This window comes from Tubulanus polymorphus, chromosome 5 (assembly GCF_964204645.1).
Source record: "Tubulanus polymorphus chromosome 5, tnTubPoly1.2, whole genome shotgun sequence".
Lineage (NCBI taxonomy): Eukaryota > Metazoa > Nemertea > Palaeonemertea > Tubulaniformes > Tubulanidae > Tubulanus > Tubulanus polymorphus.
In genome coordinates this window covers 19,798,585-20,069,168 of record NC_134029.1, presented here as the reverse complement: position 1 = coordinate 20,069,168, position 270,584 = coordinate 19,798,585, and the positions used below count along the sequence as shown (strand labels likewise).

General features: G+C 39.1%; 19 protein-coding genes, 1 long non-coding RNA gene and 1 other non-coding gene across 37 annotated transcripts; 10 read left to right on the top strand and 11 right to left on the bottom strand.

Moving 5' to 3' along the window:
- Positions 1-4,027: 4,027 nt before the first annotated feature.
- LOC141905172 (polypeptide N-acetylgalactosaminyltransferase 10-like) lies at positions 4,028-46,858 on the bottom strand. Of its 2 annotated transcripts, XM_074793952.1 has the most exons (14): positions 46,721-46,858; positions 46,031-46,312; positions 45,436-45,541; positions 40,401-40,545; positions 36,024-36,190; positions 25,689-25,877; positions 15,371-15,548; positions 14,724-14,841; positions 13,357-13,467; positions 10,674-10,895; positions 10,439-10,549; positions 9,920-10,063; positions 9,431-9,592; positions 7,388-7,445 (listed from the first exon to the last, which is right to left on the bottom strand). In XM_074793952.1, the coding sequence occupies exons 2-13, from the start codon at positions 46,265-46,267 to the stop codon at positions 9,431-9,433; spliced, it is 1,890 nt and encodes a 629-aa protein (XP_074650053.1). In that variant the 5' UTR covers positions 46,268-46,312; positions 46,721-46,858; the 3' UTR covers positions 7,388-7,445. The 2 variants fall into 2 exon arrangements, with proteins under 2 accessions (XP_074650052.1, XP_074650053.1); XM_074793951.1 differs by lacking the exon at positions 9,431-9,592 and having other exon boundaries at positions 4,028-7,445.
- A 581-nt stretch (positions 46,859-47,439) lies between these two features.
- Positions 47,440-52,810, bottom strand: LOC141904959 (dolichyl-diphosphooligosaccharide--protein glycosyltransferase subunit TUSC3-like). The gene is made up of 11 exons (XM_074793605.1): positions 52,713-52,810; positions 51,466-51,635; positions 51,002-51,119; positions 50,839-50,921; positions 50,206-50,263; positions 49,732-49,872; positions 49,200-49,289; positions 49,036-49,099; positions 48,703-48,777; positions 48,510-48,600; positions 47,440-48,432 (listed from the first exon to the last, which is right to left on the bottom strand). Exons 1-11 carry the CDS (start codon positions 52,797-52,799, stop codon positions 48,420-48,422), a joined length of 990 nt encoding a protein of 329 aa, XP_074649706.1. The 5' UTR covers positions 52,800-52,810; the 3' UTR covers positions 47,440-48,419.
- A 6,314-nt stretch (positions 52,811-59,124) lies between these two features.
- On the top strand, positions 59,125-63,187 carry LOC141905577 (DNA-directed RNA polymerases I and III subunit RPAC2-like). Its single transcript, XM_074794496.1, has 5 exons — positions 59,125-59,277; positions 61,027-61,127; positions 61,257-61,333; positions 61,436-61,515; positions 61,987-63,187. The coding sequence occupies exons 1-5, from the start codon at positions 59,242-59,244 to the stop codon at positions 62,044-62,046; spliced, it is 354 nt and encodes a 117-aa protein (XP_074650597.1). The 5' UTR covers positions 59,125-59,241; the 3' UTR covers positions 62,047-63,187.
- Positions 63,188-69,342: 6,155 nt separating this feature from the next.
- Positions 69,343-89,031, bottom strand: LOC141905199 (apoptosis regulator BAX-like). Its single transcript, XM_074794001.1, has 4 exons — positions 88,365-89,031; positions 82,188-82,308; positions 76,139-76,366; positions 69,343-74,413 (listed from the first exon to the last, which is right to left on the bottom strand). Exons 1-4 carry the CDS (start codon positions 88,646-88,648, stop codon positions 74,303-74,305), a joined length of 744 nt encoding a protein of 247 aa, XP_074650102.1. The 5' UTR covers positions 88,649-89,031; the 3' UTR covers positions 69,343-74,302.
- Positions 89,032-90,054: 1,023 nt separating this feature from the next.
- LOC141904909 (ribonucleoside-diphosphate reductase large subunit-like) lies at positions 90,055-100,629 on the bottom strand. The gene is made up of 16 exons (XM_074793523.1): positions 100,519-100,629; positions 99,757-99,845; positions 99,292-99,469; positions 98,452-98,552; positions 97,869-97,928; positions 97,609-97,648; positions 97,440-97,516; positions 96,767-96,994; positions 96,593-96,676; positions 95,856-96,097; positions 95,057-95,258; positions 94,164-94,538; positions 93,486-93,562; positions 92,987-93,122; positions 92,197-92,481; positions 90,055-91,638 (listed from the first exon to the last, which is right to left on the bottom strand). The coding sequence occupies exons 1-16, from the start codon at positions 100,535-100,537 to the stop codon at positions 91,456-91,458; spliced, it is 2,376 nt and encodes a 791-aa protein (XP_074649624.1). The 5' UTR covers positions 100,538-100,629; the 3' UTR covers positions 90,055-91,455.
- Positions 100,630-102,439: 1,810 nt separating this feature from the next.
- LOC141904910 (phosphatidylserine lipase ABHD16A-like) lies at positions 102,440-105,219 on the bottom strand. The gene has a single exon (XM_074793524.1). It carries the CDS (start codon positions 105,148-105,150, stop codon positions 103,564-103,566), a length of 1,587 nt encoding a protein of 528 aa, XP_074649625.1. The 5' UTR covers positions 105,151-105,219; the 3' UTR covers positions 102,440-103,563.
- A 449-nt stretch (positions 105,220-105,668) lies between these two features.
- On the bottom strand, positions 105,669-130,965 carry LOC141906491 (uncharacterized). Of its 5 annotated transcripts, none has more exons than XM_074795810.1 (36): positions 130,884-130,965; positions 129,365-129,616; positions 128,468-128,568; positions 127,981-128,046; positions 127,563-127,650; positions 126,942-127,064; positions 126,286-126,363; positions 125,912-126,067; positions 124,903-125,044; positions 124,295-124,393; positions 123,722-123,871; positions 123,131-123,278; positions 122,242-122,350; positions 121,643-121,755; positions 121,210-121,365; positions 120,719-120,869; positions 120,458-120,579; positions 120,004-120,021; positions 118,849-118,906; positions 118,651-118,729; positions 115,803-115,848; positions 115,137-115,323; positions 113,628-114,393; positions 113,026-113,205; positions 112,744-112,785; positions 111,653-111,713; positions 111,499-111,571; positions 111,340-111,401; positions 111,158-111,259; positions 110,711-110,857; positions 110,414-110,482; positions 110,201-110,321; positions 109,565-109,709; positions 108,858-108,992; positions 108,261-108,416; positions 105,669-106,893 (listed from the first exon to the last, which is right to left on the bottom strand). In XM_074795810.1, the coding sequence occupies exons 2-36, from the start codon at positions 129,437-129,439 to the stop codon at positions 106,766-106,768; spliced, it is 4,452 nt and encodes a 1,483-aa protein (XP_074651911.1). In that variant the 5' UTR covers positions 129,440-129,616; positions 130,884-130,965; the 3' UTR covers positions 105,669-106,765. The 5 variants fall into 5 exon arrangements, with proteins under 5 accessions (XP_074651911.1, XP_074651909.1, XP_074651910.1 ...); XM_074795808.1 differs by lacking the exon at positions 130,884-130,965 and adding an exon at positions 130,426-130,499; XM_074795809.1 differs by lacking the exon at positions 130,884-130,965 and adding an exon at positions 129,719-130,048.
- On the top strand, positions 130,748-144,615 carry LOC141906492 (uncharacterized). 2 transcript variants are annotated; one of them, XM_074795814.1, is made up of 13 exons: positions 130,748-130,834; positions 136,314-136,392; positions 136,975-137,123; positions 137,819-138,071; positions 138,218-138,328; positions 139,048-139,224; positions 139,525-139,590; positions 139,918-139,950; positions 140,070-140,294; positions 140,405-140,749; positions 141,025-141,090; positions 141,200-141,292; positions 141,443-144,615. In XM_074795814.1, exons 2-13 carry the CDS (start codon positions 136,335-136,337, stop codon positions 141,538-141,540), a joined length of 1,674 nt encoding a protein of 557 aa, XP_074651915.1. In that variant the 5' UTR covers positions 130,748-130,834; positions 136,314-136,334; the 3' UTR covers positions 141,541-144,615. The 2 variants fall into 2 exon arrangements, with proteins under 2 accessions (XP_074651915.1, XP_074651914.1); XM_074795813.1 differs by lacking the exon at positions 130,748-130,834 and adding an exon at positions 135,197-135,585.
- Trnae-cuc (transfer RNA glutamic acid (anticodon CUC)) lies at positions 144,404-144,475 on the top strand. Its single transcript has one exon. It is a non-coding gene; the product is annotated as a tRNA-Glu (tRNA).
- Positions 144,616-149,136: 4,521 nt separating the features above from the next.
- Positions 149,137-166,708, top strand: LOC141905928 (centriole and centriolar satellite protein OFD1-like). 4 transcript variants are annotated; one of them, XM_074795032.1, is made up of 31 exons: positions 149,144-149,194; positions 149,406-149,528; positions 149,964-150,110; positions 151,518-151,715; positions 152,513-152,581; positions 152,661-152,691; positions 153,073-153,180; positions 153,572-153,714; positions 154,196-154,285; positions 154,881-154,964; positions 155,054-155,160; positions 155,476-155,595; positions 156,424-156,497; positions 156,932-157,023; positions 157,641-157,718; positions 158,045-158,112; positions 158,573-158,616; positions 159,109-159,272; positions 159,790-159,901; positions 160,180-160,204; positions 161,884-162,094; positions 162,636-162,837; positions 163,313-163,396; positions 163,605-163,716; positions 163,822-163,937; positions 164,018-164,146; positions 164,477-164,689; positions 165,098-165,228; positions 165,442-165,570; positions 166,002-166,087; positions 166,178-166,708. In XM_074795032.1, the coding sequence occupies exons 3-31, from the start codon at positions 150,021-150,023 to the stop codon at positions 166,209-166,211; spliced, it is 3,144 nt and encodes a 1,047-aa protein (XP_074651133.1). In that variant the 5' UTR covers positions 149,144-149,194; positions 149,406-149,528; positions 149,964-150,020; the 3' UTR covers positions 166,212-166,708. The 4 variants fall into 4 exon arrangements, with proteins under 4 accessions (XP_074651134.1, XP_074651133.1, XP_074651136.1 ...); XM_074795034.1 differs by having other exon boundaries at positions 149,151-149,194; positions 149,480-149,528; XM_074795033.1 differs by lacking the exon at positions 149,406-149,528 and having other exon boundaries at positions 149,137-149,194.
- Positions 166,709-166,982: 274 nt separating this feature from the next.
- On the bottom strand, positions 166,983-169,303 carry LOC141906066 (uncharacterized). Its single transcript, XM_074795240.1, has 5 exons — positions 169,259-169,303; positions 168,904-169,014; positions 168,470-168,526; positions 168,199-168,267; positions 166,983-168,098 (listed from the first exon to the last, which is right to left on the bottom strand). The coding sequence occupies exons 1-5, from the start codon at positions 169,259-169,261 to the stop codon at positions 167,514-167,516; spliced, it is 825 nt and encodes a 274-aa protein (XP_074651341.1). The 5' UTR covers positions 169,262-169,303; the 3' UTR covers positions 166,983-167,513.
- Positions 169,304-179,805: 10,502 nt separating this feature from the next.
- On the top strand, positions 179,806-181,327 carry LOC141905816 (uncharacterized). The gene is made up of 3 exons (XR_012619276.1): positions 179,806-179,981; positions 180,065-180,153; positions 180,495-181,327. It is a non-coding gene; the product is annotated as an uncharacterized LOC141905816 (long non-coding RNA).
- A 149-nt stretch (positions 181,328-181,476) lies between these two features.
- On the top strand, positions 181,477-185,393 carry LOC141906490 (uncharacterized). 2 transcript variants are annotated; one of them, XM_074795807.1, is made up of 4 exons: positions 181,911-181,928; positions 182,095-182,168; positions 182,469-183,466; positions 183,941-185,393. In XM_074795807.1, exons 3-4 carry the CDS (start codon positions 183,061-183,063, stop codon positions 184,078-184,080), a joined length of 546 nt encoding a protein of 181 aa, XP_074651908.1. In that variant the 5' UTR covers positions 181,911-181,928; positions 182,095-182,168; positions 182,469-183,060; the 3' UTR covers positions 184,081-185,393. The 2 variants fall into 2 exon arrangements, with proteins under 2 accessions (XP_074651906.1, XP_074651908.1); XM_074795805.1 differs by having other exon boundaries at positions 181,477-182,168.
- LOC141906489 (threonine--tRNA ligase 1, cytoplasmic-like) lies at positions 185,242-194,195 on the bottom strand. Its single transcript, XM_074795804.1, has 19 exons — positions 194,058-194,195; positions 192,899-192,967; positions 192,241-192,422; positions 191,962-192,077; positions 191,558-191,687; positions 191,328-191,445; positions 191,148-191,212; positions 190,836-190,914; positions 190,609-190,755; positions 190,027-190,125; positions 189,831-189,926; positions 189,669-189,739; positions 188,484-188,646; positions 187,886-188,023; positions 187,703-187,780; positions 187,094-187,194; positions 186,828-187,008; positions 186,305-186,419; positions 185,242-185,390 (listed from the first exon to the last, which is right to left on the bottom strand). Exons 1-19 carry the CDS (start codon positions 194,136-194,138, stop codon positions 185,242-185,244), a joined length of 2,178 nt encoding a protein of 725 aa, XP_074651905.1. The 5' UTR covers positions 194,139-194,195.
- A 922-nt stretch (positions 194,196-195,117) lies between these two features.
- Positions 195,118-199,351, top strand: LOC141905138 (uncharacterized). The gene is made up of 11 exons (XM_074793915.1): positions 195,118-195,235; positions 195,345-195,583; positions 196,388-196,647; positions 196,774-196,971; positions 197,252-197,497; positions 197,633-197,782; positions 197,890-198,051; positions 198,226-198,360; positions 198,472-198,706; positions 198,792-198,901; positions 199,090-199,351. The coding sequence occupies exons 2-11, from the start codon at positions 195,367-195,369 to the stop codon at positions 199,174-199,176; spliced, it is 1,800 nt and encodes a 599-aa protein (XP_074650016.1). The 5' UTR covers positions 195,118-195,235; positions 195,345-195,366; the 3' UTR covers positions 199,177-199,351.
- Positions 199,352-199,493: 142 nt separating this feature from the next.
- Positions 199,494-212,671, bottom strand: LOC141906297 (neuronal acetylcholine receptor subunit alpha-5-like). The gene is made up of 6 exons (XM_074795544.1): positions 212,601-212,671; positions 204,044-204,183; positions 203,048-203,092; positions 201,747-201,856; positions 200,979-201,523; positions 199,494-200,377 (listed from the first exon to the last, which is right to left on the bottom strand). Exons 1-6 carry the CDS (start codon positions 212,638-212,640, stop codon positions 199,494-199,496), a joined length of 1,764 nt encoding a protein of 587 aa, XP_074651645.1. The 5' UTR covers positions 212,641-212,671.
- Positions 212,672-236,094: 23,423 nt separating this feature from the next.
- On the top strand, positions 236,095-240,472 carry LOC141904991 (uncharacterized protein C3orf38 homolog). Of its 4 annotated transcripts, none has more exons than XM_074793674.1 (3): positions 236,095-236,197; positions 236,830-236,936; positions 237,499-239,290. In XM_074793674.1, exons 2-3 carry the CDS (start codon positions 236,867-236,869, stop codon positions 238,299-238,301), a joined length of 873 nt encoding a protein of 290 aa, XP_074649775.1. In that variant the 5' UTR covers positions 236,095-236,197; positions 236,830-236,866; the 3' UTR covers positions 238,302-239,290. The 4 variants fall into 4 exon arrangements, with proteins under 4 accessions (XP_074649775.1, XP_074649773.1, XP_074649772.1 ...); XM_074793673.1 differs by lacking the exon at positions 236,095-236,197 and adding an exon at positions 236,325-236,437; XM_074793672.1 differs by lacking the exons at positions 236,830-236,936; positions 237,499-239,290 and adding an exon at positions 239,312-240,472 and having other exon boundaries at positions 236,111-236,437.
- A 192-nt stretch (positions 240,473-240,664) lies between these two features.
- On the bottom strand, positions 240,665-244,557 carry LOC141904990 (arylsulfatase B-like). 4 transcript variants are annotated; one of them, XM_074793667.1, is made up of 4 exons: positions 244,343-244,557; positions 243,551-244,083; positions 241,592-243,140; positions 240,699-240,808 (listed from the first exon to the last, which is right to left on the bottom strand). In XM_074793667.1, exon 3 carries the CDS (start codon positions 243,131-243,133, stop codon positions 241,637-241,639), a length of 1,497 nt encoding a protein of 498 aa, XP_074649768.1. In that variant the 5' UTR covers positions 243,134-243,140; positions 243,551-244,083; positions 244,343-244,557; the 3' UTR covers positions 240,699-240,808; positions 241,592-241,636. The 4 variants fall into 4 exon arrangements, with proteins under 4 accessions (XP_074649770.1, XP_074649768.1, XP_074649767.1 ...); XM_074793669.1 differs by having other exon boundaries at positions 240,665-240,808; positions 241,613-243,140; positions 243,551-244,557; XM_074793666.1 differs by having other exon boundaries at positions 243,551-244,557.
- A 4,607-nt stretch (positions 244,558-249,164) lies between these two features.
- LOC141905062 (protein fem-1 homolog C-like) lies at positions 249,165-253,334 on the top strand. Its single transcript, XM_074793793.1, has 2 exons — positions 249,165-249,799; positions 250,408-253,334. Exons 1-2 carry the CDS (start codon positions 249,232-249,234, stop codon positions 251,757-251,759), a joined length of 1,920 nt encoding a protein of 639 aa, XP_074649894.1. The 5' UTR covers positions 249,165-249,231; the 3' UTR covers positions 251,760-253,334.
- Positions 253,335-253,686: 352 nt separating this feature from the next.
- Positions 253,687-255,916, bottom strand: LOC141905825 (putative ribosome biogenesis protein RLP24). Its single transcript, XM_074794875.1, has 4 exons — positions 255,805-255,916; positions 254,822-255,072; positions 254,271-254,353; positions 253,687-253,894 (listed from the first exon to the last, which is right to left on the bottom strand). The coding sequence occupies exons 1-4, from the start codon at positions 255,883-255,885 to the stop codon at positions 253,824-253,826; spliced, it is 486 nt and encodes a 161-aa protein (XP_074650976.1). The 5' UTR covers positions 255,886-255,916; the 3' UTR covers positions 253,687-253,823.
- A 4,881-nt stretch (positions 255,917-260,797) lies between these two features.
- Positions 260,798-266,178, top strand: LOC141905782 (uncharacterized). The gene is made up of 4 exons (XM_074794809.1): positions 260,798-260,821; positions 261,430-262,800; positions 264,106-264,289; positions 265,533-266,178. Exons 2-4 carry the CDS (start codon positions 261,450-261,452, stop codon positions 266,116-266,118), a joined length of 2,121 nt encoding a protein of 706 aa, XP_074650910.1. The 5' UTR covers positions 260,798-260,821; positions 261,430-261,449; the 3' UTR covers positions 266,119-266,178.
- The last annotated feature ends 4,406 nt before the right edge of the window (positions 266,179-270,584 follow it).

The following is a 270,584-nucleotide window of genomic DNA, read 5'->3' as shown; positions in this document are numbered from 1 at the left end:
TGAGAGCTCGTCGATTCATTCGTACTCAATCGTGGTTGCTCAAATGAAAGTGTGAAAAACCTACTTACATGACCGAAATTTGTAACGAAAAAAAAAAAGAATAAAAAGCAAAACCTAATTTTTACTAATCGGCATTTATACTTAATAATAGCAATTATATCATTTAGTGCATTAATTTATTAGTAATTTATAATGTTGTAATGGAACATTTTACTAGGAACATACGGTGCTGTAATCTTTTTATTTATTTCGCGGAATCTCCATACATATGTATACACATCCATATTCTCAATTTCATTCTTATTTTCATATCAAAATCAAGAATATATACGAACAGCTTTAATCATTTTCTGACGTTGGCCAATTTGTGGTGGGGACATCTATTGTCAATCAATCATACCAGTTGTACTTAAACCGGACAACTTTTTATACGAACGAAATGTATATTTTTTAAATGACGATTCTTGACAATTGAATTAATCTTATACGGTCACATTGTTACATATCGTTTATCGTGCAACGATTAATCTTAAATGATGATACATGTATATTCAGGGTTCTTGCGGGTTTTGCGAAGTCTTGGAAAGTTTTGGAAAATGGGAATTTTTTTTCCAGGTCCTGGAAAACCATGGAAATGTTTTTTTTCTCTATGAAAATCTCGTTCATAGAGAATCTCAAAATGGTCTCAAAAGAAAGTTTTCCTTCTATTTTGAATGTCTCACTACATATTAGATAACAAGCTTTATGAAAACACTTTTTCAATGGAATTGATAATTGGCTCTTATTTACTTTTAATTGGGCCTACACATTGCCTGTCCTACGTTGGCAATGTGTAACTTTGGGGTATGGAAAATTTTTAATCTGGGTATGGAAAAGTTATGGAAAATGAAATTGCAAAACCCGTAAGAACCCTGATTTTGAATTTTCGCATATTATTTCAGTTGACTCTGCTCGTAAACATTCAACTTGTATATTTATCGGCTTGGATAGATATTTTTCTGACCTTATACACATACTAGGTCTCAAGTGGTCACAGACTTGTGCAGCAGAGTCTACTGTATTTGGAATTGCGTAACTATGTTCGTTGTTCATAGGTTCACACTCAAATAACGCACAGTTATATTTATCTGAATGTATTTATACGGAGGCCAGAAAAACTGTTTGATGCAATATAATGTAATTTAAGGAGGCATTTTAACACTGAAAATTTGTTAGAACTTTTAATATCCATTTTTTGTCGTCTGCTCTGGGCTGTTGATACTTGTATAATTAAATTACATTAGTGGTTTGGTAATCTTGAGGGTTTCAAGTGTATTCTGTGTCTGAAATTATGATGAGCATATTTGCCATTTGCATTTCTAGCTGAACGCCATTTACAAGGCATTTTAATTCTCACGAGGAGTTCTCAAGATTCCAAAGAAAAGGCTGATTTTTTAGTTGTTTTGGGTGTTCGAGGCGCCGAGATTATCAGTGATTGGATACTGTGAAATGCCTGATTAAGTGATTCGAAATGTTTTTGAAAATGCAACACTCAACTGCATATTATTTAACCATCGGTATGTTTAATTTCATTGTAAAACTGTATTTAAATACGTCAATATCGTTTGTGTACATATCTTCTCATCATATCACCGGATATTTTAGGTACACGTGTTATATTTAGAACAAACTATAAACTAACTATGCTCCCTCAAATATATTTTGTATAGATACATTGTAGTAATAGTTTCTGATAAGTATTTAGTACGATGATTAATTAGTAAAATGAAAGCATATCTAGAGCGTGAGGATTATTGGGTGAAGCTGCAGAACTATTATAGATTTCACGAACTGACGCTTGGTACGAGTTTCAATATTGATTTTGCTTCGCGAAGCTTGAATCCGTAATCAAAACGTTCATTAGCTTAGAGTGACCGTAGAATCTGTCTTATAAAAAAAAACACCAGGGCTAATTGAAAAGATTGTGTCATTGGATTTTAAAGCAAAATCTCATTGTACATGTAATAATATGTAGTGTTAGGTTGAACCTGGAATGAATGTTTGATAGTATTATGTCATGCTAATGGACTGTGTATGCCTTTTGAGAGAGAAATTTAATGATGCAGGATTATACGTATATAGGATTGAATGATTCAGATCTGTTATCGCATTGGGGAAAAGTTTGTATGAATAGGTTACACATTAAGTTTCATTTCAATGTTCTCGAAATCAAGAACACGAACTACTCTTGACTGTAGATTACTTCATTCAATTTTTCATGTACAGAAGTACACGCTAAATTCATATAGAAGAACCACTTCTCTAGAAATTCAGCGTTTCACGAGTAAATAATCCAGTTACTAAATGTCGCTGCACTTTAGTCGCGATCAATATTTTACTGGTATGAAGCTGCAATTGTAAACTGTAAATACAATGCATAATTTATTACGCGTATGCGTATCATGGTTCATATGTTTTAAATTGCTTGACATCGAGTGCACTGCGCTAGAAACCTGAGTAAAACTTAAAGCATAATAACGAAATGCTTCATATTAATTAGTTCAGTAGACTCTACTTACCAGTACCTTGGATTTGATAGGCCAGGTTATCGCTTAGCTCAGAATTGAAATCTAGTATTTGATATTCATGTAATTAAGAAATTACCTCACTTATATCGGAATACCACTGAGCCTGGGGGCTGAATTCAGTCGCCCTCAACGATTCAAGGTGCAGTTAACAGTCTCCTGTTGTATTAAATCATGGTTCATCAATGCATCTCATACTGTATGTTGTTCGGTTGATGTATGCGACAATCAAATCTCCTTCCACGCTGGAATTTTTGAAGATTAACAACTTGCTGTTAACGTTTTTCTTAAAACGGTATATCTCGACGTTAGACTCTATGTCTACTAACTGTAATACGTTGTTTAAAGTACCGAGGTCTATAAGATTTGCTGCATTGTTTATTTTTAAAAGCATTTGATCCCTTGTCTCCAGTCTTGTACAACTTATTATTTTCTGTTTTCGGATGATATGTATCCGAACATACTACCGTCGATCTCTCTTTCTTATTCATAGTCTCAATTTTGAAGCGTGTATGTTATTTTTACTTACCTCCGATGTATAGGCGCGCACTTGTTAAATGTTCGACACAGTTTTAAGCCTCAGTAGCAGATCGTACTTACGTATGTGGCGATACGAAAGCTCACTAGAAAGTGGAAATGCCGAGATTTCATAATTTAGCCGATTCTTACGAAGCATTTTTTCATTCGTTCATAAACAAAACAATGATTACTAATTCAGTACTCATTTCCTCAGTTGTTATCTGAATTTCACTCTTCGGTGAGTTCTCGACACTGAAAAATGATAGCGAATCAAATCTATCAACCGTGGATCGAGAGGTCGGTTCTTGATGAATTAGAAAATGCTGGACATGTTGATAAAAGGCTGTGGATCTACGTTTCTTGTATTGATCCATGGCTTCTCACTGATTATGTAAGACACCTCACAAAATTAGATCGCGCAGTTTTTTGTCAGTGTTTTTTGAATCGATTGTTGTTGTACGTGTATCAGGTATGATGTGATCTCTCAGGTGAGTCTTTGTGTTTAGCTCTCGACGTTTAGCATTTTGTTTTTCAGTGCATACAAGGTCATTATAGACATTATTTTGTTAATAAAATATTCTGCTATTTTGAATTTCTTGTTTTTATGTCATTCGCTGGTTTATTTATCACTTCTACAACTTTTACCCAGCCTGGGGAAGTGCTGTAGCTTCCTAAGTATTTGTCGTTTTATTTTGGTACCTATGCGTATTAGCTCATGACCTTTCTTTTGTGGGGAAAGTTCAAGGTCGTTGGTTTATACATGTTCATTAGGGGGCGTTGGGTATTGAAATTGTGTGATCGAGCATTTCGAACCACCTCCCAAGCAGGCATGGTGTCCCCTCTGGAGTACAGCCCACCACATGAATAATGGATCACAGACGGACCTCCATTTATCCTCGGTCAACATTCTAAACGAGGCTAGGAATTAAAAAGATACTTGTTTCTTTATTCATTGTACAGATTTTATAAATACTATCATTATTTATAGAACATGATATGCTTGAAAGTATGAAATATAGAACATCTATAAAAGATTCAGCACGATCCATCATCGTATTTTACATTCTTACCGTAAAAAAATACTGAACAAAAGTGGTAACGATAAGACTACACCAGTGGAATGTAACATCTCTATTTACAGAACACAAACGTTATCATATCTAATGACACTTTGTAGTAAGTAGGTTTAATCAATGAGCATCGAAAATACAAATAGACCGTTCAACAGTACCGGTAAATTCTATCTCGAGAGAATCACCAATGGGAAACAGAATCCTAATATAATTAATGTACATGTACGCCAATGAAAAAGTTTCACGTTTTCTCATTGAACAATTGGTTAACCTAAAAGGTGGTCATCATAGAGAACATAGACAGCTGCCATATAGTTTTATGCCATTACGTTCCACAAGATCCACGCCACTAAACACGATCACAAACAGATAGGGTTCATCCCAATGCACCCGTTGTATCTAAATATACATGATTATTAAACTTTGCCATAAAATGTAATAACAGTTTTTCTCATAACAGTACATCAAATATTAGTGCGTAAGAATATTCACTTTACGGATAGCACTGGATAACTCAAACACTGACCCAACATACCGAAACAATCAACGATATTTACGTTAAACTTCAACAACACAGTTACCTATAAACCATTAGATATCGTATTTTACCAGCCCTTTTTGTACCTTCTTGGATATTCAAGATTTGAACCGGTTTCCCTACACACAACTCGACACGTACATTGATTGTGACGCAAAATGTATAATTGTTCATTCGGCTTTCGAGTAGAACATGGCAACTGTATCTATAACTCGATGAACTGCTGTCGTGTAACAGCAGAAATCTTATCATTACATAATGATGTACTAGTATTGGTTCTAATAATCAATCGCCGCCGATGGACAAGAAACGAGTAAACCCTGCTCGTAAAGAGAATCAATCCTTCAAGTTTTAAAACTGGTAGACAGACAGTCGATTTCCATCTCCAATTCAGGATTCAGTTCCACTCGAGAAATAAACTCAGATCCGTGGAACCGGCTCCAGATCGGAGATATATAGAGACAGTTTAACCATCGTTTCCAAGTCTGTTCAGTATTTTTTTGAAAGTTACAATGACTAATAGTAAGAGACATTAACAATGAAATCTACAACTAACCTTTTTCGTATGTATTCAACAATATTACATAGAATGAAAAATCAAATGAAAATATTTTCAGCAGTATCTTTTATCGTGCATGGATTGGGTCATATTCCCGTATCGTTGATGGATGATTATTTGATCGAAAGGAAAAAAGCTTAAGTACTAAACTACCCTTACTATATCGTAACTAAAATGAGACAGATAGTACTTTATATGTATAGTAGCTTCATCAGGTGAACATTCACTTTATAAAGCTACTATATACACTAGTAGCGAAAGCTCGTACTTCAAAGTAACAAGTTAACCTATTAAGTACTATCCATCTCGTGTTATCTATTCTACACCAGGGACGGATAGTACTTCATAGGTTAACTTGTTTCTTTGAAGTACGAGCTTTCGATACTATCCTATAGTAGCTTCATCGGGTGACGAGCTTTCGCTACTAATGTAAAGGAGGATATTCACCTGATGAAGCTACTATACATTAGTAGCGAAAGCTCGTACTCCGAATACCTATCAATAAACTATTAAGTACTATCCGTCCGGTTTTATTTATTCTACACCAGGTTAACATGGCTCCTCTACGAATTATAACGTATCTACCGGTAATTTATGCTAAACATGTACATTCTTTTTCGTAAGGGTCTCATGGAGTGAATAAAAATTCGGTCGCAATCTTCAATCCTGCTTCCACTGTTTAGAAAAGGAGTCGGCTCTTTCCCAGTTAGCTGGGGTCGATTTTGAACCCCGTGAAACGGCTCCCAATATTTTTCAGAATAGTAAAAAGTGCTACCGACACCTCGATGCGACGTGATCCGACTGGAGCCATCCCACACCACAATTATAATCAACTGAAATATCATATACGCGTATATGCAAAATAGTGACTACTACTACAACTTCTAGACTATAAAATGAGACTTGATTTAAAATGAATTCAGATGAAAAATATATACACTTGGTGTATGTAAAATCAATAAATACGGGAATGGAAGTATCTTCCTGTACTATGAATTGCTTCTAATGCCATCCCAAAATAATGGTCTATTTGTCGTAACCCGACCGACCCGACTTCAAAGGTATCGAGTGAAAACCAGTTTTCTTGGAATTCATTGATTTAAATTTTATTTTTGATATTTTTTCCATATAAAAAAGGTGATAAATTTGCACTTCTACCTACCTACCGACTCATCCTGAAAACTTGAGTCGGTGTTACGGCAAACAGACAATTAATTACTTTGGGATGGCCTAATGCGTGGACACGTATTTTTTCAGTACATGCTCGAATTTCATTAGAATGTCTACCGATGATTTCTGAATAACAAACTGCAAGGAAATGATACAGGATAGATTCCCAAAGCCCCATTTATTCAGAACTTTAAACAAGCTCAATAAAACGCATATAATGACAGCTTAAGTAATTAATTGGCAGTTAACTTATTTTTCAAAGTGGCGTTGGTTTAAGCCCAACGCACTCAGCAAAACATTTGTTTCATCTAAACAGGAAACTCGTTTGTGATGTTCAAAGCACGGCATCAAAAAATGAGGAGAAAACAGTTGTTGCACCGTGGAATCAATGGTGCAAAAATAAACTCAGTTATTCATATGAATTTTTGTGTATATCATGTGATGCAGTGATGCTCCCTGATCACTGCACATGGGACGAAAAATGTTTTTGATGAAAGAAAACATTTTTCGCGAATAAAGCAGTGCTGGTCTTGCAAAAAAACGTTTCTCTGTTCGGCATTTTCTGTTTTGACTTCAGTGCATAACAAAACATATCGAAAATGCCTTTCCTTGCCGTGTGCGTTGGGCTTATACCAGAGTTACATACCACGAAAATCCAAAATAATAATCAAAAACAAGGAATATTATTTTAGAATTTCGGACAAGTAAATTCGGACCGCCTTGAGAAAACATTTGGAACTTAGTCCCTTAATCGTTTGTGTCTAAATCGACGATGAAATTCGTTTTAAATAAACATTATAAAGATAAATATTGAAGCAAATCTAAAAAAAAAATTGTTTCGTTTGTCTAGATTTCTATCACGATAGATCCCATAATCTTCTGCATTCAGTTTCGTTGATGTTGGAAATTTTCCACATCTGAGTTCTAGTGGACGAACTGCACGCGGTCATGAATATTTCTTTAGTCCCGGCGTCAGAGTCTAAACAATTATTCGATATAGGATGATATAATTGTTTGGTATCCTGAAAAACAGAAGAAATAAACAGTAAAGCATTTTTCGTACTTCAGACAAATTCTAGCAGCTGTCCGGCTATGGATAGTCATTAATAGTATAAGCGTCGACTACAGTCATGCACACCATTCGAAGAGGATCTACAGTTCGTACAGCCTAGGAATAATATTCTGGGGCCAGTGGCTCAAAAGTTGGTTGGAGTTAACCAGAGGAGATAATTGATACAAGCCATGGTCACACAAGCGTTTTTGGCATGTGCCAAATTTTGCCCAGGACAACTGTTCACACGGGTGCCAAATGGGCCCCTGTTTGGCCCCAGCCAAATTTTAGCACTAATGATTGCGTTTGAATTGCAACTGGTACCGGAAATGACCCACTTCACTTTGTTTGAGCATTGTTTAGTATCAAGTGAATGGTTAACGTGTGAAGACGCTCTCTAATTAGGCACGGGCCAAATTTGGCTCGAGCCTGATCCGTGCCAATTTGGTCCGGGCCAAATCGTCTCCGTGTGATCGCGGCTATAGTGACAATTACAAGTTCCTTCTTACTATGGTACTTATCCGCTTGTTAACTTTAAACAACTTTTGAGCATCTGGCCTGAGACTGATATATACCCCGGAGGAATCTATAGATAATGAGAAGTCACTAATCGGAAGAATAAGAAGCACCAATTAATCGACCATAATCATAATCGAACAAACATAATCAGCGCAAAACCTTCTTGTTACTAACAAAGTATGAAATATCTGCGGGACAATTCCCACGGCACAGAGTAGCGGTATATTCAGAAGATTTAACCATCATGTAAAAGATCAAGTCCCTAACATTTGTCAACATACAGATTAGATCTCTTTATTGCTATGGTACAACAATTTTTCATTCGTCAAAGCTAGACTAGTACTTTATGTAACACGTATATGGAAAAAATCAATGATGAACATGTGTGTACGCGTGTAGTTAGATTGAGAAGCTTGATAAATTTTTCATCGCCTATTTGTGAAATGTATTGTATACGTAAATGGTATCGTGTGCGTCTCAATTTACTTGTATCTCATATTATGAAATGCTGATGTAGCAGTAGCACTGTTTTTTGTCACGAGTTGTTTAATGTGAAAGTACATGATCTGAAAAATCATTAAGTGAACTACAAAAAAAGCTATTCATTACTTCGAGGTTAAAAGAGGTTAGAAACTATACCACGCTCATTGTTTACATTACAAGCCTTGAATATACCCTAAACATATTCCATAATAGCATAAACCACGATCACGCGAGCGCTTTTGGCCCGGGCCAAGTTTTGCCCAGGGCTCAGTTTCACAAAAAAGTTTTACTCAAATTTTTGGCGTAATTGCCTTTGGTTACTTCATGTTTTCAATGAGGATTACAATTCAAACTTAAACATTTTAGGCTTAAACTTTTTCGCAAAACTGGGCCCAGGTTCATTTGGCACCCGTGTGAATGGTTGGTTCGATCAAAAAGTTCGCATCAGGGCGAGCCAAATTTTAGCATGCGCCAAATTACTGCATGTGAATTGCAACTGGTTCCGGAAGTGACTTTGCTTTGTCGCGGCACTATCAAGTATCAGGCCAAATTTGACTAAAGCCTGATCCGTGCCAAATCATCTATGTGTGATTGCGGCTATAATCCACAAACCTCGTGTTTGTAATCAGGATTTACATCAACCTCAATTCTTGCTATTCGTAAACTGGAGAGCATTCGATGAAAACCTGCTTAAGCAAGAGAGTTTGTTCTAGGGCAAGATTTCTAATAACTTTTATTTTCAATACATCTTCACGTTGCACTTGAGACCCTGGAGAAATGAAGACTGATTGATAAGCAAAAGAACAGGTAAGTTGAAATAACTAACTGCATCTAAACCGCGCTATTCTATTTTTTAGATTTTAGATTTTTTTGTATAGTTTATATTGTTTACACCGATATATATAAAGGCCATAACCACCAGTGAACAGGGAAGATAGATTTCATAAAAATAACCTAGGAGCTCCACAATCTTCGTAACTCCGTTTCGTTCACAGTTTTGAACGACCACCGCTGCGTTTTACTGTTCGCGTCGCAATTCGCTATATATATTTCTTTCGTATCGCCATTAGAATCTAGGCACCTGCTAGAGGATACGTGATAAACTTGCTTAGTGTCCTACAATGTGTAAATAGATGAAAATATACGCGGCGTCGAGACGGATAGGTGGATCCGATCTGCTCGCGCGGGGCGAACGAAAGATATAACGAACAAATGACACAACGGAAACCAAAGGCGAAGGTAGGGTAATAGACAAGTGGATGCGTCTGCCGCTTTCGCCGGCATCTCAGCTAGAATGAAATTCATCGGTTAAAGGGAGATATCCGAATCCAGTAGGCAAAACAGTTTTGTATCCGTGCAAGTTTCTGAAAAGATTTTCGAGTACGACGAACTGGAAAACTTCTGGAAGCCTCGAATGATCATAATACGTAGATATATACTTACAACATTATATTTCCAGAATTGGTTCCCTTTCATACCGTGGCACGCAAATAAAATCACAGGAGCTTTGTGAATACTCTGAGAAACATCGAAACAAACGTTTCGCTTGTTTGGCCGGATATCTTTATGCCAGGTCAGTTCAAATTGCTGAAAACAAAATAGAACGAATGGTTTTTATTGCACAATATCGCATATTTCAGCGTGGCCAATTTTATGTGACTTGCTTTTTCCCTGACTATTCCCTGATATGCATGTTGTATTCCCCGATTTGGATCTGCTAAGAATTCGATCAATGAACTCAGTCAAATATGTAAAACATAGATGGAAACTGTTTGATTTTAAGCGCGATCTTGCAATCTCAACAAATTTACCCGACTTTTCCCTGATCTTAAGGTTTTTACAAAAATTCCCCGACTGTTCCTGACTTTTTTAAAGAAAAGAAAATTACCAGTCTTTTCCTCTGATACATTTTGAAGATACACTGAATACAATGATATAAAAAGACACCGATAGATGGCGTACCTGTTCTCCAGATCTTCCATGCCCGTCTGCAACGCACTCTTCTAGACCAAATCTCTCATTCGCGGATTTGAAGCGAGTGTCGACGCACATATTGTTGCCGAGATTACGCAACTGCAAAAAATCGAAAGATTTCATTACCGAGATGGAGAATCTTCTTACGCTTATCCGTTTGACTATTTCAATATTGAAGGATTCTTTTCTCTCGAAGGAAAGAGAGAAAAGAATATTTTCTTACCTCGCCGGATGCATAGCTAGGTGGTTCGACGGGTGGATAATGCTTCGGTAAATCGAACGCGATTTCCGTCATGAACCATTTGAACGATTTACATTTCAAACGGTTTCGAATGGCTATTTGCGCCGTCAAATCGCCGGCGTTCAGTTGTCGATAGTGAGGCCGGCGTCGGTATAAATGTTCTTTGTATTCGTCCATCCAAACTTCAGCGACCCGTTTATAGTTCTAAACAACAAGAAAATAAAATTCATAGTAAGAGAAACTCCAGTTTTGTTGATGTTTTTAAACGAAACCTCAAACATATCTTTTTAGGAAAGCTGTTACTTGTTTTTATGTTCTTGTATTCCAATGGTATTTCAATGATTTCATGTATTACTATTGTAAAGCGCTACGATCATCTTATAATATAGCACTATATAAACAAATTAATTATTATTATTATTATTATTATTATTATTATTATTATTATTATCATTATTATTATTATTGTTATTATCATAATTATTATCATTATTCAAAGTGAATGAAGCCACAGAGAAGAATCATCGTACCAAGAAACTCCATTGCGATCAGGGTTCAAACATATGAACCATGGATTGACGAGACCAATATGTAAAATACTGAGGGTTTAAACAGCTCTCAAATAAAACTTAAGTTTTCAATTTTTCATAACAATTTTCTCGAGTCATCTATTCAATAGCAGCAGACTAAACAGTGGTATTGAAATACCGGAATACCGGGGAAAATTTCATAGCCACTACTATTCAGGATATAACCGTAATTTCAGCCGATCCGACGATTAATAATTGCGTCCGTTATCGAATAGAATGTGGCTAATGGTGTTTCACATCTCTATTCGAAAACTGAATTCGATTACCGCAGGGATTTCGCAGACTTACAGCAATTATATGCAGCCAAAGTACCAAATATATGGTGTACGCCGCAGTACATAGTCGATGCGTGCAGAAAACAATACCGGCACGTACCAGTACTCGCAAATACATTAAACACCAGTACTTGCGAGTACATTAAACACCAGTACTTGCAAGTACATTAAACATGGATTTATCCGGTAATTTGCAATATGGTTTAATTGGCAATCAGACTGGAGTGCCAGCCACTTGAAGGACTACTTCTTCGATTTCCTCATAATGGTGATATTGAAGTATATAGATAATGACTGATATATCTTCGCATATTTCTCAACGAGCAATCGCGGTGAATATCTCATCAACGGAATATCCAAATAATTAAAAGCCTAATCACGGGGAGCTTTAACCCCCCCCCCCCCCCCAGTTCCTGTCTGTCAATTCAAATTATCAATTTCCTTGAGAAAATACTACTGACGTTTTGAATCTTCATAACCAGACCAATTCTATTTGTTAACACATCGAGTTCCCCTCCCGATCATGGCACCCTCATGATATTGTATAAATTAGAAGCAGTTGTACTAATTTGGATGATCAGAGCACAAGAATTTGAAAGCTGTAATTCTGTGAGAATGGCCACGATGTTCTTAGACTAGAAATTGGTGCCGATACCAGATGCCAATCTAGTTAAAAGTTAATGAGCAAAAGCCGCGGTTGATAATTTGAGAATTTATTCCGACAATTCTAAAGTCTTGACTTAAACTTCAACATCAGTGTTGGTTTTGCTCATAAACTGTGAAATACTGAGATGAATATAAATCTACCAGTCTAGTTTCAAATATTCACTGAAACATCTATTTTGGGGTTGAAAAAAAAAAAAAAGTTCGTAGATTCTCCAGTACTTCTAAATCTACTAACGCTCCACCTATATTCGAAAAAAAGTCATCAGGTCCTACCCTGCCGAGCGACGAGCCTCCTCCGTTCGGGTTGAAACGACGATACACGTGAGCGATACGCGAACATGCGGTATCGACCATCTGACCGCCGCACTGCCAAATCTTCATACAACGGCGAAAACAAAATCGTTATTACGCGTTCGCAGCGCGTTGATTCCCGGTGATAAATACCGGCGATCACGTGTTGAAATTTACAATCAACTGACGAAGTCTCAAATGAGTCTTAAACCATTAGAATACTTCAATCGTTTGCAGTTTAAAGATGGCAACCGATAAAGATTCTTTATTGATTTAGTTTCGGCAGAATCAGCCGCAAAGTTGTGGATTTATATTTCAAGTTTATGCCCGAATCAAACGTAATCTGTTCACCCTTTCAGTGCTGACTAATTAATACCCAAAAGCGCTCGAAACAATTTGAAAATTTCCACTCTAGTATGTCGAATAAGGGGCATATAGATCTAGTGTATCTACACCGCGGTGCGGAGTATCTTAAGTTACCAATATTTCACTATGTTGGACAGACACTGACACCTTTCAATAGAGGTAAAAATTATTACATTAACACATCACAGTGCGGTGTACTAGCAAAGTCCATCACCAATTTATACACCGCACTGCGGTGTAGACTTGAAAGGGTTAAACATGAAATCCATTAATTATTCATTATCAACTGTTAATTGCAGTAACTGTGGTTTGACTTTTTCAATGAGTAAAAATCCACAACTGTACGAACTAGATGCATATTTCAATAGCCATCTTACAGTTGGCGTAAAAATATTTTCAACACACAACACCGGATCAATAACCGGGCATCTTACGCAAGCGCCGCGCGTCGAACACCTTTTACCGTGAAAATATTACCTTTCCAACAAAATCACCGAGTCCCGGATTAGGAAAAGGAGCGAACTTTCTATAGACATGAGCGATTCTAGAGCAAGCAGTATCAACCATCGTACCACCGCATTGCCAGATCTATAAAATATACAAGATAGCTAAAGGTATTCGTAAAGAACGTTTCTAAGTACCCACAGTCTCTATCAGAGAGTAGCTAACAGTGAGAAATCCTAATATCACTATAGCCACTATCACACGGAGATCATCTGGCCCGGATTGAACCCGGAGTCAATGCCCAATTAGAGAACGCTTTCACACCACTCAGTAAGCATTCACATGCAATGATTTTACCCATGCTAAAATTTGGCTCGGGCCTTGTCCGATGTTCTTGGCTTTTGGCCTGGGCCAAAATCGCTCGTGTGATAGCGGCTTGTCTACTGGTAAAGGCTTCTGTCTCTTTCACATTAAAGAAAATGTGAATTAATGCACAGATCACAATTACTACAGAAATATCATCTACATTCTAAGTTTCGAATCCCACAGTGTATAGTGGAAACTAAGTTTTGAATCCTACAGTGTATAGTGGAAACTAAGTTTTGAATCCTACACTGTATAGTGGAAACTAAGTTTTGAATCCTACAGTGTATAGTGGAAACTAAGATTTGAATCCTACAGTGTATAGTGGACACTAAGTTTTGAATTGTACAGTGTATAGTGGACACTAAGTTTCCAATCTTACAGTGTATAGTGGAAACTAAGATTTGAATCCTACAGTGTATAGTGGATACTATGTTTTGAATCCTACAATATATAGTGGACATTAAGTTTCCAATCCTACAGTGTATAGTGGAAACTAAGATTTGAATCCTACAGTGTATAGTGGATACTATGTTTTGAATCCTACAGTGTATAGTGGACACTAAGTTTCCAATCCTACAGTGTAAAGTGGAAACTAAGATTTGAATCCTACAGTGTATAGTGGACACTAAGTTTTGAATCCTACAGTGTATAGTGGACACTAAGTTTCCAATCCTACAGTGTATAATGGAAACTAAGTTTCGAAATCCCACAGTGTTTAAACTAAAGAATACTTTCAATTTGATGAAAAGCAAGACAAGCAGATTACTATTTAGCTTATGAAACCATTTTGGCAAAGATATTGTAAAATATATCGTAGGCATTCAGTAACAGTGCATGCGGAAAAAATATTAAGCATAATGTACAAATCAAAAATGCATTATCATTTAAATTTATTTCCGTTTTTACTTGAATTATCACGATTTGAATAAGTTCGTTTTTGCTTTTAAGAAGCTTATCTGAATTAATCGCAATGTATTAATTAACATGGATAAGAATTCGGCTTTTTAATGTACCGTTAAAATAAACCGACTTACCTTAAACGACAGTTCGTATTGTTCCCCACCCCATATTTCCAAACCGGGATCGTAACCGCCGAGATCCCAGAACCACGATTTATCCATAGCGAATAAACCCCCAGCCATTACAGGACTCCTATAAATCAAATTGTGAATAAGATTATCGATTTTTAACAAAAAACCAAGGAACCACTTCCACAGGTCTGAGTTTAGATTCCACAGGTCTGAGTCAAAGAGTTAACTAATTTAAATTAACTAATTCTACCTAATCAGTAAAACATAAAAACAGATAGTACTTTGAGGGTTGACTAGATTTATTTAGGTAACAAGCTTTCGCTATTAGTGCATATTAGCTTTATCAGGTAAATGAGCATAGTCAATGCAGAAACAACAGTATTTATAGGGGGAATAAAAGTTGTTTCTGCATTGACTATGGTCATTTTCCCGATGAAGCTACTATGCACTAGTAGCGAAAGCTCGTAATTCAAATAAATCTAGTTAGCTTTCAAAGTGCAATCCATTTGTTATGGTTTACTGATTCGACACCCGGGATAGAACCTACAACTAATTTCAACTAATTACATCATTAATCTAATGCATCCTGTAGAAAAAACCAGAGTTTTTAGAAAGTTCAAGCTGTGTGGATCGTCTACTTTCCGACTTACTTGAAAGGTTTTGCCGGATTAGCCCTATCCTCCGGTAACAAGGGTAGTCGTTTATAGAAGAACTCCCAATCGAACGCGCCGCGAGCTCCCTCATCCTGAGCGCGATACATGAAAGTCTCGTAATCGAGCACGTCGATGAACGGACAGACGACCGTTTTACGATCCTCGGCGATCGGATCTGAAAAATATCAACGAAATTCGATTTATCGCTCAAAATCGATCAGGATCACCGCTTTCCACCGATTCACTAATCTTTCCCTGCTTTTTCCATGTTATAACACAAAATTCCCTGAGAAAATCCGAAGAATTTCTTGGGTTCGAAATGTTCCAATATATTCCTTTTTCATGAATTGTGTTTTGATAAAGAAATGCGTGGTTAGTAGCCTGCCCAAATTTTCCTGATTTTTTTGCAAAATTTTGCAAATTTCCTGAGTTTTCCCTGATTTTTTTCTAGACTTTTCCGATTCCCTGAGTTTTCCAGGTTTTCCAACTTGACTGATATTCCAATTCTTATATCACTACATAGTGGCAGTATTACTTAAATCCAAAGTTTAATTGATATCAAAGAAATGGTGGGGGATGCAATTGTCCAAAGGGCCTTTATCTTGATACTGTTGATTCCCATGTCCAATATGGCTGCTATGGCAGCTAATGTAGAAGAAAGACGAAAATATGCTAAGCCTACTACAAACTATTTAACGGCTAACGATGTGGGGGATGCAATTGTCCAAAGGGCCTTTATCTTGATACTGTTGATTCCCATGTCCAATATGGCTGCTATGGCAGCTAATGTAGAAGAAAGACGAAAATATGCTAAGCCTACTACAAACTATTTAACGGCTAACGATGTAAAGAGGATTCGAAATGCCGTTGTTCCGATGACAGGTATAACGAATTGATTCAGTTCTATTATACGGGCGCTACGGCAGCTAGCAATAAGCCAGTTATCTAAAATGGATCGGACAATATCGGCGCCGAAAAAAAACTGCATATTCCCGGCATTTGGATAAATAGAAAATGGATTAATAACTACAATATCCCATTACGCCTGCTGCAGCAGCTAATGTCCACAAATTGGAAGCTCATTTTATGGTTTGCTAGCGAGCTGATGACATTCTACATCGCTCAAAGCAATGGGTATTTTTTTCCCCACGAAATCATCAGTCATTTCCATTCGATTTTATAGCGTACGACCGGACTACCCTGGTATACAGGGCATACATTTCACGTTTCGTTTTGATAACTGATATGTGTGAAATTCTTCGAAACATCTACCGGCGGGGTGCAAATATATGTAATTACTGAGTCTGAGTCGCGCGGATCTGTAAAAACACATGTACACGCCATCTGCTGGCAACTTCAGGAATCTACTTGGAGTTGGATCGAGGTGTAATAGACTCGGAAGTCAAATATTATCTTTTATCTCCTATTCATCAGTGTACGCGTATAAGTTTCACGAGTACGCGACGAATAAATTTCTCATAAACTTGAAAAATGACAGTTTCCCTTTTTATAATTTTCATAGTTATAGATTTCGAGCTCGTCGTCGTCGGTGTTTCAGCGCGGCGTAGTGTTGTTGAATAAAGCTGGGACATGTGAGAGAACTGCGAGAACACGCCGTCAATAACAGTGAATGAAACTCTATGACAACTGATACGACGACATTGTTACTACTCGTGTTGAGGGAAAATATCAACTATAGTTGATTAATACCATTGATGGTTTCCCCTGATGTGTTGCGTTGCCACAAAAATATTTCCAACATTTTCCGACAATCGATATGCGCTAAATCAAATTTACGATACAATCTATACAGGGGGGGGGGGGGGGTATTCTCCAGTTCGACTTCAGTTGAACAATAAGGAAAAATAGCGTCTGTCACCATAATTTGTGGGTCAAATTGGCCCTGGCCTCAAAAAGAGAGGGCATCACATGTAAACCACTCGCTACTTAACGATGCTTAAATTTGGCCTGGGCCTGGTCCGATGTTTTTCGTCAGGCCCAAATATTGCATGGGTCAAACAGAAACGGCCCACTGGCCAAATTTGACACGGGCCAAAAGCACTAGCGATCACGGCTGTATAATCTTGCCGATATGAATCTCTTCCAATTCTCAATCTCAGCTCATGAGCTACGGGTAAATTCATAGTTTCTCGTATTAGAGAATTTGTTGAAATACTCGAATAATACAAATTTGAATATGAGAAACGCGCGTTATTCCATACGCGATCTAATTGCACCGTTTGAAGGTTCATTAATAATATAAATTGCTGTTATGCGCCGCACAATCTAATTTCACCGTTTCAGACGTAGATGAAAAATTCAGCCGACACTTTTCATAGAATACAAATTCTACGCGAACGGAAGCTGCAGGAATAGAAAACAGGGTAAAACAAGCCACAAGCGACAAACGGTTCTCGGGCCTCAGACTCGAGCTACAACTCCGAAATCCCCGTGCGCTAATTCTCCTTGCATTTTGGATATGTTATATCTAGGGCCAATAATTAACTTTAATCACATTTTTTTAAATTTTCCACACCGTTCCTCAGTTATGAGGTCATCTTCAAGTTTGTGTCACCGAAAAAGTTTTTAGTGCTTATTTCTGCCACTAGGTGGCGCACTGGGCCTATTCTTTGCACTGCGCAACTAGAACCCCATACTAACATTCATACCAAGTTTCATCGAGATTGAACCACTATTAACGAAGCTAAGTAGCTGAAAGACAGACAGACATGCATGCAGACGGTACGAGAATAAGGGTCACGCCAAAGCCCGAGAACCAATGAGTAGGGTGAAGAAGAAAATAAGAGCTCCGCGGGGAGAGGCAGAAAGTCGGGGAGAAGAGAATGCGTTATCTCAGTCAAATAGAGCGGCCACGTCAATTTCCGAACGACGCTGGCTATCAGTAAATAAGCTGTATAACAGACTATCTTTGTGCGGCGTCAGGGAATTCTAATAAAGCCGAGCTTACTCCGCATCATGTAAGACTAAGACTTATTTGAATTGTACCGCTCATAATAAATAACGCCGCAGAACGATTAAACGGGCGGCATGGCAGACGCCAAAAATCGCATTTACATATTTTCATAATCGACACGGGTTTCAAGGTTTGGATAATGGATTTCTTGTGTCGCGGCCCTTCACACGTTCGGTACACATGACGAGGTCTCTCGCATTTTCTGGCATTTCATATCAAAGCGATGAATTGAACAAATTGTCGTGTTTACACGATTATACTCTCAACCGTCCAAAAACATCAAACGCTTCTTACACGAAAACTAACTTCAACGTTCATCGACACCTTGAAAAATAACATAGGATCAATGGAGTTAATTTGAATATATTCAATTCAATTCATTTCCGGTCTAGCCCAAATATTGATGACATAGTGCACGTCCTCTCAAAACAATAATCTAATTTGTTAATTGCACGTGTATGAAAATTCATTAAATAGAAAATAAAGTAACGAAAATCAATATTTAACTAAATAAAACGGTAATTTGCGCAATAATAATAGTTATTTTGATACGCCAATATCACATCGACCCACACAGTACCCCCTTAAAATAACGCATACTAGGTATCAATGTATTTAAATATCATTGTAACAGATTATTTTATACGGTGTCATAAAACTGAATCTTACAATGTTTTGCATAATTCACAGATAGAAAGGATAAGATACGTCCTTAGAGAAATGTCTCTCAAGGAGATCTGGAATGACTGAATTACGTTCGCTAAATTCATCAAACTCTGATGAATACGGATGGTTGAAATTACGTTGAAATGTATGCAGCTGAACAGAACGATCTTTCCGCAAACCATTTCCGTCATCAAAAGTCTGACCGGATTAAGTTGCCGAAGCTCTATTCTGGCGTGTCAGTCAAAACTCAACTGGCGCCAAATTTACGCACATCTTCGATATCCCTAAATACCCCGAGACATATGAGACAAAAATAAGATAAACTAGATATCTGCTTTCGATATTGTAAGGATGACTTCAGAATCGTGCCAATTATCTGCTCCAGACAGTACATAAACAATTGAACAAGTCAACACTGTTTGGTATGGTATGGTCGGTATGGTATGGTATGTAAGTATGGTATGGTATGGCATGGCATAGTAATACGGTTTGGTATGACGTGGTGGCATGACGTGATATGGTATGGCACGGTGTGGTGTGATATGGTATGGTGTGGCATGGTGAGATATGCTATGATATGATGTGGTATTGCGTGATATGTTATGGTATGACAAGACATGATATGGTATGGTGTGTCGTGATATGGTTTGGCGTGAAATGATATGATGCGGCATGGTTAGATATGCTGTGATATGGCATGGCATGGGAATGGCGTGATATGATATGGCGTGGTAGCAAGGCGTGATATGGTGTGGCGTGGTGAGATATGCTGTGATATGATGTGGTATGGCATGATATGGTATGATATGGCAAGACATGATATGATATGGTATGGCGCGGTGTGATATGGTATGGTATGGCATGGTGAGATATGCTGTGATATGATGTAGTATGGCGTGATATTATATGGTATGGTGTGATATGGTATGGTAAGGTGCAGTATGGTATGGCATTGCATGGTGTGATGTATGATATGGTATAGTTTGGTATGGTTTGGTATGGTTTGGTATGGCTTGGTATGGCTTGATATGGTATGGTAGTAATAGTTGTATCCTGTACAATGATATTCAATACTATTTTCCTCTGAATAATGAAATGTGATCTATTGAGTAGGTAGGTTCCCTTCAGGCAGGAAACTATTATTACCGAACCCTACAAATCCTTAGTAATTCCATAATGAAATATAGTTAGATTTGATACAGTAATACCATAGAATCGAGGTGTCCGATATCAGAACATTAGATATTTGAACGCCATGTTCTTACTGAATTTCATGAAAGTTCCCCGGATAGAACCGAGATCCGATAAGAGCGGAGAGCGAGCTATCGGATTCGACAGTTTGATCTGATCATCTGAACCACACATTTCGAGAGTAGACTCTATACATACATAGCGTGTATCAATACTGTGAAGTATGCACAAATAAAAAATATATATTTGTTCAGTAAGTTAGGTTTTTTACAAGCATCGATAAGACGTACAAGCGATCTATACGAGCCATCGTGGCCCTGTAAAGAATTTCGAGGCAATTCCATTTCTTCATTAATTCAGCTTTATGTGTCGTATGAAACTCTTGCGGTCGTAACAGATTTCTGTGTTTAGAAACCAGGGTCCAGACCCACAGTTCCGAGTTACAATTTAACTCTCGAGTTAATCATTGAAAATGAACTAACTTTAACTCTTACTCACACTGTGGAACTGGGCCCAGGGCGCTGTGAGAAGTGCGCTGATTGCTACGACCATGGAAAGAACAGCGCTGGACCGTCTGGCTTCGACTGGCACAATTCTCACGGTTTTAGTTCCACAGTCATGAGTTAAGATTTGACTCTAAAACATTAAAAATTAACTAATTTCAACTCACGAGTTAACTTAAATTCACAACTTCGGAACTGGATCCAGATAATTTACGATATGATTGCTGCTCGGTTACGGGCAAATTGATTTGCCAATCTCAATGTATGAAATTAGGCAAGCCAAAAAATTGCCCCCAACCAGTCACTTCAGACTGGTTGAATGATTGTTTACTTACTTCGATTAAAACAAAAAATTCTGTAAACTTGACTGCCGATCACTATATCTGTATTTCACACATTACTACATCTGTACTTCGATTTCCAATTTCAAAATCAAACCCCGTTTCGCTCCCAGCAGGTGTGGTGCGGGTTTGAAAGGGACTCCAAATCCGAAATCGAACTTTATCAATGGATTAAAGAGGTGCAACGATCCATATTTCGAGAAAAAGAAACTAACTGATTTAAGAGCTCGATATCATCCCATTCTGAAGTTGTTATTAGGTAGGCTACACCGCCGCGCTCGAATTTTCAATTACGTCTACCAAATCAAAATCGATCAAGATCTTTCGCCGCGAAACGGGGCCTCGTCGCGCGAGCCCCGTTTCCGTAAAATATCGAGAGAAAAATGGATCGGAGTTCCATTTCAATTTGTAATTCAATACAACGCGATCCAACACGGAGGCAAACGGAACATAAATCCTCAAGACGACGACGCTGCGAGCTTCGATCAAAAGCTTTTAAGAATATTATTTTCGGGGGGAATCCGCGTTGAATTACGCACCGAAGTAAATAACAAACGCTAATAAACGCATTCCCCGATAGAATTCGATTGTGTAATATTTCAATATCGACTATCTATGAGCGGACTGAGCAGGCGTCGTCGTCGCCGTCCCTACTCCCCGGAGAAAAACAGACGAAACGTACAACAACGAATATTAGCCGTTTTTTCATCATTACACAGTCGACCGAGCGACGACGAGAAATGATAATTTACGCGCATCGACGAATCGACATGTTCAATTTAGATATCATAGCTACCGTAAATACGAACCTCTTAAAAAGTGTTATCGGTAACGAATTGAATTTTCTTTCAGTAACATTTCATTGAAATATGAAAGAAAATGTTCAAATTCATCAGTAATCCACAGTAAAACCTTCAGCAACATCTTTCATATTTCTGTTTAAATCAATCAGTAATCAACAGTAAGACCTCAGTAACATCTTTCGTATCTCTGTTCAAATTAATCAGTAATCAACAGTAAGACCCTCAGTAAAAACTTTCATATTTCTGTTTAAATCAATCAGTAATCAACAGTAAAACCTTCAGCAACATCTTTCATATTTCTGTTTAAATCAATCAGTTATCGACAGTAAGACCTCAGTAACATCTTTCATATCTCTGTTCAAATTAATCAGTTATCAACAGTAATCATCAGTAATCAACAGTAAAACCTTCAGTAACATCTTTCATATTACTTGGTACTGTACGCATCAAATGAATCATATCAGTACTTCTCGCTAGGAATAGTCCGCGATTCTACGCCCCGGTGATCACGAAGAAAAAACAAATGGCCAGTTGCACAGTCATGGCTTAGACTTAAGACCAGTCTAAGACCAACTTAGTTCTACAGCCAATCTGACAACTTAAGACCAGTCTTAAGATTTAAGACTACTTTAGGACTTAAGTCACGACCCTGGGTTATATTACTGGTAGCCGCGGGTTCAGCATGCTGACAGATGTGTAACCTTGTCGAACCAGGTGTCAAACGACGCCATAGCCACTTGAAAATCGGACATAACAGTTTTCAGCCTTTGCTATCGAAACTCGGCCCCATCATAGAACACGAGCTATGTCACGAACATACATGGATAATCTACTTCACTCCGATATTCAACGCCCCCTGGCGGACGCAAAAACAAACTAATGATCTCGAAACTCGTCGCAATCGCGGAACATTTTTAACACCATCGAGCGAAAACCCACGGTTAAAAACGTGAACATAATCTTCGCATATTCAACTCTGAAGATGAGTAGGCGTATTCCACCTGAAACATAACGAACAGAACAATAACAGTCGTCTAGGTTGATATCGTGGGTTTTTGTACGATCGTAGAAAATGTCACGGGCTAAAAACTGCGTAATCGATTACGGTTATGCACGAAAGGACGACGAACCTAAGGCGAACACAATTAAGGCGGCCGGGGCTACGAGCCGGCTGAAAATATGCCACGACGCTTATAGCCCATAAAAATCTAAACAAATTTCACGTTTACGCGTGTTACGGCAAATGGATGAACGCCGGACCCAGGTGGTAAGGAACGAGTCAGACAATCTATTTGTCGAGGAGGTTCAGCGGCGTCTCACGCATTAGTCGAGGCACCAATCCGTGTTTAACACGCGCTTTCCTCTGCTTACCGGCCGCGCTTGCCAATAGTAATCACTAATCACTAAGCAACAATCAGTAATTACTAATATATATATATATATATATATATATATATATATATATATATATATATATATATATATATGATTATATAGACAGGACCCCCCCCCGTAGGCGATACCGCTCATAATTATTATTAACGCGAGGTTGAATATGTCGAGAATTTTTTTCATATCGCGCGACCGTTGCGTAGGTTTTTGTTTTTGTTTTCGCCGGCGGTGCCATGGAGACGACGTGGATACCGCTCGAGCATGTTTTAAGAGCTCGGATAAATGTGATTATTTGATGACGACACGACAACGGCGCACACGCACGCGAAGGCAACACGACACTAGCGCGCCAGATACTATATACGACGACAAATGACTCAACGTCCGTCCTCCTAGCAGGCGACGATCAGCCGAATACGATTTCGGCTGGACATTTTTTCATAAGGCGGAACGTCGAGATAAAACCTATTTGAACAGCCGGATATTGAGCATCTCGGGCAGCATCGGCTTTCCAGCAATTCGATATGATTTTCTTACTTTACGAGCTACATTATACAAACATATCGGCGTCGTCGGCGCATTAGCGAGCGAGAAATTACTCCACTTACAGAAGGCTTCGGATGACGTCGTGAGACGCGGACATTACTTAGATCAGTCAGCACTTCACGGTCGGCGATACATGCTGGAAGCAGCTCCAGTAAAAATGTCTGATGACCTTATAGGCGAACTCACTTTTGACAGGGTGGCCACTTTCTCCCAAATTACGAATTCCTTGTTTTCCACTAAAACAAAAAATTCCCCGAGTAAACTCAAAGAATTTCTTGGTTTCAAATGTTACTACTTATTCTTTCTCTATGAATCATGTTTTGATTGAGATGCATGGTCAATTACATTATCTACATTCCCCGAGTTTTCAAGGTTTTTTTTAAATAGTTGTCAAATTCCCTGAATTTTTCCCGATTCCCCGAGATTTCCAGGTCAGTGGCTACCCTGATTGGTGATAGCGCTCCTTATTTCCATTCTTTGAACTCAACCCGACCAAAACCATCAGGCCGGGTCCGTGCCTAATTTTTGCATGGCGGTGTTCATCGACGAATAACACTCAGACCAATTGGCAACAACAAGCCAAATTCCAGGAAACCGCGTTGATGCTAAAACGTTCAGGCTGATGTCGTTTTTTCAAAGCTTATTTCACGCTGGTTCGCGTGTCGCTTAGTTACTCTGCGTTTTTTCCCCCTTGGGAGAAAGTCGACCTAATCTACGAACAAAAGAACAACGAACCACCTATGAATACACACCCAGAGCTAGTCGCGCGCCGCTTCTGAACTAATTTTTCCATCATCCTTCGAACAAAACACGTCCTTCGCTCGTGTGTGTTTTACTTAATCCTCCGCGTATGCGACGGGATTTTCGTCCTTTTCAAACTGGCTTAACGCGCCGGAAACTTCTCCGACCAGGGATCACATGGCTCTCGACGCGAGATATTTGCGTCGCAAAGAAAAGGCGCTAAGACGGCGAAAGTGCAGAACGGGTACAGGCCGGATTCTATACAAATGAAGCCCGGATCGACAGCACTTGCTTTTAAAACTGCTAACAACTGGTAGGAACCACAGGGAAGAACTACAGGGGACCGGTTTCATTGACAGAGCTTAGACTTAAGACCGGTCTAAGACAAAATTAGTTCTATAGCCAATCTAACAACTTAAGACCAGTCTTAAGGTTTAAAGACCACTTTTGGTCTTAAGCCTGACTATGGAACCAGCCCCCTGGGGCCGGTTGGCTCAAGTCCAAAAGTTCTCTTAAATCTTAAGACAGGTCTTAGGATTTAAAGTCGGCTATAGAACTAAGTTGGTCTGAGACTGGTCTCGAGTTAAAGCCGTGACTATGTAACCCGCCCCTGGGCCCAATCGGCAGTCGTGATTTAGTCCAAAAATGGTCTTAAATCTTAAGACTGGTATCAAGTTGTTCGATTGGCTATACAACTTAGACTGGTCTTACGTATAAACCATGAATATGCAACCGGCCCCTGATATCTTCTTCTTTTCCAAAATCACTCGATACCATAGTTCGCCATTTGTTACACAAAGAAGATTACTGTCAAACTTCGAAAAAAAATCTTTCTAGGGAATAAAGTGGAGATTACTGGTACCAGTGATAACGAAAGGTAGTGAAAGCACTGTCTGCACGCTTAGGGCGAGTGAGGGAATATCAGCGGTCGCTGGAGACGCGAGTTATTTGCATATCACGTTCATTTTCGCCAAAAAAACGTCGTCGAACGTTCGACGGTTGTTAACTCCTCGCTTTGGTTTCTGATCCATAAATAATGGGTATTTTACGACGGCGCTGAAACGCTCGAAATTCATCGCCAGACTTCGACGACGTCGCAAAAGATATATCCGCATTCCCGCGCCCTGGAGAGGATAGAATAATTTCTAGCGTTCTTACCGAGTAACGGCGGCAACCAGTTGACGTTGCATTCGCAGTGCGAGTCGAGGAAGATGAGGACCTGCCCCGTGGCGGCCTTCGCGCCGAGCAGACGCGTCCGGATTAGACCTTCTCGTTTCTGCGCGCGCACGACTTTCACGTTGTCGAAGTTGTTCGCCACGTAGTCGTCGAGCGGTTTCTTACAATGTTCTGGAAAATATATGAATAAGAAAAATAATGAATACAAGATGAATTTACAGAAAATAATAATAATAATATATATATATATATATATATATATATATATATATATATATATATATATATATATATATATATATGTATATATGTAGTAAAACACCCGTGGCCGTTATAAAGTAGACTGACACAGGCAGTGATAAGCAATTAGTGAGCTATATACACTGGCATGGCATATACGTCATTTTTATCGGTCAATAAGCTGAATAATCAGTCGAAAAACCTTTTTGCGGTTTTTTTGTTTCTGTTGCATCTTCATACTCATTTCGATGTAAACAACCACATAAAACAGTCGCCCCCCCTTTCTAGGTCTTCATATATAGATATAAAATCCATGAATTGAATAACCGACAATGGCAGGTGGTAATTGAAAGCAAAATAAATCAATAGGAAAATCATGAACAACTGTCACGAACTGGGTGTGCTCAAAAACAATGCTAGAATGTAAATAGTCACGTCATCACTGTAAATATTCCCTAATAGTCAAGTAGTATAATGAAATTTTGTTCTACCGGAATAACATCTAACATCGAACATGGACAACAGTATGTCTTGTTCAGGGACGTTCATCCAAATGAAAATTTGAATATTGCAAAAAAAAGAAGTTTTTTGTTATCGTTTCAAAACTGTGCTGTATACAGTGCCTCCCCTTTTTAGCTTCCCCTAGACTCGTATATCAGCTTATAGACATGGTCAAATATTTTATTGACAACAAGCATGGACATCCATACAACTAGTCAGTCCATCATCTACTGGTACATGCATCTCACTATCAAGGTATGACACGATTAAAGGAACAATAGAAATGTCCACAATATAAATGATAAGACTATAGTGGATATGACGATTCATCAGATATAACTAATAATGTTATTTCGTCCAAAGTGAGAAAATTTCATTAATTTCATATTGGTTATAATCTTCTGGTCCCACAAGTTTCCACTGTATTATGTAAGGTATATTTCCTGAGTACCAGAATAAATCAACTGCAGTTTGATCATTCATACGTTAGGTGTGTCTATCATTGCTTTAACCGCATCAAGCAGAATATCCCTAGTTCCCTAAGGGAGCAATTAGTAGAGCCAGGCGCTTGCAAACCGATCCCCACAAAAAAAACGAATACGTGAAAATAGGTGGAAAAACTTGATTGCGAAACAACGCGATCCATTAATAAGAGCTCGCAGCGCGAAAAATAAAGCAGCGCGGAAATATCGCGGATGCGTTTATCCTTCAATTAATGGGCGTTGTCGCCAACAACCGTATACGGATACGGCGTGGCGCGCGCATACGAGGTCGAATATCGCTAGAGAGCGCGAAACGACCGTATAAACCGATACGCTTAACGACGAGAGCATCTTTGAAGAGCCGAACGCGTTATGTACCGACGAGCGAAAAACCGTCGCCGAACGGCGTTTGAAGTCGTGTCATCGATGGTTGTCGTTATTAAAAACGTTCGCGACGGGTCGATCAGAAACTGCGACGACGACGATCTGTCCGAGAGCAGAAGATATTACTCGTGTCGCGTCCAGATTTTATCGAGGAACGTCGCTACGCTTCTCGGCGAAATATCATTCCCGTCAGGTTCTATTGGATAAAATATAACGCATCAGACAACACGGTTTTCATCCCCAAGATCTGAACCGTATCTGAATATGGTGATATGAAAAAAAAAAAAACGAAAGCGTGTTTTCGAGAAACGTAGTCACGCTACTACCGGTAATAGAACTGATGACAGTAGAGATCTGCAGCTAGTTAGAGTGGGGAAGATTTAGTCGATGAAGGCCTTAACCCTTTCAGTGCTGACTAATTAATACCCTATAGTGCTGGAGAAAATTTGAAAATTCTAAAAAAATTCCACCCTAGTGTGTTGAACAATGGGAATACCACTATAGTGCGTCTACACCGCAGTGCGGTGTATCGTTAGTTACTAGTATTTCACTATGTTTGACACTTGCTGCCATTTTTCAATAGAGATAATTACTAATTACTAATTACATCAATACGCCGCAGTGCGGTGTACTAGCAAAATCCATCACTGATTTATACACTTCACTGCGGTGTAGACGCACTGAAAGGGTTAATCAGAAGTTAATTTGAAGTTCTTTGTGAGAAAAGCAATCGATGAAACAGGCGACAGCGGTTCTCGGGCTCATACTCAAACTCCGAGATTACCATACGTTAGTTCCCGTTGCATTTTGGATATGTTGCATATCTCATTTTGAATTTCGACCCTGTTCCTCAGTTATGAAGTCATCTTCGAGGTTATGTCGCTAAAAAACAGGGGTTTTAGCGCCTAGTTCCAACACTAGGTGGCGCACTGGGCCCATTCTTAGCACTACACGACTAGACCCCCATACTAACATTGTTCTCAAGTTTCATCAAGATTGACCTGTTTTTAGATATTAACGAAGCTAAGTAGCTGAAAGACAGAAAGGCAGAAAAATTGAATTCAATGCCTTGATAGCAGTAAGGCTGAAACAGAAAATCACTTTTATGATATCATAAATAAGCAGTTTTAAAGCACTTTTGCATAAGGCAAAATTGGCGCTTTTCTTATCATTCAAGACGCCAGCCCCTCAACCTACCACATGACTCAATCATTGAAGTCCATGAAGTAAATGATGGTAATAAAAAGAAAAGCCAGTGTAAACTTCTAAGTCTTTTTGTCGGTCTTCAAGTTCAAGTCATTGTTTGACCATCAAAGTAAGCGTCGAAAGCTTACCAGGGAGATAGCTAGTCTACAAAAAAAAAGACTTTAATGCCTTCAATTCCAACGCGAATGCATCTAAGCCCGCTTGGTAAGCTGCTAAGTAAAGTCACCGTTGGCCATCTTGTTTGCCATCTAATTTGGTCATACGATACACCATTCCATTTCACATTGTCATTAGAGAAATGAAAGCTCTACATGGAAGATTATATCAGTTGATAGCCACTAAGACCAAGGGCTGCAGCATAAACCCAAATGGCTTTCGGTGGAGTGGGCTAAACATCAACATCTACCCGAGAAAAAACTACAATAAACTATCTACACGTAGAAAACGACCAAAATAATGTAAAAATGGACAAAATGATCATCAACCTTGTAATATAGTTACTTCCAAAATTTCGATGTATTAAATTAGGCAGCCAAGAAAAATTTGATCCCAATCAGTCGCTTGCCGGTTCAAACTGGTTGGAAGATTGTTTGAATGAACCGGAACCGAATTTCCAAATTATGTACTTCGATTTAAACTAAAAAAATTCTGTAAATTCGACTGCCGATCACACAACTATATCTGTACTTTGATTTCCGATTTCAAAATCAAACCCCATGTTTCGCTCCCAACAGGTGTTGTGGGTCTGTAAGGGGACACTCAATCAAAAAAGTCAAACGAAAATTACCAACCAAATAAATAACAGGATCAATCCCTATTTTAAGATTAAAAAAACTAGTCGACGAAAGAGCTATAGGCAATTGCCAAAAGCGCTAGATCAAGATAAAACGAGACGAATTAAAAGTAAAAAGGATTACGAGCTGATTGCAGACGACAATTAGATCGAGATAAACCCGGCTACAGTATTTCGCGTGCGCGTTTGCTGGAATCCGGCAAAGCACGGATAGAATAATGAATAGTTAATGAGACCGAGATTGCAGAACTCACCGGGTCGGACGCGCTTAATTGATTTCCCGCTTAAGATTAACGGCGACGAGCAATACGAGTACAGTCTGCCGTGGATCATCAACGACGACGACGGGTCATCGATTAATAAATTATACGTCCGCGAATTTACCGTCATCTACGATTCGCAATTCAATCATTCACTCTGAAACGTGACGAGGCCGATTTCGGACAAGCCAATATCGCTTAACGAAAGCTTAGCAGTCCATATACATTATATATATATTTATATATATATATATATATATATATATATATATATATATATATATATATGCATATATATATATATGCCTATATACACGATCAACATTTCGCGTAAGCTTTTCAATCTTGGCAAAGTAACCCGCAATAATTGCATTAAGGGCGTCAAGTACGGATACTGGGCAGCGCATTGCCTTCGGGTAAATGTAGCAGCTCTCGAAGGGTAACTCGCGCAAAAAAAGTGCTATACGTAATTAACACTTAAGGCACGTCGCTCATGGCACAACAAGACTTTATTAGAAAGGATAGAAGCGATTTCTTTTTTCGAAATATACCACGTAGCATACATGGCTGCAGTAGTTAGGATGACAGCTACGGATTTCTCTTATGGTCCTACACTGAAAGGACCAAATTCTAGAAAAATCAAAATTAAGGCTTAAAGATTGATACCTTGTTTCTCTTAATCGACCAGGTCATTTTTTAAATCTCCATAAAATTTGTACTCAGCTCATTTCTGTAGATGCTGGGTCTGTTATGATAAAATCGATCATGATTTTTAAAAAAATGAATGTACAGGATACATAGGTTACCGGCCGGGTCAACTTTTAAGCTCAGGAGTAATGAGAAACAAGGTATCAATTCCTTTTTTAGCCCAAGCATCCAATTTTATATCAGAGCCCCAGTTTCAAAGTTTACGTTACGTCGAATTCGTCGAATTCGCTTTAAGTTTGCCCAGGATTAAATCTGACCGAAAAAAATACTCGTACTCGCGCAGTAACCAGTAAACGAAGAAGAGAGTTTCAACGGGTCTTAATTAGTGGCATGAAGGTTTTCTTCAGAGAGAAACGCTCTGTTATTTATAGCTATTATAACGAAGCCGTATTCTGTGAAGCGAAACGATTTGCTCGCGAGGCCTTAGATTTACATCTTAAGAGACGAGCCATTAAAGAGATACCGTACGACGTAAGACGCATTGATCCCCGCTGCATCTGAATAATAGTCATCTAATAATCATAGCGTTCGTCTGCCCCATGTAATTCTACTGTCAATAATCGAGGCGTAATTCTCATTGACAGTCATATAGATTAGATTACATCGCGTCCTGCCTTAATCCGTTCGCAGGTGGAGCCACGGGTATACATGATTAACCACGCCGATAAACTCTCTTCAAATGAAGGGTCGGCAATCGACTGTTGTTATCAATGAGTTCACCAGGTGGCGATAGAGACATTGCTGCAAGTTCGTCCAAAATAGCAGTGGCGTTGGAAGCGTAGCGACTGCAGCGGCAATAATTTACTGAATGACCTTTATTTTTCTTTCTATACTATATTTTTGATGAAATTGAAGTAAATTCGCCACTGCAATATTAGAACCTATGGAAAAATCGGTAATTGGCCGCGGCAATCAAAAATTGCTTCCAACGCGCCTGAATAGTAAACTGTAGAGTGGGAGCTAGGTCTATGCCTATTGAACGCACAAATATGCCTAGGGCGGCCATCTTGGATGGCGCACGTAAGTCAAAAACTATATTATTCACCCCCTTCCATCCCTGAGGGAAATATGCGAAGATTCACAAAAATATCAGTTAAAAATGTAGATTGTAGAATGAAACCGAGCTCCAAAATGCCAGAATTTCACATACAAATACTGGTGTGGTGGCCAACATGAGTCAAAAACAAAAGACTATCCAAAAGACCAATATCCTACCATCCATAATCCACACACTAAGTTATGAGAAATCGTGTCCAAAACTGTAGATTAATAAGGGGCAGGAACAAGGTGGCACCAACCCTCCAGTCTGGGTGTCAATAAGGCAATATCAATAGTCCTCAGGGCCTACTGACTGTGAGGAAAGAATAAAACGTGAATTTGAAACTGCTCATATCGAACTTCCATTTTTACAACCTCTTAAGAAATCTAAAAAAATTCTCATAAAAAAACAAGTTCCTTAGGATTTTCCGATCTTTCAGAAGAGCCCTATCTGTGCTCCATATGCCCGTAAAGTGCTAAATCTATCAGCGTTCAATATCAGCCATATATGCAGATACCCTTCATTTCGCCCTGAATATATTTCTAAAGGAAATGCCCATACAGCTGCTTTTTTTCATAAATGATGTTCTGAATACGGTTCTGAATAGCGCAGCCACAGCTATCAGTATCTCAAGAAGTGATAACAGCATTCAGCGGATATTATCCATCAAAACATCACCTGACCACGGATATCCATCAAAATGATTTCCGTAACCACGAGTCTCGCGGCGGCGTTATCATCAGCGCAAGGTCAAATCGAGGTACAATCAAACCGCACAAAATCTTCTGTTTTATCTGAAAACAACCACGGAACTGAGCGCGAAGGATTTTTTTCATATAATGTTATGCATCGATGTCAGAGGAATAAGAATCGCGCGGCTTCTGAAGTCTGATGATGTACTTTCGGCTTTTTTAGATCGGGATACACGATCTACGCGATATCGTTAGAATCTTGATAAAGTAACGCCTTATGCTGTTTTTGGATCAGGAGGTGTTAACCACTAACCACGATCACACGGAGACAATTTCGCCAGAATCAGACCCAGAGTCAAATTTGGCCCGACAAAGCTCGACTGAAGCCACTTCCGGAACCAGTTAGCATTCACAAGTAATAATTAGACCCGTGCTACAACTTGACACGGGCCTAGTCCGATGGGCACGGGCCCATTTGGCACCCGCGTGACCGGTAACTCAGGGCCTTATTAGGCACGGGCCAAAGGCGGCCGTGCGATCGCGACAATTTACGCCAAAGCTTCTGCTAAATTATCTACAAATTTACTTCATCGCGATTAAAGGGCGATTGAAATTGCTTTAAAACAGTCTCCTTGGTTCACGCCCGATCCGCTGACGCCGTTTCACCGGAAATCGACGATCGCTTTTCACGACATACCTCGCGAAATGTGGCCGTTCATAATGGTCGCCGCAGGGCGTCTCGAGCACTTCTCTTAATTCATCGCGTCCTTAATGAGGCGCAGACGACGGTATTTCAATGGTTTATTCACAAGAAAAACCGTGACTGTATCTTGTGTTTTTTTTTCGGCGATTAACGCGTGACAATTATCGGCGGCTATAAATCCGCCTGAGTGGCGTCGTCGACGGAATTAATCCGTTGTAAATAGAGTGTTCATCGATCGCTTCGAATTCCCCGTGACGTTTGGGACGAACTAATCGCGGAAATGTCATCGCTTTCGAAAAAAAAAATGTCGCCGAAAGGAAACGAAAAACCCGAGGGGGAGAGAACTAGAAGATAATATCAGATTGTTTTCCGCTGAATTTGTTGGCAGAACGCTGAATTTCATTTGGATGGAAAAATATCGAATATTGAAGTTGCGTACCCGCTTTAGTTTTTCGGGTTTGAACCATAGGTTTTTTTTGTGTAAATGGTTGAGACTCTTTCCAGATACAGTGTAACCTCGTTACAGCGTGACCAGGATATTGTTCGTTTTAACCGATAGTTTGTGGTATCCAGTAAGAAATTGATCTGGTTTTCTTACTCGGTACGATATTCTATATTTGTTATATCTGATGAATCGTTGTAACAAGTTCCGATGTAAACCTTTTTCAAAAGATCGGTGGAATAAGTATTCCACCCGGAACATAACGTATAATACACCAGCAGTTGTTTAGATATTATCAGTATTCGCTGATTGGTTTTTCGTTTACATTGTTCACATGTATCCACAAAATTGACGACTAATTGCGCGGCAGTTTTCAGCGCGTGAGACGAACTTCCTGCGTACAATTAGTTGCTAGAATCCGACAATGCGCGCGACCTTGTCACTGATGAGAAACGACCCATAACCAGTTCAGACCAGTTGCTTATGTTCTACTTCTTAGCCACCGATCGATCCTGTGATATCTGCGTGCCGCAAAAACACAACACGCAACTGACAGTCTAGTGACAAAGCTAAAATACAAATATACTTAGATAACACATTCCAATTGCGCCTGATGGACGTGCTGTGGATGTCGCTTGCATCATTGGCAATCGGACTGATGGCCAAACATGGCACTATTTTGTCTAGAGTTGTAAAAAGTTGCCACAACCGACCAGTTTTCATCAGATTTTTGATGTGAGCAGGGTACTAGCCTCACTAGCAACTTTTCTGATCAGTTGGCCGGTCCGTTGAATGCTATAGGCTTAACATTGCTGGTGAAGGTGTCTCGGTCGGTGGTCGTTCCATCTATGGCAAAGGCTTAGAAGAAGCCTAGCCCCATAGGCGTCCCTAAGGGGGTGCGGGGGTAGCGGACCCCCTTTTCGAGATAGCTAACTTCTCAAGTCACTATGTAATCAGTGTTCAAGATTTTTCTGTCGAATTTGATTAGTCTTTCACCTCTTAATGATTCATTTAGAGCCCGGAAAACGTCTCTAAAGCCTCCAATTTTCAAAAAGTTTTTTGGGGGAGGCCCACCTAACCCCCGACATTGTGCATAGATACTGGATTGATGCTAATTCGAACTCCCTATGAAAATTCCAGGGCACGCCTATGAGCCCGCATAACTCGAGACATAAAACCAGTGTTTCACGTTTCGAAGCAAGACACACAGTCGCAAAACAAGCCAGAAAAGCATTTCTGTTTCATGTTTGGAGTTTATATCTTGCAGCGCGCGCTAGGCTTTAAAGATGTCCAGGATCCAATTAGACAGTACTCAACGTTAGTTAAAACATGGGAAATTAGCTCATCCTTACTATTTGAAGTCGAACTGAGGGTTAAAACGATACGCGTGCGTGTTGAGCCGAGTTGAGAGTAAGGCGCAGCCACTAACTACAAGAGCTGAACAACATTTTTTCTGAGTCTGATTCACTTTTACACGCAATAAAGAAATCAATTCGCACCAAAAAAAGAAAGCATCTGTCGATCGCGATCAGAGAACTATAACGGGAACCCGATATACAGAAAGCTCTCTCTCTCCCTCCCTTCCCTCCCTCCTTCCCCTCCCCTCCTCTCCCTCTCTCTCTCTCTTTATTGATCTGAGGCGTAAAAAGAATATAGGGTGAAACTTGACCGATGCGTGACCAATGTCGAATATCTTCGCCGACAAATTATCCTTAATTTCCGCCGAGACGTTCGTCGCTGCGAAAAAGCGCCGTCGCAATTTGATACCGATTACGGTCGCGTGACCAGCCGCGGTGCCGAGCGAGAGACCGGCAGAGAGCGAGAGAGATGGAAATCGAGAAAGTGGCCATGAATATCCGAACAGGTGCTACATTCACTAGTCGTTAGTCGCTAGGCGTGATAGAGCATTAAACGCCATCAGCTAGGTGTCAACTATCATAAAACTACCGTGGTTATAAAAACCTCTCCGATCATCCGATTATCTAGGGATCTTCGCGAGCGACGACTACGATATTCGTTTCGTCGCGCGCGGAGAAAATGGATGACTTCGGGGACGTAGGGAGGGAGGGAGGGATGATTGTTGCACACGTAATAACGAAACTGTAATGCGAGCGTAGATTTCTTTCTCTTCGCTCCATACCAAGGACATTTGAAGGGTTATTTGAATCAGCAACAGAAACTAACTTCTTTCGCTATATACTATAGCCACGATCGCACAAACATTTATGGCCCAGGGGTTTTTTGGCCTATTTACACGGGTGCCAAATGGGCCAATGCCTGTTTAACCCGGGCCAAATATGACCGGACTATAAAACGTCGGACCAGGCCCGAGCTAAATTTTAGCACTGGTCAAATCATTGCCTGTGAATGCTTACCCATTCTGAAAGTGACTCCACTCATTTTGGTGACAAATTATTTAGTATCAAGTGAATGGGTGAGTGGTATGAACACGTATTCTATAGTAAGACACGGACCGAATTTTCTAACTCCAATCGAGCAAAAAACCTATGATAGAGCAAGCATCAGCAAAAAAAGGAATCGGATAAAAGTTGTTTGCGCGTAAAATATTCTAAATTTACACTGGCGAAACAGGAAGCTATATCCATTTACTCGACGAAGTCCTCAGTGCAAACGGGAAATGAAAAACATCAGACGCAACAAAGCGTTCGGATTAAATATTTACGCAGCTGTCTCGTAGAAATTCGCGATAAACCAATAACTCCAGCCCCCCGCCGGAGCAAAACGTGGCAATACTTCATTCGGTTTCCGCGAGTTTTAACCGGTACTCGCGCATCAAAGGATAATTCATATCGTCGTTGATATCGACAGGTCTTCGATACACGACATCTGTTACTAGTAAACGTTACCTTTAGTGCTGAAATCGTCGACGAGAATGATCTCGTGCAGAAGGTGACGTGGAGCCCTCGTGCGACAACTGACGACCGTTCTCAACAGCGTTGACCAGTGCTCGTTGTGAAACGGTATGACGATACTCGCGTTCGGCAGTTTCGACCAGTATTTCTGCGTTCGACATCTGAAACACAAATCATCGCGATTAAATTAAACCACCTTCGGGATTGGCACAGAAATCATTGAGGGTTTCATTCCTAATAAAATTAGGAGGTTAATTCAATTAATAATGGCTGCCATCCCATGAGCGTTTTTAGCCCGTGCCATATTAGGGCCAGAAAAAACGTTCATCACACGGGTGCCAATTATGAGCTGGTGCTTGCTTCATAAGTCAAGAAATGTCGGACTAGATTTTGGCACTGTCGACTTATTATCATGTGTGAATTGCTACAGGTCTCCGAAGTGACCCAACTCATTTTGTTACGGCATCATCAAATTTGACCCGGGTCCGATCCGGGCCAAATCGTCTCCCGTGTGATCGCAGCTTATATCTCAAGTCAAATACTCCCCTACCAAACCCCTTGCTACCTCAGGGCCCAGTTCCACATTTGTGAGTTAGAGTTAAAGACAAAGTTAGTTCATTTTCAATGAGTTAACTCAGAATTAAATCTTAACTCGGAACTTCGGAACTGGACCCAGGACTGGTGCCCCAATACATACAGGTGGAAAACTTAGAAATGCACATATGAAAATGAAAATCAGGCAGTTATTCATACGCATATACGAAAGATTTGATCTCGTCGATTTTTTTCTAATAGATTTCTGTCAGTAGAGCTTTAAAAACAGTAGATTTTCCCTTACAGATTTCTTATCTAATCTAAGGCAAACATAGAATGTAGATAACTCGGAATCTACGAGGAGATTTTCGAATAGATTTTCATTCACGCACAACGAACCGCCAATAGGCCTATAATCGGCGGTGTGTCGCCACATGCGTGGTTTTGACATGTCACCATGATTTGTATATTGATTGACTTGTGTGTATATCATCTGTTACATTTCCCACACTGATGTCGAATCGAACGAGAACGAGATATCCGATATCCGTCGTCGTCGAACATTATTATTCTATTTCGTTTCATACATCTATCAATCCTGCGGGCGGTTGCCCGATTGAGCCGGAATTCACAACTTCGTCCATATGAAGATGTATACTTGTTGTTGTTATCTAATCTCCAGTTTTTATGTTGCCACTATGAATTACGCTATATTTTCATAATAGGTTTGTGTATATCATTTCTGGAGACGAGACAAATGGATAACTACTCTGTATAGGGTTCTTACACATCAGTCATTCTTGGATATAAGGAGTTTTCAAGCCCTTACGAAGGAGAAAATTTCAAATATATGAGGAAGCGTCTGCATCACTTTCATATCCCAAATTACAATAGTAGACCCCTCCTGAATCGGTAGTGTTTATCTCGGTAAATCATTAATTTAGTGGTTTTATTCAAGATCATTTTTATCTTTTATACTACCTTAACCTAGTTTCTTAACTGGCTTAAGGAGTAAGAAGAAAACGATTTCTAATTGATTATTTCTCAAAATTGAAGGATTGTTAACATTAAACCCTTTCAGTGCGTCTACACCACAGTGCGGTGTATGAATCGGTGATCTAGTACACTGCACTGCGGTCAACCGTAGTGAATCAGTAACTAACGATACACCACAGTGACGCACTATAGTGGTATTCCTGTTATTCAACACACTATAGGGTGGAATTATTCAAACATTTTCAAATTATCTCCAGCACTATAGGGTATTAATAAGTCAGCACTGAAAGGGTTAAAGAAGGTTTTGGGCACTTAGCTCAAATTAAAGATATTTCAGCATCTTTAGAAGCAGTTTCCGTTTTGAAGGAGTTTTGATATTTACCGAGTCTCGAAGTACTCTCAACTATTTACAATTAGTACACGCGTCTGACGAAAAGGCGGATCCAAAACGGTAAACTGACAGCTAAAATCCAGTTTCAACCGCTCTTCATTAACTACACGGCTTCGCGAATTGAAATCGCGATCTACTCTATCCGAGTATAGAGAAACATCTTCGTCGACGACGACGACGATTTACTGGTTGCGTGACGGCGGTATACCGGTGCCGGCGAAATTAATTAGATAAACCGGTCGTAAATCAGCGCTTCTCGTCGTAATCGATGATGAAGAGATGACACAACCGGTGACGGTAATAAGAACAAATCAACCATTACTTAACCGCGGACGCACGCATCGCGATATATATAAACAGTCTGACAGCAATGAATCTATTGCTTTCATTAATTCATTTCAGTGCGTCTACACTACAGTGCGGTGTATAAATCGGTGTTAAAAGTCATGTCACTGAAAAACAACAAGTTTTGGCGCCTAGTTCTGTCGCAATGCGGTGTATAAATCGTTGATGGACTTTGCCAATACATCGCAGCATGAAATATTGAGGTTGTTGGTTTTTTTCTATATCGAAAGATGGCAGCATTTGTCAAACGTAGTAAATTAAGTAACTAACTATACACTGCACTGCAATGTACGCACACTATAGAGGCATACCCGTATGCAGTTGGGTTGAATTTTTCAAAATTTTCAAATAATCCCCAGCAGCACTGACATCACCCAAAAAACAAGAAATGTATAGCCTACTCGAGGAGAATTAATGTGAGCTTCTTGAAAATCTTCGGCCAATGGTAAATAGAACTCGATGTCAAACAGCAATGAACTGCGTTAGACAAGTTAAAAATTTGTTGGCTGATACTGTGAACTGTTTGTAGAACGTACAACCTGTCTACTCGAGTAGAAGGTCTACCTCGAAATCAATCGGTAGCCACACAAACAGTAACCACTGTGTCTATTTGCTATGTTGTTATTTGCACGCAGTAAAGCAATCGGGGGTTGCAAGCAGTCGGAGGACGAGGTTCTATTGAGTGAAATCGAATTAATCCTATTGACCGAACGATGACGACTGACGGAGAGAATGAGAGAAACATGATATAAAACAATCGGTTAGGATAAAGTGAATTCGATCGATCTTGCGTTAACCCTTCGTCACCAGCTACCTAACAATAACAGACACCCCAGACATGCGACGAACACCTGCCCGAGCTGCTAAGCGTTATCGCCACAGAAAAATTCGCAGAAAATGTTTCTGATATTTTCGATAGAAATTTCTAATTTCTAATACGCACCAGCATCACTTTCATATACCAATCACTGTAGACTCCTCCTAAATTGGTACTGTTTATCTCGGTAAACCTTTAATTTGGTAGAATCTGTGTGTATAATAACAAGGCCTAAAACCTAGGATTCAAGGAGTTTTCAAGGATATTCAATGACTTTGAAAAACATTTTTGGTTTAGGAGTCTAGGGCTCAAGGAATCGTAGGGACCCTGCTAGATATAATCAAATTTTTCTCACAAGATATTTATTTCTATTCAATCAATCCTACATTTCTTACACCGCTAAGTTACTAACTGATCCGTTGAGCGTTTAATTGCGTGAAGTCAATGAAGCTAGCAGGTGATGAAAACATGATTTTAAACTGTCATTGATCAGGAAACTGCCTGTTTACGTCAACTATTATCTAGAATTCGCGTTTTGAAATTAATAGCTGCTGGTGAACATCACAGTTCCGCGAGCAACACGCAGTTTCATTTTACCGGCAACTGCTAGAAAAAACTGCCGAGCTAAATTACGGTTATCGTTTGAATCGGCGCCGAAAAACCATTCGGGAAATACTAAAACAAAGTCTCGATAGATCAGACATTCATGGAATCATAAGCGCCTGGGGTTTCATAGATGTGGAAGAAAAATAGTCCCTGGGAATATTTTGAAAATTGTGGTTTCTCTTTGTTACTATGGTAGTTGTCACCCAGATTGAGGATTTACCCCTAGGGATAACTTTGATAGTCAGTCTCTGACACCGACAGAGAGGAAAAAAGCTCATATTTCAAGGACGTATCAACATCACATTTATCCCAATCACTGTAGACTCCTCCTAAATCGGTACTGTTTATCTGAGTAAATCAATAATTCTGTGGTTTTGTTAAAGCAAAATTTCTATCCTTGACGCTACAACACTCGGTTTCTAATTCGGTAACCGCTTATTTAGGTAAAAAAAAGATCCTGGTTCCAATTTGTACTGATTTAGTCTAATGTACAATTCTCATCTAATTTCCTATTTTTCAAAATTGAAGGAGTTTCTGACATTTTGCTCGAATCGAAGCAGTTTGAAGCATCTTCGAACACATTTTCCATTTAGAAGGAATTTTTAAAGAATCAAGGATTCGTATTTGGGGCCCTGCTATAAATCGACTGAGCGAAAAATCAAGAAACGATTCATATACTTACGCCGGATTTCGGATATCTCTTAACGCTCGGTTTAATGAGATTTTATCGCTGGCGAGTGCGTTGAATCCGTTCACTTTGTAAAGCTCGTTCTTCTTGTCGTTATCCGACGCGTCCAAATGCACGCCCATACCCTGTTCACCGGGACCTGCAAAGATGATTAAACACTTTTGAAGTGTCGAGTCGATGGGAATGTATCACGGTGTCTTCTGCATGCACTAATGCACTAATTTAAGCAGAGTAATACGTGTGTAAATAGTTAACCCATTAGCACTCAAGTTGCCCGTATCCACCCTGCCTATAACTCCTCACGCCGCCCTTACTGCCCTACCTATCGAATCCGCCCCGACACTTTTTTCGTATGCTGCACAAAAACGGTTATAGCGGTATTCGAACCCAATAGCTTATGATAAACTAGACACCCAAATCTTCTGAATACCGTACAGAAATCAACATCTTCCTATTTGAAATTTTCGGCTATTTGGAGTAAGAACACGACACAACTGAGCGCTCACTTCAAACGGGCCAAAACGACACAATTTTGGTGGCCCACCTCATCAAATCTCATATCATACGAAAGCCTTGACTATTTACTACGAGATAACACGAATTTGTAGTATATGAAAATCAACTAGGAATGAGCTATTCTGTATCATGATAAATTTGAAATTTCCCTTGAATTTTCTGAGGAGTAATCGACACTACATAGTGAAATTCCTGGACCCAGTTCCACAGTCATGAGTTAGAGTTAACTCTGAGTTAAAGTTAGTTTTAACCCAGGGCCAAATCTTAACTCAGAACTGTGGAACTGGACCCTGAGTGCTAAACGGGTTAAGCTCAATACGCACAGCGCTCGGAAACACAGAAAGGAACATGTTTGGAAACATTGCTACTGAAACCACGATTCTCGTTTCTCTTAAATGCATTTCGGTCGAAATCTAAGTAGGTAATAAAAGGAAATTTCGGTTCTGTTTCGTGTAGACAGTCTTTCATCCATCTTAAATCAGCTTTTCTACAGAAACGAATTCACAGCAGCCATTACAGTACAGAACAAGAAATTGCGGAAATGATGTTTTGAAATTTCCCCGCGGGATACTGTAGTACTGAGCTCTGGTGAATAACTTGATAATCAGAAATTGTCGATTAATATCGTATATTACTGGATTAATTGTCGCAGTAATTGATGGCAATTTCACGTTCAATATCACCAGGTTTACGTTATATCCGATATTTCGAGCTGGTGAAATGAAGAGTGTTCCGACAAATATATTCCACATACGCCTGACATGACTTTGTAAGCCGTGGTCACACGAGCATTTTCGGCCCGGGCTAAATTAATTAGGCCCAAAGCAACTATTCACAAGGGTGCAAAACGGGTCAGTGTCCTATTGGCCTAACCATAAAGGTCGGACCAGGCCTGTGTCAAATTTTAGCATGGGTCAAATTATTGCGTTTGAATTGCAACAGGTTCCGGAAGTGACTCACTTTGTTTAGTATCGAGAGCGAGTGGTTTACGTGTGAACGCTCTCTGATAAGACATGGGCCAAATTTGACTCAGGCCTGATACCGGCCAATTTACCGCGGGCCAAACTGTCTCTGTGTGATCGCGGCTATAGTTCAAATTGGTTCATTCGAATCGAGCTCAAAAACGTGGGACGAAGTTTCAAAAATGTCAAAATCAGTTCAAATCTGGATCCACAACTGCTGTGCATTGAACTCGGTCCAGGGAACATTTTTGTTCGATAGCCCTAGTCATCTAGTCATCTCTAGTCTCATTTCCGCCGGTATCGGTTTCACGGTATTTGCGGAATACATCGAAAGATTCGACGCGATAAACAGGATTGAACAGGAGCTGACAGAGTTGAAGAATTTTAAGGAATGTTCCACCTCAACCTGCGACAAATTCTTATATAACAAGCCTCAGTTGACAACGGTTGTCGGGCTTAGGTTCGAACTCCGAAATTACCATGCGTTAGTTCCCACTGCATTTTGGATATGTCCTATCTAGGACCCATAGTTTAATTTTGTTAACCGGCAACTTTGTGAATTTTCGACCCCGTTCCTCAGTAATGAGGTCATCTTCAAGGTCATGTCGATGAAAAACAGGCATTTTAGTGCCTAGTCACGCCACTAGGTGGCGCACTGGCCGATTCCATGCACTGCACAACTAGACTCCCGTGCTAACATTGTTCCCAAGTTTCACCAAGATCGACCCACTATTAACAAAGCTAAGTAGCCGATAACAGACATACAGAGACAGACAAACGGTACTAGAATAAGGGTCTCACAGAAGAAGCCCAAGAACCAATTACGTTTCTAAATTCTTATTCGACGGTAAAATTGAGTGGACACAAAAAAAGAATGAATTTTTTCGCAGGACACAGAATTTTGAACGCTAATATTCCTATACTGCGGTCATCAAACGCGTTCTTTCGAGCATACGCGTCATGAAAACGGCTGTACCGCGATTTTTCGTTACGAGACACAAGCCCCGGGTCGAATCCGCGGACGTACACGCCGATACATCAAAATAAACTATCCATCAATTTGTCGTCGGATAAATTGCTCGATAAGCCCGGCTATCCTTAACGCTGGCTTCGCGTACAGCAGTTGTCTCCGGATTGGCTCGTTATCTACGAAAACGACACGAGTGGTCGACGAGGCGTAAAAACTTATTTCTATCATTTCTGCGGTTTTCCCTCGAGTTCTACATTATCGAAACTGTGGAGCGGTGTGGCCGAGCGGTTAGAGCGTTCGACTCTGGGAAGCCAGTTCGTGGGTTCGAACCCCGTACATCGCCGTAGTGTCCTCCGGCAAGGCACTTATCCTCATTGCCTCTCTCCACCCAGGAGTAAATGGGTACCTGGCCCGATAGATGACTCGAGCGTTTGTTAGCAGCTCGGTGTTACTTCTCCCCAGGGAGAGATGATTGATACATGTTAGAGTATAAAATTGGCCTGGGTAATAATATCGAAAAATGTAAAGCGCTCTGAGCAGCTTGGCTGGATTTAGCGCTATATAGGCACATATTATTATTACTATAACTTTCCATTCCGGCCGATCGACTACACCCGAGTAATTATACTCACTGATCTTTAATTCAGCACTAATGCCTCGTATGTACATTTATTAGCGATGACTATCAGTCGCTAATGGCTGATTAGTCGCCGAGTCCGGTAACGCCGGGGTAGACAGACATTAAATCGGCATTGATTAATCATTTACCCATCAGGGGAGTGTATTATTTCTTTTACTGTAATTTCATCAATCATTAGTTACCGCAGTTTTTTTCTCATTAGCAATAGGCCGCTAATGAACGTTTCCATGTGACGGGGTACAGGCTGGGGCCTATAGAGCTTTGAACGCGCCAACTATTTATTTTGCAATAATGATAAATACTATTTTCAATCATGTTTGAACGAATAAAGTTGCTGCCACTTGATCGCCTAATAGTGGATTTTTCACACGTACACTATGATACATTGCCACCTGATGAGGTAGAGCTTGAAATTCGCACTGTGTCGTGAATGAATAATAAATCCAAGTCCAACAAGCAGAAAGCCGAAGAAAAGTTGAAAATGTGTTTAGTGGGAAAACTGAAAATTCGGATTTCATGATGATTTTTAACATTTTGATAAATTTTAACATTTTCATATTCTATCTTTTCAGCTTTCCAATCTCGGTACTTGGATTTACATTGCCACCTGACCAAGGCCAGTTTCTATTTTTTCTAAGATATTACTAACGTAATGTAGTCTACGTGGCTTTTCTGGCGCGGTCAAACCGTTATAAAAAAAAAAAACAATTACTATCATAAATATCGATAGCAGCCTATATTCATATAATAAAGGACTATTAATTGGCAGTGTAAGCAATTCTGCAGAGACTAAACCCATCAATTATTGATACAGATTGTAGAAGTGTAAACTCTATACCTAATCGATACTCATTGTTGGAAGATGACAATACTTCACTGCTGCGTTACAAGCTATCTCAGTACTTCACTGCACAAACAAAGAAGTCATCTAATTTCAATTATTCATCACAGTTGAAAAACTAGTTAAACTCAATTACGTACAAATGGTACGCAATGAACACACGTGTATATAATCATAGGCTGATTTCAACGATGGTCCATTGCTCTTTATCCTGTTTACAGCAGTGTTCACACTAGATGGTCGCTTACGAAGTACCATACATCGCTGGTGCCGAATTCACCAAAATACAGCGCTTATACAGCCATTTAAGTTCACACGTAGAGTTGGCAATTCGGCACTTAGTAAGCCCAGTGTAGTAGTCACCCAGTTACCAATAAAGGAGAGTGTAATTAGCGTTTAGTGAATTGTACTAAGAGGATGTAAATATGCGGCTAGCTAAGCGCCGAATCTGCGTTCACACTACGGAAAATACGCGGCCAGCTCAGTTCCGTACTGAAATCGGGTTTTCGGCGCGAAATCGCATTCCGCGCTTAATAAGCCGCGTATTTCAGTACGGAACTGAATAAGCCGCGAATAGGCCTCGAATGATTTCCTAGTGTGAACGCTTAGTACCGTACTGAAATCCTAGTGTGAACGCAGATACCTTGACCACAACTGGTGCTGTGACCATAACGTGTGATATAGGTATAACGTCAAGAATAGATGTTTTCACCAGTATTTATAACAGATCAATACTTCCATAACACTTTATGGGCCTTGTTTCGGCAGTTGGATGTGAGTTAATTATTCAAATAACTATTGATCAAATTGATCAGATTGAATAGATTGGCTCAAGCTCATTGACAATGAGCTTGAGCCAATTTATTCAGTTTCGACATTAAGGGCCTATATACCAATGGTCATCCTAATGGTTACCTTTAAACAGTAATACTAGTGTTATAACTAAATAAAGAGATTTATAGGCCGTACAATCTTCAATGCACTCCAATATTCATCACAGGATTGTATACCGATTCGAATTGTAAATTCAACACTTGGGTGAATATTTCAATGTCCTGGCCTCTGATTTATAAAAAGCAAATTTAAGTCTACGATCCTACCTTTTCTTTTTAATTCGTTACTGATAGCCCCGTAATCGTGCCAATCTATTTTCTTCAGCGGCAGGTTCGAATCACTTCCGATGATGGCTCCAGGGGGTGCAGTTACCTGAAAAAAAAATACCCATCGAATATATAGCCTATCTCTCAAAGTTACGTAGTTCGGATTTAAAAATATATATTTTACGGAAAATTAAGCTTAACGAGCCAATTTCATTAAAAAAAAGTTCGACTGGAATGATTTGGTTTATTCGATGCTATTGGTTAGGCTCAATTCATTTCATCATTTAGGCTGTCAATTAAAAGTTCATCCCTTTGTTGAGTACTGTATAGCCTGTCACCTTGACACATTTATCTGTATTGACTAACAGGCCCTATTTTCCTCTGTAGAAAATTTCCGAATTTTCCACCTCATGAAGAAAACATTTTCTAAAAATCCACAATTACCCCTCAAGTGCTGACAGCAGAAGGCTGGATCTGCGTACTTAGTATTTTTTGTCTCTAAATGAATTTCAGTTTATACGAGAAAAAGAATTTCAAACTAAACTGTTTTGAGCTTAGACTTTTTCACAAGACTTGTGGATCGAGGTCTACTTACTTGTATGCGATTGCTCTCTTCGGCATCGGGCGGTTTTTTTGCGGTTTCGCGCGAGTTCTCTAAATTCATAACTAATCCAGCGTTATTGCGTAATCCGTGCTCGAATCGTTGCGCTTTTTCCGAATCTGCCGATTCATCGCCGCTCATCGAGTAGTACTTCAACACCGCAGGCGCCACGAGCAGAAATAATCCTACGACGCAAACGTATTTCAACAACCGAACGCTGTTCCGTCTCATGATGATTCCTGGGAATTTTTCTTTAAAAATCTAGCCTAAATCGTCCTGAAAAGATTCGAAATAAATCATAATCACCCAATATCTTAATCATATGCAAGCCTATACTATCATAATAGCACTTTCGAGGTCATAATTCAAGTGACGCTTTTTTTGGAAAAAAAAATGAAAAGTTTAGAAACCTCTCAACTCATCACCCTACTTATAAAAATTCAACCCTTCCAGAAAAAAATTAAAATATAAACCACATTTTATAGGTACTTAATTATTAAAATACGGAAAAGTGTTTTCTAGACATTCGAGTGGCGTTTGAACGAGTAAAAATCTTAAGTTTACAAAACTTTTTTTTTGAAAAAAATTTTCCTTGCAGTGTGCGTGACTGTGAAGTGATTGTGATGATACATTCTTCAAATTAAAGACAATGTCATGAGTAAGAGTTGATTCATCCAGGCCTACCAGACTACTTTTAAGTCGACGACGAAACTTTCAAATCCTGCAGCAGACAGAAATCATTGTTGTTTGAATACGGTATAATCCACTGAGATAGTATCCCAAGCAGCGTCAAACACTTCACTTTCACTGTCCACGTTCAATCGACCCGGAAGTAAAATGCGCTGTCAAATGTTCCGATGATCGGAACAACGATATTCCGATGAAGCGGTGGCAGCACTGTACGGACATACTCGTCCTCGCTTGCCACAACTGACAAAAGAGGACTGATTCTACGGACACAGGGACTTGACTTCCTGCACAGGGACTTGTGATAATTGATAGCAGTCAAAGGGCTAGTCAGTAACCTGACTGTGGTTTAGTTTCACGAGCGGATATTTTCACAAACCACATATAAGCCCATCCGATTATAAAAAACTTACCACCAACGATTAGGTAACTATCTATCAAAGGGCATGACACAGTTTTTTGACCCCAGCACCCATTCCTAGGTACAATATAGAAAACGGGTTTTTGTATGGTACCTAGGATACTGGAGTCAAAAACTTTTTTGTGTCAGGCCCGTGATAGCAGAGAGTGAGGTGGATAAAACCAGTATCAATGACAACCACAGTATCCATTTAACAGGGATACTCGGGTCGATCATTGATATTGGTTTTATCCGCAAGTCCCTGTGGATTACGCTACATACAAATAAACAAAATCTTCAAAACCTTCACTCTCTTAAATTATTAGCTTTATTCCCTTTATATATGAATCCATACCAACATGTACACATCAGTTTACAAATACAAAGTAGAACAACGTAAAAAAAACAACAATCTTTTCTTCTCTACCTTCTTCCAACTATCAGATACAAGTATTGACTTTTTCATTTTACCAAATAAATATACGTCCTATCTCATAAAACATAGGTAGATAATAATTTTGATTTTTGATTCATCCAACCTATTTTTTGGGTTAGTCGGGACCAATAAATGATCAAAAGAGGGGTATTCACGAAATATTCATCATTTGGAATGAGAAATTAGATGAGCTATTAATGGCCATGGCCAATATCGAAATCTAAGAAGCGGCACTGCACCTTCCCTGCTAATTTTTCAGCCAACTGTACAATTAAAGACACGAGTTAAAACTTAGGACTATAAGAAGTTTTTCAACGTTTTTGAATGCACCTTCAATGTCATAATAACACAACCTATAAAATACCAATCACTTTTGTTTGAATTTGGTGTACTTCAGTTCAGAATAATTAAAGTCCGAATAATAATGAAATGAGCTAAGTGAACGACAAACATACAAATAGTTTTTTCTAACGTACACAAATTTCTGGTCCCCTATATTATATTCAAAGACCGACTCACACGACGAACGTGAAGGAAATATCAGGCCTTACCATAAAAACATTCAAATAGTTAAACAGAAATACATAAAGTAGAAGGACTGAACAACCAAAATAATGTAACCAATATGTTACTTAATCCCAATGGTTAATCAGCTAGAAATATTCCATAATCTTTGGTTAATAATTTTGTTCCAGCGATTACTAGATGTTAGTCCACGTATACATTGTAAGAGAACTTTATCTGGCAGGTTTCAATCTATTATGAATATTGTATATTCAGAAACAATAAAATCAATTTTCAACATTTTTCATATAATTTCCGTAGAAAACGCCGTTCTTCAAAACACCCAGTCAATCTTCTTAAATTAGGAAACTAAAAACAAAATTAATCGAAGAGTGAGGAAGATAAAGTTGCGACTTAAAAAATTGCTTTTAATCGATATAACTCACCTATACGGATAACCTTGATATTTCGATCGAAACACCGATAGTAAAACGCTGAAGAAAAATGCATACGTGCCGAGACCGATGAGAACCATAACTGAAATCGAAAACAAATTGATTACAACATCACAATTACATATATAAGTCAATCAAGATAACATTGACATTAAATCATAACCAGTCCCTTAAGCGAACTTACTTCGTTTTTTGCTAGCATCACCTTTTACATTGTTACCTTCATTTAGTAGCAGCATACCGACAGTAATGGCCGCATCTTTTTGGTTTTAGCGTTAAGGTTCCTAACAGAGCGATGGACGAGTTAAAAATTTCCGATTATTTGTGCATCACCCCTTAATCTAATCAGTGAAACTAGTTATCAGTTAGTATTAGTTTAGACTCAACCAGTGAAATAATGAGTGCTGTGAATGTTGTGTCACCAAGAATGAAAAATTTCAAAAGCTCTTCTGACTTGACTGGGGTCTACTTAATGTCTGACAAGATGACTTTCTCTCTTTGCATATTCAAAGGATACTTAATAAAATAACGATGTACGTTTCTATGATAAATTGACCCTGACTACTTCCGTGGATATAATGCTGAAATGAAGTGAGACAAAGAAAAGAACGTTAACGTTATTTTGATTGAATGTCCCAACAAATAATTTTTCGAGGTGTGCCGTTAAATTCGTGTACTTACAACTTGACCAGTTTGAGGATTTCTATGCATGAACGGAGGACCGCGGATATGATTCCACATTTGCCCCGATGTCATGGCTAAGATAATCGTCTGAAAAATGAGATAAACAATTGCTTTAGTCTTACTCGATTCAATAAGGACCACGTCGACTAATTTACGTTATACATCGAGTAAGAGCGTGGTAACATTAGACAATACCGTGTATTAATCCTTTCAGTAAGTTTACACCCTAGTGCGGTGTATAAATCTGCAATGAACTTTGTTAGTACACCACAGTGCGGTGTATCAGTGTATGTATTGATAAGTTATAATTTCAATTGAAAGGTAGCAGCACCTGTCGAAAACAATGCGAAATATTAGTAGCTAACGATACACCGCACTGCTGTAAACCGATGTTATACAACGCACTGGGGTGGAATTTTCCAAAATTTCGTAATTATTTCCAGGGTATTCCGGGGTAAGCACTGAAAGGATTACTCAAGTAAGTACCCGGTAGGTCAAACGACTTTATCAGAGAGAGCTATCGACTTACCACCGCTCCAATTCCCCACGACGTCTTGTTGTACAGGAATTCCAGATTGTTTCGTTTGATATACAATAATGCGCCGATCAGAGATAGTAACAAAGCCAGCGTCAGCGTACCGGAATAGCTCGGAGGACGGAACACACGGATCTGAAGAACAAGGAGGTAGATACTATTTGGCTCTCAACTTAAGTCTGGATGTAGACAGTTGAAAAAATCTTCAATCATGGACAAATTTATCCAGTAAACTACGCCTAACTTGGGTCAAACTGGGACCAGCAAAATTGGTGCGAATGAGCAAAAGTCTGAGATTACAATCGGAAAATACATTAGGAAGTCAAAATTTGATTTCGGTTTTGTACGAGTTAATCGAAAATCCGAGTTGACCGTATCAGAGTTACGCGAGGTTTACTGTATAACCTTCTATTCCGCGTGAACACATGTATCTAGAACCAAGAACAATACCGTATTCAATCAACTAACCTGAATATCAGTTCTTTCCGCGACCCAACGAGATATTTGTTCAGCCGCGAAACCGATTCTACAAAACGAGCGCATCGGTTAAACATAATCTATCATCAGACTATTGACACAAACATGTACTAATATCTCCGGTTTGATTAATCATAACAGTGAACTGACAACGCTACTGCGGCAAGCGATGATTCCACGATGATCTGCAAGGTGTCGCTAGTGGTTACCGAGTAATTATTTAATTTAAATCATATTTTCTAATATTAAGATAGCGAATCGAATAGTAAAACAGCAGATCAATTTTCAATGAAATCAATACCATACACCGAGGGGGAAAGTTAATCTTAAATATCTAATCGTTTGGAAGCCTAAAATATCAAAAAGATTCTGTTTGAATTTCATTGAAAATTACTTATTTTTTACAACGAATAACGAAATGAATTTGACTGGAAGACCGATATATTCTCTGTTTTTCGAAGTTGATGAGTGAAACCCAGTTGATGTTAAATTCATTTTCAGAAAATATTCATTTTCATTTCTTTGATGACAAGGTTAGTTAAAATTAAATACTAAAAACTGTTAGAATAATCCTTTATATCATCAAGCCCATTAGTTGGCTTTAGCATTTAAAACAAGTTATACCTATGGATATCTAGAGTGTCTCCTCTTTTAGGTTTTCCTTTAGCCGGGAAATGCATGAATACTGGAGCCGTGTTCAGATTGAGCTGAAATATACATAAATACTCAAGAATTCACAACACCCCCTGAGAAATTGGGATATTTCTGCTATATGAGCATCACTTACCGATTGGAAAACGTCGGGTCCTTCGTCGTAATCGACCATGACGAAGAACAGTTTGTCCGAGAATAATTGAGATAATCGCCACGAGTTGGCTAAAATTTGATACTCTTCAAAGGCTTGCCTAAAAAAGAATTTAGTAGTTCAAATTTGAAATGATTGCCATCAGACATACGAAATAATCCGACAAAGAACTGGCAAAAAACAGAGAAGACATGATCTTTTTTTACCAAAATAATAGAATAATATAATACATTATGATCATGAGCAACAATAATGCAAGTGACTGTGTTTGAAAAATATGTATTAGTATTGCGATAGAGTTAATATAAGATCATTCATTTCTCAAGGTTATTACGCTAGGTTCTTCAACTATCTAATGCCCCTGGTGAATGTAAACAGACTCAAATCACAACAATGGAATGAACCGAGTCCTACAGATTTTTGAATGAAATGAAATCAATTCTTACACACAAACTGTACAGCGTCTGTTGGCTTTAAGGGCCGTTAACATGACGATCGTCGAGTGCGTTTTCGGCGTCGATTTGACGTAATGTCGGAACTTCTCGCCGTTCATTTTTACGATCACTTTCTTCATTTGCCAGTCCATCATTTGCTGCGCTTTTTCCGAAGCGAGAGACTGTGAAAAAAAAAGAAATCAAAGTAAAAACTTTCGAGATAGTTTAGTTGATTGATAATACAGAGCTTTAATGAGCCATGCTGGAGCCTCAGAGCTGTTGCTGTTCCAACCTTACATTTCACTTACATTACAGAGGAAACACTTATTTATCTTAATAAGAAAATCTACTTCCTCAGATTAATGACAGAAAAATCAATCAAAGGCCACACACTGAATTTTTCAAAGGCCAGTTCAAGTAAGAAGTTGAGGAAAAACTGGGACAGTCGTATCAAAGATGTAGCATCTGCAGTTTCACATCACGCCTCTTCAAACCTTGGAATGGGTGATGAAACATTAAAATGAGCTAGGCCTATGAGTTACTGGGCTCAGTCAATCCTGTGCATCAACTATTTATTATCACGGACGACATGTTATCATTATCATTCAATTTTAACTGGACAAACTCTAGCAAAGGTGAGACGCCCAGGCAATCGGTCATTCTTCGATCGAACTGCAGCAGGTTTAGGTGACATGTCCATTTTGTGGCGCTACTGTAATTAAAGATTAGTGTTATGGTTAGGTTAGGTACATAACCATAGGGCTAGGGATACCTAAACTGCAGTCGCTACTCATCTTCACCCGTTAAGGACAAGGTTTTTCGAACTCACAAATCCGTTTCCCAAACCCCTGGACCTCGTGAGTCGTTACTAGCTGACCAGAATCCGGTCATACTTATCACAGCGCTTGTAACAAACGACATTAGGCTTCTGTTGGATTTCCGGTTAAATGGACCAATCAATCAGCGAACGTTTTATCGAACAAGGAAGTCGACATGACGTCACACGCGAAAGTGCCAGTAATGAAATCATGCATCCTGAGGCCAGGGGGCTGGTGGAAGCGAGTTCTGGGACCAACACCGGACACCTGGTAAGCGAGGATAGTCGCTGCAGGCTTCATGCTAAATTATAAACACGGGAACCAGTCTAATAAGACAAGAAGTCTGACGCGCAAAAACGTCTCCAGAGACGTTTTGCAAACCTCCCCGCAAGAAAGGGCAAATCTATCATCGCGAGGAACAACTGGGCTAAAGTTCTGTACCTCTTTCGACTTCTTTTGAGCAAAGCATGACGCGCAAACTGCTAAAATGCAACAAATTACAGCGATTTTCCAGCCGGTCGTCGCCATCTTGGATAATAACACGGCGAGCGCTGATTGGCCGAATCCCGGTTTTTATCAATAGATTCGACTTCCGGTGTCGCGATGTTCGCTCGCGTTTCAAAAATTCTACGTTAAAATTGGTCGAAAATCCGAGTCTCAACTTTATTCCGTTAGCGGATTTGTATCTCACCTACTTGTTGGTACTTTCTCGTTGTGCGCAGTGCGTATTTCGTCTGCCTTGTTGGCCGGTTTATGATATATTATTACTTTCTTGGATCCTTGCTGCTCGAGCAATAACGAGTCAACGAAACAAAACAAAATGGCGCCGAAACTCTACTTCTTCGCCGTCGCCGTCGGCCGTCGTGTTGGCATCTTTACGGACTGGTACATTTGTGAAGAGAGCGTCTCAGGTTACTCAGGTAGTACCCACAAAAAGTTTAATTGTATTAACCTTGCGTGTTCCTTCCTGAACGACGCCGGTCTCTGCACCAAGGATATTTTAGTGCATGAGGCTGACACGATCGGCGCCGTCAAGTCGGTAAGTGTTTCGGACTTCTGTTACTCCCGTAATATGCAGCCACCTATGACTCACATCACTCCTGCCGAGGCTGTACCGTTACCGAGCTCCTGTGACGATGATCTAGACAGTGCCTGTGAAAATGGTCCGGTCAGTATCTGTGAACCGGTCTCTCTGCAACTGGAAAACCCACTCGCCTGTTTTTGCGGGAAGCCTGATACTGAGCTGATGATCGGTTGCCACTACTGTAAATGTTGGATCCATTTCTCCTGTTCAAAACTTCCAGTGTACCAGCTGTTTTTACTTTGTAACACTACGCGTAAGTTCCAGTGCGAGCTGTGTACACAGGTTGACCCTGACTTCCAAACTGGCGATCTGAGTTCTGCCGGTGTGCCTCGATGTGACGTTGCTGTCCAGTCCGTACCTGTCTCCGTTTCCCAGGGTACATCACCTGAGGTTGTACTGGGCTCCCCCGTGAACCAGGAGTCCTCACACCCGTTGCAAGATATGATTCGTGACTTGGAGTCGCGCTTTGTGGATAAACTGTTAAACGCGTCTAGTGAGAACGAATCTCTAAAGCGAAAATTCCTTGACTCCGAGCTGTCCGCTGCCAACAAGCGTATTAAAGAACTATCAACCGCCTTGCGCTCCTCGAATGATAAATGCGAGGCTCTCGAGAGCCGCCTCATTGGTCTCTGTGACAAACTTTTGTCTATGCCGTTCGATCGTTCAACTTGCGACCAGTGTGCTCTGCTGAATTCCCGCTGCGCTGACCTGGAACACAGTCTGAATAAAGCTAACTCCTTGAGTGACAGTGCCATTGCTGAATCGGCCATGTTAAAGCTTTCTCTTGGCTCGAGCCAAGAGGAGCTCACAACTGCGAGGTCCGACCTCCTGCGTAGGAATGAACGTATTGAGTCCCTAGAAAAGGACCTGCGGGATGCTACTGCTAAAATCGGTTCGCTTAAGGATGAGGTTCTCTCGCTCAAGACCTCCCTACATGCTAATTCGGATCCGCGCCCGTTTGTATCAGCAAACCCAGTGAACGGTGTTCCGCGTAGAGGTGTTGATGTCCTGGTTGTGGGAAACTCTCACACCAAACCGCTTAACTCGTCTCGTCTCTTCCCGCAGATGAGGACTCAAATCAAATCGCTTGCCGACAAGACCATCAGTGGTGCGTTCGATTTCGTGAAAAACTATCCGCAGGATGACAACATCCAGTCGATTATTTTACATGTATGTGATAACACCCTTGCGTCCCATACCGTCGAGGAGACTTCTACACAACTAAAAGACCTCGTCGTCTTATGTGCTTCTACCTTTCCGCATGCGAAGATTTACGCGGTGCATGTGTTGCCTCGCTGCCTCGCTTCCAGCCAGCAAACCGAAGCCTACATGAAGAAGGTTGATCTATTCAACGCGAATATTTCTAACCTAGGCTGTTCCGCCATCACTCTGCCGCCCGAACTTAGCGCGATTTCTGATGAATTCTTCTGTAGTGACCGCATCCACCTGAACCGCAAAGGTGTCTGGTCCCTAGTTAACCGCTACCGTGTTTCGATTATGGGTTCAACGTTGAACTCTCGTCCAACTGATCATTCTACTGATGCCGCTCATACGTTCCAGCCCAGAAACCGACCTATTTCAACATCCTCTCGTAATCCTGATCGACGCGCTCCAAATCCGGTTTTTAACAAGCCCTCATTCAATTATCGCTCGAACCCGGTCCGTAACGGTACTGGTAACTTCAATAACAACTACAGTTCGTTCTCTGGTGAAATCGTTCACCAGCTCGGAAATTTGCTGCAATCTGTTTTCAGAGACCGTCGCTAGGCTCTTTTCGTGGTGCTCCCTACGTGTAGTATTCAACTTATTTTCAGTTACTTAAATCCTGTTACTCATTACTAGTTTGTATATCCTTTCGCGTTATTTTATCTGTTCTATTGATATTGTGTGCTTTTATCCTATTCTAGCTTTTGTGTATAATTGGTGTGTTCTCGGATTTTCCTCCTCTTATTTGGTCTCATTTATTCATGTCACCCTCGAAATTTCTTAGCAGAATTAGTTGTGGTTTTTGGAATGTTGATGGCCTCCACAGCAGAATTGCTGGCCATCGCACATGTAAACTATCAAATGTTGATATTCAAAGTATTATCTGTAAATACGATATTTTTGGGCTTGTGGAGACACACTGTTCAAAAGATGATATTCTAGACTTTGAGGGCTACAAAATTTTCCAAAACATCCGTCCGCGAAGTAAAAACGCCTCCCGCAATTATGGTGGTACTGCTATTCTTATCAAAGACGAGATTAAGGAAGGGGTCAAGGTCCTCCCCGTCACTTCGAGTGAACTGTTATGGGTTCGGCTCTGTAAATCCTTTTTCAATCTAGAATATGATATCTTTTTAGCTGTGGTCTACATAAGCCCCCTTTCTTCCACGGCTTCTAAACTGGGTGACGATATTTTTGATCTCTTAGAAAGTGATCTAGCATTTTATTCGGCCAAGGGTCATTGTCTCCTCTTAGGCGATTTTAATGCCAAAACGGCTACCTACCCTGACTACTGTAGTGATATCCCTAACAACACTGATATCTCTGACTACATTGACCCGCTAGCTGATCAGGTTTTGCGTAGATACAATTCGGACAACCACCCTATTGATGCCCATGGTAAAAATCTGCTTAATCTGTGTAAAAACTCTAGCCTCCGTATATTAAATGGCCGTTGCCTGGGTGATACCTTAGGCTCCTTCACCTGTTACAGCCACTCTGGTTCTCCCAGTGTCATCGATTACTCTATCTGCTCGGTTGATATGTTGCCAATCATTGACCTGTTTCACGTGGACTCCCCCAACCTATACTCCATCCATTGTGTACTATCCACTGTTATCTCTGCGCGTTTTAGTGTCGAGCGTTCGGTTCCCTCCTCTACTGACTCGCATCAAAATTCGTCTGTGAAGGTTATTTGGAACCGTGGTGACGATACGAAATTCATGGCTGCGCTCGCTTCCCATGACGTTTCGAAGGACATCTCATCTCTAACCAACAGTCAAGCTGACGTCAATAATAATGTCACCGATCTCTGTTCTATTTTTGATAAAGCCTGTCTGAAAGCTGGCATTAAGCGTAAACGTCCTAACCAAGCTAAAGCGAGACCTCCACACCTCACTAGTCGTTCTAACAAATGGTTTGACTCTGAATGCTCCGCTCTCAAGAAAGAGATCCTGTCCCTTGCTCCTTGTCTTCGTAAACACCCTTATGACCACCGTTTGCTCTGTAGATTCCGTTTGTTGAAGAAGAAGTATAAAACCCTCCTAAATCGCAAAAAGTCGTCTTATAAAAACCTCATTCTCTCTCAGATGGAGCTACTCCGTTCCAAAGACCCCAGAGAATACTGGAATTTATTTGATAACCTAAGAAACATTGACAAACCCTCGTTTAAGTCTAATATAAGTTTAGCCCAGTGGTCAAGTCACTTCACTAGTCTCCTTAATACCTCTCTTGGCAACATTCATCCTCTCTCCGAAAATAGAATTGAATCCATACTAGCCTGCCATAATCATTCTACGTCGCCCCTGAACCACGAGATTTCCTTCAATGAAATCTCCTCTGCTATCTCAAAACTCAGGTGTGGCAAAGCCCATGGCACTGATAATATATGTAACGAAATGATTAAGGCTGGCCATAGCCTATTGCTCCCTGTACTCCATAAAATCTTTAACCAAATTCTGTCGACCAGTGTTTTTCCTGACCCCTGGCGCTGTAATATCCTTCACCCTGTTTTCAAAAAGGGGGACAGAAATCTTTGTTCTAATTATCGGGGTATTGCTGTCAGTAGCAATCTATGTAAACTTTTTTGTAGTGTTCTCCATCAACGCCTTTATGACTTTTCACTTACCAACCATCTCATCCCTCAGTGCCAAATTGGTTTCCAGAAAGGTATGCGCACTGCCGACCACATATTAACCCTTAAAACAATCATTGACAAATATATCAAAAAACTCTCTAAACAAAAACTCTACTGCTGCTTTGTCGACTTCCGGTCTGCTTTTGACTCCATCCAACGTACTGCCCTTCTATCTAAATTGTCTCAACTGGGCATAGGTGGTAAATTTCTATCTGTTATTGAAAATATTTATTCTGATGTGAAATATGTAGTAAAAAGCAACGGTGATTTTAGCTCTGTCATCGGTTCCAATGTTGGTGTCAAACAAGGTTGTGTACTAAGTCCTATCCTGTTTAATTTATTTATAAGTGATCTTCCCCTTATCTTTGACGAATGTGACCCGGTTTCCTTACATGATGTAGATATAAACTGCTTACTTTATGCCGACGACCTTGTCATTATTAGCAAATCCCACTCTGGTTTACAGTGTGCCCTTAATAAACTGGCCCTTTATTGTAATATGTGGGGTCTATCTGTTAACCTTGCCAAAACTAAAATAATTATATTCAATAAGGGGGGTCGGATCATCAGCAAACTTTCTTTCTTCTATTCAGGCTCTCCAATTGAAATTGTCAACAGCTATTGCTATCTAGGTATCACGTTCACTCCTTCTGGTAAATTTAATAATGCATGTGACCTCCTGCTTGAACGTGCTTCTAAGGCCCTATTTAAATTAAAAACTATTAATATCAGGGATTGTGTCTCTACTGCATATTTTCTCTTTAACAGCCTTATCCGTCCCATTATCGGTTATTGTACTGAGGTCTGGTGTTCCTTCTTTGTTTCCAAGCTGGAACCTTCTAATTTTTATAACACCTGTAACTCTCTGCCCTGCGAAAAGCTTTATCTGAACTTTGGCAAATACTTACTTGGTGTCAACAAAAGGTCCGTTAATGCGGCTGTTCGCGGCGACTTAGGCCAGTACCCCTTGCTTATATCATTTATTCCCCTGATGGTTAAATTTTGGTTTCGTCTTTGTAAATTGAATCCCGCCTCATTAGTGTATAAATCCTATCTGGACTGTGTGCAAAGTATGGACACACTCCCAAATTGGTGTTCTGGAATTTTTTCAATACTAAAATCATTTGATCTTCATGGTGTTTGGTCTAATCATGGCTCCAACCACCCCAATAAAATTATCAAGCTGCTCCAGTCTAAAATGTATCTCTTTTATTCTTCTTCGTGGCTATTTCAAATAAACGACAGTAATTCCAACCCCAAATTAAGGACTTATAAACTTTTTAAAAAACGCTTTGAACTAGAAAAATATATTATTTCGAACTCTTTCCTTAAAAGACGCGAATTTTCCAAACTGCGTCTCGGTTCCCATCGGCTTAGAATCGAGACGGGGCGTCACTGTCGTCCATTTTTACCAGCCAATGAGAGATTTTGCCTCTACTGTACTGTAAATAAAGTCGTTGAGGACGAATCCCACTTTTTACTCGAGTGTCCCTCGCTTCATCCTGCCAGAGTCTCCATTTTATCCTCACTTGTATGTTTCACAGAGTTTGAGTCTTTTTGTGTTTTCGATAAATTCCTATTTTTGATGTCCTATAACAACGGAGACTATGAAATTGCCAGCCTTATGTGTAACCTAGTTAACTCTTTATTTGCCCTCCGTTCAACACTTTGATTCTTTTATATTATATTCACTTGATTGTATCGCCACCTAGTTTCCTTGCTGTAATATTATATTTTGTTTTACGTTTAACATATTTTATTTGTAAATATTCTCTATTCCTATGTTATCCATTATAAAAGCGATTTTAAATGTATGTCCACTCTTGTACTGTTTTCCCTGTGTCTTGATGTTAATATTTTATTGCTTGTCATTTCCTATGTAACTTGTGTATTATATGGAGCAATAAAATTAAAGTTCAAGTTCAAGTTCAAGTTCAAGGTGAGAGACTGGTTCCGATTCAAACCCGGAAGTATTGATTCAAGTATTGAGATTGGATAAATCCAATACTAAAATCTCTCAACGAAATCCCAACAAAATCCTCGAAATGACGCAAGAAAAGAAAAAGACCCTGTTAGAAGTGGTAAATAAATGAATTTCAATCATCCTGTCTGTAAAGTTTGCATTGACATTGTTTGTATCGGTACACATTTCGTAAGTCAAGAAACGATGGAAGCGTTCGAGTAAAGTCGAATCCAAATGAACTATATTGATATTACTACCAGGCCCAAGATCCAGTTCCGATATCTGTATTATGAGTTAGATTATTTGATTTGGGATTTGTTCATTATTGTGCTTATTTCCATATTGAATACAAAATTATAGCTTTGTTCTCACCACAGGGACTTGTCACGACTGATAATGGATGAGACCAATGATGGGGGTACCAGTATCCCTGCAACTGTATAATAAAATAACAAGGGTGGCAACAAATTTTCAATCTGACAATGACTTATCCACTTCAATCGACTGTAATTCCAAAAATTCTCAACCGATTCACATGAAATAAGCTTTAATACAACCTAGAAGACTTTCTGCTTCGAACGAGCCTACAACCACCACTCTCCGACAATTATCTCACAACGAAATCACCTTTTTTTGACGAGAGATAGCTCAAAATGGAGGTGTACCGATTCTATGGTGGACAGCAAAATGGTCGTTTTTTTCAATTCAAAAGATGATTTCTATGTGAAATCTTAGAGAAAACCCCAACAAACCATACATTTTTTAAAACTACGCGGTCATACCTGTACGCTTATCTCATTTATTTGTATAATCCACGCGATGGGTGAGCTCACAAGCTCAAAATCGAAAATGAGGACGAACACGGCGTTCAACTTGTCATCAACTGGGCGGCCATTAATCACGTGATATCGTAGTAACGGGCTAAATATTTCACGCGCATTGATTGGCTTAGAGATTTCGAAAAACATTACAAAATTTATCAAAAGTTCTGTTAATTAATAAAATATCCGTATTATGAAAATATAGTGCAACATTCGTCTGAGGGGTGGTATTATTAGCAAACATTTCCTTTTTTCAAGTCTACAGACGTAGACTTGTCGCGGTTTTATTAACATAGCCCGAACCTGCACGTCACGTGATTAATGGCCGCCAGCGCGATAGTGCGAGGTGACTTTTTCGTATATTTGTTCGATTTTGAGCTTGCGAGCTCACCCATCGCGTGGATTATACAAATAAATGAGATAAGCGTACAGGTATGACCGCGTAAATTTAAAAAATGTATGGTTTGTTGGGGTTATCTCTAAGATTTCACATAGAAATCATCGTTTGAAGTGAAAAATACGACCATTTTGCTGTCCACCATAGAATCGGTACACCTCCAATTTGAGCTATCTCTCGTCAAAAAACGGTGATTTCGTTGTGAGATAATTGTCCTAGAGTGGTGGTTAAAGGCTCGTTGGAAGCAGAAAGTCTTCTAGGTTGTATTAAAGCTTATTTCATGTGAATCGGTTGAGAATTTTTGGAATTACAGTCGATTGAAGTGGAGAAGTCATTGTCAGATTGAAAATTTGTTGCCACCCTTGTTTTTTATATTATACAGGGATAGTGGACCTGGTCATTGATATTGGTTTTATTCATTCACTATCAATTGTGACAAGTCCCTGTGGTTCTCACTGAGTCGCAAAAACTACTACGATAGTGATACGATAGGCCTTTGGTGCAGACTCGCCGGGGGCAGAGGAGGGCCGATCCACTCCATAGGCCAGGTAGACTTGTACTAGTCCATCATCCCTGTGGTTTATCCTAACTATTCTCACGCCTGAACTCTGGACATCGTAAGAATAATGCGTTAATTGATCTATTACAGGTTGAAAGCGAGATCCCGGAAGATGAAACTTGCCGTACGTTCATTTTGCATAATGAAGATCACACATTAGGAAATTCGTTACGTTATATAACTATGAAAAAGTGAGTATAAATTCATTTCAGTTTTCAAGATTAAACGCTTTAAACTGGTTCAACCGTAAACCGGTACATGATTCCACAGCGTTCTAACGACGATCCATTTTGTAATTATTGTCATTTGATTCTTTTCAGTCCCGAGGTTGAGTTTTGTGGATATAGCGTACCTCATCCCTCCGAGAGTAAAATAAACTTCAGAATTCAAACAAAAGGTAGGCCCCTCCGCCCTGTATTGATTGACGGGTGTAGCTTTGCGTTTCCTCTGGCTACATCTACTATTTGAGAGTAGTTTTGTATTTCATTGTATGTTATAGAAGTTCCAGCTGTTGAAGCTCTCAAACAAGGATTAACCGATCTCGGGGCTGTATGCGAACATGTACTAACAGTATTTGAGGTGAGATACTTCTCAATACCCGGGGGTACCTCTATGTTAATGATGAATCAGCCCTGAAATGTCCTTGCCCCGTTTTGAATGGGGGGAAAATAATCAGGATCTTTATCTTGAAGTAGGGATGATTTCCCTCTGAGTTAGCGATTAAATCGAGTTGATTTATACTTATGTGATGTCCCTTACCAACCCAGCACTCCGTCCGGGAACGAAACAGGGGAACGATTTATTTTACCTACTGAATGCAAATTCCTTACTGGACAAATTGATAGAAAGAATTCACAGATCAATCGAGTATTAACGAAATTAAGGCCCGAAAGTCGCACGGAGAGTAGGTGTGACAGACAGGATATTTTGATATTAGGAATACCGGTAGATGAAATTTCTCCCCAGGTCCATTGCTTTTTATTGTGATTTTCTCGCTTAGTGGAAAAAGCAATATCGCTGAAAAAGTGTTCTGTTTTTGTCCGATTTCAGAGGAGTGTGGCCCTTTACAAACGCCAACAGCACGTAAGCAAAATGGACGTAGATACGTAGCATAGAATTGGATATTAAGTTTTTTTTTAATGAATATTGCATTTATGTGAAAATTATTATTCGAAATATAATAAAATTCATGATTAGATAAAACTCAGCTAGTTTGACCTTGCCCTGATATGTGTTGCCATCTGTAGGTATGATTAAAAACTGTTTACCGATATATAATGTACTTAGTTAAAACTAAGTCAACTAAGTTCAGGTTAATGGATAAAGTTTAAACTGGCCTCGAATTGTAATGAGTTCAGCTTAAATGGGTTATTGTTGAAACGAAAATTCTCTGCATACATATTCATTTTTACAACATAAAAGGATAATGTAATTAATTACAAAATTTACTGTAGACAACGCTCGAAACTTTGGCATTAAAATTGCATTGTATCAAATTTTTCACTGGGCAATAATATGCTGTTTAGTGTACCATACGATTGTGGAGTCATTACGGTGGTAAGTTTTACGATTAGATGCTCGGTCTCTTCTAATCAAAGTATTTCATGCGTCTAATTGAGGATTCTCCGTGTAATCAAACTAAAAACCATTGACTACTAGATGACATCTGGTAGACCTACGCGCTTAGAACCCCGGTTTTAGTAATATAAACCGATAATTACTCGGTCCTTCGATTTACGAATTCCTTAAGCGCGCGCGGCGATGAAACATGTTGCGTTATGGCTTCGGCGTTGCATTGTTCATGTCACTTATTGGCGCGCACTTTCATTTCGTTCTGAGGTTAATCAGTGCAGTAGTGTCTGGCTTCGGTAAGCTCATTGCGCTAGTGCTGTAGCGCAGCTACGTAATCGCCACTGGCCATAAAGATAAACCTTGACAACCTATTGATTCTGTATTTTCTAATCACAAAACTGGTTTGTGATGTTGTTTAGATGTTTTTAATCGCATTTTTTCGCGCGATTACCGATCTCGCACGCGAGATATCCAATTTCCAACGGATGCCCCGAACGTACCTGGACCTTTCGCTTTATCGAAGCATCGTCTGAAGTCCTTTGTGAAGCGTAATTCTGTAATAAAAAGCTATTTTCCGGCGTATCTCCGAACTAATTAATCGCTTGGATACATAGTTATTGGATTCTGTTATTATTAGTTTCTTGATGAGATCATGTTTTCCTGCGTCATGACATTTTAGTACCATAAATATATCGCATACATGCTAACTTATTGACTTGTCGTAAATATATTAAGACGGCTTATCGGTCATTTGTTGACATTAAATCATTTCGGATTCGTTTAAGAACTTCCTGATCCAGGGGTTTTTAACTAGTTGCCGGTGAACCCTTCTAAAGTCCTACAGAAAAAATGTGGATCTTCCTTTCTTGGGTGAGAGGGTGAAAAAATGTGCTTATTGTACAAGCCAAGGGTCCCATGGTAGAAACTTCAGCTAATTATAGCCACATCAACCTTACAATGCATCTCAGAAAGCAAAATTCTAAACATTTTCAGACATTTGAATATACATGAACCCTCAACAAAATTCCTGGATCGGTCCCTGAGTAACAACCTGTTAGATTCATTTTCTTATATGAAGATATTTTTCATTTGCCGGTAGGGTACACTCGAATACCTTTGGCCCGTTACTTCTATCCCGGCGGGAGATCTGAAATGTCTCCGAATGAACTCAAAACAGTTTAATGAAAGCGATTAAAAACGACGCTTTATTGCCGAATGATGGAAGTTTCACCGCGCGTTAAAAACATTCGCTTTCGAATACAACGCACCGCGCGAAGTGAGTACAATAAACAATACCGGCTCGGCTACCTGAAACTCATTATTACCAGATAAGAAAGCGGTTTTATGAAGTGCGGAGTTTCGCTGATATAACGTTCGTCGTCCATTACCGCCGAATAAATCTTCATTAATTCGCGCAATAAGTAAACAGATTTCATCGCGCGCCGCCGCAGCCCGATATGTTTTATTCTCGCCGACGACGAACCGTCGTAAAACGATCTCTTGGCTTCTCTTCGAGCGCTTTCGAATTATTAAGAAATCATAAACGATTTGTTTCGCGGGGGAAAATTAGAACTCGGGACATGCAGATCCATGCGATGCGCTGATGAATATTTTCATGTTGATGCGCCTTGCATGATAACCACGAACAGTCAGTCAGTCACAATGCACGGAATGACCTCTAGTTTCAGCGACGTACAAAAATTGAATTAAACAATTTGATACATATGCTCGCGCGTTATTTTTACGAATTCTGCTCCGAGTTTATTCTCCAATTACAAAACGTTCGGATTTTATGTCATCAGAAATATAATTATGCACATGTTTTGTTTGATATTTTTAATTAAATAGTAAAATCTGTTTATTGACGCAGATGGTTGCAAATTTCCTCAACGTTTTTTGAGGCGCGTTTTGTAAAAAAAAGGCGGATTACTATTTATTCCATCACAGCGGTAGTCCGATGACATATTGTTCGTTAATATTCAATCCCGAAATATTGAAATGAATTTGATTTTTAGTTGAATCAAAAAATACGCGAACTATTTCAAATGTTCGTCACAGATGTTTCTCATCTTAAAGCCGGTGAATTTTTTAATGAAAATCGGGCAGGATATTTTCACGAAAAATCGGGCATGTTAAGCTATATAGAATCATAAGACATCTATAAATGCCAACATCTTTCCTACAGGACATGGTTTGCTATTGGTGATAATAATGATAATCTATTCGAAAAAAAGAAAAAATCTCTGCGCTTTACATCACAAGAGAAAATAAAAGCCATTTAGAACTGAACCCACAAGCAGCAAAAATAGTTTTAAAATAAGCTAAGATAAGATAAGGAAGCAAGTGATGATCTATTAAAACGAGGTTGATTGCTGCAACTTATAGACATTTTGGTTGAGATTTGAAAAATAATATTTCAATATTACTGACAGTTTTAACTCAGCTCAGTAGAGTTTTCCCTCTCGATTTTCTACTATCTAAAAATAGGACGAGATCTCATTTATTTATCTATACATCTCGCTGCTCTGAGGGGGGGGGTAATTCCGATATTTGTTACTCATACTTACACGGACAATAGGACATCAAACGAACCTCGTGTGCGGTCGGCTGAATACCATCTCCGACGATAAGAACACTCGTAGCGAAAAATTCTTTCACGGGCGCTGATTATATCTGCTGATATTCTTTGTACACGAGTTTCCTCGACGCGTAGAGACCTTCCGGGGACTTAGAAAGTCATAACGGGCACACGTATCTACATAATTTCATCGTCGTCAGGGTCGAGAGATCGCTGATTGCGATAAGGTATAAATACGCCCGTAGCGGCTGTACGACGATAAATCGCCGGGTCATTTAAGTGCTTTTGTTTATCAGACAAGGATGACCAGTGATGAATATGACCTTCAGAGGACGTAAACTCGTTGACACACTGACACAACTGTTAAACTTCTTATGAGATGGTCAATTAATGTAATCTTCAAGAATTCTTCCGTTGTATAAATCGTAAAGCTTAACTCGCAGTAACTTGGGATTGACAAAATTGGTCCAGGGTAAGCGAAAGTCCATGTCAAGGATAGGAAATTACATAAGCAAGTCACAAAAATGATTTTTGTCTGAGTTAGTCGGAAGTCCTAGTTGGCCGTGTCTGAGTTGGGCGAGGTTTACTGTTACTAACATAATTTCTGGTTTTTTATTCATTTTGGTTTCTCCATGTCATGATCATTCAAAATCTATAAGTGATTAATCAATCACATTAATTAAGCAGATTTTTAATCATAAAACATTTTTAGAGACAGAAATCTACGAGATGTAAATTGTAATTTATGACATGTAAAACCTGAACTTCAACAGCGATGTACTTTACAATACGATGTATTGTCAGCTTCGACAGTGAGGGCTGCCGTACTTTTATCCGCAGAGAGAAAGAGATTTGTTTACATTCGTTTTCCTAGAAATTAATAACCGATCCGTGATTCAACTACATTAGGATTTCCAGGAAAGATCTCAAAATAATGTCATTGTGAGTTGTTGGAGTGAGTGAGCAGTGAGCAGTACATGGATTGTCATGTCATGGTTAACGTGTGCCTTGTCAAACTGGGATAAGTCGTGACATTACTTAAGTTGTCTCTATTTTTTAGTCTCACAAATGGTATTTTTAACTGAATATAAGTCGTCTGCACAAGTGGTCAACATATCAGTGGTCCATGTACATGTACAGTTGAACTGCTTAATTCGGATTTTTCATTTAATTTGGATGAAATGTTTGCTCCATTTAACCTAGAGTAGAACCATGTAAAATGTTATTGATCTGGGCATTGTTCTATTGTATATAAACATTTCTTGTTGCAATTCTGGCCTGGATTACGCCCATTCAAATACAACATTCAAAACAACATTTAAGATGCTCGAGACATCATGTACATAACATGAACTTGTCAAACATGTGTTAGAGTTAACTAGATTTAATTTCTCGCTTAATCAGTAAAGGGAAATGCAGTCCTTACATTTCTTACAAAAAAATAAAAAAATAATGGCATCTATAGCCTGATATTATCATTTTTAAGTCTTGTCTATAAAACCGTGCGCAGAATACTACGTTATACCCGAGTATTTCTTTGAACTAGATCGAGAATTTACAACTCAAAAGAAATCAGATTAGTCTTTATCGTCTGAAATTCCCATCAGATTAACCCTTTCACTTATCAACGGAAAAAATTCTCGGAAATCATGAGACATCTTCAGACGATCTGACATCAGTAAATGTACGGAAACGGGAACAAAACTGCTCACTACAACACTGAATATCAATGTAGAACTATTCATTGTAAAACGTTCCTAGTAGAACCTTTTTATCATAATGTTATGGTCCTACTTATACTTTTCCTAGAAATTTCTAATGCATTCATCATGAAAATTAATGAAAATATTAGCTTTATTTCGATTGTGGGTGAAAAGCAGGTGGACTATAATTCATATTTCCGCATTTATCGCATTAGATACTGAATTAATACCAGTATTTCGAATTCATTACCTTATATCTTACGAAAAATGTTTTCAAATGTTGAAGTAATTCGAAATCAAGAGAAAGTTAGAGTTCACAAAAAACAAGTCATTAATGCACCTTTATTCCTGGAAGTGGTAAAAAGTGCATGAACTCATGGCTGCCGGTGTTGAACTAGTTTTCCTTCCAGTGAAAGTGAGATCAATACGCACCAGAAAACACAATAGAAATGCAGAGGATTCGTTTCAGGGTTTTATGTACCTAACTCGAGTCCGATTCATGAATGAATACGATTCTCAAATGAAACACTAGATGGCAGTACAGAGGTTTGTTGTTGTTTTATTGCTATACTATACGACCATTGTCAATGAGTTCGAGTATTTTAGCTTATAGTGATTCATGCCAATTTCAATCTTCATTTTTCGATATTCTATATCATATAATTCCTTTTTTATGAAACGCATAAAGCTCGAATACAATATATGTTAATAAGGAGTAAATTTGTTTGCGATTTCATTACAAATTGTCCATCATCTTCTCGAATTCGATAAAAATCGTCACCAGTCATAACATGACACATACAAACTCAATGATTCATATTACGCGGGAAACTTTTTAAAAAGTTGATTTTGCTTTTGTTCGCTATAACCGTGCCACCGTGCCACCGAGGCTAAAGAACCAGTCGAGACGTAATTGGTTGTTCATTGCATAACTATCCTCTAACCGGTGTGAATGAAAGGCGTGGCTGAAAAAAAGCGCTTTGTATTATTGATTTCAAACTTTGGTTGACTTTTCGGACTAGGGCTGTGTCTAACCGGATGGTTGGACGATGAGGCATATTCACAGAGATTCCTTCGTTCAGCTGTATATACAAATCCTTGAATTTCCTATATATGTCATCACGCGTGATCCCCACGCCATGCTGTGCCGTACGTACTATGCTCTCCCGTTTAATGATGTCAAGTCTCTCGATAATGAAATAGAACTCCGATGAAATTTTTCAGAAAATAATTAACCAATGAAAAAGATCGATTTAAACTGGATTTAATGAACTGCGGAAGAGGTTGGGCCTTTTTTGATAACTTTGACGAAAGATCTGATTTTTGAATAAATATAGAAAATATGAATTTTATTTTCAATCATCAAAGTTATCAAAAAAGCTTTTTCCCCCCGACTGTTCCCCGATTTACTTTTTGTTTTCCCTGACTGATTTGCTAAGAATTCAATCAATTAACACAGAGAAACTGTTTGATTTTACCAGGGAGGCTCCAAACTCCCTGATTTTACGCGTTATCTAGCAATCTCAACAAATTTCCCCGGCGGCTTTTCCCTGATATTTAGCTTTTTTTTACAAATTCCCCGACTATTCCTTGACTTCTTTTTAGAGAAAATTCCCTGATTTCCGGGCAAGTGGCCACCCCGTATAAGACTCTTTGAAAATATCCTTCGGATATTGAGGGAAGCACCCAGAAACTTTGATCAGCAGCACCCGCTAAGGCAAACTAGCAGCGACAGTTCGTGGTAACTGGAGCCATTGTATTTTCTATCGATGACGCAGAGAAACTTGACTTCACCGACGATTCACGTAAAATGCACATCGAATAACAAACGTTCGGAAGAGAGGAGATCACAATACCCTGTAGCAGATCATTTACAAAATCATTTTTCACGAAGAATTCATTTTATTTCCAGATGAAATGTCACACGTAACACGCACCAAAAAGAGCTTTTTTCCCCGTAGATCACTTTATCAAAGCAAAAAACCAATTGTAAAAATGCGGCATGAAAATTCTTATAGTTAGTTGAGTATAGCCGACAGCTAGTTCTGGGAACATGTCTTCCGCAGCAATGTAAACAACATTCGGTATAAATTTCATTCATATTTTTATCATTCCCAGGCAAGTACGGGTAAACCGAGTACCGTTATGTGATCTATCATCGCTTATTATATAGCAAATATGTGATCTACGGATGATACAAAGGTTTTTTTAACTGTCAATGTCATCTGCTCGAAGTTTGTGGTGACACCGAACGCGAAGCCGATGCGGCCAACCAGTTCAACAGTTGTGGTTAACCATCGATTACAGGTAATTGAAAATAAAGTCTGACTTCGTCGTCAAATGATGTAACCACAACCGTCGCTGACTGCTTCCATGGTTAATTTTAAACAAGTTAGATTTTTTTTTACAAACAGATTTGAACCGTAGGATGACCATGACAATAGACATCCCCCCCTGTATATAAACCAGAACATTCTGAGCATCAGTTCCCCCCCCCCCCCCGTATATAAACCAGAACATTCTGAGCATCAGCTTATGATTAAAGCAGAATTCGTCAAAAATGCCCTGTCAAATCAAACGAAATAAATAAATCAAGTCAAAATTTGTCACGCACCATTGAGTAACTTATCTAAACTTTAGAAGTTAAAATGACACAATTCATCGAAATATCAATAATAGTAATACTACAAAAAATTTTTTAGTAAATATACACACACGCTATACAAACATATCATTACGAATAATAGAAAATGCACGAATGACTTGAAGATTAAATCATACAATTACATACTATATACAGCATAAATATATAAAATATATATTAGAGAAATGTACAAATTTACATTTGACAATTTATCAACTGCATATTCATTAGTAACATTCGATGATAAGCTGAAAAGATTATTTCCAGCGTACTGACTTGCCTCGATCAAGAAATAAATTGCCCACGGGCAGAGTGGTTAACCTTGAAAACAGTCTTAATGGGCATTGATCCGCTTAAGAGTTTGTATTGTTCAAAGTGCTATTGAGGAAATTCTATATTGCATTTCATCTTTTTCACAAATTATTTCCTAGTCAAAAAAGTCAAGAAGCGTCTACTATTCAAAAATTGAATTCAAAACTAACCTAGCTAAACTAAAGCACTGGTAAGTAATTCGGATCTTTGATCAACGAGGTAAATGAGCTTTTTTTCTAACTCATTCGCATTTCATATGCTGGGCAAATAAATTTTGTGCGCCCAATCAAACCACCTATGTTATTTGTGCATGGTAGGTCCCGCAATTTCGGGCAAAACATTTCGAAGGTTCATCGACAAAGAACAGGCCATCGCGATATCATATCAAAATAACAATTGTGCGATAATATTTGGAAGCAGCTTATAGCAAGTTTTGTGCTACAGTATCGAAATTGAAACTTAGACAAACTGTAATTAAAACCCGATTTGTAAAAGGATCTCATTCATTATAATAAAGCCGCAATCACACAGACGTTGTGGCCCTGGTCAAACTGGCCTGAGTCATATTTGGCCATTGCCTACCAAGAGAACGCATTCACCTGGTCCCCCTTATGGTACGTTTTTGGTTGGACCGAATTTGGCCCATCAAACAGGCACAGAACAATTGGCACCAACTGAACAGTTGCCCCAGGTCGACGACACCCTTGTGATTGCAGCTACGGTTAGTCTAACATTTCAGGTTAAAATCTAATGCCTGTCTATAAAACAGTGTTTCATCAGTTAAATTTCTCATTATTTACGGCCGAGTTACCAATGGTACATTCTGGTATGTGCTATATTGACATTGTGCGTCATCTAAAAAAGCAAGGACTGATCTTCTCTCCGATTTCAGGTCGGGAGGTACAGCGCCCGTATTATTTTCCTTGGAAGAAACTAAAAGTCTGCATAATCATGAAACGAATTCTCAAACTTGTCCCGTTAATTTTGTTATCTATACATATTGTGCGTAAATGCCACCGGAAACTGAATTGTGTTAAATCCACAATTTATGTCTCGATCTTGATTAAAAAATTCTGAAACAATCATTAGTCACGCTTAAATAGTTATTTACATTTTACATACAAAGTAATATCCGAATTTCAAATTACACCGCATTATTTTGATGACCAGGAATTAGCACGCGCGCGTGTGTTGTGTGCGCAATGTACGATAATGATTGTTAACAAACATATAATACTACAATCTCATTAATAGAATAAGCAAGATATTCCGTCAATTGGTATTAAAGGCCAGGGTCCCGTTACGATGTCGCCAGATTCCAAAAAAGGTCGTTGCTCGACGCATAGTTTAGATAATTTCAACTGATTGCATTTCGTCGGGCGGAAATCATCATCAAGAATTAGCCGAAATTTGTAGTAGGGCATAACTCGCTTAATTCGGATTTTTCAATCCCGATTTTGATTATTCTATAATAAAGATGAAATATTTAGTCCATTTGACCTTGAACCATGTAAACTATTATTATTAATTCGTAATTTTACTAAATTCGAATAAATCTGGGCGCAGTCCCTAGTCATCCGAATTAAGCGAGACGTTTGTTAGTAACAATGTCGGAATAATCGACGATATATCTCCGGTATATGTACCGAGAAACGTCGCGGATCTCGCCGCCGGTGTCAACGCGTGCACCAAGTCAAGGTATTCGATCGATAATCTAGTACTTAACTCCGTTTTCATCGTCGCTGAAGGGCTTTTGGAGACTTTTCAACGGTCGTTTGCCAAATTTACCGAAACCTCTCGCGAAGCGCACACCGTATACGTACGTTTCCACGCTACGTTGCTTTTGTAGAAAATAAACTTTTAAATTCACCTTGATTTCGTCTAATTTGAAAGCAAAAATAACCGTTTAGTGCACCGGATTGCCTGCCGCGAGTGAAAAAAAAAGTAAGCGATATTAATCGTATTTTTTACAATGCTACGTGGAATACCTGAGGCTTCGATTTCATTTTTTGACATTATGTAAACATACTTTGAAAAGAGCATTCGCCGCAGGACGACACACTCGCGAGTTAGTCGCCGAAATCGATAGACGCGCACGCAAACTGTGCACGTTTGTGACTCGCTTCTAGCACTATCCGAAATCGGAATCAATTTTTCTTTTCCCTTTCGGCAATCCAGTTTGTCATCGTAATCGTTTAAAGAAAACTTGACTTAGGCTGAAAGAAAATGAGAACTCGTTTCTACGGCTGAGCCAAAATATAATAAAATTTGTAATCAGTTCATTTTTATAACTGCTTGGTCTGTTATGGGTGAGCTTGATCATGATTAAAAAATAAATTGCCCATGGGCAAAGTGTGGTGTACCTTGAAAGCTAGAGGTTGTTTTGAGTAAGGGTATTGCTTGAAAAATCTATTTAATTCTTGACTTCAAAGTTCTAGAAGTTTATATTGTATTTTATCTTTCTTGAAGAATTATTTTGTAGTCAAATAAGACCAAAATCCATGTTCAGGGTAGATAGGCAGCGAGAAACAAGTAACAAGAAACAAGGCATCTTTTTAGCCTTATTGTCCCAACACCAAAAATATCCAACATTTACAATAATTGGGGAAAGATTACAAGATTCTTTTCAAGTACTCGTAAAATTTCAACAATCAAAATCAGTAGCCTTGATGAAAAAACCGACATCAGGTTATGATAAAAAAATGTAATACGCACCAAACTAATATCGATTGATTGAAATGCTTAATCAAATATCGCCTCGAATATCGCATCGTTCATAAATTCGATTCCAGTAACAGACAGATACATCGCGACAGGTGCGAACCGATGAAAATTGATACGCATCTGCTGGTCGCCGACCGACATGAAACATAAGCTGTAGGTGTCGTTTAAACATGTCAATTAGGTAATTCAACTTTATTACTTACTGAATTTTTTCGCTGACGTTCGGTTGCGATAAAAAACAGGTGTAACTAGGTGCAAATCATTGGACACGCGGCGATTAAAATTCAATTCGAATTATGTTCATGTATGAATATTTTACTCCTTTGTGAACAGGTTAGCTATGTTTTTTTTAATGAATTACATATAACTCGATAAACATTTGCCAGGACGCCATGACGCGTTACGCCTTTATACGGAATGAACGGTCCTTTAGAAAAAAAACAGGTTCAAATCATAATAAAGCATCGTGCGTAAAATATTCAACGCGCCCCGGTTATCAATGCAACTGTATATGAAAAACGTAGATTTCAAAATTTATATCACCATCTCGTGATTCAACGAGAGTATAAACAATGTATATATACGGTTAACTTAGTGGTTGAAACATCATAGTAACAGTTGGTCCCGATGTAAGTATAGTTCAACTCTTGCATAATTAAGACATTTATATAGACGTATACATATACATGTACAACCTTATCGGACAGCTGGTAGTCATCCATTTATTTATACCATCGAAGGCATGGATTCCCTCTCATTCTTTTCATCTGCACACATGTTTTCAAAGAAACGTAGAAATTAAGAACACCAACACACCCCCCCTATCGTTTAAATGGACAATTCCATACCCTAACATCTAAATATTGAAATCTTCATCAAATCATCAGAAGAATCGAATTCTATTTTCTCGTACTGTTGTGCGCGCTTTAAGGAGGACATACGCAAAAAAGTGTCCACGCATGAAATAACACGATCTAACATTTGGACTGATTGAAAAATATGAGGAAACCTCCAGATTTTGTGACACTAACCGATCTTATGCAATCAAATAGAAACTGCTCTTCCCGGTGATATAATGATATAAAAAGATATAGCATGTCGTAAAACAGTTCGGTTATATACTAGTTACGAAGTTATAAAACAGTCAATCATTGATATAATACACAATTCATTTTCAATGTTTTTACTCTCTACGTTAACGACATGTCAAAAAATGTCAAAATCAATCAATCAAAATAAACTCCTTTCTTTCTGTCAAGTATTTACACTGAATTACACTGTGTAAGCGGTTCTACTCCTGTTTGGGACTATTAACTGTCTTTATAATGGAAAATGTTTGGATTAGAAAACAAAATGGTACAAAAATGACATGGATTTTATGTAGTTGCGTAATAGCGACCATTAAAGCAATTATTCAAATAGTTTGAGGTAGTCGTTTCAGACCCTGGCTTGTTGCTCTTCATCGATACAAAAAAAAACATTTTCCACAATATTTTCACTTACGCACAAAAAATCAAATGACATCGAAATCAAAACGAATCGAAATTGACGAACGTCGGTAAATCTTTACAAAACGTGCGTTATAGTGACGGAAATCACGTCTGCCTTGCCGCGTCTGCTAAATGTTGGCCATCTTTCATTCATGTACGCAAATTCCGCTTTTTCATGGATGACGCTTTTGGCAAGAATGTCTTCTCTCAGCAGGACTTTTGAGACATATTGTCAATTCTTTTACAAGTCTACGAGACATGGTTGATATTGACGACTTCTAGGCAGGCGATTTCAAAAATGTCATTAGAAAGGTCGGTTCCCCAACGTCTTGACCTATGAAATTTACGATATTCGCCTACTCATCCACTGGAACATCGCGATCGAACAAACGCCGAGCACTACCATTATGCCGATCTTCGTGGCGACCTGCATGCCGCTGGAAAGCACCGCTCCCTGAAAAGAATAAAAAAACGTTTCGAATCAAACATCTAAGAAATCTCGCATCTGTTCGTCTTGAAAAAATATGCTTTGCTCTGGATTCTAAGAATCGTCCATAACATTTTAGTTTCAACGAATTCTCTTTTCGAATATGATAATATAACACGTCATCAATTATAGCCGCGATCACACGGGCATTTTTGGCCCAGAACAACTGTTCACACGGGTGCCAAATGGGCCTGAGCCTATTTGGCCCCACCAAAAACGTCGGACCAAATTTTAGCACCAGACAAATGATTGCGTTTGAATTCCAGCTGGTTCCGGAAATGATCCATTTCGCTTTGTTTAGTATCAAATGAATGGTTTGCGTGTGAACGCATTCTCTAATTAGGCATGGGCCAAATTTGGCCCGAGCCTGATCCGTCCAAATTGGGCCGGGGCCAAATTGTGTCAGTGTGATCGCGGCTTATATATGTACATACATTGTACAATATACAATAAAACATTTTTGTGACCCGACATCCTTTCCAATATTTCGACAGGTGTACAGCTGCAGTTGTCCTGTCATCTCAACGATCGTTTTCTATCTGGTTTCAGGTCAAAACAGGTGTATCTGAAGAGCACCGACAGTCATCGGAACTGGATGATAATCGAGATGAACGACGCCCATTAAACAGCTGGTTGAGCATCTTTTCACTCGCTCGTAAACGTTGTTAAACGCTATTAAGCAATCGAATCAACACACGTGTATCGCAAACAATCGCAGATTCTTCCAGCGGAAGGTTGTACGGCTATCGATATTAAAAACGGTAATAAAAAATATGTCATGTTCTCTCAAGGGCCGTTCATAAATAACTACATCTAGCCGCTTCAAGTTTCGAGATTTTTCCACGAAAAATCGTTCAATATATATTCTCCGGAGAGCGAGCCGTTCAAGAGTTCTAGATCTGAGATAGCGACGTAACAACCAAAAGGCACACAATATTTCTAAAACTTGGAAAATCTAACTATTGCCGCGTTTCCAATCCTAAATTCATAGATCACCAACAGTGAGTATTGAGTCCACTTGTTAACTACTAATGAAACATTGTATAGTGGCAATATACCGAAAATCTCATACTAATGATGAAAAAATAAAGTCCAAAGTGTTTCCTTGTTAATAGTATCGTTCAACATTTCTACTAGATCCCAACAGTCATCTTCAGTTTTAATTGCTGAATAAACTATTGATTAAATTATTGAAAGTTGAATAAGCTATTAAGCGAAGAAAATATTTTAGACTTTTCCGTTAATGATACGGAGTTTGTCTTTATATATTCCATATAGTGCACTTGTCTAATCATACCCTCCTGCAATGCAGGCTTAAAGATTGGAAAAAATTTCGAACAGACGTTTTCTACATATTCATAAAATTTGAAATTATATAGCCACGATCACACAATCGTTTTTTGGCCGGGGCCAAATTAGGCCCGACCGAAAACGTCGGACCAGACCCGCGCCAAAATTTAGCACGAGACAAATAATTGCGTTTGAATCGCAACTATTACCGGAAATGATTCACTTCATTGTTTACTATCGAGTGAATGGTTCACGGCGTGAACGCGCTCTCTAATCAGGCACGGGCTAAATTTGGCTTGAACCTGATCCGTGCCAATCGGGCCCGGGTCTAATCGTCCCCGTATGATCGTGGATATCGAAACTGGACAAAATGGCGAATGAAAATCAATTAACAAAACTCACCCATCCGCCGTGCTCCCTGACCCACTGACACACGCACTCGGTGATGTAACGCAGCGACCAGTCGATGAACTTCTTGAAATAGTCGATCGCCTTCTCGCGAAGCATACGTATCGCCAGGTCCGAGCAGAAGAAAAACAACACCATTATTCGCTCCTTCGTGACGCCGCCGTTGAAGAACAGCTCCGTCAACATGTCTTGGAATTGCTTGAACGAGATGTTACTGCCGACCTGAAAATATAGTTCGAAAACTATTCTTAACGAAATATGTTTTGGATTCGCTAAAAAGAACGTTTATTCTCGTGTAATCTTTCGACAAAAATTATATTTTCACAAAAGACAGGTCTAAACATCCAAAGTCGTTATCGAATAAGGCACCAAATACGGTAAATTAATCAAATAGATAAATAAAGACAATTTTGATTCACTAATGAGAATATTTTATCTCTAATCTGTTTTTTTCGAAAATTGTTTCCTTAAAAAACAGGTGTCCATCTGAATTATGCTTGGATAGCAGACGAAAGCGACTTAGTTTATTAATCTAGTCAAAACAATTATTTCGTTCTTTCAGTTTTATGGTAAATAATGGATTTGAGTCGCTCATAAAGCCCGACCCGTACAACGCAATCGAACACGGAATCATATCTGATCTCGGAAATGGTTTCCAGAAACCATGTTTCTTGTATCTCGTAAACACAACTACAGGGAAACGCTCAGAAACAAGGTTTCTGCGTTTCCCTGCCACGTGTGCCTCGGGCTTTTTTAATGGTCCCTGATTTTCCGATTTTGAGCAATTTCGACCCCACCCTGGGGTGTAGCCAGCAGGATGATGAGTTGGGTGCGTAGTCATACCTAGTATTACAAACTCGGCAAACGCAAGTCATTCGTTTAAACAACTAGGGATTTCGGAAGACTTCTCCAGTTAGATTTGAATGAGTAGAAATTAATTTTCTCAATAAAACCCACAGACCACACCACACCTATAGTTAAACAGTTGAACCTTATCAAACCTAATGATCCTAGATTCACATTCATGTTCAATCTATATAAATTCTATTTGATAAATGGTTTATTTATTTCGAGATTAAACAATTTACATAACATGACAATTGCCCGGGACCGATAGTATTCCGATGATTGGATCAGCTGTTCTCCCCGTCGAAAACAAACATGAATGGAAACAAATTTAGTTGAGTCATTTTGACTTGTACAGTGTATTGTAATTAGTCATATCTAGAGGATAATAACTACTATACAATAAATTACTGTAGATTACAAACAGGGTGGATTTTTAACAACACTAAATATCACTGATAATTGTTATACATATTTCATCTATATTTCGTATTTCTTTATTGTTTTATGTCTCCATCTTATTACTCATTGTCTTCTGAGACTGTTTGTCTGTGTCAGAATGTGTTAATTGTTGTTTGTCTCACTGTCGTGTCACTACTCGTCACCTTCGTTGTTTTTGTATCATTTTCCGTATTCCACCTGTCTCGTATCTCAATGTATATAAATAGTTTGTGTGTAAAAATAAATCAGTCCAGTTTTGGTATTCCAAACTGATAGTTCGCTCGTTACTCTTTTGCTCTGTTCCGGATTTCCGACGTCGACCATTCTTCGAGAATAGGACAGAAAATAGCTTTGCTAAAGATCTATACGTAAACATAAAAAGCAGAGACACAGAGAACTAGTATTTTACTTCAGTGAAGGTTTTTTGTTTCAATGTATACACGCTCTATGAAAGCCTTGAATAGAAGACATGATGACGAAATAACCACTTCACTATCGGCGACTACATTCACTTACAGGGCAGTCCCCATAACGCAATCATGTGGTACTTCAACAGCCAGTTTTATTACAGCTGCCGGTTTGAAGTTTTAATCGATTACAAGGTTTAAATACCGAATTAAGATCGAATGGAAAAATACCTAGTGTTGAAATTCCACGCGCGAATCAGTGGCGGATCCGACCGCGGTTCAGGGGGGTTCAACCCCACTTTCCGACCAAGTGCCCTATTGAAAATTCCACTAGCTTCTTATCCCCTGTACCGAAAGTTCATAGACTTTATGAATTTTGGCCTGTACAGATCTCGATCTAATACGCACTTAAATTGCATAGATATGTACCTAAATTTTCAAGGTTTTTTTCTGGGGGAGGAAACCAAACCCCCCTACAAGTCAGTGGCGTTGGAGTAGCAGCTAGCTACTGCTAAAGTTAACTGAATGTTTTGACGAAATTGAAATATATTCGCCATGGCAATATTAGAACCTGTCAATAATCGGCAATTGACTGCGCCAATCAAAAATTGTTTCCAACCCGCTAGCAAGCCAAGACTAAAAATGTAAATTTTTCATACGAAATGAATCTCCCATTTCTCCCAACCTGGATTGGTTTTTTAAGTACATTTTTTAGATTATGATAATGAGGCAGTCCCCCATAGTGCAAATGAAACTTTCATTTTTCACACGTTTAATCCGATGTCTGAAAAGCTTCTTTTTTTTTAAAGAAAAAAAAAAAAATAACAACCTCACCGACGTAAAAGTGCAGACAATAATCCTATTGTAAATGAATAATTTATGATCGTGTAGGTAACGTTTGTTACTGACTCAGTAATTTGTTTCTAATAGTATCTATCTATCAGTCTCATGAATTATTCATTATTTGGTACATGTATAATCTGTACAACAGTCAATGAATTGGTTGGATTAGATTGACCTTTCATTCGCATGTGTCACATTTTTGTCATAATGTAACACGTTGTATTCTAGCCCTCCCCTACGACCCCCCCTCACGAATAAACTAATAAATGAACTAGTCACTTTTTTCAGTTTTAGAACAGCCACTTTTGAACTTTCAGATTAACTGTTTCAATGCTGACTTATCAATAACCTATAGTGCTGGAGATAATTTGAAATATTTGAAAAATTCCACCCTCGTGTATGAATAACGGGTATACCATTATATTGTGTCTATACCGCGGCGCAGTGAATCGTTAGTTACTAATATTTCACTATGTTTGACAGGTGCTGCCATCTTTCGATAGGGATAAAAACTAATTACTATTGACATCAATATACCGCAGTGCGGTGTACTACCAAAATCCATCACCGATTCATACACTGCACTGCGGTGCAGACGCATTGAAAGGGTTAACGGTTGAAATTAAGTCGTCTTTCCCAATATTCGATAGAACGACCAGTAGCAGGAAGTACCGCGTGTTTTGTTCCTTAGATGACGTGGAGCGATTTAACAACAACAACGTCGATTCATAGTCGTCAGCAATCGGGAAACGTAAATTGCAATTTGAAAAACCAGGAGTTGATAAGGGGTCATCCATCATTGTAGCTAATATTACGAGCAGTTTAAAAATCATTCACTTCCTCTTAATGTAGCCAGAAGGAAGGTCACAATAAAAGGAAAGGACTAAAAATCGATAATATTAATCGGTACTTTTGAAGTAAAACATCACAATAGTGTTTTAGACATTGATATTATGGTATACGTTTTGTAAGGGGGGTTCTGTGTGAGTCAATGCGCACTTACTACATCAATATTCACATTTCAAAATAAAAATCACATTTGCGAATTCCGGTATTCATTTTGTAATTAAACATATTTCACGACTCTTATTTTCTAATCGATAAATTTTCATATCTTTTCAATAATCCGTTTTTGAGAGGATCCACGCACATTACGTCATCAATACATCGGGGCTAGACGGTTGCTCGCCATTGCAATTCAATCATCGATATATTCAAATTCGAAATAACCTCATCGATCTTTAATATTGTATTATATCATTGATCGATGATATAAGGCGATAAATGCGTGTTATTTTTGTCAACGCGTCCATAAACTATCGAGTTAGTTTTCTTGTTTATGTATTCATGTAATATTGAAGATCGCTTTACATTTTTTTTCGAAGAAATGCTTACGCGTGTTACGATACTCTTTCTGGATGCGGCAACAATTCATCATTTGGCAAAGCGTTTACCGGCAAAAACAGGTAAAACGCGAACTGAAACTCGGAAGAAGGCGATTCCCTTATTCTGAATAGAGCTACATTTGTGAGCGCCGCCGACCCAACCACCCCCCCCCCCCCGTTGTCGGCTAAACCACGAAATCAGCGATAACTTATCCCGGATTACCGGGAGAAACGACGTTCATCGTTTTCATAGTAAATCAATGACAAGCGAATAACAAGTGATTGTCAAGTACACGTCCTCTCGCTTTGGCAAAACAGAGCGTTTCCGATACCGTATCGTCGGGGTTTTCCCCGGCGAGTTTATCGTCGTTTTTCCGAACTCGTTTCAACTCGACGAAATCGTAAGACTCGTCATGAAAAAAGTCACGAATATTCTTTTATCTTTTATCATTTATTTTTCGAAAAACGCTTAATATAAAATTTGTAAACGACCATCTACGAAACAGTTTAAATGTATATACAAGAAAAAAAAAGCGCTGAACACGATGATCGACAAATGCAACATTTTCGGAAGCTTTGAGTCAGTTGGTTAATCAGGACTCCGCCGAATCAACTCTCAAGGAGTCAAAATGAGTTAATATCCACGGAATCAACTTTTTTTTGGAGTCAAAATGAGTTATTATCCACAGAATCAATTCTTTTTTAACGAGTCAAAAAGTAAAATAAGTTAATATCCACGGAATCAACTCTTTTCAAAAGAGTCAAAATGAGTCAATATCCATGGAATCAACTCTTCTCAAAGAGTCAAAATGTGTTAATATCCACAGAATCAATTCTTTTTTAACGAGTCAAAAAGAGTTAATATCCAAGGAATCAACTCTTTTTAAAGAGTCTTGATGAGTAAGTATCAAATCATTTCGACTCTTGAGTCATATCGAGTCAATTTCACATCCGATGATGGAACTACATCCGGCTTACATTACAGTGAATATCTCATCGATTTTCCCTAATTCTACTTTAAATTAAACGGATAAATAATCTTTGACTAGAACGCCGAAAATCTAACGATAAACTCCTTCATTCTCGCTTAACTTTTACGTCGAATTAATGGCGCATTTTCATATCTCGGAATTCTTCTCCAAACCGTTTGTAACAAAATCTGCAATTTTTTTTTTATCCGACACTTTTCCTATAAGAAAACCTGCCAGATCGCGTCGGGCTTATCGCATACTCGTCGCGATAAAACGCCGAACTATGCGGCGCTACGGACACAACAAAAGACTACAATAATGCAACACGCGAATACCTACCAAATAATAATACATCATACTTCACGGAAGTTCATGAAACGCTATTTGATCGTATTCCACATCCGTCGAAACGTCGGAATGTCGGGCGCGCATTTTTTCGTCGCGTTGCAAAATGAACTTTCTCTTTTATATACCGCGTTATTATAAACATCCTTAAACTGAACTCGTTTAATTTCATCGAAGCTAAAACATCCTTAAAACTCGACGGGTATTTCAGTGTGTTTGAACGCTCTATTTCTGATTATGATGCCGCAATGACTTCTTGAATAATTTAGTCATTATCGAAAACCACAACAAAGTTTTACGAATACCGCATACCCGGGCATTAAGTACACGTACTTGATGTTACTATAAGTGCGGTGAACGCCTGCATGCGTTTCAAATCAGTACTTTTTATCGAGAATTGCACCCTCCAAATAACTTCCGCACTCGACAAAATCTTTTGAAAACGAACAAACGTCGTCAAACACAACACAACGAACGGGGAATAAAAACCGGCTGCCTTTTCAACAATGTACTTTTCAGTTGGCGACGTCTGCGCGCGAAACTTCGCCCTAAAATTAACCCGAAAATTCCGCCGCAAATTTCTTTTTGGTCACTAATTCAAGTCCGACGACGACACGCGCGCGGCGGCGGCAGCGCTCGCGTCTTGTTCGTTGTTGGCGATGATTCCATACGATATAACGATGATGCCGATCGCCGTGGAAATGATTTCCGTCAGAAGGTACTGCCGCGTGACGTGCACGATTAAACTGAAAACGACATTGTTGTTGTCGGCGACGGCGGACGTCGCCCGAGAAATGTCACTTACTGCGTTCGCTTCGTTGCGTATGCGTTGGCGTTCTTTCGTCTTCGCGAACGCGTCGGCCATCTCCCTCAACTCGCGCCCGGTCGACGCCCACATTGGGTTGGCGCGTTGGAAATTCGGCGTACTGAAAAATACAGAATCAAAGAAAAAATATTCGTCAGCAAGAATCAAAATCATATTGCGACATCCTATTAATCATGGAGTCCATTATCCTGAAGTTTCAATATGCTATCATTTTCTTTGTACTGCTTTTAGATAAATACACCCTATAGCCGTGATCACACGGAGATGATTTGGCCGCGATCAAACCGCGTGTCAAATTTGGCCCGTGGCTTATTAAAGAGCGCAATCCCACGTAAACCACTCACTCGATATTAAATAATGCTGTAACAAAGCGAGGTCACTTCTGGAATCAGCAAGCTTTCATCCGTATTAATTTCACCCGTACTAGAATTTGACGGGCCATAGTACGACATTTTTGGCAGGGCCCATTCTGGTCCGAGCACGGACCAGCACGGGAAAATTTGGCATCCATATCAACGATTGACCCGGGCCAAAAACACTCACGAGATCAGGGTTAATATCTCGACTGTTTTTCAACTCAAGACAAACTCCTTACTACCTAATAAGTCTAAGGATCCGCAGTTGCGACTTACATATGAGTTTTAACTGCCTCCTGATTCGTTATAACTCAGAAGCAATAAATCTAAATTGAATTGAATTTATTTGTAATATGAAACTTGGACCGAACTGGGAGTGAATTAAAATCGTATATATTTCGTTAGTAATACAACTTGTACACAAATGTCGAGGCTTATTTTGAATGAAATATATCTATAATCCTTATCGTTTACGCATGTGCCCACGTATGTTGATGACAAAATTGGCAAGATTTCGCACCTTGCGCCGAATATAAATCATACGGAATCGCTTTATTCCCGTTCGGAAACATCGTTTTATGAATGAACGGAACTGCGCATTAGAATTTCGTAATACGGATGACGACAGCGAAATTTCATTCATAAATTCATGAATCGAGTAACAATGAAACGCAGCTGCTGAACTGCGGAGAGACCCCAGCTGCCGCAACGGGTCGTTCGTAAAAATTCTTCGGAATGCGCTGTCAGTCACAATCTAGACGTCCACAATGCGTAGACATTGACTTTAAATAAAAAACGGTTAGGTAACTTAGAAGTGTATATTTCGGGTTGCCTTAAATATATGATATTTGTTTCATCTCAGATGAAATGTAGAGATAGATGAAATGTACAACATAGGTTTGAAAAATACGCGGATTTCGTCGGAAGTTGGTAGAATTCTAGGATAGGAATAGGAGTACTAGGTGCGGGGTAAATCCAACTCTCGTCCAAAAAAATATAACAAGTCTTACGTCTAAATAGATATAAAAGAACGATATTCACTTCTAGGGCTAAAACTTTTTTTCACGATATCACTAAATACAGGTCTAAGGCCTCTGTCCGAAAACCAGTCTAATGTAAGTTCTTACTTTTACCGTAAAAAAATAAATTCAGTTTCTAAGCTAAGGCGGAAATAAATCTAAAGGTCATATATTTAACACTTTCTGATATTATGACGAGAATCCCACAATAAAGACGAAACAATCGAGTCCGAAAAGCTGGTAGTTTATTCCACATTTCGACTATATACTAATAGTCATCTTCAGGAATACTGTATATAAACTAAACCAGCTCGAGGAAACATTTTCAGACTTTATCTTTTCCTCATTACCGTGGGATTCTCGTTATATTATCGTCACAACAAGGATATAGTGTCTTATCAACGGTCACTTTCTAATATCAGTAAAATAGCACACTTTCCTCAACGAACACGAGAAAAACCCGATTCTTATTTTAACCACCAAAAAACCTGATTCTTATTTTAAATGCTGAATCATAGTCAGTTTCTGGTCAAAAACGTTAGACCGCATGTGTTATTCAACTGCGATGAAAACGGCCCAATTAACGCGCATGAATTGAGATATAACTGGGCGGTGGCTTCATAACCAATTGAATTAGGTCAAATTACCTCAGCCAGAGACACGCAACTATTGTTGTTACGAAATACAAGGCGCCACAATTGTCTTTATTGACAACTTTTTACAAAAAAAAGAAAAATATTCTAAAGGTTATATGATATCAAATCATATATACAATCTATACCTAAGTTGATATGAAAAGTTAAGATTCTTCGAAATTGATAAAACCGATTGGCAATGGGAATTCCACACAAATTCCCCGACGACGATTTCTGATGGCTGGTAAAACGCAAATTCGAAATTCAAAAAAGAAACACGTTTCCTTTCAAAAACTAGCCTCGCGCGTGCGCTAATTATTGCACTTCAAGAAATAAATGTCGTCTTTTGATCGCTTTTCAACGGTGATTTTTCCGGTTGGTGACCGCGCGTAAGAGCGATGTAAACGTCAGAGAGTTATTTATACACCGTTACATTACTCAAAATTAAAAATCACAAACATATATTTACACTTACGGATGATGAGTCATTATGTGTTTATCTACCTATGTAACATAATATTTACATAGTAAATACACTTACAGAACATACATAGGACTAGAAGACTATTTCAAAACTGAAGCGTCATAAATGAGAAATTGTTATGACTAGTTTTTGTTTTTGTTTTGCCCATAGCCATGAGAACGGAATGATTGACCTTTACGTAGTTAATAAACTTACAGAGCAAAAGTAGGACTACAAGACCAGTACACGTAGGACTAGAGTATTTCAAAATCGAAGCGTCATAATTGAGCATCTATATAATGACTAGTTTTTGTCTGTAGCTATAAGAACCGAATAATAGTAAACAAACTCACAGAGCACACGTAGGACCAGTGCACATAGGACTAGAGTATTTCAAAATTGAAAATTTGTCACGACTAGTTTTTGTCAATAGCGATGAGAACGGGATGATTATCGACCTTTCCCCGATTGCCAAATTTTTAAATGCTTTTTTTAACGACGTCGCATTAGAATCGCAACCACGTGTTTATGGTCAATGTTTTATCTCTTCAAAACACAATACAAAGGCCGTAGAGCTCGATTTCGCAATAATGAAACGTGGACTCTACTACAACAACAGCGCAGTCCTGGTTATAGTGAGCTTTTTCAACTGAAGTGTTAGTAGAATCATAACAATAACACAATTACATGACATATGGTTAAATCGGGGAACCCTGGTATTCAAGCCTCTAATCAAAGCATTACTACTAGTTTAATAATAACATCATCATCGTCATCATCATCATCCCAGTAATTAGAAGTAATTAAACCCTATATCCAATACCCTATTATCATCTCGACATTTCTAAGAGAGCCGACATTGCGGATCTGTTATGGACAAGAGACTTTCATTGCGACGACGTGGTCAGTGGAAACCCCTGCGGTCATCGAACGTCCGCTGAATGGTCATCGATTCCAATTCGAACAATCCGATTAATAGAGCTTATTATCTCGGGATTCGAAAATTCGCCCGGCGCTTTCGCACGCCAATTCAAACCGCTCAAAGTACTCGTTATGAAATTGACTTCGATCCGTACAACGCGGTCAATTGTCCGAAGGCGCCGCGTGTATTGTGCGAGAAAAGCGCCCCCTCCCCCAACAGATATTACAGAGACGGGCGCGATATCACGGTTTTGTAAACACGTACAGCCTTTATTCATCTCAAATTGCGTCAGTAGAAGGGTTCGGCCGGTGGCGTAATTCTAAACCTCGGCACCTGTTCGATTGAATCCAAGTGGTTGCCCGCTGCGATCATCACAAAGAGAGTTGCAATACGAATTATGACGAATGAAGATAACAATTGCGGTTTTGGTGAGGACCGGCTGAGATGCTGCCACATGTTGCTGCAAAATGTCCTATGAATTGCTTCAAAGCTGTTTAATTGGACGATCTACCCGGTATTTTCGGAATTAACACAGTCGGAACCAAAAGTGGATGAAAGATATTTCTAAACTCAAGTGTTTTGAGACACAACCTATCGAAATAGAAGATCTCATAATCGTCCTCTTACGTTGCAAAGATAGTTCCTGGTCCTTACAATTTCCTAGAATGACGATTGTTCAATCGATTCGATTTGTTGCGATTGCAGAAAATTTACAAAAATAAGCATTATGTTGCATATACTCATCGGTAGGCACTGCCAGTTTCATAACACATTTTAGAATTCGATATTATAATTATTATGAAATTTTTTAAAAATTCCATGGTTTGAATCATATCCCGGGGTACCTGGTTCAACGAGGGACTCGGCGCGTGGTGCACCCAAACAATCACGTGATAGTAGCTGAAGTCCCACCTGAAGAACGAACATTTCACACGTGATAAAAGCAGCACCTTTGATGTCGCGTCACTTCCAGTAGCATGCCTAGAAAATAAGCGCCGCCACTTTTTTTTTCGCAACACGCATAATAAATTGATCTGTTGATGCGCGCACATGACTGCACGGTTATAAATAGATTACGCCGGAGCTCGAGCGGTTCTACTGTGCTGCACGGGAACCGTCAACCTGTTCCTTTGTTTACATGTTTTACTGCAATCATCCTATAACCTATACGTGCGCCACAGCGCCGGCAGAAACCAGACATTCTCTCACTCTCCTCTCGGTCGAAATTATTTATGATGATTCACGCGTTAATGCGAGGAGATACTCTCGCACCGAAATCACCGGCTAAACACATTACACCGACCGACCAATTACGGATATTTATAAATCTAATTTCCTAAAATGCCCGTTTTTCAAATTCAACGGTATCATTCCGCATTACGAATTAAAATTAAGTCATTGAAACTGCAGGGGCGCATCTAGGGTCCAATTCAGGAGGGGTGCACCCCCAAAATAGGACATAAAAGAGCACCCAAAAAGAAAACTCACCAGAAAACAACTCATCTTTGGAACTACGAAGAACGAGCTTATGAATTTAAACTCTTTTTAGGTAACAACTTCAATGTTTTTAATTTTCTCGTAAAATCTCAGGCATGTTGACATCTTTGCACCCCCTGCACCTACCCTTTGATCGCCCCCTTTAACAATCGAACCCGCTTAATCACATCTTTCTAAATACTGATTTTTCCACGCGATTGCACAAAATTCCCCAATCCAATGAGTGAATCAGAGACGTTTCTAAATATCTGATCTTACAAATGATAAATCGGTAGCGCAACATTTCAACCTTTTATCTTACCGACAGATGGTAAGAAACTACAGGTGTCCGATAGATTACAAATGTCACTGATAGCTAATCGATAAGACACCAGGTATATAACACCAAGACACCTGCTAAATGACACGTATGACCACATGATGCAATTAAGCGCTAATTAATGATTTTAAAATCAACTCACATTCTCTCAATGATGCCGGTCTAGCACCTGCAGTTCAAACATCTGTTCAATGGATGTGACATATGTCAAGTGCGATATTAGATCATCCGGTTTTAGTTTATTAGATCATCATCAATTAATGATGAAGGTGCTATATGAACCGATGATTATTAACTTGTAAGTGGGCTCGCCTAAGGTTGAGTGGTTGCCTGAGGCACTCTTTACCGACTAGAGAATATAGAAATCTCTAGTGTGAGATCGAAACCTCGTGTTCTTATATTCTAGATTGTTTCAATAAATAAATTCTCGATTTTAGAATTCTTTTAATTTTCAAATAGTTTTCTTTTAGTCTTATCAATATAGAAACTTCTCTTGCGAAAGGTCTCCCTCCAAGGACAATTTAGGAAAATAAAGACGCATTCGAAAAACACACTACTTTGATTGACCTACAAATAATTAGGAGCCTATACAAGTGTTCATGAGACGAGAAGATACACAATATGCGTGTGTGATGAATAACAAGAGGAATCCTTGTTTAAATATTCTGTTATTTCATTTTGTCCTCAGTACGCCTGATGATGGCTAATAGCATTTAGCTGAAACGTTGCTCGAAATATATACTCTTCTATTCAAGTAGTTATCATTTTTGGCTGAATTTATTACGGGATTCCTCTCATTACAAGCGTTCATCCCTTGGATTCGCGCCTGAGCAGACCACCTTCGGTAAACATTCCGAGCATTCCAACATTCAACAATGACAAGCATTCAATAGGCTTGAATTTGCCCTGAAAGATGAAATCAAAAAACGTTTTTTTTTAACTTACCTACAAATTGGCGTATCCATAATACACTGCTCCACATCGACATCGCCGGGAAGTCTTTCGCGATTTATTTCCTCGCGTAGAAAATTTCCGAATAGTTCTCGTCCTTCCACTTCGACGTTATTCATGTCACCCCCTTGATAAACGACATGTGTGGCGGGCGCGTTAACGCTGCCCGGCATTTCGAGCAAGGGTAAACTATGCGCCGAAAGCCTACGTTGTCTGAGACCGCAATTGTTCGTTCCCGTCGTCGCGCAACACTGACAAGCTTGCGCCGCTGTCGCCATATTATTCGTCACAAATTTGCAGAAGGATCTTACGTAAATATGCACTCAGTTTCTCGCTGTAGCAAAAGAAAAACGTTTGAGCCGTTCAGAAAAACACATCACACCAGAGAATAAGTTGACACAGTGCAAAACTAGAGAGCTGCGTGCTTCGTATTAACAACAGCCTTGCATGTATGTATGCTAGTCACTGGTTGATGACCAAAACAGTTATGATTCTACTTCAATTATTCTCGTCAAATCGTCGTGACACTTAGCTGTTCGTGTTTGAACACGTTCTACGATAGCTCCTGAACAATATGAATCCGTGCCAATGACACCTGCACCTTTTATGAAGCAGTTTAGTTGCAAAACAAAACGCGGATGACTCAATCATCAACGCGCATTCAGCGGCTACACATTCGCGTCTATTGTGACAGCCGTTGTTACACGCCTGTTGATTGGCTGCGTTCAGTTACGCAACCTTTGATTGGTCGCAATATAAGCGCGGGTAAATCGCGTGGCAAAACAAATCAATACTCCGGGATTCCCCGCAGCATAGAACTCCGCGCGCGTCGTATTACGCAATAGCAAAGCGCGCGAAACGGCGACAACTTACAAAATCAAGAAAACTATCCAAAATGTTGTTATTGCCGATATTCACTTATTCATACTACCAGGCAAGCTGACCAAATCCATATATTGAAATAGAAAATTCTAGTCTTTTTTCTAATTAGGGGTTAACTTATCCCTGTAATGTTGAACGAATTCCTACCTAAACGGAAGGCAAAGTTCAAGCGTACCCATAAAAAGATTATATTTCTTAATTAATGAAATTAGTTACATTTTCAGGCCCGAGCTAAATATAGAAATTTCGAGCTAAAAATAACTTTTATTTTTCGGTATACGAATGGAAACAAGTCACCTAGATGTCTAGATAAAGCGACGACCACTTCCGAGTTCCGCCTCGTGCCGTCATTGAACCTGTATTGATTAATCAGAGTTCGTGATATGATTATCAAACCGCGAAGAGCAAATTATTTCCGGAATTTCACGCCAAATTTCAACGACTTTCCTATACGCTACGATTTTTACGGCAATAAAAATAACAGTGCAATTACTAATAAATTCAAATGATAAAAGCTATTAGTAATGCATTTCAGCTCTGACGCCAAGTATATTGGGAACTCGGCCAAGTCGCTAAATCTGTACTACAACCGGGTAGACACGATTCTAACCTTAAAACCTCTTCTCTTCTGATCCTGTGGAAACCTCTACAGAGATGCCTCATGCCACACGGATTGTGCTGCACGGAAAAACCTTTCAATGTTGAGCCAAACATTTCCTGTAGCATTCGTCAGGTATGAGGCCTCCAATTCTTCCAAAAAAATTAATACCTCAACACATCCATGTATAAAGAAGTGATAATTTTATTTTTACAGATTTGTAAAAAAAAAGTTAACATAGCGACTGTATTTGTCAGTCATGAAAATACAATCGATGCAAGACCCCTGGTTTCCAATACATGTACTGTGATTTCAAGAACTCAAGCTTGAAAAACGGTTGCTACAGGCTGTTTTTAAATGCATTACAAATTAATATCACCAATAATACCATGCACACTATCAACCTAGTCACATAGATTTATGTCTCGAAGTAAAAACAGTATTATAAGTTCATGATTTACATTCGCCCAGTACAAACCAGACAAAAATGTCCGATTATCTATATCTAAAAATTGAAGGAGTTTTGAGCTTTTTGTTCAAATGAGTTTAAAGCACACATTTAGCGTTTTGTAGGAATCAAGAAGTCACAGTTCCAGACTGTCTGGATACAGTTACACAATTGGAGATTAAACTGGCCCCTCAGTAACAAGTCAAACAACCTCAGGAATAAGTATACCAAGTTGGAACGGATTCATTGGCTACACAATTGCAGATTAAACTGGCCCCTCAGTAACAAGTCAAAACCTCTGGAATAAGTTCATAAAGTTTGAATAGATTCATTGGCTACACAATTGCAGATTAAACTGGCCCCTCAGTAACAAGTCAACAACCTCTGGAATAAGTTCATAAAGTTGGAATAGATTCATTGGCTACACAATTGCAGATTAAACTGGCCCCTCAGTAACAAGTAAACAATTCTGGAATAAGTTCATAAACTTGGAATGGATTCATTGGCTACACAATTGCAGATTAAACTGGCCCCTTAGTAACAAGTCTAACAACCTCTGGAATTAGTTTACCAAGTTGGAACAGATTCATCGGCGGGTATAGTTCATCGTATCATTCAAGAAAATGTTCAGCATGAATCTGTAAAGATCTGCAAACTCAAGCATTCCCATTGAATTGATTACAGTACCTAACAAATCTATAGACGTTAACACATAGAACATGCATACAATGAGTGGAGCTATTTCCTATTTAGGAGTGGCAGTGAAAATTTACGAATAATGAATATTAATAATTTCAATATAATCTCCGTTTATGAAAAATATATACTGCCTTTTGTCTTCTAAGTAACTAGGCATAAAATTGCTAGGTAAATGCGAAGAAATTACAAGTGATATAATTACATAGAACACATATCGGCAAGTGATGGAGTGTAAATATCATACAAATAACTGGCAGTGAAAATAGCTGGCATGAATAATATATTCTATATATATTCTTATTAAGAACGCATACATGTACTATGTATTGGTATTTTTGCGTACAGATTTGATCTATAAATTATAAACAAGATTTAGAATGTTCGGTAACATCAGACAGCACTAAAAAGTGACTACGCGCTTTAGTAAATGCGGTAATTCGTCGGTTCGAGGTGGAGCTCTACGCGCTGCACATCGTGCACGCTTCACGGTTCTCTAACGAGCACGCCATTGCTGCTTCGTTCAGTTCCTTTTCCTCTTTCACGGTCATGTTCGCGTTCTTCAACTTGGTTTTGTCGACGGTAAACTGAACGGCGCTCGCCGCGGCCTTCGTACGCAAATAGTACATGCCCGTCTTCAGACCCTGTAACGAAATTGTTAATTCATTTCGATGAATATTGTTATCATCCGGGAAACAAGGCTGCCATGTATACGTCATCATGGGCTTAGATATTTGAATGCTCTTCAATAAATAGAGCCATGAGCACTCTGAAATCAGCAAAGACTAAAACCCACATAATGCGACAAATAAGACATAAGATTGTCTGGGAGAGGAACCAACTAAACCCTTCTCTTTGCCTTATTGAACCATCAGTACACCATTTCCACATTCATTAATATGTCCCCTTTTCTTGCCATTGGCAAAAACTACTGTCTAGACACTGTAGATCCGTCCCCGAAGGCTCGCAGTATCTGCTTCAGTGCTTTTAGGAACAATTTCAAACGTTTTCAGGAGAAATTTCCATTTGATATACAAACATTTAAAAAATAAATCCATATTCAAGGGCAACTCCCTTGGTAATACTCTTGTAATTTGTCAAACATCAAACGAATCAAATCAGTATTTTTTTCTTATAGACGAGTAAGATATACAGAAAATCAGCGATAAATACCGCAAACGTGACAACTTTTCTGAACTTACAAGTTTCCAGGCGTAGAAATGCATGCTCGTTAACTTTCCGTAGTTCGGTTGCGCGATGTGCACGTTCAGCGACTGACTCTGGTCGATGAACGCCCCGCGATCGGCGGCCATCTTGAGGATAGTCTTCTGCGAGATTTCCCACACCGTTTTGTACAAGGCCTTGATGTCGGCTGGAATGCAATCGATGTTCTGTATGGAGCCGTTGTTGGCCATGATCTGATTCTTCAAGTCCATGTTCCAGACCCCGAGTTCCGTCAAATCACGCAATAGATGTTGATTTACGATCTAAAAATATCAACGACAGTTTTCAAAACACCAACGTAAAAAGTACAGTAAACTGGATGCCAATAACAATATTCAATTGCTGAAATCAATACAACTTGAATAGTAATCTAAGTACCATAGCATAGCTTTATCATCTCAAGACTCTTGGGGCCACAGGGTCCGATCTTAAGAATAAAAGCCACTCGCCCTCGGGGAAAGCATATCTGAAATTTCACTGCGCCCCCTCAAAAATCTACTTGTCTATCATCTGCTGTATCAATTAGGAAAAAAGTTTTCGGACAAGCGCTTAGATCTGACCCAAGACCAGTTGCCCTAACATTATTTCAGTTAAACAATGTTAAAACACCATCATCTCAAGCATAGCCTCGGTTTACGATAAAACATTGTTTAACTTTGCAACTGCCCCCCCAAAAAGATTGATTTTTCATTTATCTGATTTTAACATGTTTTTGAATGGATAGGGGGGCAATCCGCACGGATTTACGATCAATATTTCTCGTTTTACCTGGAATTCTCCAGACAGCACGCGTCTGGTGTAGATGTTACTCGTGTACGGTTCAAACGATTCGTTATTTCCGAGAATCTGCGCGGTCGAAGCCGTTGGCATCGGCGCGATCAGTAGACTATTTCGTACGCCGTACCTGCGAGTGCAACGAATTAATTAAAAAACCTCAGTTTATAATTGTATTATAAATACGGACGATTAAGTCCATGAGTGCCTGGTAAGTTCGAAATCTAGAGATTATGCCGATATGGTTTAACGAATGTATCAAGTTGCCAGATGTTTCTATGATAGTCTAAACTTAACTACTCAAAACAACGCAGGCAACTCAAAGGTCTGAATTTACGAAGACTTCAGCGCAGACAATCGTGCTCACTAGACAGGTGTAACAACTCTCGAGGAGCAACCGGTCCATTGTTGCGGAAACCCTTTTCATACACCAAAGTGGTTGAAATGACCCAATCGGTAACTCGATATTACGATTAAAACTGCCGGTACTTACTTCGAAATTTCAGCTTTCAGTGCGGCCCAATCATGAAGATTAGAAGGCGTCACATTCCACATATCATACTGTAAAATCTGTAACAGCGCAATTAGACGTATAAATTATCATTACGGAGCAATTATGAATTCAAACTACATGTCTGATCAGTCTTTTATATGCTAAGCATCAATCAATGGTTGTTTTCCGAGTAGAATTGTAAGGAACATATTTTCAGGTATATATATAAGCTAGTTATAGAAACGGAGATACATCGAATGCTCAAGAAACACATCAAAATAGAACAGGGTGACCACTTTGCCCCCAAATCATTCGAGTTTTCGATGTTATTACACAAAATTCCCACATAACAGTGAATCAATAGAAATTTCTAGGTGTAAAATGTTACCATTCACTCATTTTTCGTTGGTTCACGCATTGATAAAGAAATGCGCGGTCAATAGCATTATCCGAATTTCATCAATTTTCCAAGTTTTTGGTAAAATTTGCTGAATTCCCCGAGTTTTTTTCTCTGATTCCCTGAAACTCAGGAACCAGTTCTACAGTTGTGAGTTAAAAGTAGATCATTTTCAATGGGTTGTCTCTGGAGTTAAATCTTAACTCACAACTGTAGAACTGGTTCCTGAGTTTCAGGGGTCAGTGCGGCCACCCTGTTTTCCACATCAAAACATATCTTACCCCGTTACTGACTGGCGAGCCGGGATACGTCTCGTACGGGCCTAACTCCCGCGCTAGTTCGCAACTAGCCTGCAACGCCGCGTAGTAAATCGTTTCGAAGATCTGTTTGTTCAACTCTTGCGCTTCCTCGCTGGCGAATGGCAATCGCATCAGAATGAACGCGTCGGCGAGACCTTGAACTCCGATACCGATCGGCCGGTGTCGCATGTTCGAACGACGCGCCTCCGGCACCGGATAGAAGTTCACCTCGATGATTTTGTTGAGATTTTTCGTGATGACCTTCGTCACTTCGATCAGCTTGACGAAATCGAATTGATGAGTTTCTCGATTGACGAAGTGCGGTAAGGCGATTGACGCTAGGTTACAAACGGCGACCTACAATTCAAGAATTTATCTGTCAATATTTTCGTTTATGTAAATTATTCCCTTTTTGATCTTAAAATAGGGGATTGACCCTGTTATTTGACTGATAGATTTGGTCTATTTGTTTTGATTCGGGTCCCTTACAAACCCACCACACCCTGATGAAATAAATACAATGGGCACAGTTTCTTATCAAGACCTTTATTGTGCCACTCATCACCAGCACAAACAACAGGACGCCAAAAATTTAAATTCCCCAAGTTTTGCCTATTAACATGAAAATTGACAAGGAAAAACTTGAGTTCCATCGTTATGAGTTAGAGTTGACTCTTGAGTTAAAATTTGATCATTTTCAATGAGTTGATCGTCAAATCTTAACTCAATCTCAACTCACAACTGTGGAAAAGGGTCCTGGCTGATTTTCCTGAATGCGATGCAAGCATATTAAGACGTTTCTAAATCATCTTTAAATTTCACAGAGGAGAATTCTTTATTTTCAAACATTTGCGATATCGGAAATATTCATTTACCTCATCAGCAGACGTGTATTCGACAATTTCCGTGCATAAATTACTGCATTTAATCGTTCCGAGATTCTGTTGGTTGGATTTGCTATTACATGCGTCCTTATACAGCATGTACGGCGTACCGGTCTCGGTCTGTGACTCAATGATCGCGTACCATAAAGACTGAGCTTTGATTGTTTTTCGACCCTTGCCTTCGCGTTCATATCTATAATTCAAAAACGAAATACCAATGATTTCTTGTTTGCTCGAAAGTGTTCGTTCTGAATATCACCCTTCCCCCATCCAATTTGTAACTCATTTGGGGCCATCAAATTGCTCATGACTCTGAATACTGACAACAATATTGGCTTCATCAAACAGGGTGGCCACTTTTTTCACTTGAATTGCTTTTTCGACTATTCCCTATGTACGTTTTTTCCCAGACTTGATCTGCTAACAATCCAATCAATTAAGTCAGAATAATGGTCCTGAATGCTCTAGGAAATGTTTCTTATTTATTATGCGTACAGCTTTTTTTCTGCAGGATATAGAGATTGTTTAGTCTTGATGGGTAGTTGTTAGCCCAGTTGTTAGCCATCAGTCACCTGGGTTCATGGCTCTGAATCGTCTTGGTTAACACATAACAATCTAACCCATATGGGGAATTAAGACACCCTGAACTTGAAACTAACCTTGTCCATAGCTGCTAGGGGGAGGAATGAAATAAGAATGCAATCAATATCGAACTGGAAGTCATTGATACAAGCTCAACTTGATTTCTGGTAAATATCTAGTGAAGATCAACATAGAATGAAGCACTTACTGTTCGTAGAGCTTCTCGAACTCTTCTCCCCAGACCTCGTGTAAACCGGGACACTCGTGAGGACACATCAACGTCCAGATGTCGTTGTTTTCCACTCGCTTCATAAATAAATCCGGCACCCACAACGCGTAGAATAAATCGCGGGCACGTTGTTCTTCTTTACCGGTGTTCTTACGCGCGTCGAGGAAATCGAAGACGTCCGCGTGCCACGGTTCGACGTACACGGCGAACGCTCCGGGACGCTGAAACGACAAACAAAATGGGAGACATATCTGTTATTTACTAATATACTTAGCGCCATCTACAAATTATCAATTTTTCCAACCACATCATGCAAGATACATTTCAAGCATTAACCCTTTCAGTGCGTCTACATCGCAGTGCGGTGTATATATCAGTGCTGGATTTTGCTCATATACCGCACTGCAGTGTATTGATGTAATTAGTAATTATCTCTCTTGAAAAATGGCAGCACTTGTCAGACATAGTGAAATATTAGTAACTAACGATACACCGCGCCGCGGTGTAGACGCACTATAGTGGTATTCCCGTTATTCAACACGCTAGGGTGGAATTTTTTCAAATTTTCAAATTATCTCTAGCACTATAGGGTAATAACTAGTCAGCACTGAAAGGGTTAAATATACTCAACCTACCTACAGTGATGACCTTTTCCAGCAGTTTTAGGTTGAAAAAAGAAAATCCAGAAAAAGTTAAGAAAAGAAAAAGCTTATTACCTTATTGCCTCCTTGATCGACATATCTCGCCGTATTATTGAATACTCGTAACATTGGTAACAAACCATTCGATGTTCCATTAGTCTGGAAATAAAGAACGCCAAGATGTTTAATTTCGATAATGATTCATTACTGTCTTAGGCAGGGAAATTTCTCTAAATACAGAATACGTACGCCAGCGATATAGCTTCCGTTGGCGCGAATATTGTGAATGTTCAAACCGATTCCGCCTGCCGATTTCGAGATGACCGCGCATTGTTTCAACGTATCGTAGATGCCTTCGATACTGTCGCTGGACATCGCCAACAGGAAACAGCTCGATAGCTGCGGCCGGTTCGTCCCGGCGTTGAACAGCGTCGGCGACGCGTGAGTGAACCACTGTTCAGACATATAGTTGTACGTCTACAAGAAAATGCAATTATCGAATCTTGAAAAACATTATATTAATAATTGCCCAACTGAACTAATGTTCATTGTCCTTTATATAAGAATTTGTTTTTAGTTGCAGTCAGGACTGAGGCGAAAGTCAACACTTTTCAGCTCTTCTCTGAATCCAAAGATGGAATTTTTTCTAAATCGACGATTTGTGATGAAAGAAACTTTACTGGAAACTACGAAAGACACAGTGGACCGCAATAAAATTTGTAAAGTTTTCTTTAAGACTCCAAAATGTGCCAGGGTAAACACTTTTCAGCAATGTCAGATTTTTACCAGAAAAGTTAAGCAATTATCAGGGCCTATCCCAAATTTTAAGCATTTTCAGAATTTGTCAGACATGCTACAACCCCCTGTACCCATGAAACCTGTTCAACATTAATCACATTCTGAATGACAACAGTTATTTTACCTCAATAGCCGCATCAAGATCATCTCCGTGAATTCCCAAAGACACTCTCATTAACATGTGCTGCGGGCGTTCAGCAACTGCAAATACAATATTTACGAATAATTACAATACAATTTTTATCAGTTCAAAAACAAATTTCACAAATTCATCTCAAATACAGTAAACATACCTTTTCCGTCAATCTTCAATAGATATGACCGCTCCAAAGTCTACAAAATTCAATTACAATATACATGTATTAATATACGAATAAACAATCCTATCAATGCAACTGCATTTGGCATTTTTTTTTAAATTGCATGATCTCGCTTTTTATGAATTCTACACGTATTTTCTTTCATAGATTATCAATTCAAATTTTTATTATTATCATTTTTCATCAGCAGGCAAACATCAGAAATATCACGACTAACAATGTTGTTTACATACCTTGAACCCGAAGTAATTGTAGTTGAAATCGCGATCGTAAATAACAACCGAGTTTAATCTCTGAAAACAACATGAAACAGTTAACCTTCGTGAAAAACAAACAGATATTCTATATCGGTAAAACAATCTTATCTCCACGCGTGTTGCGGGGTGAACAAATATCTTCATGTCGAAGTGTCATTTCAAAATAGCAAACGTTTCTAAGTGTTTTTTCTAAGGCCGAGGAATTTTGCTGAAAACATTTTCAACCCACCAGCGATGATGACTAAAGCTGACCTCTGAAGATTGTGTTTAAATCGTAGAAAGAACTACGACTCTAGGTCTCATAGCCAATCTAACATCAGTCACTTGCAGTGGCCACTCGCGCCCCCGTTTATAATTCCCCTGAGTAATCGATGATTTTTCGATGTGATTAGAAGCGTACACACCATAGATGATATGCGACCAAAAGCTTCAAATTGTCATCGCGTGGTGAGGCGACGCCATTCAAGGACCGTGACAATGATCTAAGGATTTTAAAGCACATTCCAGTCCCATTTCAGGGCTTTCATTCAAGGAAGCCTATGAACCCGTCTATACTCACATCAGCGTTGGCCACGACTAGATCGTGCAATTTTTTCGAAATCATCGGCGAATGTTTATTGGTTTTAGGATTCACCCAATTGTACAAATCATCCATGACCTCTGAAATTATGAACAAAAAAAACCCCCCAAAAATCAGTAGTGCTTTCAAAAAGATGGATGACCAAAACCAAGCCTGATGTTTGAGCTTATTGTCAGCATCAATGGTTAAATTTTCTAGCCTAGGCCAAAAAAATATATTCTGTTTCTGGTCAGCGCGCGCGATGATCTAGAACCCCCATGCCAGCTTTTTTTAAAAATTGGCTGCAAAATTCGCCCACCGTGTACAAGCGCCATCTAGTCGCCGATGTCGTCAAACGCGGAAGTTTAGTCCAATTCATTGCTATTGTTTGATTGTGATTGAAAACCAGTTTTAATACACAAAAGCATGTTGATATCGATATCAATTTTGAAAGAGCCGGCTACTACGTCCGTTCAGACTTGTTTCTGTCGACCAATCCATCACACTCAGTTGCAGCCTCTAGGCTATTTTCCCCTGATGGCCATAATTTGAATCAGTCAACGATTGCGGCCTCTAAGATGCTAACCTCACTTACGGCGGCGTATTCAGACGCGGGTAAATCTATATGCCCCTCTCAACTGAAGTTGAGCTGGTGGCATAAAAAAAAACGCGTCACCGCATCATTTTGTGCAGAAGGCCCTGACCAGACGCTGAATATTTTTTTTGGCCTTAAGTCTAGTTTCTAGTCAGTGGTTTTGATTACAGTAGGGCCTAAAACTGCCGAGAAGTTTTTAAAATCAGAACATGATTCAAATTTTGGAAACGTCGGTCGCAGCATACCGCTGAAGACTTTCTTTGTTTCTTTGTGTAAATTCGAGACGACTATTCTCGCGGCGAGTGTTGCGTAATCGGGATGTTTCACGGTCATCGTCGCCGACGTCTCAGCTGCTAAATTGTCTAATTCTACCGTCGTCACGCCGGAATACAGCCCGATGATAACGCGCTTTGCCACTTCGACCTGTCCGAGAAAAAAAAAACACACTGTCGATTGAGCGGTCCGTATGAAGAACAGATTTTTTGCTGAATCAAATATTCCAACTCGATTATCTAACCAGGCCTGCATAGCCTACAGTGCTGGTAAGCTTATTTCACTTGTGGATTCTACACTGGTACCGCTGCTGTATCTTATAATGCATACGGTTACCTAACCCTAACTTTCTACCCCTCGAAAAAGCCGCTTCTTTTATTTTCCAGATACTTTTCCAGACTCTGAACGAAGAAGTAAGAGTACGATTTCAAACTTACGGGATCGACAAATGTCTTATCGAGGTGGTAGCATAACTTGGATACACGGGAACTAATTTTGTCAAAATGCACATTTTCCTTACGGCCATCTGAAACAAGAAAATAGGTCCTTTCAGGTAAGATGGATAATTCAGTATGAAGAACAACTGCATCCAGAGGAAAGAGCTGCAAAGTATGCCAGCTTCTCACTCGGTATCTGAGTCAGAAGGCGCTTTTACGAAAGTGAATCTTTGTAAATCAATTTAAGTTTCACGTTTGTGGCACGCGGTTTAGTGAATCCAATATGGTAAATCAAAGCGTTTATGGAAACTGTTTGTAAATTGATTCATTAAATTGACTAACTTGCTTGGTGAGCAAGTTAGTGGCGATTTAGTCAGCTTAATCCAACGTGGCGTCCTCTGCGACCGCAGGCTTAAGACATCTATCACAGACCATCATCAATCATTAATTCGGTCACCATTATTGACGCCCATTTTGTTTCAAATCGCGACCTTTTTTGAATTAATTTATTGATTCGACTCGAAAAACGCTTCGATTTACTAATCCTTTCATTTTCCGACATCGTTTCGGATTTAGCTAAACCAAATCAGATTCAATTTCGTAAAAGTTCCTTGCTTAGATATATAGAGAGACTCACTCAAGTTTTTTGGTTTTTCATTTCATTTTCAAAAACGATCGAACAACACAAGTTTGGTCAATAAGTTACAAAACTTTCCTCTACCACAATTTCTGTCACCATTCAGTTCTAAGAACTTTACTTACCACGTTTTATCACATGCATGCTGTTAGAATGGTATAGTTGATATTCTGAATGAAAGAGTAGATACTAAAGTTGGGAGTGAGGGATACCGCTCGCTTTTGTGAATTAGCCTGAGTCTCGCGCCAAATCGCGGTCGTACGGAAGCCCGTAGGTGACATACGAGATAATTTTTTTCACAATTTCGACTTATTATATCGAAATTCGACTTATTAAGTCAAATTTCGACTTAATAAGTCGAAATTAAACACAATAACTCGAATTTCAACATAAAAATAACTCGAATTTCGACATAATTAACTCGAAATTCGAATTAATTAACTATAAATTCGAGTAAATTAACTCGAAATTCGACTTACTTAGTCGAATTTCGGCATAATTAGTTGAAATTCGACGTAGTAAGTCGAAATTCGACTTTATAAGTGATAATTGTGAAAAAATTATCTCGTATGTCACTTAGGGGCTTCCGTACGACCGGGATTTGGCGCGCTATTCGAACTTTTCCGTTTTATTGCCACGTTAAAACGAAAGCGCAATAAAAAGAAAAAAAGTCGTTTCATCGCGCGATAAAACGAACTTTTTCTTTTTATCGCCACGTTAAAACAAAAAATAGCGCGATAAAAGGAAAATTACCACCTTAAAACGAGAAAAAGTCGTTTTATTGCGCGATAAAACGAAAAATGGCGCGATTAAACGAAAATTACCGCAATAGAAAGAGAAAAAGTCGAAAAAGAATCATTTCATTGCGTAAATTTTCCCGTTTTATCGCGCTATTTTCCGTTTTAACGTAGGAATAAAACGAATAACTTCGTTTTAGCGCGCGATTAAACGACTTTTTCTCGTTTTAACGTGGTAATTTTCGTTGTATCGTGCTATTTTTCGTTTCAACGTGGCAATAAAAAAGTTTTTTTTATCGCGCGATAAAACGAAAAAATCCCGTTCTATCGCGGTAACTTCTCGTTTTAACGTGGTAATTTTTGTTTTTTTTTGCACCATTTGTGTTTTTTTTACATGGCCCGAATCAGCCACCATAATAACCTTTACATTTTACATCAGAGGGGCCGCGGCTGCGTTATTTGGGGCCGCCTTTGGTGGGTAAAGCTGCCGAGAGAATTCCGTACTGCTGGCCCGAAAAGCGTAAAAATGTGAAGTGGTTTCAATTCGAAGACCGCGACTCTGCGCCGCCGGAGTAACTGAAAAAATGGCTGTAAATACTCCTGCTAATGTGAATCAGAATGAGTTCCCGCGGACACACTAATTCCACACACGTAAGTATGTAGGGTGGCTATGGTGGCCGATTCGGGCCATTCACAAATGGAGGAAATCTTTTTTTACAGACGCCTCAAAGTCGTTATCGCGCGATAAAACGAACTTCTTCTTTCGTTTTATCGCGCAATAAAACTGTTTGTCCTTTTATCACGGTAATTTCTCGTTTTCACGGGGAAATTTTCGTTTCATTGCGCGTTAAAACGACTTTAAGGTGCCTGTAAAAAAGAATTTGCACCATTCGTGATTTTTTTTACATGGCCTGAATCAGCCACCACTATAACCTTCATTTATCGTATGAATTTCAATTTTCTTGAAATAATGAATGCCAGTAAATTTTGCCTGAAAATTGGAATTGCGGGCACTTAATTTGAAAAGGGTAGATTTGGCAATGCGAGGGCTGCGTGAACATTGGTGGGATTCTGGTGCCCCTCCCACCTTTCTGGGCCTTATAAGGGCCCGTTTTGATTTTTTTTGTCTTCAACATTTCTTTGAAAATACTTTTCCATAATTTTTTGAGGGCACACATAGTCATATTTTTGAACAGGATTGGCCAGTTTGCCCCGTAAATCTAGGAAAAAATTGAACCTACACGCAGTCACCTTCAATAATCCAGACCTGAACAAACAACCTTAAATTCAAGATATCTTTATTAGTCACATTTTCAACTCAGTCTCATCTTTACAACAGAAAAACATACAGTTCATTTATTAGAGAAAAATAATAACTGGGTTCGCGTAGAAACCTTATTATGTATTTCATACATCCCATAACTAAAACCAGTTACATGGCCATAAACCTCCTAATCATGAAAATCACAGCTACAATTCTTAAGCCACATACAATTAGAAGCATCTAAATCTGGGCATTGACAGTTCGACAGCTCATAACTTATCACAAGGGAAATTTTCAAATATTTCATTTTAATTAGCCTACTCTTCATGCCTAGTCAGTACCGGTATATGCGTTTACTTTCACAAGCAGATTTTACATTATACCACACATGGTACAAGCTAATACATATTCAAAAGCATGAAAAGTTATTAGACTACCAAACTACCCGGGCTCAGTTAATAATACCTGGTGCCCGGATATATACGAGTCAGAAAATGAGCGCCGGTGGGCCTACCGCAAAAAAAAATCAAATCAAATGACTCGGTGAAGAGAAGCACTTTCACCACGCAAAAATCTAGCACATCCAACAAAAAAAAAATGTACAAACCAGAAAAACATTAATTAGAAACATCAATAAATCCGTAATAAAATAAAACTAATCATTGTCAACTCAATAATTTTCTATCATTATCAGCGATTTAAAAAATTCGCCATCAAGCGATTGTAGTTGTCTCAACTAGAGCACCTGCGCAATTTCATCCGAATTCTGAATGATGTATGAAGAGGAATGGAGTCACATAGGTAACACCACTATATTTCGATGCTTATCTGTTCTAAGAAAGGTACACGCCCTAAACCCCCCACCCCAAGAACTCGTCGGATAAGCACGAAAATATAGCGACGTTACGTTTGCGACTTAGGATACGAGTCTGCATTTGTTTTGAATTCTATCCGCCTTTCCTCGAGAAGGGCACTTTGTCCCCGCTTGGTAAACGTGAGATTTATCGGTATTGAATACAACATAACATTCAATCACAACATCGCGTTTCGTTTGACTTTTTTAAATATTATCACAACACGTTTTGCATTTCAATTCAAAGACTGTCCGAGAGAGTACTAATATACTACATTACGATATATTCTTATTCAAACTATTAACGCCACGGTTTTCATACGTTCCACGGCTCGCGAAAGAACCGCACGGGCAGCGGCGTACAATGCGTGCTCTCAAAATCTTGCATATATTTCGACGCCAAAAACAATACGAACTTCGTTTTCGTATCGACATCGAAATCCTCGCCGACGCGCGTCGGAAACGCGCGACCGTTCTCGTCGACGTACGACGCGAACGTCGACGCGCAGACGTCGTCGTCGACGGGATATTCGGCGAGAAGTTGCGCGCGCGCGTGAGCCCCGCCGGTCAGCCATTGCGCGAGCGCCGGCGCCGTGTCGTCGCACAGTAAACACGGGTAACGGTGCCGCAGCAGCTTCGTCAGTAAATCGTTGCCGCGATTCGTCGCCGGGTCGGGAACTTCGTCGGCGACGGTCGTGATCATTTCGTCGCGAGATCGACGCACGAGCGACACCGGTCCCGGGTAACGGATTAACTGCTCGGCGACGTTCAGATTCATGTACGTTCGTATCGTGCGCGCGACCAGCGAACCCCAGCTCTGCGGCATACGCGCCACCGCCAACGGCAACAAATCGTCGAACGTAGCGTCTAGAATTATATATTTCAAACCGGGATAGTTCATACCCGCCCAACTAGCCGTATACCCGCCGATCGACCACGCGAAAATAACGATATCCGCGACTTCGAAACCGAGTTTATGAATCGCGTATTGCACGACGACGTCGATAGCGTTTTGTTCCTGATCGGGAAACGGAACGCCGCTGCTACCGCCGAAACCGGGATGGTTCCAACCGAGCACCGAATACCCAGCGTCTAACGGCGTCACCATACACCCGACCTCGTAAAACCCGCTGTTACCCTCGCACGTGATCACGAGCGTACGGCCGTTTTCGTCGCCGTTCGCTCGACGGTCGACGAACATCGTGTCGATTTCGTTCGCGTCGCGCGCGATTAGTTTCGCGCGATCGCCGCGATATTCTTCAATTAGTTTACCGCGACCTTCGAGCAACATGGAGCTCATCAACGCCGATACGAGCCCGGTCGTTCCCGGGTAGACCATCCGACGACCGAACGTATGCGCCATAACGTAACTTATCACCTGACACGGTAAAGTTCTAATCGTCGACGCCGAGCGAGATGTCGATCGCGGAAGTTCGATTTTCGGTTTGTCGACGTCGTCGCGGACGTCGCTCCAGCGGAAATCGGCCGGCCACGCGAAGAATTCGAAATCGTACTCGCGCAACGCACGTTTACGGTCGGGCTTCGCGTAATTTTCGCGCGCGTTTTCCAGCGTCGCCAAAAACGCGCGGTATTCCCGATTGCGGAGTCGTCCCCAGCCGCGTACGGCTTTTGAGCCGTAGAAAAAAATGACGATCGTGCCGAAAAGTTCGAACAAACTGACGGCGCCTTCCGGAGTGAAGTAGGATCTTCGGTACAGGAATGTTAACAGGAACGGCGAAGTCCAACAGGAGATCGTGTAACACAGACGAATCCAGCGAACGAACTGGTCCCCTCCGTTTTCCATAGCGTTCGGAGAGTAATCACGGCCTTCAGTTTGGGTGCCACGAACCGCGTGAATTCTGTATAATGCCGGACCGACTATGCACTGCCATAATTTCGACATTTTTACCGATCATCTATTGATTTCTAGCAAAAAACAGCGATTGTTTACAGCGGTTTTTTATTTTTTCCAAATAAGTAGATTTGTTTCCTGGTTGTGGTGGCGCTAGCTGCCGGTGGAATAATTAGAATAATCAATTTTCGAATAGCGGGCTGGCGCCGGGTCATCGACTCGCTTTTCCCATTACATTTTTTTTGACGACGTAAAAATGTTACCATTTATTTTGGAATATTAGTAACTACTCCTGTTTATTGGCTTAAAAAAGCTCTAAACATACAGTGGCAAAGTATTGCTGCTCTTGTAAATGCTCAGGGAGATATACATTTTTTATTTTCATAATTCCTGGAGCTTAAATCTCACATAAATCTCCTAAGGCTACATTAACTTTTGTGCGGCTTTTATATTCCATTTCGTCGTCCATGGATATTCAGAGGTTGTATACAGATCTCTCTTGATATGGTTACCGACAGAGTGAAATCCCAGATAAAAAACTTGAAATTTTTCTCAAACGGTTCATCTTTATTAATGCACTACAGGCATTCAGCTATATCTACAAACTTAACAGTGTAAATGCTATACACGACAAACAGCACAATCAAGAATGGCAATTTATACCAAATTTCCAAAATAGCCTAAAAATCTTATGTGAAAAATCTTAAAATTAGTCGCCACAATAAAGCAGGTTAAGTAAGAAGTCAATTAACAATTCAATCACAGAAATTCAAAAGAAACGAAATGCCTCAAATCTTAAAGATGAATTCATCTTTTGTTTTCAGAACTAAACCTACTGTGTAAGCAGCTATTGAGTGGCAGCCTAAGAACACACCTACATTGAATTCATACACAATTGTTTCCTTTTGTGGATGACATGAAAAATACAGATTAGTGTAAAATATAACAGATGAATTTTAAAAAAATACCAGTAACGATCTTTAAACAATTTCTGATTTATGTAAAGTTTAATGGACGGATCAGAATTCAATACATTGGTAAATAATAAATATACACATATCACAGCTATTTCAATTATCATTACGCACAAAAATATATAGGTACTTTCATGAAGAAATAAATGAAATATGACAAACTTCATTAGCAAACTACGTAAATTTCATCCAATTTTACTCCTATCACCCTGTACGTAGTTTAAATTTTAAGCATTAAAATGTCCATACAAGATATCATCTAATAATGGATGGATGACTTGCCAAGTAAATATACCTTCGATTTAAAGCAACTCAAATAGAGAGGAAATCAGGAAAGACAGACCAGTACTCATTCGATCCTCTCGCCTCTAATATAATTTTCCTTTTCGTGAATAAATAGATTGTTGAGATATTCTATGCAAATGAGGCACTCGACCTGGAATATAAGGATCTCTATAGGCCTACGTGTACATATGGGATAATTCATTTCTTACGTACGCATAAAATTTGGATTTTTCAACCCCTGCCCCATGTACGCAAAATTGACCATTTTTTCATATACATTAAGCATCAGAGTACGCAACTGCACTTACCCCTCCCTTAATGTGTTGGTAATAAATGAATGACCCCTATATAATAACTCATACGGCTTTCCAACTAAAACATGAATGCAGATATTCAATCGAAAGATTCTAGCTGTTCTCAATTTGACGACGTTCGTCTCTCAATCTCTGCTCTTCGGCCAACTTTCGTTCTTTCATCGAAGCCGCGACGAGTTCGGCGCAAACGCGTAACGGAGCCGGTTCAACCGACTCGGAGCCTGCAAAATTACGACAATGTTTTGAGATCGGAGTTTTGAAAAAAGATCATCAACCTACCAGGTACATGTAATTTCTTAATATTAAAAATTGCAAACAAATCAAGGACCACATGATTCGATCGGAAAGGTTAATGGTAACTTACAAATGAATCAAGAAGAAAATGATTCAATCAGAAAGAATTATGGTAACTCGCAAATGACTCAAGAACCAAATGGTTCGATCAGAAAGGTTTATGGTAACTTGCGAGTGATTCAGGCATTGGGTGATTTTAAAGTCGGTGTTGGTGTTAGTGTTGGTTGTTAGTGTTAGTGTTAGTGTTAATATCTACCCCTTAACAACCGGTGTTGTGTTAACACTAACACTGGTGTTGGCGTTAACACTGATGTTAACACCGTTGTTAGTGTCAAGATCAGCCTGATTTTATCATCAAGGAGGGATTAATATCATCAGTGGCAGAAGGTAAATAAAAATCTTATTTCACCAATCTAGGCTTGTTTCGATCATTTTGTTTCACTTAGCAAAATTTCAGAAGAAAATGGCTGCTAACACTTTGTTAGAGCCATAAACTGACGTTGGTGTTAACGCCTAGAGGTTAGTGTTAGTTGCAATTGAAAACCCATTGAAATTTTCACCAAGATAACACTGCCTTGATATTAAGGTCAGTGTTATTGTAACACAAACACTACCTGGAACACTAACACCGTTGATCACACTAACATTCGTTGTTAACACCAACACCAAGTGGGCAGTTTATTTCTGATGTTAACTGGGTTGTTAGTGTTAGTGTTAACACTCAGTGTTAACACCTACTTTAAAATCACCCATTATATTATACACTAGACTCTGCTCAAGTCGGAACAGTTCAACTTGGATGTATGTCGAAATATTTTTTTGTGACACTATTTATCAAATACATAACATCCTACTCGGATATAACTCGATTTGGACACATTCTTACGGTCCCAAACGGTCCGACTTGCGCAGAGTCTACAGCGTATACAAAAGGCCTTTTTATGAACACTCGATTAGTATATCCGAGTATGCAAAACGTTTTTATGAGCATGGATTATGTCATAATCCGTCATTTTTATGAACATTGGTTATCATAATCGATTAGCATACTCAGCATACTCGCTCGGCGAGCAAGTATGCCGATTATCTAATCCAACCGATATGGTGTTCTCGGTAGAAGTCGCTACTGAGTAGGCCATAATTGAATAATTTCTACCTGGCGTTTTTATCAACCAACATACCCGGTTATGCTAATTGACACTAATCGGCTATATAATCTAAATAGCTAATCTATTTCGATTTTGCTGGTTCATAAAAAGGCCTAAAATATTCTGCACAATCCAATTACTGGTACCTAATAATTTCAATGCCTCTTGACCGTCAATGATCGGATTCATCCAAGTCGACCTTCGTACATCAGGCAAACAACAAGCTTTAGGTATGTAGATTTGGAACGTTATTTCTATGACTTCTTTTTTCGTGAAGCTTCCCTGCTTTGCGCGCTTCTTTCCTACAATACAACAGAATACATAAACACAAGTTATAACATTGATTCGAATTAATTAAAATCCGAATCATGAATAATAGTATACGTGGTTCCAGGTTAAATGGACCAAACATTTCATCCGAATTAAGAGATAATCTGGATTGAAAAATCTGAATTAAGCGAGTTCTACTGTAGCAGCACTTTTCAAATTATAAAGGTATACCTGACGAAGCTGGACATTACAAAATGAAGTAAAGAATATTTTTTGGGCGCCTCGAAAATTTGAAGAAGTAATATTTCAGAGTTTGAGACGTCCAGAAAATAAGACTGCACATGAAAGTGTTACATATAAGTGCAAATACCTTTATCTGATTGAAATGAATTGCTAATGCTACAAAAAAACACGTCTCTATGTTGCCCCCATAATAAAATATACGGGACTCATTTCATAACATATGTTTGTACCTTTGAAGACCATATCAATAGCATCATCAACTTCAGCAGGAGCGGGATACAAATCACATTCATTGAAATAGAAAGGCAACTCGTGTTCGTCTAATTCTCCGCCGAACGACCGTTTGTCAAACGTGCTCTCATAACCTACAAATATCATCAGTAAAATTCCAATTCATTTCGTTAAAATGAGAGCATGAGTAGAATTCCTAGATTCTCTGTTTCCCTGATCTGTACAAACTCTATTTTATGCCGACTAGAAAATACATGACCCTAGATTCAACATGGCAGGGCTGCCTCCCTTTCATGGTACAGCCTTAAGGCTTCGGGATGTGCTATTAATTATATAGGACAGATTTGAAAATTTACGGTCGTACATACATCCAAAAATACATTGTTTTCTGGATACATCTTATAGATATGAGTAAATCTATCATCATAAGGCCTTGGTTCATTGCTTAGTTGTCTTAGTTCAAGCCCGAAACAGATAGAAAAGTCATCTTTGTGTTGATTTAAAAAGGAGCATACCGGTATATAGAAACAGGTTTAATTATGTTTTTATTATGATCCTTACAGGACACAGCTTCAGGGTTAAAAGTCACTATGTGGTGGATTTCATTAGTTTCTAAATTCTAGCACCCAATTCTGCAGAATGTATCTGAATATTGAAATTTTTCCGCTCCGAATGCGATGACGACGTTGATTTTTGAAATGCTTACGTTTTTTCATATCGATGAACTCGGTGACTTCTTCGATGCTGAACGGCGTCTTCGGGCGTTCAATTCCGTGGCGTCGCTGGATTCGACACAAGAGGGCGTTGTAGTCCTTCATGAACGCCTTGAAACTCTGGCAGTACATGCTCACCTGCGGAAACGACGACACAAGAAACAAATAAGAATTTGAATACAATCGAACCTCATTACGATAAGTTCAGGGGATGAGAAAATATGTTCGTTATAACTGAGAGTTTGTTATATCCAGTATGAAATTACGTAATCATCCTATTTGGGATGAAATTCTAGGTTCATAATAACCAACACATATTATATCAATCAGTCAATCAAAAGTGTCATTTATAGAGCGCCTGTTACACTGGTGATAAAGTTCAAAGGCACTGGTGAGCTCTTTTGGATTATCCAGGATCAGAGGGCGATGAATTACATCTGAAGAGCTTCCACCGTAGAAAAGGTAGATGATTTGATTTGGATGTGATAAGTAAGAAATTGATCAAGTGTTCTAAGGCCTGTCCTCGATTTAGACAAAAAATGATAATTTTTTTTTGGCATCAAATTTTTTCATTTTGATTTTGAGTTCGTCATGAATAAGATGGCTTCTGTAGACACGTTATGTACTACCTTTCTATTCAGTTTTTCGAATCGACGTCGTATTAGAAAACCGCGTGTATATCTTTGAATGATCGAGGCAGCTAAATTCAATTCTTTCGTCGTGGGACCAGTCTTCTTCGGATGGAAATTCCTATATAAATTGTAATTTCAAGCACTCCTTGAGATCTGAACATGCAGAAAATACCAAATCTAAAACTGGATAATATGATGATCAATACGTACTGATAAATATCAACATGAGGGCCGATCGTCGCGATATATTTGTTCTCTTCTTGATTCTTCGATACCAATCTAGAAAAGCATGAATTAGTGTAAATATTTCAGATTAAAGATTCGCATCTTCAGTTTCAAAGTTAATCACCCGGTAAGATAGTTTTGAGTTAGATTTCACAACAAGTTAACTCAAAATATCAACCGAAGGGTTAGCTCCAATTCACAACAGTGGAACTGGGTCCAGTAGCCTGAATTCATCGCATTAAAGGAAACAAGCTCACGCGAAGAAAACAAACTTCCACTTACTCTTTAACGGTTGATTCGGCCTTCAATTTGCGTTCCTTTTCCTGATTAGAAAGATGATTCTCATAGTTTCTTGACCAGTCAACCGCCTCGGGATCCAATGGGCGGTTTTCGATTTTCGATTTGCGCACGGCGTGTTCGCGATATAACCTGGAAATACAACCTTATCAATTCATGGAAAAGACTACAATATGCAAGTAAGGTTACGTATTTATGTGTGTGAACTGTCTCTGCCTCAGAAATGGATTTCGCTTTCTAGCCCAATCAAAAGACATTAGGATCGAAAGCTCTGTGAGTTTTCAACTAAATCTAACTTTATTAGATCATTTACACAGATGAACTTATTTCAATCCATCAAAAAGATGTTCATCACATATGCAATGCACGATGCCAACTTCCCGATGCTTGCTGTTAAATCTAACATCCTGAACACATGATCTAGCATATTACCTCTTTCCTTCTTGTTCGTCCTTCTTTCTATCTTCTAAAGCCCATCTACGCTGACGTAACATTATTTCATAATGCGACCTGGCCACGTATCCGCGGAAGATCCTAACGAAATAAAAAGAAAGAAATCAGAAACGCGTCCTCAGATTGACTAAAAACTAGCGTCGTTCAGATGTGGGCGGTACCTTTGTATATCCACAGCCGCTTTTGCTTCTTTTTGCCTCTGGACGGCGGTCTCCATATGATCCTTTCGAAACAGAAATTTACTCTTAAAATCTAATTTCAGTTCTTTGACCAGAAATAATGGACCGGCAACATCGAAAAAGGTTTCCAGAAATACATACCGGGTCTACTGCCTCGACGTAATCGGGTATTGGTCGACCTTGACCGTGATTAGTTGATGATTTACGTTTAGATCTGAAATGTTTATACGAATTCCGATCAACGATAAGGTTTCGAAAAACGTTGTCGAAATTCGACGCTATCGACGCTACTTACGAAGTCGCCGTCGCCGGTCTAGACGGAGAAGATTCGACGGAGGATTGGGCGTTACTGTTAGCTAAAGAAAACAGCAAAAACACACCGCATTAGAATACAAACTACTATGACGAATACGCGAAGAGTTAAGCTTTGTATCAGTGTTGTGAATAGATATGAAATTGCCAAACCGGAAGCTGATATCAGTCGCGTACAATTAATTAACACATCAATGAAATGCCAAAATCACTAGTTCTCCAAATTTATGAGGTTATCGTCACTTTTACAGGAATTAGATACTGAAGGTCATGGACAAAACAGAATTGTTGCGACATAATGAAAATAATAGGGAACGACATCGAAATATTCTACAAAATAATCAATTTGTATGAATTTTACGAATTACGAATTGTACTTTGTACTGATTCCATATAGAAAATAGACCCCACCCACCAAATCGGCTTATATCATTGGCAGTTAACGTATATTGCAGACAAAACGGATTTGTTGAGACAGCACAAAAAACACAAAATGCCGATAGTCTAGAACTACAAGTATACACACACACATGCCATCACCAGAATTACGTATAGCTAAGATCAGTGGATTAGGACAACATTCTTGTTAAATAGATAATAGGGGACTACAGCCAGATATTCTACAAAATAATCGATTTGAAAGAATTGTATTTTGTACTGATTTCATATAGAAAATAGACACCAAAAACCAAATCGGCTTAAATCATTGGCAGTTAACTAAATCACAGTTCCAAGACGTCTGTCCAACTAAGATACAAGCACAAATTATGTAGGATATGATACGAATTTTACACAAAGATAGATTCATATACTAAAACTATATATAAAATATAAAAACTACATCTACACAGAAGTAATTATCTTGAGTTTAGATACTGTACAGACCCAAATCTCAAGTTCAATAAACTGAAGTTTAAAAGATTATGAGTTTATTTCACCATTTGATAACACTGAGATCGAAAACGTTGCTCATATTTGGCTTATGAAATAAACCTTATTAGTTCAATATGTCAAGTTTATTGAATCTGTGTAGACATAGCTAATGCAGAGAGTACATGAATTCTGCGTGTATACCCTGTTTACTGTATATCCAGTTTATGTGAAGTTTGATTGGATCTGAAACACGTAATGCGAATCCCGATCTCATTAATAACAGTGTCTAAACCATAAAGCCCAATTCACACAGCCAGGAAAAACGGTTTTTCATGAAACAAGCGCCGCTTGATTTGTGTAACTCTTTTTGATTCGTCAAAAAACGTTTGTCATCTTGTGTACGTTGGACATTTTTCGTGTTTTGCAAATTTTAACAAACACAATCACAAAACAGAATACATATTCTGTATCGTCAATACTCACCAGAAGGCTGAGGTTGTGAACTGGGAATAAAGCGCAGTCCACCACCGCCCTGTGACGACATGCCTTGACCGCGAATATTAAGCACCGCTGTATGATTTGTTAATCCAGCGACCGTACGACCGGATGATGTTTGGTGCGAATCTGCTTCCATATCTTCGTCGTAACCACGGAACTGGGTTACTAAAACAAAGAGAGCTTCTAACCATACGACATAAAAGCAATAATTCTATATCAAATATAGCAAAAATTCGTAAAGAATTTTGAATATAGGTATAGGGGCTGTGCTTTGCATACGTAAGGAACCAATGCTAGTAAATCTCCCCAGAACCAGCGGTTGGTTTGAATGACTGGTATGAACTTTTACTAGGATTAACTAGATTAATTTTCAATTAAGTTTACCGGTTAATTTAATTTAAAGATAATTCAAAGATAATACTAGTCAATACAACTGGCCCTAGATGGATTCATTCAACTAACATATATCTAAGCACGGGGAATTCTGGAACTTCAGATAAAATTTTCTTACAAATTTCTTCCAAGGTAGGCAAGGCCTCCTGTACGATGTAAGTACACGCGGGGCTTAGCTTAAAAGGTTTCTCTACCTGTTTGCAAGTAACGCCTCGGACTATCCATCTTGCGGGCCTGTTTTTCCAACTCGACCTGATAGGCCTGATTGAGACGCGGCGAACGACCTCCGAACGGATGATGCGGGCTCGGTATAGATGGCGCCGTCGGTTTCGGGCCGACGATAAACTTGGCGGGCTGTTGTTCGCGTTGACGCAACATTCTCGTCGGGCCGGCGCTTCGTGCTCGTTTTTTCATCAGCGGCCGCTCGGCTGCTTTTCCGTCGATGATCTTACGTCCGGCACTCGTTTTCGGGCGACGCGCCGTTTTGCCGTCTTTTCTCGGTGACGACGACGTTTTACAATCGCGACAATAATTCTTGTCGTTGCGAAGCTCTTTCAGCCAATATTCGCCGTTGATGTGAAGATTCGGCTGATTCTTCGTGACGTCCGCGTTCACCGTCGCGATGTCGACGTCCGGCGAGAAACTCCAATGTTCCGACAGATTCAACTGTCGCGAAAGATCAGTGACGGATATCGACTTCGCCTTCTCCGGCAACGCCGAAGACGGTTTCGACGACGTTAACCCCTTACGAGGCGACTGCGCCGCCACGTGGAAATTGGCGTTGTGCTTGTCGCGACTGAAAGCGTATTTATTGTCCAGCGATAAATTCACGACTTTCAACTCGGTGTTTTTCTCCGGTTGTTGCGGTTCAGTCAACGGACGTTTCGAAGCGGAAGTCGTCGCGGCGCGCGTCTCATCTACGACGGTCGGAATCGAAGTCGCAATCGCTGATGCTTCAACCTGGAAAATAATGATCACTCATTTTGAATCCGTAGATCTAAGAATCCAATAAGTAATAGGACCTATTATCTAGGTATTGGATCATCCATTTATTACGTACGCATGAAATTTGACTTTTTCCATCCCCCTGTACGCAAAATCAGCCATTTTTTCACATACATTGAGCATTACAGTACGCAATTGCACTTACCCCTCCCCCTACCCCTCCGCTAATGCGTTCGTAATAAATGAATGATCCCTATTGGCAAGGACACCCTTAGGATAGGAACTCCTATTGCAAAATGATAGCTGTCTCCATCTAGTTACTGTATGACTGTATCAATTGACCAATGACCAAAAACATTTTCTATCGGATTTAATTTCATGATAATGCCGCAGATAAATCACTTGGTAATTAGATGAAGGTTCAGGGTGACCACTTTCGGCCCATTTACAAATCCAATGGGTTTTCTTTGATTTTTGCGTGTGACGACACAAAATTTCTAGGTTTAGAATGTTACAATTCATTCATTTTTCAATGAATCACGTATTGATAAGAGACACATGGTCAATAACATTATCACCCAAATTCCAAGGTTTTCCAGGTTTTTGGTAAACTTAGATTACCCTTATTTTTCTAGATTTTTCTGATTCCCAATTTATCCAGGTCAGTGGCCACCCTGAGGTTGGGATGGGCCAAAAACATCTTTCTAGGCAGGCAATTTAATATGTGCTGTATGCATAAGTTTGACATTGGTTAATACCTGTTTTTGAAACGTTTCCCACTCGAGTTCATCGGCGTCGCCCTCACTGTTATCGGGTTGTTTGGGATCGGTCACCGACCACGGCCGTTCGACGTCGATCTGCTCCGATTCATTATCACTCAATAGAACGTTAGTAGTCGACGGTAACGGTGTTTGAGGCGGCGCGTACAGCTGACGAGGCGTATCTCTGCAAATAGATAAACAATGACAGTTTCGAACGGCAGAATTTCTTTTTTTCTGGGTGGGACAAAGACTGCCCTACATTGGACCCCCAAGGGAAGAGAAGGGGGCCAACCAAAAGTCATCTGGAGGTGAGAAATGGCTGACAAGCTGAAACTGATGTGGCTGACAAGGGACGAAGCGCTGCGAGTTACCAAAGACGAAGAAATTGTGGAGAACATGTTGTGGCCTTATGTCTCACTGCAGCGTGAAGAGAGTCAAGTCAAGTTATTGATAGACATTGTTCACCAGAAGCATGCAGTGGTCTTGTCAAAGGGTTCTGAATCCAGGTCGTGGCCAAGTTTCTTAGTCAAAGGTTCTCATCTGGCCGCTCTTACTTAATCAGGATAATGACCAGAGCACCGCTCAGTGCATTGAGGAATGAAATAAAAATCATCAGATTTTTTAAAGTACAACATCAGGATATATGACTTTATTAATACTCACACGTCAGTTCTGATAATTGGGCCTGCACTTTGGCTTTTCTGGTGGTCTGAAATGGAATATTATAAGATGATTAACGGTATCAAGTACTGATTACGCGAATGTATACATTTTCCGTTGTCGTTGTCGTTGTCGTAACCACTTATAAAAGGTCAGATTTGAACCGATGTGTCAATGACAGGAAATTGCCAATCGTTGATTTGCAATATAGAAACCTGAATGAAAAACACTTCATCGCTTATCAATAAGCAAAGAAAACATTTAATGCACACATGTTATCTGCTGAGTTTAGGCTGTTGCGTAAGCTCTGATTGATTGGTGGTAAGGACTACACTTGATCTACCGGTATTCAATATTCCATACTCCAGAATTCTCCAAAATCCAATTTTTTGAGAGGTCCAAATTCGTTCCCTAAAGAATTTGTCATCGATATCGAAAATTGATGTGAGGAAAAACTTTTTTCGTTTCAAAGAATTTTCATCAACCTACAGATTCCTACTTTATGTTGAAATAGCGTATGATACCATCACCTGACCTCACAATCAGACGCTATGTCTTGCGCAACCATATTTCCTGGTTCTAAAGCCGAACAGACATTTAGGCAGTTTCGATTGAACGTATTCCGGTAGAGGATTAGATATTCTGGATTGCAAACTCTGCACCGGCCTATCAGGTTTACAGATTACCCAATTTCGCCGGAATAGGTAGAGCATATTCTGGTTAAAACGAACGCACCACAAGAGAATTACAGAATCAGTAAAAACCTGCCTTAGTTACAATCCGATTCTCCTAGTTACCGTATTTCTTCAATACTTCAATAAATCCAACATAAACGTGTTCTTGGTTCCGTAATAACCAATAATATATACACACGACAAGCATTCCAGTACATACTGGTAATGAATTATTAATCGCTTCCCTACGAATCTATTGATTCGTGTTATCAACAGTTTACGTGTGAGAAAACTGCGAGTCAATCGTAAATTGACCATTAACACGAGTATCTTTATATATTAACCTGCCTGAGAATTTGAAATCTAGAATCCTCGATCAAAACATGTCCGAGATACGGTACATATTCTGTTGGACGTTCGAAGCAAGAAATTCACATTCTTTCGTGAATCAATTCCGTTGATCTGTTTCACTTAGGTAATCCGCCAGCTTCAATACGCCATAAATCAAAACATGCATAAGACAAAATTTACATACGATATTAACAACATGAATGAATCGCTTCGATGCGTTACAGCCCACCAGATGCACTGATATCAGTGAGATGCGAGATGAAATAAAAAGATGTCAACCGCTCGACCACTACCAAAGGCAATGGATACTTATACGGCGGAACCTCGTTACAGAGCCTAGTTGCACAGTCGTGACTTAAGTCCAAAAATGGTATCAAATCTTAAGACTAGTCTTAAGTTGTTAGAATGGCTACAGAACGAAGTTGGTCTTAGACTGGTCTTATATATATTATATATCATGACTATGATATGGCTTAGACTTAAGAGCACAGTCATAGCTTAGACTTAAGACCAGTCTCAGACCAACTTAGTTCTATAGCCAATCTGAGAAATTGAGACCAGTCTTAAGATTTAAGACTACTTTTGGACTTAAGTCACGACCGTGCAACTGGCCCCTGTTCTTTATAACCAATGGTTCGTCACATCCAGTATGAAATCATTGAAAATTTCCTATTTTGGACGATTGCTCTAGGTTTGTAATAACCGATAAATTGTTATATCCGAGATCGTACTATCCAAGCCGATCGCCGTAAAACTCCTCCGGTTAGATTACGCAATACGCAATAACCAATCCTTATTTCGTAATGTATACGAAATGGTAAGTAACCTTTCTATGTAATCAGCACGTATGTAATCAATATACCAAGGCATCGGTTATATAATCAATACTCTATTGACAGCCGGCTAATTAACGACGGCTATTTTTATTACAGCGGAAAATAAACGTCTCCAGATTCGTCGACCTTTTAGAGCGATGCAGAATGAATGCGTCGCGCAGTGATTGATGTGATTTTTTCTAGAACTCGATGGCGTATACTGCGATGAGGTTATTCTACGTACACGTTTTTTTTCTTTTTGTACATGGGATTCATTTTGCAAAAATGATAGAATTTCAATGCAGTGAATTCCGCCCGTGTTTATCGGTACTCAAAACGTGTAAAGCATTTTTCAATGAGCATGAATCGCGTGCATGACTAAGACCGAACATATTCGTAGCGGTTTCTGAAATCTATGGAATGATTTGGAAAACGACGTTCTTCGTGTCACAAAATTCAACACGACATACGCTTCACAAATTCAAACATTTTATGTTACCCAGGATATTCTATGTTATAACACAGTATTCCCCGAGTGAATCAGTGGCAGGTAAATGGAGAAATTTCCTGGTTCGGAATGTTACGATTATTTTTTCTAGGAATCAGATATTGATAAAAACGCATGTCCAATAGCATATTATCGAAATTCCAGGTAATTTTCAAACTTCCACGAGTTTTCCCTGATATTTTTCTAGTATTTTTATGGTTTCCTTAGTTTTCCAGGTCAGTGGACATCTTGTACCATGGAGAAAATCAATGGCCATTCATTTCCAGGGACATCCTAATTTTATTCTAACTGAAGTACGTGTATACTTTCAAATGTATACAGTAAACTCGGATCTCGTGGGGCCATTTGATTTTTTTGAGGTCAGTGAATTTTTGGGTAGCTGTCAATATTAGAAGTGCTTTTTGTGTAAAACATTTATCCAAGGCAAGCGATAATCCGAGGTAATCCCAGTTAACTGTATAAAGCAGAATTGAAAATCTTAAAAAATAGGCGATAACGCTTACCTTGACATGGCTTCGGAGCTGTGATTGACAAAAACTCCATAGTCGGAGGTGGCATTCGAGACATCATCTCTTTCAACTCCTAACATGACGAAAATAAAAACATTGCAAATAAAGAACTCGCGATCGAATGGAAAATATTTCGCTCTTATACAAAAGGGGTCGCAAAAACCAACAACATAAAGTAAACACATAACATACTGCTGATAAAGTTGCTCCCGCATTCAATCCGAAGCTTTTCATCAAGTAATGTCTTGGCCTGTGCGCGAAATACAAATAACACAAGTCAGAAACGATGAAAGCGAATGAAAAAAAAACAAAAACAAAAAAAAAAAAAACGATTTGAGATGCCTGAAATTCAGCAGAACAAGCGCAGTATACGAAAGCTCGGATTCATAGGATGGGTATCGTTTTGATGAATCCTCAAACTAGCTCACATATTACGAAATATCCATCAAAGCTATTTCCCATTCAATGAAACCACGCCTTTGGGGCTCGAGTTTATAGGTAATTATCGTCCGATTTCTTCTAAATTCTAATTTGAAATTCTAAAATTTTTCGACTATTTCAGTTGATAATAGTCCATAAATATGTAACGATATGAACATTCTCATTGAACTGAAAATAAGGAACCGGTTCTGTGGTTGTTGGGTTTTATTAGTTAAATATTTCAGAAAATTATTTCTTATTTCTCAAACTAATCCCTATTCAACTTGCGTAACTAGTAACGGAACATGATCACTTGGTCAATTTTTCCCTGACATGAACATTGTTTTCCCTGACTTGATCTGCTAAGAACCCAATCAATTTAACAGTCATACGTAATACATGGATGGAAACTGTTTGATTTAACGCGTGATCCAACTATCTTAACAAAATTCCCTGACTTTTCCCCCAATTCTTCCCTGAAATCCAGGTAAGTGGCCACCCTTATGATTTGAAACATATATGTCAGCCTAGTGTTGTATTTTGACAATTTATTCTGTGCAAATCATCAAATCTGTGAAAGACTGAATTAAATGGTATCAACAGACGTTCAGTGCATGATAATTGTAACTGGCAACATATAAATAACTAAATAAACATCGAGAAAATGGTGGAAGTTAATGCAAAGATTGTGTTGAGATACGAAGTGATAACATGAAAAGGAGTGACAGCAAATGCTTTATAATATAATATCAAAACAATGAATTGATTGTTTCAAATCAATTCCACGAACAAATACCGGGTATGTAAAATTTTAGACATAAAATGTTATATGATGAATTTCCCCGCTACCAGAGGCTGAATCAGATCAGCTAGGAGTAACTGTGAATGATTTCTTTTACCGCATAATGCGAATAGTGTTGTACTTACTGAGCATAACGCCACCTACTGGGAAACGATAAAATAACACGTGATAACAAAATGGAGTCCTATTCAAGTTAACGAACAATACAATGGGAGTCCCAAATGTTAGTTCATTGGCGTTATTATTGAGTGTCCCCAAAGGAGGTCGAGGGAGGTCAGGGGTTCAAATGCCCCTTTTTGGGCCATAGCACCATTTTGAAATAACGATGAATATCTTTTATCTCATAAATCATGCTGCCCACTCCAAACTCCAAGACCTAGCCCTGGAATTAAGTATATAAGGCTCAAAATTGGGTCTCAATTTGGGCCAAAATTTTTTTTTTCATATTACATGTAATTTCTAATGAAATCCTTGGCTACATTTAGCCTAATATAAGTTACACGCGATGAAATCAATTTTTCTCATATAAAAGGCCTAATGCGCCCACGCGCATATATTTAATAAATTCGATTGACTTACGTTGGATCATCGGATTGTCCGCCTACATGTAATACTTTCATCATTTCAGCGACTGAGCTCGGATCGATCTCTTTAGCATGATGAGACGCCGCTCCTTTTACATTTGTGTTCTGATCGGATGGCTGCAAAAAAAATAAAACCGTTCAATCATTATCATCTTTCGATATTCGAACTTATATCTTACATATTTGAGAAACAAACGTCATTCGTTCGTCTAAGATCGTTTACAAAAATTCCGCGGCATTAAGATAAGAAACGAACCTTCTCGGTTTTCCATTTTTCTTGCGTCGTTGTCGGTGCTGTTTTCGGGCGTCCACCCGCTGACGTACTTCCGACGGCGCGGGTTCGCGGCGACGATTTCTTGCTCAGCTTCTTCACGTACGTGTGGCTTCCGAAACCCGTTTCGGTCCATCTGAAATTCAAATAGATATCGGTTCTTTTTGGTTTGTTGTATAAGATCAATACAATTCCGAAGGCATGTGGTTGGATTTGGCAATACAACACAGTTGAAATTAATTCATTTTATAGTATTCAACTTTTGAACCAAATTTTGTCGCTTGGATTCATTTACGAGTTACTGCTAAATCATGTATCAATAAGTCTAGGAAATTTGAATCATTTGAAATGAACTACTGGTATTGCAATTTTCATGCCCTAGTCAATATTCTGCCCATAGAATTCGAGTTGGAGCGCTAAACTCCTCTGACAGTTTATCAATTTTTTCCCGCTAGTCAATTGTCCAACCGACTTACTTGTATCTCGTCGATTCCGGTTCGACTTTGCCTCGCCAGTCGATAGCTTGCACGACGGCAGACGTCGGCGACGCATTAGCCGATTCACGAGGGAAATGCACTTTCCAATCGGTTTCATCGGGTGGTCTAATATCAGTCGGTGTCAGACACGGCGATCTGTACATTGAATGAATGGAAGGGACCATTAAACGCCTATTTCACACCAGTTTCAAACAGTAAATTAAATGATCATCAATTCATCAATAAACGATTAATAGGAATAAGAGTTAGAGAGTTCTCAGAAGGATTTCTCGTATCTGAGGGCATATTTTGATACAACAATCACTCTCACATCAAATGCCAAGTTCTGTTTGTAGATTGTATGAATCATCAATGGGCTCAGAAGTTGCCGGAGATTTGCACCTATCTTTCAAAGATTATCTCGTGTACTCACGCTGAATGCGGGCTGATGTCGATCCTCCTAACCGGAGCGGATTGAGCTCTGACAGTAGCTTCATTCACCGACATCGTTGGTTTATTGAAACCAGGCCCCGGCGATGGTACCAACTATAATCAATAATGATCAATGGTATCAGTTATAGGGAATATTCTTATTCAATTGAATTTACATGAATATAATATATATGGAAGCTGATCCCAGTGATAACAAAAACCTTCAAAAAGTTGAATAATAGCCAAAATGATGTTCTGGTGGTTATCAAACAAGAATCAGAAACGTAACCCATCCGCCCTCGGCAGGGATTCGAACATGATGGCATCGAGACTCGTCACGGTACGAAATGCTGTTTTATGTTAGCCCGGGTTTTTCCATTTATGGTTCCTCCATGAAATTTACTCAGCGTTTGAGCAATCTGCTGTACACCCGGTCTAGTGTGGCAGGAGTACGTGCCATGACTGAGTGTAGCGATGCTATCCGGTTCGAATCCCTGCCAGGGAGGACGACATAACCTAGCCTAGGAGATGACTGTTCAAAGGTGTTTTTACGAGGATCCTAATGTTGGCGTTTGATATACTAAATCACATGAGACTAACCCTTTCTTTATATGTCGTCATATCATCTGTTACATGGTCGATCATGGACAGAACGTCTTCCATATTGACAGTGCTTACCGTCGCGGGTTCATTTGTATTTTCGTCGGATCTGAAATACATGTATGGTTAGTTCATAAGATGTTTTAGAAACTGGATAATCTTCTATATGAAAACCTCTTTCTGTTAATATCGAAACTAAGCTGAATTATAGAGACCACCATTAATAACACGCTAATCCGTGTTTTGACGATAATAAAGAAACCCACAATTATAATGAAAGACAAGTCCGAAAAAATGTTTTCTAGAGCTAGCAGTTTATACAACGTTTCGACTATATTCTAATAACCATCTTCAGGAATAAGCTTACTGAATTACAGCAGAAATTATGAAATTTACATAGAATCCTGTACAAAAAAAGACTAATTTAAGTAATCAAAAGCGATACAAACTATGGGAAAATTAACACAGAAACATTCTCATGCTAAAAACAGATTAACTCTTTCAGTGCATCTACACCGCAGTGCGGTGTACGAATCAGTGATGGATTTTGCTAGTACACCGCACTGCGGTGTATTGATTTAATTAGTAATTACTAATTATCTCTCTTGAAAGATGGTAGCACCTGTCAAACATAGTGAAATATTAGTAACTAACGATATACCGCGCCAGGGTGTAGACGCACTATAGTGCTATTCCCGTTATTCAACACACTAGGGTGGAATTTTTCAGAATTTTCAAATTATCTCCAGCACTATAGGATATTAATTAGCCAGCACTGAAAGGGTTAAAGAGAAGAAAGCTAGGGGGTAATTATATAATACAACAGAGAATATAACTAAAAATTTAAATCAGTAGTAGATATTATAGAATCATAGAGACGTTATTTTACCTGTAATTCGCTCTTCCTGTACTGGGCGAAGATCTGGGACGGAAACCTGGATATTTCGTTTGGTCGGCCGGATACATCCTCCCCGCCGTTTTGTACAGGTCTTCCAATGTCTGCGCGAGTAGTTTACTTTTCTCAAAATCGTTTGACGCTGAATTAAAAGCAGAACGAACGAATGAATTCATTTTCATCGTATCAATGATAATACAAATATACCTCGGTAAGCGATGTATACAATAATCTATAAATTTTGACAGAAAAAAGGACCCCAGCAAGCCCATGGCCATAGACAGAGGCACTGATGATGACCAGGAACTTATGATACTACCACTCTTAATCAATCAACACCATATCATTATCACTGTAATCACAATCATACAAAATTGATAGATTTCAATCCAAAAAGGCTCTAAAGGGCTATTACAATTGAAATAAATACAGATTACACCAATGACTTGCAAGTAAAACAGGGAAATGAATCTATCAAAATGTCTTTAAAATACCGGGTATTGCAGTGACTTGCATAATCTAACAGGACATGGTAAAACATATACATGATCGGAGCCTTATGAAATGTAAATCGGATTTATTTACCCTTCTGTGTCGTCGATTCGAGCTGGTCGAATTTAGCCGTGTATTCAGCGACGATGTTATTCGTGTAATATTCCGGTGATTCGCCCATTTCGTGCGCCACATAACGCTGGCCATACGGACACCCGTTACGCCCGCAAAACTGCAATTTCTCTACAAACGAAAAACAAAGCGAACGGTTATTGAGAATTTTCACCGCACGACGATCAGGGTCCAGTTCCACAGTTCCGGAGTTAAGATATAACTCGTGAGTTAACTCATCGAAAATGTACTAACTTTAACTGAAGAGTTAACTCTTATTCACAACTGTGGAAGTGGGTCCTGGGCCCAGTTTCTCAAAAAAGTTAAACTCAAATATTTGGTGTAAATGCCATTTGTTACTTCATGTTTTCAATCAGGACAACAATTCAAACTTAACCGTTTTAGGCTTAAACTTTTTCGTGAAACTGGGCCCTGGTATTGATAATCTAGGATACCGAAAGAAAAATCAGGACGAATCGATATCTATTTTCACTGGATTTTCACAAGAGACTAAAGAATATCTGTTTCATTTTCTTTTTCTGAAGGCCAACCTACCTAATATATCTTGGCCGCTTTTATGTTCTTCTTGAAAAGCCTTCCACATTCGAAGTTTCGCAGCTTTGTCCATCGAATCTTCGGGATTCCGGAGCACTTCTGAATATTCGAAGAAATTCATATGCCGATAAAAACAAATTATAGATATTTCGTACATTGCTCAGTTTCAAGGAAACAAAAATTGAACTAAATATTAGTCAGTTCCCTGTAATACATGTACCCATGGTTCCCACAATTACATGCATTAAAAATTCCCATGTTTTTCCCAAGTATTTCAACGGCCATTTTTCAATTTTTCCAAATGGAAATGTGAACAGATATCATCATACTACAGTCAACATTTTAGTGGTGACTGGTTGATAAAAGCCATTTTCAAGAGAAATTGCTTAAGAAAGTTGCCCTTGGCGAATGCAATACGTGGAATGCAAATGAATTTCCCAAATATTTCCCCGATCAGAGGATTATTTCTCAAATTCCCAAATATTTTCAAATTAGATTATTATTTCAAAATTCCCAATTTCCCAATTCAAGTTTTCCCGATTTCCCTGTACTGTGGGAACAATGATGTACCGGTATTCATTTTTTCGAGATATTCAATCGTCACGTACCCTTTGATCTTTCATCCGACGGTTGATAATGGGCATGAGGATTGATCAGACTCGAGATCGGATGAACCATTTTCGGTTTAGAGACAGATACCGGCACGTCAGTCTGGCGGGGAAGTGAAGCGGCACTCGCAGCCCTGCTACCCTGTACACAAAAAAATCATTCATATACTACTATCATAATGACAGGCCACATTGAAAAACTGGGCCCGGTTGCTCAAAATTTTGGTTAGAGTTAACCAGTGGGTAGTTGATGTAGCAACAATTAAAAGTTTATCGTTAGAACGGTAGTTATCTTTAACTAACTTTTGAGCATCCGGCCCCTGAAGTTTAATTTCAAACTATAAAGCTTCATTCTAAAGAGGATAGTTTCTGATGATTAAAGTTCAGCAATATATTCATAGCTACATTTTCTGGCCAGCTCCTTGGTAATACATAAGCATATACATGTCATAAGCATATAGCTCATGCTTTAAAACTCTGTAATAAGTAGGGTAAACATTTCAGAGTTTTAACTTGGAGAAAATTTCAATTTTCAAAGAGGTATCTGCGTCTTTCATATCTCAAATTACAGTACAATCCTGATAAATCGGTATTGTTTATCTCAGCGAAACCATTTACTCAGTGGTTTCATAAGCAATTCTAATTGTTTACACTGCTAAACTTGGTTTTACATTTTGAAACTAATTGGGCCAAGAAAAAAATCCTGGTCCCAACTGTACCAATTTAGGAGAAGTCTACTGCTGTCCAACTACAAAGAATAGCCTATTCTTTTCGAAATTGAAGGAGTTTCAAATGAGTGTCTGATGTTTTGCTCAAATTAAACTAGTTTCAAGCACCTTTAAGAGCATTTTTAATTGAGCAGGAGTTTCTAAGGAATCAAGGAGTCGTAGGGACCCTGTAAGAGTGATGCTAAGGCCGATTATAGGAGTGAAAGCAAAGTGAAGTTGATAGTGAAATATTTCAAACAGTCTTAGTTAATCGCATGCCGTTTGTATATACGGTTACGTACATGTATCGGCAGCGAGTCGGTTTTCTCGTGAATCGTTATATGAACTTGAGGCACCGGACTCGGAACGGTGTCGTCTTCGTCGTCGGAGGCTTGTGGCGTCGTGGTAGGAGCCGGCGTGAGCAGTGCTTGTGATGAAATTTCATTACGACCGCCAGCCTTTAATGCATGCGCATAAACAAACGATAAGCAGTGAGTACAAAAAATGTATGCATTAACACAGAATGAATGAATGAATGAATTCAATTTTTCATCGTATCAATGATGCTATAGATATAAGCAATATATACGATATTCTAGACGTTTGGAAAATGTGACTAGTCGCGATTGTTGCTGCAGCGTGACCAATCTATTGGGTAAATTATCCGGCTACTCACCTCGTTACTCTTGGTGCTAACTTTGGTGTTAAGTTGAGAATTTGTTGATGGCGACGTCGTGTTCCTTCCCGAACGTGACTGAAATCAGTCAAATCAAATCATCCGAATAAGAGATGAAATGCGCGAAAATGGAAATGCAGTAGAAGTGTATGCATCACTTTCATATCCCTTAATTACTGTAGACCGCTCCTAAATATCTTGGCAAAACATAATAACTAGGCCTAAAACCTAAAAATTTTCTAATTTCCAATTTCTCAAAATTCAAGGGGTTTTCAGTCAAGGACATTTTTGAGCATTTTGCTCAAATTCAAGGATATCCAAAGACCTGGAAAAAGACCTGGTTCAGGGGTTTTCAAGGAATCACAAGGAGTTGGAGGGACCCTGCCACAGTACCATTCACACAGGATAAAACAAAGATAACGATATATTGCCCCTTGCACGGGATAATCCCAGGCGATCAATCTACTCAGGGGTGAACTGAGTCTACTGTACACCTTGTAACTTATGTCGTATATAAACCTGTAGTTTAATCATTTGATTCACTTGTATTTCACCTGAAAACGTTCGTGTTAATAAACTGTATTTACTCATTAGAAAATGAGGTTTTTAGTGTTATCGCTTCTATGGTTATTCTACTGTACACACTTCTTGCTTACCTCACTTCTTACGGAATTCAAATCATTCAAACGTAGAAGCCTCTGAGCGTCTGTCAGGCGCGGTGTCGCCTTTTTCTTCAGCAATTTATTGGCCTCGCTTTTTTGACGCGCCTTACCGAATTTCTAGAAGACAAAAATTCCACGAGCGCAATGTTCAGTTTACGGAAAAACACAATGTTATGTCTTAATGAACACAATTTTATGTAATAAGATAAAATCCCACTATTTACAGATTAAAAGAATTTAAAAACCAGAATTTATTTATTAAATCTAAAATATATAAAAGACACGACGTTTCGATCTCACCCTAGAGATCATCGTCAGGTGTGAGAAATAGACTAAAAACAGGGGTATATATACAGAGGAGGACAGGTTAATTGAGTAAATTGGTGAGTGAGTAAAATATTTATATATTTTAGATTTAATAAATAAATTCTGGTTTTTAAATTCTTTTAATCTGTAGATAGTGGGATTTTATCTTATTATCCGTTCACCACGTTTGAGTGTGGTCATCGTACTACAATTTTATGTCTTAATGATTGAAAAGTTTTTATCATCAATATTCCGGCTTAAACTGGCAACCTGAATGATTAAATGGATGAACAATACGTAGAAACTTACGGGCGCTGAATGAAGAACGTGACGGTTCGTTAAATACCACGTATGCACGTGTTCGAGGTCTGATTTTTGACGATTGTCAGTCAGGCATCTACAAGAAAAGATTGTCGACCGAAATTTACGTGCGATCGGCGACATAAAGACCATCAACGCGTCAAAAACAAGAGCTCGCAAAATTCAATTCGACAAACAAATTTTCGAACTATGTCTATATGAGCGATCACGCTTTTTAGCGAACATAGCATAGGCGGCTATTCTGAATCTGAGTATGTTCAGGCTCCCCTACGATGGGAATGATGGCTACGGTAGTGACTGAAGTGGCTTTAAATCATCGAAAATTCTATATTCTCAAATATTTTGAAACAAGATTTTAATGGGTTTATTCGTTTTTCAAAACTGGTAGAAAATTCTTTATTCTTACCCGGCCGCATCGGTCATCATCCGAATGAGGATCGCGTAGAAACGCGTGTCGCTATAAGACTTCTCGCTGCAATGACATATACACAAAACAATAAAATCGAATACAAGCTTTTGAATCCAGTTTCACAGTTATTAGTTTGAATAAGGCTAATTTCATTGTATGACTCAGATTTAAATCGAGAGTGAATGCATAGAAAATGAACTTATTCCATAGGCCTACATTTTCAATGAGTTAAAGAATCAAATCTTAACCAAACTGTGCATCTGGGTACAGGAATATTAAAATAACTGACAAAACTCCAAAAAGAATTTGATTAAACTCATTGAAAATGAACTAATTCAGTTCATTTTCAACTACTGGTACTCACCCAGAGAAAGAATCAAATCTTCAATAATGACTATTCAACTGGTAGAGTTGACGTGCTTTTTGTCATCCAACCAGAACTTATAAAGATCATTAATGGTAAGATGTACTGAATGGTACTTACAGCAAGTCCCTCGGTTTGCCAGTAAGATGGCCGAGTTTAACATCGTTGAAATGTCGATCGGCGGCTCGATACATATCACGAAATTCATTTTCTTGCATCAACTGAAATGATAACAGACCTATACATAGAGGAAAATCGGAAATTTCAACAGGGCTGGCCTGAAAACCAATACACCAGGATCCGGTTCTACAGAGTCATGATATTTCAGTTGAAATCAGTTCATTTTCGATGAGTTAACTCAAGAGTCAAATCTTAAAATCGTCATTCGAAAGATCAAGTTCTCATTCGATGCTTCAAAATCTTGGAATAGGAATAAGTTTCCCGGTCAACTCACAGACATTGCGCAGAGTTTAAGGAACAGCGTTATAGAAGAGACATTTTTTATTATCATTATTATAAACTCAAGAACTGCGTAATTGGGTCTGGTTAACCCTTTCAGTGCAGACGTATCAATACCCGACACTCCTGGAGATTATTTGAAAATTTTCAAAGATTCCACACCAGACGGGTGGAATGACGGGCATCCCACGGTGCGGTGTATTGTAAGTTACTAATATTCCATGATGCTTGACAGGTGCTGCCAACTTTCAACGGATAATTACTAATAACATTAATACACTGCAACGTGGTGTACTAGCGAAGTCCATCAATTTGTTAGACTACACTGCGGTGTAGACGCACTGAAAAGGGTAAAGCAACAAACCATTTAGTGCAAATTGGATGATGGCTCAAGCCAATTCGACCGTATACCGTTGGAGGAAACCTTTGATTCACTTTTCCTTTTTTCAATACGGGCCACAAATGGATTCAAACACGAAGTTTTAGGTTTCAGCACTTTTGACTGATGTCACGTAGCTGACACAAGTCCGGGGGTAGTCCCCGCGCAATAGAACTTACCGGCGAATTACGGACTTTTTTCAATCCAGTCTGTATAATACCGAGCTGTTCGTGAACCGACAATCCGACCGTCATTATTGCGACGCTGTTGCCAATGAAGATGATTAACAAATTCAGTTTTCTATTTGGTTCACCTTCTGTCGTAATGTTTGCCCCCCGCGACTATCTAGCGCTTTTGTTTACGACGTCAGCGGACATTGCCATATTATAGGCCTATTTGCTGATAACAATTTTGCAACAATTGGCACAAACCTGTAAGTAAAGATCAAAATCACTTTACTATTCCTCAAATAGAGCTGGTGCAAAATTTATTTGACCCCAGTATCTAGGTACTGGTAGGCCGAATAAATCTACCTAGGATAATGGGGTCTATACGATCTTTTGTGCCTTTTGTCGGCAGTTTGTCAGTGGGAGACTAGTTTGCTTGCATCAACTCAGTCCGCCAGCTCGAGCACCTCAACAAGGCTATGTAAGTGTGTTCCATTATTGGTTCCGACCACTCTGATAACCGAGTTTCTTTTGACGAATTTTTGGGGGTTTTTCAAATCAAAAATTTAAATTCAAGTACAAGTTAAGCCCCCAGGGTGGGTGGAGTGAGGTGGCATGGTAAAATATACTACTACACCAGTCTTATGGTGCGCTCACCACCTGGGCCTGACAGACACAAATGTATTTTTACCAGAGTACCAGAGTGTCGTCCCCCAGAAAATTTTAAAAACCTGAGATGACATTTCCTGGGTTTTGGAAGAGAAAAATCCTGTTTTAATATGATGGGTACTTTTTTCCAAGGAATCAGCTAGGCTAAGTCAAATCCATCCATGAAATAAATATTGCATTAAAAATTAAGATACAGTATGCATTAATGTTTATTACAACGTCAGAATACAAAAAAATGTTGTTAGAGGAAAAATGTTGACTACCGCATTATTTAGATTAGCGCCCGTGCGGTACGCTAAATCCGCCACTGCTGGGCTGTGACCTGGACTAATGTACCACTACATTTAGCTACTAACACAGGCTTTAACACTTATGGATTGATAATTCGTAGAGCAAACTCAGACCTGGCTATTGATTTCATTGAAGGCCTTTCATTTATTTCAGAATTTCTACATTCATGATAGTTGTTAGTTTCGTATCTAGGCTAAGTGTAAAAAGCTAGGCTATTTCCCGGACGTGGATTCTCTGGAACGAGGTCGAGACTGCAAACAAAAGAGGATGGCTCCAGAAGAACGTTTAAGCGAGTTCATCGTTCGCATATTTCGGACAAATCTATTTGCGTTTCGATCGGTTTAATCTTTCTGTAAAGAATACTTTATTTACGTCCACCGATATCCCTGCTGCGCGTCGGAAAATTCTGAATATAGTTTGAATTGAATTGGTAATTGCACAACATCATGGCGGTGGTTTTTCCATCGGCTCTTCCAGAAAATTCTGGAATAGTCTACGAGCCGACCTGTCGGGCAGCAGTTGGTAAGTGTTACGACCGAATAAATCCTTAAAAAAATTGTTGTGACTGTACCTCCAAGTTGAATTGACATGACATTCTGGTTTAAGTCCACTCACAAGCTGCAGTGACCTATTCGCCCGGTGTCGGTGACTAACTGCGCAGTGTAATTAGTAGGCTTGTCCCTACTTAATATGTACCTATCCTAACATAACACTATTCGTCTATTCTTTATTGACAAAATTGTATCGTATTGTTCAGATTGCAATCAAACGGAAGCCCTTTTTAAAAGCCTATTTATTACTAGGTTGCCACTGTGTTTTTAGCCAGAGTTCATCGCGCATCGGTAATAACAGTTCGAACTAAGTAATTCGCAGTTCATATTGTTTTGTCATCCAGTGTTTGTCGAGGCGCGATTTGAAACAGTTTGTACTTCTTGCTGATACTATCTCTTCTGTAAGATTGTTCCATTGGTTGACCACTCCTTGGCTAAAGAATTTTTTCCTCAAATTCTTGCTTAGATAACAGTTGGCACCACAAAGTGGAAAGGTGACCTTAACTGCAGTCAGACAGACTGCAATCTACTGTCTGTCACACCTACTCTCCGTGCGACGTTTTGGTCCGTAATTTCGTTAATAATCGGTTTATCTACCTTTATTACGCATCAATTTGTTCAGTGAGGAATTTGCATTCAGAAATAAACAACAATTTTCACTTAAGTTGTTTTTGTTTTCATTTATGAGCGATAGTTTACTCAGCATACGCTCGCGTAATGCTGAAAAATCCGCTCCGCGGACGCTCGGAAACATTACAGTGACGTCATCACCTGCTCATTAGCATATCAAAATACAGTAGGTGGCGCCACGTGTTGGGCCATAAAAGCCGTTTTTCAGCATTACGCGAGCGTATGCTAGGTAAACTATCGCTGATAGAAGAAAACACAAACAAATTTCTGCCAGTTCATGATTTATTTCTGAATGCAAATTCCTTACTGAACAAATTGATGCATAATATTTACAGATCAACCGATTATTAACGAAATTACGGACCAAAACGTCGCACGAAGAGCATGTGTGACAGACAGTAGAGATATAGAAATTTTTTTCCGACCTCATAGCTATAGCGAGCAATCTTTGATGGCAAGTGAAGTTTTTGCCTCGTCATAGAACTAGGTTGTTTGTAAAACTATCAGTTTTCTTGTTACACTAACACTTTTCTTGTGTTACGCAGTTTTCGATCATTTTCAAACTGTTCATTTGGTGTGACAGGCGCTGTTGAGACCATACAACCTAATGTCTATTTATTAATTGATGAGACCTGTTTTTCTGGGATATTTTGCTTACTTTTTGGGTTACATACCTCATTTATGTCTTAACAGAATGCCAAAAATCGCGGACAACAACTGAATATCCGATATATTTCCAGTTCTGTACCAATAAGATGGATTGGCAAAAATACTCCTTAAGTCCAGTTGAATGAGAGAGAAAATCCTCCATTTTGTCAAATTTCTTGGATTTGAACATTGTTACCATGCCTACGCCACCCTGATTTAGTTGTTGAGCCCCCACAAGAAAAATAACTTCATTTCGTAGGCATGGTGACAATGTAAAAATTCAAGAAATTTCACAAAATGGAGGATTTTCTCTCTCATTCAATTGGACTTAAGGAGTCTTTTTGCCAATCCATCTAATTGGTACAGAACTGGAAATATATCGGATATTCAGTTGTTGTCCGCGATTTTTGGCATTCTGTTAAGACGTAAAAGAGGTATGTACCCCAAAAAGTAAGCAAAATATCCAAGAAAAACAGGTCTTATCAATTAATAAATAGACATTAGGCATAGAGGGGTCATTTAGTTAGGATACTCACCACAATCAGGTCACACATCTAGATGATTCCATATGATTTGGGATCTAAAAATCAAACATTTTCTTGCCTAATATTATCATCATTTTTAACTAGGATAAAACAGGAGATAATTTTGACTCCAGCCCTCTCATCTGATTGAAGCGTCTTTTTTTATGTGACTGCACCATTTTGTTTGCCGCACACATTTTAACCAACCCATCAACGATTGTGAATCCCCTGCTTATTTTAAGCCCACTTGGGACTTTAGTCCCAGCGGGCTATTGGGTTCATTCCGTCCGTCCATTCGTCTGTAGACGGAATCCAGTTATTTTAGGAAGTTATGGAGACGCTTCAAGGTAATGTCTTGATATTTGGGTTACACATGTATCTATTGTAGACCATTTTTCAGCCCAAAAACTGGCCCTGTCAGATTCAAGATGGTCGACTGGCAGCCATTGTTGTTGGCCAAAATCAGCACTTTTTACACATATTTCAAGTTTTCGAGGGAACTTTTGAAGACGCTTTGATCAATTACCTTGATCTTTCGTGGGTAATTGTATCCCCCAAGGGCCCATCAGCATAAGAAAATTTGGGTCGATCGGACTCAAGATGGCCATCCTGTGACCTTTTTTGTGCCAAAAAATGTCAATTTTGGCCTGAATTCCGAGTCCTGTAGTTTCCTACTGGTTTGTCATTTTTCATTGAAATTTGTGTTGGCTATTCTATGGAACGGGATCTTCAATACTTGAGACAGGTATTTTTGATCAGCCTATGATCACGCAATTGGCGGCCATCTTGGTGTCATCAGTACTCATTCGTAGGTGGGAAAAAGTTTCTCCACATAATATTGAAACCTAAACATATTTTGTTACCACAATCAATTGCAAAGTTGTAGCTCATGACATGGTCAATGATTGTGGTGAGTTTCAAGGTCATTGGTTTTTGTATATGGCCACCAGAGGGTGTTGAATAATACAATAACTTAGTATTTCCATATTATATTTGTACCTATGCATATTTTGTTACCACAATCAATTACAAAGTTGTAGCTCATGACAAGTTCTATGATTGTGGTGAGTTTCAAGGTCATTAATTTTTCTATATGGTCACCAGGGGGCGTTGAATAGTAGAATAACTTAGTATTTCCATAATATATTGGTACCGAGGCATATATTGTTATCACAACTAATTGCGAAATTGTAGCTGTTGACATGTTCTATGAATGTGGTGAGTTTCAAGGTCATTGGTTTTTGTGTATGGTCACCAGGGGGCGTTGAATATTCAAATTGTTAGATTGAGCATTTGAAACCACTTTCCAAATGGGCATGGTATCCCTGGACCCCTAGTTAGTCTTGGCGAGTCTCAAGTTATGTCTTTTTATCAATGGAAAGATTTGCATGTGGCCCGTTCGTTCGGTCAATGTTCATTCGGCGTTATTGTCACTCTATTTAATGACATAGGACCATCTTTGATAGAATTGTGAATTGTGAGCGGTGACAAAGTAATTGACTAAATAGTCAGTAGACATTGGTGGGCAATGGAATTCTGTTAGTCATCTATTCCTAATCAACAGTCAGTTTGATCCTGTAATCTGTCTTTCAACACCTGTTGAGAGGTGGGAGCAAGTCTACACGCAGGCGCTAGTACTACTGGAAATCCCTGCTGAAGTGATTAGATTGATCGATTTCTTCAGCAGGGATTCCCTTAGTACTAGAGTGACATAAGCTATAGAATAGTTATCACATGTATACTGTTGTACATACACACAAATGAGACTGGGAGATATGCGCCGCGTGCTTATTGTGATTTAATTCAAAGATGATTAAGGATGATAAAATATTGAATTTGCGAGTATCGTAATGAATCAAAAATAGTAATAAGGATCTATTTAATATATATACAGCCACAGGGCCATTGGACCTTTATAAATTTCATCATCTAATCCTGAAAACGTCTGTTACTGCCAATGATGATTGTACAGAGGTCCCAGGGCTTGCGATAGTTGCGACTAGAGCTAGTTGGTGTAAACAATTCAGTCTTAGAAAATTTCTTGTCACACTAACACGGTCTTTCTTGTCCTTCGCAGTTTTTGTTCAGTTTCCATAAACTGTTCAGTTGGCTATCAAGTCACAATCAAACAGCTGGTCAGACAATACGAGCTTGGCAGAGACAGATCATTTAGTTTTGATAATCACCACAATCAGATCTGATCACTCATTGAGAGGAATCAAAAACAAAAATCTAAAAATCATTTCTAGCTAGGATATAACTGGAGATAATTTTGATTGAAGCGTGTATCAGACACGGATCAGACTCGAGCCAAATTTGGCCCGTGCCTAATTAAGGAGCGCGTTCACACGCAAACCATTCACTTGATACTAAACAATGCTCAAGCAAAGCGAAATGGGTCATTTCCGATACCAATTGCAATTCAAACGCAATCTTTTGGCTCGGGCCTGGTCTGACGTTTTCGGTCGGGCCAAACAGGCTCGGGCCATTTGTCTGAACAGTTGTTCCAGGCCAAATTTGGCACGGGCCAAAAATGCTCGTGTGATCGCGGCTTACTTGGCACGTGGCCCAGTTGATTTTGATCAATGGAAACAATTTTGCACGTGACCAGTTCGTGTTTACTCAGTCAATGATTCATGGTCTCGTGCTTTGTCTCGTTAGGATTTATCAATGAAATCACGATTGATAAAACACTATATCCGTGTTGAAGCGATTTAGAGAGAATCCCACAATAATAATGGAAAAACAAAGTTCGAATGTGTAACTGAAGCTAGTAGCTTATTCAACGTTACGACTATATCCTGATAGTCATCTTCAGGAATAAGGCAAATGAAATGCAAATATCAATGAAACGCGTGTTAGGATTTATCAATGAAATTCGAACTGTTTATGAACAAGAGCGATGTTTTTGTTTCGAAAGGTAGGCCCACATATTTTTCACCGAGCTTACATTAATATGTTAAAGTCTTGTGTTGAATTCTTTCATAGATATGGCGCACTACTTGTATTTTTAGTGTAGCACTGCAGTTGTCCTTAAATGCATAATGATGCTCTGTTTCATGTTAGCCTGTTTGTATTGGATAATTAATCGTGAAAGTAAAATTTTTTGTCAGCCGATTTTGATTTTAGAATTCAAATACGATGGAAAATCTGTGTGGATTTTCAATTGCCTTTTGGAACGATGCCATTATGATAAAGAATTGAGTAATCGGAAAACCATTTATTCATACTGCGAAATTCCATGTTTGAAAGAGAGAATTCTAATGTCAAAAGGCGACGAGTTGGACTTGAATCAGACAAACTGTCAGAAAATCTTTGTTGTACCATGTGGGATTCGAACCTGTCTCGTCTGTCATTCCATGCTAGTCTCGCTGCCAGACGATAACTGGCGTGATTTAACATTACTGTTTCTATGAAGGCATGTGCTATCGTGTGTAATGTGTTGGCTTATTTATATTAGAAAATAACGTGTCTATTGTACTGTCCGCATTCGTCAATAGGTAGGCTTATCAGCTGGATCTTGCAGGAATGAAAATTTCATTATCTTCTCAACTTGGCGATTTTACCTCGCTGTGTTAAAGCTCGGGTTAACACTTTATAATTTTCAGTTGAAGCAAATGAAAAAAAATTGTTTACCTTCCATTTCAGATTGATTATACTATAACAAGAATGAATTCGATCAAGGCTGTTTTAGCGGCTGTTTCGTTTTTAAGCATAGGACCATTGGGTAAATATTTTTTTAAACATTTTTTCTCTAATTCGAATCCCACAGTAACCAGTGCTTGAAATAAGAATTTGTGGCATGCTCGAAAAAGAGAATTGTCATTTTAGTCCAATCTGTGTGTTCTGCGTTCGCGAATTCATGTAATAAATAAACATTGGTTTTCCCCACTAGACAATCCTGAATGTCGTCAACTCCTTTTGATTGTGCTCTAAATGTATTTTTTAGAAATGTATTGCGTCAGATTTATGACTGATCTATGAACTTCCTAGAAGTTCAACGCAATTGAGGTTATTCGCTTATAAACATAGTTAACTGCATTGATAGTATTTTTGCATGGTAGGGTTTGATTGGTAATCCATAGATTCTGCCTTATTATTTGGCTATATGTAATTACTGATTTACATCAGCTTATGATCACATGTTTCAACTGTTTTTATCCCTTATCCGTACACGTTTAAAGGCGTTTGAAGAGATTTAATTAACATTTCCCCTTCAGTATGAGCGCATTTCGCTGAATTCTTAAGCTTATGCTATAAAAATGTCATTGGTCATAATGCTTGTACTAAAATAATTTTGTCTTTTCAGGTACACATTGTATCGATTGGCCTACTGACGCACGCGGAAAGCCGTGTTCGAGCAACGACACATGTCTGGATATTGCTCCTTATTCATTCTGCAGAAATTCAGTCTGTGAGGACTGCCCAGATTGTCCAGCAGGTGAAGAAAAATTTGATGTGAGTTACTGTTAACATTTTCTGTTGTCGTTTACCTTTTTGTGCGCCTGCCGATTGGTGAAAATTTTTGTCAATGATTTCTGTTGTTGTGTCAATGGCGTTTATTTTTTCGAGAGGTTGTCGTTGGTGAAAATTCATTTCTAGGCATCTTCCCAAAAAGAATATACTAATTTTCTATTGTTTTAAAACAATTGTGGTAATTGTAGTGGTAATTTTGTTCAAGTCAAAAGCAACAACATTAAAAATTTGATAATACCTATCCTGCCCGGCCCTGCATCGCTTGACTCATCCGTGGCATGAAACTCTGCCACAAGGTTTGCTGCGCTGCTGCACGAATTGTTGGCGGCACCAATCAGATTGACCATTGTATCTGAGGCAAATCTCACAGATAAACTATGAACGGAAAAAAACTGAAATGAAACGGGATATCTGATTGGGTTATTAGTGACTGCCTCTAGGCTGCGCACTCGGGCTAGTGCGGGAGGGTTTCATACCGTGGCGAGTCTCGATGATGCAGGTTCGAATCCCTGCTGGCCTAGGGGGATGGATAATACCGATAACATTCAAACGCCTAATCGAATGACTTATTTTGACAAACGCTTTTTGATAATTCTGTACATAAAATCCGCTTATATTCAATAAATCAGCTACCGGTAGTAGATGATTATTCACCTGTGTTATTCGTGGCATTTTAGGGCACGTGTGATGCCAAGTGCGTAGCTTGCAAGTCTGGCACTTATAAGCGACGCGGCTATCGCTGCATCCCTTGGCGAGCTTGCGAAGATTTCGAGGTCATCAGTCTAGAAGGTACTGCAAAAAGAAATAGAGAGTGTGAACGAAAACCATCGTCTCGTCCAGACACAACGTCGTCTGCTGAACCGGTGACGAAAATGACCGAATATCGGCCAGTTCCGACGAACAAGTCTTCGAATCGGCATAATTCTAAGGGTGAGTTCACGATCATATATTACTTATTTTCGAAAACATTTCATTTTGTGAATGAAATTCGAATTTTAGTCTCTAAAATCTGCACATACTCATTTTGTTGATTCTTTTCATTCTGGTAGAGGCGTATTTGAAACATCTCATTTTAGAGATCCCTTTGGTGGGGATTGATTGGGTGGTCGCGGTCAGCCTAGTGATATTTGTATGCGTGTTCGCGGTCAGCCCAGTGATATTTTGTGTGAAGAAACGAAATCGGACAGGTTAGTCTTTCAATTTTTCCTTAAACAGAGTTCTTTCAGGTAAGGTTGATCCGGAAATTCCAGATTGATTTTAACCTGCCAGGCAAATCTGGGAGAAAACTGACTGTTTTCTTGAAAATCAGAAGTGCATCCTCCATGGCAGGAACCAGATGGCATCGCTATCGCGCCACCAATCAGATCACTCGTTGTGTAATCGCTGAGCCAAATTTCACTGAAGAATTTTAAATGGGAAAACCTGAGCTAAAATAAAATGGGATATCCGATTGGCTGATAATGACATCATCTAAGCTGCGCACTTGGTCTAGCGTGGCAGGGTTTCTTACTGTGGCGAGTCTCGATACCAACACATTCGAACCCCTGCCAGGGGAGGATGGGAGAAGTGTAGAATTGGAATTTTTGGTGTTTTGCTGTTCTTGCTGATGACGAGTAGCTCAAGGAACCTCTCGAAAAGAAACGGCCCCCGCTGAAGATATCTTATAATTTAATCAAAAAACTTTATTTTTTTGGCTATCAAGGTCAGGGAAAATCATAATGACATCAAAACTGAATTTTGGATTCCCTGATCTGCAAGATCCATCAAACTATGAAAATCTGCTTCATGGATTTTCCACGTTCAAAACAAGATACATGTACAATCATAATCGATACAGCAATCTGTGATTTTAGAATGACCGAAATTAGCGGATGCTTAATTTGATAATTCGATTAAACCATTTCAGGAGGAGGAGGTGTAGAAAATCCGGCTGCTTCCGTTAAAAATTCTGCCCAATACGTACGTGTGGACTGTGCTGGAGAACAAGATAAGCTTTTACAAGACTGCCCCCCACCTGATCCAAATCATTCGGAAATTGATAAATCAGCCAACATGAACAAGTCGCAGGCATCTCTATCTACAGGTTTGTCTTATACTTCAGAATATCTAAATACTTAAGCAAAGACCATGGCTATTCGCTTCAGGTTTATGTCCATGTTAGAGTCTATTCAGTACAGTGCAGTGGGCTCATTTTACTGGTACCGGTAATCAAATCCTTACAAGATGAAGGCCGAACTTGAAACTCAAATCTTCAAACTATTGAAATCTGAAAATACCTACTTGTTTTTACTTTTGAATTGTCACCTACTACATCAAAAATAATCGCCGGTCCTCGTGGATTGGTTCAAATTAGATTATGATATCGATGTATCTATTGTTTTAGATGTTCGAGGCCATGACGAGAACATTTGTGAGGAGAGAACAACAGGCACCACTGCCATCAGAGAAGGTAAATGAAGGTTATATGACATGCAAACTTTTACTGATAGCTGGAACAAAATCATTGGCTTATTTCTCATGAGGCTATCATAGATTACATGATCTGTTACCCAGAATTGATTTTATTGATGCTAGGAATGTGCGCAATCATCTGTCGGAAATCTTTTTCGGACACCTGAAAGACAGAACTTTTACTTAAGGCAAATCAGTCTGATAAAAATGAATAATTATTTTGTGTGGGCTGATGTGTAAATTTTATTGCTGGTGGTTTTTCAGATGTTAATTATGGGCTCGAGTATGAATAGTTGTACACGGGTCTATATGTTTTTGTTTTTAGACGACGAACATGGTGAACAGAATCTCCATCATAGTAAGTATATGTTTTCTGCTATTCATGTAGTTATAGATAGAAATCCGCCTATTCAAATTTTATCTCATTTTTAGCGAATTTTTTTCAATTATTTCATTGAGAATCTACACTTTTTTCAGATCAGACAGTATCAGAAAGGTTTGATGTTATCAACGAAAGTTACATTTCCAGCGATATTGCGATTAACACTGCTCCATCCAGAAACATGACAATTCCATCCACTAGTCTAGCCGGAATGAGGCAGGCTGTCTCGAGTGAGGTGTCTGTAAGTGAGTGTGATAATGCTGCTGCTGGTGGAGCTGGTGCTGGTGTTGAAGAGACCAGTTTCACGGAGACTTACACCGGTAAATCAATATCATTACGTTATATTCATTCAAAGCAGAAGTAAGATCTGGCCCCGTCGCAGTGCAAATTTTTTTCAGCTTTTTCATCGAGAAACGGCACTTTTTTTTAGATCGGTCAGTATCATCAGAAACGTTCCATCCTATCGACGAAAGTTACATTTCCAGCGACGTTACGATTAACACTGCTCCGTCCAGAAGCATGACAATTCCATCCACTAGTGGAGACAGCAATGAAGTCGCATCGACGAGGCAGGCTGTTTCAAGTGTGGTGTTTGTAATTGATCGTGATAATGCTTCTGGTGCTGGTGCTGGTGCTGGTGCTGGTGCTGGTGCTGGTGCTGGTGCTGGTGCTGGTGCTGGTGCTGGTGCTGGTGCTGGTGCTGGTGCATCTACCGGTACATATCAACCTGGACAGACACAAGAATCGGGACGAAATGGCAACTCCTCACCGTTAGGTATTGATTATTAATCCGGCTTTACAAATCGTTTATAGCCCGTGAATTTCACTAAATGTCAGTAACATGTGTTGACAAAAAAGCCTGTCACGTGCAGAGATCTTGGCCACGTGTTTCATCACTGCCTCACGAAACACAAAGTGTTCCGCTGAATGCCTAGTTTCAATATTTCACACTACATGTATTTAGATAAATTGTGATTCTTGAAAATCCTCTTAGATCTAGCTGATATATTAGATTTATAACGTTAACAGTATCACTTTGCATCATTTCAGTTCCTGGCAACTTCTACTCTTCCAATGAAGCTGTCAACACTGGGGAAGCTGCTTTCGTGGGAGATGGTAAATATATTTCAACAAAATTTCTGAATGCCATACTCTATATAAAGCAGCTGAATCATCTATTCAATTCTACATAATTACGACTTTGAATTTAAATCCATCATTTCAGCTCGTGCCTTTGGCTCTTCTAATGAAGCGATTGACATGGAGGAAGCACCCGTAGGGTCAGACGCAGGCAGAGCAGGGGCAGAAGCGGGTACCGGTAAATATATTTCAAAATATTTGAATACCACGCATAACACAATAAAATCATCCACGTATATTTGACATATTAGTACATATATGATATTATGACGTAGCGTCTCTTATATGCAATATAACAATTTATTGGTGCTTTTTGAAAATTTTTTAGGTCACTCGGATGGAATGAACCAACCGCTCATCATCAACATTAATGAGCGATGTGAAAATCTTCAAATCAATTCCAACTGTACAGTAACCAACAATTGATGACAAACTTTTGTGTAGATTATTTTAATAGTATATCATTGCTTTTTATGCAATTGGTCTTTTGTTTAGCTAGTTGTTATCTAATCTATGTATATTTCTATATTCTGTATAAAAGACCTCGCAATACCATTTCATTCAGTTACCGGGTACATGTGGTCTTAATGATCATGCAAGTGCAAGTATGTGTTATTTGAAGTCATCTTGTGTTCAATTCTTTCAATATTTCTCGACATTAATTCTCCACTTCCGAGACTGTTTCTCCACACGATACGCAGTTTTACCATCATTGCTGATCTGAGAGTAATGTGATAAAGCAACTTCATTTGGTGACTGGAATGTACATGTATATTGAATATGTGAATCAGGAATTTCAATATCGCAAACATGTTAATCGATTTCATAATGAACTTTTTAAAGTCAAGATTGTTTAACTGGCCCCAAAAAGTCTTTTATTATGATTTTCCACTGTATATTTTCATTTTATTTGAATGCGTTCTTAGTTACGGGGATCAGTGTTTTGAATAAGATTTGTATGTACTCATTTAAAGCTGGTTTTTGTTACAGCGATTATGTTAAATGTACGATCAATAGACTCTTCTTTTCCATTTTATTGCTCGATTGCTTTAGCTGATTTTAACTACTATTTTACTGCTGATTTTTCAGAGTGTATTCTTCTACAAGTAGAAAAATATTGGTTCAAGCCAATATTGAATCCGTGAAGCAGAAAATGATAAATTTCTCTCGTCTTTTTGAATTGTGATAATGAAAGTCTTTGAATTGTGATATAGAGGTCAGTGGTACTCTGAAATGTGATGAATTTCTTAGAAGCTGGGATTTACATGAATGAATGATGTAATATAGTGTTTGAATTGGGGGTGTGAAAAACAAAGATTCATGCACTGAAGTATGCGGAAAAAGCGCTCATAATCCGTGCAAAATGCTTCAAATCTAGGAAACTTATGTTGCCTTGTATATGAAATTAATACGCTTATTATTATCCGCGAGGCTCATCTGCTGTAAATAACTTAACCATATCATTATTAAGCATTATTGTTGATAAATATTCGACGGATGCGGTTGGACAAAAGAAGAAAAGAAAACTAAGAACTGTTACTACTAATACTGAACTAAACTTCTTTTATGTAGTAATGTTTCATACATTATTAGCTTCGAAGCAGTGCAAGTTCGAAGTGTATATAATTAATGAAACTGAAAATTGTTTGTATAACAGTGAACCTAGTTCTATGGAGTCCATAGGATAAGTCTTTACGTAAGGTTTACGTAAGTGGTCTTATTGCACTTTGTGTTAAGACCAGTAAACGTTGGCTATGACCACATGGTTACGCACTAGAAATAGCTGAGAGCTGAGAGGCACAGTGGCCGAGTGTTTTAAGGCACTGGTCACTGGTCTCGTCAATCCAGGTTTATTGGTTTGAACCCTGGTGGCGACAGAGTTTCTTGGTCGAAGGTTCTTCTCTGGTCTCTCCCCCATCGGGAAAAAGAAACATCGAACCCGCTTATAATGCCCTACGTGGCGCTTAGGGTGTTAAAAAAAATATATATTTTAAACTGGAAATGGCTGAAATTGGTGTAATGAGTCCACCAGTTGTAAAAATGACAACATGACAGATTTATTGATATTGCGGCCTAGCCGATTTCGATAAGTCTCCGAAGAACCATGGTATTATCAGAAACACTGTAATAATATAAAAGAACCCACCAAAATGTATTTTTATTTGTAAAATGTCCTCCTTTAATTCAGATTGAAATTTTAGGATTTATTCAAAATACCGTTTGCGTTTAAATAGTGGGTTTTTTTTTTTACTGATTAAGCTCATGTGTTCTGTCGGATGCGTATTTACCTAGATGTGAATTATATATTTCTATGAAATTATAGTTCTGCGTGGAGAGGGACACGTACACATTTTGAATAAGAAAGTCAAAAATGTTAGTCAATATGCAATAAAGTTCAGCTTTATAACATGGACTCCAAAGCATTTGTTTTAAGAGTCCATGTTCAAAGTGCTTAATTAATGGGACCAGGAATTGGTCATATCATTCTGAAGTTTTCAGTCCATAGAATTTAATGTCAAGTTTGCTGGAGTATTTTTCCAGTGGTTCATCTTTGTTATGGGCTGAATAGTTGGCTATGACCGTGTAGTTGCGCACCGGAAATAGCTGAAAATGGTGTCATGAGTCCAGTTGTGACAGTGACAATTGGGGATTTATTGCAATTGCGGCCTAGCCGATTCTGACAATTCTCAAAGAACCGTGGTATTGTAAACATGGGAAAAAATAAGTGTCTTTTACTGAATATTGTTCACGGGCCAGTTGCTCATAAGTTGGTTAAAGATTACTGGTGGATAAATACCATAGTAACAGTGAACTTGTAATTGTAACGACAACTATCCAATAGTTAACTCTAAATAAACTTGAGCAAACTGGCCCCTCGAGAATTTTTTTTTGTGGAGACACGTAAAAACTTTTTGATAGACGACATATTTTTGATGATAAAACTCAAAAAACCTTATCTTTACTGATATTGTTACGTCATTCATTCCAAAAAAAGTCCAAGAAATTCCAGAGTCTCACTCTACAAGAGGAGTTCAGTACAGTAATATATAATTTATGTAAAGTATTTTGGTAGTATCTTCCATCGTAAACTGCCTTGATATTAGAATTAATTTTATATAGGCTTGTTAATTTATTTTATTGTAATTGAGATTATTATGGATATGTTATAAAAATTGGAAGTAGATAGGATGAAGTATAAATAATCGGTTGTCATCATCCACCGGTGAGTCATTACCTGCCACTTCTTCGTTAAAGATTTGTTTTTAAATCGAGATTCAACATTAAGTACTCCCGCATGGTCTAGTGGTTAGGATACCTGGCTCTCACCCAGGAGGCCCGGGTTCGATTCCCGGTGCGGGAAGTTCTTTAAAAATAACTGAAATGGAATTGGTAATAAATGAAATACTACTCGATACAATTTATGATATACTGTAAGCTTTGTATACTATGTACTACGTATATTATTAAATAGTATGTTTGTTTATTTTCCGACATGAATAATGTATTATTGATATATATATATATATATATATATATATATATATATATATATATATATATATATATATATATATATATATATATATATATATATATATATATATATATATATATATATATATATATATATATATATATATATATATATATATATATATATATATATATATATATATATATATATATATATATATATATATATATATATGTATATATATATATGTATATATATATATATATATATGTATATAGACTTGTTAATTCTGTAAATGTGTACATATTGAAGAATGATAGACTATTTGATAACGATGTCTAGTATGTAAATAGGATTCTGTACCGATAACTGTATATAATTTTTCAAAATTTGAAGAAAAAAAAACAAAAACAAAAGCAATATAAGAAAAAAAAGATAAAAAGTACTGAAAAAAAGGAATAAAAAATGTTAAAAAAGAACAAAAATTTTTATATCCTATTTGGTAAGAGTAGAACAACCTAAAATGAAAAGAGAAAACAGTTATTTAAGAACTTTCCCTCGTAAGGTCGTAAGGTGTTTTTACACCTAATACACGGAGCTAGAGGTGATTTTTTTTTTTCTTTTTAAACTGCATATTCTCGCTACAATCATGTAACAATTATTCAGTCCCCCACATGACTCCAGTGGGTGCGATGTAGATGTAATGGAGCTTTCCATTAGATAATAAAGTAAGATATAAAAAAAAAAAAAAAAAAAAAAAAAAAAAACATTAAGTACTTACTGTTCGAACACTCGGTATATCGCAGGTGTTTTACTATGTATTTGTATAGATATGTACATCGAGAAAACCTGGCGGTATATCGGGGGTTGATCGTATATTGTTTTCATCTCTCATATTCAATCATATTCAAAAGTTTGTCCGAGGTAGGCAAAGTCGAAGTTTAAAGATTAGAAAAATTAGAACGGAAATTACAAAAATGATTTGGTTTTTTTTTCGGTTGTTTTGTTTTTTAAGGCGAGGTTAACTGAATCGGTTTTGCATTTACTAGTGCAAACAATCTTGGCATTTGATGTTGTATTGTTACATTTAATGTATTAATACATTTCTATTTTAATACAAACTGGAAAATGTTTTGGTTCGTTAATGAATAAAGTTGACAAGTGAATGAGTTTGTTTTTGCGTTCACGTTTCTTTGGCTAATTCAGTCTCTTCTGAAGGTGATTATCGGAACTATTCGTGATCCTATATCAATGGAAGGGCGAATCTGTTATCTTACACCCTTACACAATGCTATAGGATACGCGTAGTTCGTGATTTTTCATGACCTGACGCGTTTTTTTTTTAATCCAAAAAGCAAGCAGTCTAATGTAGATGGATTCTCTGGGAATATCTGGACACGAAAAACGCTCAAATATATATCTGGACACGAAAAACTCCCAAATATCGCAGAAGATCGTAGTTCTGTGTGGTGCATTGTCGACGACACCTGGTCCAGTCGTATGGAAGATTTGCATAAAAAGTTACAATTTCTTATAGTCTGCATCGATTTGAATAGAGATTCAGTAAATTTGACCGCTGATCATAGTCCCCATCTGTACATCGATTTCAAAATCAAACTCCCTGTTTCGTTCCCGGCTGGTGTGGTGAGTTTTAAGGGACACCAAATCATTACAAATCGGACTCAATCTACCAATCAAATAATAGGGACAATCCCTGCTTTATGATAGAAAGTTGAAATTTCAATTTGTATTTACACAGTACGACGCTTGTCTTGTCCCCGTGGCTTCGTGGATAAGGTGTTGGGATCCCAACCCGGAGGGTGCGGTTTAGAATCCTGGTTAAACCATGCTCGGGCCACAGTCGGATCCAATAGCAAAAAAAGACAAATGTCGTGGGTTGATGTTAACTAGAAGACTGTCTATACTCAACTCTTTACCGGCATTAAGTGGAATTGGGCCTTTGATAAAGTATCATACTCTCACACGTGTACGATGACGCTCGTTATAGCAAATTATATGTAGGAATGATATACACCCTTGTCCGCATTTGTTATCTATTTTTTAAACGTTATGTTGGTCTTGGAAAGCTATGGCTATTCCTATAGCTATGGTCAGGAAGATCATATGCCTTTCCCTCACACAGAGCTATAGGAAACCACAAGCGACCACGTTTACAGACGACCCTATATATTTCTGCGACTCATATCATAACCGACACGAATTTGATGTTCAAAAAAGGAGTTGCTTAATAGAAAGTACAGCCATTGTCGAATATTTTTTCTCTCGATTTTTTCTTATTGTTTAGCTTGTAATAACGCTTTTCTGTGAAATAAATTGAAATTGAACAAATCTCGACGGAAATACAGCGTACGTACTATACGTTCTTAGCGTTTAGTCTATCAGGCTTAAGAAAATTTATTTGTTTCTCATTTCTGCTAAGCTTAAAAGTTGACCCGGCCGGCCGCACTCTGCGGTGTACGTTGCTTTTTAAAAATCACGATCCAGCTAACAGTTATCATCGACCCGGCAGAAAGATGAACCGCGATTACATTTTATTGCGAATTACAAAATGACAAAATGGCCGATTAAGAGAAAAAAAGGTATTTTTTACCCTAATTCGTTTTTAATTGCTCTCACGAACGTCCATAGATATTGGGACGAGAGCATATATATATATATACACATTTAAATAATAAGTAGTGTTGATTTTGTTCATCTAAATATAGGCGTTTAGCATTGATGATGATACCGTTCCGGAAACCTCGCCTAGCGAATCTATCAAAATAAATGCGGCTTACAAGACAATATAATTATCACCAATTTATGAACGTCAATCTAGTAAGTGTAAGTTTCTTCCAGATGGCAATTCATCTTTGACACGCTTAAAAATAGTTCACGGTGCGGTGCCGTTTTAAGTGACCATATTTTCTATATGCTTAGCATATGGTTTTGATTGAGAGCATACCCTATCAGATTTTTCCACAAGCAAGAAAAAACCAAAATGCAATCCATGTTCAAACTGTAATAGATAATTGATTGCCAGATTCTAACAAATTGCTTAATCTATTTTATGCTTAATACATATCGTCTTTTTTAACTATCCCAGCGAAATCGATGTTTATTGAAATATATAACAAGGCCGATAGCTACTATTCATCAATGAGGTTTTCCGATGAATATACTGTGTTCTGAATATACGAAAGAAAGGAACTCACCTTACTTGGAACAATCCACGTCGCATCGACTCGGCAATGACCATTGCAATCGCGATAGCAATATTTATATACAAACCGTTGATCGCAGATTATCACTGCTTTTAATTATGTTCAAAAATATATGCCTATGAAACCGAGATTTCCTTCCAATCATAAACGAGATCTAATCACCCTCCTAGTAATCTCGAACAAATGTGAACAATGCAAAATCATGCGTTTGTTTTGTTTCAAAACTTACCGAATCGACGTGAAATGTCTGAAACTTGGATGAGCACGCGCGCAACTCCTTGCCGGGAATTACGGTACGCTATAGCTAATCATAGACCTAGCGACGTTTTTTTGTAAATACATTACGACATCCGTAAATAGCAATCTATCTAAGCCCAACGCGTATAATAACCGATATGGTGCGTATTCATTATTCCCGGCTGATTAAACGAAGATCCGATTAGTATGAGGTGTAATTTTATTACGCTTTTTATAGCGGATCGAGTTTTGTTCTGCCAGTGTCGATTACAAATGTGATTGCCGGGGATGGAAATTTACTCCATTTGCAGAGTCAAAGTCTTCAACGATCAAATAGATGAAATAATGTACATGCGTTTATATTTTTTACTGAAATACATGAATGGAAAATGAATTGGCATTTTGCATCCATGTCGGGCCTGCAGACGCTAGGACTTGATCCGGCCGTTTCTCAGAATCGTTGGGTCATTTTTTTCAACTGCAATAAAATGTCATCGGTTCATTTATAGCTGCCGGGTCACTTGATCATGGTTTGAATTAGTAATGTTCAGGGTAGATAGGCCATCACCGGCCGGGTCAACTTGTGAGCTCACCAGAAATGAGAAACGAGATCCCGTCGGTCAACTTTTCAGAAGAATCCAACCGATAACGATTGGTCGGTTTGGAAAAGACTGGCTAGATGCTATAGACAATGTTGGAAATTTAAGATGAACAATATGTCCACATGCTCTGATTGATTTTACTGTGTTTATACATATTCTTAAATTCGCGAATTATGTGATTTTCAAACGAGCGAGGATGTCCGGCGCAGGGAGTCCCGTTCGAAAAATATAAAATCTCCATCCTAACGCCGCAGCTGTGCAGAAAACACATTATTATTTATTATTTGTATGTTGTTTGTATATCTCAGTAATTCAATTGCATTGATAATCACTATCTTCGTTGTTTTTGTTTATCTGCTTATCTTTTTGAACTTCAACGACGATTGTTTTCACACTTTATGATAAATAAATAAATTTTAATTGAATTGAATATACTGCGGCATGCGGGCCCAATCAGGTATACACAAATTTTTGAATGCGCGAGATTGTATCCCGTGTGGAGTAACCGTTAAGTCGTCTTAATTTTTGATAATTTAATTACGGTAATATTAGTTAAATACATCATGAATTAGTTATGTGAATTATATGGCAAGGTTGGATAAACAATAAGCTATACAGATCGTTCTCTTTTATCGACTTTTAAAGTTTTAATTTGATTCTAATAAGTTTTTTTTACGATTGTTTACGTTTTAAGATCAAAATTGTGTTAATTACCAAACCAAACCGTTTGCTCTTTTTCTTTTACTGTTGTAGGGCCGAATTTACGCTCGTTCATAGTTCTGTGTTTGATCTCAGCAACTGATTTTCTGCTATCTCTCTGTCTTCAGGAAATTCATCGGAAAATCATCGATAATCCTTTTCATCAGAAAATCATTGGTAAATAACTGCTAAAAAAGCGACGTTATTTAACAGAAAAAAACCGACTTACCATCTAATTACCTACAATTAATTGACCAAATAACCGCTCATTTACATACGACAAGGGCAAATAGTGTAGCCCCTTATCACAAAGTGCCACATAGGCCTAGTAGAGGCCTTCAGCATCATAATCAGGCCTACCAGTACCTACTGTAATCGTTCCATCGGTAAGCTTTTGTAATTGGATGGGCTTATATCAATGTTGGGGGAGGGCCAACAAGGTTGAAATAAGTTATGCTTCAGGGAGAGGAAGGAGTCTTCAGTAATTGGGACGCTTATAAGAAATTTGAAAAAACTCCTTATATAGGCTCCTTACACCTAGGCCTATCCATGAATGACAGATATATGTAAGGACCCTGTTCATGGTATGTTTATATTGTTTTGTTATTGCAGTAATTTCAAACCCGGTAACTAGAGATTGGCTGAGTAGAAATTCTTGACCGAACGAAAATGGATGGAGAAGCGGTTTTGACTGCTGAGCAATTTCGCGATAAATTATACAATAAACTACAGAATCAGGGATACATCGATGATCTTAAGGTAAAATCAAAAGATTTTTCCCCGTTTAATCGATTCATTGCGATCTCAAACTCTGAATAATTTGTTTCTAATGAAAAATAAGAATTAAAGAAGAACATTACTTAACACGTTCGACAAGCAATGGCGATCGTCTGGCAGTGGAGAGACAAAAATAGTGAATGTATTAATCTGTGTCTTCAAACTCGACTAATGCCAATAATTCACTTTGGACACTGATAAGGATAAACAGGATTCAAACCCACAACCACATATTTTATACTGCCATACTTACTGATAAGGATAAACCGGATTCAAACCCACAACCACATATGTTATACTGCCATACTTACTGATAAGGATAAACAGGATTCAAACCCACAGCCATGTACGTTACGCTGCCATACTCTCTTCAATGTCTTCTTCCTTTTCAAGCTTTTAAATGAAATGCAACACGATCTCGGTGTATTTTCTCATCATCAATCTCATCAGTCGAGGCGTTTCATTTGACACGTGTGTCAGGTCATCTATCACTTGTCTTAAATCACCATATGTCAGCAAGCCTATATTTAAAAGAAAGCTTCTGACGAGTCACAAGAGTATTAATATCGTGCGTGTGTATGATTTTGAGCTTTGGTGAAGTAGTCATCTTAAAGCTGCTAATTTGACTAAAAAATTGTGTTTCCCTATAATCAAAATAAAAGTGAAGTCCGATCCTATACTTATGTGGACACGTCAAATTCAAAACCTTTATTCGCATTCTTTAGTTTAAGCCAGGCAATCACTTCACAACGTCTTTTCTTCATCCCCCAGACTTAAGTCGTGGGGTGACATTTCGAATATTCAATAATTGATATTTTAAAAAACCAGTGCATTTGGCCTATTTTTGCGTTCTTCAGTCAAAGGTCAATCAATCTATATCAGATTAAATCTTGAAGCGACAGATAAGAATTCATATTCAATTTAATTCAACCCCAAAAAATGTATGAAATTCAATTTCATTTTATTCAGCAAACACATCAAATTCAGTAGAATTTCATTTCAAATGAATCGTAGGAAAAAATCGATCTCAAGAATTTGTTCATGCAACATCCACACTTTCAACCAATGCGGAAAAAAATTATTTATTGGTTCTAGCACTTTCGGATGACATGTTCTTCGATTTATAACATTAGTATGGCTCTGAGTAACTTTATTTTTTGTACGATACAAATTTTTGACGTGAGGGACCGAGTTTAGTACCAACAAAAACTCACTCTCAGAGCTTGAGCTACAACCGACCTCTCAAACCCATCCCCACCATCCTGTGTACCATATAATCAGGCTGTTGATTCAGGCGGGTTGATGATGACAGTACCGAAGCTTCTAGGACTCTCGTTCTTTTAAAGTGGCCTACGCGGCCTTTACCTCGAGATTTTGAATATTTTTCAGGCTCAATTGAGGCATAAACTGGTGCAAGAATTGCAGAACGGCCCGGCTATCGTGCCGGTTAAACCGACGTTGAAGACGGCCGAAGAATCGTTGATGTATAAAGCGGCGAATAGCCTCGTTTGCGATCACCTGCGACGAAACGACTTCGATTATTCTTACAGCGTGTTTCTACCGGAGAGCGGAACCGTTCACGAACAAGTGAGAATTAATGCCTTCAATGATAAGATAAAAACCCACTATTTACAAATTGAAAGAAATCTAAAATCGAGAATTTATTAATTGAAACAATCTAAAATATAAGAACACTACGTTTCGATCTCACACTAGAGATCATCGTCAGGTCGTGAGATATTGACTAAAAACAGGGGTATATGTACAGAGGAGAACAGGTTAATTGAGTAAATTGGTGAGTGAGTAACTAATTAGTGTTTGGCAAGACATGAAGTAAAGTAAATGCCCTCATGTTCGATTCATAATCCTTCATTACTGAATCCGAGTACATGAATTCAATAGAAGGGCTGTTCATAGAAAGGGCCTTAGATTATCCCATTTTGGTAGCCCTAATTTAACTCGGGATACCCCTAGGTGGGTTCGTTTTGTCTTGTTACGTGATACAGACGACGAGCTCACCTGGGTGAGGCCTGTAACCTCCTCGGCGACAGGGCTACTTGGCGAAAAGATGGCCGCCGTTTGAGGCAACCAACAGTAGTATAATCAAGAATTCATAAAAACAAGTCTTTGAATATTTAGTAAGCAAATCGAACGCCCTATAAGTTAATCCTTAATTTCACTCATCGGGAAAGTAGCCTATTTTCGATCCCCTCACCCATAGATAGGTATTTACTTCATGAATGTGGTTCTGATTGTATCATTTATTTCTCGTTGATCATTTTTAATGGTCTTTTATGAAACTGGACCCTGTAATGAGTGACTTTCGGTACATAATGATTATTCGGATATTTTGAGCTGAAGACATTGTGATTTTGTTTGTATAGGTCATGTCAGTGCGTGACTTGCTTCATCTTCTGCGTATTAATCCGCAATCGAAGCTCTACAAAAATCTTGTGAGTATCGCCTCGTTGATAAACCTCTGAAGTGCTAGTTGATGGACAACTGAATTAATTGTCTTTTTTTAAATTCTAGGCACAGAATATAACAGAATACGACAAAAAAGGTGAATATATTTGATCACTCGCTTCATAAATCGTACCGGGAAATACTCATATCTATATTAACCCTTTCAGTGCTGACTAATTAATACCCTATAGTGCTGGAGATAATTTGAAAATTTTGAATAATTCCACCCTAGTGTGTTGAATAACGGGAATACCACTATAGTGCATTTACACCCCGATGCGGTGTATCGTTAGTTACTAATATTTCACTATGTTTGACAGGTGCTGCCATCTTTCAATAGAGATAAAAACTAATTACTACTTACATCAATACACCGCAGTGCGGTGTACTAGCAAAATCCATCACCGATTCATACACCGCACTGCGGTGTAGACACACTGAAAGGGTTAAGAGGTATTGTTACTTGATTTGATTGCAGGTTTTTTGTGGCAGTTATTGACAGAGATCGCTTCGTTGCACGGTTACGCGGATAATGACAGCGGCGTTCAAACGGAGCAGATACCGCTCTATCAATCAGCCTCACTCGGTGAGTAGACAATCATTTCATCCGTCGTTGAGAATATTAAGAAAAAATGCAGGACACTCACGTGAACTCAAGTTAGATTTTAGTTGAACATTGACCAATTTTTACACATATAGAATTGCATCTAACTCGCGTCAGGGGCCAGTTGCTCAAAAGTTGGTTTAACTTAAAGATGACCGGCAGATAAATACCATAGAAACAATGAACTTTTGATTGTCACCATGTCAACTATGCACTTGTCAACCTGCTTTTGAGTAACTGGCAATAATTAGAAATCAGTGCAGGCCACTTGTATGAATACCAGTGATATCGCTTAGCTCAGAAAGCAGTTTAACTATTTTGTCTGTAATGGGTCCCTTAGATAATAAATCCATTTTAATCATTTTCTTTGAAGATGACAAGCTGAACAGAATAGATCGTTTGTATTCCAATCGGCTGGAAGAAAATCAACAGACCGGGCGCTGGGCGACCGAAGAGCGCATACTGCTCTATCAGAAACAGGTCGAAGAGCGAGCGAAGATGGAATCGAAGTTAGAGGTACGTCCATAATTACGATGAAATCTCACAATACGTACAGAAAGACTGAGTCCGAAACGGTTTTCATCTAGCTGTTAATTTATTTCAACACGTTATGACTATATCCTAATGTTATCAATCTTTAGGAATGTTGAAGAGGAATTCTACAGTCTAGAGGTAGAATTCATTGGGGGTCATTTATCCCAAAGTAACCAGTAATAATCTGTCAAATGCAGTTTTGATTTTTCCATATATCAGTAATTCATGCGTCAACTTTTTGAGCGACCGTCTTAAGAAAAAACATTCGGAAATTTAGAAATTGGAAATCGTTCTCATTCTCTTACTTGTCATTGGCTAGTTCGCTTGAATATCTTAATCATCGACAAATGAGAGTGTTCCTAACATTAAGCGCCTACAATCGTCTCTTTCTTTTTGTCCAATATTAATCATCATCCGATGTCTTGTGTTCGCAAATTAATTCTCGTTTTTCAATGGATTTCAGATTTCGCGTTTTAAAGAGCATGAATTAGCTCGTGTGAGAGTAGAAGAACGAGATCGGTGTCGTCGAGAACTAGAGGAAACTCGTCGAGAGGTAAAAATTTCTTCTTTCCATCGATGTCTTTATGGTTTTCTTGACTTCTACTTCAGAATTAAACAAGTCGAGTTTATATACCGCGCATAGATTAGCAACTTCATCGGCATTTTGCTGAAAATATAACAAATTCTTGTTAACCCCTGGTAACCATTACTAAAACATTATCCGTTGTATGACGATAATCTATAATAGAAAATACCACAATAATAAAAGAAAAAATAACGGAAAGTCTGACAATGTTACCTTGAGCTAGTTGTAGTTTATTTGACGTTTCAAATATATTCTAATAGTCATCTTCTGAGTCCAGTTCCACAGTTCCCAGTTAAGATTTAACTCTGAGTAAACTCATTGAAAATGAACTACCGGTAACTTTAAACTCAGCGTTTACTCGTAACACAACTGTACTGTGGAACCGGGTCCAGGAGTTTCTCTATAGATTACCCCTGGTTCTCTTGTATTCATAATATTATGACCCCGAAACTTATTGAATCACTGCTAGATTACTTGTTAATTTCTCTTGCGATGAATGTGTGTAAAGGTTTTTATCGCGTTGAGTTGATCATCGGCGAAATGGGCGTTTGGAATTTTTCAGTTGGAAAGAACGTATCAATTGAAAGTAGAAGCTTTGAGCGATCGTGAGAGAAATATGACCGAACGTTTACAGAAACAACAAGAGGTACGTATCTCTCAAAACTCGAAGAATATTTTTCATGTCTGTTTGGTCGTTCTCTTTCAACTATCGTCGTGACTAAACTCGTTTTGCAGTCGCAAGAGAAAGAGTTGTATTCGCAGAGGCAGAGCATACTCGAGGAGTTGGAAAATTTACGCCAACGCGAATCCCAACTGCGCAGAGAAAAGGAAGTCAATGAAAGGTAAATGGCTCGTTTTTAGTTGGTAGTAAAATGCAACTAGAAATCCCTGAAATCCTGTTCTGAATTTAGTTATACTGCTGAGGGTTATGGTATGTATAGACTTGCGGAATCCAAATTTTTCTATTTAAACTTGTTCTTTTAAACTCATAGTCAAACTCGTTAAGTCGCCTGAGTTGGAACCATCATTATGTTGACGACTTACACATAGTAAATCGAGTCGCAACTATCTCTGTATATCATTGAGTAGCTGGAGGCCTGTAGGCCTGTAACTATGATAATAGTCTTAGCAGACGGAATGATTGTTTATTTTGACAGAGAACGCAAATTGAACGACGAACGAATTCGAGCAATTGACGAACAGTTAAAAAAACGCGAAAACATCGTGCAGATCTCGGAGACAGAATTCAACAGTCGAATAGAAGAAGAGCGCAAAAGGTATTCGTCCTTGTAGCACATATAGAATAGACAGAAATGAAATTTCCCCCTTCTTGTCACTGTGAAATATTGATCAGAATCTATCTAACTGCGGAATGTTTTAAACCCTTTCCTTTATGCGTCAGTAAATCGGTGAATCGAATCACACCATCTATTGGAAAATATAATCATCGGTAATATTATAGATGTCGTTATGAAGATAGTTACTGATATATGTGGCTTTTGTTTGACTTACTTATACGTGTGCATATATTATGTGTCCGTTTGCTGATTGTTATTTTCCCTTTTTCGTTTGAATGGTATATTCTGCCAAAGTATAAAATTTGTGGCATTTAATCATCCGCAATAGTACAGAGTGGCCACTTATCTGAAAATCAGGCAAAATTTCGGGAATTTTCTTTAAAAGAAGTAATGGAATTTTTTTTTTTTTAATGCTTAAAACCAGGGATAAGTCAGGGAAATATGTTGAGATCGCTATATTACACGTAAAATCATATTAAAAAACGGTTCCTGTCTATGTTTTCCGTATTTGACTGTGTTAGGCCCTAATTGATAGGATTCTTAGCAGGTCAAGTCAGGGAAAACAAGGTGCTTGTCGGGGAATAGTCACGGAAAAAGCTAGTAAAATAAAAGTGGCCACCCTGTAGTACTCAATAGAACGGTGGTTTTACCTTATTCAAAGTTGAATGATGCTTGTTTGTGTATTTCAATCTTGATACCATCCAATTTCATATCATATTTTGAGTTTACAAAATGAGCCAAAAGAGAAACAGGACAAATGAATTTTAAAGACTGTAACCTATCTCATTTCTTCGTTGGTTTTGGCAGATACCAGCTCGATGAGAAAGCTCGATACGTACACAAGGAAAAGGAACTCGAACTACAAGCAACAAAGAATCAAGGTACGGTAATTCAGTATTGAAATTGACACGCGGTCCCTATGACTCCCTGATTCCTTAAAAACTCCCTCTAAACAGAAATTGACTTTCACAGCGCTTGAAATTCCTTTGATTTGAGAAAAATGTCAGAATCTCCTTTAAAACTCAATTTCCTTCAATTTTGAGAAATAGGCTACTAGAAATTTTTGTACGTAGTTGTACAGTAAACTAGACCTAAATCAATACAGTTGGGACCAGGATTTTCTTTTTACCCAATTAGGTGGTTACTGAATTAGAAACAAGTTTAGTAGTGCAAAGGATAAAAATGTGATTACAAAACCAACAAATTACCCATTTACTGAGATAAACTGCATCAGACAACTTGAATGAAACAATGAAAAAATGCTTATACACCATTTCGCCAATTCTAACATTTATAACGTATTCAATATTTTTAGATGACTTGTCGGCAATTGAGAGAGAAAAAGAATCTTTGCGATCGGTTCGCGAGGAACTGCACGAAAAAGCTGCCAAACTGAAAGAATTAGAGGTTCGCGTTTTATTAGTACATACGACAATTAGTTTCGCTGGTTAATTGGGTTAACTGTTAAAGACATTCATAACGCGTACCTCGAAATACTAACAACATTAGCAAAAATATAACGCTGGCAATATATATCATGAAAAATTGTAATAAATGATATATTGTAGAAAAATTTTAACCTACTGTAGAAAAAGATATCACATGACTGAATTTATCATTTACTTTAAGGTGGCCTTCCTTATAATTTTTTTCACTTATTGTAACACATTCATTTAGAAAATACACAGCATTTTAACAATGCTATGGACTATTTCTGAAACGATGGCCGCCGACTTAGAATCTCCCTATGACATCGCTTCTTTGACGTATTGTTTCATTTGTATAGTTACATTTGATTGGATGACAAATTCTCATTTCGGGAACAGCTAGGTACTTTATTGATGTCATAGTGGTATCGGTTGTAAGATTCATCTTTCCTGGAATAATCTATACTGAGGTAGATCTATTGTCAAAATATGCAGTGTAGTCAGTAGCTATACATATATTTATATACCTACACCTCTTTTGGAATTCGGTTCAAGCTTTAGCTTTTTCGCCTGTAGTTGATTAGCGTTTCCTTGTAGAGAATAGTCGAACAGCTGCGCTTAGAACTTGTAGCCGCAACCAATAAAAACGAAGCGATGACGGATAAATTCAGAGAGGTAAGCGATGATAAGTTATCGATACGTCCGTTTGAAAAATCGAATTTTGTAGCATGAGTCGGTATGTATAAAAATGTATAATGATCATAAAGAGTATCTGGGCCTTGTTTATGAATTAGATCCCGAAATTGCGAGTCCATGAACCAAAAGCAATTTTCCAACATTAATAAGGATCGATTTTGATGTTAAAGTTGGGAACTAATATACCAATTTTTGTTTTCTTAATCGTTGTTTTCTCGCTATAGTATATATTCTTTGACAGTCTGCTGCTAAGTCTGTTGGCAAAGCTTCCATGAAACAATGATCGTTTTGTATATTTTTCGTAGATGGTCGATTATAAATATATCAAGGAGGAGAACGCAGTATTGAGGAAAGAATTGGAAACTTTGAAACAGTGAGTATATGCTTCGTGTACACTATTGAAGTTTAATACTCCGTAGAGGTTTCATCCGCTTGCGAATATGTAGATTAAGGTTGAAGTAAATGAAAATGAATTAACCCTTTCCGTGCTGACTAATTAATACCCTATAGTGCTTGAGAAAATGTGAAAATTTGGGAAAATTCCACCCGAGTGTGTTGAATCACGGGAATAGCACTATAATGCGTCTACACTGCGGCACGGTGTATCGTTAGTTACTAGTATTTCATTATGTTTGAAGTGCTGCCATTTTTCAAGAAAGATAATTACTAATTAAATCAATACACCGCAGTGTGGTGTACTAGCAAAATCCATCACCGATTTATACACCGCACTGCGGTGTAGATGCACTGAAAGGGTTAAATATGACACATAGTTAAATCTGTTGGTAACTAAGCCGCAACTGTTGAATTGAGTCAATTTCTCTTGATTTCAGTCGGTTGTCAGAGGTTTCGAATGATTTGGAAAGAGAACGACACAGTAAGTACCGGTTATATTATTGCTTGTAAAATTGATCTATGATAACTAGCAGTATCAACTGAATTGGCAGTAAATGTAAATAAAACTGGAACCCAGGGAGGTAAGCTCGGCTAGTCTGGTAACCAATTGTCATGATTATATTCAGTATCACGATGGGTCATGGTGGTCCAGACTATTGTGGTGGGTGTGGCTGCCAGTGTCCCTGAATATACTTCATTAGGGGGAGCTAGCGCAATAATTGTAGTCGCCACTTCAATTTAGTCTTAGAATAGTCCGACTTGACATTATGTAAATATTACCTGTTGAGAGAAAGTTTTCATGGTGGGGGGTCCTTAGACAGAAGTCGTAGGGGAATTTAAAATTGGCAGCTAACACAGCTATCGCGGTAGCCAATTAAAATTGCTATAAAGCTACTGGCCAAACATAAAGCTTCTACGCATTTAGACAGCACTAGATTTAGTTATGATAGTTGTGATTGGAATGTGATTGTAGAACGTGATCTGGCTATATGTGATATGATGCGCCAATCGAATCAGCCGTCGGCCGATGTGATTTTACTGAAAGGCGAAGTGGAAAAAGCGCGAACGAGCGTGAACCAGGAGAAACTAATGGTCCAACGAGATCACTCGCAATTGCAGAAACGCCTATACGACGAGGTGAGTGGCCAGAGAATTTCTCTTTTCAGCTTCGCAGTTGGTACTGTTTTTCCACCGGAGAAATAGCAATGAAAGTTAGACTTGATGAATTGATTTCAAGATTGTATGTGAAGATTTTAAAGTAATCCCTAAAGGCCTTGAATCATAAAACCGGTCGCTTTATTGGCTATTAGACTTGTCTTGACTCCGCCTTGATGTCTGGTTTAATGTAGCAAGTATAACTTAGTACTACAATGTAAACTATCATGGGCACAATTCACTAAAAAGAGATGTACTAAAAGTGTTGAAAAGTGCTTACTTTTACTTAAGCCATGTTGCTTTAAACCTAGTTAGTTACCGAATCGTTAGTGGTAAGCTTTGATAATTGGATGGGCTTGTGTAATTGAAATTACCAATCGTGAAACTAAACCACAGAGAGGTCACTGACTACTACAAACAATGAATGGCAACTGGAAGATTTATTTTGCTAACTGGTACAAGACTTCGTTGCTATGTAAATTCATTGTTCTTCGTATAGATTTGTCAGAATAAACAATTACTGGAGAAGTTCGAAGAGCATACGCAGGCTCAGAAAGAAATGAACCAGGAAATCAGCGACCTTCGACTACAACTGGCAGAACACAAAAAAGGTACAGCAAATTTTTTTTTGAATTCATTTTTGAGAGAAAATTCAGTACCGGGTATATAAGATAAAAACCCACTATATACAGATAAAAAGTAAAAAAATATCGACAATGTTTTTAAAGAAATTAAAAGAAGATACAATGCCTCGATCTCGCACTAGAGATCATCGTCGGGCATATTTAGTATATGTTTCATTGATTTCTAAAAAATTCAGTATTTGTTATTTGTATTTGTTTATTTCTAAAAATTCTTTGAACCATTGAATTGTGCGTTCTACTTTCAGCGCTTAGTAATGGAGTAAACAGAAGGTAAACGAACATTCTTTCTAAAAGACTTTTCTAACAAATGTTAATAAACTGGCCGGATATTCATCGTACATTTTGTAATGATGATGCATGACGATACATATCATCTTGTTGATCGATTTGTGCTTTCAATGTTCTTCATCATGAACACACTCGATTCAATTCATGAAAAAAAAAACTTTTTATGAGTTTCACTTAGTCTATGTAAACAGTGTATTTGTTAAGCCTTAACATACTAACAACGTTCAGTTCGGGTTTATGTGATGAAATGAAACCGGATTGCGTATTTTGCATGAAGTTTTGTATTGTTTCTGTATGAATATTGTAAGGTACCCCGACCTCGTGAAACGTACAGTAAGATTTGTGGCATGCCCGCATTGCTCGCGTCGGTAAGAGTATTCTTTAGATGTCGTGTTGAATGATCGTCTTTTTAGCCCACTTGGGACTTTAGTCCCAGCGGGCTATTGCGTTCACTTTTCGTCCGTCGTTCGTCCGTCCGTAGACGGAATCCAGTTATTTTGGGAAGTTTTGAAGACGCTTCAAGGTAACGTCTTGATATTTGGGTTACACATGTATCTACCCTAGACACATCTTCAGCCCAAAAACTGGCCCTGTCAGATTCAATTGTTGTTTGCCAAAATCAGCTCTTTTTACACATTTTTGAACTTATTGAGGGAAATTTTGAAGACGCTTTGATCAATTACCTTGATCTTTTGGATATATGTGAATCCCCCCAGGGCCCATCAACATAACAAAAATTGGGTCGGTCGTACTCAAGATGGTGGTGAGTTTCGAGGTCATTGGGTTTTGAATATGGTCACCAGGGGGCGTTGAATAGTAGAATGACTTAGTATTGCCATATTAGATTGGTAACGAGGCATATTTTGTTATCACAATCAATTACAAAATCGTAGCTGCTGACATGTTCTATGATTGTGGTGAGTTTCAAGGTCGTTGGTTTTTGTAAATGGTCACCAGGGGGCGTTGAATATTGAAATTGTTAGATTGTTGAGCATTTGAAACCACTTCCCAAGTGGGCATGGTGTCCCTGGACCCCTAGTTTTTTCTCACTTCTTATAATATGTGTGTGATCTCGTTACTTTCGGTTGACAATTGGCAACATTGTCTGCATGCATCCATATCGTGAACGTTTAGTGATATTTTCTTTTAAAATGGTGTGTTGTGTTAGCCTTCAGTGTGCTGGTTGAAATGGATGAAAGCACTTCTAATTCATACTCTACATTATAGACATTCACGTGGATCTTTATACAAAGTTCGTTATTTAGATGCGATTCGGTGGTTTTCTTGCAATTTTTGTCGAAAATGAGCTGAAAATACCACCAAAATCCCTGTCATAAGTTTCATTTGTGCCAATTTGGTATGGATCAGAACCTCAGCGACCTCTTTTTCAGTTCAAAAATATTTCTAAATATCGAATATCAGTTATTTTTGGTATTTGTTTGTTTGATAAGCTAATAAGGGACCTAAATCAGCTTACTGTGACTGAATTTCCAAGATAAGAACCTGATTTTAGAACAAGACAAAAAAGTATAAAATTTCAAATTGATTTTTGAAGGGCATGTTCGACAGCGAATGGATGTATTTTTCCTATTTCATATATCCTTTCATAATTTCACCTTGATTCAAGTTGAATTTTGTTTGAGGGTATTTTTCTTCTACAGGAATAACGGGGCAGACGATGACAGCGACGCCGACTCGCAGAAAACGAACGACGGCTATTTCGACACTCCTCTGAAGAAAAAGAACCCGGCCCCCGAGTTACGTCTGGTCGGCGGGTATAAAAACGGTTACAACGACAGCGCTGACAGCGGCACCGACGACTTCATCGCGGAAACGCGCAGACGTTTGAGAGAAATGGAACGCGAAGCGGAGGTAGAGAAAATACAAATTCATTCTAGGGTGACCACAATTCAGGAAAACAGAGGGAACAACTTTCTCTTTGGGAAAACAGGGGAATTTCATAAAATTTTTCTAGAAAATAAATGGAAATTGTATTGGGATTTGTAATTTATGTTCTTCGTGCCTGTCATTAAAACTTTACAACTTTGAATGCTCACTGGGCTAGCTTACTTCTTGGGTCTGCCGTCAAGATGACAACACTCCGGCCTTTCCTCCTGCCGTTCATCATTACACAGGGAAAGTTCTAACATGATCAGGGGGGACAATATATGTCGTCGAGACAATATATGTATGTCGAGATATTTCGATTAAAAGAAAGAATTATGAATACACTGATGCATGGTGGGAGCAAATTTGGTACCGATGACAGATTTGCATTTGACCTTATGTTGATAAAACTGGCCTTACTCTTTTCCCATTGAATGTAATGGATATTTTTTTGTGTTTTGGACTTTAACCCTTTCAATCATAGATCACAATAACGTGTATTGTCTTTATGTTCGTGTTTTTGCAGACGTTAGAAACCAGTTATCGGAAATTTCAAGGCCGCGTAACCGAGTCGGATTTCGGCTGGCCGTCGGAGTCGATGAAAAACACGGCCGCGCGGTATCAAGTCGTCTTTACCGATGATCCCGTTCGATCTTTAATCAACAAAAACCGCGACGATGCTGCCCTCAGCTCACCGCTTCAATCTATCTTCAATAAACGTCCATCGTGTACGTAAAGTTGCGAATCTTTTTCAATCATATTATATTTAATGCAATGAATGATAAATCGATTAGAATTTAATTCGTAGAAGGCTTTATGATCATCACAATAATAGTAAACATTTATAAAGCGCCTGTTTCTCATGACAAGTTGAGACAGCGCTGAGATGCTTCGTAGTCAATACATGCACGTTGAAACAGAAAATGTTTGATTGAACATCTGAACTGGTTGATATAGTTAATATCTCGGGGAGTGTGATCGATATTGTTCTTAAGGAATGCGGCTTCTCTACACTGTGGTATTACCCAAAATCTGATTATGAATTCAGTCTTGATTTCAAACCTCACTTTTTAACAGTGACAGAATCTGCTGCATATTTCCCACAAAATTCCCCCTATCTGATCTAAGTTTTTTGGTGGTGTTTGGTATAATTTTGATATAAATTTTGGTGAATTTGCAACTTCTAAACTGCCTGCATTTCAGCTCCACCCAAGAAATCGCCACGTACTCCTAGGTCTCCACGTCGCTCCAGTCCTAAGAGCACATTTTCTACAACCAAAGAAAAAAGTATGTATGCTGTATTGATGAATAGTCAGTAGTTCAACTGAAGTGCTAGATTTTATTCAAAATGCAACATCCAAATTGAAATTCAACTAAGCTGCCTGGAATTGAAAATGAATTATTCTCTTCCAATGCTTCGAAACATGAATTTGAATGATGTGCCAATTTCAAAAGAACGTTGTGTCATGATTTGTGGTATGAATTGTTAATGCAGCTCTCGAGGATTATAAAGGTGGTATAAAAGATCAAAGTCCACAGCTTCCGTCTCTGAGTTTGTCCACGGTGAAAACGAGTAGTCAAGAGACCGCGACCCCGCCTTCACAAGCGTAAGTGTATTTGAATCGACACTACATGTGTCTCTAACTGTCTGCGTGTTACTGGTATTCGTTCGTTGCTATTAGTTCTACAACATGTGTACGAATTTTTTCTAGGTTGGAAGTGAAAGGGACTAAGCAACTGACGATGGCCGATCTAGAAATGCGTCCTGGTTCCCCGAGCCTGGTGATTTTTCCCGGATCACAAACTACGGAAACAAACAGTCATAACGGTACGCCATAATTTTATTTTACGGGTACCGGTTTATTTATTCCCTGATGATTATCAAAAAAATTCTAATTTTAATTTCAGATGGTACGAACAATGGAACTTTAGAACAAACTAATGATCTAAGCAAACCTTCACCTGGGTATAGTAGGGATATCGTAATAGAGGAGACGCCTTCGAAAGACGGACATATTTCCTTCTATGCAGATAGCGGTAAGATTTCTTAACACGTATATCTAATCACTAGCAGCCAGAAAAATATTTCACTTTTCACCTTCCCTCGTAAGCAGTGACTTGCTAAATATTCTAACCAATTTTCGAGTTTTGTAATGAAGATATTTGTCGAATCACCGACTAAAGAAAAATGAACCAAACTTAGACACAATATGTGTGATATAAGAAAAAGTAAGAATTTATATAAAATATTTGTACATAGTTTAAAATCTGTACATGTACTTGCAGTTTTTTTACTTTCATACGAAAATCATTTATCACAGAAACAATTTAGCCAAGTTAATGATGTGTATTTCAATAAATTTATAGAGAAGCAAACTATCGCTGAAACTCCCGTTTCGAACATGGAAACTACATTAAAAGACGACCATGCTGCGTCGGTAGAAAAACCAGCTCTGAATTTAGATCAGTCGTGGAATGCTCCGTCGCCGATCGCGGAGAGGCGTTCATCGCCGCCTGCTGCTGCGGCGATCAATCTCGATCAATCGTGGAAACCTACGGCCTCGTATGATATGCAGAAAGGTCAGTGTGTATAGAATCGGGTGAATCGTGATATAGGTTAACACGTTCCCTGCCGGCTATGAGTATACTCGTACTTCCGGTTCTGTCACCAGTGCCACTACGAGTATACTCATACCTGATTCTTCATATCCACTATAAGCCATTTGCCGTCAGCACACAGGAATGACATAGTTCCTGATTGGCTGGTAATGCGAACTAACTCAACTTCATTCTCAACGCGAATTGCTCAATTTTGAGTGGGCACAGATCCAGAAGGGGGTTTGGACCCCCCCCCCGTTTCTGACCAAGTGCCCCCCCCCCCCGTTTCTGACCAAGTGCCCTTTTGAAATCACATGTGAAAAATACCGCCCGACATTGATCTCTTAAGTCCACAGTAGTTCTTAAAGCTGTAGGTTTTTTCATTCGTAGAAGTCGAAACTCAACAGGAAGAGGAGGAACGCAAACGCCGCGAGGCAGAAGATCGCGAATGGGAAGCGAGACAGCAGAAACGCGACAGCTGGCGAAAGAAAAGAAACTCTACGGAAATCGAACCTGAAAATGTATGAAACTTAACAAAATTTTTAATCATATGCGGCATTCCCACATTCCTGTTCAACAGTTTCAAGTTACGTTTGAATCCCAAAATCTTTTCCAAAATTTTCAGAATTATGAAACGGCTTTTCCTCTCTACTTGGGATTAAACCTCGCCTGTCTGAAAATATGGAGCTAGTTCAGAGTGTTTTTGTAAGACGTGTACTTGTTTGTATTTTCAGGACGTAGAAACGAAGAAAATTGAATCGAAAATTGAATCGAACAATAATGAGCCGAACGACGATCTGAAAATTGATCCAGTCATGCAGCAGTATATGGCTCTAATACAAAAACAAAAAGAAGATGCTAAGGTACGTGAAACAAGCATCAACTTAGTAAATTTAGCCAAAACCCCCTTTTCCCTGGATATTGGGCCCGGTTTTATAGACTGGTATTAACTTAAACCCAGGAGCTAATTAAATTGAAAATGAGTTGAGTTCGCCCACGGGTTACAGGTAATACCAGCCCATAAAAACACTGGCCCCTGGAGATTACATGTGTATTTTTGTGTTCATCAGCAATTTCATCATAAAAGCAAGTCAGTCATGAGAATGTAGCTCATTTGAAAAAGTGTCCTAAAAGCAGAAAATTGTTGATTGATTTTTCTCATGCAACAACAATAGTTGTGGTGATATCCGGAGTTTACGATTAGTTTTCTTTAGAGAAATTATATTTTAAACCGAGCTGTTTTTGATAAAGGATAGCGTGGGAAATAATTGTCCTTCCTTGTTACACGTTTTAGAACGAGCCACCGAAAGAACCGGATGTCGTTGAAGGGTCGCATTCTGAGCAGGAAGTGTCCGGATTGGACGATGCAGCTCCGAAAAGGTAATTACGAAGTTCGATTTCCCGAACTTACGCTGTCTGCATTCTCATCGGAAACGAAATTGTGAATTGTTTCTTTTTGAATATTTTCAGCCCTGGATTGGAATCGGATGATTTCGACTGGTAGACTGATGATGGTCAGATTAATCATTGCGTTACATTACATTCCAAACGATGCCGCTCGAATGCAGTTTTCCTGAATAGTATTAGCGTAAACCTAGCCTAATTCAGGCACTCAGCTGTGCTGATATTTGACACTAATTGAGACGGAACTCATTTAGTTCCGCAGCAGCACTTCGGTTTGTTTGTCCTGCGAGATGTTGTGTTTCTTATAATGCAAAATTCATGAAATCATTCCTTAATTCAAATTACTCGTAACTGAATGAAAATACTCGATAGTTTCGTCGTGATTAAAGATGTAGTTGTGCAGTGTACGCGTTCTACATTTCAAACTAGGCTGGTCCTAGTCTTACGTTTCAAATTTATAAGTTAATATAATATTTATCATTAGAATAACAAGAATTTAGTGCAAGTAGAAATTTCACTCTCTGGTAGAGATAGATCTTGATTATATTTTCGTCACCAAGCCTTATATATGCACTCATTATCATAATAAATTGATGAAATATATATTCTATTATTCTCAATTTCTTTGCGGCTTTTTTTTCCCTTATAACGACGTAGCATTCAAGAATAATGATAGGAGCCAATTTCACCCCTTTCTTAACCAAAGACATTAGAAGCCATTTTTGTTGAGTTGTTAACTCGCGCCATGTTCCCCACACGAAACGAAATGGATCCAGGAAAAATGAAGATCTGAAGAATGAAAGGAAAAGGGAATTGCAAATGTTTTTGTTTATTAAACTTTATTTACAAAATCAACACAAAACAACTTGTCATTACAAAAATTTACACTTCAATAGATTGTTTTATATGAAGGACTACGCATAAATAGTATATCATTAAGTTTCTAATTATTTATTTCTAACCATTATCTAGTTTAAGAGACATAAATTTCTCCCTCGCTTTATCGTTTTATTCATTGCTGAAAAAAAACTCCCGAATCAAAAATGCAATCAACTGGAATAGTTATATTTCGTACGGTTTTGTATTACTCGGCAACTGTTTGTTTTACAAACTGTTCGGAGATGAAATAAAGTGTCTCGAACCTTCGAATGTAATAAACATAAAATACAAAACTGGCATCCGCTAATGATATCGATATAAATTGATAAATATAATGTTATTTCAGACAGTAAATTTCCCTCTTTTAAACCTTCTAAGTACATTACGTAGAAAGTAAGCGTAAATGCCGTGCTGGTTATTTTTCCCTTATCCAAAATGAATACAGCTTATCATGAAAATATATTTCTTCACAGAATATCAATATATCTACACTATTTACAAAATGATATAGTACAAGTAATTTCTACGATCGAAGTGCTGCGGCTTCGCATGGAATTTCCTCGTTTGCATTCCCGTATTCCACGGCGAACAGTTGTCTGTGTAATTGTCGGTACATATTTGCCGCGTAAAAGATCGGAATCGTCGTCTGAACGCAGCGTCCGTCCGGCGCGTGAAACAGATCCGATGGATTCCCATCCGTGTAATCCGTCGCTGGGATTGAAACTGCGTAGTCCGTTGCGGGCAGAGAAACGTCTGCCGCGGAGGTGCTATTATCCCCGGCGCCTTCGATGTCAACAATCCGGGCGTTATTGTTCAACGTAATGCGCGGGAAGCAAATATTACGATAGAACAATACTTCATTCACCCATTCTTGCGGTCCGTCTAAAAGTGGTAAGCTGTCTCTAGTATTGATGACGTTGGTTGACGGATTAACTAGTCGGTTCTCCGGCTGGCCGCGGTTCTCTGGTTGATCGTTATGTTTATACGACGGAGGGGCACTTTTTGGAAATGGATCCGTCGCGGTGATCGGTTCTTTGTAAGACGGCGGGTCGGTCTTGTAAGATGGTGGTGATACGGGTTCGGTTGTTTCGGTCGTATTTCGAGCAGACTGAAAATGCAAGGGTTACGTTTATCCATTGCGAAAACGTGTGACACGTGGATAATGGGAAATTGATTTCTTGACAGAAATCCAGATGTGTTCAACCTACCTTTCCATCTTGTCGGTTTCTGTTAATGTGTCGTTGAAACTTATAATTCACGAATATCATACCGAGTACCTGCGAAGAAAATGCGCACATGAATGATCAGAATTCGATTACAAACTAACCAGTTTTTTCTTGGTTTCTGAACTTCTCGGAAATCATAATTGAGCAGATCTTTTCGCGGAAATATCGAAATAGATCAGTGATCATTTGATATGCAAAATAAATCAATGTCACAGCGACTAGTTCAGTAGAGTTAGATAGCATAAAGCCTTACCATTCCGCAAAGTCTAACGGAGAAGGTCGCGATGAACACGATATCTTTTGTGTCAAACTGGAAAATACAAAGTCAACAAATGCATATTAGATGAAATAACATATGAAATATTTAATCTATCATCCGCAAATATATTCAGAAAAGCAAATACGAAAATGCGCCTGTGCAGTTTGGAATTTATTTAATTTTGCTCAGCAAAAAGACATGCTTAGTGCACAGAAGAAAACTTCAAAATAATATGTGTAAATACATGGTAATTATTTTCAATAATATCAACCACACAAACATATATGGGAATGACTATAAATTACACTACACATTGGATTTTCTTTTCCCTTTTTCGTTCTAAACATAGTTATTGTTACTGGTCTCCTCCGAAATGAATTTTTATTATCAAAATCACCCCAACCCACTGAGAGAGCCCGATAACTTACTTCGGTGTCTTCCTTGTATTTTTCTATGATGTTTAGAGCAGCGTAGCAGATATGTGCTGCCATATCGGTTTTACTGGTAATAATCCATGGAATCAAACAATAATGTTTATCCTAAAAGAGATCATTATTTCAATTTATTTATTAAAATAAATGTTGAGAACAAAAAACATAGGGTCAAAAATGGATCGTTTGGCAGCTGATTCCGGATTCCACACAGATATTTTGTTGCCCTACATTCTATGAGCAATAAAACGGTATGAAAGGAATTTTTCAATTGAACTGGTTTATTTCAAATGAACTGATATACCTATGGGAATAATATAAGATCAATAGGTTATAAGGGGTTGAGACGTACCATTTTAACGCCGTAAAAAAGAACCAACGAAGCTAACAGTAGAAGTCCATCGATTCCCAAACACACGTATAACAGGAAATATATATCTGCAAATAATTTAAAAAAAAAACTCGTTAGTTATATTCAGAAATTGACAGGGGCGACAAATCGTCCATTAGAAAGTTAGCATTGTTTCATATAGATTCAAAAACAATTGAAGAGAAAATAATTTATTCACGTTGATTAGACTGATACTGGGTCGGAAATATACATATTCAAATAAGTACATGTACATGAGAATAATAGCTTTGTCTTTACGCATGAGTATGTTTCTTGCAACTAATAGTAACTTTCTTTGTCCAAAGGTTGGTTAGGAATTTGCCTTGTGACAGAAAGTGTCAAATAAACAAATCAATATTGACATGTTCGATTATGCAATAAAAGTATATACTATATGTATACGTATATAATATATCTAAAAATAACTGTTATATACATAGGTGCCTTAAAATAGACGTAATCGATTTTGCATTGAGAATTCTTATCAAAATTTTACATTATTGTTACTTTTTCAAATATATCAAATATATAGCTAGATTATCGTCGAATCTAGATTTAGAAATAATCGCGGTGCGCTTAAATACTTACCTCGTTCCACAGTAGTTATCGACGTAAGTTTCCATAATAACAAACCGATATTTGGAGCTGTAGAAACCTAGAATATTAAAAACGATATTGTGCATTTTTTTCATATCGTAAACCTTTGCGTTATAACTTTTTTTGAACAGTTATCATTCGCAAATAATTTGCATTTTATCACATTAAACGGATCATCGAATTAGGAAATATATACCAAATGTTTTTTCAAACATATTATCTTTTTCTTTCTGAAGGAGAGCGCTAGACTTATTTCAAAAGCTTGCGCGTCACACGCGGCTATTCGATTTTCTACGTAACAATAAAAAATAAAGCTCAACTTACCGCGCTAAATAATACAGCTGCCAAACAACCAAAAGTACTCCAGCGTTTCAAGAACGGACCCTTGTTGCTGCTCGACATCCTTCTACCAGTGCACGAAAAGTAAAGTGGATAACAAATTTCCATTTTCTTTTATAAAGAATATTTCTTTGTCTGGTGTTAGTAATTTGGGACGCCAAATCTTGCGCACGACCAATCAGAGACTTAGTAAATGAGCCTGAGTGATATTGGTAATTGGCCTGATTGAGAACTACTGCCAGTTGCTGATTAGACTATCAATCCTGTTGATTACGACGCACACACTTCATGTTTTTCACGACTAATTTACAGGTGTAATGTAAGAATCAATCCAGATTTTACTGCGAAACAAGTTCTCAAAGCCAGAACTCCGAACGACTGCTTCCTAACGATCGCCTACCTTCTACTTTAATAAGACTTCAATGCCGTTCGTTGGAATGCGTCTATTGTTTTATTTCTAGCATGTCTATTTTTTTTCAAAACCAGGAATAGATTTATTTTTGGAACGTATAAAATTAAAAATTTTAACTGGTATATATGTATGCTTTAAGAACGGTCTTTTGTATTCGATTCTAAATTTGAACACACGATTAAGGAGAAATCCAGTTTATTTCTGGAAGTGGCTTAGATTGTAAGGTCTATTCTAGATCTTCGAGTTATATTTGTCCTTATTCCCTACTTAATGGCTAATAAATTGTGTCAACTGCTCCCAGGAATTTATGAACAGAATCGGCCCATTTCCAAGCAAATTTCAGTTTAAGTAAAGTTGTATGAATTGAGTCGGTATTTTCATTTCGTGATGGATGTTAATTTTTCCGAGACATTACATCAGTTTTCCCCGGGATATGCTGAACTTCATAATGGTCTGGACTGTTTCTGTAGTTCCAGCCATTTTGACAGCTCAAGTCGCGATGAAACTAAATGCACTGTGGCTTGCGCAGGAAAATGAACACAATGTGTGGAGGAGAATCGTGGAATTCTGTCTACAACTTATTAAAACTTTATCACCAAAGACGACAAGGAATCGTTTGCTTGTCTTGGCTCTCAATATCTTTGCCCAGTACTTAATGATTTGTATTTGCGATTTTACAAACTGTGGATAAATATCAAATTCGTCATAGATTAAGAAATCCGGTGTAGTTAGCTTTTGTTTGTTCACAGGTACAACCATGATTAATTTCAAAAAAAAATTCAAAGTTAACCCTGCCGTAATATTTGGAAGTTTTGTACATTCTTCAAAATTCATAATAGGATGCTACTACTTAATTAAAAAATTCTGACAATTCTGATGTTCATTGTTTGAGAGTCCCAATAAACATTGATTAATCATAAGTATCATATTTTATATCACATTTTAGAGCCAATTGAGGGTTGACCCCGAAATTCCCTCACAGCACACGGATCAGAACTTCAGAAAAATCTCTGCATTTCAGAAAAATTTCTGCATGCCAATATAGAATATAAATTAGTCCGAACGTCTTAATCTCCGTTTTTCTGCTCCCGATTTTTCTCAGGAGATGATTAAGCTGATTACAACAAATTGACTCCAAAGAAAATGATGAAATTTACAACTGGACTAATCATCAGTTGTAATGCGTGCCCGTTACGATGTATTTAAATGTTGCTTTTTCAAGTGATGGCATTGCGCGAGTCATTTTCGTCTCACTCGCTAAGAACGTCGGAGAATGAATTCACCGAGTGCGCCCGCGGAAAGCGTGACATATTCTGATTATCAAAGTAGAATAATAAGATATTATTTGCTGTATTTCGATTAGAATTTCACAGCTTTCATGAGCTATACAGAGCGCATACATACGTTTCAAACTCAATGTGCGCTGTTTTTTTTTCAATTACACTATTTCGTGAAGATAGAGTATTGGTATAGAAAATTATACGTCTAGATGTGAGGAAGGTTACTACGGAAGCGATAAGGGGCCTCGAGATGTCCCGTTCCAAGTCGACAAGTCGTCATATTTATGTCGACATACCGTGATATATCGCGTCAAGTCGACATGAATATGTCGACATATCGTGACGTTTTCACGACAAATTTCGCTTTTTCGCCCATTTTCCACGGGACAAGCCGTCATTTGAAGACATGTGTAAATGTAAGATGAGGACACCAGTAATATGAGGACTGAGTTTCAAGTCGTCATGAATATGTCGACTTGTCGCGAGGAAAGTCGTCGAGAAAACGAAATATGTCGTGAAAACGTCACGATATATCGACATATTCATGTCGACTTGACGCGATATATCGCGATATGTCGACATAAATATGGCGACTTGTCGAGTTGGAACGCGACATCTCGAGGCCCCTTATCGCTTCCGCCGTAGGTTACGAACTAGGAATATAAGCCAACAGACGATGAGCGAAGAGAGTCGGTAGAAGATTGTACGTTAAAATGTGCGGCATGATCGCGAATTTATCTTTCTAGTTGTGATGGAACGCAAACTACAAAACGCAGCGATGGTAAATGAAACTGTTATTTGTTGCGGTAAATTCTGTGACGGTGCTGAAGGTACGTACACGTAAGCTACCGTAATGACAATAATTCGCGCGATCCTTTACACCATCGGAGGAGTCGCCAACTGTCACGCCTTCATAGTTCTCCGCCTGATGAAAGTTCGAGGAAGCAGTATTTTATACTTGGAAGTGCTCGCTATTGCCGACACGATAAATTGTTTGACTGCTGGAATGTTTGGGCGCGATTTGATGATTCTTTCAAGGGACTACCCGCTCGAGTATGTTCGGTATAATCGTATTTATCAACAGTATTTCCGTCAAGTTTTTCTTTATGTAGATTTCATATTTCACATGACCATGACTACAAGTTCGTGGCTGCTTTTCGCATTAAGCATTGACCGCTATATAGCGATTAGATTTCCACTCTTTGCCATTCAAGTATGTACCATTCAAAATGCATTACGCATTTCGATAGCCGTTTGGGTTCTTACTTTTATCTTCGAGATACCGACACTTTGGGATAAAGAGACTTATGTAGTGATGCCCAACCATCCATGTGCATATGTACACTCTAGAAAATTACTCCTTCTAAATAAACAGTATGCCATGTATTATGACTTTGTTTTTGCTAAAGTTGTGCTTAAATTTATCCCAGGTATCATTGTTTTAGCGTGTAACGCTCATATGTATTTATTGGTACGGGATGCGGCTCGTCTGCGGCGGAAACTCCAACAAATCGACGAGGACGATAGATCGAATTCTACCGATAGTAAACAAGGCCGACAAATAACAATGACAATACTAGTTCTAAACGTTATATTCACGGTTGAATACTCGATGGATGTTATAAACACGTTTTTGCCAGCGCTATTACCAGAAAACAAGGGAACGAAGTGGTATCGGCCGTATCATTCTGCGATGTTATTACACGCCATTAATTCGATGATAAATCTGTTCGTATATTTGGGTATTCGGAAAGGTTTTGGAAAAACACTTATCTGGTTTTTGAGCTGTCATCGACTAGGAAAGCTAATGTAGAGAACATAAACGATCGAAGGGAATACATAAACTAGAAAATCGGGTTTACGATCTAACCTCCCAATATACTCATATATTGACCCCGCGAGAATCTCTTCACTATTACTCAAATAGTTCTCATACACCAATGTACGTTCTCTAACAAAAATTATTATATTATGTATCTAGTGGACAAACTGCTATTACATAATTCTTATATACCTAAAACCAACCTAGAGATAAAACTATTAGCAATATTTAATCGCTTTCGCTCATTAACATTCAGATTTGCTATTTTAGCATAAAAAAATTTCGCTAATTAGCTAATAAATTGTGTCAACTGCTCCCAGGAATTCATGAACAGAATAGGCACATTTCCAACAAGCATATTTCAGTTGAAGTCAAGTTGTAGGAATTGATTCGGTACCTATTGATGGGGATCTCCCCTAGAGATATTCCATCCACTCTTACCTCCTTGGTACGCACTATCGTATATCGAATGCGATTACATGGATAACTGGAAAGTTCTCTGCTTTTTGAACGAAGGGCTAATTTTGGAGACTTAATGGCACCACGACTATTTCCTGTAGATTATTCAAATCATGGACTCTAAATCGAAATCGAAATAATAATAACGAAATCGTTCTAGAGTCCATGTTCCACAGTTTCTCGTACAGTGCAAAAAGATGAGCCTATTAAACGAAGTCATCAGAAGTTATGATGAACAAAATGGAATTGGCAGATACATTTGACTCGAAATACTAAATTGTGCAAGGTTTGGGTAAACTGCGAACCCGTTTATCATTTGTTATACTGTTAAAACCTATCGATGTAGAATCTTACAATCAATAAATAAGCCCTCACTTAATTCTCTTATCTCTGATTAGCATTTGTAAGTTTTTCATAGCTTTAATAAATAAAAGCAATCTCATACATAAGTATCCATGAATGTGCGCTGTTCTTTAAGTTACACCCTATACGCTGAGCGTAGAGTATTGGTAAAGAAAATAATACCCCTATAGATGCGAGGATGATTACAAACTAGTAAGGTAAGCCAACAGACGAAGAGAAACGGTAGACATACGCAAAATGATCACGTTCAAAGGCAGACCAACTGACGGAAAATATGTAGAGAAAGGTTCGATCACTTTCGATCGTTTACGTATTTCATGTGCGGCATGATCGCGAATTTCTCTTTCTAGTCGTGATAAAACCTACAATTCGCAGCGATGGTAAATGAAACGGTTGTTATCTGTTGCGGTAAATTCTGCAACGTAGCTGAAGGTACGTACACGTACGCTACCGTAATGACAATCATTCGCGCGATCCTTTACACCATCGGTGGAATCGCCAACTGTCTCGCCTTCATAGTTCTCCGCCTGATGAAAGTTCGAGGAAGCAGTATCTTATATTTAGAAGTGCTCGCTATTGCCGACACGATACATTGTTTGACTGCAGGAATGTTTGGACGGGATTTGGATATCATTTCAAAGAAATACCCGCTCGAGTATATTCGGTATAATCGCATTTATCAACAGTATTTCCGTCAAGTTTTTCTTTATGTAGATTTCATATTTCAGATGACCACGACTACAAGTACGTGGCTACTTTTCGCATTAAGCATTGACCGCTATATAGCGATTAGATTTCCACTTTATGCCATACAAATATGTACCATTCAAAATGCATTACGCGTTTCGATAGCCGTTTGGGTTCTTACTTTTATCTTCGAGATACCGACATTTTGGGATACAGAAACTTATGTAGTAATGCCTAACCATCGATGTGAATTTGTCAATCTTCGGAAATTTCTCCTTCTAGATAAACTATATGCCATGTATTACGATTTTGTATTTGCTAAAGTTGTGCTTATATTTATCCCAGGTATCATTGTTTTAGCGTGTAACGCTCATATGTATTCATTGGTACGGGATGCGGCTCGTCTGCGGCGGAAACTTCAACAAATCGACGAGGACGATAGATCGAATTCTACCGATAGTAAACAAGGCCGACAAATAACAATGACAATACTAGTTCTAAACGTTATATTCACGGTTGAATACACGATGGCTGTCATAAACACGTTTTTGCCAGCGGTTTTACCGGAAAACGATGGAAAGAAATGGTATCGGCCGTATCATTCTGCGCAGTTATTACACGCCATTAATTCGATGATAAATCTGTTCGTATATTTGGGTATTCGGAAAGGTTTTGGAAAAACACTTATCTGGTTTTTGAGCTGTCATCGACTAGGAAAGCTAATGTAGTAAACATAACGCAAACGTAGAGGGGAATACATATGTAACTATAGAGAATCACAGGCCTTGAAAAGTCTGAGATCCCATTCTCGTGATTTACCTTTGCCCACTAGAATCTTTACTCAACCATCATTTACGCCATTTCGTCTTAGTATTTGCGTTGATAACAGCAGAAAAAAGCAACTATTAATTTAGTTAACGCACAATATTCGATGACACTTGGTTACGAAGCTGTAACTAAATATGATATCGCAACGGCTGAACGGCTGTGCGGCTTTTTACCATGCAGCAGTTACAGCCAGCCCAGTTCGCGGGATAGAATTGCACCGAGAACTATCGATGCATGTGGTCGGCCTGGGCCACAAGCGATCGAGTCACAGGCCCTCAACAGGACGACGATCGAATCAAAGGCCATCAACAGGATGGATGTTGACTATATTCTACAAAACCTGCTTTACGATATTTCTAACCTCCCAATTTACTAATATAATGACCCCAAGAATATCTTAGCTATTACTCAAATATGTCTTCCACCAATGTACGCTCTCTTACAATTTCTCTCAAAACTTATTACAAAATTATGTATCCAGTGGATTAACTGCTAAACATGTGGTTTTTATATGCCTAAAACCAACCCAAAGATAAAACTATTAGCAATATTTAATAGGTTTCTCTCAGAAAACATTCAAATTAGCTATAAAGCATAAACAATTTTCGCTTTCTTGTAAAATGTACAATCTATCAAATTCCGCCATCCCAAACTATGGTTCAACTTCGAACTCTGGGACTTATGGTTAGCTTTGGCATACATATGTTTTGTAATACGGTAGTGAAATATCGAATAGATCAAATGGAACGATGCCACTTTTGGTTAGGAGAAATTCCTGTGGTCGCAAGATAACGACAACGAAAAGGAACAAAACAGTTCTTTCAGTTAAAGCTATATTCATCAAAAGGAAGCGATAAAAAGTAGGCTTTGTATAGAAGCTACCGTAAAACAAAAATCTATAAATATTGATTATACAATTGAAATATTTGACTGGCAAACTTCACAACTTCCCTGACACTTTTAACGGCGATGCTGGGTCTGATATTGCCCGAGTATCCAGTAACGGAAAAATTGGTTCGTTCCGTTAGAAAATCTCGTCCAGAAGTTTGGAGGACGGAAGATGATGTCTTGAATGCTTTCGTCTTCTAAGAATACCCATTCGAATAGTCTTCCTTCGTCGTCGACTAATTCGTGTTCTGACGAGCGAGCCCAGCAGTCTCCTCGAGCCCAACGTCCTGTCAGATCTTTCGCCACGAGGCATCCGTCCTGTCTCTCGTAAACATGGGCGATATCGGCTTCAATGCTTCTGGTTAAGGCCGCTAAGTTGCATTCGCTGTTAGTTGGCTCGCTGAAAACGCTCATTTCGGAGTGGACTGCGGTGTTGTAAATGACCGGTGCGCTGATGGTGCGCAGTGACGCGAGTTCGACATCGATTTGGACGACGGTTACCGGTAGAGAACGGCGACTGGTCTGCAACATGGAGATTCCGGAGAACAGATGAACGGGCACGACACCAGAGCTGGTAGTACGGGTTAGAACTACAAACGACGCCGAAGTTGATAGGTCTAATTCGTTGTTGTTGACCTCCACTGACGATCGGGCTGAAACAAAAACATCGTCATCAGAAATTGTTAAATTGAGAATATTTCGAATTATTTGAGTGTAGTTATCTACCTCGCGGTATCAGGTTTATCATCGGAAAAAGGTTAGAAATCAGGATGTCTTTATTTGTTCCAACATTGCTAGGTAGACTGTGTGCTTGGTGCAGCGGTATGTGAACACTAGTCTGGTGGTCAGTGACATCAGCGATGGCAGTATCAAGTATCGCTATATTCGGTGAAGAATGACCATGGACGGAGATATTGGTGAACGAGTGATGAATGAAGAGTTCGTCTGACGGATAGATCATCAATGTTGAACCAGACGAAAAGATTCTTTTTCCGTAATCGATCGAGATTTCTTCCTGTGTTCTGTATTCTGGCACCTCCTCGAGTTGTTCGGCTTGAGCACGCAGAAACTTCTTTATATCTGGACAAGATTGAGTTGCGAACGGTTTGATGATATGGTCGACATTCTCGAAACTTTTTGAAGCGCTGATTCGACCCGATTTCACGTATTGTAACCGAGAGATCGTGTCGCTTACATTAATCTCTGTTAGACTGTATCTGGTCAGTGTTGGTCGATGTGTTCTGATTTCTGACGTGGATGTTTTCTGCTGGCATCTAGACGTTGGAGCTACTTCTGAAGAGGTCAGTCGTCGAGCCGGTTTGCTGCTGATGAGTTCAATAACCGATGTGATCGAATCGTAGATTAAGCCGAGACCGCATAAGATATGCGCGTAAATGAATTTGAAGACTTTGTAGATCAGTCTCGGTAATAGGAATAATAGCATCAGCAGATAATCTAAAAATTAAAGAAAAAATTTATATTTTCAATAGCCCTCGATGTTTATGGTATGGTATGGTATGGTATGGCATGGCATGGCATGTTGTGGTGTGGTGTGGTATGGTATGGTATGGTATGGTATGGTATGGTATGGTATGGTATGGTATGGTATGGTATGGTATGGTATGGTATGGTATGGTATGGTATGGTATGTAGGAAATTCTATTAGAAAAAATATATATACTGACCTCCGGCATTATAGATGAGACCGAGAATGGCGTACCACAGCAGCAGGGTACCAATGCACATCACCGCTAATTGCTGGCGGTATTTGTTGAGCAGACGAATTTTCATAGAAATTCCTGCAGATCTAATCAATATTAATAGCAACAAAGTCATCACTATCATTACCTGCACGTCAGCAAGCGAAACTGCAGCAACAGCTCCACTGAAAAAAATTGAAAAATTGGTGAGACTACATAACGAAAAAAAATGATAAATTTGCTCTAAATTTTTAATTTCAATGAATTTAGCATTTAAGGCATACGTTTTTTTCTTTTAAAGATTGTTTGGAAGATGAACCGGTCTTCACCAAAATACAGTATGACTTTTGATAGCTAATATACCACATATTCAACCTACCTCGGATACTGTTGTGTCATGCCGCAAGTATCTTGAAACTCTGACCATAATCCAGTCAGATGCATGGCTATAAAAGCCACGAGAACTTTATAAAGAATAATCGTCATTTTTCTTCTAAGTAAGACTTCGAAGAATCATTGTCGTAGCGCGCGAATAACTTAGCAAACTCTAAGCGAAAGCCAAGAAAAGCAGTGCAACTAATGTTCGTAGCAACGAAATGCGAACTTTTTTCTTAGTAACTAAGGAAGCCATGTATCGATACGCCTCACTCAATGTGATGCGGCCGTCTTATTTCATGTGTTTCGTGGTTGCTAGGAATATGAAAGCCTCGAAATTTCTTACCTCTATCTTTTTAATCCAATTGCTATCTTCTTCATTTATTTGAAGTTTCCCGTAATATCTGTATCAGTATTTTGATATTTCGCTTGTTTTCGGGAAAAGTGTAGCACGATTACACGTGATACTGAGTACGCCGGCTAGCAATTCTAGACAAAATTTTCGAATTTTCTGTTTTTCGAAAATACGGATGATTCAGTTTGGAACTAGGAAGCTAAAAAGTTCGAGGAAGTGAAGGCAAGGTCTTACTATTGCAACTGCATAATTCGATTTACAAATATGTAGAGTCTTCTTATACGGTACTTCCAGTGTTTTTAAACACAGACAGTCAATATACGATTGGACCCGATTAGAACAGTCTATATATTTCGATTTATAGTGTTATCGGTTTGTTGACATACATTCGCTTTTAGGTAGACCTAATGGTAAATATCTGATTATTGTCGTGCATATTGTAAGTTTAAACTTTGCGTATGTATACACATGAAGTAAGGTTCCATTGTCTTTACTTCACTTTATTTGTTGGGAACCTAAAATGATCAGCTCTTCTCCTCATAGGTTGGATACATTGTAAACGATGGTGAGAAAGTCAAGGTAATTGCTACGGTCAAGGACACTTCCCAATATTTCGAGAATAATTATTTCCATTCATAAAAACTATTACTCTATTCTTCCAGAGTAACTTGCCCTGAGTAAGAAATCTGGAGGCGATATATCATGAGGTTGGATTTGATAAATTCGCTTTTCCTTATAAGCTTGTTTTCAGGTATTTATGGTATTTCACTAAAGAGAGAAATCCAACAATAGATTCGGCCAAAAATGAAAAGATCTACAGTTATTTCGAGTAACGTTTCGGCTATATACTAAATACATCATCAGGCGTACTGATGATGGCTCCGAAACGTTGCTCCAGATATATACCATTTTACTATAGATCTTTTCATTTTTGGCCGAATCTATTGTTGGATTTCTCTTATTTCATCTGACACGGATATTGTGTATCTTCTCGACTCATCGTGGTATTTCACACTATTTTCGTATCATGACTGTGAGTTTGTTGCAGCTTGCAACTGTATATACGGTTTACTATTAATTTTTCATTTCCAGATGGATTAGTGTATGGACAACAATTAAGCAATAGTCAAGGCCTACAGTCATCGATAAATCCATCATTCACGACAAATCCAGCGCAGACCCAGGATCTATCGGTCGCTCTTTCCGAACAACCAAGCTTAGGTCTACAGTCGAGTGCAGCTGTAGTCTCACGAATATCGTCTACAAATTGCTTAAATCCGTCGAGTGTAATCGTTACTGTTACCGTCACTGTAACGGCTTCGTGCGCAGAAACAACTGTCAGCCAAGCGCCAACGACGACGGCAACGGTTCAAACGGTCACCCCGTCACCAAATCCCTCTGCGAACGCATCGAACAGTACGGCGGAGTCTCTGGGTTCACATGATGATAGATTACACGTGAAACACCCTATAATTATCGGCTGCTCGATCGGCGTAATCCTGTTCATAATCTGCTCGACTTTGTTGGTGTACGGAGTTGTACGTAAGACCAAAAACGATCGTTTCAAATTGATGTTAGAAGAGAGTATCAGATACAGATCTGAAACGAATATATCGACTATCGAGAGTTTAGCCTCTACGAGTAGGGACCACCTTGAAGCCTCTACTTCGGAGCGCCCGTCGCCGTTCTCGTTTGACAATTCCTGATGTGTATCGTGTTGCTGAGTTCGCTATGTCTTGATTTGAATCTAATGTGTTTGGTGATTATTTGTAAATGATTTGGGAATATGTGTATCTAACATTATTTCATTGGAAATAAATTACAGAATACCATGACCAGTATACACCGTATATAGTGCATTGATTTTGAACGAAAATATTGTGTCCTATTTATTGAGAAATACCCTCAAAACATATGATATATCATATGATATGAATCATCAGTAGTTTTTTCTGGTTTATCGATCTTTTGCTTTATCAATCAGGTCAATAAATCGATTCAAAGACAAACCCGGGACATATAGACCGATAAATCACAATATTGATTAAAGGTGCAATTCCTCTATATGATCGAAGTACAAATTATCGAATTGTTGACTTGTGGTCGTCGCGGCAAAATATCGACAAATTTTCGATTCCAGCTATTTCTAAATGTATATTGCACGCACTAACTGCATGCTTTCGTATACCACTTTCTACTGTCGTAAAATACATAAAATATTAATAATTGAACATTCTAATTTGCAACCTATTTCTCTGCCGAGCGTGAAATGCCATTAAAACTACGTTTGTATTGGTAACCGACATTTCCCGGCTATTTCTGGATTGAATTGTTATTTGCTGATGATAGATCGCCTTGTAACGACCGAATTTACAAATTGCGTGTGTCACGTCGATCGTTTCTAGCGACGAGACCGTTTTATTTCGAATTACGTAAATAATAGATGAGTTTCGCAGACGACAATCGGGCATTGTTTCAGTTTCGATCTCTCCCACCAAGATAACAAGAGTCGAAACGTCGAGACCGGTAGGTAGTCCCCGGCGCGGTAAGAGGGTAGTTTCCCGGACGACCATTACGCGTAAACAGTTTCAAAAGATAACGCGTCAATATAGAAAACCGATAAAACGTTGTACATCATACATTCGGTTTCACCTTGATATTTATGATATTAACTCTATTTGTATCTGCAAAGGAATTTATACTCATCATAAACGAATGTTCTTCGAGTTTTAAAAAGACCTTCTAAGCCATTAGAACACCGTACCGGTAAGTCATGATAGAATATTCTTACTGGGAATTTGTTGCCGGACGTGAAACCGCCAATTTTCAAATTCATTACTTCAAGAAATGATATAAACTATCCACTATACCTTGATTGATTTATAGCATATTTTACCATTTCAGAATATAGGCTACTTTGCTATGAAAAATATGAATTATAATCTATGAAAATATGAAATTTATGAATACAAGATCGTATATATGATGGTGGCTGCTCTATCTATTTTGTCTACTAAAACGTATACGTTTAGATTTTTGATCTAGAAGTCTTCTTACTTTTTTCAGTATAAAACTTGCGAAGATTATTCGGAAGCGGATCGAGTCATTATTGAAAAAAAGCTATCTAATTTTATTGTACCGCAACAAGATTAGAACCATGCGCGCGCGCGCGTGGTATGAATTATTAATCGGATTTCACAGCGATGAAAGGCGTTTCGTAACGAAATGTCAAGGGAATTTTCGATTTCTCTATCGGGTACACCATGACAACATGTTTTATGTGTGAACCAAGCGCGAGAACAGGCTATTGAGGGACCGATTTATGCGAGTAATTACAAAGACTGTAAATCTTTCATATAACCATTGAAAATCGAAGAACCGACCAAATATATCGCGTTTTAGTCTTCTGCTTCAATGAGCAATCGATAATTGTGCTAATGCCCCAGATATACCATTTTTTTCCATTAAACGGATGATAGCTTGCACGCAGAGTCCGACGAAGAGAAGGTTCCGTCATCGAAAGTGGAGATATGGAAATAAACTGAAAGCGAATTATGAGATGTAGGAAAAACGCACGAACAAAGGTATTATACGTAGGTAGGTATAGGACCTACATGCACAAGAAATACAGCGCCCTGCGCGTCTGTGACATTTGAAAATGTGGCGGGAGAATGTCGTTGATGGTCCATTTTCGCAGAGATCTGCTTCGGGATTAATGAATTATTACGACAGAAATAGAATGACGATCAACCGCGCTCGGAGATCGCGAACGAATGCGCAACGCGAAATAACCAAATTGCCCCGTTCGCAGTCGGAGCTGCAGCCGGTTAAGCCGCAGCAGTTGAACGGTGACAAAACATCCAAGAAATGCGACTCTAAAAATCATAAGTCAACAATTAACGATACAACCGATGAATGCAGTCCGGATTTGAAATCAGCAAATACGTGCGCTGCAACAGATGCGCGCTGTCGCATAAACGAAGAAGTTAAAATCTTCAAAGTGTGGGGAAATTTACGCAAAGTCGGTTATCCGAAAATCCACTCAACTCTCCCAACTCAGCGAGGTATGAGCATCATGCGATCTTTTAAATGACAGGTTACGGAGCTTCCTGGTGAAGTATCTTTAAAAAATAATTTTCGGGGTTAATTCCGAGTTTGTAACTAGGAATAAATTGGTTTTTGTTCAGTTAAAAGTGATTCTGGAGTTAATTTCCGAAATAACCTCAAAAAATCACTTTTAACTAAGAAAAGTAGCTTATTCCGAGTTACAAACGCGAAGTTAACCTCAAAATTTTGTCTCACAAGTACCCCTGGTATCCGCTCCTGAATGGTAAACCTCGCCTTAGTGCACAAACTAGGAACGGCAAAAATTGGCCCGTGATGTCAGGGAGTCGGACAATGATTTCTTTTTGGTCAGAGAGGTTAGCCAGGCGAAGTTTACTGTACTAATTCCTGTCAACTTGCTACATATATTTGCAATTGCGAATCCTTCCCAGCTTTGTTTCACTTGCGTAAAACAGACATTTCGAAACTTTCAGACATCGAGAGGGAGCGGAAAATCATCGAATTCGAACGAATCCATCGCAATCATCCTCATCAAGTGGAATACAAGCGCCTCTGGGAGATTTTTCATCGCGACGATACAATGGCGCCACCTACCATAGAAGACACTCGATAGATCCAATAATTCGCCACCGTCCGCATAGATGAATAAACCAGCGTGAAAATGACGACAATAAAACAATTTCATATTCCAAAAGAAGATTTTAATTTATTTTAGGACACAATTGCTTACACAATATATTATGATTGAAACATGCTTCTATTGGCACAAATCAAGACCCGAGGACAACGTTCCAACTAGCACGCGTCGGAACACTTTTTTACGTTCAACGAAAACATATGTACTGACAAAACGCGAAATATACCGTTGACCGCGTCAAACCGCCGCTACCTGGCAGTAATGACTAATAAATGTATTTATAGTCAAACGGTGGTGACGTGTTACAATCATAATCGATTCAAAAGATGAGTTTATGTAATTTTTTGATAAAGTGCATTACTACAGTTAGTAACCTCGATAAAATCCCTGCATAGTGACCGAATACCTACAATCGGCGATGATAGCTTACATAGTATCTAGTGACATGTGATCAAAAAATTCGCAGTAAACATGGATTTCAAGATTTCCATGAAACAACTGATTTGAAAAGGTTGTTATCTATGACATAAATAGAACCCAGCGTCCAACGGCTCCCGGTTTCATAGATGGTGCGATAATTTTTCCAATTCGCAAATGAACAAACCATTATCGCAGAAATTTCGACGTGTTGCTTTTCGTTAATTCAATTGCTACAGTTGCGTATGGTAGTTATCATCTAGGGCGAACTTCCATTTTCGTAGTTAGTCGACCAAATAATCGCCAATAATAATCGCTAAGTGAAACCTCGCGTCGGTTAGTCCGAACTTCAGTCCGAACCACGCGATTGAGCACGGTCAAACTAGTCCAAAGATGGCTGCCACTGGAAAATGCGTAAAATCAAACTAAATTGCGCTGGTTCTGACAACTCGACGACAATTACAAAACTGAAGTTCGCCTCAGGTTAAACCCTTCATACTCAACAGTCTACGAAACCGTTCCCGCCCTAACTATATATCACTAAAATCAAGGCGTAAAACAGACGCTCAACGATCCCGATTTCGACGCGCAAAATAAATAATCTATTTCCGTATTAGTACGAAGTCCATGATTGACTGAGCACGAAAATTATGATAGCGGCGAAGATGCATTTCAAGTCGCGTCGTTAACGCGAAGACAAAGAGTCCGCAGAACGTATCTCTAGAATTTTTCCTCGGCTTCTAGTATCTTCGTCTGCTTGAATTCGGTGAAGCGTTCGATGACTTTCGCGATGCTGTGTTCGCCGTGTACCTTGTTGTCTCGAGTGCGTACGTTCACCGTTCCGTTCAACTTCTCGTTTTCACCGACGACTACGAAATAAAATCGTAAATGATTAACACTTTCAGTGCATCTACACCGCAGTGCGGTGTATGAATCGGTGATGTATTTTGCTAGTACACCGCACTGCGGTGTATTGATGGAATTAGTAATTAGTTTTTATCTCTATTGAAAGATGGCAGCACCTGTCAAACATAGTGAAATACCAGTAATTAACGATACACCGCACCACGGTGTGGACACACTACCAGTGGTATTCCTGTTATTCAACACACTAGGGTGGAATTTTTAAACATTTTCAAATTATCTCCAGTACTATAGGGTATTGATAAGTCAGCACTGAAAGGGTTAAGCAAACTTCGACAAGAAAGATCAACCTCCAGTTCAACAGTTTTCTTTTAAGTTAGAACAAGGAGATTAGTTCATGTCGAGTGTTTATAATCCAGTTAAGTCAGATTACTATCGAACTGCCGGGTCCGATCTCCGCACTTGTCCGATTGCCCGGGACAAGTATATGCTAATTAGGGCAAGTAGGTTATCATTATCACTCGTCCACCGGGCAAGTGCAATTTCATGTCTCAACGCTTTCTTTACCCACTTGATACAACCGATGATTGTGCCACCAATTGGAGTGCCTGTCACTAGTAGGGCAAGTTGTTTTTCAAGGGGGCAAGAGAAATTTCAGATATGCTTGCCCCGCAGGCGAGTGGCATTTATTCCTTCGCATGATTTTGCTAAAACACATTTCTCATTCGCTGGTCCAAAGTTACGCTGATACGCGATAATCGAAATGACATATTTGATTCAGTAAATTGAATAATCCATTAGGCTGGCCACTTTTCTCAGCAAATTCTAATTGCGCTGTTGAGAATCGTCATTAGTTTGTTTAATACTAGTTACTGTCAAAACAAATATTTACTTATACAGTGACAGTATAATCACATACCTAAAATAAAGTTGTACTGGGCCAGTTGATTATTTCTGACTTTCTTGTTCAGCGTTGTGCCCGGATCCAGATCACAGTCTACTTGAAATCCGGCTGCGTATATTTCATCTTTTACCTGTCAAAATAAAGTTCGAGACAAATTTGGTTAATTACAGTATTTTTATTAGTTCTGTTGATTTCTAAGTTTTCGCGCCAACATTTTGAATTCCCAATTATGAAAATACAATTCGATATCAACTTGGATCCAGTTCCACAGTTGTGCGTTAAGATTTGACCCAGAGTTAACTCATTGAAAATGAACTAATTTCACCCAGAGTTAACTCACGATTTTGGAACGGGATCATTCATTTATTACGTACGCATAAAATTTGAATTTTTCATTTTTTCGTATACATTAAGCATTACAGTACGCAATTGCACTGACCCCTCCCCCTCCCCTAATGCGTACGTAATAAATGAATGACCCCGACTGGATCTTGATGTTCAGATATCCGCCAAAAAACCGCGAAATCTTAGCACTTACTTGTTTGGCGTAGTCATCAAATACCGGGGCGATCGGAATAACGACGGCTTGACGCGGAGACAGCCAGAACGGCCATTTGCCACCATAGTTTTCGCACAGAATCGCGATCATACGTTCTACGGATCCGAGTACGGCTCGATGAATGATTATCGGACGCTGTTTGTCGCCTCCTTCTTCGCCGCTGGAAAAATGCAGAAATTAAACAACCAATAATACGAACAATCCGACCAAATACCGAAATCGTTAACGGTTTCCGTTGAACTTACGTCACGAAGTGAAGATCGAATCGTTGAGGTAACTGGAAATCGAGTTGTATCGTAGCGCATTGATGGGCGCGCTTCAACGCGTCAAAAATCGTGATGTCGATCTGAAATTTTAAACAATTCCAATATGAAACACTGCCATACAGATTAATATAGTATACTCAGGTACTTAAAATATTTCAGGGACTGCAAATATTTCGGCTTTCCTAGTTTTGTATACTGATAAGCGAATAAAAGAAATAGAAGGTTTTTCCAAATCAGTTTTAGTAAAATTCGCCGACCTCATCGGTTTACCAAGTAAGAAGGATTCTGTGATTAGTATTAACAACTATATTATCATGGTAATTAGCAGGGAGAGCAGGTATTATACATGTTTTATATTTCTGTAGATTTAGATTGCAATTACTGGTATTGCTAGGTCGAAGCTGCCAACAATCAGGGAGGCTGGACAAGGATAAAATATTCCGAGAAATGATTGGCACTCCCTGGTTTTTCAGGACTGCCCCCAAGTCAGGCATTGAGAGATGAAACCTCAACTTAAATTCAGCAAATTCGTTTTCAAAATCAATGGAACATTAAGAATATCCACAGAAACGAGTGGCCCCTATTTACCTTAGGTCCGTAGAACGCTCCATCGCCTTCATTTAACTGCCACGGGAATCCAGATGCATTCAAACTAGTTTTCAAAGCCTACAAATACAATCGTAATGACAAATGAAATATCAAAAGAATGAATGCATGGCACAGCCGCATATGTATCTCGATTTCGAAAAGCGACGACAGGTCTCAACGTACATCTTCAGCTGTATCCCATTGCGAAATCTCGCCGAGATATTTCTCCGGTCGCGTAGACAAGTAAAGTTTGAACGTGAATCCGAAAATTCCGTAGACGTTCTTCAAGAAGTCGATACAACCCTTCATTTCATCACCTACCTACACGAAGAGACAAGCATACGACGGTATGTTAGTTAAGGAATTTTGGTTTGACCACATTTTGGTATGAATGACGCTGTAGTGACTGTTTTTTCTGCATTGACTAAACTCATTTAACTGACGAAGCTTCTATCAGGGCTGCAACCGCTGCAAAGTGCTATCGGTGAAAAGTTTTTAATCATATTTCATTGAGATATGAAAGAAAATGTTCAAATTATCAGTAATCAAAGTAATGAACCTTAGTAACAATCTTTCACAATTTCTGTTTGCATCGAACAAATCACATCACTTTTTACAAGATAGTAACAAAATACCGGTAATGAAAATCAGGAATGGTTGGCGACTCTGTTATATGCATTAGTAGCAAAAGCTTGTATTTCAAATAAAGTGGTCGGATCTATGAAGCAATATCTGTCTCTAATTTCTAATATGACGTCATAAAATGGTCGAGCCCACTTACTTGATCAGGTCGACAGAAAATATGCGCGTCGTCCTGTTGGAATCGTCTCACTCTAGTAAGCCCGGTCAACGCGCCGGATAACTCGTTGCGGTGCAGAACGCCGAAATCAGCCATCCTTAACGGCAACTCTTTCCACGATCGCGGACGATGGCCAAACATAAGACTGAAACACAGAGAGATGCAGCACATAATCATTGGATATGCTGTTACAAAAGGCTTCGCTCAATTCAGACCTATTGGGACCGTTAAAATTCTTCCAACTTTAGTGATATCCGCTATAGATCAGGGATGAGAACGCCGACCTGTAAAATCCGCGGGTTTATTTGCTTGAGTGACATACGCGAACCAGCTGACGGCGTAGCCGTCAGCACTAGCGAGCGCCGAAGGCGCGAAGCTAATTGGGGGGGGGGGTTTGGGGGCCCTCCCCCAAGAAAATTTTAGAAATTAAATACGTTTTCCGAGCACTTAGAGCACTTTTCCGATCTTGAACCCATGAATGACTATTATATTTTGGAAGGTAATGGCTATTAGTTCCAATGTGGTACATCCTCATTTGATGACATTCAGCATCTCATGCATTACGGGTCGAGCCCTGAATTATTGCAGTAAAAATGCGCCGATGAATGCTCACTAAAAATCATCACCAAGTAGTGTATAATACGAAAGCGTTCGCCACACACACGCAGCAACAGTAAGTAGACCTATATACGTTACTACTGTTGCTGTGCGTGCGTGTCTGCAACCGATCGATAAAATACATACAAACTCATTGTAGTACAAATGTACATACAAAACCACTGTGTTGCAATGAATATGCATTGAAATGCGATACTTTTACGTGACGATAAGTAAAACAGGCACTGAACGCTTTTACGGTTCACCTGATTACCGATCGCGCCGGACCAATTGAGTGAGATCATCACCCCCCCCCCCATACTTTTACATCATTTTTGGACTATTTGGAAAATTGATATTTTTCAATACTGAAATCCGCGGGAAACCGCGGATCCGCGGGGAATTCTCATCCCTGATAGATGTTACATATTTCATATATTTTGTCACAATAAATGTTTCAACAAACACCCGGGTTATCAGAGTAGATTGGATTTGACTTGAGCGGAGACTACTGTATCGACTTTTTAAGGATATCATTATTGAGGGATAGTTGACTATCCGGTAACTCACCAATGGCCAGGACAATTCATCGGTTTCAACGCATAGATTTCTTTTTCAACTTCAAATTGGAATATATTTTCCTAACGTACAAAAGAACGAAAGAATACAAATCAATAAGTCGTAGAATCAATTGAACTGTGCTAGTGAAATTCATATACCCGAGTAACTTACAGAATAGTGTTGCCAATGTCCAGATGTTTCCCATAGCTTTTTGTTGTATATATTCGGCGACACAACTTCTTGAAAACCACGATTTCTGTACTCGCCCTAAAAAATGTTTCAAAATTTTAATTTTGTTTTGTTTTGCCGAGAAACAACTTTATAAAATCAAACAAAGCTCAAGCTAACCGTCAAGATTCATAATTACCTTAATGAAATCGACAAGCGTATTATAGATGAAGGCTCCTTTCGGCAGGAAGAAACAGCTGCCCGGACTCAGTTCGTGGAAGAAAAACAATTCTTGATCCTACAAAAGGAGATTCGCAACAAACATTGAAACGTGAGAATTGACTCGAATGGTTTTACCCGAAATAAAGACTCAGATGGAATTGTTCTCCACCATATGATGGAATTCTAAAGGGGCTGCATTCACTGTTAGGTGTACGTATATGATATCGTGGCTGCTGAAGTAGCAAGGCTACAAGTCCACCCCCCAAAAAAGAACTTACAATATTAAACTATAAATTTTGGTGAAATCTTCTATTTTTCACATTTGCTCAATATTTTTCAAAGCATTTGTCAACGTTGATAGAACATTGACACCCACTCAGGTAGGGGCAGCAGATATTTTATAAGGGGTGGCTGATTTTCAGAGGGGCGCATGTAAAAATTAAAGGGCCGGCCACCCTTCTAAAACCTGTCACTTGATGGGAATATAGATATTTCCCTGAATTGACCAGATACTGCACTAAGATTAGAGAAATTAGCAATCAGTCTTCTATTCACTTACTCTTCCGATTTTACGGTGATCCCTTTTCGCAGCTTCTTCCTGGAACTTCTTCCACTCTTTCATCTGTTTCGCGTCGGGAAACGAAATTCCGTAAATCCGTTGCAACGACTCGGCGTCGGACTTGCCTTCCCAGTACGTAGCCGAATTCTGTAAGGGAACACCGATTTAGGTTTAGGATAGGGGCCAGAACGTCACCCAATGTCAGCGAGTATGAATTGATTTAATACCTTTGTAATTGAAAATGATTTCACTTTTCCGGTATGTCGTACGTGAGGACCGCGGCATAAATCTATAAGCGGGCCACATCTGCGAGAAATGGGAAATCGAGGTTAATTTATTGGTAAAAACACAGTGTGCACTGAATCAATGAAATCCTACAAGCTGACTAACGTGCTTAGAAAATGGGATTCTAGTTAGTCTAATGTACACCTGTTTTCTGATTCATATATATCTTTGAGAAGATTCGTGGAGAAGCCGTATTAACCTGGTGATAACCTATAAAAAACGCTATTCGTATCGTTGTACATATTTTTACTTACTTGTACACAGTTGTAGTCGGAGTGGTGACTTTTTCATTCAAAATTCTCTGTTTAAATTTATTGTACTGAAACGAACAAGCCATTTGAATAGATATGAGGAGGAACTGCTTTGAACTGAAATACACGCTAACAGATATTGAGTGGAAAGTTCTGGACGCGGTACTTAAAAGCGCGACGTACCTTGAACATTTCTAACAGATCTTCTTTTTTCATTTCAAGGCGTTCAAACGGCTGTTTCTCCTTGATCGCCGACTTCACTACGGTTTCTAGGTTTTTGAAATCGTGAGATGAAACTTGCCTGAAGAACGAGAGGATTATTCGAATTTAGATACCCGTGGATGCTTTCCTAAATTCTGTCTCACTCTTCTCACATTTCGAAACGCAATTTCGTAACAAAATTAAATACACACCGTCCTTCGAGCCACATGTCGTAATAAAAGCCGTTTTCAACTGGGGGTCCGTAGCACAAATGGCCTCCATAATGTCTTTCCATTGCTTCACCGAGTATATGTGCGCTACTGTGCCAAAATACGTACTGACCTAAGATAAAAAAGAAGAGCAGGTATACCTTATAAGTTTGGTCATATTTTTGCTCCGGGGAATAAGCATTGTAGCCACTATTAAGGGCCATTTTAAGAGACCATGCATTTGTTAAAACAATCCTAAACCATTTTCGGTAACTAGAGAAAAGTTTTATAGGCCCTGGTTACGAACACGATCTTGGAATAGTCTTAAAAGATCATGCCTCAGTCTAAAACCACGAGTCTGGACAAATTTGAAAAGATGAACGACGTCAAATGAATCGAATACAAACCATCGTCGTCGTCAAATTTGATAAGTTGTAGGGCGGCATCTTTTTCGAACGGTCGATCTAAATCCCACAATTCACCGTTGACTTTAGCTACGACGACACTATCAGCTAATCCTTGGCTAGAAAAAACAAGAAGAAAACCACTCAGCAAATTGAGAAATTCCACTCAGCAACTTGAGAAAATCCACTCAGCACCAGCTTTACCCATGGTTGCGGGTTGAAATTTGGATCGAGATTTAAAAACTCAATATCCCTTGAACAACTGAATGTAAAATATCCTACCTAATACCCTTGGCGACTTCATACGGGGTTGTACGCCATGACTGGGCTTCAACTTCCTTGCCGTCAGGAAGGGTAACTTTGATGGCTGCGGGTTCTTGCTTTTGAACCCAATCGTCGTATTCCTTTTTCAATTTATTCCATAGAATTTCGCGCGCGGCTATGAATTCCGGTGGTGGCATCATCTATAAATCAAATGTGAATTTCGGATTGTAAATTACAGGGTTCAAAGCTAAAGCTAAAGTAAGCACTTTTTAATAGTAAAAGTAAGCATTTAAGTTAGGCAAAAGTGGCTATTTTCTTATCATATCAGACCGTGGCCCGTCCTAATCTACAATAAAATAAATCACCAAGCCCAAATTTATGTCCAAAAAAGATAATTTTTATTACCATAAGTCAAAAGTTAGAACTTTTTAGGCAAATCACTTTTTGACATTTTTGTGAAGAGGAAGCATTTTTAAGGACCTTATTAGAATTTTCAGAACTAAGCACTATATTGAGACTCACTATGAACCCTGAGGTTAAGAAGAGTCGATTCAATATTAATCAATGACGTCTCAATTTATTTTCCAAGTAAATTGCATTTTTACAACCGGGAATCTGATCGGGCTCCACTTCGAATTCATCCGTAATTCAAATTTCATTGACCTATGAAATGTACCTCAAGTGGATATGAATCGCCACTGCCAGCAGCTTCTGGTTTCTTCTTTTTCTTTTCCATTGGAGCCGACTGAAACATGAATTTACGAAAATAACATCAAAGATCTGAACTTGTCGAAACAACTTCCCCACTGTTGATAGTCATTTCAGTTATGGTCAACAAATAACATTACTTGTTATGACCTTTGATCGATTTAGTAATTGGCTATGCTATTACATCAGCCAAGTGAAACCTCAACCTTTGATCACCCTAATTATTTCATCAGTCATTCATGATAAAAATAGATTTTGCTTTAGGCCTAATTAATAAATGTGAATTTTCAGAATCACCAAAAATCACCTTCAAATTAGGGTAATTCATTGTGAGATGTTTCTTTGATGATTGAACTACGAACATCTAAATTGTATCTACTCTTCATTCATTATATAGGGCCTAGAAGTTATAATGGCTCCAATTTTCTTTTTGGCGTGGATTGTCACACAGGGCCCTACGGATCAGTCGTTCCTACATGTAAAGGACTTTTAAAGGAGAAAATTTGAAATTTTGAGAAAGCATCTGCACCACTTTCATATCCCATAACAAATGCTGACCGCAACCATATAGGCCTAAGCATAGGCCTAGTTTACTGTACAACTACGAACTAGACAAGAATTTCTACTTATTTACTACTCAAAATTGATGGATTTTCAGGCATTTTGCTCAAATCAAAGGAGTTTAAGCTTTTTTAGAAGCATTTTCCGTAGAAGTTTTTCAGGAATCAGGGAATCAAAGAGTTGGGGACAATGTTGTATTTCAATACTAAATGTTCAGCTTATTTGTTATATGACATTCAACTAAGGGCCTACTGTTCTTCAGCTACAACAATATTAGGCCTTTTGATGATTTTTACTGATCTTTGAATTTATGAACTGAATTGACATGTTACTGTTAGAAAGAGGCGAGGCCCAAGAACAGGCGGTATCCTGTTTCAGCTATCTTCCAAATTAATTCTCCCGAGTTTTATCCACTATACACATATAAGGGGAGTCTAAATCGCATTGAATCATTCATTATCTATACAATTTCTCCCCAAAATCAGTAAAATCTCAGAAAACCCGGTAATTGAAATTGACCATTGCGGTACTCAGCGTAACCCGAGCGATGATGAAACCACACACACCGATTGAAAACTCATTCTTTGAAAGACAGTGAATCCGATACGTTTCACGACGAGATGAAGATTATTTGCTCGACTAAGCATAGCTTTCCTTTCGATAGAGAAAGAATAAAATAATCAGAACGTTTCATGCCTTTTTCTCGTCTTGGTCGATGGAGAGATTTTTCACGCCGGTTGCCACGTCGTCCGCCATCTTTGATTCAGAGGCCTTGTTATTCCTAGGCGAAATTCGGCATCTATAAAGCGGCGATTTCAACGGCTTAGGATAAGATATCTTTAACAAACTTCACATAAGTCAAAAGAATAAATTAAAAAATGATATAAAACTGTGAACAATAAGAACTTATCAATGGAAAATGCAAATGATGGCTGATCCTTACCTAGGAAAAAGATCGTAGAAAAGACTCGGGTGTCTACTAGCGGGGCAAAATTCGCGATTTCCATTCTTTTCAATAGTTCGTTTTAATAACTGATTTCACATTTATTGAAAGTTTTTTTCAGTAAGTTATTTTCCTATAAATCAAAATTATGGAGTTTAATCAATGTAAGAAGTCCAGACGGAGGATAGGCCTTTTCAAAGGCAATTTGGAACGATTTTTAGAGCGCGCTGAAAATATAGAAGGGACGGACGTATAATTTTCGTGCTCAGATATCATAAAATGTGATTATCCGAGCTTTTATTGGGTTATTAATCAACGGAAAATTAATAACAGTCTATACTTTATATATATATATATATATATTCAATTAAATTATGCCCAGATCTTTATTATCGAAAACCCATAAGGCTTCGATTTCACGCAGCTGTGTCGTCAAATAAATATACCTACGTCGGTATAAATATACCTACGGCGTTCCTTGTGGAATTTGAAATGTGTAGAATGGATAATCGCACTTCATATCACTCCATTTGTCAATCTAAAAGCACAAACATTATGCACCTGCGCATCTTTTATTACGTTAAAGATCTTTTTGACTAATGAAGTATCCCATATAAGCACACCCCCTGACCATCAATAAATCTTTAATAAACTCTCGCAAATGTTTATAAGATAACGGCTGTGAATAACATGCGCCATTTCTCTTCTGCTTATTCCGTGAGAGGGATGTTTTGTTGAAAGTATAGTCATCTGAAGAATATTGACGTAGAATATTTTTCTGAAAAATATTTATATCTACACGTAAGTATGTAGAAAAATTCACATTGATTCGCTATATCAATAATGTAGTAAATTCTAGATATTAAGGTATAATATAAACTTTAATTTGAAGAAATAACCTTTTTTTTAGTTTTTAGACTTATAGAGCAATCATGAAAATTGCGATATCTAGGTTCGCCGTCTTTATGGTGATAGTTTTGCAAAACGCGATGCAAACTAAACAGTGCGAATGGGAAGACAAACTGAACGATCTGAAAAAGACTCTCGGTCATCTATCCCGTCAGGTGATGCTTCTGCAAATGTACAACGAAGACCGAGTTAGAAATGATGGGAACTCCGGTATTGTCAACATCAGGTTACAGCATATAGGTAAGATAAAGTGATCCCACGTGCTGAAATACGTGAATGGCTCAATTTTCTGTAAAAGTCTCCTGGTCCTGTTGCTTGGAACAATTGTCAAAAAGTCTGAAAAATCTTTCGTGTATCCATATTTTCAAGAAAAAACTTGTAATTCTGAATTTTCCAAGTTAATTTTTAATGCTTTTGTATCTGTCATCTGTTACCTGAGTGCAAGAATGTATGTATGTTAGTGTGATTGACAGCGTCTGTGTATGTGTGTGTATGTGACATGTTTTGTGTAGGTATATGACTGTATGTGCGTAAGTGCATGTGTTCGTCTGTTCGTGTGAATCTGTGTGTGGGATTAGAAACTTTTATAAGCCTTTGTTGGCTTCATCTAATCTCCCCCGCATTATATTAAAATGTCCCATACTTGTATATGTTTGTATATCCTTTTGGTATGTTGTAATTCATTGTGGAAATTATTAATGGTTTCACTTTTTTCACCAATTTGAATCCATTGTCACAACGCTTCTTTTCGTTGTACCTTTCCCGATCAGATCAGAACCAAGTAAAGATTCAGCGTTCAGTGTGTTTAATTTATGACATTTCTTTTATATTGGAAGCGGAAGTGAGGAGGTTTAATACGTACAGTTCATAGTTTTGTGATCGGAGGTCAAATGTACGGCAGACAGTTTGTTAAAATCGAGAAGTACAGAATTGGAAATTTCGTTTCCGGTTCATTCAAACAGTCTCCCAATCAGCCGGAACCGGCAAGCGACTGATCGGTGCGAGTATTAACCACTATTTATTATAGGTTATTGCATATTACAGGATCCAAGACCTATCAGGCAACCTCGTATACCCAAAACCGAATGCTCTCCATCCACACACATTCTAATCATAGATACACAGTTGGCATGGGAGAATTATCAGCGGTATTGAATGGCGTCCTCTTCAAAACGCGTCACAATGACTACAAAATGAAAATGCCAGCTTCAGTGGTGAACAATAACACGATCGATTACAAAGAAACAGTCGAAATACCATTCCCCCCAGTGCCTCCTTCCGTAACTGGAACAGTAGAGGAACAGGTAGGTGCCAATATAATGCAAACTTTATGTTCGAAAAATTTCAAGACAATGTATATGATATTTCAATGGATTTTTTCTTTTTTTTTGTTCAACTTTCTTAATGCCCTCTCGATTCATTATGTATAGAGTGCGGAATTGCGCGAATTCTTCAAGGCATTTCAAGACCAGAATGTCACTCACCGTGATTATCGACCATTCTTCAGACCGGTATTGTGTTATTTAGAGGGCGCATGGACAATTTCGGATCAGGGGTCAATTGATGAACCATTCGACAGTGATCGACATCATATAGACGCGGCTTCATGGCTTGAACTGCAAGATAAGGTACCTACCCTCTTTTCCGAAGATGGCTTTAGTGGGCAGAGAAGGGGGAGATAATAAATTCTTTTATTTTCATTTTTCAATCTTTGAAATTTTGTAAAATGTACATGTACCGCACTTTGATTTCTAACGAATGTGAGACGACCGATAAAGCTCATTGTAAATCATCTCAGTGGACAATTCCTACGAGAACCAGATTTTAAGGCTTTTATTAGGTACAATTCGAGTGTACACGCATGAAGTGAACTGCAAAACATAACCTAAAATTGAATAATGTTTGCAGATAAAATTTTCGTCGGCAACTGGACGAAAGCATCGCCTGGAAAACCTATCGAATTTGCCGACAATGATCCTGACAGTCCAGGACAATAAACCCGTCTACGCGCAGTGGAACTATCGTATCTTGTGCCATCCGTTAAAAGATGATCTACCAACTGATCGTTTGAAGCTCGTTGACGATTACCACGTGAGGATGGCATTCAACAGAAATCTGGAGGATTACGCAAATTCTAGAGCAGCGAGATTCAATGTAATTTAGTGATTTCAGTTATCCATAAATAAAGCATCTGAGGCATTGGTGTACAGTAATGTATACTAATGAACGTGCTAAGGATCCCATTTTCTTTATCAAATAACATGTTTGTTCTCAATATTTCATAAAAAGGTAGTAGCAAAAGACCAACCGAAAGAAAACCAAAGAGATTCGATTTATCGATATGGTTTACTTGACGAACTAATGGCCGAAATACCAGGCCCGAATGGGTATGGAACGCAATTGCTGGATGGCGGCATTACTGGTACAGATTATGCAATGGTATGCCATATCCAAATCTTTCATTAGCCCGCACAATTGTGAAATAGTTGTTTTGTTGAAGGCGGGTGGTTGAAAAGTAAAATAATCTTTCTTTTTTTTAAACCAAGCAATACAATGATAGAGAAAAGAAACTTAATGCTGGATATTATCACCGCGTATTTCGAACTGGCAGCAAAGACGCAATGGGCGATACGGTACAAAGGCGTGGTTTCCACGACGAAACAGTTTTTTTCGCGAAGACAACACAACCAAAATATGCACCCGCAACGGTAATTTGATAATCATCGAAACGCCTTCGTAAATCAAGTATTTTTACTTTAATAGTTGTAGAAATCCTCTAATCAAATGATAATACATGGTAATCGTTTGAATTTTACTGTTCATTTATGTGATAAGACTTTTTTAATCGATAACTGTATTTCGTTTTTACCCATCACATGTAGCTCAAGCATTGCAGAGGAAGAGGTCGCTCGGAAAGGTGTGAATTGGCAACCCAACGTTGGGCATACGCCATACCGTTAGAGATCATCTATACGACTCCCCTTCAGAACTGGAATCCTTATGAAATCGCTTATAGCGTAATATATACAGTCATAACTAGAAACTACCTCCGAAAACTTTGGCAATTTTTCAAAAGTTCTTTTTGAAGGACTCGTGTTTAGAATTTTCCTCGCTGTTATACCCTTTAGGAAACGAAGCCGTACGTTAAAGACAACAGTACTGGAAGTGAAGAATTCCCATTTTCACACTGGTCGGATCGTGGATTTTTCTATCGCACTCCGCTTGATTTCTACAGTAACGCCAAACAGAGCGGCGACCCGGCTGATACTTCCAACGGTGCCCGATTTATGTTGGATAAGAAAGGCGTCGGCCGCCGATGCGTCGCATCCGGAACACATATTTTCCTGCCTCCAATACCATCAGGTACGCGAATTATCACGAAAAGTTTTGTAAAATCTAAAGCCACTGAACAACTCTTCACCAAAGGCCGAATTTCAATATATTTCAGCGGCGTCTGATGGAACGATCATCAAAAACGAACCGATAAGAACAAGATATCCCATTGCGCCGGTTGCTTTAGCGGGAAATGTCGTTTGGAAGAGAACAGACGCGATAGCGGTGCGCATCTTTGCATACGGTTTTCTAAAATGTTTTTACGAATACTGAACAGTTTCATTAGATATCGGAAGCAATTTCAAACAATATAAGATTCGGCTCAATAATAAGTGCTGGGCGAAGGTTATTGGAGCGTAGATTTTTGTATCATCATAAAAATAATAATGCCGAACGTATATCACTCATTTCAGGATCTTCTTCTTGAACCAGCTGATCAGCATTCCAAAGTTGAAGTTGCGCTGAAGGCCGAGGCGTCTGCGGCATGCGGTCAAAAGTAATGAATTGGTCTCACAGATGGATCTACTATATAATCAATCAAATCATATAATGTAAATTGTACGAAAATGGAAAAATACCTTTTACTTATGCAACATTATACATCATATGATTATGATGATGATTATGATAATAGATGAACCGTTCAAACCGGAACTTTTTTCTTGTTTTGTTTTCGTTATATTTGATTTTCCAGACCCATATTTCGACGCTTTTAGAAAACAAATCAGCGTTTATTGCTAAATACACATTTCAAATAGTGCCACTCTATCAATACACAAAGATGAACTTATGCCAAGTATTTATTCATATGCAATATCTAATAGACGTACATGTCCTCTGGAAGTTCCAAACTTCTAATGTTATGAACGCCTTCGACGACCGGCATTTCTTTCGGCGGTTGATTCAAATACGGCAAAATCACTAAAATTGTCAAAATGCTCACTACAGTAAGAATAAGGTACAAAATGAACAGGCCCTTGTCGACTACGTCGGCGACGTAGAACCATTGGTATCGTAACTCGCGAACCTCGGCCTTCGTCGCGAATAACTGGCTATTCGGCGATGGATAAGAATCTTGCATCGTGGACGCGGTGGTCTGGAAGCATGACGTGTTGTTTGGGCAATTGGAAGTATACGAAGGGGACGGTGCCCTTCTGCGAAGTGTCGGCGATGAACTGATCACGGGGCTGTTGCTTGCAGTGTTTCCGTTCGGTTTTTGCCGCAAAGGCAACACCGGCTGTACGATGTCTGTTTCAGTAGAGTTTGCATAACAGTACTCGCTAAGTCGTTCGACTTGGTCAGTTTGATGGAGCAACGACTGGTTGAGAGCGGAATATTTTACCTCGTACGAGACTAACGACTCGGATTCCCAGCTGGTCGGGGTAGGACTGCGCCCGGCGGCAGTGCGCTTCTTGCTGGGGTTTTCTCGCGCGTCGTTAGCGGTCGCTAGGGATGGTAAAGATTCTCCAGACACCCGGCCGCCATCTGTAGGAGATTTCGCTTTATCAACACAAGGCCCTATCGCACGTTTCTTATAAGGTGTACACGTAATTCTACCTAGGACGCATTCACAAAATCGCATTACAAATATCGGAACTGGAGGACATGGATTTTTGTCGCTTCTCTTTTTGATGTTCATAATGATTGTAGCCATAACGAGTGAAATAGAGTTTAACGTTGTCACCATTGTAAGAAAAATACCTGTAATAAAACGTATAAGTTGAGAATTAGTCTTTACTAGAATTTAGAAAATCTAGGATTTCAATTTGGATATAATATCCATTTTTCAAAATGTAAGAAAATGATGATTGTTCTCATCGAATGCAGGATATGTTTTTTTTAACGACGAACATTACAGTAAACCTTACGTAAGTCGGATCATTTGGGAGCAAGAGAAATAATCTGAAGTACTGCTTTGAATAAGTCTGATTCTCAGTCTTTTCCCGAAAACTACGGCTTATTTTTACGACTGGCTGAAATATTTCGGGGTTATTTTTCCATCCCAAGACACTAACCACACGAAAATAACGACTGTTGACATGTATCGTCAATTTCAAGCCAGGAACAGGGAAGCGATCAAACTGCAATGTGGAGGAAAATGCCCTTTCGGGGAGTGATTTTAACTGATCTTATATTTTGGGACCGAAAAAAGTGCTACTAGGCGAATTCACAACTTTGGAATATAGATTTTCTTTGAAAAAAGAAGGAAAAATCGGGACTATCGATATTCATCCCACATAAGCGATTATCCGACTTACGCCGATCCGACTTAGGCAAGGTTCGCTGTATATTTGATTCCTACCAATAAGTGGCGTGCTATTCGATTCTGGTATGTTGTCCGAAATCAGCAACTGCAGGAAATAGATTGACAGAAAGACTGTCATCCCGATCGCAATTTTCTCGCCGCAGTCGCAAGGCAACAGGAAACTTGACAATGTCATAATGCATAGTAATAATGCCGGAGCTATGACGGTGTATGTGTAATAAAGCGCTTTTCTCTTGATGTAAAGGTTAAGGTGCATCTGCGGATAAGGACCGGGGCAACATTCGTATTTAGCCATTACTCTGCTCAGCGTAGCGTTAAGAAGGTCGAACTCGCTGTTGGTGACGTACTTCGACATGTCGATGTAACCCTCTTTTTTGTCGCTGAGGTCGAGCTGATAGCCGTCGTAGATCCACGATCCGAACTTGATCTGGCAAACTTGGAAGTCGAACGGAAAAAAGAGCACGTTCACCGTACACGCGCTTTTTATCATGATCGGTACGGTCCAAGTGACGGTGCCGTTATAACTGACTATCGCTTTGCTGCCGTTGGCGTTAACGAAACCAGTCTGCCCCTCGTCTGCGCTAAAACACAGAAGCATGATACGTGACGTTTTAAAAGAAATACGAGATCCTAGAAAATGATGAATCATGAAATACGTTGTTATTTTATACACTATCTCTTCTTTTGTAAAATTCGTTTTGCTTTTTCTTTTTATCATCCACAATCGTGTGAGATTTCATGATGAATAGATATTGAATTGAAATAACATCACTTGCTTTATACGTCGAGTATTCGGATGCTTACTTGTTAAAAATATACACGTCCGGAAGCCAGAGGTGCTCGGCTGACAGCACAGTAGCGCGAACATTTTCGTAAGCTTTTGGATCCCATTTCATATTAACATCATACCATTGCTGAATGTAAGATAATAAACTGTCAATGTCTGTGTATATTATGTTTTTGTTACTTGAGTAAATAATAAAGTAAATAATTCATTCATTCATTCATTCATTCATTCATTCATTCATTCATTCATTCATTCATTCATTCATTCATTCATTCATTCATTCATTCATTCATTCATTCATTCATTCATTCATTCATTCATTCATTCATTCATTCATTCATTCATTCATTCATTCATTCATTCATTCATTCATTCATTCATTCATTCATTCATTCATTCATTCATTCATTCATTCATTCATTCATTCATTCATTCATTCATTCATTCATTCATTCATTCATTCATTCATTCATTCATTCATTCATTCATTCATTCATTCATTCATTCATTCATTCATTCATTCATTCATTCATTCATTCATTCATTCATTCATTCATTCATTCGACTCTGAATAGCGTCTGCGTCTGCCAAACGTAAGTAATCGAAGTAACTCAAAAGAAATATGTCACTTCTAATTAGCACCCATAATAGAAAATCTTCGCCAATCGAATACCAAACGTAAAGATATAAGATCGAGATAAATCGCAAGACGCTCGGCTAGCCAATGTACGTTATCTAATAAACATGCGGCAACGTGCTTCGTACATGGTTGTTATTATAACGAATCTTAGTAGATGCCCCCGGCTTATCGCGCGAAGAACAAATCGAAGAACACGTCATAATCACATACGCCATGAAATATGGCAGGGAAATGGCTTTTCCATATCGAATGACTGAATGGATAGCACGGCCGTGCGGTGCAGAGAAACCGAAGTACAGAAGTCAAATTGTTGAATTTCTCATTATTAACATAAGGTATTGAATCGATTTCTTAGAGGACTCGGAAAATATTCAATATCCCAATCGAAGGGCTATTCTCGTTTTAGAATACAAGTGCTATCTCGTCGTTTCGAAGTTTCTATCCGGCCTAAGGCTTTGCCTGCTGATACGTTCCATTGCTGGGTACGTATAATATAAGCTGGAATTAGCATTGGATTTCTCTGTCTTTCAGAACACGAGTCATTAATCTCCTGAATGTCTGCAATTGTGCCGATGCGCTAATCTTATCTGGAGCTTTGCGAAACCAACCGTTTATCGAAGGTTAAGATGAAAGTTTGATTTGAACTTGCTCGGAATTTTTGTTTCTGTTCATACTTACTTCAAGAACCCAGAGATTTGTTATAAGGACTTGGTTTTTCTCATCCTGGAATAGATAGGAAAATTTGAAAATGCGCATGCTCATTATGCTACGTGCTACGTGCCGTATCAAACGGGTTTCGTATTATTAGTTTGACTGTATGATGGATCTGAAAATATATAAAAATGATTTACTTTTCATAAAGAAAATACCTTCGAATCAAAAATTTCATATGTTGATAAAACATATTTTTCTATATAGATTAAGTATTGCATTCCATCATAGTTATTGACGGAATACTTCATAGATGTAGTTGGGAATTTGCAAAGAAAAGGTTAGTTGGAAAAGGAGTTGCTCATGGTGTGCCAGTCAGTATGTCAGCGGTCGTCGCGTCGCGAGTGTACCGCGCCAGTATCGTTAATGGCCAATTTCCTTGATCCGTGTGACCAGCTATCATCATCATCGCCTAGCACTTAGCAAAAAATTCCACCAGCCATTACGCGACTATCGTCCATAATACAACTTCCGATTAGCCAAGTGCGGCAGAAATATACCGGGCAAACAGCAAACTTCCGACGTGAGAAACCCCAGCAGACAGACCGCTTTATGCATCTATCTAGCAATCTTTTGCGTAATCAGATACTGACAATACATGATTGCATATTATCTGTTTATTCAATACTTGTATGTTGTAGACTAGCAAATACATGTATATACGAATTTCATCAGAATCACGACCTTTCTGCCTCCACTTTGACAATGATAACAGCAATGGAAAGAAGTTGGCCGAAAGATTCTGATTTTGATGAAATTTGCATAAACAGGTGTTTGGTCGTCTGTTAAACTGTCAAACTCGTCTGTTATTTTTTCCCCATAATCTGGTATTCAAGCTTTTGTTGGTAGAAATTAAGACGATGTAGTGTAACGTAATGAAATATTGCACATATTCAGACATTTCAACGAATCATTGCTTTCATTTTTCTAGAACGCTTTGAGTTCAAAATAGTTAATACTTACTAAGTCCATGATGGCGTTGAGCGCTACGGCGAATTCAACAACAACGCTGGAGTTAGCGTTGAGAACTGGCCGTGAACTGTGCTCATATGTAGCCATCAAATGTCTCCACAGGCGGACTTCAGGGTTCGTACTCTGGTCACCTAATAAATAGGAAACCTTTAATCATACACGAACAATAACATGATGCCATATATCTAAACATTCATTTTACCAGCGATTTTGTTTTATGTTTTGGAATTACAAGGCAACAGTTTAAACGTAATGAAAGCATATATGCCAGTTGTTATTATTCAGAGAAAACAGCAGAAAAAGAGACAATAAATACAATGCAAACACACTTCATTAAAAGTGTAATATCTAAAGATGTTTGTTATTGGTTCTCCGCTTGAAGCAAAAGCTTTTGAAAGGTCGCTTAGAAAAAGGGTTAGCTTCTTATACGCAAGAGACCTCGCTGAGTGTATCGGTATTTGATAGACGTTGCAGTCAGTGAGTCGTCGTTCGCAGGATGTTGCCGCCGTTGTCACGATCTGATTTTTTGTTAACGATCGCCGTGCAATATTAATGGCACGAACGGTGAAAACCGCGACGATATTGAATGAGACTTCGGCGACGTTGCGACAAAACGTGTGACAGCGGATGTATCGAGAATTGATAAAAACATCGGTGACGTCCGCGTAACATCGCGCAGCCAACGAAAATAACTCGTCATCAATTCTAGCGTTATATGATGTAGTGACATCGGCTGTCGACGATTTATGTTGACGGTAATATATTGCTACGGTTAAACCTTCTCTCGGGGTCGCGGGCTCGACGTCTTAGGTGCCAAATTGACAATCCGTTTCAACTTGTATCGCCTGAAGTGATGCGTATAAAAAGTTGGAAGTGAAGGAAGTGAGGTAACACTCGATCACATTCCGCGTCATCTGGCAACTAACTATGTTAGTCTTGTAAGATCTCCGAAGCCAGGGAGTTAGTATAGCTTCTCGCAACCACCTGCTTCATACAAAAAAATGTTGATTGTAAAAATGGCTGTTGTATCATACATGATCTGTTGATGTATCTTGGCGAAAAATAACGAAACCCAGAATATTTGTAATTCGATTCAAACACAGCATCGGATGTTTACATATGTCTGTGTGATCGCGCCATATCACGATGGTCGATTATCAGCACATCATTCTTTATTTCACCGAAGCCATTATCAAGAATGCCATTACGACACCAACACGCCGATAACAGCGTGGAGAAAATTTCGATTAATTTCCCGTTCTGTCGGTGCGAAATCCCTCACAAATTCTTCAATCAGAGAAAGCTTTTGTCGTTGCAGTTGTTACATAGGATCGGTTTCTACAATGAACAGAAGAGTGTTGTTTGGTGGATGACAACTCGCAGGGGGATGCAGCGTCGTAGAATCGACTCGCTATACGTAACTACACCAATACACGTATAATGAATATACCTCGGGCGACAAATGATATTTGCATATTGAAAAAAAACACGTGGTTAGATTGAGATATTGGATAAAAATTGATGTAAGTACGTAAACGAAATGATTCCAAAAACTTCATCGATGGCCAACGAAAAGGTATGATTCCAGTAACTTCATCGATGGCCAACGAAAAGGTCATAAAAGGTTATGGAATCATACCCTATTTTGTACTGATCGGTTTAGATGGCGGTTCCACTCTATTCCGCGTTATAAATTTGGCGGCGTGTCTGGTAATCTTCAACTGACCGCCGCCGCTTGTGTGTGCCAATAAATCAGTGTCGTATTGCTGCGGATTATTTCCTCGTCCCCTCGGCCGTTCGTCGGAGGTCTAACAACGTAAATCATTTCCAGCGAAATATGGATCAGCGCCAGATTTTCTTGTGATTATTTTTTCTTCGCCGACCAGAGGCGATAGGTTCATACGACACGGCCTGCAATTTCGCCTGATAATACCTCGAATCGGTGTAAGAAGCTTCTTTGACAGCATTATAGCGGCGGGCTATTGAAATTTCTGAAATTTAATAAGTGTGGAGATAATCGAAAATAAGGTCTATGATATCCACGTTACGTGGAATTGATTCTTTTCAAAAGAACCCCTGAACCAATAACTACCAATAACTGCCACCATTTAATCACATGACTGTCATTTAGGCCACGAATGAGAAGTCTGTATCTTTCTTCTTATCCAAACAGTATTATTCTATCATTCTCAATTTTCTTTTCTTCATATGTATAAATGATCTAACGTCTGCTCAAGGGCCTCGGCTTGACAATCGTATAATGATCTCCGGGGTTCTGATGATTGTCATGTATTGTGTACAATTCATGTAACTAATTATGAATTTATATTTTTAATATATATATAAACTTTATTGTCAAAGTAGAATACTTTTATGACAAGTACATAATTAACAAAATTTAGTACAACGATGACGGATAACCGCATTCAAGGATTATTTGTATATTGGTGCGGATAGTAGAAAGTATATTTGTACTTTGATTATCATCAATTAAATCAAATCAAACCTTAGACCTGGAAATCATTTCATTCAAGTGGCCGCACTTTATTTTTAGGATATTTTCTAATCGATTCCAGTTTTTCAATATTTCAGGGTAATAAATGCGTATCAAAGTGGAGACAGCTGTTGTTTCGCCGTTCGAACGAGGGATTGGGATTAGATTTCTTTGTCGCGCATTTCTTTCTTTAGATATATATCGTCAAAGTCGAACGCAATAAAACGATATCTGCAGAGCGTATATAACGACGACGTTAACGCCGAAGAATTTCAGCACCTGACTGCTGGTAGCTGATAAAGACGAACATTTTTACCAGGTGTATACGCGTATTTGAATTACACAGACGGGAATAAAAACGATTGGTACTGAATTTCGTCGGCTAATAAATCAAAAGACATTACGGAAGTTTCTACGTGACTGTTCATTTTAACGCGAAAGGTAGCTTAAGTATAGCCGACGGGTGTATTAGTTTCGTCGTCATATTTGGAGTGAAAAAGGTCTCGGCTTTCATCTTCATAAGAATGGTAAAAAACCGAAGCGTTCACCGTCTGTTTGATAGATCTTTAATTATTACTAGCAGATTTTTGCTTCATCCGCCTGTGTATCGTCTGCTATTTTGACGTTGCTATAGCAACTATTCAGCAAGTTCGTCAAACAAATTCTCCTTGTGTGCGCGACTTCGTTTTCTGGCGTCGCGACGACGACGACAGCGAAGGCGGAATACCTTCGCCTGCACCGCGAAGTGCCGCAATTAGATAACAAAGTTAACGGCGGTTTTTGTAACGGCGGGAAAAACATGCCTGCAGCTCGAATTTCCATACGCCGTATTATGACTGCTTCTGCAACAAACACCAGAGAGCCGCGCCGTTATAGAAAGCCTACCCGATGAATGACTGAAAAGAAATCACCTGTTACACACCCGGAATTCGATACTCTATGGATAGTTTCTTGATCTTTCTTCGTTTTTTCCTGTTCTGAATTGTTTAGAAAACACACTTACGAAAGCAGATGAACTGATCAAGAGGATAAGGCCAAAGTAAAAGAGTTTATAGAACAAATAGAATTGGCTCATTATTATTAGTTGCATCTATATAACTGTTAATGTTTTTGTAGCTTATCAAATTATTCAAATTCTCGGCCAGTTTTCCTGAGGAAATTGTTAACATAATTCGCGGTGAAAAGATTTCTCAGAGTATATTGAATAAAAGTATCATCTTTCGTAGAACTAACACGGGCAGACGCGTTTTACTCACGATTCACGTCGCCAGATAAAATTTAATATCAGTCTACACGGAAAAACTAATTATTGAATCGGTCGATGATATCGAGCGATGACGTGCGCATCGGCGACGCACGCTGGTGCAACGATCCGTTAAAAATACAGCTTAATGACATCTGCGAGCCATTTTTAATCGAATGAAATTGAATTTCTTCGCCGACATTCTTACTGTAAAATATAAAGCTGTATACAAAGCTCTATTAAGTCATCCTCGCTTGCCAGGGTTTGATTGCCTATCGCCGAAGATTAAGCCTCCAACCAACACAAACCCATCTTCACCCGTCAAGGGATTCGAACCCACTACGCTAAAGCTGTTCCCCGCTGGTGGAAGCGAGTTCGGGAGTGATACCGGACCCCTGGCAAGCGAGGATGACACAAACCCTGGCCGCAAACCCCAAGATTTCTTGGGCGGACTGGTTGCCGCTAAGCGGCCATCGGCCTATGTATCTAGAGGCGTTTTTACGAGCATGAAGATCATAGGCGTTTTTACGAGCATCCGATTTTTGCGATCGATTTCGTGAACGATTTGCTCCGATCGTACGATCGAATCGAACGTTCGTGAAAATGACGATGGATTTGGCTAATCACATGACATAAATATGGCGACGTTGAGGAAAAAAATGTATGGTTTTGAACTACCCGGTGCCGCCATCTTGGAAATCAAATCGCCAAATCGCACGCCGAGCGAGTTGGTCGATTTCAAAAATCGGTCGGAAAATCGTGTTCGTAAAAACGCCGATCGTGAAATCGATCGCAAAAATCGGTGCTCGTAAATGCGTTCCTACGATCGATCGCAAAAATCGGATGCTCGTAAAAACGCCTCATTTTCGTGAACGATTTGCTCCGATCGTACGATCGAATCGAACGTTCGTAAAAATGACGATGGATTTGGCTAATCACATGACATAAATATGGCGACGTTGAGGAAAAAAATGTATGGTTTTGAACTACCCGGTGCTGCCATCTTGGAAATCAAATCGCCAAATCACTCGCCGAGCGAGTTGGTCGATTTCAAAAATCGATCGGAAAATCGTGTTCGTAAAAACGCCGATCGTGAAATCGATCGCAAAAATCGGTGCTCGTAAATGCGCTCCTACGATCGATCGCAAAAATCGGATGCTCGTAAAAACGCCTCAGCCAATCGTGATGCGTTGTGAATAACAACGCATCTGATTAGCTCAACACATAGATTGGTGGCCGCTTTAAGCAGCGATCTGTTTGCTCAAGAAATCTTGGACAAATACTAGTCTATAGACCAATGAAGGGTTTGTGGCCAGGGTTTTTGTTGACGTGAGCTTCGGTGGGAGGAAATGAAGCCCTGGCAAGCGACGATCTATTAAGCGGAAAGGCGATATACACAGTCCTATGAATCCAATGATTGGGCATTAGTTTTTTCTTGGTTAGTTATAGCTGCGTGTGGAATACACGACAAAACTTGTAGCTGTTAAGCTGCCTCGGGAGCATTGAATAAGCTTCCCGATAAATGTTTAAAACTTTCCTACATCGAGGTAATCCACGAAACGAAGGAAAGAACAAGAAAGTTGGTTTAGACGCACACATACACGTATATATCGGCCAGCTGATACACCGTAGGGTGATTATGATTTAGCGTGTATTTGCCTGATTAGGTGAAAGAGAAAGAAGATCAATCACTCCAGATACATGCTCGACCAGTGACGGTGAGTTTGATGAAACATCCAATTTCTGTCGCGGTATTCGGTTAATTAGAACCAAGACTGTACTATCGGGTAATGGCTGATGTGTCCTTGCAGATCTTGGATATGTTTCGATCATCATCTAAGACTTCACGTGTTATTTTTTTACAGGATATCCGCGTCCTTAACCGCGTGTTCAAGGTCGTATCTCTTTCGATTTTCCTTTTCGTGACAGGCGATAATATTGTGCGGTTTTTCTCTCATTTGAATTAATTACATTTTATCGCGGTGGAGATCGCAAAGCGCGTATGCGACACGTATGGGAGTGAGCTATAACTAGAATTCCCCTAGAAGCCGCTCTGGAAATTTGGAAGGGGTCCAGAAGAAAAGAAAAGTCATCATTTTTTCGGAAAGAGCAGCCATGGCATAGGCCACCGGAGTCCCTCCCTCGGAATAAGATATTTTGAAGAAATATGTACACCCAAGGGGATGCAATATCCAAAAGGATGGGTGTCAAATTTGCAGGTTAAACAATCCTTGTCTTGACAACGAATAGGGTGACTTCAATGGGAAAGCGGGACCAGGAGCCCCGACCGAGATCACCCTAAATCCGCCCCTACCAGTCTGGGTTAAAACAGGTGCTAACCGAAACCGGAGTTACCCTTTTACTTAGACATTGCGTAAAAGATACGCTCGATAAAACTGCGTCGATGGCCATTTTGTCTAGTACGTTAAAGCTCCCGAATTCTCCAGGGAAGAACATCGGTGTAAATATTGCTATATAAGACCGCGTTCTTTGTATTAGGTATACGTATAGTATCTCGAATCAGGCATTCTGACACTGATTCACGTAGACATCTCTTTTTTGCAAGTTGCCGATCAATCAACGAAGCTCGACGACAAAAACCTTGCTTATCTATCCGCCAAACATTTGATCGACCGGTTTATATTTTGCTCGGCTGAATCTGCGATTAATGGGCCGACAACTTGAATAAAATCTACATACGGCCGCGTATACAGTCTGAGCAATTCCTTTTCGAGGTTATAACAGGTTTTCATCTCGTAGAATCATCTGGGACCGGTTTTACAGACTGGGATTACTTTTAACCCGAGGGCTAACTGAATTCATTTCCAATTTAGTTGGCCCCCGGGTTAAAGGTAATACCGGTCTACAAAACCAGGCTCTGGGGTTTTCGGTGAACATGGCAATAGCATTTATATAGAGAATCCCACACCCAACGAGAAAGATGAAGTCCGAAAAGTTTCCTAATAGTCATCATCGGGAATGAGCATGACTATTAGGTTATACTATTCCCGAAGATGACTATTTGGTTTTAGTCGAAATGTCGAATCAATGAATTATTGTCGGACTTCATCTTTCGTTATATTAATGTGGGATTCTCAATATATCGTCACAATACGGACATTATAGTGTTTCATCAATGTTTATAACAGCAATTAGTTAACCGACATTTTGGATAGCTGTTTCTTTGGGTCCCGTTATGAAAAATTCATCGACTCGTCATGACCTTGACATTCCTGCCGGATTATTTCGAAATTGAATATGCGAGTGAAATGTCTTGAAATGTCAAAGATAAATCCACGTGTAGAGTTTCCTGAAGCTTTTTCGTCGCTCCGGGAATCCACGATTCGTAATGCAGTCGTCGTAATTAGTGGTGTTGTGCACGTCGAAGAGCTTGATCTCATTACATTACATTTACCCGCATTAGCATTAACAACCAATGCAAATAAATGTTGGAATGGGGAAAATGTATTTAGAAATTCAAGCTCGGTCTTATCGCCGGACAAAAATGGAGCTCGTGAATTCGCCGTTATTAATTCAAATTTCAGTTCGCTAATCTTAACGTTACTGGCGTAAGGCTTCTGGCGAGCTGCTTCAGTGCGATGATATCATATCCAATTAAATTCTGGCAACATCAATCACAGCATCGCACACGGCGGTCACACTCCATCGTTATTGGTTTTAAATGTTGTTACTGGTTTATACCGGTCTATGTTGCAGAACCGTGGCATCAGGTGCAAAGACAATGCTAATTTCGTCGATGTAAATTTCATATCACGCTATGACGTAGAAAGTAGCAGTGACAAATATAAGAAATCCAGGTACTTGGGAAAAATCGTAAAAAAGCCCTATCAATGGATGCCATTTCACATGACTAATCATGTAAGAACTGAGCTCCGACACTTGGGTCAATGTTTTCCTTGTTTTCTCTTTAAAGCTAGCTCTTTCCCAATCGTTTTTTTGTCAGAGACACGCGAATTCTGTAGGAGGTGTTGTCTAATGTTAATTCTACCTCAAATGCGGATAATCAGCCACAGATTTCGAATTTTGAAGGCTGATATTCTGAACCACTGGTTGATATAGAGCTCCTCAATGTTCACGATGAAGCGCGTTCTAAGCCAGGGAATATTTGCGATACCAGACAACCAATTCCACTCCGTGCCGAGTCTCGAGGTCAATGCATACAGCAACTAATTTGTAAAGATTAGTCGTGTGTCGAGCATTTATCGTTTCGGATTAATGAGAATCGATTGATTAAAATTTCCTCAAACCGTCGCTGTTGATCGGGTTACTATACACTGATTACCGATAGCTGAATGTCGATATGTATATCGAGTTTGGTATAGCATTGATTCTAACGTCTGAGGCATTTTCATGAACCCAGGCTATGCATGATCGTCCGAAAATTGAATTTTCGTTTCAAAGTGTCTCATCCGCCCCGGGGAACGAAACGGTTCACCACAGCTAATCCAGTAAATCGATTTATTATATACGTCTGTTTACGCCGATCTCGGGAGGGATTCTGCCTAGGTTTCGTTGTCACGAACGTGATGTGAATACTCTACGGGAAATAATGTGTTTACGAAGATGTTACACAAAACAATACTGACTACATTAAAGATGGGCCCTTGCCACTACGATATCTTGATATAGGCCTATGATTTTTTCCTAAATATTTTGAAGGGGACGTTTTCAAATGAAGCAACATATCAACATAGCTTACCAATAAACTTATTTTATTCCTAGAATAAACAAATGAATGAATAGATTTATAAGAATGAGATGATCATACATGAATACTTGGAAAAACTTACCTTCGATGCTCAAAGCTAATCCCCGGTGCAAAATTACCATCGCACACGCGATCAGTTCAGCGCGGAAAAACATTTTGCCGTCCATTAGGGAATGCTTACGCGACATGCACGACAAAACACGGCCAGAACTGCCGGCGACCCGGAAACGAATGTCAATAGATCAATTAGCGATATGCGCTTTTTAGAAATTTAAGTAAAGATGTTTTCATGAGCGTCAACGGAACTCTTCCGCCGCAGCTGACGGCGCTCAAGCGACGGATAGCACGCTTGGGAGAATGTAGTAGCAGGAATACCGCGGTGCACGCGTCTCGTGAGAATTCGAATCCAGCATCGGATGAATATAGCGAATGAATCTGGTAAACCACTCCTCGTCGGTGAGCGGTAGATAAATAACCTATTCAAACTCGAGTGGGTTGATTGATAATTCAATTACGCGGTTCGTGAATTGGGAAATTAAGTTTGTTAGCGGCGGACGAGTTCTTCCTTTCTTGTCCGCAGACGACTTCACCGACGACTGCCACCTTAAATCCATCAGAGCACAGAGACCAGTTCAGAGTCATGGCTTTGAGTTAAAACCGAGATTAAGACAATCTTTTTTATGTTGCCCAATGCAAGAACTTACGTAATGCTAAGCTCAAGATTTAAGACCGCTTTTGACTTCCGTACTGCATTGGCCCAGTATTTTGAATTCGAATCAGATTAAAGTAATTTTTATTTCTTATTCAAATGATTTAGAAAATCTGAATTGAATCAAATATTCGGAAAATACTTCAACGTTAAATCTTAAATGCAGAATGAAGGCCCAGTGAAATCAAAATCGCGTTGTATAGCCTAAACAAAATAGAATGTATTTCATGAATCTTGGCCCGGTTCCATCCAGAGACTTAAGAAAATCGATTCCGAAATAACGATATTCTATAAGAGATTTGAATTTAATCCATGGGAAATGTGGTACGACAAAGCATGTAGCTTGGGCGATGGTTTTTCAATTACATGTGTTCGGATGAGAGCCGTCGATAATCGATAAACAATCAATGATGCGCGTGATAAACTATATAGTCCTCAAGTGTTATGTGAATACGAGTTGTCTGGAGCTTACTGCGTTTATGCCATAAAACGAAAGCCCGGCGTCTCCGTGGACACCAATTACGTTCGGCGTAGGAAAAAATTGCCTCAATCGCTGGTCGAGATAAGGTGCGAAAATATGTATAAATCTGTCGTGCTCGATGGTGTATATCGGAGGATAATTTAGACTTATCACCTCGATTGCCAGAGAACATGCTTACCAATAGAGGCAGCATCCCCGGGCACATCTTGAAAAAATGATTGCCTCCGTTAGTGCCGCTGCGTTAACAAATAACCAAAGAAATGGTATGTAATTGATGTTCCCATAGAAATTGGTGATGTCAAGGGGTTCCTATCTAAGATATATAAGTATCGTGATAGAGACCATCGCACACGACGCACGGAAACAGGACAGAAACGTGTTTCCGAGCGTTTCCCTCGTCATGTGCATTTACGATAAACAAGAAACGTTATTTCTGTAAAAAATGTTTCCGAAGTCAAGCATGTTTGATTCAGTGTTTCCGCCTTTCCCTGTGTCTGCGTTGGGGTTAAGGGATGGTGCTGACCAATATATTTCTGGTCCTTTGAACTCTTAAGTATTCAATATCGTTCCCAGAATGTCGCAAGCTATGAAAATCAGTTCGTTCGGCGGTGAGACTTTGTTATTCCGACAGATGGCGAAATTGATAATCTAATGTATGTAAGAAACGTCTATATTCTGAAGATAACAAGTTAGAGCTAACTTACATACCTGTCAGTAAGTGTATCTGAATGTTTTGTGCGAAATTATTGAAGAGAAAATATTCAATCAAGCAGTGTTGGACAATATTGAAATCTACATCGAAAAAATAGTCGACAAAAACTAATGGATTTTGAACTGTTTGCATTGAAAATAGGACGTTGAGGTGTGTTTTCCGATTATTGGGCAAACACTGTTAATGTGAAAGTTATTTGATAGCGAAACACACTCCGAATACCACGTGTACAAATCAAACAGCAAAGGGAAGCCCAAACAGAGACATTCAGAATTAGTATCCTTCATTCAAATGTAGCGGACATGATGTCACAACGATTACCGATATTTCTACAAAATGCGTGATGTTTTTTTCATGAAATGCAAATATTAATCTATCATCGACTGTGGATTGCGTAGTAGAATGTCTAACTAAATGGCCCCATCGCCGATGTAAATATTGAAATATTCATTTCGTCTTACGTAGCTGTCAAATTATACGATCAAATATCTCAATGGTTAGCGCCATTTTCTAATTGCTTGGTGTCCCGATTTTTTCACGAAAGGGCGATGGGAAAAATAAAAAGCGGAAAAATCGAAAAATAACTTTCTTTCCTATCACGGACGTTTTAAAATGGAAAGGAACATGAAAAATGAATTCATATAACCGATCTTTGAAACAGAATGCAACAGGGGGAAACAAAAGTTAATGTTGTCATCCTTCGAGTATCTTTCACATAAATCTTAGAAGGATGGCGGAAAAAAATCGCGAAGATCGTATTGAATTGAATTTATCGAAACGATGGCAGAAACGAAGAAAAAACTTACTCCTTGCTCGAAAATCGATACGGAAATATCGACAAAAATTATGATGAAAATACGACGGAGGACTAAAAATAATATATTAAACGTTTTGGTGGAATTCTGGGCGATGGATCCGTACTCCACGTTCAATAAAAAATGTCATGTAAGCAATCACCTTGGCCAATCGTACGTGCATCTTTGAGGTCCTGAAACATCTTCTCTTAAATGATGACATAAGAATTTTCCATTCCCGGCGCATTGCGATGAATATTCTCCCAGAAAAAAAGTAATGGTCAGAATACCTTGACCTATTTATTATCAAAAATGTATACGTACCTCTTTCGAGAACTGTGGTGGGCATGCAAATACATCTAAACAACAATATTATCATTCAAAATTCATACCTACCTTAAGCAGTATACAAGGCCTATGCAATTCGATTCTCGCTTCGGTTCATTCAACTTCCCTAGTTTCATTTTTAGTGAAGCAATGAGGAAATATTTGGTATAAAAAAACCCTTGTGCGCGAATGGTATGGTTTTGTAGTATATTTTGTGGTATATATTTTGTAGTATAAGTACAATATGACATTATTAATGTTAAGTTATGTTTAATGTTAAGTCTTCGATGTTTCCCTACCCTACGAGAGACGGGTCTAAATATTTCCAAGATGGAATTGTTGCTTACCGTATTTACTTAACTTACCTATCGGATTGTTTACATGAATCCGACACTCTAAGTCATCGTGCACTAGTTGCAAAACGGTGTCGTTCATTTCGCCGCGGTAAAGACGTACACAATAATAGGCACCATTCAGCATGTAATAGTTGCCCGAATTCATCAAGGTACCCAGACAGATATCGCCGATATTGATCGTTTTGAGAGTGTGGCATGCATCAGTTTGGCTGATTAAAACAGGGGTTCCATTGAAAAAAACGTATACCCGCGAATCAACGCACGAATACCGAATCGTTACCAGAGTCCACGTTTTTCCTGGAAGCTTTGTGTCCATGTGGTGGTCGTAAACGACGTCGTTCGACTCGTTGTAAAGTCTGATTTGTAATCTTTCGCTCACCAGTTTTATATCAATGCCGCCAACTATCGAGCGAGAGCAGCCGAATCGGAAGACAACGCCTTGGACGTTGAACGGATTTAGAAAGAACATCAACACGAATGCGCTGTAACTCCCGAAGTTAGTTTTCGCCCGAATATTGATGTACGAATTTTCTTTGGCTAATACCTGGACGACACCGCGAACCGTTTTCCACGGTACATTGTCAGAATAAACGGCGGTTTTCGACAACGTTCCATTGTTTCCATTGCCAGAAATGTCTCTTCCCTGCGAAGATTCCGTCAACGGCCACAGTCCTTCGAGTTCATAGCAATCCACGTCACGAGGATGTTGAATTACGAAAAATAGAGCACCAATCACTGAAAATTTGAGAAAAAAATATGAATTCATAACAATAGATGATATCTGAAAAGGACTAATCGATTGAGGATTGTGAAAGAGCGGTTAGCGCAGACGTACCGTACACGATATAAGTCGTCATGATTAATGAAGGCGAATGCGAAAGTTTTTGTCAGATCTAACGTGTGAATAATTTATGACGAAACTTGCGCGCGTTTCAAGGTATAATGTTGCATTTTGACATCAAGCGATTCGCTGCAATCGTCAAAACAGTTGATACTGGCAATTTCGTTCAAACAGTCACGTATGATGTCGATATTTCACTTCGATTTCTTTTTCGCGTGTTTAACTGGCCAATAGATGCCTAACTAAATAGTTGTTTAGTGAATATCAGTACGCACGCATACCGGGTAGTTTATTTTTTAAAGGAACAATGAATACGCGCTCGATATGAATTTGTTGGGTTTTATTTCGCGAAGCTAATCAGGATTGATATCAATACATTTTATATGTATCATATCCGGATGAACACAAGAAATCCAGTCCAAAAGCCATGGAGTTTGCCATCATCGGAAGCTCCAAGTACCAAGCCCGCCGGGTTAGACACCGACCGCTTCAACCTCTTAAAGCAACTGAGGCCGACCTGAGAAGCCGGCACCATGGTTAACTGAAGACCCAAACTACACCTGACCTCTTTCAGAGTGGCAGCACAAGACCGCGCAACCTCTGATTGCCTTCCCAGGATGCTATGATACTAGGGAGGCAGAATCATGGTGATGATGAGGTTAATGATGGTATAATATCATTATGATATCATTGTTTATTGCTTTGTTTCTTCATTCCGTCACACCATGAAGATAGCCTGCCTCTTAGTCATCCGGACGACACGCCTACGGACTTAGGATATCCAATCAAAGTACCGTTCTTGCAACAATAGAAGATAGTGAGAAATCACCGTATATTTTATCATCAAGAGTTCAATCACCATCCAAAAATACGTCTCCCATTCGAAATGTTGTGAACCTTTCGTCTGGTGTTTCAACATCGCTAACTTCCTGCGCAGACTTTCGTCGAGTGGAAATGCATAGCAATTTGTAATATAAGAACAGAACTTAAGAAATAATGGAAAGTTATTTGTCATGCAATTGAGAGTCAAATGTTAACTATGATAGCTGTGGCGTGTGCAGCCCGATTATTATCGGCCTATGTAATTGTAGCCCTAGCCGTTTAAACAACATTGATTCCCGTTTCCTTCAATTGCCTTATCGATAAATTCAGGCCTACGATATTAAAAACTTGTATCAAAAGCTTTTTGAGTGGAGTATCAAATTTCGACTTTTAAGTTTTATGAGAATGGTTCACATATTGTTACTGGGCTAATGCGCTACAAATCGGTGGTTTTAGTAAAGAAAATATCTTTCATCGAGAATATTAACTCGATCCAGGCGCTTAAGCATTTACTGGGCTTAAGTCATCTTTTTGATTCACTGGATACACTGCTTATTAGTACGATGTTAAGCGCATTTCAGTTAAGAAGTCAAACTATTTCAAGGATTCTTTTACAACATTATCGATATACCATTTTATTGTCACGAGAAAATGTTTTTACATATTTTATGGGAAAACTGACGTACTTCAGCTCCAGATAGCAAATACACGTAAAAGTTAATGGCCGAATTCATGCCATAAAGAAGACCTGTGATTGCTGCCCCGTTTATGATAACGAACTTGGAAAATCTTAACGTCCAAGCGAAATCAGTAAAAACACGACCAGGAAACGTAAATAAAACGAATAGAATAGAAACAGTGACGACCATAACCGTCGTTTTTCTCATATTGGCGGCCTTCTTGTTGTTTAGCCCTAACGACTGACTTCTTCTAAGAATGTATATTAAAGCCGTATTGAGGACGATAAGCAATATTGCCGGCCCGTACACGATAGTGTATGAAGCTGTTTTGAAGTAAACACGTTCCCAAGACCGCGGCAGAACGCAGGTCCTCCCGTTGTGCTCGACGATAACCAGAATAAAACTGTAACTAATATAAGCAACGAGTGCCAATAAAGTGATTATTAATCGCGAGAAAGCGGGTGTGGCTACCTTTCGAGCTGCAAACGGCCAAACGACAATCGCAAAACGTTCAAACGTGATCGCTACAACCAGCCACGAACTTATTGCATCGCTGACAACGCTTATATATTCGTACAAACGACAACCGAGGGTCGTAGAAAATGAGATAACTGGTTTTGGATACGTGTAGAAATTAACGAACGGTATGACATATCCTAGTAGTGTAAGAGTGTCGAAAACGCTCAATGCGGCCAGGTACTGCGAGTAGGAAAACACGCGGAATTTCTTGCTCACCATCACCAAGAAACTGGCGAGGTTGCCAATGATGCCGATGGCTACAATAAGCGGTCCGAGGCATTTCTGTACGTACCGCACGTCTGCAATGACTAGCGGCGATGAGTCTTGCAGTATAGACGTGTACCAAGGCAGCTCATATCGGCCTGACGTGCTGTTCGAATGAAACGGCCTCATTTGAATGATGTTGCTAAATTAAATCATTGCTTCCTATAGAATATGCCTGCGCGAGAGGTCGACATTATATCAAATTTATTTTACGCAATATACAAATATATGAAAGACCGATCATCTATGAAATGAGAGCTAACTATATTAACTCATCCATGATTCATCGTGGAAACGAAATTTTACTTCAATTTTGAAACATAATTTCCATTCGTGATAAAATAGATACAGAAATACTATAACAAACATCAGCCACTGTGCTCAAAGCCTACATGTAGTTTGTGCTTACATTATTGTTCAAGTCGGTAAGTATAAGTATATAAAAATGATTTTAGTAAAAGTGTCCAACTGAAATATGAAAATTGAATTTGATCTCTAATAACTAAAATATATTGTATGGCCAAATCGAGTGGAGGGCCTGGATTTTAATTGAAACCTCAAGAAATACTTTGCAATGAAAAAAGAATATTTTGTACATCTTCTATATACATGTATTTTTATGTCTGATAGGTGCCTACTTAGATCAAAAGCATAATAAAAAAGGCATTGTCATTTGATTAATTCTTTATCAGCTATGCTAGATAACGAATGCTAATCGATAGCCGTTGTCTTGTTGTCAATTTGTCAGCGGTTTCATTGAGTACCAGACCAAATAACGTAAAAAATCTTCATGAATTATGAAACCAAATACCTATTTCTGTGGACGCTCGCATCTAAAAAGTGCTTTTAATTTCTCAGCAACAAACTGGCGTACTTCGCCTCCAGATAACAAGTACACGTAGAAATTGATCGCGGAATTCATGCCGTAGAGGAAACCCGTTATGGCAGATCCGTCAAGGATAACTTGCCGCGAAAAACCGAACGACGTAGCAACATCGGTAAAAATACCACCCGGAAACGTAAAAAATACGAATAGAATAGAAACGGAGAGAACCATTACCGTGGCTCTTTTCATATTGGCCGTTTTTTTCTTATTTTGCCCAAACGTTTGACTTCGTCGAAGAATGAATATCAATGTCGTATTGAGCATGATGAGAAATATGGCCGGCCCGTACACGAGGGTGTACGAAGCTGCTTTGAAGTAAATACGTTGCCAAAATTCTAACATAACGCACGTGTTGCCGTTGTGCTTGACGGCAACTATGATGAAACTGTAACAAATATAACCGACCAGAGCCACGAAGAATATGACCAAACGGGAGAACGCTGGGGTGGCGATATTCCGAGCCGCAAATGGCCACGTAATTATCGCCAAGCGTTCCAGCGTTATTACAACTACTAGCCATGAACTAATGGCGTCGTTGACGATGCTCAAGTATTCGTAGATTCGGCAACCGAGACTCGTAGAAATTGCAATAACTAAATGCGGATACGTGTAGAAATTAACGAAAGGTATGAGGTATTGTAATAGCGTAAGAGTGTCGAAAACGCTCAATGCGGCCAGGTACTGCGAGTAGGAAAACACGCGGAATTTCTCGCTCGTCATCACCAAGAAACTGGCGAGGTTTCCAACAACGCCCAGTGCGACGACTATTGGTCCGAAGAACTTCTGCACGAACCGCACTTTAAAATCGACGGATTGTAGAGTATCCTGTAGTAAAGTCGTATACCAAGCTGTTACATAGCGGCCTGTTGTTCCAGTGTAGTTCATAGCATCACGTTTTCGAGAACACGAATACGACAGTCGTAAAATCTCAGACTTACTGCGTAAGTGCTCTTGTTCTTGAAACTTTGATCTTTAGCTTAATAAAACGTGAACAATTCGAATTCGGAGTCTGATGCGAATATTCGATTTAGACATGAATATATATCATCGTAATCCCCTATTTTCTCTGTCTGTCGTGCTTCTTTTGAAATATCCGGAAAGGATCAAAGAAGAAAGACTGATTCGCTTTCCACAACTTTAGTCAGAAAAATGGAAGTTATCTTTGCTTCATCGCATTTGTCGATATTAAACAGTAAATTCATGTGGTCAGATTATAGATTTATTGAATGCATTATCTTATTTATCTGACTAATGCAATAGAACATGCTCGTCGCGTTCGGTGCGTGGAATTCAATTCGAGAAATACATCATTTTAAATGGATCGCATGATTTCTTGAAATTAAGTCTAATGGACAAACCGTGGTTTACACGTATACATTATCCGAACTTAATACGAGAATGTTCCATGATTGTAACGTATATGTTGGACCTACTAGCCTTTTAAAGGAATCTAAGATATAGGGCATCCCTAAAGTATGATGGCTGATTTGGGCCATGCTAAGAAATTGTTCTGTGCGGATAGAGGAACGATAAAAACATTTTCACCTTGGCCCCTTTTTGTTGTTTTCTCGCGAAACCAAAAGGTCACCAAACTTTTTGAATTCTCGCCTCCTTGATTCTGATATTTTAGTATGGCCCGAATCAGACACCATACTAAAGTAACCAAAAGACGAAGCATTGAAAGAGTGATGCTTAGTATTTCATCATTATATCTACAATTTTTTACGAATTAATTACCGCAGATGTTTCTGTCGATTTACATAAAAGATTTTGGACTTGTATACATGCGCATTCCACGAGTCGCCCCAGTTTGTGGAAAATAGTCGGATATTCTTTTGCGTAACGTCGTCGGTCACGTGCTTTTATAAGCAAATTGCAGTTGTACCGGCGCATGCGTAGTACCTCTAGTTTAAGTTTGTCCTAGAGAAAAAGATGCGTCAGGTTAAAACTGAACGATTTTTTTTAAATGGATGCTATTATGTCCCGAGTCCATATACGGTTACTTACCGCTCCTGTTAGGTCCCATATAGTGATAAGGTCGTTGATGTAGGCGCGCCTTTCGTCAAGATCCCGTGGTTGGTTTCGTATGGCAGACGTAAGATCCATCACGTGACGCCGTTCCATCTCAGACTCAGTGACGTCACTGTAAACAAACCATCCGGACGATCCTTCTGTGCATTGAGGACTGGATCGATGATCTGGACATATCATCTCATTTTCAAAGATTGCTACGCGCTCGACGGGTGTCTTTTCTTGAGAAAGTAACTCTGTAGTCTCGAGTGGAGCTATTACAGGTTGGTTGGTAACGTTTTTCTTTCTATGATCCGTTATTTCCGAGGAATCGTCAATCGAACTGAAAGCTGGCATTTTATTTTCGTTAGGTTCATTTTCGATAAGTCTTCCTTCGATATCTTGAGCAGCATTTTTCAAGTGTTCGGCCACAATAACCGTTTCCAATAGTAGCAACTTAGTTGGGTCATTTTCAAAACCACTACACGATTCATTCGCTATCGTTTCATCTTGCAAGTCGGCAACGTTGTCCGTGTTTTCTGTACGGTGATCGTTTCTTTGGAAAATAGTTTGACTAGTTTCGTCAAACCGAGACACTTGTTCATTTTGTTCCTCATCTTGATAACAGGTAAGATCTTCAGGAGCTTCGGGATTGGAATCTACCTCAGTTCTTTCGTTCTGTTCTTCGGAGTTGGGCAAATTGCGTTTACAAGACCCAGCACTATCGTGTATATCATTTACAAACGAACAGTGTTTTCTACTTTCAGATTCACTCATATTTTGGTTTCCACAATTCCCCGTTAAAGTAGCAGGCACGGGTATATCTTTGCGTTCATTGTCCCTGTCCTCGTACAGTCGACGTGGAATTCGCGTATCTGGACTGGATGCTGCTTTATCTTGTATCGAAGTTTCGCCTCGAAGCAAGATTTTACCTTCGGCCAGTGACGTTTTCTGAGTTAGAACTACCCGCGGCATTCGTCTAGCGTCGCTGATGTATCGTGGGTGTTCGGAATGTGCTTGCTGACACTTAAAACAAAAACAATGAAATCTCAATTCTAATTTCCAAAACCATTCGTAAAGAAAATTTATGACCGGACTGAATCCTATCTTTTTTTTAGCAGCTTACGGCTCCGACTACGGTTACATGTATTGGCGCAGGTGGAAGTGTATCAGTTTATAGTTAGGCGTGGACTTTTCCTTGAAGGGTTACGGACACTGATGCGGATTTGAATGAGTAATCTCATTAAGATGATAGTGAATTTGATTGTGTTGTATTTCTTAATCATTCGTATCTTATTAGATTCACCTGTGCCTCAATATCATCCACTTGCTCCAAAATATCCTGTATCAATTCTGATATCAGAGTTTCTGCAACGATATTCAATGTGTTCCCTTCCATTTTGATTTCGTCTTAATGTACACGTTACGGTGGTTACGGTAACCATGATACGAAACAATGTCAAAGATTTCTAGTTTCAAGTAACTGTCTAATCCCAGAATATGAAGTAAAAGACTATCAGTATGTTTCGCATATGGTGGTATACGCCTATTTTCAGAAACCATCTAAAAAGAAGTATCATTTTGGTTTTCATAGACAAATGACTGTCTAATTCTATTTGAAGTAAAGACCCACAATATAACGAAAGAAATAGATGAAAGTTTGACGTTTCGACCCAATATGGGGCATTTTTATCTGCATTATAAATTAGTTTTGCAAATGGCCCATGGATTCAGAATTGAGTTGATAGTCAAATGCACAATTATAGTTTGTTCTTTATATTGCGGGGGTTTTTACTTCAAAACGTGAAACATTGTTCACCTGGCAACTGTGCTAAACTGCCAAACAATTTGAATGTAAACTGTGGCCGACAAAAATTAATAACTGCGAGAACTGAGAATGCCAGAAGGACCGGACCTTTATCTTGCTGCTCAACTCGTTAATACGCAATGTCGAAACCGTCTTTTCGGCGGCAGAGTGTCGAAATCACAAGTCAGCTGGAACAATCCAGATGTGAATTGGAAAAACGGTGATTATTTTGTCCGCGCTTGTTCGAGAGGAAAAGAACTGAAGCTTACGTTGACCGCTAAGAAATCGGACACAACTTCGTTAGACGTACTGATCCACTTTGGCATGACTGGATGTCTGAGATTCGTTCCGGTGAAGGACAAACATAAGCATGCTCATTTGAACTTTTTTACGAAAGATGGGAAAATGGTTTTGAGTTTTGTCGATTCTCGCCGTTTCGGAAAATGGCATTTACAATCAAGTTGGTCTAATGACAGAGGCCCATGTGCGCTTCAGGAATATACAGCCTTTAGGTATAGTATATATACAACTTTCACGTTTTCTTAATTGATTACGATACTTAAATCTCTTAGATGACAATTCTAACAACTATCGATGTTGGAGCGTAAGAATCATCTAATTCTATATCTGACCAACTGACCGTTCACACCAGTCCTGGCAGCGGTTGTCTCCACAGATCTCCGTCGCTCTTCGATCCTAGCGTAACCAACATCAGTCACTACTGTTCTTGGTGTAACTGACCGTTGAATCTATCTCTGCTGTAGGAAAAATGTGCTGGCTAATGTGAACGCAAGCGTTTTTGATCGACCGATATGCGAAGCAATCGTGAACCAGAAATATTTCAATGGGATCGGTAACTATCTACGAGCCGAAATTCTATACAGGTACGGTCTATAAACAGTATCACTTTCTGCCAACGTCTGCTCAGATTGTTATGAGTTTTATCTTAAAAGTTATATGTACGTACAGGGCTGGGATACCACCTTTTACCAAAGCAAGGTCGGTCTTGGATGAACTGGCTATCAAGAAAAAAGGCCCGGACTTACTACGTATGTGTTACTTGGTATCCAACGAAGTAATCCGATTAGGTAAGTACTTCAATTTTACGACAATTTCACGCTTATGAATCTCTATATGAATATCTTTTAGTAGTTATAATGCAATACTTGATTACTTAATACATATTCTCAACGTTATTCTCTACGAAAAGGCAAAGGTTATTGCGTAGAACGATCTAAAGAAAGGACTGCATTCGATGACTGGTTGCAGTGCTACAACCAACCTGGAATGTCCTCTATGACCGATAGTAATAAAAGAACAATTTGGTTTCACGGAAAAGCGAGAACAATGGGTTCAGGGCGTGAGTTTTGTCCAAAAAACACTAAAAGACATTGAAATTTATTCGAACTTCAAATTTTGATCGAATACCATAAACGTGATTTTTTTTCGATCGAAAAAATTCTTCAAACAAAATGTAGAAATTGCCTTTTTAAATCATAGGCCCAGCATCACGAGCAAAGTCCCCAAAAAGGAAGAAACAACCGGCTAAAAAATCCATCAAGGCTGAGCCCGTTGCTAGCGAAGAACATCTCAAAGTACACGTAAGTTCTTTCATAGGAATATTTAGCGCGATGCAGTTTGAACGCAATTTTCGATAATGCTGGAATGTTCTATAATCAATTCAGGCAAAACGAATAAAGGTTGAAAAAGTCTCGCCACTTAAGAAAATCAAAGTCGAGCCATCCGAAAAGAAGTATGGACGCGATACAAGACGACGATCCGAACGACTGAGAGCGAAAAGATACTTTAATAAAACGCATTAACTTTAAAGGGCTTGATTTGAGATATTTGAGTTGTAAATATAATCTGTTGTTATAGTGCTAACTGGTATTCCTTTAAATGCATTATTTTCGGGGGTCTTTATCTGTTCGTGGCCCCTAACGTACACAGGGAACAAACGCAAAGAAGTTTAAAAGGATTTTAATCAAGAAGTGTGAAACTATGACGTCAACGGATTAGAAGATTATGTCACCAAATCCACGATAATCCGTCACGTCGGTAATTGCATGGCTTGTCTCATCACGCATGCTGTGATATATTTATTATATAATGATTATGTACAACGTCGTTTGTATGCTTATTAATGATGCATAATTAAAGGCAGTGTCCACTACACGTCATATTTAAACGGTTTTCCGGATGTAACGCACCTCCATTTTATAAGATGGATTCTGCCGGCAAATACGACCGAACAACCGGCAATGGCCAATCGTACAAACTGGCGGGCAGACGAGCCGTCTACTTGGATTCGATAGTGAAATCGCTAACAAAACCGAAACATCTAAAAGAGGTAATTATCTGGAGTTGTTGTTGATTTTCCGGACGCAGTTCCGCAGTTTTTGCTGCTGCCGTTGTCAGTTGACTTAAATGATCTCCTAATCAAATGTTAACTTATAACTGTATAAATGAACTTATAAGTGAATAAATGTACCCTTCAGGGCCCGGTCTTCTGTATCGCTACTCATTTTTACAGTTTATCATGAAATACGCGCTTTCGTTTCTTTTCAAATCGGATTTTAATCATAGTGTCAACGTTTTCAACGGCAATTCTTTATCCACTTCTTTTTAGCGTCATCACTCCTCGTCGTGCGAGGAACTGACGAAGAGAAACGTGAAAAGGCGATACACCTCATCATCGAGGACTTTGGATTGCGAAAGAAGCAGCGAATCGGACGTAACGCGACACGATTTTAAACAGCAGGTTAATATGATGAATTATGCTGATTGATAAATATACCGAAACCCATTTTAGAATTGCGACAATTAAGGAAAATTGATTGATAATTCATTTCCATTTCACAAATTGTTGTGCGTGAATTGTGATTAAACGGACAGGGACCAGTGTTGCTCAAAGGTTGGTTAGAACAGGGAGGTCCTCCCTGGTTAGAAATAACCAGCGGATAAATACCATTGAAAACAATGAACGTCTAATTGTCACTATATCAACTATCTACTCGTTAGGTCTAACCAACTTTCGAGCCCCAGGTGTCTATTTGACAAAATCAGTACGAATATACGAAAAAAGGGCCGTAAAAAGAATTGACCCCCGAGATGGCTCACTATAAAGTTAAAGAAAAAAATCGTACCCGGTAACGATGTTGTAGAGAAAGCCAGATTGCTGAGGTAGACCGGAGATAATCAATATAGGTTCCAGGAAAAATAGTATAAAAATTTATAATGTTCATCCTGTTCGATCCTTGTATTCCTTTCACATTGCGCAAGCATTTTTGTATCGTGACAAAACGCTCAGAATTACCGTAAACTGATAACTCACGAATTGAAACTTATAATTACACGTATCATACGTTAGCCAAGGGTTGAATTATTGATAAGTATAGATATACTAGGATGCGTTCAAACGTATATAAAAGCCTAATTACCGTTGTTTGTCCTGTGACTGTATTGATTATTAGTGACGTTGCGACGTTTGAATAATGAGCACATTCAATTATTCAATCATTTTAACCGTTGCCAAATTACGAATAAAAGTCACGCTATAGTGCGTATTGTTCCCTGCCTTGATCTGTTGTTTCGGTCTCTGAAAGATCATTCATGCATTCAAAAACAGACATCGCGTAATTTTTCTCCTCGCTTAAAGTCACTTTTAGTGATTTTCACGCATGGTTCTGTTTGATTATACACCATAAAAATCACTGACCTTAAACAGTTAAATACGTTGTCAAATTGCACCGTGCACGATGTGGACAATCGGCGTTTAAACACAGGAAAGCAATGACCAAAAATACCATCAGTACTTGAAGATGCGCACTTATGAAAGTAGAATCAATCAAAAGGGATATATGTATATATACATGTAATAGATTGAATTCTTGACTTGGAAATAGACTAAAAAGTGAGAAAATGGATATTCACCAACTTAAATACCCAGCGATCTCTATGACTCAACGAACTCTTACAGAGCGCAGATCGTCGAAACTGAAACTGCTGAAAACATTCGAAAATCAGACGATGGAATATGATGACAGTACTGTGCTACCCGAATTAACCGACAATCGACTCGTATCGCAAGGGTCGCGGAATGACACGCAAGATGCGCTCGTTGCTGACGGACAAATATCGCCGCGGTCCCCGGTCCCCCAAATTCACTTGAGGCCTCGGTTGATGACGCGTAACAGTTCCATATCGGGACTGGATTGCAGCGTGAAACCTGAGGGCGGAATCAGAAGAGAGAACACGATCGCCGGAACGAACAATAGCAAGCCGCGAAAATGGAAAGGTCTGAAACGACATTTGACGAATCTACAGTTTCTCAGACGCATGAGAACTTCGATGAAATTATCACCAGCCAAAACGCCATCGGTTAGAGACGATTTTAACGTAAGTTCCATTTAAAGTAAAAATAGCAGTGCCAGTAACAGAAATATTGCCGAGTTCATTACGCACGCGGCTTTAAATTATGCAATTAAAATGTCGATATTCTTGTAAAGTCTTGTATGTAACCCCCGAGGAGATTCAAACGACCCACTGGTCTGTGCTAAATGCCCATTTTTACGAAACATTACTTTTAAGAACCTGCTCACGTTAAACTCGAGCAGTTAAACTCCCGCAGAGGAAGAAACGACTGATGGCTTTATGGGAAAATATTTGAGTTGCCGGATAGTTGGATTCTTTTCCACATTTGCGGGTGTCAGTGGATACAATTATTCATATTCACGCATTTTGAAAGAAATAAGAAGGTAATCGAAATTGTACTGTTGAATTGGGAGCGCATTTATGGCATGTGTGCGTTATTTATTTTACGGCAATTTAAGTTTACGACCAAGAGGTCCATAGATGTAAATGTGTTTGTTTATACTTAGAATTCACCCGGACAAATTGCTTCAATTCAATCGTGTTTAATGACCAGTGTCAAGATTTGTTCTGCAATTTTACCTGAAGTTAACCCTAAATGGTCTAGTTGAATAGGGTCGTGAATAAGAAACCGTTTTGTCCATTACTGGCCGCGGAATGATTAGGGTTCGTGTGAAGCAATAAAACTTTTCAGGACGCCTGTAGTGGGATATTGAAAGCCATCATAAAAAGGAATTAAACATTCGATAAAAAGGAATCAAAACATTCGTCTGTTTGTATACTTTATATAAAGAAGTGGTGGATTTTACGCTCATCATAAAACCTGCGTTTTATTACTGAATTAGCTTTTATCTATTCAGATTATTAGTATTCTACCATTGGCGCGTGAATAAGAAGAATATGAAAATATATTACTTTGAAATTGAATGAAAATTCGAGAACTATGAAATGATCTTCGAAAAAAAATCAACTAATTGTTCGAAATATCAAGCGCAATATTGTTTTTCTCGATAAACATTGCGTATAGGAAAGAAGGTACGTTATTCGAGATATCGGATGGGGAGTTCTATGAATGAAAGACGAGTATTGGGTATTGAACGATCTTGATTGAAATATCACGCGCATCGATCTGAATCCGTCTGCGTATCAATCAGACGGTGATTTATCTGAAGTAATGCTCGTCTGTTTCCAATCAATTGATATCTAATGAAGCGTGCGTGTCCGGCGCGCAATATAACGCACTTAGAACAATCGCGTGCGGCATTGGATTTATAGGATGGATAAGAATTGCCAATCAGGCGTTGTCGGCGCCTCGTCCAATAAGCGCCGCAGAACGCCAGCGCGTCGAATCACGGCAACAATTGCCCCGAACTTTCCGCAAACGATAATCAAAGCTTACATGAAATACAGATCGGTGACGTTCGCCGGACCAAAACGAAATAAAACGGATACGGACAGTAAAACTTGTCGTCGGCCAAGTCGGTCGCCGCGGATGAGCGATGCGTATCGGAAATATCAGCTACCTCCCATTCGACCGTATCTCTCCCAACGGGCAGGCGATGGTGGCGGTCGGACGTGGAACGGGAGTCGAGTTGGTGACGCGGTCGGGATGAAGAAACGACGGGCCGTATCGGTAGTGTCGCCGGCCGCCGTGAATACAGTCGATGAATTAGCGCGGCCAAAAAGAACGACGTTAGCGTGCGGATTGGTAGCAGGAGCGGCAATAAAGCATTCGCCATTTGTGTTGGAAACTCCGCGATTTTCAGTATTTCCGCCCGGTGTTGTACGTAACCGCACAACAGGGATTTTTGTTTTTCGTATATCTAATGCACAATTTCGAGCGTTTCTTTTTTAATACTCGAAAAATCAATTTGATAACGACCTGGATTCAGTTTCACAGTTCTGAGTTGAATTTGGCATTGCAAATCAACAGATTTTAACTCAGAGTTAATTCTGACATACAACTGCGGAATCGGGCCTTTATCTGTCTGAATCGCATTTCGATAATCTTACAGATTACACAAATTCCAGGTTGTAGTACTTTATTTCACGTAAGTTTGATTAAACAGTTTTTTCTATCGACAGGCCAAGGAGAAATTCCGACATGGCGTACGAATGGTACTCATACTACAAGGCTGGCTGGCAGAAATGACGAAAAAGTTAGTATCTTATTAAAATCCATTTTACAATCAAAACGTGTCGAAATCAAAATTAACCGGATTAAAGCGTTAGTGTACGCCATTGCACTATATACTGTACAATGCAGTTACCTACTTACAATGCCGATTAATAGGACAACAATTATGTATTCCATTACCTTGTTACAGTGCCCATGATTCAGTTCCGTTAATGGTAAAAGGCCTAGAGGATTGTTATATTAAATGAATATTTGATGATATAAATGTATATGATTGAAATCTACTACCCTATGATCAACATTTTCAACATTTCCGAAATATGAATTCATATATATTATTATATTCGAGATAGAGTCTGTCGAATAATATATATATATAATGAATAATAATATATATAATATCAAATGTGCATTATATAATGAATAAATTCTAGTGCATCTAATAAGAATCTGATGGACAGTTTACCGACGTTCAATGACGTCACAACAGATAACGTTGCAGACGAAGGTGGAATCGTCAAGAATTCGGGACTGGCTTTCGATGCCAGTTACTTCAGAGCTAACAAAGAGGTGAGAAAAACGTGAGACTTGTACACCGATATACGTGAAAAAATCTTGAATTCCGTATTACTATTATTTATGGTATAGATGTTTATTTATGATTCATGTTTTCTAACTCAGATAACGCTGAGCAATGACGTGAAATATATTCTTAGTTTGCCACCACGAGCGCGGACAACTGAACAAGTACAGTCAGTAAGTACCATAAATGAATATGAAATACCCTTAATCGCAGAATTCTCGTGGAGAACTTCAGTCAAATCGATGTCATTTGTAGGTGATGCTTGCTCTACAACATCTTCGTTCATTCGCCGAATATCCGCTACACATACAAGAAAATCTGAGCAAAGTCGTGTGGTACCAAAAGTAAATCAACGATAATCGAAATTTCTCATTAAGAATGGGGTACCCGCAAAACCAGCAATCCCACCAGATGGCTTGACGAGCAGAAAGTCCGTCGTCATTTTCAATGAACTTTGAACTGGAATTTTAGACTCCCAGTCCATGTATTATCACCTCATCCACCAAATATATGATACTTCCATTCTTCTACTTGGAGATCGGTATAGTTTTCATAAATAATTGATTCATTTAGGAGAAAAATTCATTCAGTTTTCACCGAAATGTAGAAGTAATCAAATGCGGACGACCAACTACCTACTAGCGAACCTGGCGGATCTTCGCCTGCCATACGTGGAATCCTCGATTGCCACAGTAGCACTGCGGGTACCCCATTCAAGAATGTATTCAAGACAATACGCATTAATGCGTGAATACAAGATACATCATTTTATTTTTCATTAGAGTTTCCCCCAATCGGATAATCATAAGACAGGGCCACAAGGCAGAGAATTTCTATTTCGTGCTGGCTGGAACAGGTACCGTTGTAAAAATTTATTCTTAATCATGCATCGCAATTATAGTTTCGCTTGCCATTGTTTCGTCCATATCTTGCATTCTTAATAGCGCTGGTGTCAATCTTAGAACGCAACCCGAAGACCGGAGAGCCGACAATTCGAACTGTGTCGGTTTTGAGAAAAGGGATGACGTTCGGGGTAGGCTTGTGTGTGTGCGAGAGAGAAGGCCTTTGTGCAACTTAAATATTTGATCACAGCTACGCGCGCCGCTTACACGTTACAATAGTGAATTAGCTATCTTTCTTAACTCGTTTCGATTTTCGAACCTGCAGCGTCTCTTACCAAAGACACCTAATCTTAAATACCTGATAAGCGTTCAATAATTAAATTCCAATGAAAATGACAATTAAGTTGAGCTGAATAGACCTGAAACTAGGACGTTAAGGTCGACGCTGTATCAAAAGCGAATCATCATAAGAAGTAACAAAGAAGATATGCATTTAATATGTATACATATAAGCATTTTTTCTTGAGAATTGTTGTTCGAAAACGATTAGTAGATTTTAACGATTCATTTTGCTGAATAGAGTAAATTTCGTTTAATCAAATGTCTCCTTTTACGATTCGTAGGAGATAGCTCTGCTACATCATGCCCAGCGAACGGCTAGCGTCGTCACACAAAATCACGTTCAATTGATCAGCGTCAGTCGAAAAGATTTCCTCGCCATTTTTCTCGGGAATAACGGCAGCGATAAGACGATACCGGATCATATACGTTTCCTGGGGTAGATCGAAAAAAAACCGTCGATAAACAAACGATCGAGGAACGACTAACTTATTTATGACACACGCATTTTCACTTCGTTTCAGCACTGTCGATTTCATGAAAAATTGGCCAATAGAAAAACTTCTCGGTCAACCAGCCATGTGCGTTTTCCATTTCTTCAAGTAAGTATTTCCAATCTCAACAGCATTTGCTTCACTGGGATCCTTCAATTCATTTGGTATCGGCGCATTTTATACTTGCATTTATATATATGCATAAATATGATCTAATAAATTGTTTCTTTGGAAAATAAACATTATCATCATTGACCTCGAATGAATTGGTTAAGCTAATTATCATCAGGTTTATCTATACAGTTGAATGAAAACATTTTTTGGTTGTTGCCGCGAGATTGTAATTTTGTCACCTGCTTCTTTTTACGCAGACGCGGTGTCGTTATCGTGAAGGACAGCCGACATTCCGACTGGATATACGTGATCAAATCGGTGAGTGAAATAGAAGTGAAGATAACAATAATTAACAATCGTACTTCTTACCTTCTAAAACTTATCGAATATTCTTAGGGTGCTTGCCAAGTGATAAAGCAGCTCAAAGCTGTATTACCAAAACTTTCACAAAAACGAAAACAACCCGGTTTTGTCGACAAACAAAATAGCATAAAAAGTAAGGATTTGACAGTATTTTCTATTATTCCTATTTCCATAACTCTCATCCATTGATTTATATTTTCGTGTTAAACCATCCACATCTTTCTAGGTGACTCCAGTAAAAGCCTTGACGATGCGAAATTACAATTACCCGTGATTACAGCCATCGACAATGAAAAAGAAACAGAATTTCCGGTAAATATGCTCATATTTCACCTATTCAACATGGTCGTGTTGAGAGGTGTTCATTTTCAAATACATAGGTCAAACCACACGATAAAAATCTTGAACTGAAATATGGAAAATGCTCTAAGATAGTCATCACTACTGACGAAATTTACACTCTTAGAGCAAATAGTACTTGACGTTACCATAAAATGAAAATATCCGTGGTCCTTGCGTGAGTTACCTTTGAAGTACTCGAAGGTTAATTAGGTACCATTTTAAAGGGTACCTAACATATCTATTTTTCCACCGGGTAAATCCCGTTCCTTTCCATAAATGATATTGTACATCTGACTGTGTAAATGTCGAAATGAAAACACATCTACACTTTAGTCTAATTTGAATTAAATGTGTTGGCGAAGCTTTCGTTATAATATAATCGAAAATGTACACAACGTCGTTAACGAGTTCGTAATCAATCGAAATAATCATAGGATGATTCAAATGATGATGACATTGATCGACAATCGACGCCAAGGCCGAATACAGCAGAAGGATCTCGTTTAGTTTTTACGGACGGCGAAGATCCGCGAACGCGGGATAGAAAGACCGGGCGGAGCTGGGAAAATACCGACAACGACGACGACCACGCAGAAACTGATAAGGAGCGAGGACAAAACGCCGTTTTCGTCCAAGTGGAACTACTTAAACCGAGGGACCACTTTGTAAGGATCTTACGCCACGAAACAATATTTTCACTTTTGCAGCATCTGTGCAATCGAATTATTCGCATTTTTGCTATCATTATATATATACACGCTATTTACAGGGCCTCACGGTTTCTTTAGATCCAGAAGATACTATGTACGAAGAAGACGACGTTTGCAGTGTCAGTTTGGTAGGTCGGCAGGAGTCTTGAAATAATGGATAAAGCAGTGGATTTCTTTTTTTCGCAAGATAACTGCAACTATAATCACCCATAATAACACTCTGCTGCATCAAATCATCAAATTGTCAATCTCATTGATTTCATACTATTTTAATTCTCTGTATGCTATCGCTAAATGTATTATTGAATATTTGCGTTGAATGCGGAATCTGATTTTAGGCTAAATTGATACCGTGTTTTCTCCTAATGGGTCGATTGGGTCATTTTGTAAACTGCAATAGAAATTCATGATGAGTTTATAACTTTTTTTAAATCTTAAAATAGGGATTGATCCTGTTTTTTCTTTAGCTGCCGGGTCTGTTATGTTTAGCATGACAATGATTTAAAAAAAACAATATACAGGATAGATAGATAGATAGGCAACCGGCCGGGTCAACTTATAAGCTCAACTGAAAAGAGAAACAAGGAATCAATTTTTACTTTGCTATCGCTACATGAGGAATCAGATTTTAAACAGAATATTTACTTTTTCGCTATGTAGGTAAGCCGGGGTGCCGAATGTATAATGTTGAATAAACGTTACTTTTACCAACACGCCAGCGACGCGGTGCGACAACGATTACGAAGTCTGGCCCGTCAGTACCCACCAGAATACAGGCTGCAGGAAAATCTACAAGTCAAGGTCAATTGGGAACAATACCGACAAAAGATTTTACAAGACGTTGTGAATCGCTTACAGGAAAATCATAGTTCGAAATGAATTCTTTTGCTTATTATCGTTACAATTCTTTTGATTATTATCGTTGTAAATAAAGTTAACTTTTTTAAACTAGAGAATACATTTACTTTGAAATATATATCTTTCTATAAAACACGATGAAAAACTGTTTCGGAAGCTCAGTTGGAGGGCCGACCAATATGGAATTATCTCCTAGTTTGATGAAAGACTTAGACTCCCTTCGAATTGGAACAATTTCTTTTCATTTCCTTTTTAGAAACAATTTTAGACAACGATAGATGAATACTACAGTCATCAAGTTGATTCATTGATCGGAAATTATTGGAAACTATTTTTGACAACCTTAGCAGTGCCCAGCTGTAATTTATCCGGCGGCACCGTATGATTTCGGATCAACCTTTTTAAATCTAGGCAGACGGGGTATAGTTTTACGACCCCCACCCTGGGGAATACACCATTCCAGCTAAAAATGGATATGAAAACGATGATTTATGTGGACTGCATAACTCTACTGATTCGATTAAGACCTATTTGAGGTATGCACACCGAAAATTAAGCGAAATTTCCCCAAAAAATCGTGGACAATAGATAGATAAGTACGGTCGACTCAACTCGATACACAGGCCTCGTTGTAAATATGTGAATGACGTTATGTTTCGAAATGTTTGTATTTCCTATTTTTGTAATTACGTAAATACTCTTTTTCTTCCATATACCATGGAAATGGTTGGCGTGTTAATAAATCTATATCCTAAAAATGATTGCTGTCAAACTACGGCACGCTGCACCGTGTGTCAGTCCGATCCAGCAGTCCGATGTAGTGTTGCCGTCTCAACGCCTGTAAAGTTTTTCCTATACGCTCACGCTTCGTCAACTACCTTTTCTTTTATATTACTAAAGACGTTTCACAAATTGACAGTGTCTCACAGTCGGATGGAATAATAGGATGTCATATGTAATATTTTCTTCTTATAAATCAACCTTTCAAATGAATTATTTGTCAGAACAATTTCCTTATCGTTATTGTTGAATCATTTTCGATATTAACGACGGGTCAGAATATTCATTCAACTCAAAATGTTCTTCCATTCGTCTAGCACATGTCTAGATATTTCGCCGTTTCGTCAAATATTGTCATGAGTTTGGGTTTTTTTCGGGACCTGACATGACAGGTCAGACCTGTCATGTCAGGTCTTAAGACCTGACATGACAGGTTCTGGATTGAGCCTATCATGCTTTCTGTGAAATAAATTTGAACTTGAGCTTGAACTTGAACTTGGAAACTCTGCAGACAGACATCAATCTCTTAAACGTATCAGTAAAGACATTTCTTCTCGGATTTATTGCAGAATAACCACTCAAAACACAGATACACTATCAAAAACCCCAGCAACTGTATCCCAAGCCCATCGGCGAGTGCCTGTGATTAAGCTTGTAAAAATGAAGGGAAACGAATGTAGAGAATGGCGCAAAATATTCTCTTACATGTCGGACGATGCGATAAAAAGTCTGGCGTATTCAGTGAGTTCTGGAATCATATCGACGCACTCTAGAGCAGGTACGCCGAAATCACGTATGTTGCAGAATGCTTGTTTACAAGCAAATTCGAAAAAATTCTATATTCAATTCAATTATTCAATAAACATTTATTGCTTCGTAGTAATAACAAAATTACACAGGACACGACGGCTGTAAAATACAAATACGGAAGCGACTACAGTTTAGGTGTTCCTGGTGGTTGTACCTAACCATAACACTATTCTTTAACAACTCTAGTGCCCCACGCATTATTGGATAATTGGAAAGGTGACCTTAAAACTGCAGTTAGACCGTTGTATGTGTGTGGTGGTTATCCTGCAAGAAAATGACAAGGTCATTTCCTACGTCTGGGATTAAAAAATCTCAGCAATTTCTCTGTCCTTGTTGACTATTTGATTTGAGTTTTTGCAGGGACATCAATATCGAACATTGACTGGACGATCCTGGAATGTGTGACGGGGCTCGTAGGAGAGTTACTGCAAAAACGATAATCTGTCTTATCAATCCAGAGTCTGAAAGTAGGCACTGGATTAACAGATATGCCAGTTGAACACATAATTGTTTTTTCAGTATCAACAACTCATGTATGTCATGTATGGCCTGTGTACCATATGGCACACATTGCCGCTCCGGCTAACAACATGCGAGCCAGAGAGGTGCTGAAATAATAGTGTGAACACCAACAATGCAGATTCAAGAAACAATAACTAATATTAATAAAATGATAATCATATTGCAATGAATAATAATATATTATAATAGATATATATGAAATAAATAATTATGAATAATAATAAATATGTTAATATATGATAGATAATAATAATATATATTAATTATAATTAGTAACCATCAATTTGAAGTAAATCTCTGAAGATGGGTGCAATTGTACCGCCCCAAATGTCAGGATGAAACAATATCTAAGTTTTGGTGCCAGTTTTGCAATTGTTGTCTTGCATGTTCACACAATTATTACTCAAGACTGGAAGTAGTGTCACTATTTATAAAGGCGCTGAAATTGCTTCAGCGGAACAACCCTGATGTACCATTACTTCAGCCCGTTTTTCTTACAATTTGCAGAATCAATGGAGGCAATTTTCAAATTCACGCAAACCAGCCAGGAGCTTTTCAGCCGTCAAAAGATAAAAAAAGACGCGCTGGTGCTTTATTTAGTGAACGAAAACGTATCCATATCGCCAAACGCGGGCAAACAGATCATTATTCAGAAAATACTGGAAAAATGGAAATCTCCTGTTGCCGCGATGACAGCCGATACAGCAGTCGCGTCAGAACTTAGTCGACCAACGCCTACATCTACGCCAACCGTAGCAGAAACGAGTCAACCTGTGCATAATTCTACGACAATTGAAGCAGAAGCGAGTGCGAACGTGCCCGGGTCTACGGATTGGAATGTATTCGCGTGGCACTTCGCTCGGTGGTTTTACGATCTCTGGAACGCGACGAACCCGCAACGCGGTGGCAAAAACGACGCGGTCTTTTCGCCCGATCATTTATGGCCCGATTGCCAGCTGATTTTGCGTATGAATCGGTCGCAAGTCGATCACGTTGAAGGAGCTTTCCCGGTTCACGAAAAACTGCTACAATTGACGACGCGCGAAATGCTAGTATTCAGTCACAACGGCGATGGCGGAGTCCGCGGCCGTAGCGAGCCGCACGGACTAGTCCAGGTGAAAGCGTGTGGAACCGTTTATCAGGACCGTAAGTGGATCGGCGTGTTTGAACACGATTTCGGCCTCGTCAAGGATCCCGCGACGCAGGACAACTATCGGATTAGAACGTTGAAGTTCGACTTTCACACGGACAAATCATCGGGGAATACTTGTCTAGAACCGTCTGCCCCTCTGCCGGCTATTACCATCTGATACTGTTTTGAAATGTTGAAAATTATTCAATAAACATTTATTGCTTCGTAGTAATAACAAAATTACACAGGACACGACGGTTGTAAAATACAAATACAGAAGCGACTACAGTTTAGGTGTTCCTGGTGGTTGTACCTAACCATAACACTATTCTTTAACAACTCTAGTGCCCCACGCATTATTGGATAATTGGAAAGGTGACCTTAAAACTGCAGTTAGACCGTTGTATGTGTGTGGTGGTTATCCTGCAAGAAAATGACAAGGTCATTTCCTACGTCTGGGATTAAAAAATCTCAGCAATTTCTCTGTCCTTGTTGACTATTTGATTTGAGTTTTTGCAGGGACATCAATATCGAACATTGACTGGACGATCCTGGAATGTGTGACGGGGCTCGTAGGAGAGTTACTGCAAAAACGATAATCTGTCTTATCAATCCAGAGTCTGAAAGTAGGCACTGGATTAACAGATATGCCAGTTGAACACATAATTGTTTTTTCAGTATCAACAACTCATGTATGTCATGTATGGCCTGTGTACCATATGGCACACATTGCCGCTCCGGCTAACAACATGCGAGCCAGAGAGGTGCTGAAATAATAGTGTGAACACCAACAATGCAGATTCAAGAAACAATAACTAATATTAATAAAATGATAATCATATTGCAATGAATAATAATATATTATAATAGATATATATGAAATAAATAATTATGAATAATAATAAATATGTTAATATATGATAGATAATAATAATATATATTAATTATAATTAGTAACCATCAATTTGAAGTAAATCTCTGAAGATGGGTGCAATTGTACCGCCCCAAATGTCAGGATGAAACAATATCTAAGTTTTGGTGCCAGTTTTGCAATTGTTGTCTTGCATGTTCACACAATTATTACTCAAGACTGGAAGTAGTGTCACTATTTATAAAGGCGCTGAAATTGCTTCAGCGGAACAACCCTGATGTACCATTACTTCAGCCCGTTTTTCTTACAATTTGCAGAATCGATGGAGGCAATTTTCAAATTCACGCAAACCAGCGAGGAGCTTTTCAGCCGTCAAAAGATAAAAAAAGACGCGCTGGTGCTTTATTTAGTGAACGAAAACGTATCCATATCGCCAAACGCGGGCAAACAGATCATTATTCAGAAAATACTGGAAAAATGGAAATCTCCTGTTGCCGCGATGACATCCGATACAGCAGTCGCGTCAGAACTTAGTCGACCTACGCCTACATCTACGCCAACCGTAGCAGAAACGAGTCAACCTGTGCATAATTCTACGACAATTGAAGCAGAAGCGAGTGCGAACGTGCCCGGGTCTACGGATTGGAATGTATTCGCGTGGCACTTCGCTCGGTGGTTTTACGATCTCTGGAACGCAACGAACCCGCAACGCGGTGGCAATAACGACGCGGTCTTTTCGCCCGATCATTTATGGCCCGATTGCCAGCTGATTTTGCGTATGAATCGGTCGCAAGTCGATCACGTTGAAGGAGCTTTCCCGGTTCACGAAAAACTGCTACAATTGACGACGCGCGAAATGCTAGTATTCAGTCACAACGGCGATGGCGGAGTCCGCGGCCGTAGCGAGCCGCACGGACTAGTCCAGGTGAAAGCGTGTGGAACCGTTTATCAGGACCGTAAGTGGATCGGCGTGTTTGAACACGATTTCGGCCTCGTCAAGGATCCCGCGACGCAGGACAACTATCGGATTAGAACGTTGAAGTTCGACTTTCACACGGACAAATCATCGGGGAATACTTGTCTAGAACCGTCTGCCCCTCTGCCGGCTATTACCATCTGATTCTGTTTTGAAATGTTGAAAATAGTAACGCCCACGTTAAAGTGAATATAGATTAATCTTGGAGTTTAAGATTAGCTTAGTAAAATATGTGAAACATAGATGGAAACTGTTTGCACAGATTTTACACGTGATCTAGCAAGCTCAACAAATTTCCGTTTCCGAGTTGTTTTTTTTTCTAAAAAAAATTCCTCGCCTATCCCCGACTTTTTTAAGGAAATGAAAATTCCCCATTTCCGGGTAAGAGGCCGTCCTGTCCTGTTTCGGCTGTTTGAATGAGAAAATTGTTTTGCCTGACTTGGCAAATGATAAATTGTAAATGAGAACGATGAATTAATTTATTTTCAGTAACAACACTTTATTTCTTAAATAGGAGTAAAACTATGGTGCCTTCATATTGCTTTGCTGTTGATTGATTTTCCAAATTGTACGGGATTTAAGTATTTTTCTAAGCATATGCAGCATAAAATCATTAAAGGATTCCGATGAAATTTCCTAAATTCTATTACATAGAACTGAAATAATGTTTCGTTAAATACATTATCTGTACGATGTGTATATTGTATTTTTTTGTTATAATAAAATTATCGATCTTTGAAAAACCAATCCAAAAGTCTAGATCCGAATCGTGGCATGCTGTCTCCATTATTGAAAGGTTCTTGCTTTTTGAAAAAGTTGTTAAAACTGCTCTTTTCATCTGAAACGATAAAACGATAGGTTTAATCAGCGCAATGACAGGCTCATATGACAACGGATCTTTTGAGAAACACTTCTTTTTTGAGAAGCGAGTTTTGTTGTGTTCACCGCCTTAACCGTACTGGAAAATTCGAGAATTTTACTTAAAATTCCCGACTAAGTAGAATTAATAACACTTTCCCAACAATTCCCAACTTTTTTATTAAAGCTATCTTCATTTCCAAGGAAAAATGATTTCAGATAACAACCACTGATTTTAAATAACAACCACTGAAGTGCAATTCCAATCACCAATGCTAGTCTTTGTGGGAAACCTACAATATCAATTTCAACAACTGTGATAGTTTTTTTCTTACATTTTCAATGAAATCCTTCCACCCATCTTCAAGGCTTTTTGGAGGAAAACTAGGGGAATACATGTGTAATGTATTCATGTGTAGAAATACATATGTGTAACCAAAATATCAAGTCATTACATTGAAGCGTCTTCAAAACTTCCCAAAATAACTGGATTCCATCTACTGACGGACGAAAAGTGAACGCAATAGTCGCTGGGACTTAAGTCCCAAGTGGGCTAAAAATGTTTGAATCGAATTGTGGGTTTCTCCCAATGACATTCACCAAGACTGGAAATAGTCTTGACCATTTACAAAGTCTAAAGTGATACAGTTTAAATTGAGGTTGAAAAAATCTAATCCGGCATTTATTTAGGTACGATAAAATGAAATTAAGCATTTAGCAATGAAATTAAGCATTTTCATAAGATCCTTTAAAAGTTCATTACTTTAATAGAAAAAATATGTACAAAATTTAACGCATCGCCTCAAATCTAGCACCAGCCAGGGCTCCAAAATCCGCCGTAATATTTAGGATTTGCTCGCTCCGCTTCGGCGTGTGGGTGTCCGGGTATCAACGTTTCTAAATACTTCTTGAATCTTTCGACGAGAGCTGCGGTAACTTCCGGATACGTCTTCGAAACGTCGAAATGCTCGGTCGGATCGGCGTCGATATCGAACAGTTTGACTCGATCGAAATTCCATCGAAGCGCCTTCGTCGTATCGGCGCATTCGTAATGCAAATGCATACACCTCTCGTTCGCGAGCGCTTCCGAACGGTCGTCGAATCTCGGCACGGGGTACCACGAATTCAGATGTCCCGGGTTACCGACGATCAGCTTGTATCGATCCTTCCGAATAGCTCCGTTCTTCAACAGTTCGTCGATGTTGTAAACGAACTCGTCACGCGGACTGGCCGTATCGTCGCTCAAGTATTTCCAAATGTTTCGTCCATCGATGTTCGCCGGTGGCGTCATGCCTGCAATCGAAAGAATAGTCGGGAACCAATCGGACGCGTGCGTTATGCCGTTGTAGACGTATCCCGATTTTTTCAACATCCGACTACGCACGAAAGCTACTCCGCGCGTGCCACCCTCCCAAAGCGTAGTTTTCGCGCCTCGGAGCGGCCAGTTATTTCCGCCGGCGAGTGGTTGACCGCCGTTGTCCGTTGTGAATATAATAACCGTATCGTCGAACATGCCGGCGTCTTCGAGGGCGCGGGTAACATTACCGATAGCCTCGTCGAGGATCGTCACCATACCGCTGTATTTTCGACGCATGCGATTGTGCACGTGTTCGTATTTCTTTTCGTACGCCTCGGGAACTTGCACCGGGCCGTGCACGTTTTGAAACGGCAAATACAGGAACAGCGGTTTCGAGCGATCGTGAGATCTAACGATGTCGACGGCTCGTTCCGCGAAAACGTCCGTGCCGTACTTTCCGCCGAGATCGGTCACCGGTTTCTTTCCGTCGCGGAAGTCGAAGCCTTCGAATCCGTGAGGATCGCGGTCGGAATGCGTGTAGTGATCCTCGCGCGCGACGTAGTATCCGTAAAATGAATCGAACCCGCGCTCGGTCGGAGTGTACTCCCATTTGCAAAATCCTTGATGCCACTTGCCGACCATGTGCGTAGCGTATCCGGCCTTTTTCATGTACTGCGGCAAGATGGTCAGATTCAGCGGCAATCCGTACGGTCCGGCATTCGGGATGACGTTGTGTTGCATTCCGGTGTGATACGGAAAATAGCCGGACATAAAAGCGCTTCGCGACGGCGAACACCAGTGCTGCACGTACGTATGATTCAATATGACGCCCGAACGAGCTAGTTTCTCGAGGTTCGGGGTGATCATATCCGGATTGTGCCAGCTGACGTCGTTCCAGCCCAGATCATCTGCTACGATGAAGACGACGTGCGGCTTGCGTTCAGCCGCGTAACCGAGTGCCGAGTTGGCGATAACGCCGAACGCGAGCAGTAATACCGCCCGCGACATTCTTTTTCTGCAAAAACAAGAGATCTTAAGATATCTTAAAATATACGACTCGATTAGGAACTTTCTCGTCACACAAATAAAGCTTTACATGAAATGTGTGCAACAATCCCTTCGGATTCATTGTGGGATTTTGTGGGATTACGATCAAGCTAACCACAACACCCCCGGCAGTTATAGAAATGAACTGATCACAAATAATATTTCAGTTTACAAAACGACTCCGCCAAATTGGAGAAACAAGGTATTTTTTTTTCTGCACAAGTGTATTACCTCAGCATAAAAAAACACTCGCAAAATAAATAGGTATCACTGCGTAATTGATTTAAGCAGTGATAAAAGAATTGGAAATTAACACTGTTTTACAGTGAGCTTTTGATTCAAATTATACGTATTAATGTATGTAGATATTATGATTACCTCGTAATAACTGATATCTTCACAACACTTCGTCGTTGATGCCTCTTCGAAGTCGAGATTTGTATGACTATAAACCTGTTTTGATCGCGATATTTATAAGCGAACCACCGCAATTCTAATCAGTATTGATAATGTCGATCAATAGAACTGGCGGATCACGAGGTTCGGGCCAAAAACAGTTCAAGCGTAATTAATTGCGAATATGAAGCTGCTGTAATCAACTGAGCTGGCGAACTACAATTCATCTGTTCCGTTTGTTCAGGATTGGCTGCCAGTGATATCTGCCATACAGCTCTATTCAGGTTCAACGCTTTTATCATCTGTTGCTAAGCACACCGAGTGGGGGTCGCACGATAACATGTATATTCTACTGGCTGGCAAATCTGACCTGCTAACCAGATAAAAATTTCCTTTCTACCGTTCAGTGAAAGCTCTCATATTGGCCCTATTTGCAATTTCAACAGTTATATGTTAATCAGACGGGCAGAGTTAAATGTGAAACTTGTAAAGAGGAATTCCATTTCTTTACTATCCTGCAATGGAAGAATGTTTACGGGTTCAGAAACTAAGCGCATAGTTTCTAACAACGGTGTGCGCTTAGTTTTTGACCCTGTTGTTTTCATGCATGCAAATATTCAAAAAGTTTTTTTACCCATACCATACACATATTTGCTAGTCTAGGCTAATTTTGATGAAGTTCATTACACAATTGCTAATTTAGCATTTTCTTCCGAACATATTTCAAGCTTATAATACCGGTGCTTATTTTTGAGATTTAAGCCACACATTTACTTTTCCAAACTCAAGTGCATCTACCGTATGTCATGAGGTTTGATTTTGGCAGTATCCCAGTATCTCGAGGGTACTAAATGTTTTGTTGGAATCCTGAAAATTGAAATGATCCCGAAAGAATACAATAGACTTTCATCATTGGAAGATGTTTTATCCAATTCTTTCCTGCGTGTTCTTGATTTGAAACTTAACCCAAGGAAAACTAGGTCCTAGTATCCAATGGATACCAAACTTTGATGCAGAATACTGACAATGGAGGATCTCGTATCCTGAGAACTGGTAGATACTCTCTACTAGGATTGTATAACCTGAGCCTTGAATCAATAGGCGATCACCGATTTCAGTGGTTAAATTGATGGACTCTAGAATTTCCACTTTTATCACATCCTAATAGGCCTAATTAGCTTTTTCACATTTTTCCAAAACCTATATTTTTCACACATTTTTTCCCGCTGTTTCACATTTTTGTCACATTTAGTAAGGTACAATAACATGATCAGTTACTCTGATCACAATCTTGATAAATCAAAATGAAATCTCTCAAAATTCAATCACAACTTGTGCATAAATTCTGAGGTCAATGGTATTCGGCATAAAAGAGACAATCGAAATATTTTGACAGACACTGTACTTGGAGCTTTAACAATTTTTCAAGCAGATGTCCATTCTTCAGAATTTTTCACATCAATCAATCTGACCACAAATGGGGGTTAAATTTTAATTCAAATTAAGTGATAATTCAAACTAAAAATGCCTAATTCACATTAGTTAACTCACTGATTAAATCTGTTTCACTAAAGCTAATTAGCGAAAAAAATCAACTTATTTGAATTATCTCTGAATTTAATCGCGAATTAGCTTCCCATAAAATGCATAAGTCCTATAACATGATCAAAATTTCATTCATAAAATACCCCGGTGCTAAGTATCAAGAACCAAGAATCTTGGATCAAGAATTTGATTGTTTTGTTTTTTTCTGTGAATTCTTTCTCCAATGAGATTTTCAACATTTTCTATAGATTTATTGGCCCAATATAATACATCTCTTCATTAATAAAACTTTAAATTTGGTCGTTGCTTGCAGCGTCCCTTGCAGAAGTCCCTGTTTGGAAACCAGGCCCCGCGGTTCGATTTTCGATGTATTCATCTCATCTACTGGGAGCGTCACTCACCTGGGTTTATATTGGTGAAAGTTTCTTCCGTTTTGCGTTCGCCGTCTTTGTCCGTGTACGTACGAACCGTGTGTATCCGATCGCCGACGCGCCGCGTAACTATCTTCTCCGACCGTCGAAATAAACCTCTACGTATCGTCTCCTGTTCTTCCGTTACATCCTACAATAATTAGATCATATTACTGAGAAATCATTTGAACGGCAACCGTAGCACATCGGGAAGCATCGAGAATGTGTAATGACAAGTTAACAGAGAGAAGTGCAGTAGCCGAGTGGTTTATTAAGCCGCCGGTCTCGTCGATTCAGGGTTTATGGGATCAAACGAATCCAGGTAATAATGCCAGATGCTCTCCCCGATTCGGAAAAAGAAACATCGAATCCGCTAATAATGCCCTGCGTGGCTATCAGTGGGTCGAGGGAATTTAAAAGAAAAAATCGTTAACATTGCACAAATATCGCAGCATAAACTGCTAGGTTTCGCGATAACAGAAAAAAATACCAATAATCAAATATGAAAAGCGAAACAGTATTACTGATATACAGGACCCAGTTCCACAGTTGTGAGTTAGAGTTAACTCTGAGTTAAAGTTAGTTCATTTTCAATGTTTTAACCCAGGGTCAAATCTTAACTCAGAACTGTGGAACTGGACCCTGTAGACTATGCCTTACTCGGTGCCGGTCAAATCAGGAAAGCACTCGAGTCAGGAAATTTTACAGTAAAATTCCCTAAATCATTTAAATGAGAATGAAGTCCTCATGATTCCCTAATTCTCAATGCGAAAATTTTCATCCCAATGTTACCGAGTCTGGAACAGTCTACTAGTAATTTATGCTTTTTGGTTTTTCGATCACGTACGTTTTCACTCGATGACCAACTTTTTCTCACGTGAATGCTGAAAAATCCATTATCATCGTCATTTGTACGACGATTTGAATCGGATGGCTGCCGCTTCACGACTTCTCGATTTCCTTCCCGTTTGAATAACTTGCTTAAATCTTTTTCTTTGAGGTATTTTTCATCTAAATCTGCAAGCCAATTATATTTAATTAAGTTAGAATAAGTAAACTTGTCAGACCAGTAGAGACTTCAAAGTCGTTTATATTGACGATGAATTAATCACGCATTTTCTATCAACATATATATCATATTATATTGATATGTTGCCACCAGCCTACTGCAGGGTTTTATTGAGAAAGGGACATCTCTATTTTGTCTTGGAACTACCGGTAGTCAAAATTCCCCACCATTCTGTCTTAACTGCTAGAACCCTAAACCACTAATCGACATTATATTATATGTTGACTGTAGGTAGGTAAGTTTTCTGATGATTCTATTAGTACGGCTAAGAATGTTTCTTACATTTCTTTGATGATGCTTACCTTGGTCGCCTTTTTCATTACTGTATTCACCAGTCCATCGAGGAGTTGTAAAATCAAATGTGAAGATCTGTGAATTTAAAACGAAGAAATATAGAAATCAACTTTGATAATTGTAAAAATAACAGGGGCGCATCCCAGGGTAGGGTGGAGGGGTGTGCACCTCATTACTGATACCTAAACAGTTTGAATTCTTTTTAAGCTTTTTTCTCTTTCTCAAAATATGAGTTCTGATCGGGTGCCCTATTGTGAGGGTGCACCCCTCCCTGAATCAGACCTTAGATCCGCCCCTGAATAAGCAATGATAGAGTCTTACATCAGAATTATTGGAAAATGGTCGACTTTCAGAATCTGGCTTTTTCAACATTCGATCTCGCAGTGATTCTTTGCTGTTGGGTCGATCATCTTCAGGACTAGAATTCATCGAATCATCTGGAATTATTCCATTTGAAGGAATGAAAAATGGTGCAAACGTTAAGAACATTTTTGCAACTTTATCGATACTCACAGAGGGATAATATTTGGTACCCGGGGGTTCAGTTTTTCATGAAAAAGTTTAACTCAAATTTTGAGTTTGATTGCTATTGGCTATAGGTTCGATGATTTCAATGGGGACAACAATTTTCAACAACTCTTTTCTGAAACTGAAGTTTAACTTTTTTGTCAGGCTCAAGAAGAATTCCATTGAAATCATGACTTTTCTCATGATATTAAGTCAGGACAAAAATCAATATGAAGTTTGGCCTATCTAGTCATTGTTCTGGGTAATCTTAGTATTCTGACTACCAGGGTAATATGAAAGGCTCAGAAGTGTAGGCCTATAATAACAGATCTAGCAAATCGGAAAATGCTCAAGTTTCATGAAGTACCTGATGCAATATTTGGTAAACTGTGAAATAAAGGTGAATCGTCGATTCTCAAATTGCTGAACATATTATCGAAGACCCTGAACATTCTGTCGATTTCATCGGATGAGTGGAATCTGGAATACAAGCTGGCTTCATCATTTAATCCTTCTCCTCCACCATCGAACCTGTGAAATAGGAGAAACATTGAAATTATAAATGGCGAAATACGAGCCAAACGTCACTGACGCAACACAGCTTTGTCACATATATAAACTACAGGGTAGGTTATAGTCGTTTCAGGGTAGTTAGTTACCTAGTCAGTAACCTGTCTGTGGTTTAGTTTCACGATCGGATATTTTCACAAACCACATAAGCCCATCCGATTATAAAAAGCTTACCACCAACGATTAGGTAACTAACTATTAGTTACCTAATCGTTGGTGGTAAGCTTTTTATAATCGTATGGGCTTATATGTGGTTTGTGAAAATATCCGATAGTGAAACTAAACCACAGCACAGTCAGGTTAGGCCTACTACTGACTAGTTTCAGGGTTGCTGGCTGCTGGGAGATTGATTGTTTTTTTTAAGGAAGTGGTTATTAAGCCGGATCCAGTTACGGACCTATAAAAGATATTTTGCCGGATCCACATATTATGGAACAATAAAATCATTTTATTGGGTTTAGGGTTTAGGGTTTCCATGAGGTGTTAAAATAACCCCTTCCTTTTAACTGTTTTTTTAACTCTGCCTCTGGCCAGCTTTTCTTTTTTGACTTAACAAGGCTTACCCTTCTGCCCCTAGGTCTGGTGAATTAAATCCAGATGGTAAACCAAAGAACGATTGAAATATATCGTGCCAGCTCATAATTGACTTCAATAGTCTTATTTATGATTCCATCAGCAATCGAAAAAAAATCATATTTATTTCCTGGTAAGGTTGGGTTGGGCCATGTACATAATCTAAGTAAACCTAAGAATATATTCCTGGCCTGGATAACCTTAAAGGATTTATAACAAAGCCAATCAACTGAATTATCCTTAACGTTACATAAATAATTGACTTTTTATCAATTTTATACATTATAATCTAATTCTATTTCCAAAGAGTTAACAAGTCTAGTAGTTATTTATTGAACCTATCAGAATATACCATACAATTTAAACGTCTAAGCGAAACGACGTTCGCAATAATCAACTACATAATGACTTAATAGTCCTTATTTTCAAAGATAAAAATTGAAATGGGATAAAAAAAAATTCATCTTTAAAATAAGTGGTGGAAGAAACGTCAATAGCTCATACAGAAAGTTTGCCCGTTCGTGCCTTAAGCTACTGTGGCACGCGAGGATTCCACTTGTGGCAAGTGAAGATCTGAAATGAGGCAGAACCTGACGCGGCCGTTCCGCAAACTCAGAGAAAAGAAAATTTACGGGGCAGGAAAAGACAAGAAAAATGCCCGAAATCTGATCCCTTTGACTGTTTACCGCATCGAAATGGAATCTTCAACGTCGACGACAATGGATTTCAAATCCGTCGTTTACAACGCGGCCCGAGACGGCAAGTTACAGCGACTGAAAATCTACCTGGACCACCGCGACGATATCGAAAAAGAAACGATCGTCAACGCCAAAACGGCTGGCGCGACGCCGCTGATAATGGCTTGCAAAAACGGCCACCTGGATGCGGCGCGGTATCTGATCGAATCTTGTAAAGCGGAAATCGAACTCGCTGGATCGGTGACGTTCGACGGCGAAACGATCGACGGCGCTCCGCCGTTGTGGTGCGCCGCGGCGGCCGGTCACTTGCAGATCGTGAAACTTTTAGTCGGCCACGGCAGCGACGTGAACAAAACGACGTACACGAATTCGACGCCGCTACGCGCGGCGTGTTTTGACGGGCACTACGACGTCGTGCGATATCTCATACAGAACGACGCCGATATCGAGATCGCTAATCGACACGGTCACACGTGTTTGATGATCTCGTGCTACAAAGGTCATAACAAGATCGTCAAGTATCTGCTCGAACTGAAGGCGAACGTCGACCGTAAAAGCGCAAAAGGTATCACGCCGAAAATTGATGAATTCTTAATAATCTTTTCTACTCTCTGACTTATCTCCTTACATTACGCCAAAGCTGGTCCTGATTCATGCTCGCAATCAAACCCTTGCAAGTGAGGATGGTACTGATTGGGCTTCATCAGCTCTGGAATATTCTTATGGTTCTGTGTTTTGATTTCAATTGACCTATTCCTTGATGTTAAAATCCCTACAGATTATGAATGCCTGGATTCCCTAGTCCAACTGGTTTTTAGAAAGGTAAAAAAATCGATTTGAAAAATACCACTCCAGACCAGTGTGTTGTATTATGAGCATACCACTTCATTGCGTTACGATGTATTGTTAGTTTCTAATGCTTAAATGTTTGACAGGTGCTGCCATCTATCAATAGAGATACAAACTAATTAGGGCCTAAGGAAAACATCAATACACCGTCACAGCATGATGCAGTGTACTAGCAAAGTCCATCATCGATATATACACTGCGGTGCGATGTAGAAATGGTTTAAATGTGCACTGAAATGGTTTAATAGATCCAACAATGCTTTGGGCCGACAAAAAGCTTAGCAAAATATGATTGATGTACATTTTGTGTTTGGCTTATTTCAGGCAACACAGCGCTGCACGATTGCGCCGAATCCGGAAGCTTAGAGATTTTGAAATTGCTCATCGAACACAACGCCGTGATGACTAAAGACTCGTACGGCATGACGCCTCTGCTGGCGGCAAGCGTGTCTGGCCACATGAACATCGTCGAGTACCTCATCTCGCGAGCGCAGTGCACGCTCGAGGAGAAGGTCGACGCGTTGGAGCTGCTCGGCGCAACGTACGTCGACAAAAAACGCGACATGGTCGGCGCGTTGAAGTACTGGAAACGCGCGTTGAACGAGCGCGACGACGCGTCGAACGCCAAAAACAAACTCGTCAAACGGGCGCCGCGCGACTCGATCGCCGCGTACGAGAAAGTGAAGGAGTTCACGACGAACGCCGATTTACACGCGGCGATGGCCGACTCGGATAACATGCGCATGCAAGCGCTGTTGGTGCGCGAGCGGATACTCGGCCCGGCGCATCCCGACACGTCGTACTACATCCGCTACCGCGGCGCCGTCTACGCCGACATGGGCAACTTCGATCGGTGCATTGCGTTGTGGATGTACGCGTTGGACATGCAGCAGAAGAGTCTGGAGCCGTTGAACCCGATGACGCAGAGCAGCTTCCTGTCGTTCGCCGAGCTGTTCTCGTTCATAATGACGCACAACGCGGCGGCGAACTTCGGCGGCGTGGCGACGTTGTCGTTCCGCGATCTGATGGTCGTGTTGGAGAAAGCGGCCGACGAACTCGACAAGGGCGTTCGTCACCTGGCGAAGCTTTCGTCGACGACGACGACCAGCGAAAAAGATATGAATAATTTCAATCGCTTGTTGGTGATCATCATGCACATCGTGGCGTTGTTGTGTAAAATGAACGACGCGATGACCGACGACGAATTGTTCGCGTTCAAGAAACTCATGTATCACGTCGTGAATCTGAATCCAAAAGGCGTGAAAGAGAACTCGCTGTTGCACCTGGCATGCAGCGGCGACACTTCCAAAGTCGGGCGTTACCCGGTGTGCAACTTTCCGTGCGCGGCGGTGATCGCGTTGCTGATCGAGGTCGGCGCCGACGTCAACCAGGCGAACGTCGACGCGAACACGCCGCTGCATGCGGCGGCCGTCAATCAGCCGTGCGACACGGATATCCTGGCCGTGTTGTTGAAGAGCGGCGCGCACCTCGACACGTGCAACCTCGATCATAAAACGCCGATGCAACTCATGCGCAACGCTACGATCTACGACGTCGCGTCGCCGTTGAATTACATCAACTTGCAATGCCTCGCCGCCAGTGTCATAGTCCGCCACAGTATCCCTTACCAAGGTCATGTTACTCATAAACTCGAACAGTTCATTCGAATGCATTAGCGGGATATTTCGGCGTGTTTTATTTGTAAAGGTTACTATTGTTATTGATATGCTTTTTCTGTGATACGTAGATGGTATGTAAGGTATAGATACAGGTTCCTAGCTGGTATTGTCAGTGAAATGAAATGGGAGCCCAGCTTGTTTGTGTATCCTGGCCGCTAGCAGCAAAATGAATGAATTTACGAATAACTTTAAAAATGCTGCATTGATATGACCAGTGGCACAGTGAAATCCTGGATTGTTAATATCAATCACACACGTCAAGAGTTCTTATGTTTTGGTAAGATACAAATACAGCCATCAAACGTGGATGAATTCTGATTTCAAAATACTTTCGCATCTCGAAATAGGTGTATATTGCTGTTGAAACTGTTTTGGTTTTGTATTGGCGCAATTAACGGGGGTCACTTGCTCAAAAGTTGGTTAAAGATAACCAGTGGATGAATACCATAGTAACAATGAACTTTTAACTGTCACTATATCAACTATCCACTGGTTAACTCTAACTTTAAATAGTCATCACGATGTCAACTATGGGTTAACTTTTAACCAACTTTTGAACAACTGCAGCCCCTGGCTGTTACAGATAATTGTGAAACAGGTGTAAATGAAATGGTCGCTAGTTTTCTTTGTAATGAACTATTTGGTTAATGCTTTTATTTTTTCAGGAATATTGAATCAACTTCATGCAGTATTTAAATTGAGATTCGAATCATGGTTACAGTTATCACGTGTAAAAAATGTTGCTCCTTTCTGCTCGCAACGGCGTTAAAAACTGGAGAATAATTATCATTTCCAGTTCTAGCTAATTAATTGAGTAATTAACTGCAAATTCGTTAATCATTTTAACACTTGGCTCTAAGGCCATGCATAAAATGCATATGCCGGGTACGTACGAATATCATAAACAATATCAAGTTATTCTAACACTTTGTGATAAGCAAAAATGTTATCATTTGTAGAGCAAAGTAATCCTACGACTATTTCAGGCTATTCTCTTATCTAAGAAAAAACATGTCTATAGCTAATTTTAGTTTTCTGTCGGTTCGTTTCACGCAGGTAGAAATTCAATTTCTGCCTGGATCAAGGTTCCTACAGATCAATCATTTCTCGATATAAGGAGTATTCAATGGGTTTTTAAAGGAGCAAATTTGGAGGATATTCTTATAAAAGTCGACTCCTTAATCTGTACTGTTTATCTCGGTAAATTGGTATTTCGGTGGTTTTGTAAGCAAATTTTAATCCATAATCCTACCTACACTCGGTAATTGCCTATTTCTCAAAATTGAAAGAGTTCCTAGCACCTTTTAATTAAGCATTTTCCATTTTTAAAGAGTCGTAGAGATCCTGTCGATAATTCGTGTATTTTTCACACGATCTTCAATTGTGAGTGGTAAATTGGGGTTTTATGTACTTCATGCAAGGGCCTAAAGCTCTTTTATTTGGGTAAAGCATTAGTGCCATTAATAAGAGAAAATTTCATCTACACATTTGTTAAAAATTTCATCCAAGTTTGATCCATATTCAATCATGTGAAAAAGTGGAAAAACCTTTTCATTCATATAGCAGCGTTGAACTGATTGCTTTGTTTTGAAATGTTTTTGTTTTTGTAAAAAATTCAAATAAAGTATATTATTAAAGTATTTGACTACGTTAATGATTTTGTTTGATCTTTCCCAGTTATAGAGGATCAGTGCAGATTCTTATATACGTTCCATTATCATTGGTAGATTCAGGATTGAAAGGCGGATCCCTTGTCCCCCCCTGAATTCTTTATGGTGCCTTCAAAATTTTTTGGGAGATGTTTGTCCCAGCAGTATCACAAGACAATCTGGACATCGTAGCCTAGATTCTAGACTAGACAGATTAACTGCGTTTTACAGTTATGCCATTTCCAAGAGCTAACCAAGACTCGAAGCGCTTGCAGTTTTAATACTCATGTATTTTATTTTATCAATCCCCCACGTGGGAATTATTCTATTTACATCAATAACAGATTTCACATTCACAGCGTCCAGTCTTATTCTATCACTGTTCGAAATGCGTTGAAGAACGCAAAGTTTTTTAGTCCATTTCGACATCCGAGTCCTGCAATATTTGCACCTCCATTTTCTTTTCCAAAACCTTCGCGGTAGCTGAAAAAAAAGATACACCAGATGAGTATGGTTTGAATATTCTTGCAATTCTAATGCTTATCCGGATTATTGGGTGGACCTTCAGTTATATGCCTATTAATTCTCACCCTACATCTAACACGACTACTCTTAAACTTAAGCTACATTTACAGGCTAATCCAGAGCCTTTGAATTGAGCAGTTTGCAGCATTGACCGGTACTGGGTCCTGTAGGATGCAGGATATATAGGTGTGCAAAAATTTAAGTCAAAGATCACTGACTTTCGCTAGTAGTAGTCAAAGTTGCACGAATGCCTCAATAATTAAGGGGATTCTGCATTCTGGGATCCCATGACTATAAGAAGAGAGCCATACACAAGAAATCGAACAGAACTTACCAGCAGGCGACTTGATGAGATGTATACTCTGTTTGACAGCTTTGATATCTGCTTCTTTGCGAAGTTCTTTACCCTTCTTTAATCTAAGAAAGAAAAAACCAGAGAAGTGACAAAAATCAAGAAAATATATAAACCAGGGGTAGTGAGAGTGATCTCCTTGTATGAGAAAGGTGCATTTCAGTCATAGTAGATGCCCTGGTGAGTGCGATGCACTTGCTGAGGGTTTCGAAAATTTAGGTACCGGTACATTCTTAATGCAATTTTAGCGCATAACAGATCAAGATCAGTACAGGATGTAAAGAAGCCTGTATCAAATGGATTTCCGAAAGGGCACCTGGTCAGGAAGGGGGGTACGACTACTAACAGCTTGTTCGAAAACCCCCTCAGAATCCGCCACTTTAAACATACACATACTTTTAGCTGGCTCCACTTATGTCATCGTAGTCATTATTGTGTTTTGACGACTTATTCAAAGCCGAAATAAATTCGAAATACAAATGAGGGGATGGAACAATGTGATGACGGTTGTCGGTAACATTTTTAGGGCGTACCTGTTTTTAATGAATTGATTTTGTCGTTTCAGTTTAATTTCCTCGACTCGTTTCATCGCGTCGATCGTTTTCTTCCATAACTCCCGGTCGTATTTGATCGGGACGTGTCTTCGTTTTTCGAACTCCAACGACGGGTCGACGGCCAGATCTTTGCCGGCCGCTTTACGGAACGCTTTCGTCCATTTCGACTTTCTCGGGTTGCGCTTCTTTTTGAACGCCTTGTGACATTTGCCGCGACAAAATCTGAAGACCTGCGAATTGAATCGAAGAAAATCGACGTTAAAACAGTGGTGATCTTTTTACACTAATGCGACTGCCAGCTTTTTGTTCGTTTTGTTTTGGCTTTACGTCGCTTGGATCTTGGTTATCCAAGACTAACCCTATTGGATTATTCATTTAACCTCACGATGGGACGCCTTTGAAGTGTAACCCGCACACTGTAAGCAGCCAACCGGCATCGAACCCACTTGTCACTCAGCACTGATGCAACAGCTGCAGCATCACGCCTTATCTCACTGAGCTACTGGGGCCGCTTAAAATTGGGATTCAAACACACTAGCACCGGAGCACTAGCATAAGGCTCTACGAGCTAAGGAGCCCAGCGGTGCGATTCAAGAATAGGGGACTATAGCAATATATATGTAGTGATAGTAATCAATTAAGTAATAATATTAGTAATTGATAATGATGATATATAATGATAGTAATGTATATAGTAATTAATGATGATTAGGGAACTAAACCTAACCCTAATCCTAACCACTAGTCCCCTATTCTTGAATCTTACCTATTGGGATTTAAAACCAAACCAAAAAGTAGTAGGCCTAGAGTGCTTTACCCATTGAGCCAGAACACATTGAAATAACGAACGGTTCTTTTCGATAATTAGTACGATCACGGGATTTTTGGGAACGGTGAATTTTTACGTAATTCTTTCTCAGAAACAACAAATGATGAATTTAACGCTTTCCAATGAGACATACCTTACAGTCGTTCCTTACGAATTCGACTCCGTGGCCCGGGTAAACTGTCGACGAACAATAATAACATTTTTCCAAGCGCATTTTGACGCAATGTGTGTGAAACCGGAAATAAAAAAGGATCTGCCTAAACTGCGGACAAATTGAATTAAACTTTTATTAACTTCTTGATAATTTTAAATTACATTCCTTTTCGATTCTTATTTATGTGCAGTATAAGAAATCTTAAAAGTGTGATTATGATATTAATTACAGGCTTGATATACAGATATTCAGGATCATGGGATAACCAGGCTATGTCCCGTGAATACCGCCTCGTTTTATTGTTACCACCAAAGTAAATGGTTGGAGTGCGTTCGGGTCATGGTAGAGTGATTTTTGTTTATTTTCTGGTCAAAACTGTTCATACACCATTGCTTTTTTACTCAAAATGGCATACCTGTAGGGTATTCATTGCCTTGTAAGTATTGTGTGCCTTACAAACCAACCCAGAGGGAGGGGTTAACTGACGCAAAAATGTTTTGATTGACTCCATCCATCACCTCCTACAATAACCCCATGCTTAACATTGAATTGCTTAAGTCTAAGACGTTTAGGCCTGATACATCCATTAGTAGGCTACTGACTGGAGCAGAGGGAACTATGACTATGCCTGGCCGGTGTGGCTACGCAAAAATTTGTGTGCCATCATTTACATCATCTTTTGTCACTCTGCTTAGATTTAAAAACTAAAGTCTCTAAAACTTTTAAAGTTTTAGGCCTATCATCAAATTTTTTTTGGATCGATTTTTTGGGAATATTCCGCTTAAATGTTCAGACACATTGATATACCGGTACCTCAATTTGGTCTTGATAAGACCATAGTCTGAATACCAGTCGTTGTTACGGTTCCATACAGCTGTTTCAGGAACAACGGCTAGGTACAAGACTAGATAAGACCAGTGAAACTGTGCAGTTTGAAAAAACCATCGTTTTTATATCCATTTTATACTGTATTTGAAGTAAGGCCCTAAGGAAGTCCAAGTCAAAGCTTTTATGATTTGATTTGGCACTCCGGTAAATCATCAAGGCCATAGGGCCCTATTTGAGATTCATCACTAATGATGAACAAACATCAATCAGTATTTTACTGAAAAAAAGAATTGAAGAAAAGCTCAAAGAAATTGATTTTTTCTGCAAATCAAACTCGCTTTGCGATGATTCTTGTAGGGCCTATAAAATTATTTTTCAGATTATCTTAGTCGGGACAATTGATACAACATTAGGCAATTGATATGAACCCAATACACTATGTACAATTAAAAGAATTTAAAATCGAGAATTTATTTCTAAAATGTAAAAAACACGACGTTTCGATCTCACACTAGAGATCATCGTCAGGTGTGAGATCTCGATTTTAAATTCTTCTAATTGTAACTAGTGGGTTTTTATCCTATTATCCGTTCACCACGTTTGAGTGTGGTTATCATACTATTAGGCTATTAAATTGATTATACACATTTACGAAAATGTAATAACCGGGACAAAATTTCCTATACATGTAGAAAAATAATTTTCTGTTGAGAAATACGCTTTTTCCTCCTTAAGTGAAAAATATGATTTGGTTTATCTTAAAAACCTGCAAACTTGACACAACCTGTTATTTTTTAGATACATCTTTTCGGAGATCGTTTGTAAACATTTTCTAGTGCTATGGGGCTCACAGGGTGGCCGGCCACTGACCTGGTAAACCTGTGGAAAACACAGGAAATTTAACAAGCTTTGCAAAAATCCTGGAAAACTCAGGGAATTCGGATTTAATGCTATTGTGGTTTCTTTATATGTGATTCATAAAAAATGAATAAATCATGGAATTATTATCCAAGGAAATGCCTTGGGTTCATTCAGGGATTTTTGTGTTAGCATGGAAAAATCAGGGAATTTGTAAATTGGTGGAAAGTTGCCGCCCTCGTTCAAGAAAGTCAGATAATTCAAAAATAGTTTTCTAGATCTTTAGAAGTCCAGGAATTTCAGCTATTTAGTGCTCAATTCAGTGAAAGTCTAGATGAAATTTTTGCTGTAATGATATTGCCATTTTATCCACGTTTCTATCTAGTACCTCTTTTTCCTGGCTCCGACAACCTTCTCTCGCCCGAGTGGAAATTACCCGGAAATCTGGGAATTCGTGGAATTTTGAAATGTCAGGAAATAACATGGAAAATAGGGCAGAAAGGTCGTCGAAAGTCGAGGGATTTGGTAGACTATTTAGCGCGCCATTAAATTAGAATGAGTCAAAGCTGGACGAAACGAGGACCCACCCTACAATATGATATTCTCCGCGACGATAAATCGAGTATTGTTTGATAGCCGAAAGCGTTGTTCGTTGGTTGCTATGGTAACCGATGCCGTTTGATGATGATTCGTATTGATTATTTTCAGTAGCAGCACGCGAGGGCGCGCGCGTTAACGTCGTTGCACCCACCCATCCAACCAGATCGAGAAACGCATTTACTCGACGGTAACACACGTAGGCAGTCGTATTCGGCGGATATGATTATTACGACGCTTTAATTCCGGTAAGTACGTCCGATTTTTAGGCTCGAGATCAAAATTCTTAGTTACGTATTTTGAAAATTTTATCGTTATCAGAGACAGGTCAGGCTGAGTAATTATTGAGCTCAATTCAGGGGTATTTGGAGATATTGATTTGAGTGTGATAATCAAAGAAGTCCGACAATTCAAATTTTATATGAAATATAAAATTCGATAAGCAATATATATTTTAACAACTAATGAATATACATTTAAATTATGTAATTTGTCATTTCCATTTTGTAGCTCTTTAAATTTATATATTGTTATGATTTACAGGAAATAAAGCAAATAATAATGATAATAATAATATTAATCATTTGTTACAGCGAAGTGGTTTTGTTGTAATAAATCATTTCATATAAAATTCGAATTGCGGGACTTCTTCGATTATCTACAGTGTACACAGATTAGAGTGTTTCATGCGACTACAACTTTTCTGAGATATTTCTCTTAATCTTTTGAACGTGGAACACATCGATTCGGTCATGCTCAATACACTGATGAAACAGTGTAGTTTGAATAAATGTAAATAAATGAATGACCCCTAAACAATCGTTTTGATATCCCACTGTGTCTGACATTGACACTGTCGATGGTAACCTTGGTTTCTCCGCCCGCAATAAACTCTTCATTTCCTCCGGTCAATATCACCTAGTTACGTGCGCAACAGTACCATTCTCTTTGCTATAAATACGACCAGACGAGTAGTAATTAATATTTCGTAAGACAAGCTTCAGGTGATGACGCTACTAGAAAGCTCGAGTTAGTCAAATAAATTAGTTAACCTATAGGGCCTATAGTAACGCTCGTATTTCTTCTAAAACCCAGTTAACACAGCTTCTCTACAAATAATCTCTTTGCCGCATAAACTTTGATGTGACGTATTTCGAATCATTCCTTGAAAATGGTTTTTTTTATTTTTGATAATAAATTCTAACGTTACAATATTACGTACATTTTTGGCTTCGTGATTGCGGGACAACTCTTCATTCGTGACTCATTGCAAAGTTTAACCTAGTCGTGTTACGCTGTATTGAAGGGTTGCTAAAAAATCCCTTAGGCCGATCTCATGTTGAAAAGCTAAAAAGATTAGGCATTTTTTAAAGTTAGATTTTAAGAATTTTAAATGGATTTGTAATTAAATATGTTTCCAAGCCTACGAACCAATCGTGATTTTTGATGATTTGAAAATAATTTCAAACGGTAGGCATGCAAATGTATTGTTGAAATTGAGTCAGTTCATAAAATGGAGTCTCTATTCTCTGATCCTTTATACGATGCAAAATGGATATATAAATGATTGTTTACTCATACTGCAGGAATGACTTCGAAAGATTAAGAGAAACATCCCCGAATAATCGATCCCAGACAAAATAGTTAGACTTCAGTATGTTTTGAAAATAATCTAGAAAATTCCATACATGAAAAATAAAGACCGAAACGTTTCCTTGAACTTGAAGTTTATTCAACATCTATATCCGAATACTGGAAATCCTGAAAACGACTAGTAAATAGGATAATAGTCGAAACGTTGAATTTACTTCTACTAGCTCAAGGAAACATTTCAGACTATTTTTTGGGGATTTTATATACTATTGTCACCGATAGGCAGCGCTTGTGTTTCATCAATGGGTATTTAGTGGAAATTTATTTGTTTAAAAACCAGAATTCAGTGCCTTTAAAACCAGCGAGAGCGTACCTCGCGGGTAAGACTAGCCGTTTATGCATAATCTACTAGTTTGAAATAAGTGCGAGTTCTGAGATGAGACCAGCGTATTCAAAAGGGGTCATTCATTTATTACGTATGCATTAGGGGAGGGGGAGGGGTCATTGCAATTGCGTACTGTAATGCTTAATGTATATGAAAAAATGGCCGATTTTGCGTACAGAGCGGGAGGGGGGTTGAAAAATTCGAATTTTATGCGTACGTAATAAATGAATGATCCCAAATAGTCCCATAAGTTTAGGAAAGCTTTAGATACATCTTTAAAATTGAGGTGCAAACGTCTTTTATTCTATATATCATATCGACAAAAATACATAAAGAGTCCTCTTTATGTATTTTTGATATCAATTAAGCCTTGAACAACCAATGCATTACGCCTGTATAGCACTACTGATATCAGCTTGAATTTCTAAATTCTAAATTTCTAAATTCTAAATTTCTAAATTCTAACCGGTTGCTTTTTCTGAGGCCTATAGGCTATTATTATGAATTGTATTAGATCGTATATTTCGTATTTGGTACCGCATTAATGAAAATGGTTCATTTCTATGATAATCAAATTGAAACTTGAAATACGGTAATTCCCTGAATTGATAAGAACAATACTGTAAACAGTTTGAAGGGTTTGATATTCTTTGTAAACTGTGTGTGAATACGGTGTAAGCAAAGTCTGATAAAAGTTTAATAGAAGTGATAATTCCGAAGGGTTTCTGTTATTCGGTAGGTATAGGAAAAAGGTAAATTCACAAAATTAGACCCTTTTTGAATCTTTGAATTTTCACATCTATCGGAACAAACTCATGTCACACCTATTCTTAGATACCGTTGATTTTGTATGACAAGTTTTCATTGTGATGTTTCGATTAATCAAATTCTTAATTTGTTTATAGTATAAGTGAGAAATTATTGAACAGTAGTTCTGTTTATATTTCGATATGTTCTTCGTTGCTCCGTAATGATATTATTCGAATATTATTCACTCATTTTTGATGGAAATAAAGAGGGCAAGGCGCACATATGAATTTAAACTTTTTTGGGTGTCAGTTGAATATTTCTCATTTTCCATGAAATATCAGGGCAAATTTACATTTTTAAGGGGGATATGCACCCCCTGCACCTTCCCCTTTACGTAACATCAGAAAGTTGGTTTGTAAGAGGATGTTGGACTCCTGTAAAATCTCAATGTCATAATTTAGCCCTTGCATTGCAGTCGATGCACAAAATCAAAAGCCGAGATGGCTTTTCACAACGATACGGTTTTCTATTTACCTGGTAGTTTCATTATAACGTAATTTTTTGTAACATTTTTTTTCTATGTCAACTTGCAGCCTTCGTTACTCGAGTCGTCATGGCAACTGAAGCTTCCAGACATCCGACCCTGGATGAAGTGAAGGATCGTAAAGATCTCTTCCACGACGCGATAATTAGATTCTTCTTCACCAAGTATTCCTCGCTGATCAACGCGACAAAAATCAGCATCCTCGATTTCCCGCCGACGCGCAACCGCATCGGAATCGGCAGCGCGCGCAACCGACTGAAAAAATCGAACAGCCTCCGCGGCCGGCCTGCGTCGGCGCCGGCGTCGTATGCGCCGCCGCAATCCGGAACGCAGTCCGAAAGCGGCAGCCCGCCGATGCCGCGTAAGCAGACGGCGAAGTCGAAGCTGTCGCGTATCGGCATGCGCGACTTGAAAAGTGTCATACAAGAGGTCGCCACCGAGCTGGCGATCGTTTACGAGTACCAGGTGGTGATGATCGCGAACGTCTCGGACGTCGACACGCTCGCCGAGTACGTCGTCGACTGCATGTTCAACTCGCTGAAAAAACCGGACGTCAACTTCTGTCGCAACGACATGTTCCACGCGGTGATGGAGGCGAACGCGCGCGTCAAAAAGAAATACGTGTCGACGCGCTTGAAAACGACGTCGTGGAACGTTTCGAAGATATTCAAGTGCCCCGGTTTGCGGCTCGAGGAGCCCGGCTCGTCCGAGGAGACGAAGTACAAGTTCTACCAGTGTTTCAGCCCATACGGGCACGCGTGCAAGCCGCACAAGTACGGGTTTCGCAACCCGATGTACGACTGGAACGACCGGCGTCGGTGTTTCGAGTTGATCTTTCAGGACCAGGCGACGTATCACCACCGCGTGAACGCCGAGATACCGTTCAGTTTCCAGAACGTGCACCAGCTCTACCGGCCGTACCACATATTCATCGACTCGTACGACCTGCTGTCGTACATCAACAACAACCACCACGGCCCGAACAACGACTTTCAGAAGTCGTTCACCGACTTCGTGCGCGTCAGCCACGGGTTCAAGGGCGACATGAAGGTCGTCTACCGGCCTACGCAGCTGATGATCGGACAGCTCTATCTCGACTACGCCGACTTTTCCAAGTGCGACTTCTCGCGCATCGTCATGAGCCACATGGCCGAGAAGTTGACGCGCGTGTCGTTTCGCGGCACGAACCTGACGCACGCCGACTTCGCCGGCTTGTCGATGTCCAACTGTGATTTCTCGAACGCCAATTTGACGTTCTGCAACATGGAGCACGTGCACTTCGGCAGCAACGTGAAGTTCGAAGGCGCGATCCTGACGCATGTGATAGCGGCCAACGCCCACGGGCCGCACGGACTGATTATGAGGGACGAGGATAGTACGATATCAGAAACGGGCTTCTTAGAACTGGCCGATACTTCCGGTAAGTTTGATAATGTTGTTTAATCCCTAGTGTTAATGAGTTGCCTATAGACTAGGGGCACGGGGTGGATCCTTTAAACTTAGTACCCCTTTAAATTATGGGCGCTTACTACATGAGGGGGCAAAATTTATTTTTGTATTTTATAATTTACACGTATGTAGATGCCACTTTGTATTGTTAAGGGTCCCACCTTCTGTAAAACAATGGCATAGTATCATTGAAAATTCTCGTGATGGATATTTTTCCTGTCAAAGCACTGCCAAAATACGCGCTTGAACTTCTAGTTAGTTTCCCTTAAAACCATCGGATTTTGCCCCTAGAGTCATTCATAGAGTATGCACGCATTCCTGAGTAACCAACTATTTTTTACGTACCGTTAGGCCTACATACCGACGTTTTTTAGTCCTGTAGAGCTTGTTATATACATGGGCTAATGGGTTACCCGCAGCGCTACTGTGGTATTGAGGATTCAACATACGGCGAACGAGTATCTGCAAGAAGTTACTAGTAGATGATAGTTGGTCGTCCGCACTCGATTTCTTCTAGATTTCAATTAAATCCGAATGAATTTTTCTCCTAAATGAATCGATTATTCATGAAAAACTATACCAATATCCGAGTAGACGAATGAAAGTATTGTTTATTTGGTCGGTGCTGTGATAATAGGCCTATTTGGATTAGGGAATCGAAAAATCCAGTTTAAAGTTCACTAAATATGAACTTGTTTCGACAACGGATGACCTACTGCTTGTCACGCCATCTAGTGGGATAGCTGGTGTTGCGGGTTCCCCGTTATACCGCGATGGTTAGGTAATCGACCAATTCGGGTAGGTCCATCTATTTTGAGTTGAATTCCTTCATTTCACACGTAGTGCATCCTTAGCGCGAGTGATGTAACAACGTAGCACCGCTGGGCCCGGTTTCATGAATACGCGGGTTAACTTATAATTCGAATTAGGGGATAACTCGAATTAAATTGGCTTAATCCTTGGCTTAATTCTAAAAGGCTTGTCATGTTGTTTGCATTCGAGTCTCATTTTCGTAGTAACTAATACGAATAAGCCGATTTAACCCTGCTCCGTGGTAGGATTAGATTTTCGGGTTATTAATCCGAATTGAAATTAATGCCCATCAAAAATTAACCTTAAAGTCTTAATTCGAATGAGCCAATAACCCGAATAAGGGGCTCAATCCCCGCTCGTGAAACCGCGGGCCCTGAAATCCCGGCGCTTAGTCCGACAACAACGTCACCTTCCTATAGATACGTAATCGGATTAGCATTTTCTTATGATCTTCTGTTTGAAGGAGCCCTGGTTCACGTACGGAACAAACTTCTCCAGCAATTCGAGTCGTCGATACGCAGTTTAACTGTGATGGCTCGCGTCGATTCGTTCGAGGACTTGCTCATGCGAAAACCAATGTCGTTAGTTCGCATCCTAACAATTCTCGGCCCTTCGCAGAGAATTGGTGGCAGTCAACTAGTGGTCCAGTAAGAATTATTTGTACATACGCTTGGTGTAGTTACTTAGTTCGTTCACTGTTCGCTGCTTGCTTTTTCCTTTTAGATTTTTCATCAGTTTATGTTATATGAAAGTTTTGAATTTTTTGTTTGAAATCTTCTCATAGAAGTTTTTAGAGCGTTTGTGTTTTCACTGATTATTTTGTGGCTTTTATTTAATAACTTGGAGTATGGATCCGCCTCCCTAAATTCTGCAACAAAAAAACCAATCAAAAAAGAAAATTTAGGCCTCCTTTTGTGTCTTCCTCACAATTTTTGAATAAAAATAAATCAATTTTTTTAAATCATCAAATTTTTTATGTTACTAAGAACATTTTTTTTTCTTTTATTAATTTTTTCACTTCACCCTCCCATTATTTCTTCGCAAACTCTATACTCCAAGTAATTGAAAAAGGCATTATGTATCTCAAAAAATGTTCTTGTTAAATCAACCCTGCTACATGTCAGCAATCACTTAATCCGTCCATCTCAAATCGACCAATTTGATTTATTAAAAAGCTGTTCACTTTTATTATGAATGATGTGTTAGTTATTGTCAATTAATAAACTTACAACGATTATAAAGGCATACCTTAATTTTTGGTACTGATTTAAGTCAGTGTTTCTAGCAATGAATTAATCAGCTTGTTTGTTTATGTCCATTGCTAATTCTTATCATTTCAATAATGCAATAAACCTTTCTTGACTTAAGATCTTTAAGATCGATTACAATGTTAAGGTGATTACGATCCGGCTTATGATCGGTGTGCGATGAATCCGTCGCGGTCGTAAGTAAACTCATGTCGAATAGGTTCCCGACTAAAAGATCGCAGACTTGACCGCTTATGATCTGACTATCAGATCGGATCTTAGTCGACCTGAGTTATGCTTTAAATATGATGTACGTTTATTAATCCGGATTTTTCATTAACCAGATTAATTCCATCAGTCTCAGGGCCCAGTTGCACTATCACTAGCCTTGAATCTTAAGACCGGTCTTAAGTTGTTATTTGGCTATATAACTAAGTTGGTCTTAGATGGGTCTTAAGTATAAGCGACGACTAGGCAACTGGCCTCTGATGAGCAAAATTTAGTGGGGTCTGCTGTAAACCCCCGTTAAAGCTAGAAAATAACCGGTATTGAAGAATTAATCACAAACGCCAATTTTATGTTAAATTTCTTTTCATTTTTCCGAAATCTCAATCCGTGATTTTGTTTTCTAATCGTATTTCAGGTCGAGGGAAGTGTGTCCCGAGGACGTTTTCCACGGCGTCGGTCGAAGCGGCCGCATAGCCGTGCGCAGTGAGTGCGACCTGTTCGCCAAGGTGTTCACGCACTTCCTGCTGCACCAGTGGGTGTGCGGTATGACGCGCGTCAGCAACGGCGGCCTGTTGAACCACGCGTTCGAGTACGACGACACCGACCACTGCCAGCGCTTTGCGTCGGACTTCACGCTCGCGTTCGTCGTGCGCACGAATGACATCGTCGCCGCGAACGCGACCATCGCCGACTGCGTCGTGTCGAAGTTGACGAACTGCGACCGCGTCGTCTCCAACGACAACGTGCTGCGAACGTTCGTCGAGCAGTACCTGCAACAGGACAACGTGTTGCTGATCGTCGACGATTCCGACTGCGATAAACAACGCCACCTACAGGACGACGACGACGACGGCGACGCGGTCGATCGCGATTATTATCTCGACGAGTTGAACCGCCTCGGTTGCAGTATTGTGTTCGTCACCGGCGCCAGTCGGATCGGTTTCGTTTCGCAGAAAATCAAATCGGAGGTGGCATATAAACTGATCGAGCGATGCGAATAATGTCGGTGTTTGTTAGTCGTAATACGCGAGATCGTGCGGTCGTTTTGGCCCCGAACAAAAATCATCGGACCAGGCCCGAGCAAAATTTTAGCGCGGGTCAAATCATTGCATGCGAATAGCAGCTGGCTCCGAAAGTTACTCACTTGACTTTGTTTGAGCATTGTTAAGTATCGAGTGAGCAGGGGCGGATCCAAGCTATATTCCCTGTAATATAGTGAGAAAAATGTGAATAATTTATTTTCTAGAAGTACCGGTACTTATTCTAACGAGTCTAGGAAAATGAGCCATTTTTCAAATTTTTCTTGCGGGGGAACCCCTAACCCCCTTTAACGAGCTTCATCACCGGCAGATAATTGAGCAACAATTTTGAGGAATATAGTCAAATCCACCGGCCTGAGTCAGTGGTTTACGCGCTCTCTTATTAGGCTCGGGCCAAATTTGATTCTGGGTCTGATCCGGGCCAAATCGTCTCTGTGTGATCGCTGCTATAGTATGTCCGCCGTTTAACCTTTTAGTGCCGGGTGGTTCGTCGAAAATGGTTCTCGAGAGGCCCGTGGGCGCTGCCATAACTTCCGAGGATTTTACGGCGATATTTTCGATAATGCGTAAACAATTCACGTATTAATGAAGTGTAGCTTTGTCTAATTCTCACTTAACACTCATACATCGATAATAGAATGTCCGAATCTCCTGGCACTAAAATGACGAACGACCGAGAATTTGTCCCGGCACCAAAAGGGTTAAATCAGAAATTCATGAAGACTTGTATCGTCAAAAATGAATGAAAGTCGAGTAAACATCGGCATGTGGGAAAATCCCACGCGCCAAATTAGAAAAGAAAAAAAACAAAACCGATTTCAACAGCCTATTAAGGTGAAACTGTGACGTTCGCGCTTTTGCCATCGTCTGCTGTAGGGTCCCTGCGACTCCTTGATTCCTAGAAAACTCCTTCTAAACCAAAAATGTTTTTCAAGGTCCTTGGATATCCTTGAATTGGAGCAAACGGCCCAAAAGTCCTTGAAAGCTCCTTTAATTTTGAGAAATTGGCAATCAGAAAATTTTTGGTTTTAGGCCTAGTTATTATACAAACAGATTCCACCGAATTAAATGGTTTACCGAGATAAAACCGTACTGATTTAGGCGGAGTCTACAGTAATTGGGATATGAAAGTGATGCTGACACTCCTCGAAATTTGAAATTTTCTCGTTGATAACTCCTTGAGTTCTGCAATGACTGATCTGTAGCTACGAGCAATTATCTAAACCTAAAAATCTTATTTAGCTAATTGCTCATAGTCTGTAGGGACCCTGTGACGGAACCTCGTGTACATACGCAGTTTCATGATAGATAACTTTAGAAATCATTTTCGTTTTAACGTGGCATTTTTCACATATCCCTCGTTACGTTATCGAGACTTTCTGGCCGATTCATTAAAATCTTCGGATTGCCCGTGAAATGAATTTTCCTCTTTTTAGACATCTCGCACGAGTTATCTTCCGAGGAATTTACCGAGTTACCGAAGAATTTACGAACGAAAGTCTTAATGAATTTTTGGCTTCGAATCTAATTGTTAATCGATCCTTCGTGTTATTTTTATTACGCTAACAAATATCCGTCATTGCCAGTCGGCGTGTATCGCATCGACTGCCAGCTGAATTCCTCATCTGTTTAGCTTGTTTCGTAATCAAATAGAAAATTAGAAAAAAAAAGAAGGCGAAACTTCATCAAAACTTCATCGAACGCTTAAATCGGTAATTGCGACGCCGAAAATAGTCTTTTAACCGAAGCGTTTGTTCGCGGCCGTGCGATTTATAGCGCGCGAAAACAATCTCGAGAAGGATTTACTTCGACGCGTTCTCGTTTCGTGGAAAAACTGTGTTATCGCGTAGGTGCTAGTTATCTGTGGTATGATGAATATGCAATATGGGTGGGGTCGCTCTCTCTCTCTCTGAAACTATCGATTTGCATCACTCCTGTTAGAACCGGTATATGATGTTATTATTCGATACTACTTACCTATACGGTATTTTCGATGATACTTATGGTGAATTATGTTTTAACGCGCGATATTCCCTCCGTATTATTATTAGCGCGGTAGAACTCGCTTAATTCGGATCATTCGGGACCAACAAGTTCATCCGGTTTACGGGAAATCTGGATTAGAAGTCGTTTTCTTGTATATTACCGGTTATGAACAAATGGGCGAAGATATTGTCTGGATTGGACCAAAATCCGGATTAAGCCGATCCCGATTAAGCGGGTTTGACTGTAGCATATCATAATACAAGGGCGGATCCAGGGGGTTTCGGTAGTTGCCGGCGAACCCTTCAGAAAAAATCGGGATCTACCTTTCCAGGGTGAGAGGTGTATAGAATGTACTTATTGTATAAGCCTAGGGACCGACGGTAGAAACTTCAGCCGATTACAGCCTCTCATCGACCTCACAATGCGTCTCAGAAAGCTGAATTCTAAACGTTTTTGACCGTTTCAATAAGCGTGAGCCCTCTAACGAAATTCCTGGATCCGCCTCTGATTGCGAATCAAACCATGGACTCTAAAATGACGAGTCCAATGCAGGTATCAGAGGTCAGCCTCGAACTATTGGCCTTAGAAGTGTGTCGCCCGTTTTGGAAATGTACCGGTAGTCATTAAATTACTGATATCTGGTGTTTTTTAGTCCATTAGATCGTTTTCATTTTCAAAAAAAAATGTCCGGGATGATGTCTGTTCCATCATTTCACCGATCCAAATTTGGCGGGAGAGCATTTTCACGGATTGCTCGGTAATAAAGTATAAAATATCCGAGTGGGCTCGTTGGTTGAGGCAGCAGACTGATACCTACATAAATTTTTCTGTCTATGACCAGGTTGAATTTGCAGTTCAGTTCATGAACACAAAAATACCGTACTTAGCTGCATTTTTTTCACATACAGCAAAAAATACCATACTTAGCTGCATTTTTTCACATACAGCAAATGTCATTTATTTACGTCTCTGTTGGGACCAAGAAAAACATGACGTCGTTTCAAACGTTAAATTTGCGCTGAATCTGGCAAATTTGCTGTAAAAAAAAAAGTTGAAAAAGAGTCGAATGGACGGTGTTGAACTTTCCTGTATGCAAGCTTTGAGGAGCATCAAATCAGTCGATAAGACTAGATTTGCATTTACATAGCAAGTCACATTTACGTTTTTTAATTGTTATTGATGTACATTCTTATTGTTATTGATGTCCATATTGATGATTGACCTGATTTCTAATCTATGTTACGTATATTTTGATTGTATTTTTAGTCTAAAGTTTGCATAATTCGTGGTGCAGAATATTGTTTAGTTTTCATTTTTTTTTTTCTATCAGAGATTTTTTGTTTGAGATTTTATCGTACGTATCCACGTAACGTTATGTTGTTGTTTATTTCTGCAAACTTGACTGGTGTTTTTTTGTGGATTTGGCGTTGTGTAAGGTTTAAGAGTTTTCGATTGCGTTTTTTTATGACTATTTACCGTTAAACGAAAAACATATCACTTGTTACTGCGACATTTTTCATATTTAGCTGTTTTATTTTTTTTCAGTCTTTGTCATGTAGATTTTGTGATTGTTACACAAAAGGCCATAGATATTTTATTTTAGCATTTATCTGTTGTATCAGAAATTCTGTTTTCGGTTGTGCGTATGATGCTTAACGCATAGGACTAAGTTTTTTTCTCCAAATCACGTTTATGAGTCCGTGGATTATGATGATGATGTGCAAAGTCTGATTTGGATTTTACCCGTACAGACTCAACTGCGTGTACTTAAACATATGTAGAATATTGATTATCAATTGATATTACAGTAAACCTTGCGTCAGTCGGATCGGCAAAAGTCGGATGAATATCGATGGTCCTGATTTTTCCTTATCTTTTTTAAAGAAATTTCCATTCCAAAGTCGGAAACTCATCTCCTCATGTGGCACTTCTTTTCTTGGTCCCAAAATTAGAAGAAAATCAGTTAAAATCACAGGCCGAAAGCCAGAGGGCAATTTTCTTCCCATTGAAGTTTGATTTGTTCCCAGTTCCGACCTCTGTTCCTGGCTTGATATCGACGATACACTATATCGTTATTTTAGTTTTGGTCAGTGTATTAGAATAGAAAAATAACCCTGAAATATTTGCTTTTAAATCATTTGTCATAGATATTGATTTGATCTTTTTCAGATATTCATTTTCGAAAAAAGGCTATAAATCTGACTTATTCGAAGTCGGAAGATTTTTGTCGGTCCCAAATGATCGCAAGGTTAATTGTACTTACAAACGGGATTACGCAATCATATTTGATTAAGCTTCAAGCAGTTTTTACAGAGTACTAATTTCGAGAGTTCTCTCCATCCTGAAAAACTCGATTATTGTAGTTTCACTATGTTCCCGACACGAGCACTCTTGCCTAGTCGAGAGAGGAGTCTCTACTGTATTGATGTTGCCATGAATTT

What these genes read in the sequence shown, in the direction of transcription:
- LOC141904909 (XM_074793523.1), bottom strand. An exon ending in GCTCGCCAGTCAGTAACGGG is followed by an intron (nt 93,563 to 94,163) that starts GTAAGATATGTT and finishes GCGCTGTTACAG; the next exon opens with ATTTTACAGTATGATATGTG. An exon ending in TGCTGTCTGGAGAATTCCAG is followed by an intron (nt 92,482 to 92,986) that starts GTAAAACGAGAA and finishes TGATATTTTTAG; the next exon opens with ATCGTAAATCAACATCTATT.
- LOC141904959 (XM_074793605.1), bottom strand. Translation starts at nt 52,799, where the DNA reads ATGGCGACGACCGGCTGGAAAATCGCTGTAATTTGTTGCATTTTAGCA. An exon ending in CTCAAAAGAAGTCGAAAGAG is followed by an intron (nt 51,636 to 52,712) that starts GTACAGAACTTT and finishes TTTTTTTCACAG; the next exon opens with TCTCTCGCTTCGGAAAAAGC. An exon ending in GACCCGACGTTTTCCAATCG is followed by an intron (nt 50,922 to 51,001) that starts GTAAGTGATGCT and finishes TGTATATTTCAG; the next exon opens with CTCAATCTGAACACGGCTCC.
- LOC141905825 (XM_074794875.1), bottom strand. Translation starts at nt 255,885, where the DNA reads ATGCGCTTGGAAAAATGTTATTATTGTTCGTCGACAGTTTACCCGGGC. An exon ending in TCGTAAGGAACGACTGTAAG is followed by an intron (nt 255,073 to 255,804) that starts GTATGTCTCATT and finishes TTCAATTCGCAG; the next exon opens with GTCTTCAGATTTTGTCGCGG. An exon ending in TCTCATCAAGTCGCCTGCTG is followed by an intron (nt 253,895 to 254,270) that starts GTAAGTTCTGTT and finishes CTTTTTTTTCAG; the next exon opens with CTACCGCGAAGGTTTTGGAA.
- LOC141905199 (XM_074794001.1), bottom strand. Translation starts at nt 88,648, where the DNA reads ATGGCGACAGCGGCGCAAGCTTGTCAGTGTTGCGCGACGACGGGAACG. An exon ending in TACGCAACGAAGCGAACGCA is followed by an intron (nt 76,367 to 82,187) that starts GTAAGTGACATT and finishes CTATATTTTCAG; the next exon opens with GTCGGCAGTAACATCTCGTT. An exon ending in TCAGGGAGCACGGCGGATGG is followed by an intron (nt 74,414 to 76,138) that starts GTGAGTTTTGTT and finishes TATTCTTTTCAG; the next exon opens with GGAGCGGTGCTTTCCAGCGG.
- LOC141906066 (XM_074795240.1), bottom strand. An exon ending in CCGTTAGACTTTGCGGAATG is followed by an intron (nt 168,268 to 168,469) that starts GTAAGGCTTTAT and finishes TTTTCTTCGCAG; the next exon opens with GTACTCGGTATGATATTCGT. An exon ending in GAAACCGACAAGATGGAAAG is followed by an intron (nt 168,099 to 168,198) that starts GTAGGTTGAACA and finishes TTGCATTTTCAG; the next exon opens with TCTGCTCGAAATACGACCGA.
- LOC141904991 (XM_074793672.1), top strand. Translation starts at nt 236,320, where the DNA reads ATGAAGGGAAACGAATGTAGAGAATGGCGCAAAATATTCTCTTACATG. An exon ending in ATCGACGCACTCTAGAGCAG is followed by an intron (nt 236,438 to 239,311) that starts GTACGCCGAAAT and finishes TACAATTTGCAG; the next exon opens with AATCGATGGAGGCAATTTTC.
- LOC141905172 (XM_074793951.1), bottom strand. Translation starts at nt 46,267, where the DNA reads ATGAGACGGAACAGCGTTCGGTTGTTGAAATACGTTTGCGTCGTAGGA. An exon ending in TAACGAATTAAAAAGAAAAG is followed by an intron (nt 40,546 to 45,435) that starts GTAGGATCGTAG and finishes TCATCTTTGCAG; the next exon opens with GTCCCGGTGAACAGGGTATG. An exon ending in TCGGTGATTTTGTTGGAAAG is followed by an intron (nt 10,896 to 13,356) that starts GTAATATTTTCA and finishes CTTGTTGTTTAG; the next exon opens with AACTATAAACGGGTCGCTGA.
- LOC141905577 (XM_074794496.1), top strand. Translation starts at nt 59,242, where the DNA reads ATGACGCAAGAAAAGAAAAAGACCCTGTTAGAAGTG. An exon ending in AAAAGACCCTGTTAGAAGTG is followed by an intron (nt 59,278 to 61,026) that starts GTAAATAAATGA and finishes GATCTATTACAG; the next exon opens with GTTGAAAGCGAGATCCCGGA. An exon ending in ATGTACTAACAGTATTTGAG is followed by an intron (nt 61,516 to 61,986) that starts GTGAGATACTTC and finishes GTCCGATTTCAG; the next exon opens with AGGAGTGTGGCCCTTTACAA.
- LOC141906490 (XM_074795805.1), top strand. Translation starts at nt 183,061, where the DNA reads ATGTGGCGGGAGAATGTCGTTGATGGTCCATTTTCGCAGAGATCTGCT. An exon ending in AACTCTCCCAACTCAGCGAG is followed by an intron (nt 183,467 to 183,940) that starts GTATGAGCATCA and finishes CGAAACTTTCAG; the next exon opens with ACATCGAGAGGGAGCGGAAA.
- LOC141905782 (XM_074794809.1), top strand. Translation starts at nt 261,450, where the DNA reads ATGGCAACTGAAGCTTCCAGACATCCGACCCTGGATGAAGTGAAGGAT. An exon ending in AGAACTGGCCGATACTTCCG is followed by an intron (nt 262,801 to 264,105) that starts GTAAGTTTGATA and finishes TTCTGTTTGAAG; the next exon opens with GAGCCCTGGTTCACGTACGG. An exon ending in GGCAGTCAACTAGTGGTCCA is followed by an intron (nt 264,290 to 265,532) that starts GTAAGAATTATT and finishes ATCGTATTTCAG; the next exon opens with GTCGAGGGAAGTGTGTCCCG.
- LOC141906489 (XM_074795804.1), bottom strand. Translation starts at nt 194,138, where the DNA reads ATGCTTAGTCGAGCAAATAATCTTCATCTCGTCGTGAAACGTATCGGA. An exon ending in CAAATTTGACGACGACGATG is followed by an intron (nt 191,688 to 191,961) that starts GTTTGTATTCGA and finishes TTTTTATCTTAG; the next exon opens with GTCAGTACGTATTTTGGCAC. An exon ending in CCAGTACAACTTTATTTTAG is followed by an intron (nt 185,391 to 186,304) that starts GTATGTGATTAT and finishes TTTATTTCGTAG; the next exon opens with TCGTCGGTGAAAACGAGAAG.
- LOC141905062 (XM_074793793.1), top strand. Translation starts at nt 249,232, where the DNA reads ATGGAATCTTCAACGTCGACGACAATGGATTTCAAATCCGTCGTTTAC. An exon ending in CGACCGTAAAAGCGCAAAAG is followed by an intron (nt 249,800 to 250,407) that starts GTATCACGCCGA and finishes GGCTTATTTCAG; the next exon opens with GCAACACAGCGCTGCACGAT.
- LOC141906297 (XM_074795544.1), bottom strand. Translation starts at nt 212,640, where the DNA reads ATGGTAATTTTGCACCGGGGATTAGCTTTGAGCATCGAAG. An exon ending in TCAACGCCATCATGGACTTA is followed by an intron (nt 203,093 to 204,043) that starts GTAAGTATTAAC and finishes TATCTATTCCAG; the next exon opens with GATGAGAAAAACCAAGTCCT. An exon ending in GACGTGTATATTTTTAACAA is followed by an intron (nt 201,524 to 201,746) that starts GTAAGCATCCGA and finishes TCTGTGTTTTAG; the next exon opens with CGCAGACGAGGGGCAGACTG.
- LOC141904990 (XM_074793669.1), bottom strand. Translation starts at nt 243,133, where the DNA reads ATGTCGCGGGCGGTATTACTGCTCGCGTTCGGCGTTATCGCCAACTCG.
- LOC141906492 (XM_074795813.1), top strand. An exon ending in CAGGTGAAGAAAAATTTGAT is followed by an intron (nt 137,124 to 137,818) that starts GTGAGTTACTGT and finishes GTGGCATTTTAG; the next exon opens with GGCACGTGTGATGCCAAGTG. An exon ending in AGGGGCAGAAGCGGGTACCG is followed by an intron (nt 141,293 to 141,442) that starts GTAAATATATTT and finishes AAAATTTTTTAG; the next exon opens with GTCACTCGGATGGAATGAAC.
- LOC141905928 (XM_074795033.1), top strand. Translation starts at nt 150,021, where the DNA reads ATGGATGGAGAAGCGGTTTTGACTGCTGAGCAATTTCGCGATAAATTA. An exon ending in TTTGGAAAGAGAACGACACA is followed by an intron (nt 158,617 to 159,108) that starts GTAAGTACCGGT and finishes ATGTGATTGTAG; the next exon opens with AACGTGATCTGGCTATATGT. An exon ending in AAATGGAACGCGAAGCGGAG is followed by an intron (nt 162,095 to 162,635) that starts GTAGAGAAAATA and finishes GTGTTTTTGCAG; the next exon opens with ACGTTAGAAACCAGTTATCG.
- LOC141906491 (XM_074795810.1), bottom strand. Translation starts at nt 129,439, where the DNA reads ATGACGGTCGGATTGTCGGTTCACGAACAGCTCGGTATTATACAGACT. An exon ending in GCGGCTGTGGATATACAAAG is followed by an intron (nt 111,260 to 111,339) that starts GTACCGCCCACA and finishes TTATTTCGTTAG; the next exon opens with GATCTTCCGCGGATACGTGG. An exon ending in TCGAAAAACTGAATAGAAAG is followed by an intron (nt 109,710 to 110,200) that starts GTAGTACATAAC and finishes TCGTTTCCGCAG; the next exon opens with GTGAGCATGTACTGCCAGAG.
- LOC141905138 (XM_074793915.1), top strand. Translation starts at nt 195,367, where the DNA reads ATGAAAATTGCGATATCTAGGTTCGCCGTCTTTATGGTGATAGTTTTG. An exon ending in CAAAATATGCACCCGCAACG is followed by an intron (nt 198,052 to 198,225) that starts GTAATTTGATAA and finishes CATCACATGTAG; the next exon opens with CTCAAGCATTGCAGAGGAAG. An exon ending in CTTATGAAATCGCTTATAGC is followed by an intron (nt 198,361 to 198,471) that starts GTAATATATACA and finishes TATACCCTTTAG; the next exon opens with GAAACGAAGCCGTACGTTAA.
- LOC141904910 (XM_074793524.1), bottom strand. Translation starts at nt 105,150, where the DNA reads ATGTCGAAATTATGGCAGTGCATAGTCGGTCCGGCATTATACAGAATT.